A 242209-nucleotide genomic window follows, 5' to 3' on the forward strand; every position below is an offset into this window, starting at 1 on the left:
TGTGTGCAGCAGTGCTGATCGCCGCTCGCCGGGGTCTGACCTCCCTCCCTCCCTGATGTATAAACGTCCCCGACTAACCAAAGGTGGGCGCGCAAGCGACCTTGCACTAATTTCAGACTGTGATCTGCCTTGGGGAAGTTGGGGCTGAGGTCACAGGGCAGAGCTGGTCTCTGTGGAACCTCTTGTAGCCGTGACCACCTGAAAACTCACAGGTGATGAGAGCAGCGCTGTACACCACGTGTGTCATTCATTAACTGTCCCTTATCCCCTTTCCTGCTCACTATAGAATCATCATTAGCTGTCCATTCTTATACATTTCCCACTGTAATCATCTGTAAACCCTTTTGGTTTATTACAGTGTTGCTTTGACACTTATTTATGATAAATGTCTAGTGAGCCCTATATATGCACCTTGTCATAAGGACCTCACACTACATATTATGACCAACTGAATGTAAGGCTATCGGGCTGCACGGTGGCACAGAAAGCAGGGCTGCTGTCTCACAGCACCTGATCGCTACGAGAGGATGTGGGTTCAATCCCTGCTCGGCGTGTGTGGAGTTTGCATGGTCTCCCTGTGTCTGTGTGGGTTTCCTCCGGGTGCTCTGGTTTCGTCCCACAGTCCAAGAGATGCTGTTCAGGTTCCTCAGAGTGTGTGTGTTCCACTGATGTACGGATGAGTGACCCAGTGTAAATAGTGTATCTAGCAGTGTAAGTCACTGCGGTGAATAAGGTCTGTGGGCCCATAACACTACATAGAGTTCATTGAAAGTCGCTTTGGAGAAAAGCATCTGCTGAATAAATAAATGTAAATGAAGTCAGCGCTCCCTCAGAGGCTGCTGTTCTCTTTTGCATTATTATAGTGTCTGTATTTGTAAAACGTGTCTGTATTTATATGTGTGTAATGTGTTTACCATGTGGTGTGCCACTAGGCCAATTTACATTGTACCTGAACCTGCAAAAACCATATCTTGTTTCTGCTCTGCATCTGTACGAGGTGAAATGACAATAAACGTAAACTTGAAATGTGAAACCTGAAAATGAAAAAAGATTAAGTTAATTCTTGGTAATGGAAAAAGGAAATGAAATGAAATTTATATGAAAATTTCACAAAATTGTGGTTATACTTCTGTAACTTCTCTTCCGTTTATAACTCTTTTCATGACTTTTTAACAATAGTGTGGCTGGATAAATTGATTTTCTTGTTACCTTAAGTCACATCTGACATCATGTGTACAGTACCCTTGAAGGCACAGCACACTGCTGTAAAACGGATGCTCCTGTAGGTGTGTTCAGAAGCTCCCCCTCCCCATCGCACCTCGTTTTCAGCCTCTATTTTTCGTTTTTTTTCTCGGAAACACATTTGCAGTGTTTATTCCTCTCTTGTGCTTTTTGAGGGGCAAAAGGAAGGCTTGTTGATAGTCACAGAAAAATCTTTACCCCCTCCCCCCCTTCAGCTTCCAATGTTGGGGAGTTAAATGTCATGAATTCTTAATGCTTAATGAGCTCATCAGCCCTTGAGTAAGCGCTCTGTAACGTTTCAGCTAATTGGCTTCAGTGGCTGTGCTTTTCCGCTGTAGTGGTCCGAGAGCACAAGACACAAATGTGGAGGAAGAGGGTGGGGGAGCGGGGGTGGCGGTTGAAGGCTTGAGGGGCAACGGTACAATAGGAGAGAGCGGGGGCGCGTCTGTGCAGACTAGCATTTAGGGGAAGAGAGTTCGGACTGAAGTGGTATAAAGCAGTTATTTCTGGACCTGAAACATACATCCACAGTAAACGTCTCCACAGTTGCAGTCCTGTTACATTTATTCATTTAGCAGACGCTTTTCTCCAAAGCAACTTCCAATGAACTCTATGTAGTGTTATTGGCCCACACACCTTATTCACCGCGGTGACTTACACTGCCAGATACACTGCTTCCGCTGGGTCACTCATCCATACATCAGTGAAACACACACGCACTCTCTCAGTCATTCACACATTATGGGTGAACCTGAACAGCACGTCTTTGGACTGTGTGAAGAAACCAGAGCACCCAGAGGAAACCCACGCAGGCACAGGAAGAACATTCAAACTCCACATACAGTAGACTGAGTGGGGAGTGAATTCACGTCCTCTCTCACCACCCAGGTGCTGTGAGACACCAGTTCCACTTGCTGTACCACCATGCTGTTCATAGTTATAGTGGTAGACACAACTCCTGACAGTTATTTACCAATATATACATGCAGTAGAGAACTATACACACTATGGTCAGGTTAGATTCGACAGTGAAACATGTGTCATTAGACTGTGAGGGGAAACTAGAGCATGTGGAGGAAACTCATGAACATGGAGAGAACATAGAAACTCCACACAGACTGAGTAAGAATTAAACCCACGGCCAGGGTGCCCTGAGACACCAATGCTAGCCACTGTGCCACCAAGCCAAAGTTGTCAAATTGAGGATAGGGGTTTGGGTAGAGGTGGGGGTGGAGGAGCATCAATTTTATATTTGAAAAGGGGGCTGGCCTTAAAGAGGAATCTCTCGATCCATTAGAAACGTCACTTTAGCGTGCAGAGAATCAGGGTAGTTGCTGCAGCAGTGCTGTCTGCTCGCGTCTCCTTTGCAGCTCTGCACCACCACGCAGCGGAGCCAGCAGAGGAGAAAAGGAGGAGGCAGGGAGGACCGAAAATTCTTTGGGGACAGAGGACAGATCCTAAGATGCAAATTAAGGCTGCTTAGCATTTTAACATCGATTTGAATTTTAGATAGAGAGCAGAGTGACGTGTCGCTATCACAATTTCTCCGCCCACCTCGCTCCCGATGAGCGGCAGGCTCGGATAAACGGGCCAAATTGGCGAAAGGAGCGCGCAGTCACACGCGACCCCCCTCCCCGTCTGCTTTCAGGTCCCGTCCGCCACGCTCGCTGTGCCTGTCCCAGCGGTACCACCAATTACCAGCCGCAGGTGGAAGCGGGGCTAAATCTGCGTCGGTGTCAGGCAGACATGCCCGCCGGATCACCCCTGCTTTGCCAGCCCACCTCAACGAGGCCTTGGGGGCTGCAACCAGCGGACTACCAGCAGACCACGTGCCTCCTCCCTCAACAGCCCCCTCGCCCCCCCTCAGCTTCCCAAGTTCTTCCCAGCACCCCATCTGCTCAGGCAGCACCCCTGACGGCACCCCCTGTTGACTCGCCACCTAATTACTGCGGCCACTGCGATCAATCCATCGCCGGGGGCAACGGCAGGGTGTGTGTCGGGTCCTGTTTCTCAGTATTGCTGCTGCTGTTTTCTCTTTCGCAGTCCAGTCATCTGTCTATTGCCCTTGAAAAAAGGCTTCTTGGTGTGTGGGCTGGTCCCTCGGTAGAGATTAGGCAGGCGGGCCCCTGTCTGCCTGGCTACTCGGAGATGTCAGTCAGGCCCTTCACATCCCGTCTTTGTTGCGATTGCTGCCGTTGCAGCGGCCGCTCCTCCTTTCTTCCCCTTCTGGATGCTATGAAGGCAGTGCGACTGGATGCTGTTTGCTGAGCTCTTGGGTTAATGGAGTAGCGGCAGGAGGCTTGTTCATCAGGAGGAGCTGGTGAAGGGACAGCAGGGTGTCAGTCTGACAGTGCGCATTAACAGGCACTTCCACTGTATGTCACATGCTAAATTGCTCTTGATTACTCATTTAAACATTGGATTACTCCTCTGATGTTCCCAAAGAGACCGAATTAGGATTTGGATTTGAATTTGGATGCTCCGGCTGAATGTAATTTTGACAGGGTGTCTGGGATTGGATGTGGGAAAGGAGGGCTGGCCCACCCTGGCTTGACGCCGCCTCTTCTGGGTAAATCACTGCCTCCTCCACTGCTGTCCGCATGTTCAACACAGGACAACGCATGACACTTTAAATCTCTTCTGGCACTCAGAGGTGAAGAGGAGTGTGAGTGATGGTGGGAGAGAAGTGAACAGAAAAGCAGTGTGCGTTGAGACTCCCATACCTGTCGTTTTAGCAAATGGGCTCTGAAACTGAAATTCCCCATTCTTCTATTCCTGGGCCATCCTAAACGTGCCACATTCACCATCCTGTGAGGATCAGCTCAGGCTCTCCACCCATTGAGGATCAACTCATGTTCTCCAACCTACGAGGATCAGCTCAGGCTCTCCACCCATTGAGGATCAACTCATGTTCTCCACCCTACGAGGACCAGCTCAGGCTCTCCACCCTGTGAGGATCTACTAATGTTCTCCAACCTATGAGGATCAGCTCAGGCTCTCCACCCATTGAGGATCAACTCATGTTCTCCAGCCTATGAGGATCAGCTCAGGCTCTCCACCCTGTGTGGAATAGCCCATGTTCTCCAGCCTGGGCCCACCAACGAGCCCACGTGCCCCATGCCTTGCAGCTGAGGAAGAAGCTCTTTGTGCAGTCTTGTAGAAAAAACTGTGTGAAGTGTAGTGACAGCGTGATGTTGGGTTTGTATCTGTACAGCAGCACAGGGAGAATAAAACACGGAGGCCTTGGTGTTCTCAATAGAGCATCTATGTGAGGACACAGCCTCTTCTTTCAGCAGCCCACGTTCCACATGAAAGCAGGGAGAGGGCGTTGTGTAAGGACACACAGCTAAACCCGGGGCCGCACGTAGTCTCACACACACACGCGCACACACATATCGCTTTGTACAATGATTTACACTGTAAACACGCACACACACACACACACACACACACACCCACAGACACACATAGAAAAGACTCTCAGAGGAGTGTGAAACTTGGCTTCAGTATTTCCAGTTTGCTCACTAATTAAGGCAAGACACCATTTACGTTTAAGTGATTTTAATGAGGGCTTCGGTAAAACGGTGCTGTGGACTAAGAGAGGTGCCCCTCTCGGCAGCACTCGGGTCTCCGCGACTGCGTAATCATCACAACGCCTCTTTCCCAACTCGCATGGCAAGTCTGACCCACACGTCTGTCCTCTGTGATCTTTAGCCTCACCTCCTCACACCTCACACGCACACCCATGAACACATGCTCCTGGGCCGCATGCGCCGTTTAATTTATTTATTTTTATTTATTTGCTTTTTAACGCATCATCCTGGCACATGTCCGCAGCACATTCGAGGGCGCCATGGCGACACCCTCAGGCTCAGACCAGCGCTCAGGGACACAGCAAGATGTCAGCTGGCAAGTATGTTAATGTGTTTGTGCTTTACTTCTTCATGTGATTAATGAATGCCCTCGCTCCTCCTCCCCCTCACCCAGGCCTAGCGCTGCGAGCCCCAGCTTCCTGTCTCATTGCTGGGCTGAAAGGAACTGGAGCTAATTACATTTTCACGACCAGAATGAATATAAGTTGCAAAAAGTAATTATTTTACATATTGTCGTTCTTTTTTTTTTTAGTTGTTGCGCTTGTTATAATCAATCATTGTGTCTTTTTTAATCCTTATGATTTTTTTTTTTTACAAAATACAAAATGCTATAAAAATCCACCACAGTGTTTGCTAAAGTTAGTTAAAAAAAAATATACATCCCTGCCTGTGTCCCAGCAACACTATAAGTGTGTTGCAGCAAATGATTGCCATATTTAATTAGAGTATGAAGAACAGTCCTCGCTGATGAAGGCTGTACCCTTAAGGACAGGTTGGCCGAAGCACTTTGCGTTTCGGTGGAAGGCGGAACGGTCCGAATGTTAGGCCGTTGGACATTTCGGCGTGGCCAGGATGAGAAGCAAAGGAAAAGCCACCAGATGACTCAGTGTGCGTGTGCAAGTGGGCCAACGCTTGCCGTAAAACGCACCCGGAGCCCTCAGCCATCTGTGGGTAGCGGCACGGCGACGGCGCAGGTGTTGATTGCCACGGTGGGCTGAGGGTGGGTGGGTGTGCCTGCGCTACAGCGGGAGACCGGCAGGCGCGACCCTCCCGCCGAGTCCCGGGCTCCGCACCTCGCGCCTCTAACCAGCGCTAATAAAATAAGTGTTGAGTCATGTGACAAAGCCAGCGTCTACGGCGCCCCGGTGCTGCTGGAAAGCCCAATTTGTCTCTCTAATCTTACATGAAATAACATTTGCATTCAACCAGCTGCCTATAATAATGGCTGGCAGTTATGAGGCTGCCCAGCAGCATCACCATTAATCAAGATTAAATAAAGCTTAGTGCTTGTCACATGAATATTTACAGTTTGGCCAGGACCATCAGCCACTGTAAATTCATAAATCACTGCTGGAGATGATGGAATTTATGGCTGTTTTATTATTCATGATCTGCCTTTTATGTGTTTACATATTTATTTTCCACTCCACATGCGACAGGGTTGACGGGTGGGGTTCTTTATGTCCCTCACCATTGCCAACAAAGTGTCAAACAGAGTGTGCACAAACCCCCAACACACACACACACACACACACACACCCCACTCCCCACCTGAGGAGATTTTGGACCAAACCTTGAGACACCTGACAGTGACACCCACCCCAATACGCTCGCCCGGCTGTCATCACACCTTATGGCTTTCGCAGGTATGTAAACAAAAGGAGAGAAGACGATTTGGCTGGAAAACTCTCAGGTGCAAAATCGCCTCTTTCCAGAATGTTCCGGTAGTGTGTGCTCGTCCTCTCCATTACATGACATGTGACACAGGCAGCAAGGAGTTCAGCGAAAAAGATGGTCCCTTGTTCTGAAAGTAACTTCCAGGCCAAAAATGCTGGAATGAATACACAATTCCCCATTCCTTACTGCACTGTTCCCTTCTTTGCTGCAGCAATCATACTATCCTTCTAGAAGCTTCACATATCATTAGGGTATAATTAAATTTTATTTTTGGTCTCAGGTCGACTTTTAAAAAGTGTCAGAATCAGGTGCACCGAATGAAAGCGGACTAGTTAACAGAAACAAACTTACGCTTTGGTATGCAAGCTTTAACTCGTGTAGAAAAATCTAGAAAGATCAGAGAACACACATATTGTACTGTACTGAGACAGCAAAAAGTGAAAAAGCGACAGGCAATGCAGACATTATACACACCATCTGAAATGATGAAATGTATGCGATATTGAAAAAGAAAAAAATATATACTGAAAAAGAGAGTTTATTTCCTTGCCGGGGAGATTTATGTGAAGAGTGATTTGTTGACAGGCGGGAATTCAGACGGGTAGATTTAAATAATGATAGCTGGCCTTGATATTTGACGGACTGATGGAGAGAAATGGAAGAGTGTGAGAGAAAGGGAAAGGAAAAGAGAGAGAGAGAGAGAGAGAGAAGAATCCTGACAGTCCATGTTCAACATGTCAGGAAGGAGACGCGCAATAACTCAGACGGAACCACCATGATCGCGTGCGCTGTTCGCATGCTGCCCTCTAGGTGGCGCAATGCGCCCTCGTCCCATGGTTGTGGTTTCCCGGCTGCGCAGGGTGCGAATTGAGAGGAAGCCGAAGAAAAAGGACCGGCTCGCTGACAGATATTACATACATACAGTCCTCTCCCGACTGGATCCTCACTCTCTGCTCTTGTTAAACCGCATTTCTCCTCAATGAAGTTTAATAAAGAAAATATTCCCCAATTCTTGGGGTCTTGAGTTCAAATAATGAAACATATCGATTTGAGTATTACGTGTTGGTCAATACTCTCCAGGGTTTGGAGGAACGGGAGAGGAGGGGAGGGGAGGCCGGCTCCGTAGGTGGTGCCATAGGGAGGGTGAGAGCGCCGCCTACAGGCCGATGCTGGAAGTACAGGGGAGAGGAGAGGCCTCCGGTGAGGTAGGTCAACCAGCATGGTCAAAGCTGTCATCTTGAGTGCGAAAAGCTTTAGTTTATTTTCAGCTTTCTTCTTCATGTTTGGAATTATTCTTCCTTGAGGCATGTGGAGGAATTGTTTGTCAGCAGTCCGCATGGAGTCCCTGCAACCATAAGAAACACGTGAGTGATTTATGAGTGTCGTACATGTGGGGGTGTGTGGTTTTTCCTTCATGTTTCTGCCACATGTCCACGTTTCTGCGGTGCGTATCTTGGTCGTCGTTCCTCTCGCACTGCTCGGAGTCACGCTTTCGAAGGCTGCGTGTCGGGAAGGGATTAATTTACGAAAAGAAAATGAGTCTCAGCCGAGTTTGTTTGTGTGCTCTTTTTGTTCGCGTGTCTGCGTGCACATCATGTCTGTTTGCTTTCTTTCTCTGTGTGCGCGCGCTCTTGTTTACCTGTATTTGTATACGTGTGGGCGCCCGGGCCCGGGCCCGGGCCTGCGCCGGCGCATGGAAAGCAGCTGCAGTCTGCCGAACTGCTCCGCCATGGCCTTCAGTGTGGGAGAAGCACCGGCGCCCTGAAAGGATGCGCTCGCCTGCTTTTGTTCATCTCCATCTCAAGGCCTCGCATCCTGGCAACGTTCATCAAATCAGACAAATACGCGCACATTGCCCCCACCCTCTTATTTCCCCAGCTTCACCTTCACCTCGAATCTTTCGCTAATGGGGAGAAGCAAAGCGCCGAACGACACGCAGGGATAGCATTTTACTTTATGTTCACAAAGGAAGGACTACAATTCAGACAACACGTTCACCCTCAACAGGCTCTAATCTGTAGGCGTTTCTCTCTCCCCCCCCCTGCAGTCCGGGCACGTTATTTATGAGCGCTAAAGTGAAGCGCTCTTTCGCTGCCACCAGGGGGAGCAGTTGTTCCTGCAATGAAATTCGACGGCCGCATTTCTTTTACGCTCAGCAAAGTTTGCAAAGGGGTGAATGAGGTGCTCGAATATGCGTGCTCGTACATCCGCACGCAACACCACTACGAGTGTTATACCCTTTTTTCCCCTGCATTGACGTTTGCTGTGTAATAATGTGTACTCAGTAGTGTACAAATATTTCTTCTGTTAAAATAACTATGCCAGTTCAGCAGTTTTTGTTCGTCAAATTGCTGCCGGTATTACCTCTTAGTTTTTATCCTGTAAATAAATACACAAATAACATCCATCCTTCTGTTATATTAAATATTGTATATAAATTATTACGATTCTTCTTGATCCTGGTGCCGAAGCCTCACATTCAGCGTGACACGTTTATCATGGATCACTTATGTTGTATATTCGTAATGTGTTCCAAAACGTAAAGGTTTACGGCACATGACAGGACGGTTATTTAGAATATGCTGACTTTCGAGATATTATCGGCACTTGTATGCGGCCCCGGCGTCGCTGCTGTCGCGTCCTGATGACGTCAGCGGGACTTTCCGCGCAGCGACGGGGCTGTCATAGCTGTGGATGTTGTGAAAGAGGGTTTCTGCCATAAAACAAGCCGAGAAAGAGGAAGAACCGGCGCGGAAACCATGAAGGGGGAAAAGGATTCGTACGCGTTCGCACACTTCAAAGGCTAAATGTCGCACCTCACGGCAACTGGAAGAGCGAAATAAGCCCGAAAAGCAGGATGTCAACAACGCGGCCCCTTCTCGGGATGAAGCCGAGCGCCGAGGTGACCTGTTCGGAGCCGCCGGGGAGGAGGCCCGCCGCATCTGGATCTGCCGGTGCCCAGCAGCACTATGAGCCGCTCATGGAGGACGAGTTCGCGGTTCCCGAGGACAAACAGGAGGAGCTGAAATGCGTCAAAAGCCGGGTGGAGCACGTCTTCCAGGTGACGTTCACCATCATCGGCCTGCTGGACCCCACCGGAGCTCACGGCAGTAAAGCGTCCAGACAAATATGGCTGCAGCTGAGAGGGAAGCGGGCCGACGTGGCCAAGGCCAAGGTACGGGGCTCAATGCGAGAGAGAAAGAGAGAGAGAGAGACTGTGCGTGCGTGCGTATCATCCCTGACCACCGCCAGCCAGGCTTTGTTTGTTCCAAGCCTTGGGCTCGAGACGGGCCGCTAGTAGTGTAATCATGGGTGACGCCGGGGCTGCCGCGTGCCGCTCTGTCGTGGACACGGACGGGACGGAGCCGTTCGCTGTGCGCTGGACACAACAAGGCAGGCCGGGTCGGGACGCGCTCCTCCTCCTCCCGTTCGTTAGCAGCGAACCCGAACACGGGGTGTGCGGTCGCTCGGAGACGGCTGGACGCGGCAAACCGCTGTCATTCCCGCTGTACTATAACTCGCCACACGCGCGCGTGCGCGCACTCGTGTGTTCTTCAGGTCGCTGCTGTGTGACAAGTTGTGTTTTACGCTGTTGTTATGCCTGTGTCCGCACAGTTGCGGTGGGGCTGGAGCAGTTTTCCTCAAAATAACGTGGTTAAAATCATGGTTCCAAATGCTGCCTCAGGAGAATCGACGAATGTTTGACGTCGTAGTAACCTGGTACTTTCTCTCCTGCCGCGCCATGCTAGATGTTGTTGTTGTTATATTGTTGTTGTAGGAGTTCTGGTGGACGGCGACCGCAATCCCGGCTCTTGACACGTGACGGCCCGTTCCTTCCCGACGCGGCGGATACGCGCGCTGTACCCGAGTCAGTGTGGGAAAGCGGGGTCCTTTACCTCATTATTCCCTAAAAGAACGAGTGTGTGCAGGAGATCAGTGAGATTTAATCGTTTACGTTGACATCGTGGTGATTTTTTTTTTTTTTTTTTTTTTTCTTCTTCTTCTAAACTCAGATAATAATCAGGTAATATACCGAACAAGTATTCAGCTCTAATAATCTTGTGTCCAGGATTTTAAAATCAAAGTTCAGTGTTGTGCAAGAAGAAGGAAATAGTTTTTTTTTTTCCCCCCCTTTCTATTAAGCACTTTGGAACACTTAAGCTGGTATTTCCAGCCAGGCAATCATGAAAACCCATAAGAGTACATGTACCACCATATGATTCAACACTCCTATGGAAATTCCCGTTATTTTCCATATGTGGGTCACTGGGCTCTTTCCTCCAGTACCTTTTAATCAAGTTGACAATACCCATTAATGTTGCAGCAAGTCTGAGATTTGTGCTAAATTCAGATATTCTCACTGATTTCAGCCTTCTGGTAGGGCAGGAAAACAGCTCTGCCTTTCTCGTCTATTATTAAAATCTGAACTGGTTAAATAAGCCTGTAAGAAGAGGAATGCACTGTGGCACAGGTGGAGCCTGTTTCCCAGCTGTCATTTTGCTGTGTTCAGGTGACACTGGGGCCAAGGGGCTTCCCCACACTCTTCAACGTCGGTCCCCACCGACAGGTTTTGCCTGGTAGCCTTAATTGTGGCTTCGCTGCTCCGTGCTGTTTTGTGTGCCTTGCCGTGGAAAAGGGAGGGATATTCAAAACAGGCGAGAGCACAGGTTTCATGTAAATAACTTTTAGCGTAGGGTGAGTCATCCTGCCTACAGTTTACCTGCCGGTGGTAGCTATCGAGCATCCTCTCGGCGTGAGAGCCGCAGTTTCACATGAGCACTTGGGGAATGGGGGTTTGCAGGTCGTTCGGAGTGTTTTACGCTCTCAGCAGTCTTCACGCTGTCATCAGCAGCTGTCCAATGACTATTTCTTAAAAATGTGGAACATGGGGTGCATTATGCTTTTGGAGCTAAATAAATGTCCATACGTTCTTGGTTTTGGCTCCGATGTGGTGGAATGAGTCCCTCCTGTCCCTCAGAGCTGCTGGAACCCTTTCAGTATTTAGGCAGTGTCTCAAAACACACCTCCTCCAGATCCACTTGTCTCCTGGTCTTCTGACAGCTCCATAAATTTAATACCACCAGTCACTATCACTTTGTGCTTCCTGTCATTCTCTAGGCCACCACTAGCATAATGTGTGCTGGCAGAAAGAGTGGTATGAGGAAAATGAACAATGCATTCAACAATCGCATGTCTATATCTACAGCTCTTTGCCTGTTTTGAACTGAATTTTTGCTTTCTCTGAGTTGAATGCCACTTTGGAGATAGCCATCTGCTAAATGAATGTAAACTTAAATTTGACGTTTTGGTTGGAGCTGAAATGTTGCCATTTATTGGAGATGACATGTAAAAGGTTGCTTCAGTGTATCCCACTTTATATATGAAAAAAAGTTTTCATATCTACAAAAAATGTTTTGTAGAACAGTACATTGTGATTATGTCTGTCTGATTTAGTTAGTAATGTGTACTCTCAGCAAACAGAAAGTGTCTGTCACATGTCATTGCTGACAGTTGCCTTCAGCTCATCTCAGCTGCTGAACCACCCATATTTGTCTTCCGTAATTCACAACTGTCAGATAGTATGTCAGCTTAGTTCTAGAATTTAGTCTTAAATTGTAATATTTACCAAGTCCGGAGTGTGCAAATTTCCCCTAGTCCCTTGAAGTTGTCGGATGTCAAGGCGTTTTTTAGCAGAGGCTCCGTTGTCATGGCAACAAGTGTTGGCTCATGTGTGGCTGTCTTTCCTAACGTTGTGCTATGCTGGTGCTGTTGCAGGAGTATGTGAAGGGTCTGTGTGACCCGGAGCTGCAGGAGGTGGAGCGCTACCCACCAGATATGCACTGCATCTTCGTTGGGGCCCAGGGCCTCTTCCTGGACCGGCTGCTGCACGACACTAGTGCCGAGGTGATGGTGCTGGAGCCGGGCCGCCTGCGTGTGTTGGGTGCTGCCGAGGCCGTCGTCATGGCGCAGAGTCGCGTGCAGCAGTTTGTGGCACTCTTCCATGACAAGCGGCCCATGCCTAGTGAGCGTGAACCTGCCATCAAGCGTGCCTTCAAGGCTTTTGTAGAGGAGAGGGCCGACAAGTACACCATGGAGTTGCAGCTGCTGCCCAGCACCCTAAAGGAGGAGTTGCTGGGTTTAGTGCGGGGCCCCCCACCTGTAGTCCACTCCCTGGATCCTGGTGCCGAAGCCCTGGAGCAGGACCGCTCCAAGACTAGCACACCCGTCACTGACCTCTCAAACCGCATCCTGGACACCACCTTTGAGGACAAGGCGGTGGGGCCAGCCCAGGAAACAGTGCTGAATGGGCGGCACTCCCAGAAGCGGCGCTCATCAGAGAGCGAGTCGCGCAACTCCAAGAGGCAGTATTCCCTGGAGAGGCGGGACGAGGAGCTGGAGACGGACTGGTGTTGTATTCCCGGTGACAGCCGGAGCAAAACCCCAGCTCCCAGCTCTGAAGTAGTGGTTCTTGACCCCAGCGAGCTGTCAGACGCAGGGGATAGTGTTAGCCCAGAGACCAACTTCAAGTGCCTGGTGAACTTCTTCAAGACCATGGGGTACCCGCAGGACGTGGTGGAGCGGGTGGTTCGGGAGACTGATCAGAGGGCGGACACATTCCTGCTGCTGGAGCGCATTGTGGAAGAAACCCAGCAGTCACACCCGCGAGACCCCTGTGCCACCAGCCTCAATCCCTCTTCATCCTCCTCGTCCTCTTCCTTCCGCTGCAGAGAGAAGGAGCGGCCGCAGAGCAGGCCTTTCTCAGAAACAAAGTCTAAAGAGAACATCCAGCCTGCCAGCAATGGTGTGGGTCCTAGAGGGCAGTGCAGCTTTGCCATCCAGCAAGGTGCAGCACTGAAGAGGAGCAGTAGCGCACAGGGCACTTTTGAGGTTATTACCATTAGTGACGAGGACGACATGCCAGCCGGGAACAAGGCAAGGACCACGAGCAGGCTGGACTTCATGGCCAGAGGCAGCGCTCACACAATGGTACCAGCGCGGGTAGAGACGGTGACACCTCTGCGGAGTGCTGTGCAGCGCCCGCCGCAGACACTGGAGCGCCCTGGCTGCTCTTACCAGCCCCCCACCAGGGTGCTGCCCTCACCCCTGCCCCACACAGAGCCACCCAGCATAACTGCCCCCATAACTGGCACGTTGCGCTTCCAGCAGTCCCTCCGGACCCCATATAAACTAACTTTACAGAACGAACCAGGCCGACCAGACCTCAGGCACATCGTCATTGACGGGAGCAACGTGGCCATGGCGTGAGTGTGCAGCCTATTGTTTCCGTTTTGCAGGAAGTCCTCGAAAAAAGTTCTTGCAATCTCTTCAGTGCCTTTGGTGGGTTTCAGCTGAAAGTCCTCGCAATTAGCTTGGATCATCTAATGTCATTTTTTTCCCCATCATGAAACTTAATGACATCAGTCACGGTGAGATTTTATTCAGGCCAGTTACTCAGAATGCTAAGGAGTCTTGGTACCATTGTGGTTGGAATTGACTGGAGCGTTCAGCTAGTCATTTATAAACACATTTTCATTCTGTTTGATATTTTACTCATGATTACATTAAAATACAGTCACTTGTTTAGTTGCAGTATAATAGTTAATACAGTGGCAAAGTCGGTAATTCAGTTATTCTTCTTTCTGAAATATTAGTTAGAAATACTGTATCAGCTGTGTAATAACAGTTCATTTATGGCCATCTCCGTCTGTCCAGTCATGTAGTGATTTGTGTCAGTGAGTGAGTGAGTGAGTGAGTGAGTGAGTGAGTGAGTGCGCACGCGTGCGAGTTTTGCTGAATATGTGTTCAGCAGAAGTGCTTTGAGTAACCATGCGATGTGTGAAATATGCTTATCACATGTAATGTTGTGGAGGTGCATGTGGCTAAAACCCAGATGTGTCATTAGACCGAAACGAAGCGCTGCCAGTCAGTCATGAGTGTGCTCTAACGGTAGGGACAGAAGAGCGTGGTGGTTCCAGTAATAGCCTGCAATCAGAGGAGGAGTTTGTGCATGTGGGAGCGTGTGAGCCTTTGCGTGGGGGCCAGAGGCAGGTGCGGTGTGTGGGTGGAGCTCCAACAGGGTAGCTGATGGGGGCTTCCTCCTTACTCACATTAAAATCTCACTCTGATTCACCACTTCCTCTAATTTCTGCATCTCTGTCTTTCTGCCTTTTCTTTCTCGCCTTCATTCACCTTATTTCGGTCCTTCGATGGTTTCCTGGAAGGAGCAGTTTGACAGGGGCTTCAGCGGGGGCGAGGGGGGCGGTGGCCTGTTGAGCTCAGAGGTGCTCAGAGGTGCTCTTTCTGTCTGCAGGCATGTACACCAACGCGCACCATTTAGGTGGTTTAACAAAGCCAAATGACATCACTTTAGAAATCCTCTTCCCAAAACGGTGAATCACTGGGGTTTGTTTTGGGGTTTTTTATGTTGGCAGTTTTTTAAAACACTACCTAGTGGTTTGAATTCCTGATCTGTAGTTTCAGATAACACCATTCTGGATAACTGATTGGCTGAGATCAGTGTGTTTTTCTGTTTTTTTTTTTTTTTTTCCCCCCCCCCTCCTCCTTGGAGTCTTGGGCTTGAGGTTCTTTTTGACTGGTGGTAAAGATAACATCCTCTCATTACAGTACCTCTTAGACAGATTTCTTTGGCTTATAGCTCTGTTTGTCTTATTAATCCCTTAGATCAGCAATGACTTGCATCAGAAATGTTTTTGAAAACAGACATGCCATTGTGGTTCATTTGATGGGCTTTAAATGTGTTACCAGAATAGTGGAGACAGATGGGTTTTTATATTTATTTGTCCCATAAGAACAAGGTGATTTTACTAATGAAATTAGTGGTGGTGGGTTTAGTAACACTTCCTGTCTGAAATCACTTTCTCCAGATAAGGGAAGTTCCCTGTGACCTTGTAAACTTCCCAGACTGAAACCAGACTTGTTTTAACTAATTTCAGTCTTTGTCTGTACTCAGTTGTACTCTGCCAGTACTTTCCAGTGTAATCCTTGCATAATGTTCTAATAAAATGTTGCATACAATTTTAACAAGTATTTACAGTAGAAACGTGTTGCTACTGTAAACACTTCTTCCAGTACTTTCCAAAATGTACCAATCCATCCATTTTCAGTGACCACATCTCCATTAACTCTCAGCAGTCTGGATCCTTGCCCAGAGATGTATTTATTCTCTAAAAAATATTCCAAGCACCTTCTAAATATTAAACAGGTTTCACATAGATTTTATGTGTGGGAATGTCTGGTTGCTTGACTTTATTTAGAGATCTAAATAAAGATTTATAAAAGCTTTTACTTGCATATGCCCCCCTTCCGCCTCTGGATTGTGTCATCACTCATCCTGTGAGATATGGCAAGTGTGCAGATGACAAGTGTGGGATGTCATCGTGATTTTTACCGTGGAAATTCTGTGGCACTCGTGACTGTGTCAACAGGTGTGCCGCTATAGGTTAGAAAAACATAGATTGATTGTGCTAGTTACTGCCAGGAGGTTGATCAATCTACTTTCTTCCTCTTAAATTTCGGTTGTACTTCTGCTTTGTTTTTTTTGTGTGATGTCTGGGAGACATCTGGTGAAGAAGCCTTGCGCTTACCTGCAGTGAATCAGTGGGGACCAGTGTTTCAAAGACTTTGCAAAGGTCATGTTTTTAGAGCGAGGTAATGACTCAACTGGAGACTGTTCTGAGCTTTAAGTGTGTGCGAGTGTGAATCGTTGGCCTTATAGCATTGTCTTTGTTCTGCTGGATTCCATGACTCAAGCATTGTGATGTTGGCAAAGGCAGGCAACATTTTTCTGTGTTTTTTTTTAAAGAAAAAAAAGAAAATTACATGATGCTATTAACATATTCATCATACACACAAGGTCAATTTTAGAGAAGCTTCATAAGTTTGGTTTTTTCTAACTGTGACAGATTTAATATGAATTAATATGGTTTATACTGAAATGTCTGTTCTGTGAATTTGTTCTCTGACCTGTTTCATGCCTTCCTCACCAGGCACGGGTTGCATCGATTCTTCTCATGCCGTGGCATCGCTATTGCAGTGGAGGCTTTCTGGAAGATGGGCCATCGTGAAATCACTGTCTTCGTTCCTCAGTGGAGGCAGAAGAAGGATCCCAGCATCACAGGTAAAGCGGTACTGCACTCGCATACAGGTTTGGCATCCACATGGGTATAGGGGGACAGACATGTACACTTAACAGTTCACTGTATTATAGCATAGATCACATGTCTGGATTGAGTATGTGTGTGTCAGTATTCGCAACTACCTTCATGTGTTCAGTGTAGCAGAGCATGATAGAGGTCTGTAAGCTTTGTGTCCAGTGTATGCAGCAGTGTGACTGTGCTATATCTCTCTACAGAGCAGCACTTCCTGAGCCAGTTGGAGGACTTGAGGCTGCTGTCCTTCACACCCTCCAGGGAGGTGTGTGGGCAGAGGATCTGCTCCCACGACGACAGGTGCTCCCCAGCCCTACCCTTCCTACACACACCCCTTGTACTCGGTGACCCTTGCACGCGTACACAGGAACTCACCTCTTCACTGGGCCTCTAGATTCCTACTACACCTGGCGGAGAAGACAGGCGGTGTGATTGTCACCAATGACAACCTGCGGGACTTTGTGGACACATCAGAGGCATGGAAAAAAATAATTAAAGAAAGGTGAGAGTCTTTAGTGGAATAAAGGACTCTGTTTTTCTACTGTCCAACTACTACAGGAAGTATAACCTGAGCTGTCCTGTCCTGGTAGGCTCCTGCAGTTCACCTTCGTGGAAGATCACTTCATGATCCCAGATGACCCTCTGGGGAAGCATGGCCCACGAATTGAAGAGTTCTTGCGCAAAGATGTTAGGTGTGTGAGAGATAGAATGTCTATCTCTGTGTATGTGCTGTGTGTGCACATGACAATATATTAGTACAGCTGTCTAAAAAGGATGTATTTGAACTTTCAGCATGTAGCATCTGCAGTCTTCAACATCATCAATGGTTACATTTACATTTATTCACTTAGAAGATGCTTTTTGCCAAAGCAATGTACATCTCATAGGAAATGTATATACACACACACACACACACACACACACACTGTCTACAACCGCTTGTCCTGAGTGGGGTTGCAGTGAACCGGAGCCTAACCCAGCAACACATGGTGCAAGGCCGAAGGGGGAGGGGACACACCCTGAATGGGATGCCAGTCTGCTGCAACACACCCCAAGCAGGACTTGAACCCCAGACCCTCCACCCTCCACACAGCGAGTCCCAGCCAAACCCACTGTGCCACCACACCCCCTTAACAAAAAATACAATGTGTGCATTACATCAGCAGTTTAACATTTAACATCTTGGATACATGATGAATGACTTTTTTTTTTAAAACCAGTTTAGTTTTATAAGCAGCATGTAATGTTGCAGTTAAGCCGATAGGTTTTGCAGACTCTGATTTTCGTTGGTCATTTTTGTCTGTCCGCCTAGGTGCACCTCTGTAACAGGCCCAGCAAGGCCAGAGCTCAGAACAACTCCCCCGGTGTACGCCATGGCCCTCCAGTCCGCCCCACGGTCTTCCCTCACCCCTCAGATGAGGCCACCTTCCCAGTGGCCACACACAGGCCCACCCGGGTGGTACCCACCTCGTCCTTCTCCTTCACCCCCACCACAGAGATCACCCTCAGAGACCACGGAGCTGAAGAGGAAGCTGTACGACATCTTCCCTGATCAGAAGCAACGTATCGACCGCATCCTGGGGGAGAACCCATACATGCGGGACCTGAACGCGCTGTCAAGCCTGGTGCTGGGCTGAGCCCCAATGAAGCACAAAGCATGGCACTCGTGGGGGAGGGGTGGGTTCTGACAGGACAGTCCATACGCAGATGTGAAGGATTGAAAAAAGACTTTTTGAGTATTTTATTAAACATTACTTGAAGACTATGTCACTGCAATGTATCCGGACAGATCTTCTCAATCTCCCCTCCCCCATTATTTATCTGTATTCCCCACAATTCTCCCCCTGAAACACCCATTTCTGTCGTCCCTCTTAAAGAATCCTTATGTTGATAATCCATTTCAATGCCTGGAACCGCACAACCATTTGTACAGCTGTGTACAGCTTTAGACATGTTACTTTACGGGGTGAGTATGGGACTTTTCCATTGCGGCGCCTCGGCCTTGCAGGGAGAGTGGCAATGCGGATAGATGTGTATGCTTGTGGTGCACATTTTCCTGTCCTTTGTTTCTGCAAAGTTGTCCAATTTAAAAGGTAGGAGAGATCATCTGATCTTGACTCAGGAGAGAAAGTATTTTTAGTTATATTTGGAATTACTGTATTATAGAATCACTACAGTTGGATTTGCTTTTGTAAATACAAGATGTTTTCCATCGTGAAAATATTCATGTCAGGTATCCATCCTTATAAAGGGTGGGTTACTGAAGGATTGAAATCTGTTGGGGAATTACTCAGCCCTCATATAATGGGGTCCCATACAGCAAACATTGCTGCATCATCTTATGGAAAATATACAGCCTTTTTTCATACAATGGGCTTATTATTTTGTATAACGGAATTCTTGCTCTGCCCAGCACTCTTTCTACTTCGACAGCAAGTATTTAATTCGCTGCCTGCTGTGTCTTTCATTGTGTAAAGCGTGCAGACACTGTGCTTCTTTAACAAAACTTACTAATGTATTTCACGCTGACAGTCCCAGCCACTCACAACACTCAAATATGTCAAAGTATTTACATTCATTTACATCTATTCATTTAGCAGATGCTTCTCTCCAAAGTGATGTACAGCGATGTCTTTACCTTTTTATATACCACTGTTTAGTACTTAAACACCTTTGTCTAAGGTGAATTCCAATACTCGATGCACTGAACTCCTTGCAGTCATTGGCTCCTTTTTTCCTCAGTAGAGTAATGTGATGCACAAAAGGTAATTTAGTGTCACCAGTCCCCCTAAAATGTATCTTTGGATTCATACTGTTCATTTCATTCTTTTTCTCCGGTGTAGTATACAGCATTAAGCTGCTTGCAGTGATTACATTTACATTATATTTATTTATTTAGCAGATGCTTTTCTCCATCATGACTTCCAGTGAACTCTATGTAGTGTTATGAGCCCACAAACCTTATTCACCAAGGTGACTTGCACTGCTAGATACACTACTTACACTGGGTCACTCATCTGTACATAAACTAAGCAGCCTGTCTTTGGACAGTGATATATCCATTGATGCAGGTGGATGTTTTTTACTGAGGGTAAGTACCTTGATGAAGGGTATTACAGCAGGAAGTGAGAACAAAATGAGTTTGTAATGCCACACAGTGCCTCTAATAGCATAGTGTCTGTGTTCTTTGCAGAGTGAAACACATAGGCAGTGATCTTAACTTTATATTTTAAACACGGTTGAGCTAAATTACCAAAATGTACCCTGCCACAAGCAATGCGTATTGTTCCAGTCAGACTCAAGATCTCCACAACGCTACACTGGACAAGCGGTCACTACTTACGAATGAATACATAACATTAAAAGACAAGCTGTAAGTTATTTTTAGTACAAATATATTTCCATTTTGGTGTCAAAATATTTTATTTTGGTAGTTAATTTTAGGTAACCTTTTTTTGTCTAGGAACTGGTTTTTCTACATAATTTATTTTTTTCTCCATAATAAATAATGGTAATTTGACCCCCCGCGATTTACAGAACGGAGATTTTATGGAATTAACGAACCCCGTTATATGAGGCATGGGAGTACTTCCCAGAAGATTCACAAGCATTTGAAGATTGGATTGCTGTCTCCTTTCTCCCTACCTGCCTGGTTGTGGAGTCTTGCATTGAAAAGGAAAACTCGTGTTGGTGTGGCATGGTAATTGTTGGTAAAATATGGTAGTGGGCGCCATCTTTAACCTAGGAACTCTTAAATCTGTTCTGCGGCTTAGAAATCCCACGAGACGACACTTCTGCTGGTTTCCCAGCTCTGAGATGCTCTGGCTGTCCACGCCTCGAGGGATCAGCATGGGGTAGCAGTCGAACTAACACAACTAGTCACTTTGGAGCCTGTGGGAGCCATATGTGACTGCACACTGAACTGCACTACTGGTGTCGTTCTTCACAGAGTTCCCTCAGCAAGGTGTCAAGGCAATGAATCATACTGCATTCGTGAACTACGAAAATTTCCGAAGTTACAACATCACTTGGCCACCTTGATCGTGCTTGTGCAACACACTCTTTGCCGCAAATTCCACCGCTTACGCTTTCCAGCCGATAGCTAGGCCTCGTGTACACCCGTGTCTGGTCTCTGGCCACCAGGGGGCGACACGCACTGCACAATTTGGAGTCAGATTGACCTTCACCAACGTCATTATTCTGACCTGGGACAAGGGCACAGAGACATCATTGTGAATTGTTGTCCAGCTGTGGCTAATTCATCACATTATGGTAAGGGTTACGCTTGTGTTTTGCTGTATTATATTGCTGTTTGCAGAGTTTCTTTTTTTAATGATACGGGTAGAATGTTGAAAAATTACATTCATTTTCTAGTCCCCCTCTTTTCCGTATTCTACAAAAGCTAGTCCAGTGGCTGGTGTTCTCTTGATAATTCCTTGAATCGTTATAAAATTCATTTCATTGCCATTTCTGAGGATTATCATTGGATGGGCTTTAACGAATGTCTCACACAAGATACGGTGAAGGCAGTTTTTTTTATGGATGAGTAATTAAAGGCCATGTTTTAAAGTCTCCAAAGCATTTCCAGTTTGTTTTATTGCAAAGGAGAGAAAACGGGCTGGATTTTTGAGATACCAGTGAAATGGTCAGCGAGCCAGGCAAAATCTCCACTAGGCACAGTAAATAAAGGGCATCAACCCCTTTCGCAGAGTATGCTGAAGGTAGGCAAAATACAACGTAACGTTCAGAACCATAAGCAGAAACAAACACATTTTAAGACAGTGGCACTAAAAAGAAAATAAGTGATTGTATAAATTTTTTACTCATAAAGAAGAGAGGGGACTTTATTGGCCTCGGTAAGGCAGTATTGGCTGGGGCTGGACCCTTTACAGTCGTGTTGTTGGTGAGCAAGACAACACAGAAATAAGTGTCTCAAACGTACAACAGGAAAGAAGATGCACATCACAACTGTCAAACATCTTGATACCATTTCTTTCACACATGTTGTAGTTTTAATAGTCTTTGATAGTAAAATGTCCGGTGTGACTGCATCCTGCACTTACGCTGCTTGACTATTTTCCCCTTTTGTCTGTTCCCGGTCATGTTACTTGGAGAAAAGGTTTCACTCATTGTGCTGGGGTGAGAAGCCTGGTAACTGCAGCTTTTGCTATGACTTATATCCACCAAAATTACGTCCACCCCGACGTAACAAACTTCACACCTGTATCAGGTGCCGATCAGTTACACAAGGGGGCCCGCCCTCCGCATTACGTGTTGCCGCGTAAAGCCCTTTGTGTACCAAACACGTCAATGACGTTCACGCTGACCGCTGTATGAGGAACTGCGTCCTGCTTTGTCGTCAGCCACCCACACATTTTCTCTCCGCAATATAATGATAGGTCCGGAAACATCGACATCATTTCTGGACGTTTCTGTCCTGGAATCGCTGTCCACAAAAAGAAAAGATCGTTTCAGTTCTGACACAGCAGATCTAGTCTTCATGCCATTTCCTGTAGAGGTGCTAGTACAGTGATTACGTGTAAATCTCTAAATGGGATCACTCTGTTGAAGTGAACACAAGATTTCCTTGGGGAAGTATCAGTATAACAGCTCAGAAGCATCCTATTCATGAACTATTGTTCCCCAGGGCTGTTCCTCTCAGGCTCAAAAAGCACTGTCTCTCACAGTGGCTAGATGCATACAGATAGTTGATGGATGGATGGATGGATGGATGGAATATTCTCCACTCCATCATTTCCGTATGTGCCTGAATTGTTCACACAGTCACACTCTCACAGTACCTCTGCCACTAGACTCATACTTTCTGTGCCACTCCTGGTTTCTACCCAGTCAAGTTGCACTAGTAACTGCCCCAATAAAATCATTGATTTGTTCGAGCAGGCTGTGAATTCCACATTGTGCTAAGTGTGACATGGCATGGGGTGTGCCAGTTTCCATGATAACAGCACACCCCAGAATTCCTGTCTCAACAAACGTGATCAAGACAAAGCGACATGCGTGTTGCCCGAGGAGAAAGACAAAAGGCAATCGCGTTGTGTTGTAGCAACAATGTAATTGTGAAGTAACGCTGAAGAATAATGAACTAGTAATAATTACGGTTGGAAAGTGTTGTATAGTATGTCCATAGTTTTACTATAATAAATCCTGCTTCTTGAGCAGCTAAAGCTCTCTACCGGAGCATAAACAAGGTCAAATCTCCAGTGTCAATTACAGAACATCAGGAGTCCCTAATTATTATGGACAAATTTACATTTATTCACTTAGCAGATGCTTTTCTCCAAAGCGACTTCCAATGAACTCTATGTAGTGTTATGAGCCCACATACCTTATTCACTAAAGTGACTTACACTGCTAGATACACTACTTACAGTGGGTCACTCATCCATACATCAGTGGAACACACTCTCTCTGTCACTCGCACACTACGGGGGAATCTGAACAGCATGTCTTTGAACTGTGGGAGGAAACCAGAGCATCCAGAGGAAACCCACACAGACACACGGAGAATATGCAGACTCCACAGAGACTGAGCAGGGATCAAACCCACGTTCTCTCACACCACCCAGGCACTGTGTGACAGCAGCGCTACTCGCTGTGCCACCCAAACTGGCACTGCTACACAGTGGAAGGGAAAGTGGCAAACTCCCCAGGGGTACACCAGCTGACTGTGGTATGAAGTAGCTTTTTTGACCTGTCATCGCACCACAGTTGCTAGATATCAATGGCAGATTGTGAGCTCAGCATCAATGGGCAGCTCAAGAAGTGCAGACTCTCTTCTCTTCTGCTCCCTCTATGGGTGCTGCAGTGGTGTGTATATACTGTACGTATACGGTATCTATAATTTATATACACTCACACGCATGTGTGTGTGAGTTGTCTTTTCCTTGACTTCACAGATCAGGTTGGATCATTCTTCCCCTCCACCCCTTTCCTCTCAGAATAAGACAGTTGCCTTGCTTTGTCCACAGGGAATGTTCAAATACCATTAACTTTCCAGAAGAGCTCAGCGTTTTCTGAAGTAACTCAAGAGACCCCCTCCCCCCTTCTCCAAAGCTGCTGGAGAATGTGCTTCTGTCACCAGGCCTGCAGTGTTCTTGCTGACCCCCTTCGAACACACAATGCCTTTGTATTCTTAACAGGTTCTGTGCAGAATATTCTGGAGATATTCTGTGGAGACAAATTACATGTTGAGTTGTGTAGGAATACACTCGAAACCAAGGTGACTGCCTTCCTTCTAGCACATTGTTTTGGTTTGATGAGCAAAACACTGCCATCATAATGGGGGAAGCTGGATCGGGGGGGGGTACGCTGCACCGAGTGTGTTATCACAGTATGCCAGAGGCTGTGTAATTATCCGGCATTGTAACCTGCATCGTAGAGTCATAGAAGCGACGCACCACGGAACCAGGTGCGGGCATGAATCACACGTACATGCAGACACACTTGGAAGCAAGTAGTGAGGGAGACACGCAGTCTGATTCAGACAGGCTAGGACACACACTTGGAAAAAGATGGGGAGATACCTACAGGCTCACAGCGAGAGCTCCATGATGTAATCCCCACTCCAGGACACTGGCTCCCTCTGCTGCCACATGGCAGGTCCGCTAACAGATTGCGCCCCTCCGCAACGGGACCTGTCACTCTCTGGCGTTCCCCTTTGTCGCTCAAACCGCAGCCTGCTCCCTTGCTGCTACCACGCCAGCGGTGACGCCATTTCCTGCCAGAGGTGAGCCTGGCAAATTTCATGCGCTTCCAAGGGAGCCGTGCTCTACTAATGTAAACAGTTGCAAAGGAACACAACATAAAAAGATACATGAAGGCGGTCTTTACAGCAAAGTGCATAAAGTACAATGTACCTGTGCATAGCCTGTCCTTTGTTTTACATAATAAAAACCGTATTATTTTCATTTTCAATATTCAATGTTAGTGTCATGCGGTGTACTTTGTATGAAGGAATATTCTAAGAAATGAACAAAGAAATAACAAAATAACACATTTATGCATGTGACTTGCAAGGAGGTATATAGAAGTGCCTCCATTTTTATGGTTCTGCTTAGAATAAAGGTGGAATTTACTGCTTACTATTCTGGTCTGTTTCTGTGTGGGATGTTTTAAGCACCTCCATGTCATACTTTATCTGGGGATTTTTACAGGGGGGTCGGGGTCGACATCTCTCAGCACCAGAGCTGGGACATGTGACAGCAGGCGCATGTCAAGAAGGAGTTAGGGTGCAGACTGATGTCTGAGGATTTTCCGTCGCGCTCGCAGAGTAAACACGGCCTCGGAACGCGTTGTGCGTCAGTGCGGTGAAAGTCATGTGAAATTCGGCAGTCAGACCTTCCAGAGCCCAAAGAAGCCCAAGGTCAATTCCAATCACTGGAATATTTTTATAATCATTATTTTCCTTATTTAGTTGACGCCTTTCGTCCAACGTTTCTTACAACGTTACGTAGCTTTCACACAGCAGGGGACTCTTTCTGTAGAGTCCTGGGTAGGTTTAAGGCTTCCTTCATCAAGGCTCCTCAGTGGGAGTGGAATTCAAACCAGGGGCCAAGCCTTCAGGTTAAAAGATGACAGCGCTAACACACCATCTGCTACCTGTGAACCCTATTTGCTTATTATTATTATCATTATTATTATTATTATTATTATTGTTGTTATTATTATTAGTAAGCTTATAGAAATTGTTACTCTTGTTACTTCTACATTCCAGTCAAGTTCTTCCATGAGAGAACATTTATGGCACAAAATTACACTTAAAACACTTACACACCCGTTTGTACTGATATAAAAACCGACCGCACAGGGCAGCAGTATTATATTTAAGTCTGTCTCTCAGTTTCAGTTCTAAGAACTTAGTCACCTTAGACAAAGGTGTCGGTTACCAAAAATAAAAGTGACCTCTTCTGAGGTGTCACCCTAGACAGCCCGCCTCCGCGTGCGTTGTAAGTAACATCACGTGAGCACGTGCCGACTGCGCGAGCCCACGCTTGCAAATTTCAAGCTCGAGTCGGGGTCTGTCCGGTACGGTTTTCGCCGCGGTCAATCATGGGACGGTCCGTTGTGCGCAGCCTCCGTCTGCGTACGAGCAGGCGCGGGAAGACCGCGCGCGCGCCGTTATTAGTTTTCATTCATGACGTGTGACGTCGCAGTTGCCACGCAACGTGCCGCGACCGTGTCGGGACGACGGAGACGTGCTCACGGCCGCAGATTGGCGCATTCGCACGCGGTGTCTGCCGCGAGCGTCGCTCACGTGAACACACACACACACACACAAAAAAAAAAACTTCTTAAACAACAGTGTGCGTGAGCGCGAGACCGGCGGTAGAGGCCGTAGCGTAGGGAAACAAAAACGAGAGCCAGCGAATCATAAGTGGCTCTCGGTCAGTGTGATATTTTGGAGACACCAGCTTAAAGCACAGTTTTTCCCTGGCTGGTAAGTGCTTGGCTTTTTTTTGTTCTTGGGTGTCTGTGTGTGGTTACTGAGGCGCTGAAGGAGGACAGTTTGGCGAGGAGCTAATCATAATGCTAGCCTAGGCGCTGCAAGCTGCGTAAGATGAGTGGTGGCTCAGTCAGAGACAGAAACAGAGGGATCATACGAGCCACATTCGACCACTGCGAGATAAACCCAAAACAACAAGTCGGGAAAAGTGAGGGGGGGGAAGTGTGAATGAATCATGGAAGGAGTCGGAGTCGTTGTGGCGGAACCGCAACGCAGGAATAGCAACGGTTCGGTTTCCACAACACATCTGACATCATCATCATCATCAGCTACGTCTTTGTCCCGGTCTAGTTCGGTTCTGCTGCCTCCTCTTCCTCCTCGGTGCTCTGGCGGGAGGCCCTGCTGCGGCCTACCGCTGTGTCCACCCACCGCCGGCCCGGGCAGGGGCACCTTCCCACGCCACGTCCCACCTGGCCTGGCCTGGCAATTTTTTTTTTTTTTTTTTTTTTTTAAACTCAAGATTCAAGTGTTTCGCCGGGGAAGCCGGTGTCTTGAAGTAAAGGGTTGCACGGAGACCTGAGTAAAGTGTGAGCTCAGGCTGTTGGTGTGTGTGTGTGTGTGTGTCTTTGTTTTTGTTCATGTCGTCTTTTGATCCCCTTCCTTGCCTTGATCTGCGAACATGTCTGGAGTGAGTGAGTGAATGAATGAATGAATGAATAAGGCAAGCCTTCTGTCCCTGCAGTAGAGGTGCGCGCGCGCGCGCACACACACACACACACACACACACACACACACACACACACACACACACAGAGAGAGAGAAGAGCCCCGGTGTGTAGGGACCCCAGACTGTCCATCACTGTACTTTTGTCCCCGTTTCTGACCAGATCCTTAATTAACTCCTTCAGGCCCCTCTATAATCACAGCTACAGTTTCTTTCTCGCTGACTTTGTCTCTCTTGAAACATTGTACTCCACGCTCTCAGACTACAATACTCTGGCAGCAAGCAGTGTAGCGGTTATAGCGGCTGCCAGCTTTGGACACAAAGGTCGCAGGTTCGAATCCCACCTCCTTTGAGCAAGGTACTTACCCTGATTTGCTCCAGTAAAATTACACGGCTGTATAAATGGGTAAATAATTGTAAGTCCTATTGGAGAAAAGTGTCAGCTAAATTAATAAATGTAAACATTTACATTCAAAGGTTCCTGGTTCCAACCCCACCTCAACTCTAGTACTTGGAATCACCGTACTTGCGATGATTTGATCCAGTAAGAACACCTTGCTGTACTTCATGTGGGATAGTTAAACATTAGCCTTTTAATTTTCAGTTATGTAACTTTACAGGAGTTTCCCCAGTTTAATTACATTGTATGTGTCTTTCCATGGAGGAAAAATATAGAGTACCCCCTTTAAAATTCATTCCCATAATAGTCTTGTTTTGTACCTGGGTAAATGAAATTGTTTTACTTTTCTCAAAAGCAAAACAATCAGCTAAATTAACTAAATGTGAACAAACTGTAACAGAATCGTATGGCAACAAAGCATTATTGCTGCAAGTAAAATAGTCCAGCACATGCTTTCGTACATGAGGACCACAGGCATGACAAGCTTTGAATGAGTCACTGTTCATCACTTTCAGCTTTCTGAGATGACCTGTTGTGGTTCAGGGCAACAGAGTGTTTCTTTGGAGGCTTTCGTGCTTTCTCCTTCATGGCATCAAAGGAAGCTAACAACTGCAGGAGATGATTGTTTGAATATTTTTATTAAACAAACTGAGAGTGAGAATTTTGGGTCTGTATTTGTCACAATGTAAAAACTTTTTTTTTTTTTTTTTAATTCCTCTTATAATAGCTTCTTATCCAGTACTAATAGCTTTAGGCAAAGCTATAAAACTGCCTGATAGAATCTTTGAGGCACTGATCTCTATAGTCTCCTCAATATTTTAATGCTGAACATGCTCTAAATTATGGTGTTGAAGCCCCCCTCTACATGTAGAACAAGAGTGTGTGTTTCATCCCAAGGTTTTTTTTTTTTTTTTTTTTCTTCTCTTCCCCATTTTTGTCAGCTGTTTAGGATCACAGTGGTCCAGAGCTTGTCCTGGAGGCATAGACTGACTAATAAAATGGGTGATAGTATGGGTGTAAATAAAATACTTTGATAGCTTGGTTTAAAGCTATGAATTATGGTACTTAATCAAACTTGACACTAATGGACTTGCACTGTTGTTAGTGAAACACAGTAACCACACTAATATTCCTTTTAAAATCAGCTTGAGAAATTGCTTTAGCAAACACATTGTTTCTGTAGAACAGGAGAAAACACAGTAATGTTTACATGGTGCTTCTTTCTTCCTGCCTCCAGCTGCATTGACACCCCAGAGAGTTCTTGGTAACACCTAAGAAAGACTGCTGTTTGGCAAAAATCCTGATGCCTGTGTGAAGCACAGATTCTTGGTGAGTTAAGCAACCTTTTTTTTTTTTTTTTTTCCTCTTTCTTCTCTCTCCCCCCCCTTTTTCCACAGAAGTGCAAATGAAACTAGCAGGAAGGTTTCCCTCTCTGATTCCCAGTTCAATGAATCATTGCTGCCGGGACATTTGGAAGACGAAATGAAGCAGGACGAAATAATAATGCCAATAAAGATGAATGTTCATTTAAAAGGGTTAAAAGCAGCTTGATTTAATTTTGTTAGCCACTGTTCCCAGTTTAAAATACTTAGTCATAGTTGTGTCTTGGATATTCTCAGCTGATGTCAGTTTAAAAAGTAATGTGCCTAACAGCATAATTGACCCCAAATATTCATAACATATTTTTGAATACATACATTTATTTAGCCTTTTTCCTGTCCTTGAGTTCTTTATATTTTCCTGAATTGTTTCATGTTGACATCCATAACTTAAAAATGGGACAAGATGCCCTATATTCAAATTCTTCCCGAATCTTCTGGGGAGGAACCTACATATCACAGTGAACCTAGTTCATCATATTTTCATGCTACAACAGTATTCCAGTATATTTGGTGAGACCTCTGCAGCCCTTTCAAACATTGACCAAGGTTACCTTGATAGACACAGCTCATAACTTGCTTTGTTTGAAGGAGTGACATGGAAACTCATTTTTGGACATGAATTGTTGAAACTGGCTTTGTTTCATAATGGTCCCTCTCTTTTGCCTATTTTTAGTTATTTGATTGTCAGTGCAAAATCTTGGTCTTTTGGGAAAGGCTTGTTTTTGACCACGTGACCTTCAAAGCATTCCAAGGTTGTGTAACACCGGTCACCAATACACCATATTTGGTGAGAATGACATGGAACATTCTGAAGTTACGAAGCGGCAAACTTTAATGGAATCCGTTGCTGAAGCCAACGATACATAGACAAAGTCCCATCCTGATGTCTAGCCATGTCACAAAATGAGCTTTTAACTCAGTTAGTCATTTTAAATCTGTTCAAGGTAAAGCTGAAAACTCAGCCTTCCCACCAGAAATCGTTCCATTTGGAAAAGCACTTGTTTTTTCTGTTGACTGCATGGTAAATCAATGACACAAATTTTGTAAAGATTTTAAGTGTTAGTTTAACTCTGCAGCTTGTAAATATTCCTTTAGAGCATCGTTACAATATATTTTTACCTGTTCTGTGGATTGTGAATTCTCTGCAGTTGAAGTTCCTCACAGATTTTCCTGTCATCTGTTACAATGGTAATAATAGATTCCCAGTGCCATTAGTAGTTAGTGTCTATATTACAACATGCAGTAAATGGGGAAGAGAAAAGGTTATTTGCAGAGGATCTACTACTTCTCCCTGTTCCCATAATCTCTTAAATTATGCATTGTTGTACTTTCAGCTTGCGGTGCTCCCTGCACCAGTGTCTTATGGTATATGAATTTGTCTCTTATTGGAAATGCAATCTCTGCGCCGTAGTCCCACAGTTCTGACTACAGCCTTGTAACCAGAAGGGAGCAGAGGTCTGCAGAGTCAGCAGGTGCACAAGGACCGATATAGAACAGAACAGCATGGTGTCTCCTGTTTCTCTGCCCACAGCACAGCCAGCTTTACTGCAGAGTACACTACTGTGGTAAGGGCTTGTTCTGCCGACGGTGTAGGGTATTATGCGTGTTCACTGTCCATTTCTCATGTGCAAAAAGTGGTGATTGTTATGGCTTGCTTTGGTCAAATAACCTAGTACACACTTCAACGGTATATTTAGCTTGGGAGACAAATTCTCAGTTTAGCTATTTGTATACCTTGCCCCACCTTTGTGTCAACAACCTTTTTTCTTGACAGACTATTCTTTGTACATTTTCCCATAGTAATTCCTGTTTTTTTGTTTTTTTTTTTTTTGCATGTGAATCAAGTTTCTCCTATTTTTATTGTATGAGCAAGTCGACTTCTGTCTTTGTATGGATCTGGAATGTCCCGAAAAACTGTGTGTGGGGTAGGAGTGGTTGTTACAGTAAAGGTGTTCTAAAATAGAGTTTAGTGGGGCCATACTTTCTCATTCTGTGTCTCACTCATTCTGTGCTCTGCATGGCTTGTGAGTGTGTAGCATAAGAGTCGACATCTGATCTGCCTGTCCAGTCCGAGGAGTGGCCCCTTACACCACCTTTGAACAAGGTACTTGCTGTTAAGTGGTCCAGTGAAAATATTTAGCTGAATCTGTGTAAAGTTGTAAGTTGCTTTTGATGGAAGTGTTTGCTCAGCAGCAAAATAGTGGCACCCGTACTGGAATCCAAGTTGTCTTATTGTTCTGTATTGTGTAATGCAGCCGATACTTGTGCTGTTCAAGAGTCAGTTAAACTAGTTTTAGGATTTCCTTGTTTCTGGCTTCTGGAGCAGAGGTCGACATACTAGTAATCGTACCTATTTTAGCCTAATTATGAAACATCAAAAGTTGGTCTGGAATGAGATCGCTCAAGCTCTTTGGGGGGGCAGGCATGTTTTCTGTTACGGTCTATTTATAAACCTGTTTGGTCTGTTTCTTTAGTGGGCTGCACTCTCCCTGTATGCTGACTGTGTATACAGGCAGCGTTCCATTAATGTCTTTTATTGTAACTGTTCTGCCGGGAGATGTGGACTCTGAAGGGTTAATGCTCAGGACACCACAGACTGCTGTGCATTTCACACAAGCTCTTCACCACTTGATTGTTCGTAGGCACGTGGCGGTGTAACGCTACTGTCATAACTTGTCATACCCTTTTGGTGGGAATGAAACTCACCAGGTTTCAGGGTATAGTAAGTAGTCATGTCTGCACATTACGTTTTGACAACTAAATGACAGCCTTTTTTTTTTTCTTTTTTTTTTTTGCTGTCGATCAAGTTCTCTCAGTTATGTGAATATTAACATAGCAAGCACAACACTTTAGCAGTGTGGTAATTTAACACCCTTTAGTAAAGTGAACCTTGAATTACTTTTGAATGCCATTAGTTGGGTCATAATTTCCTTATCTGTATTTTCACACTGTGGTCTATATGTGGCGGATTTCTGGAATGTGCTTTTACATGACTCAGTTTCCAGGTAGCATGTTTAGTGTCACATGCTCAATTATTTTGGAGTACCTGCCTCTGTAACGGACACACCTTTAGTAGCCAGAGGTGGGGAAAAATACAATCGCGTCAAAAGCGGTCACTGAACATCAGAGAGTTACAAGTTGTGATAGGCACCATCCCACACATGGCTCTTAAGAAAAACTGAGGGAGAGTTTTTCACAATCAGTGCCTCCCATTTCACCTGTTCAAACCCATGGCGATTCATGTCTATGTGTTGAACCTGAGTGTGATATTTCTGTACTAACCAAGTAGTTGGTTGTATCATTTGTACTGTTTTTTTTTTATTAAAACTAAACACCCGTGGTACCTTCCAGTCTGTTAGGTTCCTGTTGCACAGGTTTCCTTTGTATGTTGTCTGGAGCACTAATTTATGCTGTTGTACTAAGTTATAACCACTGTTTTATTGCAGAAATTTAAAACTTGGCAGCAGAGTTACTGTGGAAGCCCTGCTAAAAACTTTGTTAGGTGCTGTTCTGCAATGCATGGACTTCTGGGTGTCCTGTGGGGCTGGTGTCCTCTAGTTGCTGGGCCCTCGGCATCCTCTTCCCCAGTGCGGGTTCCTTTGTCTGGCCTGTGAGGAGGTGGAGCCGGCAGGCCCTGTAATCTGAGAGGGGCCGAGCCCGGGAGGGTGGGCCGCGCCACTCTGAGAGGGGAGAGGGAGCGGCCGCTCTGGCATACCACTCCATGCTTTGCCGCAACGGAGGAGCGGCTCTGCCACGTTCGGCTTTGTGGACTGCTACCACCGGTGGGGCACGTCTCGCGCTCGGGCCTCAGGCCTGTGCCCTTGACTGACCCAGGGAGTCTTGTATGGGAAGGTTGCCTCGCTGTGCTCTGGAGACACATGGAGCCAGGAGACACAGGGAGGCTCTTGCGGGTGTGAGCAGCAAGTCAGCAGCTCTTTGCGGCTCAGAGAGAGCGAGCAGAAGGCTTCTCGCACCCTTCCCGTCCTCCCTGCTCCGTCTCCGTGTCTCAGGACTGCCTCCCATCTGCCTGCCAACTTGCAGAATTGTATCCTTGTGTAACATTCCTGGATTACAGTGGCCCTGGATTCGTTGCTCCTCCTTCTGCAACATCCTCCACATCACCACAGTCTTTTAAGAGGATTCTAGGTTGGAGGTGCTGGCTGTTCTGTGCTCAAGCGTTGCTCTGTGTCTTGCGCACGTGTGATTTCTTCTGTGACCAGGGCCAGACCTAGTCCTGCAGCCCTCCTCCCTGTCTGCGATTTGCCAGCTGGAGCTGGACTTCCTTGGCTTTAAGTTCTTGTTTTCTGGGGGTTGAGAGGGACAAAGTGGGGCCTCTTGCAGGCTGTTTTGTTTTCATGGAAAAGCGCGGTGAAGCGCTTCCCCACTCCCCATGACGGGCAGAGCCGACCTGCAGCCTGTGCTCGCGTGGAAGGGGCTGTTCAAAGTCTTCACGTGCATTGCGACCCAGACGGCAAGCAAGCCCAAAGGTAATGGAGCTCATTCACACCCACCCTTCTGCTCCAGCATTCCTTTCTGGGGGCTTCTTTTCCACTACCCATCCCCCCCCCCCCCTCCGTCCGAGTTACACAGCAGCAGATGCCGGATCCAGAGTTTGTTTTCGCGGGACGTATTTGCAATGGTACTGCCTGACTTTTTTTGTTGTGAGTACAAACACAGCCATGTTTATGGGTTCAGTGAAGTCCTGAGACCATAAAACGTCCTATTCTTTGCAGGACAAAGCAAAGAGATTTTGGGCAGAAATTGAGGTCCCCCCCCCCCCGCCTCAGTTTTGCCCTTTATTTAGCTAAATGGTTTTGTCCAGTTTGCTCTGTTTTTGTAACTGTTTGTTACATGTTGGCCATTGTTGATTTTTACCTCTTTGCATGTGGAAAAAATGTAGTGGAAACATGAAATATCAATCACTGTCACAAGTAGCAACAGCCTCATCCAAAAGCTGTGTCTTGCTTGTTTGATATTCCTTTGCGGTTGCCAGTCTCACTAAATGCAATGTGATGCTTTCACAACAGGCTCTGAACCATACTTGTCCCCTTGGAAGTGCTTTAGCTGCTTCTTGTTACCTCTGGGAGGGCCTGGAGATGGGAGCCCAACTGTCACTTGTGGCTGCTTGGTGCATACCTTCATCGGCTTGTGTGTGTACCTATATGCAATGTGAAATTGTGTCACGGTTATGTCACAGACCTCAAAACCTCAACTGAACTTCTGGATGGTGCCTTGGGCCAGTGATGAGGGTCCAGAGATTTTTATGTGGGGCAGCAGGTTGTGAAGTGTTCAGAAGCATTGTGTTCCAATCAAAGCACCAGGACCTCAATCATGCTATAGCAGGTTTTGATCAAGGTACTTGCCTTGATTTGCTTTAGTATAAATTATCAGTCTTTTTTAAAAGTAGCTTGATATACAAGTTGAAAGTACCTAACCTAATTGTAAGTGACCTTTGACAAAGGCATCAGCTAAAATAATGAGTAATAATGTAATTAGGATACAGGTGGTGTTAAAAGGCTTACATTCTGTCCTTGTCACACTTCAGCCTCATTCCATAATCTGTGTACGTGCAGTGAATGACTTTACACTGACTGTAAATTTTTTCAGTAACTTGTCAGCATGTTTGTTATGCTAAGCAATTGGTGACCTGTGTATTTTTGTTTCAGACGTTCCGAAATTTCAAGAGAAGACAAGGACAACGATAGCTTTAATTGGAAATCATATGGATGAAGGCAAGCTCTCCCTTTTTTGTGTATATTGTGCATTTTTGCTTCCTGTGCCTTTGGTTGAGTGAGTATGAGCTGGTGGTGCACAGAAACTGTAGGGAATTAGGAGTAATCTGGTGCTTGAAGTGCGAGTAACAACTCCTATCAAACTGGAAGATCCAGTGAATCCTGCTGAAAATTGGAGTCATTTGTTTGCTCCTTTTGTTTTTGGTATTTTCAAAGTGGTAAACAACATCACAATATAGCCAGCAACCAGTGAACTTCAACACCTTTCCTCTGTTATTACATTAATGGTCTATATAAATGTTTAATGCAGTGATGTAAACTGTGAGGGGAACAGCAGTTCAGCCGCCAGTCACTGTTGTAGTGAGACAATGGAAGGCCCACCCTGGGTTTGTTTGTGTCAGCTTGTGTATGACACAAACAGAGGCAGCTGAAGGGTGGCAGTGTGATCCAGATATAGGCTTTGTGTGCATTCTTGCCATTTTCACTTCCTTGTCTGCCAAGCTGTTAAGTCATAGTTGCTTAATCTCTAGAGTAAAGGTAGATTTGTGCTGGGGTCATTGTGACATATTGGGCAACCCCTGCAGGGATGCCCTTAAATGCCATGGCTTGGCACCCTTTGTCCAGCTAGTGTTTGCCCAGCTGTGACTTGTCTATTGAGGCTTCGGCCCGGCTGCTGCATCTGGTCTCCAGACTTCCTCCCCGTAATGATACCTTTCAGAATTTCCATGTACACTTCCTGCCACAGTTGCAGTCTAAACAGGACAGCCCTTATTCTTCGAAAGCTCTGAGAGCCCTTTACACCAGTATAAACATGGGAGCATTTCAAGATTTTTTTTTTTCAAACCTAAAGGTTGGTACAGAATTTGAATAAGCTTTATAAAAAATGAATGCTTGATCTTATTTGGTGACCCTGTTAATTTTAAGCAAGTGCATTCACAGTAGTCGTTTTACTTTGCTTTAACAATCAAAAATCGGTTGCTTGGTACACTAACACTTTTGTGGCTGACTCTGTTGTGATCCCTCTCTCCTACACTTGCATTCAGCTGGCCTCAAGACTATTATTCACTTCCTGTCTACTAGCTTATGTATGCACTCACATGGCTTCTTCCTCTTGCTCCCTGGTCTTGCAGGCAGTGCCTGTTGTGCATCAAAGGATGATGCAGTTTCCTATATTGGGATGAGTTCTCATTCCACTGCAGTCAGAGATCTGACTGAAGACCTCAATATTAGTTTGTCTGAACTTGACCATTCCTTTTCTTAAACCCTGCAACTGTGTTAGTATGGAATGCTATACACACAAGTCTTGCAATGTACTTGGTCAAAAATCTTCATGAAGCTTTATGGAACAAGCTGCTCTGTTGGAACACTTGCTAGTTTTGCCCTTCTGCAACTTAGTATCTGGAGCTTGGGTATTGTTCTGGTCTTATTTTAGATGTCCTTGACTTTTTTTTTTTTTTTTTTTTTTTTTCTCTCTCTGTTGTGTTCTGTTCTAATTAAGTTTCCCTCTGGTTATTGTTCTTTTTTGAGTTTGTTTCAAATAGTTGTGGGTATGTATTAGTTTCTTCAATACAAATAAACTGCCCACATGTACACACTAGCTGAATGGCTTAGTGTGAATATGCATTACTCCCCACCCCCATTTACCTTCTTACTCTGTGAAGGAGAGCCAGGGGTGTCTTAAAGCAGGTCTGGCAGTAAGCAGTGCATTAAAGTATATCAGCTTACTATCTATAGTATTTGTGAAGAGGGGGGGAGGGAACACACTACAGATCAGTCTGGACTTTGTTTCTTCCTGTGGGTGTCACTGAGCAGAACAGGAACATGTCAGTGGACGGCAAGCATGAGCTATATATAAAACAGAGGCGAGCCAGGGCAGTGTTAACAGCTCACTCCTGCCACAGAGGGGTAAATTTAGGCTTCCCTCTCTGGGCGGCCCCATTACAATCCACCCCGCCGCAGGTTGCTTTGGACTGCAGATGTTACATCCCATATTTCTGGGCCCCATTTCCCAGCAGTTTCTCTGTGGGGGGGGGAGGAGCCTTTCAGTTCCATCATAGATGATAGGAGAATATTGTAACAGTGGTGTAGTCTGCCTGCTCTAAAGAATAGTACAGTATGCTAAAGTACATGCAGTGCAGCAGGTGAACACTTTGTGAGCTGGGGAAACATGTATGTATCCTATGGAGGGCTCTTCCCAAATTTCTGCTTAGCCCATTAAGTTGTACCTAAGTGTAGTTCACTGCAGGTGTGTTTAGGCATGGATTGGAATACATGTACCCTCACAGAATAAACATGAGGTGTCAAATATTTAAAAAAAAAAAAAAAAAGCCAGCCTGGTTTGATATGGTGATATTATAAATAATGTTAGAATTCTTTTTCATGCAAGACTATGACTCTTCCTGCTGTCTCACTTTTTCGTGTGGAGCAGAAATGAGTCGCCAAACCGCTGCAGCGCTGCCCACAGGAACCTCCAAGTGCGCCCCCTCCCAGCGGGTGCCGGCACTCTCAGGCACCACAGCGTCCAATAGCGACCTGGCCAGTCTGTTTGAATGCCCGGTGTGCTTTGACTACGTATTGCCGCCGATACTGCAGTGCCAGAGCGGACACCTGGTGTGCAGCACCTGCCGGCCAAAACTTACCTGCTGTCCCACCTGTCGTGGACCACTGGGCTCCATCCGCAACCTGGCCATGGAGAAGGTGGCCAACTCTGTGCTCTTCCCCTGTAAATATGCCTCGTCGGGCTGCGAGGTCACGCTGCCGCACACGGAGAAGGCAGAGCACGAGGAGCTGTGCGAGTTTCGCCCATATTCCTGCCCCTGCCCTGGGGCCTCCTGCAAGTGGCAGGGGTCGCTGGATGCTGTTATGCCCCATCTAATGCACCAGCACAAGTCTATCACCACGCTGCAAGGGGAGGACATCGTCTTCCTGGCCACGGACATCAACCTGCCCGGTGCCGTGGACTGGGTTATGATGCAATCCTGCTTTGGCTTCCACTTCATGTTGGTGCTGGAGAAGCAGGAGAAGTACGACGGGCACCAGCAGTTCTTTGCCATTGTGCAGCTGATTGGCACACGAAAACAAGCTGAGAACTTTGCTTACCGCCTAGAGCTCAACGGCCACCGGCGGCGGCTCACCTGGGAGGCCACGCCCCGTTCCATCCATGAGGGCATTGCGACGGCCATCATGAACAGTGACTGCCTGGTGTTCGATACCTCTATCGCACAGCTGTTTGCTGAGAATGGCAATCTTGGAATTAATGTCACTATATCTATGTGCTGAGGACTGTATGCCAACAGGTGAATGTACGTGCAGGAGATGAGGTGGCTTGGTACAACAGCAACAGAGCCAGAATTGAAATGGAGAAGATGCTTTGTTTTAGTAGTTCCTACATGCACTCAAAGTCTCACCCATCCCTACCCCTTAGGTTATTTATTAAGTTGTCAACAGAACCAAGCTGAGCTCAAAGATGCACAGCAGATGCTTGAACTTTTTTGAGGGTTGGAAAAACTGGTAGTTCCCCTACCATAATCACATTTCAATTGTTAGTGTTACAGCAGAACCTTGACTTAACCCATTTGTTTTTGAAACAAAAGGTTCTGGCACTTGGTTGTGTGCGTGTACTGCCTGAAATGTACAAGTTCTCGCGCTCATCTACGAGTGCAACTGTTTGCTTGAACCACTGGCCATCTGGTGGACTTTATTTTTTGTAATTTTAAAAAGGAAAGGAAAAAGTTGTGTTTCTAGATTGTTCATTTTGTGTCACTTAGACTAAGGACTGCAGCAAAGCCGAACATTTCCTTTTGATACGTAGCTGTGCTCCTCCCTGTATGTATGGCTAGCTTTTAATTAGCTTTTGTTTTCATTGAATAAATCTTTTTCAGACTTCCTATTTCTCCTATCTTAATGTACTGGCTCTGACACAAGGGTGTTTTAGTGCACCTTCCTGCAACAGACTGCACAGGAAAAATATGGATTATATTATTTATAAAAGTCCATTACAGGTAAAAGGATGTTGTTCAGTGCAAATAACTTGAAGTGTTTTGGATTGGGTAGTGTCTGTGTGCCCTATAACTGAAGTACACTTACATGCCTATTTCTCTACATGTTGAAACTACTCATGGTATTAAAACCATTATTCCAGTTCTGCATTTTGCACAGTTTTCATGAAGTCTGTTCTGGTGCTGTCAATGTACCTGTATAATATTTAAGGTCATGAGTTGTATTAATGCAAAGGCTGGTCTCTTGTAAAACAAATGAATTACCATGCCCACAAGATGAAAGTGTAGTTTACTGATATTCATTCAAGTTAGAGATTTATCAAATTAGGGTATGGAATGTCCACAGCTGTACAGACAAACTGAGCTCTACATCCATATTTGCTATAGCTTTATCTAAGAATTATAACTTGCTAAGAATAAAACAAATATTGCCACTGCATTTAAACACCCATGAGATGATTTCAAAACTATCCCCTGTGCTGCCAACAAGACCAGTCTATTAGCAGTAAGGCTAATTAGACAAATTCATTCAAATGTGCCTTTAATTGCACTGGTGAAGGGTTACCTGTGAAACTTTCAACTATGTGCATGATGGACAGATGTTCTTGGACAGTCCAGATTAACTCAGGAACCCCATTAACAGTTCATCTGTTTCATTGAAATTGCTGAGTCAATTTAATCTCTAGGCATTTTTCCACTATAGTGGTAAGCTCTACTACTATGCATACTTAAGGTGATCTAAAGGCAGTTGCTTTTTACAACCAATTGCAACATACATTTTCACAACTGTTCTTGCTTTTGCTGTGTGTCCTCACTCTTAGAGGTGCTCACAGCTTGCTCAAGACAGGCGGTGGGGCAAGGGATGGTGCAGGCCCCCGAAAGCCCCCATCAAAGGCAGCGTCGAGCACTTCGGCCAGACAGCTGGTTGCTACAAACTGCAGGTCTGCCCGCACGTGTGCCGGGATTTCCTCTAGATCCTTCTCATTGCGCTTTGGCAGGATGACACACCTCAGCCCTGCTCTGTGAGCCGCCAGCACCTTGTCCTTGATTCCACCCACCTGACACAGAAGGACAGGCTTGCTGGTTAACGTGCAAGTAAAACCTACCTGCCACAGCAGAGGAGGATGTCGGGACAGAGGAACAAGCGCCTCCCTCACCGGAAGCACCAGGCCTCTCAGCGTGATCTCTCCGGTCATAGCCACGTCAGAGCGCACCAGCCGTCCGCTGAACAGTGACGCCAGGCATGTCACAATGGTAACGCCAGCTGATGGGCCGTCTTTGGTGACTGCCCCAGCTGGGAAGTGCAGATGGACATCGGTCCCTTCCAGGGGGTCTGGCCCCCCTGCCACTGCAAGACACGCATTTTACCTTTAGACAGAGCAATCCTTCTCTGGAAAACGGAGCCAAAGAATCGGTTAAATGCCAAAACAGCATCATGCGTTTAATGTAGTGTACAAGTGCTACAACTAATCTAGACACATGCATCCTTGTTTTTTCACATATCCCAACCTGGGATAACAGCTATATCATTAAAGAGAAAAACTGCCTCTAAATGAATAGAACTATACACAGTTATCTGTACGTACTTATTTGTGCTACTTTTTTTTTTTAACACTCTGGACTTTATGCTATTTTACTGGACCATCGTGCTGGTTTGCTTAGAAGTACTACAGAGGAAACCTTTGGGTTTCGTGCTTTTAATTACCAGCTGCACTAATCACTGTAGCTGCTGTATACAAATGGAAATTAGTGTTTCGTGTGAATGAACTGATCCACTCACTGTTAGTCAGCTGGTAGGCCTTGGCATTTGTCCGCAACCAGCTGATGGCCAAGTGGGCGGACTCCTTCATGATGTCTCCCAGCTGTCCCGTGAGTGTCAGCTGGCCATCTCCCTCCATGCGGCTGGCCTCCACAAACATGATTTCACCACCCAGTGGTGTCCAGGCCAGCCCAATGGCCACGCCTGGCAAGGTCAGGCGCTCCGATACCTGGGGTGGTTGAGAATAATGGCACAATAAAATAGACCAAACATAGACCATGCACCTTGGATCTGGGTTGAGGCCCAGCAGCAGGCCTGAGCACAAGAACAAAGTATGTACATCACAGCTGTTCTGAGTTACCAGCTCACAATTAGCCATCTTTAGTAAACAATGCTGCAGCTCAGCTGAGCAGATGGAAATAAGTTATCAGAACTGATCAGCTAAATAAACCAAGTAAACCTCCTCCTATGAGAGCAAACCTTTAGGAAATGTGATGCCAGCTAAGCAGATGTACTTTGAGTTTGAAAAACTGAACATATATGTTGTCATATTCTAAACATAAATAAAAAGATGGAGAGTCCATGAGTATTCAGAAATAGCTTATTTTGTGGAAAAAAAGTGAACAGACATTCCAGTCCCTCTGTGAGGCCCAGTCACACCCCTCCCCCTGGGCAGGAATGCCACCCTGGGGGCCTTGCTCACTGGGGCTCTGCAAGATAACATTGCTGCTAGTGAAAGGAACAACGTGGATGCCACAGACTGACACACACACACACACACACACAAGGCACTGGTTAGAACACTGGTGCTTCCACATACATGTTTGTAACTGCTTTTGGGACACTTGTACTCCTGTCTTGGCAACACAATAGCAAGAATATGAATGAGTGAGTGGGAGACGGGGAAATAGTCCAAACATTCAGCATTATTAAAATGAGCAGAAAATAGAATGATCCATTCAGAGAATGAGAGCTGCTATTGTTTCACTTGGGGGAAATATTTTTATGGAAAAACAATCCTCATTGTATAAATAAAAAGCAATGAAGATGGAGGGAATCATACTATCAAGTAAAAAGAATTTTGCAACTTTCGGTACTGAAAGCAGCTCCAGTATGGTACAAAAGCCTATGTAAGTATGAAGAATTAGAGAGGCTGCAGCAAGGCAGAGGTTAGAAACTTGAGACAGAGCTCAGTTGCAGACCAAAAAAAAAAAAAAAAAAGTTCAAACCTGGCAATAAGAGAAGTAACGTCACACACAGGAACATTTCATGCAGCATAAATTCCATACAAATTCCACACAACCAGTGGAGGTTACAGTTTGTTATAACCAGAACTCGTGTATATATACACACTCTGCAACTTAACAAGAATCACAATGAACATTGAGTAGGACTACCATTATGATCAGGTCAGAGTACGTAGAAAAACACCAAGAAAGCAGTAATGCCATTCAATGTACACACATTTTAGACAGCACACGGCACCAAAAGAACTTCTGCTATTCACCTCCATTTCAAAGACTGGGGGTCCCAAAATGTCCTTCAGAGCTTGGCAGTCAATCACAATGGGCATCTCAGGAGGCAGTGATAGGTCCACTGACCCCCCAATAGGCTCCTCCCCCTTGTTTCCCCCTTCCTGGGCTGTAGTAGACAAACAGACAGAAATTAAGTGAGTATTGAGATCAGATCATACTGAGCTGTCATCTTTCGGACCAACACCGATACCTGCAAACCCAACATATGCCTTCACTGTGAATTCTCTATGTCCTGTGCCACTTTACATTCTGTACAAGTGCTCTGTGCTCTCATCTGGCTGAAGCACTTGCTCCTCTGGGCAAACTTGTATGTGTGCACGCATACATGGTGCCTAACTCATTGTCCAGCCTGTCACAAGACAGACCTTCTGGACCCTAATGGGACACAAACCAATCAGTGTCCAGTGCACATATGATCAGACTATGGATCAATAGCCTTGCTAACAGCAGAAACATTTACACAAGGAACAAGGCAACACAGGTTAGTCAGTGTGTGAGAAATGAAGAGCATGAAAGAGGAGGCAAGGGACAACTATGGTAGAGAACTACAGGGGAAGAAAGGTAACCAAGGTAAGAGGACCGCAGTAGGCAGGAGCAGTCAGCCTGACAGTGCACATCGCATTTGTCTGAATATGTACCAACGTACCAGTATTAGTCTGGTCTTAGTGTATGCAGAACCATCTAAGCCTTTTCACCTCTTTGAGGAACTTTTGAACAGGAAGAGGCTAGTTTTCCTGAAACACCCAACATTCTAACTAAACTGAACTTTGGTTCCATAACACAACCCCTGCCAAAAGTCAACTTCCTGCCCACATGCAGGGGAGGGAAGTGGGGGATTGAGAGGAAGTGAACAAGGAATGGATAACAAGAGATGCATCCACCCAGCCTCTTGTAATTCCACAGCTATCTCTAGCTTCCAATCCCAGCACAGCAGAGACAAATTACAGGTCACCCCCACCTCCCAGCCCAACTGGAAGCTTAGGAACAGACAGGGAAGGGGGAACAATAATGCCCACCAAAAATGTCGCAGTTTCCCGGCAAGAGTGATATCCGCACAAAGCCTACAGAATGGGTTAAGTCCTCAGACAAGGATGGGGAGGGGTGCCATATGGCCTTACTTCACCACAGCCTCCCTAACCAGCATACCTTCTCCTGTTACACAACCCTCATTGCAGCAGCAGCTGGCCAAGAAAAGGCAGGGCCTGGGGAGCTCCAGGCTGGCATATGTCTGCTCCTTGTATATGTACCCCAACAGCCCCACCCCTGTTGCAGGTTTATGTAATTATGTAATACTCTGAAGCCTGTTGCCCCCCCCAGTGACAGGGCAGCTGCTAGGTTCTGTGTGCTTACAATGCCAGGTGGCCCTCGGGGTGCATGGGTACAGACAGAATACAATTCACTTCATACAAATACTGAGACCCTCAGATGGAGGTTAGTGATTCTATCCTACACCTCAGTAGTAACACCAGGACATGAGCTCATTTGTACCTATCTGGGTATCACTGATCTCACCTGTGGTCACCTCTGAGGATGATGAGGAAGAGGGAGTCTTGGTAGCTTTGTGGCCCTCAGCCACCTTCACAGCCACAGCACGACAGATTGCCCCAATCTTCCTCTCCAGGGTGCGTACCCCTGCCTCCCTTGTGTACCTGAGGGGACAGGACAATGAAAATAGAGTGGGCCATCACTATCCTCTCAGAGGCAATTGTCACATTTCAAAGTCCATCGGAAATCTAAAAAGATACACAGCTGTCTTCCTTCTGATATCTTCCTCTTCTCCTTATAACAGTAAAGTGTAGCAAATGCAACAGTACTATAACAAGGAGAAGTAATCATACTTTGTACAGTATACACAGAAATATTGATTTCAGATTGATACAATGTTATTTCACACAACTACTGTGGAATAATTGGACAAAGATGATGGTAACTGAAAAAACCTCTTATCTAAAGGGAAAATATATGCACAGTAAAAATGATTGTGCTCAGATGCAGTTAGTGGTATTATATTTGAAGTTATAATGTACAGTATCAATCTGAATGGTGACCTAGTTAATTTGCATTATGTGTTTATACATTCAGTTCTCTGAATCTTTGCATGAAAAAGTAACAAATCCACAACTTCCTTCAGATGCTCAGAACAATTACTTTAAACTGCCCTAATGATATCTGAAATGAAATGTTCCTACCCATTATTATAACATTTAGCTTGATAAAAACAAAAATGAAACTAAGCAATACGATGCAGGATATTCAGATGGGAAAACGGAATTCAAATATGCATATGAAAGTAGTTATACAAAGAACAAAAACCAAAATTAATTTTATTGCAAATGCAGACAAAAAGGAACTCTCTCAGGGTGGTATGATAGATTTTTTTTGTGAGATAAGGCTTAAGTCAAAACATTCAGTCCAAGAAATATTTTCTACTGCTTGCAAGAACACATTCTGTAAGCTCCAGCTAGTTAAATTTACACAGCCTTCTGCAAGTTAAGTGACAGGTAGAAAGGTGGCAATTTTTGTTCCAAAGCCACTTTTCCAAACTAAGAATTAAGATGGGTTTCAGGTAATGAGTCACTGATTTATTCTAAGTACTTTCTCTAATGCCTTATGATGTCATTTTCAATCTTCAGAGTGGATACTTTTACATTTTTTATTTTTATTGCTCATATATACATCTCTAGGAAGAAAATTACTTAAGAATTATTTGCCCATTTACAGTCCATGCTGTATGCCACTATGGAATTAGGTAATTTTTAAATGTGTGGCATTTATCATATAAGACTAAAAGGTTGTCAATTTAAAAAAAGTTTTCAATACAGCTACAGCCAAGACAACAGTACTGACGTACTACAAAAACTCATAATTAGGCCATTCTGTGTTCTGTGGTACCATCTCAGCAGGAGGTTACTGATTCACAAACAATGTGATCTCAGAGAAGGTGGGTGGGAATTTTATCACTTGAAAAGTATAAATACTGCTGACATTTTACCGTGTAAGAGCATTTTCGAGTGCAGGTCAGATCACACCATAATGACATCATCCTAAACCACTCTCTGTACTGCATGTCTCTGCAAGCAGTAATCTTAGTGATAACACAGGACCTGGGAGCTCCTAAAAGCTAGTCGGCACGGCTCACACTACTCGCGTTCAGTAGAGAATTAATATAGAGTGGGCTCACAAACTATCAACAGATGAAAAAACTGGAAGGCTATAGAATTTTGAGAAAGGCCCATTTAGTGTACACACATACCGACTAATGATGTCCAAGGTTGTATCCTGGGGAATTTGCACCTGCTGGGGGGTGAGTCCATGCTGCTCGAGTTGATGGGGGATCAAATGTCGGTGAGCAATCTCAACCTTCTCCTCCTGAGTATACCCTATTTGACAAAAACACATAGCTGTGTGTTCATGTTGTACTCATCAAGGTCTACATATGTACACTGGGGAAGCAGACATATAGGAAAGAAAAACTGGTCTTAAAGCACCATGTTTAATCTGTATAAACAGATCAAATTATAAACACCAAAGTGAAAAAAGAAAAATGCTTTCTGGAGTTTATTAAAAAGTCAATTACTTAAAACACAGCACAACACTGATCAATAATCAATGCGATTCACATTCAATTATGTGCTCTATGACCCCTGACCTGGAACCTGCAGAACTTCCATTCTGTCAAGGAGGGCAGGAGGGATGGTTGCCGTGGTGTTTGCCGTGGCAATGAAGAGGACCTGGGACAGGTCAAATGGCACGTTGAGGTAGTGATCCGTGAAGCTGTGGTTTTGCTCTGGGTCTAGAACCTAGAACACAGGATCAAGAAGCTGAATTTGGTGCTAAAACTAGCACTACCTACAGGAGTGCAAACACTAAAGTTTCAGGAGAGCAAATGAAAGCAGATTTCTCAGGATATTAGCAGAGACAAGGACAGAGAATGTGACAACTCTTCTCCAACACCTTGACAGATACTAAGTTTTAGAGGAGATAAGGCTGAATTTACTAGCAAGAACTGATGAAAACAGCAGCATACTAGAAGTTTATTGCCAAATATATAAACAGACATATCAGATTTCTGCCAAAGCCCAAAAATAAACTTTCCTCCTATGGGAAACTGTAGCTGTAATAAGGATAACTGGAATATAAATTCATTTTAGCAAGGTATTTAAAGAGAAGATATTTTAAAGAAAATCAAACGCGTGCGATTCTAATATTTTTTTTCCCCCCCACTTGTTAAAGTATATTTTGTTATACTATAAATGTTTCACATATCTCAGTGCAGAAGACTGAACTGGCATAAGAGATTTTGAACCAAGAAAGGGAGTTATGATGTAACTGAGAAGTTACTATGCTGTAAAACACTTTGTTGCTATAATGGCAGGACTATTTGCTTGACCCGTGAATTTCTACTGAATTTAAACTCCCATGTGCGATGAGGATAATAACCAGCACTGTTCCCATGTGTTCTATTCCTCAAACCCAAAGTAACAAACTGATCAATACTGAGATGTGTTTTTGTGCACTAGGGGTTGAAAGATGTTTTATTTCTGCTCCACAGTTCCCTGACTCCTCCTCTTGATCTACTCTCCATGACTGGAACGAGCACCCTTTTGTGACCCTGGGGTAAGCCATATCTCATGGAGCAGACCACTGAAAACACTAACCCCCCCTAGCCAACCTCTTTTCCCTACCCTTCCTTACACACTTCCTCCCTTCCTTCCTTGCTTATTTGCTGGGAACTAACATTAAACAAGAGGAACAGTACTATGCTGTGTGAAGAGACCTTTCCCGAGCCAAGAAAAAGAATACACAAGACAAGAGATGTGCAACTTTTCTTCATGCTGACGGACTCATTCCACAGTGGCCCATTAAACTACTCATTTCTGTCCTCATTGGCTTCATTTCTGTAATTGCTTGTTTGATATTTGTTTAGTGTCACTACTGATTTGGCAGCATTGTCTTTTGCCACACCAATGAAGCACTGTGAAGTTATAAATTGAATTGAGGGACAAAATGAGTAATTGGTTTGCAAGTCTAACAGATTTGATTTTGGTGGTTTGTGGGAAAGACACTGAACACTTCTCTCCCCTGGGAATTACAAATTAAAAAAGCACATGTCAGCAGGTAAGAAGATTATAGCACAAAAAACAAAAGAAAAACCACAGATCTAATCAGCAGAGAGCACACCAGAGCAGTGCATGTGTGTATGTGACCATGTTCGGAAACTGATACTGTTTGTAAATGTATTTGTGGACATATATGAATAGCCAAGTCAACAGGATCCATTAAGCTGAGAACTAGGTACCTTGGGGGTTACTCTGACCTGACACTTGAAAGACCACCACAGAGAAAAGCACAATGCCATCCCAAAAACCCAGAGGGCAATGCATGCACGTCCCTCCTCCCCCTGCAACCACCTGGTTTGGTTTTGGAGATCAAAACCTTTCCTAGTTATCAACTTTGAAATCACTTTGACAAAGACTACACTCTTCCTTTGTTGTGAAGGTGAGCAAAACAATCTGCATCTCTGCCATCTTCTGACTTCAACCATTGTGTATACACCTGACTGCACCTCTGTACCTGCACCCAAGTAGCTTACTTCCCTTATCTTGCTCTATATCTTCATTCTTCTCTCCAAAATAAGACAAACACAAAAGTGCAAAAAAAAAAAAAAAAAAAACCTCAGAGAGCATCTGTTGTGTCACATTCAGGCTCAGATTAAACTTCTTTCACAGTCAGCTAGATTTTCTTCTTCTTTGTTTTAATTTAGTAAGCTGCAATTCGTTTACTTTTCATACATGTGACTCAGTCTCAACATGCTATGAACCATGACAATTATGTACAGTTCTGTTCTAACCACCCTCTCTATCCAGGTTGGGTGTCCTTCCAATGCTGCTTCTCACCTCCAGCAGGGCAGCAGCAGGATCCCCCTGGAGACTCTTGGTCAGCTTGTCCACCTCATCCAGCAGGAAGACTGGGTTGTTCACACCCACAGCTTTCAAGCCATTAATTATGCGGCCAGGCATGCTACCCACATAGGTACGTCTGCAGCAGAGAAGCATGGAATTAGGAAAATGATGTGTACACACAGAGACACACACAAAACAGGTGCTCATCTCCAGGCTCCCTGATCAGAGGAAATGCTTTCTCTGCTTAAATAAAACATTCTTATCACTTCAAATCAACATCATATTAAACTGAATACAACAGTTTGAGAAGTTGCCTCTACACACATCACAACTAATTTAATCTAAACAGAATCTAAACACTGAATGCTGAAGCAATTCTGGATACTTCATCTTAGAACCCTTCCACATGTCATGAGGTACAGCCTTTCTGACAAACACACCAAAGTCTTGCCCATTTTAATGGTACCAGGTCTAGCGGTAACTGAATTTGAACATTTTCCTCTCAGTATATTTTTTCTATATTTCCTGCAACCCAGTTCTGCCAGTAAAGCAAAAAGGTAAGGGAGCAGGCTAAATAAGAACCACAAAAATGGAATAAATACAAAAATCAACAGCAGGCACTGTTTAACAAAAGAATCCAATTGCTTACAACACACAAACAGTGGAAAATGCACACATGGCATTATGGGGAATTCACACAGATTTTTATCTGGATGCAGTAAATGTCTTAATCCTACCAACAAAACATAAGAACACAAACAATAAAGACCTGTGTTTCTACACAGCCCTTTACCCTGTACTGGGTGGTGCAGAAAAGAGATGGTATCATAAAAGTACATCTTAGATTGGGGGGTTCACCACAGTAGAGCAGAGATGCAGGGACCTGTCAGCCTGCACCTTATGCCATCATCACAGTCACCACAGTGATGGAATGTCACAGTGACACTTGTTATCAGATCACCTTTAATGACTTTCAATACCCTTTCTCAAGTTCCAGTCTGCATTTCAGAAAAGTGCACAATGTAATCTATTCTTTAACTGACCCCAAAAGCCAAACATGCCATTTGCCTACCCATATCTCCCCTACAGTTATTACCCTTTTATTTTAACGTGACTAATCTGGCATCACTGCTTCATCAGCACCCCAGTATATGAATTTTTTATGACCCTGAAGGACAGTTTAAGCTTGTCATCCTATTCCTCTCACCTTAGGTGATAATGTGATGCCCCCACATCCCATCCTCTATTTCTCTCAAGGCCTATATCCTTTTAGTACTCAAAGTATGATCTACCCAAATGCATGCTTTAAATATATTAAATACTAAACATTTATCACCTTTAATAGTAACAAAGATATGAAGAGCTACAAGCTTAGCTGCTTTACTACATAAAATACACTTGCAAACCTGATTAAAGACTCCAAAGACTTCTCTTTGGGATGCATAAGAGAACAAGATGTAAATCACAGCAGGATAGTAACATAAGTATGAGTGTAGTGGGGAGAATGTCCCCCCCTTAACTACCCACTGTTAGGTACTGTGATATTATATACATATATTACACACACACACACACACACACACACACACACACACACACACACAGAAATGAGCTGCAATTAATTACTTTTTGTGCATGTTTAGGACACCAAGTTGACCAATCCAATTGATTGGATGCCCTTTTTTTTTTTTTATAAACAGAGAAATTATCTGTTCTCCTGCTACAGACCCCAGCAGCAAGCTCCCTGCTGTGTACCTGTGTCCCCGTATGTCAGACTGGTCACAGACACCCCCCAGGGCGATGCGGTGGAATTCTCGGCCCAGGGTACGGGCAATGGAACGGCCCACACTGGTCTTTCCCACCCCTGGAGGTCCCACGAAGCACAAGATGGGCCCCTTGAGAGAGTTCCGCAGCTGACGCACTGCTAGATACTCAAGTACACGCCGCTTTAGTTTCTCCATGGCGTAGTGATCACTGTCCAGGAGAACTCGGGCCGCACGGATGTCCAGACAGTCTGCAAGGAGTTCATTAAGATAATGGTGACTCAAGGTTGTGTATGCTGAAAAACAGCCCCATGCAATCAGACTTTTGAAACAAAGACACACACAGAGCAACTGAAAAGGAGCTAGACTACAAAGACAGCAAATTGTGTCAGGCGGTTGGTCTACCCTTATCAGCATTTCCAAATCAGTACATCATGCCCAAAGCCTCAGCTATAAGTATCTTTACATCTTTTTCTAGATTAATCTAAAATCAAACCCGAAGTAAACAAAACCAGCAGAAGTCTGCCTGCACAGTCCTGTCCCCTGCACTGAGGTGTGTGTGTGCACACGCACACACATACATGGGCTCCCCAACCCCCACACTTCCAGATGCCTAGTGTAACAAGACTAGAGATTAAGGAGGATTCACATATACAGTCACTAACCAGAATCTACCTGTAGGAAAGAACACTTTGATCTGAAGGAAAGGGTTCAATGCTCCTCTCATTTTGTTTATGTATCAAGACACACCCAAAGCCACCAAATAAGCATGTATTGCACATATGTGACCTAAGATCATGTGACGTATGTTTAATGTGTGATGTGGTACTAGGTCCATTTATGTTACACCTCAGCCAACACAAACCTTATTTCATTTATGGTTTATACTAGTGCACAATGAAAACAAACTAAACTTCAACCTGTTTTCAGCCTTCCCTCCCCCAAAAGTGCAACACACAGATGTACACACAAACAGAGAGAGATGTCCTCACATATACATGTTAACATCATCCTGCTGACTCACAGTTCTGTGAAGACACATATGCACAAACTGCAGCCATACCAGCAGGAAGTATACTACATTTAAATTCATTACATTTATTCCTTCAGCTGACGCTTTTCTCCAAAGCGACTTATAGGGTTAAGGTTACAATTATTAGTTACAAGTTTACAATTATTTACTCATTTATACGGCTGAGTAATTTTAAGCACTTTCACATTACTTATTTAGCAGATGCTTTTCTCCAAAGTGACTTCCAATGAACACTATGCAGTGTAATCAGCCCACACCTTATTCACCAATGTGACTTACACTGCTAGACACACTACTTACAATGTATCTCAAGTACTTTACTCAAGTACTACAGCCAGAGGTGCGGACTGAACCTGCAACCTTTGAATCCAAAGGCATCAGCTCCAACCACTATGCTATTAGCTGTAGCCAGAGAAAACTTCTTTACCAACAACGACTCTTTTTGCATCCAGTTCCTGAATTGTGGTATAAAACATCAACACGCTGAACACCAGGCAGATGAGCAAACTATTGTAATAGGTTATTTAAATTCATAAGCACCAATTCATCTCTGCTTATCTGCACAGCATCAGTGTGTACATAGTATGAGGAAGGAAACCAAAGCTTCATTTCATCAAACATTGAGGATTCAGTTTCCCATTAAATCTGATTTGAAAAACAGATAACAGGCCAACAAAATATTCCCTAATATTGAGAATTTCCTACAAGAAAAACCAGCAGTCATCAATTTATAGTTACTGAAAGCATGTTTAACACTTACTATTGAATATGGGATTACATAAGTAGGCATTGTTTTTTGCGTGGTCTTCAGTGTAATTAAGTTTCGTGAAGACAAGGATCTAAAGGTGTCAAAATGAAAGAGTGGCATGTGAACAGTTAATCTGATAATGCAAATGTAGTACATGTATTTGTGAATAAATGACAAAACTAAAAAATGTTGAGTCATTAAATTAAGCTCAGCTCATCCTTCAAATCCAAACAGCTGTAGGTCACACAACCCAGTGATACAAGCTGACCTAGAGAGATGTAGGAAGTCATGGGTCAGCCCACCATGCCCAGTAAGTGTGTAGGAGTCTCACTCACACACACACACACACACACACACACACACTCTTTCAGAACCGCTTGTCCCATACAGGGTCGCAGGGAACCGGAGCCTACCCGGTAACACAGGGCGTAAGGCCGGAGGGGGAGGGGACACACCCAGGACGGGACGCCAGTCCGTCGCAAGGCACCCCAAGCGGGACTCGAACCCCAGACCCACCGGAGAGCAGGACTGTGGTCCAACCCACTGCGCCACTGCGCCACTGCACCCCCCTGTAGGAGTCACAACAAAACTAAAAAATACTAGTACCAATAACAGTACCAGAATTGCAATTCTGTTTAACATGAGCAGCTTTAGGGCTCTTTCCCTCTAATATCACTTGGAAATTCACAAGTTGTGGCTTTTTTAGCTGGTTTTAATTAAAAAAAAAGTCAGATATTTAGACCTCATTTTGCAAAACATTACTTTAATCCTTACTGTTGTTACCTATGTAGAAATATAAGCAGTATATGGAGAACCTAATTTTATTTGTAGTATTTATTACTGTTCGTTGGTTCCATTAATTGTACCAGTAATAGGTATAGGATACCTGTAGTTTTATCAAACTGCTGGTCAATTGTAGAACAGCAGTATCTGTTTGCTAAGATAAGTTTTGAATTTACAGATCAGTCCTTAAAAACCTCTCCATCATGGTATCAGCTCAATGCAAAAGCAGACTGCAGCTTCCATGCAGGAGGAATACTATTCAAACAGCATTTTGTGTTGGGTTACAGTGCTGCTGTGTGGCAAGTACAGCATTTGCAGCTCATGCTAACAGAACTCCACTTCCAATAAAATTCTGACACCCTGTGTTAGTTCTAAAGAGCTCAGGAAAGACAGTTTCTCCCCCTTGTGGTTAAAGTATGGAAAGTTACTGAATTCAACACAGGAAAAAGTCCAACAATAAAAAACAGACCCTGATCAGCACTAAAACCCTTTGCGTGTGGAATAGGGGGATTGCTCCATAACTTGCCAAAACCCTGAACAAAGTAAAGACGTTCAGCCAGTGAGCTCTGCCAGCAGGCAAGCCATGTTAGAGCACATAGTGCATCAATATGCATGGGAGAGTGGGATGATGGGAGCCCCCAAGGGTCTAGGAGATGAAAAGCTGCTTCTTCTATTGTTTGCAAGAGAATGTCAATTAGACATAACAGAAGACAGAAAGCAAGTTAAGTTACAGTGTGCTAGCTACAAGCTTTCTTCAATACACATACAGAATGTCTCATACAAATACTGACATAGCTGCATTATCCGAGAATACAGATTAAGTCAGTCACGGAACACCTGAAATAATTCTGACTTCTGACTGAACAAATTAAAGTTTAGGTACAAAACACCAGTCTCTCTAAGCGCAAGCACATCTAAACTGCAATTCAGTTGTGATGTCTCCATGAATGCAACAGACATGTACAAGCTATTTGATAACCATCAGTACGTCCTGGCTCTTCAGATATCCATTTAGAGTAACTAATGAATTACAGAACCATACCATTTAAAAGCTATTGCAGACATGGCAATAGATTTTGTACAATAAGTTCAAAAATAAACAGTTATTATACTTGTTACATTATCATCATCATACCAATAATACTACAACAATGCATTTGTTTGTTACACCCAACACCAATCACTACATCTGCATCAGAACAGCCTGTATGCAGTATTTGTGCATCACAGGTACACATTACCTGTGGTTGACTTGCTCCAGGGCAGCTCCACCATAAGCTCCAGGTAGTTGCGAGTAAGTGCATACTCAGGCATAGACTGGGGCATCTTCTTCAGCCTGCACTAAAAAGAGAAGGTCACTATACTGTACCCGACATAAAAATTACTGAAGTGCCCTTGATTTCATTATTTACGAAATGTAAAAAATAAATAAATAAATAAAAATCAGGCTGTTGACCAATGGGACAGTACCGTTTAAGCTCCTTGAGGCAGACCCTCAGTGCAGCCTCTGGCATGTTGGAGCCCCGGACTCTCCTCTCTAGCAGGGACGTGTCATCACTGTCTTCTTCCTCACCATCATCCTCCATGGAGAGCTGTCCCGGTGCTAAGCCCCCACCTTTCCGAATAGGGATAATCTGAGGGGGTGGAGAGAGGGATGACATGAAAAGTAGGAAGTAAGAGAGCCACAAGAACTGATACAGGGGCATAGCTTATAATAAGTACTGCCAAACAATGCATTGTTTAGCTTACTGAAACAGCCTAGCACTGCCCTATGTAAACTTATGTGAAGCCAATGATACAGCAAGGCAAGACCTAAAGTGTATAGGAAAGGAGCAGAGTGGAGAAGCATGGAGACAATAGTGTAGGCCATACCCTTCTGTCATCATCTAGTCGTGGTTTTCGCGTTCTTTGCAGCAGCTTGAGCCCCTCCATTTGCCGAGTGAGCAGGGGCAGGACCTTCTTAAAACGCTCTGCTAGGCTTACGGCATCCAGAATCTGCAGAAACACACGAACACTCATACCTGCATTACACACATATTTTTACACGCAGACACACACTATGTTTTCAGTCCTTCTGTACCTCAAGCTTTTCCTTGTTGGACACATGGATCATTGAGGTGAGAACATCTGGCAAGGCCTCTCTGGGTAGACTGTCAAGTAGACGCCGTAGCTTAGCAACCACAGGAACAGATATGTCTAGCATGCCCACCAGCTGAAGGACAGAACATAAGAAGTTTAATTCCATACAGTTTCATTTTATATAATGTCCCAAGGCATTTCAGTGAAGAAAAAACAGCTGAAGACCGAGAGAGGAAATCAGGCTCGATGGTGCTACTATACACGGTCACACACACCTGCAAAGCCACTTCATAGAACCGCTGGGACAGCTCGCCCAGCTCACTGCTGACATCAGCGTCACCCGAATCCAGTCCAGCATACTGCTCCAGCTTGTCCAGCTGCTGGACCACAGCTACAGGAAAGGGACGCTCCCGCAGCAGCTGCTCCACGCGAAAGCGGCACAGACCCGTGATGAGCAGCGTGTAGTGGGGCTTTGGCCAGTTACTCCCCACCACCTGCACCGCCAGGCCGGCTGTGCCAATGCTGAGGAAAAGGAGACCGTTAAAAGCATGCAATACAATTTCTTTGTTGCAACCCCACCACAAGTTCACCCAAAATCACTCAATGATGCCTAACATAAGGAAAAGTTGTCTAACACATTAAAATAAGAGTAATAAGACTATACTACAAAAAGTAATAATCATGATTTCATAAACTTTCCGTGATAGTGGTGCTTGAGGAAGACAAAGACGGTGGCATTAGAAGAGGGTGACACTTTCAGCTCTTTGACATCTCATGATCTCACAGCATAAGAGTTTGCACTGTGATTCAAAACTTAGTTAACGCATGAGAAATATCTTCATGTCTTTCACAATCTTAACACTTCCAACTTCCCACTTCCAAAAAACTTGTATAACTCATTCCAGATGTTTACTTTTCTCGTCTTAGGAGCCATTAAATTAATGATTTTTCAGAAAGACAGCAATATAATAAAGAAATGAACAACTAGACAAACACAATCATTGCAAAGGTAGAGAGAGAGAGGTGTGTGTGTGTGCGCGCGCGCAGCGATTACGAAAGTCTCCGCAAACTAAGTGCTGTTTTGTCAACTTGGTCTTGGACTTTATCCGTCCACAAAAGTTAACCTATGAACATGCATCGACTCTTCTGGAAACCAAAGACTGGTCTAAAAGAAAACGACTTATTTATTCGTCCACCGCTAACCGCTAGCCTTAGGAAACGTCGCGGAAGCCAGACTCGAGGTTTCTTTACCTCACGCTAGCGTCCAGCTCTAGACTATCCTAGTAACCTAGTCAATCATGAAGCAGAGAGAGAGAATATTATATTATTCAGTCAGGTGGGACAATGCTGAATGGCAAGTGGCCAGTAAAAAGAAACAAAACGGCGAAGAAAAAAGAAACTCGATTATTCTTCCTCAGAAACCAGCTCGTCCTGTGCGGTACCGGTGTCACGGTGGCGGTCGGTACCACAGACCTGTGCAGCGCGGGCAGCTCCTCGGTCTCGTGCTCGGGGTCGCGGCTGTTCGGGACCACCCCGATGATGGTGCTCTTCAGGGAAGTCCCTTTCAGCAGCCTGCTCCTGACCAGTTGCATATTCCTGGCTGTGTCCACGCTGACTCGCATCGTGGACCCCGGCAGAAGGACCCCTTCGTGGGTCAGGAGTAAAGGGAGCCGACTAGGAATCCGAATATCGCCGCTGGAGGACATGATGGTTGTGCTCGGAAAGTTTACTGTCACCGAGCCTAAGGGGAATGGCAAATTGCGCAGGCGCAGACCGAGCAGTTATGACAGCGGAGGGTACGGAAGCTTCGGGAGTCAAAGTTAAAACGCTCATTGCAGGTCTTTGGTACAATAATAATATCGGTGTAGTATAAACAGGTACCGAACGGACCGCCACAAAAAAACAAAGGCCGGATCGAGCAGTGAAAAGCAGTGCTCATGCAAATGTATTATTTAAAAAAATTATCGGGTAAAAAAGAATTACTAAATACTGACGTTACGTTGACAAATGAGCCTTTTTTAATATATATCTGCACCTACCAGCAGCATCATTTTATGTTATAAGCTTAATTTAGCTTAGAAAAATGTGTCTGTCCGCATATCTTCTTTTTAATAAATTAAATCTGCCGTGCCAGTAAAATTACATGGTCCATTTGACGAGACGAATAGATAGAAAAATGTGGCCACCACTCTCTGTTAGATATCCCACTCACTGTTTGATAGCTACTTCTTGTGTACTCCAGGCTTGCAATGGTTTGGAGTCAATGAATACCAGAAGCATAGAGCACAAGGCAGGGTACCCTGGACAGGATGTCTTCCCATTGCAGGGCAATCACACACATTCATTCACCTGTATATTTGTTCACAATGGACAATTTCGAGTAAGTGGTTCAGCTGAATCACATCCTTTTTCATTCATTGTGGGAGGGAAGCAGAAAACCTTCCGAACACTCCTGAAAATATGCAAAGTTCACATAAACCGAGTTGGATTTGAACTGGCATCCAAACACACAGTCCAGGTGTAGTGAGGACAAGTGGTTGATGGAAATGGCAAAAAATGTATTTTTACTGGAGTAATTCAGAGTAAGTGCAGTGCCCAAAGGCAGAAGCTGATTTTGCACTAAAGAAACATAAGTCATTATTATCATCCCTAAATGCTACACTACCAACTATCCCACACAGAAACCCAGACACAGATTAACACTAATCGAAATATCCAGTCAGGTTGGATGATCAAAATTCAAATTAAGGTAAACCCCTGTAGGGTTTGTCACATTCTGTGAACTTGCTGAACTCAGTCACTGAGCACATTTGACAGTTCTCTAACTAGTCAAATTAATCAAGATTAGTTAGTAGCAAGCATTGATATATATATATATATATATATATATATATATCCACACACAATACTGTATATGACATATATAGCTGACAACATGGCATTCACCTTAGACCAGTGCCTAACATAGCAAGCTAGCTACACAACATCAGAAGAGCAACAACTTACTGTTGTATTTTCTGCAGTGTTTGTAGAGTTCATGTAGACTTGCACTGATGGCAAGTTCATGGAATTAACACTTAAACATTATCATTGGGAAAAATGTTATAACTACGGGCGCAAAATTAGTAAATGGAAACAATTCACAAAAAATAGGATAAACCTCCAAAAAAAAAAAAAAAAAAAAAAAAAAAAAAAAAAAAAAAATACAGCATTGTAATTGTCTGCTGCCACCGCTTGGTCCTGCCAACAGATTATTGAACTATTGTTAAACACATGGAGAAAGTATAGAAATATGAGTTTAATACTATGATGTGAGAATCTTTATTTTGTACAAAAGCAAGAAAATACCAGTACCGAATCAACATTCAGTGACAATATACATTCAGTTTAGATGACTGTACTATTAAAAGCCTTCATCTTGACTGGCAACACATTAGAAGCAGAAATGGTGTGATCACCATCACTCAGCAACACACCTAATCCTCTGACTACAGAGGTACAATTAAAAATAAAAAAAATTAAAAAACACATTCTGACAACCATTATGTGCTGTTATCTCTTCAAATGGCAGAGGTGGTAATGCAGGTGGCTGGAGGAGATGGTAGCATCTGTTCAGACGTACTCAGATGACAAATGAACATTTTCTTCATAGCAGATGGCAGGAGTGGTTCCTGCACAGCGACCCCTGGATGGAAGTAGCACCCACCTCAGGGATTCTGGGATGCCTTCTTCTTGATTTTTTTCCAATAGTCAGGGTTACAGTCTTGAAGGATAAAAGCAGGAAGAGTAGCAGTCTGTTAGGTAACCCTGTATAATAAAAAAGCAGCAATGATTCCTGCAGAAGCCTAGGATCTTCACTATGTGAACTTTGATACCTTAATCAAGTTTTTAATGCAGCTGACAAAGCAGATACACTTCATTGTACACTGCTTCATCAAAACAGAATGCAAATTACTTGAATCAATCATATACACAAAACCAAGATAGTATTCAGTTGTATGATAAACATTGCTATTCATGTTATTTTATGTGTTGTGCTTGTTATTGCAAAGATGCTTTCGAAAACAGGAGCATAAAATGGCATAAGGTTATTTTTCCCTTCTTGCACCAAGAGGGGATGCCACAAGTCAACCTCAGCTCACTGCACAACCAAGAAGTACTGATGAAGGACAGAAATGCTGAGAAACACCAGAAAGTAAACCTACCACAGATTACAGAAATAACTAAGGTACTCTTTAAAAATTGGGTTATCCTGCATTTAAGAATGTGCATCTTCCACAATCTGGATCATCGCCTTACTTTCCAAAGTTGCTCAGACATTACGCCTACAATTCAGCAATGAATTCCCCTCCAGAACCAGATCTCTTTCACCTGTCATTATATGACCGTTGAGCTTGGACATCAGTAAATAATGACCTTTACTCTCATCTCCTGCACATTCAGTTACCTTACCCTCACTTCTCTCTCGCTACACATTTTCTGTCAAGCTACAATTCCGAGCACAAGGTCATTAAAACATTCTTACAGTCTGGTTGTCCATCCTTGGTCGGGAAGCAGTAAGGAAAGACGCAATGCATCGAGCGGTAGAAGTTGTCCATTAAGGCTTTAGGTTTCACCCACTTCCAAACCGTGTTATGGGGGTCTGTCACTTTGTGCCAGGTGTCTTCTATCCGTTCTGGATATAATCTCTGTCCCACACATGACATACAGAAATTACAATACTGGCACAAAAAGCAGAGAATCATTATAGAATCATATAACTCTAAGGCAGAGGTTGAACAAAAACAAGATGCTTACAGAAAAACAAAAAAAAAAAAAATGCTGAAAAAACAAGCATTTAAATGTGTTCTGCACCTCTTCAGGATTCTCATGAAGCTGCTGGGCAAAATGTTGCACCTTCAAGAGGAGATCCTGCACTTCAAAGGTGTAGTTGCGGGAAGGGTGTTTCTCTGGCAGAATTCTCAGCAACTTCTTCAGTACCTCATTATACAGGAAGAACCAGAGATCCTGTATGTCTGCCTCCAGCCAGTCAAGGTCATGATGTTCCAACTGCAACTGTTCCCTCTGCAGTGTTGGGAACATAAATGAAAAAAGTAAGAAAAAAAATAAATCCTGCAAGATAGGATTTTTTTCTTTTTCTTTTTTTAATAAAAGCATGTAAACATTCAGAAAAACCCAAAAAGCAAAAATGCATTCTCTTGTCAACTCAAGAGCCCCCTTTTCAAGTTCCTGGGTGCTGTTGTGACCCTGTGATGGAGTGGTATCCCATCCAGGGTGTACCCTGACTTGTTTAACTACCTATGCTTTTGAAAACAGCTCCAGGCCATAACAGCCCACTAAGCAGACAATTTCTACATGATGAATGAATATTAAAGCATCAAGTAAATGAATAAATGGTACAGCTCTGGTGTTTCGTTTTAATTTACTGTTTAATTTTCCATGCTGAACTGCAGTTGCACAACAGTTTCAGGTGCCTTGCAGTATGCTATGTGAATAGCAGATTCCAATTTGAATATAATGTTAACTTCATTAACTATTACTCACTATAAAACTGGATTAACACAGATGTGACATCTACCCTTTTCATGTTTAAGACTCCGGTTACTGCCGACAAGATCTGCTCCCTGATAGCAACATGATCGCTTCTCTCAAAACTACTGAGTCTCTCAATATTCAAGAAGGGCCCAAAATATATATTTCAGACTCACTTCTTGCCTGATCCTCTGCCTGCTCCATAAATTTGCATTGCATTACAGTATCTCTTACAATCACTTAATTCTATATGCTGCTGCTCATGGAATGTTAGGTGTATGTTTCAAAATTTTTGTACTCTGTACAAATTCTGTATGCAGGTACCTTTGTAGTATATACTGGTTTAAGCAGCTCCATGAGACAAATATTTCCTCCTGTTGGAGAAATGTACTTTTGTTTTCTCTGAGTTCTTTGTTGCTTTGGAGAAAAGAGTCTGCTAAATGTAAATAGTACTCCAGTCCATGCACTGCTTCTTTGTAAATTGCTAAAAATAATGTATGTTATGCAAGAGTAGAGGAAAGGTGCACTTACCAGCAATGTGATGTTGCTTACCCTGACAATTTCTTCATGGTGAACTGGGAGGGTGTAGTTGATGGGGAAGTTGTACTTCTGTATATGAGAGGCCAGTATTAAACCACACATCTGTGACATTTGGATGCATGAATATCTTCTTTCTACCTACTGTAAGACATTTCACCACTAAATGCCCATCCACATTTCCCGCCATTAGAAATACATACCACTCAGTCCCACATCGGCCCTCTCACCATGTATTCCCGCCGCTGAGAGGAGCTGAGCTTGTGCTTCACGGTGTTCATTGGCTTGCAGATTGGCGGGGAATTTGTGGAAGCATGTACTGCACACAGACATCCTATGCCGCAGAGACACAGATGTTGATCAGCTTCACCCTATCTGTCAAATCTCATTCACTGCCCTTCAGCCAATTCTACCCTCCTCATCAGTTGCCTGGTTCCCTTTGCTTCCTCAGGCTTTTACACCCAAAAAAAAAAAAGAAAAAAATTTACATAGATATCGCTGCACACTATCAAACTGTGCGTTCTATCACTGAGCATACCAAGCAAATTCCCAAATAGCTTCAAGATAAATGCCAGAGAAAAATAGAGCACAATGATCATGCTGTCTTGGTGGTTGTGAAGTTATACACAAAACAGCCAGAGGTGAGTACTCAAGAACAATAAAAAACACACACATTGGCTGAAGCCGCTTGTCCCAAGCAGGGTCACGGCAAGCCAGAGCCTAACCCGGCAACACAGGGCATAAGGGACACACCCAGGACGGGATGCCAAGCCATCACAGGGCATCCCAAGCAGGACTTGAACCCCAGACCCACCAGAGAGCAGGACCCAGCCAAACCCGCTGCGCCACTGCACCCCCCTGTTACAATAAAAAAACTGTTAAAAGTGTAAATAAAGTAAAAATGTACTGCAGTTAAAATATATCAGCAACAAACCAAATACCAGCAAACAGCATTTTATACAACTGCACTGAAGTTCTTACTGTGACACATATACAAGAGAAAAAAAAAACTGACCAGCTGTGTAACAACTGATCATAGAAATAGGAACCAGCCACTCCAGAAGACAATCCATCACATAAAAAAAAAATATCCAAAATTGATCTCTTTGACTTTTGTATCCAAGTGGCCCATTGTAAGTAGTGTATCTAGCAGTGTAAGTCACCTTGGTGAACAAGGTGTGTGGGCTGGTAACACTACATACTATAGTATCCATGAGAAGTCACTTTGGAGAATAGCATCTGGTAAAGAAATAAATGTAAGTTCTTACAGAAAAACAATTAGAAATTATTTGTTCTCAAAGTACATAGCCACTTCTTTATTCAAGGAACGTCAGTATTTCTTGAAACTGGGGACCTTCTGGTTGAATGCTCTTGAAAGGCCATGATCTCTAAACCACAACACATGTTGAGCATACAATCAATTCATATGATACAGGCACATCACTGAATACAGACTTTTGTACGTACATACCTTTTTTAAAATATAATCTCTTCCACAAACAGAAAATCTACAACTCTGACGCACACATCTCCAAAGAGCTGCACCAGGATTAAAATGTTCCCCCAATCTTTTACCACTGCTGTGTTTAAGCAAGGTCATCTTACCCAAAAGAACCACCAGGATCTGAGTGAACTGACTCATGCTGTCAGTGAACCTTTGACTGCTCCAGAACACAGCTAAAATCCAGGGTTTCTCCGAGACACTCTCCCTCTTCACCTACAATAACAAAATAAAAAAAAAAAAAAAAAAAAAAATGTACTCATGCTTGACTTAATTGCATTCAACCTCAGTGCTTTAAGTTGCTGTGTGATGAACATGGCATGCTATTATTATTTAAAGAGAGGGGAAGGGGGAGATTGTACATCTAGTGGAAATGATCAGGTGAAATCCTGCACCCTATGTATAAGTAGTCTGGGATGCCCTAAGTTTCCAGGCAAGGCCTGGCCATAAAAAAAAAGTCACCACCTGGATTTAACTAAGCAAATAGATAAGAGCCTTCCATTGGATAATTACTGCAGTGATTAATATGGTTCAGCTAGGAACAAGTTATTTAACCCTAACTGATGCAGTGGCACAGTGGGTTGGACCACAGTCCTGCTGTCCAGTGGGTCTGGGGTTCAAGTCCCGCTTGGGGTGCCTTGCGATGGACTGGTGTCCCGTCCCGGGTGTGTTCCCTCCCCCTCTGGCCTTACGCCCCTGTGTTCCCGGGTAGGCTCCGGTTCCCCGTGACCCTGTATGGGACAAGCGGTTCTGAAAGTGTGTGTGTGAGATGCAGTGAGTAGCCTCTCATTTCTGGGAGAGGGAAAAAAAAAAATAATAATAATATGTTGGAAGACATATCCTGTGGTTGCAGAAAAGCTGTTACTCTGTTTCAGAAGGGTCAAATTCCTGGCCTTCATCAAGCAAAGAAAACTAAGGTGATTGGTGAAACTACTAAAATTGGGTTAAGAACTGTCCAATGCATTAAAACCTGGAAGGATAGGATGTGGTTGGAAAAAACATCTTGAATGATTGTGATGGGATATCACTTAAATGTTTGGTGAAATCAAATTTTTAAAAAAAAAACATGGCTGTTTAATAGTGAAGGTAAGAGCATTTCCACAGGCACAATGTGAAGAGAACTCAAGGGATTGGGACTGAACACCTTTGTAGCCATAGGAAGACCACTCATCAGTGAGGCTAATTGGGGGGAAGAAAGGTTTCCATTTTCTAGGGAGCATAAAGATTGGACTCTGGAGCAAGGTCATGTAGTCTGAATCCAGATTTACTGTGTTCCAGAGTGATGGGTGCATCAGGGTAAGATGAGAGGCAGAGGAAGTGATGCACCCATTATGCCTAGTGCCTACCGTACAAGCCTGTGGGGACAGTGTTATGATCTGAGGTTACTTCAGTTGGTCAGGTCTAGGTTCAGCAATGTTAAGTGCTCAAAAAAAATGGTCAGCTGACTACCTGAATATACTGAATGACCAGGTTTTTCCAGCAATGGATTTTTCTTCCCTGATGGCAATCATATTCCAAGATGACAATGCCAGGATTCATCAGGCTCAAATGGTGAGTGGTTCAGGGAGCACGAGACATCAGTTTCACACAGATTGGCCACCGCAGAGTCCAGACCTTAACCCTATTGAGAATCTTTGGGATGTCCTGGAGAAGACCTTACGCAGTGGTCTGACACTCCCATCATCAATACAAGATCTTGGTAAGAAATTAATCAAATAAGTGTTGTGGCATTGCACAAGCTTACTGAAACAATGTCATGGCGAATGCGTGCCGTAATCAAAGCAAAAGGTGGTCCAACAAAATGTGTGTGACTCTTTTGGCCAGGCAGTGTAAATGGCATGTTCTGCTCCAGATATGAATCTTAAAGTACTCTGACTATCAGAGGAGACATTTTATCCAAAACATATTACAGCATCATACATTTCACTCATTTATAGAAGGGGAATCGACACAAGCACATTTACAGATGTGCCAGATTCCCAAAGCCTTCAACACTACTACGTACCGAAGTAATCCCACCGCCGGTCCACTCCTCAGTAAGCTGGACCTCCTCTGTCTGAGCGCCTTCCCTTGCAGATCTTCCTCCACAACAGTCTTCTTCCTTCAGTGTCACTTCAATATATAACACATACAAGTAACAAGGCAAAGAGAGGGAAGGATCATGCAGGGATCTGGGGACAAGACTACAGCCACAGAGGTACAAGGAGGAAACTGATGTCACAATCGCCACATTTACCATGAATCTTTAAGACGCAAACTTGGCTGCTTTTTCTCCGCTCAGTCACTTTCCGCCTCAACGCAAATCCAGGATTACGCGCAATTACTTCAAACTAAACATCCAGGTGCGCTTTCTACATGAGACGAGTCAGACCGACGTGTTTCGCAGGCTTTTCTGGCGTCGAAAGTCATCCAATCTTCCGTCTGGAGAGAACGGAGCCGCATCGTTTTATTGCGTTAAGTGAAATGCGACTTAATAAATATTCCGTTGCCAATAGCGGCTCCAAAACAAAGGCACGTGGCGACGATGTGCACTCCGCATAAAGCAATATATTAACCCCCCCCCCCGTCGCTCTCCTTTATAAACTACCGTTGTATGTTTTCTCATTTTTACACTCCTAGTATCTGCGTGCAACAGGAGAAGCCATAGTTTAAGGCACCGTGATTCACGCGTGAAACAGCAACACGCTGGCTGGTGGTGTGACGCAGGTCTCAGCCCGCGGTCCTCAGAGTCTGTACCTGCGGATCGCGCGCCCCTGCGCGCACTCACACGCTCGCACGACGACCCCCCACGGAGAATCCTGCCCTTCTCCATCCGCTCCTCTCCGTCCATCGCGGTGTCACTCAGCGTTCTCTCTAACAGAGTAGCCCTCCTCCATGAACTAACAGCCCTGCGTTTCTCTTGGCTCTCCTTGCGGAAAACGTTACGAGAAGGTGGAAATTCCCGAAATTAAAAATCATCCCCATCCCCTTCCCCTTGGCGCCGATGCCCACCTCTTGCGGCCCAGATGTCCTCTCGGCTGCTCAGATCTTACGGAAAGCACGCGCGCTGCACCAGAAATTATTTATTTATGTGCTTACTTTCACTTTCGAGGAGGAAAATTGACGCTGGATATTAACTCACGATTTACCACCATGATCATTAGCCGGTAATGAGTAATAAAGGGGAAAACTACCAATATTTTTCTTTTATCACTACTCTTCCTGACTGCTGCTGGTTTTTGACTCTTTTGTAGCAGCAGGTGCATATGATATGCCATGGCAGGTGAGGTGAACGGAAAGTCCAGCAAAAATGCGAAGATCCATCAGTGACACACGAACCTCCTCTCAGTGACCCTGCCCTGTCTGTCCTCCACCGCCTGTCTCCGAATTCAGCAAGTTGATCGACGGATAGTGCCCATCCATCTGTTTCCGCTGGCTGTGACCTGCCCGAACTCCAGCACCGGAACACGGAGAGCCATCCCACCTGGACCATTTGCACGATCAAAGTTTGTCAAAGGCTTCCGTTGCAGGAAACAATACAGGGCCATCAGGATCCAAACAAGAGCCAAGGTCAAGCCCCTCTCCTCCCCGCTGTCCATCGCACATCATAATCCTTATTCACCCTTGAATCGGCTCAACTACTGCCATCCAGAACATAGAACGCTTCCTAAAACTATGTCACTATACATCGGAGTACCCCTGCGGGAAAAGTATTATATGATATAAAGTGTACTGTCTTCAGGCTTAGTTAGTTTATACTTACTTGATGTTCTACTATGGTATTGTCTGAATAAACATCCCGCAGGTGACTCCTGGCCGGTGCGGATGTACTTGACCAAAGGAAGCGTCATTTTACTGGAAACCCGTTCCCCGTGGGCAGCGCAGCTCAGGCTGAGCCTGTTCATATCCACCCCGTCATACCATAACAGTTTAGTCACCACTTCTCACGTCCTGGGACTTGATAATACTGCTTTTTTTTGTTTGTTTTTTTTTTTTTTTTTTGAAGGGGTGGGAACAACTGCACAGACAGCTGGTTTCGAACCGCAATGCACAAGTTTATAGCTATCAAACAATAAACAGCTACGGTAAACCCACCAAAACCCCACAGCAACCCTTCGCACAAGTCCTTCCAGGAAATAGAGTACAATTTTTCGCTGAGATGTACGTCGCTTTGGAGAAAAGCGTCTGCTAAATGAAAAAATGTCACATGAATGATTAACAGCGTGCGGAGATGTGTGGTAACTTTTCACTCCTCGTGGAACGCTGTCGTAAAATGGCGGGAGGAGTGTTAAAAAGATGGATAACCAATCGTTTCCATTTAGGTTTGTGTTAAGAGCCGTTATACTGTGATTTTGTCCAGGAACATCTGGGAAAACAATGACAATTTTGGGTTGGCTGAACCCTGACGCTAATACCTCAAAGCCATTACAAGTACTCGGAAAATAAACAAGGTCTTGACCAACCGTACATGAAAACCGCTTCAGTTTCATCAAAAACAACACAGAGCAGAAGGGTGTTTCAGGTTGGGAAGGAGCTCCCTTATGGACCCGTCTACCTCAAGTGCTTTTATCACAAACTCCACCAACACTGCTATCAAGATCAAGGGTCTGGACTTAATTCAATTTTCAGGAAAATGGCCAGCAAAGAAGAAATTGAAATAATATTTGAACCTAACAACTGTATTTATAGAGGTAGAAAAGAGAAACACATGTAGAGTTAATACACTGAAAAAAGTGTACTCACACAAGAGGCCATATATCCCTCACTTTTTTTTGGAGTCTAAATTCTTATGGATCCAGGATGTTAATGTAACATACTTTTAAACAGGATTTCAGGTATGTTCAGCAAAGCTAAACCCATCACTTCAGACAGCCTTACTTCTTCTTTTGTTCAAAATGTTTTCCAGCTAATAGACTCAAACAATCACAATCCAGTTTTATTGTTCACATCCCACAATCTGTATATTGTGTAGTTAATTCTCTTGCTTTCTGACTAATTCATTCATAAAATGAATGTGGCCAACAACACCCAAAAGACTAAGCCAGGTGGTCTTGGTCAGCTGTGAAATTCTCAAACTCTCTTGCTGGACACATCTGCTGATTGTTAATACCCAGGAGTGGGTAATCCAAGCCATTCCTCAACATTTTCAGGCACATTTGCTGCATACAATTAACATGCAATCCAATGACCTGAAATCGCAAAAAAAGCCTTCTGATATTGCATAACCTAAAATGCTAAATATTACAATGAAACATGCCTTTGGAATCAAGTTATTTGAATTGCACTTCCAGCTTACTCACCATCACTAGACTCCAACATACTTAACCTCTTATGTCACAAGACAAGCTCTTCCTCCCCTCATCAGAGAACCCTGCATTATAAGCCCAGCAACAAAAAACACAGAGCCAATGTCTCGAGTTCTTTTATAATCTTCATGTTATCTATAATGTAAATCCCACATATTTTTGGTACTTTTTGAGAATGCTTCCAAATGACAAAAACAAAAAAAAAAAAAAAAAAAAAAAAAAAAACTTTGCATCAAAGTAATAAACATCAGTTGAAGCAAACTATAATGGTTGGGAATTCACTTTCAGTTGATTTTTTTAAACGCTAGTTTTATTGTATTTATGATAATTATACACAACAGCTAAGAGTCAATTAGTACTAAGTACTTCTCAAAGGAATTTAAGCTGATGCAAGGGAAAGTGATGGACTGGGCATACCCTGAGTTTGATATTTCTGATACCAGAAAATCTCAGACTGTGCAGAACACATAAAAAATGTGGATGTGATACACAAGCCACTTGTTTTGCAGAACAAGACAGTATATGTGATTAAAACTCACTTCACAGTAAAATTCCATGAAAAGTATGGGTGCCATCTAAAGCAGCAGGTTAGCTACCCCACTTCAGTGTGAATGACTTCAGCGACGAACACTGAACCCATATGAAGATACAGCAAAGGAAATTAAGGACCAAGTACTCATTGTAGCCCCACTGAAGAACTTGACCTCTAGGCTAGGAAAACACAAACACTAGTATCAGTCCATTAACAGGTTCTATATCAAACAATGGTACTATGAATAACAGAATGGGTAAATCAAATTCCATGACCCACCCTCCCCATAGCAGACATGCAGTGACACCAAGAGAAACAAATTATATAAAAAAAGTTTATTTACAACAAACCCCTACCTTCGCCATTTCCCCCCCCCAATAAAAAGTATGGAATTTGTCTCCTACAGCTTGGCACCCATCAAGCTGGGTGGAGGTTTATATAATTAAGATTACAAGGTACAAACAAAAGATGAACACATCAGCTATGGGGGGGGGGGACTACTTAAATACCTTATGTCCAGCAACCGACAAACAAACTGGATTAAAGGGCAACTATTTTTCTCCTCAATCTTCGGTTTATCAAAGCTCAAACAAGTCAAACAAATTGTTCATTGTACAAGAAAAATGACACACTGAAGCTCATGTATGGTATGGCCTTGCCTGTGTATTGTGAAAGAAATTGTTAATTCATTCACAAATACACTGATCCAAATCAGGCGTATAATGTAAAAACACAACTTGTTTTGCTTAGTTTAAGTCCAACCACTGTTCAAAAAGAAAGTACAGTTTAAAAAAAAAAAGGAAAAAAAAAAGACCGAAAAAGATTATTAGGCTCCAAAAAAACCCAGTGAAAACAAAAGACAGCTTCAGTGTGTCTGCTAGATCAGTTGGTAGTTTGTGTGCTACAATGAGAACAAATCTGTACATTTGTCTTTCTAAATCTAAGAGCATGTAGCTGAGTGCCTGTGGGGTCAACTCCCAGCCCTCCCAAACTCCTGCCCTCCAGCTATCATGCTTTAAAATGGTCTAGAAGGCGTAGCGTGTGCGGATATCTTCCAGTTTTTTGGAGACCTCAGGGGGTGTGCGGTCCAGCTCCTCTGACACACTCTTCTGCTTGTTGGGGTCCATGGAATTGAACTGCTCACACAGGTCTCCATCAATTACATTCTGCAGAGGGATAAGTTAATTCATGTCACATAGGCAGTCTCCATGGCTCTCTAAATACAAACTTCCGCACTCATTTTGCAAACAAGTAGACAATTAAGTTAAGTCACTTCAGATGACTCCCTGAACTATATTTAGAAAAAGAAAAATTTAAGAGAAGCATTAAGTACTCTATGTCATGATCAATGGACATAAGTGAAACATTATCCTGCTCTTGAACTCCAACTTAAACCAGTCAGTCACACTAAACAATCCTTTAGTGCTCAATCATTACTCAGAACCAACTCGGAACAGAGATTAAACTAACAGTACAGACTAACAGAACACATCCTGTCATGAATGGGGGAGCAGTAGCCTTAAGCAATAGACATGTGCAAAATGTGACTGTAAGAGAAAGGTCTGCACGGAAATACAATATATGAGCTTGTCCGGTGACCACCTTAACAGGGAAGTAATAGGATCGGAAGCTCAGGTGGTCCCTTCCACAGAGAGGGGGGAACTCAGATCGCATGTGCATCTCCAAGTGCTGGAAGAAGTCATGGTCCTGGTGAGGAAGAGGAAAGAAACCAGATGGCACAGAAAGGGAGGAGGAGAGACTGTGGTCAGGTGCTCACTTATTTGCCTGGAAGTGCCAGCTTACATACTTGCAAAACAAATCAGTGTAATAAATAATCTTCAAAATAAACACAAACTGTGGTTTGATGTCAATTTTTGCCCCCCATTATTGTCAATAATTTTCACAATTAAAAGCAGCACCACCGTATCTGGGTGGAGGGTGGCAATGACAGTACCTCATGGGAAGTAAAGGGCACAAGAATGCCTATGCCTCCAGACAGAGTGGTGTAGACTAGTGACTCTGAGCCCCCTGGGATGAGTGTGGTCTTCTGTAGTGAGAGGACTGTCTCGCCAATGTGGTAGTTCACGATGACCTCAGCCTGGGTTATTTTTATTACGGGTAGAAGAATAAAGTTATAGCACCCTTATCTCATGCACAGTATCTGCTTACCAAACAGTAGCAAAAAAAGAAAATTCCTACAAACCAATTTATTACTGACAAACAAAGTCATTATGCGTTCTTTCACGGAGGAGTCAAAGGAGAAACAGAAAATAGCTGCAGAATATCAGAAAATCTGTCCAGGGAAGTTTGCCAACAATCTGCAAGGTTTGGTATGTCGTTTCCACAGAATGCAAGAGGCAAGCTTACTTTTTGGGAAGCCCCGTTGAGCAGCCCTCTATCCCACAGTGCTTTGTTCCCAGTGGGGTCTTCATCCACGTCATCACTGGTGTTGGGAGGCAGGCGAACCTAAAAGGATGGGGCAAAGGCATGGAAGAGTCCAGAATTAATCATCACGTAATAAACTACATACATTTATTGTGCACACAAAACACAGGAGATTATAAAACATATATCAACCTTACTTTTCCAGGATCCAACTGGTTTTCTATGCTCATAATGGGTACTGATTACTTCTCAAACATTTTCCAAAAATACATCAAAAGAAAACATACTGAATGTATAGTCATGTCTAGTCTAATAAATTTAGAATTTGTAAAAAACCAATCTTTGAGAGGCATTCCTTGTTTTCCTTAATTTGCCTCACCCATGCAACCTTAAACTTTAATCTCATGTCAAAAATAATTTGTTTATAGAAAAAACTGAAAATAAAACACGTACAACACTGATGTTTCCAAACTTGTCAGCAGATGCCATGGTGTCATAGTCTAGCAGGCAAGCTGTGGTGACCCAGCGTGGGTGTGTGTCATCAGCAAAGATAATCAGTTGGTTCTCATTGCGCTTATAGCGCACCCAAAACAGGCTCTCCTGGATATCAGATATGATCACTCGCTGCCCAATGGTATGGATCCCTGTCACCAGGTTCGGAATGTGCTGTAAAAAAAACCATCAGCACCACATCAGTAAACAGACATGAAATTGGCCACATTCACCATCAATAAAGTATGCAATTTCTGCATCTTGGATCAAAGTTTCACAATACTGGATTGCTCCCTGGATAATGTCTAGTTCTAATTCATTTTTGTTAACAATAATAAGGACTGTAATTAAGTGTGTTTTTAATTCTTTAAAAGAGAAAAGATAATGGTTCCTTTGAAATTAAGGTGATCACAAAAATCACACCATAAATCATTTGCTTTCTCCACAGCTTTCAGGACATACAACTGAACCCACAAAGTGTCCCTACCTGTACACAATCCAAGAATGAGTAAAGTGCTAGGTTTGTTTTGGCATGCGCCCTTGTCTCACCTTGTTCTCACACTTGCGGAGTAGCTTCTTCTTGCCCAAGTCATAGATGCGCAAGAGTTTGCCTACACCAACCAGCACACGACCCTGAAAAGGGGCTATGGCCAATGGGACATCCTCCACAGGGGTCTGTGTGAGAGATGTCATCTTAGCAATGTTACAAATAGACCCTTCACAGAGCAAACATAGTTCAGTACTGCATAACCTGAGAGCTACGAGGCTCAAACACATCAAATAAAAGAAAGATCAGTCGCTCAAAAGAAATGTTTAGAAGTTTCAATTCTGAGTGCAAGAGCTTTTCCTTTAAGTAGTCAGGTGTTCCCAACACATGACTAAACACTACCCAGAGACTGAAAGGCAAAATTGCACAAGTTAGTTTGCCCACCTTATGCACGAACTCCAGCTTGTCACCACCCCCAACAAGGCGATAAGTGTAGATAAAGCCACCTCCTACTGAGCGTGGATTCAGGATCAAGTCCCTGGCCACACCCACTAGGACATACCAGTCATCCCCGCCACTAGCAAATCGGCACACTGCAACACTGAGGGGTGCAGTAAGGGTGGGATGTGGGAACATTTCACAGGAAAGAAGAAAACAAGAGTTTGTAATTATTGGAATTACAAAGATTACTGAAAAGCTTAACTCCTCTTTCAACATACCATAAAATCACACCAGTGCACATTAATGTATTAATGCATACACACAAAAACACATGACTCATCTGAACATGCAGTACCCTAGTTTTGTCTTCTAGTACAGGCTGACACTAAAGGCACCACTGACCTGAAGGCAGCCTCATTCTGCTCCAGTTGAACCAAGTCCAAGGTAGTGCCTTGAATGGGGTTAACAAGGCGCACAAGTGAGGCCCACTGTCCTGACCCAGCCTTAGGTGCCCCAAAGATGGCCTCTGGAAGGTTCTCATTCAGGAAGGCAGCAGCCATCTCTGCAGCCAGCTCCCTTTCATCTTCTCCAGCAGCCTCCACCATCTCCTACAGGGGGCACCACAAAGGAGACACAAATGAGGAAGTCAAATCCTCTCAAGTCATAAGGCCACCATCAGTTTAGGCATACACATACCAACATGCATCTACAGTTCACATTGTTGAGTACAAAAACAGGTTCAAAACATCTGGTTTTCTGAAGCGCAAAAACCCAGTAACAGGAAATTCAAGGTTGTCCAAACAACATGTATTTTCCAGTCTGTTATGGAATTTTGTGGTGACTAGTATATGAACAGAGGTACAGATGGCACATCTGGTAGCATTTGACATGAGCCTAGGTTGCAGGGAGAAAGAGAGGCAGCGAGAGAGGGAAGTCTGTAGAGAGACGTTATACAAAGTGAAACAGACTTCCAGATTCGCTCCTCGCTTGCCCTGCCTGCTTGCCTACATGCTGTGCCCATTTCTGCTTAAAGACATAACATCGCAAACCCTTTACAGCTTTCTCCTCACCTCTGCCATCTGCTGCTTGCGCTGGGCCTTGGTGGCCTCTGTGTAGGCATTGTGATCTGTCTCGATAAGCACCAGGTTGTTGGTCTCTGGGTGGATCACAAACTTGCGAGGTGTGTACTGAAGAGGGAATGCAACTTGGTTGAACACTGCTCCAAGCTTCTCTAGAGCCAAAATCCTAAGGGGTGGGGGCAAGTAAGAAAACACCAAGAGATTGGAGATTTAAAAACCATATGGGGATCAAAGAGGGAGAATGCAGAGAGAAATAAGAGAATAACACAAATAGAGTGTGAACACTAAAGGAGTCATGAAATACAAAGATAACCTGTACAGCAGCTATTGGAAAATAAACTAAGAAAAAACTGCAACACATACAGTCAAGCACTCCATGGCAATCTAGGGTGCACCATTTTCTCTATCAGTTAGTGCTGGGCCTTCCTGATTTGAATTACAGTTGTCGGGCATGCAAGTACTTACCTCAGAGTGTTGGTGGAGATTGCCACGATACCCTCAGGGCACTGCTCTGAAGCGAAGCCTGAGGCATACTCCAGTGTCTCGTAGGACAGCGGTGTCAGGTGGAAGCGTGACTGGTAGGAATAGCTTAGCCAAGAACGGCTAGACATGGCCAGGACCTGCGGGATGAGCCAGGTATCACAAGAAGCTCAGCAAAACACAAAACACATCTGACATTGTCTTGTATACATTCCAAATCTGATCTCATATATGGTCCATAAAAAAAAAACCCTACTTCCATACAGTTAAACAGAAAATCACTTTGCAAATGGGAGGGGGGGGGGATTTCACTTTAACAAGAAGTTATGCTTTCAGTAAAAAATACTCCGTTGGTGCACAAGTACTATCAACATTTATATACAAGAGCAAAGGCTGATGCTGCCTGGTATCTAGAAATTTGGATTGGGAAATGAGAAACCAGTGCTCTGGTAGAGATTTATTTACTAGATACTGCATGAACCTGTACTGGTTTTCAATGAAAGCAAAAAAAAAAAAAAAAAAAAAAAAGACATGAAAATTCTTATAAAAAGCACTCATACAACAGAGAACTGATGTGATTTCTTGACAATATGTTAAAACAGCATTCTAAATATACCTTAAAACTAACAAAGAACTAGGTGAGTTTATTTCACTTACAGCTTCCTGCCCTTGCATTCTGACACGGAAGAGCTTGACAGGGCGAGACCCCAGGTAACGAGTGCGAGTGTCTGACAGGTCCCCTGTCACAGGGTCCAGAACAGTCCGCAGCAAGACTCCATTCTTCAGTGACAGAGAAAATCATGGTGACTCAGTTGTGGTGTTACTTTAAGTTTTGGTAATGTTCTACTAAAGTTTTAAAGTCTGTTTTACTTCTAATTACTTTTTCCAGGCAAGCTATTCAGCAAAATGAAGACATGAAACATTTAAAAACAGAATAATCTTCAGATGTGGTTATGTCAACTCTGACGTATACTGGCTCAGAATTTGGTGTTGAAATATTCAATTCAATTTGTTTTTATAGAGCGCTCTTCCCACGCAGTGACACAGAGCGCTTGAATACAGCCTAAATAGCATAAATGCATAGCCTTTCACAAAGTACACTATGCCAGAGCAGCAGCACAAATTGAAGAACAGGTATGTTCTGCTCACCTGAAGGCCGATATTGAGGTAGAGGAAACCAATGGAGGACTTCTCTCCAAGCTCATCCTGCTTCTCCACTCCGCCCATCTCCACTATGCACAGGGATTCAGGCTGTGCTGGCAATGCTTGCATGCTGAGGGGCTGAAGACAGTCCTGGAGAGCAGAGATAAAGGGAGGTTAACACACTGCCCCAGTCTAAGGACAGGAAAAGAAGGGCCTTATATAGCCCAGCAAAAAGCAGACACATGAGGATCTAAACCTCAGGAGTCCAATTTCATTACGAACTATCAGAAGCAATTGCTATGGACTACTGTTAATACTTCTTTTACGATAAAGGCCAACCCAACTGTTGAAAAAGAAAGAGGAACAATTGAAGTTACAAAAGCTCCTCTAGCCATTCATAATAGTGGCATTTCCCTATGTCATGCCAACACATGGAAGCGTGTATTGCAACTGAGACATACTGAGTAGGGTTTCAATTTCACAAAAGCAGTAACAAGTGGGCATGAAAACAAAGGAAACCTTTGAAACAAAGTCATTAGATGGGTGGAGACTCACTGAAGGATCCAAGGAGATGATGCGGACAGTATTGTCTACAAGACCCACAGCCAGGAAGCGGGAACGCTGCTCGCCTGGTGGAACATTAGCCAGGCTCATGCACACCACATCGGCTGACATCTCCTTCCGCTCTGTGTACTCATTCAGTTGACCCGACTGCAGAATGAAGCGTGGGTTAACAACTTGATTCACCACTCCTAAACTGTTCTAGATATGAAAATATTATATAAAAAGGACCATACAGCATGATTTATGAGTGACAGAGAAAGTATGTTCCACTGATGTATAGAAGAGTGACCCAATGTGAGTAGTGTATCTAGTAGTGTAAGTTATCTTGGTGAATAAGGTGTGTGGACTGATAACACTACATAGAATTCATTGGAAGTTGCTTTGGAGAAAAGCATCTACTAAACAAATAAATGTAATACAGGCCCACATTGCTAATGCCAAGAGGACAGATGTGCTCACTGTTAAAATTACAAGGGTGTTGCCCTCACTAGAACACTCACCGGGTCCATCTCAAAGTACACCAGCTCCCCTCCAGTCAATGCAATCACCACCTGTCTCTGGTTGACTGCACAGCGCACAATGGTCTTCTTACCGGGAGTCTTCCACTCATTGACGCGCTTGTCAGCCCGGATGTGACGGATACCGTCTGGGTACACCTAGAGAGGAATCCAAACAGGCAGAGCACACATTAGTGTACAGTCAAGAGAACCTACCTGGCTGCGATAGACCCAACTACTTCCCATTTCTAGACGTGGTAGCAGATTGATTACCTGGACTAGCGCATCTTCCCCAAGCAAGGAGCAGGACAAGGTAGGCGTGGTTCCCAGGAAACCAGAATCCGTCACTTCCTCTACAGTCTCTCCAATGGAGAGTACAAGGGTGGCATTGACGAAGGACACGATGATGTAAGCGTCAAACTCATCTGTAAGAGCCCGAAGAGAGAAGTGCTGCTTTCAGGGAAAAATTTAATATAGGAATGACTATTGTTCTCTGAAAAGCTAAGATGGTCTGTCATCACCACTTCTGAATCTGACTTCCCCCCCCATCTCTACCAAAAAAGTCACATAGGAACTAGAAACAGCAGTTACATGTCATGTCACACAAAGTTCAATACACTCAAAATATCCACAATGAATAAGCATAAAAAAAGCCATTAAAAAGTACTACCACTTTTGGTTTTTAGACATTTTCCATTAAAATTTGCTATACTGCACAAAAATTAATTTCACTACTGTGAAAAAAGGCATAAATGAAATCACTCGTTGCTCTTCCCTGTGCACAGAAAAAAAAAAAAACCTTGACATTCCTCAGACTTATTTTAAAACTGGTAAATTAGTCATCACTGAATGAAAACCTCAATGAAATTTACACAGCTTTGACCATTCTTTGCTAGCATGCCACAGCATAGCTGTTACATTGCTATTTTAGAGCAGTACTCCTGAAATTTAAACTTCTTGTCATTTGAAGGTTAAAATCTCTGCAGTCACATGGTTTCAAGGAAGAATTTGGCACACCAGGGACTTCCAGAGTGAGGCAGCAGACATTTGACACTCAGGATATTGGACATGTGCCATTATTGAGCTGACCCAAGACCAGAGCCCACTCTGCTATAAACAGAGAGGTTGAGCATTAATTTTCCATTCCCAGTTGAACAGAACTTTGGAATTCAGGGGACTTGCATGAAATTTGGCTCACAAACTCCTGCTGAAACTACAGGAGCCCAGTGAAACTGCAGAAAACTCTAACTATTGTATGTTGTACCACTAATGTTTTTCTTTAAAAAAAAAAAAAAAAGTGTTGAATTCAACTTTGGAAAACCAAAGGCAAACATAACGATAACAATAAAAAGAAAGCACTGATTCACAGCTGGCTTACTGCATATCTTCATTTAAATCTATACCTAGCAAGTTCAATCATATAGCTAAAATAATGTATTCCTTTGTTAGCTGTAATGCTGCATAACAAGAAAAACAATTATCAAAATGTAAAATGTTATGAACAATGTAATGTAATGTTAAATGAGAAATGCAATATTTAATAGCTGTTCTAGAAAATCCAGAAAGGTTGGGGAAATTCCAGCAGCTCTACCACAATGCAGATGGCATTTACATCTAATTGAACTTTCCTTAGTTTTGACAGGAAAACATTATATGCTTTCTACATAAGACCAAATAGGTTCTTACAAAAGCCATTTTGTAAAAAGTAAAGTATGCTTTTCAAAATTAACTTTTTTTTTTTTTTTTTTAAACTTTTAGCTCACCTATGCAATCACCCTGCTATTATTTTGGCAAAAGGCAGAAAAAAAAACACCACAGACTTTTATCAGAATTTTAACTGTTTATCAGTACCTTCGATGTGACGCCGTACTGTCCACACAGCATTGGGGTTACCAGGCAGCTCTGACACAGCCATCTCAGACACCTGAAGGGAGTGGCATAGCCCGAAGACAATGTGGCACGTGTCAAACACAAACATCCAACAGATAAGCATAACATATAAATAAAGCTGGGATCAGAGAAGTATACATTTTCTCCAATGGTAATCAGAGAAGAGACATGAGGATGCTCATCACTTCCACAGCAGGTCATTGTAAATTAGGAATCTGGTCAATACCTCCAGACCATGTCTCAAAACTCTCAGGGTGGATCGAGGTCCCCTGCCGCAGGCCACATAGAGCTGTGGTGTGTCCTCATTTGCCAGATCAGCAATCTGAAGGCACAAAGACATGCCCACTCACACTGTGATAAGCATCGTAAACTCAGCATTGGCAGCATGGCAAGCTCACACCCATTCACCAAATGTAGACAAATTATTAAAAAAGGCAGGAGTGGAGAAAAAAAATACCCAAAGTATTCTTCAAAGATTTATTAGCTTTTTGGGATTTTATTTTTTAAATCTAAAAACAGTATCAAAAGGTAAAGAAAACCTACACACACACACACACACACACACCTACCTGGCATGACATGATGGGTGACAGATTCTCCTGCTCATCCACCAGCACCAGGTTCTTCAAAGGCCGGGGTTGGAAGAAGAAAGTATCTCCTTCCTCCAGCGGCATGGCAGATGAGAACTCGGGTTCATCATCATCATCACCCAGGTGAGCGATCTGATAGAGGTAACTAAGAGAGAGAATAGAGGGAGACAAGGTTTCATATTCAGTTTCAGTACTAAGCATTAAAATATAGTAGTTAACAGGTAACCTCAAGTACACCCCCACCCGGAAAGAAACACTTTATAGAGAAATGCCTTGACAGTTCAGATTAAGTAAATTTTCCTTACTACATCCTTCAGAATGACTGGAGACATCAGGTAATCAAAAAGAACAACCTGAACAAGATATTTCAATTGGTAGTTGCAACACCAACACAACCTAGAGAAAGGAAGTAAGCGACAGAGGGGAAAAGTCGTAAACTTTAAAGTTTGTGCTTGACAAAACATCAACTCACTGGTTGCCGAATTCTGATGCGACAAACAAAAACCCGGTCTTCAGCACACACATGGCAGTTGCCACAGGGACGGTGTCAAAGTACTTCAGCCTGATCTCTGTCACCTGTCAGACAAACAGGCTATTGAAAACACAGATCTATGACTACACCAGGTCATCAAACGTTGACGCCTAAATGAGGAATAAGAAATAAAGGCTAGGATCAGAGTGTTACAAGCTCTCTCCAGTTCTCATCTGTCAGAGAAGAGACATGAAGAAACTCATCATATCCATGACATCATAGGTTATTTTCATGGCTTATCTCAAAAATCCCAACCCAACCACAGACATAAACCATTTCTCACCATCTCCTCATCTGTCTCAAGTGTGACCTTGAAGATGTCTCCCTGCTCTGTCTGTGCCAGGAAAAAGAACATGGACTTGGTCTTGTGGGTGGCTGAGCAGACAAAGATCATGCCTCGCTCTGGGTCATCAAGGTCATTCTGTCAAAGGGAAATAGCCAGAGGATCTAAGCCGGACTGCAACAATAGAATGAAGGTAATTTTGAAATTCTTGAGGCAACAAATACTCCCACACTTTGCTTAAAATGAGCTTTTAACACAGGAACAGCAGAGTGCAATTAATCATAAAATCCTGCTGAAAGCAGCAAATGAAGCTGGTAATCCTGCCCTAGACTTCAGTGCTTATCTGTTAATCCAATTCCATCTTTCAGATAAATTAATATCCTACTGGATTTTCAGTAGCTTTGCCTTTCTTAAAATGAAAGTTTCAAAGAATTTTCATTTTTGGAAAATGCAAAACAACAGTTATGAAATCTACATGAAAACTTGAGTTAGAGTTCCACAAAAACAAAACAGTTAGGATGAACAAAAAGCATTTTGGCCTTTAAATTACCCCTTTGTTGAACCATTGTTACCCTCACTGTATTCCTGTCAGTCTGAATACATTTCTGCTGTCCTCCCAGTTCAGAAGAAACTCTGGTCTAATTAGACTGTACAAAGATGACATTTGAAATGCAGCTCTCATTTAATGTTAATAATGCCATGGAGAGGAACTGTAGTAACAGGTGGCAGCAATGCGGGAATGCACACTTGACGAAAAGTATTAAACATATTTGCTGATGCGTTTACTATAAAAATATACAACGAAAACAAAATTATCTGTTTTAAGATGATAACTTCACAGAATGCATTTGATCACTAGCTCAAAAGGGCATACTTGATGAACATCTCAACAGTAAAACACACCCTACCCAAAGAATCTGAATGTGTTCCTAAAAATGCCTTTGCAAAACAATGGTCTGTATAGTTTAAAAAAAAAAAAAAAAAGCTGTTCCAATTTACATTTATTCATGTAGCTAACAATTTTCTCCAAAGTGATTTATAATGCTATGCTACTCACAATGATTCATTTGCATTTATTCATTTAGCATACGCTTTTCACCAAAGTGATGTACATCCCATAGATTCACCAATTTATACAGTTCTGAAGTTTTTACTGGATCACATTTCAGAACCGCTTGTCCCTTACGGGGTCACGGGGAACCGGAGCCTACCCGGCAACACAGGGCGTAAGGCCGGAGGGGGAAGGGGACACACCCAGGACGGGACGCCAGTCCGCCACAAGGCACCCCAAGCGGGACTTGAACCCCAGACCCACCGGAGAGCAGGACTGCAGTCCAACCCACTGCGCCACCGCACCCCCTATCAATTTATGGCAATTATCTTGCACAAGGAAACTTCAGTAGTATGTGGGATTTTACCTTGCAACCTTCGGATCCAAAGGATACAGCCTTAAACGCTATATTGTCTCCTGCCCCCATAAATTCCTTGAATTTTTAATCTGTTCACAGAATGACATAAATTCTCTCCAAAATGAATCAAAATCTAATCTAATCTTTACTGAGAACATCCTCCCTACCAACCTACCCATCAATCTTCAAAGAGAGGCTCACAGTAGAAACAAGCAGGGGAAGGACAGACTACACATCCCCTTTCACAGCAAGCCTCCAACCCCTTCTGTGAGACCCACAAGCATTTCCAGGCCTCCCAGGAGCCATCTTTGCAGCAGACCCTGAAAATGCCCTCTATTTCAAACTAGTTTTCTCTACCATCAAGTTTTACAAGACATTAACTTATCTGCAAATAACTTATTTTTTCCTCTAACAACAGTGGCAGAAGCTATGAATTCACAATAAAAATACTGATTGGAAAAATAAGCAGAAGTATAATTTGTAACCCAGACAATGTTAACTTTCAAGGGGTTTCAATACTTTTGCAATGAAGCAGCAGTGCTTATTAGACCCTCTATATTGCATCCTTTCAACCTTCTTCCATAAACTCACCCTCCTGCGTGGAATAGGGCAGCGTATATCTGGCTGGTCTCCAAAGTTCTTGTAGGTGATGTAGTTCTCGGAGCAGATGAGCACCCCACTGGGGCCATCGGAACCCCCTGGCACTGAAACCAAAATGGTGAATGAAGGACATGGCTTTGCCCAATAAAGAACCAGTATAAGCTATTAGTTCAACTCTCAATTAGACTCAAAGAACACAGGTTTTGTGTTGACTGCATTTGAATTACAATGACATATCATGTCAACAGGTACCAGTAAAGTTCTTTCTTGTACCGTAAAAAAGCAATATTACATTAAGGCTACTGCATAATGGGCTGCATTTTCCATCATGTCCTGATAACATCTGTGTCTACCTAAGGAAGCACACCTGTGATAAGGAAGTTTCCATGTTCCTCCAGCGCTTCGCTGTACTTGCGGACAACATGGTTCAGACCCAGGTCCAACTCATAGAAGGTCAATGTCTGCTGAGTGTTAGCTGCTGCCTCACCCGTCGGATCGTTGTCTGCTTCCTAAAGGGAGAGGGAGCCTGTGCTTGTCATAGTGGCTGGCTTATGGCAGCACTGACAGCAGTGTCTCAGAACTATGGACAATCAGTATATCAGAATAAAACAATCTGCACTGCCTGCTTCAGGCTTGTCCCATGAAATTTTGGTGGCCATGAAACAACACCTGTAAGGGAGAATTCAATGTGGATGCAACACTAGACTATTACACATCATTCACATACACATGTGCTGAAGTTAGTCTCCAACATACCTGAAAAGGAAGATTTTGGAATGTGTGAGAAAACCCAGAATAGCAAAAGGAATCCCATACACAGAGCTGTCAGGCTCACTGTAGACAGAGCTGGGGCTGCATTTGAACTCACTGCCCAGGAACATAGGCATCAACCCAAATACCAAAAAGCTACCTCCAGCCAAAGACACACATACAGTACATAAAACTCAATGTTTTTCTATTCCAAGAGATTTAGGTACATCTAACAAAATCAATATTACAGAAAACAGTTCCTTCTAAATATATACTATATATGTACACAAACACACAGTATAGAAGCATTCCCTTGTATCGTGACGTTCAGTAAAACAACTCTAGAAAAGTTGTAACCATGTTCAGTATACAGGTGGTCCTCAATTTACGATGGAGTTACGTTCTGTGAAATCCATCATAAGTCAAAAATATCGTAAAGTCAAAAATACATTTAATACACCAACCAAACATCATAGCCTTGCATATGTGCGATGGCTATTACGGGCTTGCCACCTTCATGCTGGGCAATTATCTTGAGTTTCTCAAGAGTAATGGCCCTCCTCTTCTTCCCACCAGCAGGAGATGCAGATGGATTTCTGTGACATTATAGATGCACAAAACACAACCGTGTGGCAGACTGAAAGATGGGGATCGCCGCCACTGCCCAGTATCGCGAGAGAGTATGACACTGCATTATAGCTTGCCCGAGAAAAATCAAAACTCAAAATTGAAAGTATGGTTTCTACTGAATGTCTATCGCCAGCTCACCATCGTAAAGACGAAAAAATCATAAGTCAAACCATCGGAAATCAGGGACCACTGCGCAAACAGATTGCTCCCAGTACTACAGACTTTTTTTCAGGTGTTTAAGGCAGACTGGTATGAAACAGAAATCGTGAACCAAACAGGTGCAGAATTTCCAACAATGACCTAAAAGTCACGACCAATAATGCATAGACTTTTCAACAACGGAGAAGTCAAAAACCAATCAGGACAGGAAGGTGGATTCGATCAAGCAGATGGAGAAAACTTTGAGGAGTTGCTGCAATCTCATTTTCATTTTGATCTGTGATTTCATTTTCTCAGTTATCATTCATGTAATGTGTATTTAGTATGTTTACGTGAGTTTAATAATAAAGAAAATTTCTGACCTAATTTAATCTATGTTTATTTCCTTCTTGATTATTTTTAATATCAACCTAATGCATCCAGTACTACTTCTTGAGACCGTTTTTACGTGTTTGAAGGGTGTTTGTGGAAATATTTGGGGGCGTCCATAAAGTCCAGAAACACATCCTTTCCCCCCCATTGAACATGATGCAAAAGTAACCCCAGATTTATGAACTTTTGGTATGCAGACCATTTTCAAAAATTAATCAGGTCTGTATAACAGTGATACTTGCATATTATTTTAAGGCTTACTAAACAAGATACACAAAACACTGACTTCTGAGGACAATTTTCCTAGGAAACTACTGAAAATAAAAACTCGTCCATGAGACAGTGCTTGGTAAAACTAATACCTATAAGATGATTACTTAAACTTGACAACTTCAATTTCTTAAAACTGCAAAAGATAAAATACTTAATTTTCCATACAAAATCTGTGTGCACCTGCTGCACAGCTTGCTTACAACAGTGATATAAAACAGAAGAATTAGACTTGGGCTCAGCAGTGAAATGTAGTTTTTGGACAGTACTGTTGCGTAACACTCACCTCATAGTCCATTTCCAGGCAAGCAAACATGGGGTTCTCAAAGCCCACATCAACACCCACAACATGATAAACCAGTGTGTTGGCCTTGTGAGCCTCCAGAGGGGAGGAGATGGTGAGACGAGCAGCAGCATCACGGTTCAGAATGTACACCAGCTTCTGCTTCTCAATGGCCCCTACAAGACATGTTAGATTGAAAGTTATCTACGGATGACAACAGAAACTTTCCCTATTACACAAAATCCTGCAGGTCACGGTAGTCATTTGGTAAGCTGACAGTTATTTTCACAAAAGTTACGTATTGTATTCAAAGTTGAGTCACAAAATTTTTACTCAATAAACAGAAAATTCTCAAACGTTGCGGTTAAAATCAAAAGGGATCCAACAATCGTACCACTCTTCCTTACCAATCATGACAGCACGTCCTTTGGGGTCAACAGCAAGGTACTGCCCTGGTACAATGCGCCTGCAGCCACTCTTGCCAAAGGTCTCCTGGTGCACTTTCTCAAACATGTTCTTGGAAGGGTGGTACTCCAGAATCACTATGCGCCCTGAGTCACTGCCCACCACAATGTAATCTAGACACAGAAAAACATTAAGATGCATCAAGTTCAAATACATGTGTCAGTGAACAAACCTGATAATTTAATTGGGTTTGTTATGGGGTGGCACAGTGGGTAGTGCTGCTGTCTCACAGCACCTGGGTGGTGTGAGAGGAAATGGGTTCAATCCCCGCTCAGTCTGTGTGGAGTTTGCATGTTCTGTCTGTGTGGGTTTTGGTGCTCTGGTTTCCTCCCACAGTCCAAAGACATACTGTTCAGGTTCCCCCATAGTGTGTGAGTGACACAGAGAGAGTGTGTTCCACTGATGTATGAATGAGTGACCCAGTGTAAGTAGTGTATCTAGCAGTGTAAGTCACCTTAGTGAATAAGGTGTGTGGGCTGATAACACTACATAGAGTTCAATGGAAGTCACTTTGGAGAAAAGCATCTGCTAAATAAGTAAATGTAATTGACTCATTGAGAACGTACACAGCAGTAAAACTGTGTAAACTTTGTTTGCATAACCATTGTTAAAAATGTATTAATAATTATATCCGAGTCTGCACTGTATACTGACAACAGTATTTCTCATGAAATACAAAAATGAAAATGATAAACAGTATACTCATTCCTGACATAATGGAGGTCCCATACAACAAAAAAAAAAATCTCTATTATAGTGAATGAAAATACACCTCCCCCCCCCATGAAATGGGCTCATGAATTCAGTACGGCAGCATTGCATTCATATGACGTGTCTTATTATACTTCAATTCATTAATTTTGAATAAATGCTTGTCTAATGCAGGGTCTTAGTAGTCCGGCATCTACCTCGCAAGCACAGGGTGTGAGACTATAAGGTGGACTGAGACATTTTGATAACTTTGCTCACAGAAATTTATCCATCCAATGTCAATAAACGTTTGTCCTGAGGAGAGCCGCAGTCAACTGCAGTGAGCCTATCCCAGAAATACTGGGCGTAAGGCTAGACGGGACATCAGTCTAACAGATATTTGTGATATAAAGGATTAACCCTGTTAAGCATGGGATGGGTATATTAGTCATACAATTATGTGCCACAACCATATAACAGAAAGTCAGTTTCCTGAAAATTTCAAAACAACACACCCTTTGTTCCACCAGTCAGCCTGAAGGCCATGAGGGAGCGGATAATTCCAAACACCTCCATGGTGAGCAGTGTGTGAACTTTCCCTGTGTTGGCATCAGGCCGCAGCAGTTCTAGGATCTTCCCTCTGGAAACAACAATCTCTTGCTGCTTGGTTCCTGATAAGTGGAGACACAAAAAGGAAAGGGTAGCAGAAAAAAACCTCAATGCGGCAAACAGGGTAAAAGCGGTGTGATATCAACTACCAATCCAACAGGAGGAGGACTGTTCAGCGTACAGCAAAACTGAACATTAAAACACATACCTGAAAAGTTGCCATGAATGGCATGGGTGATGCCTGTGGCTCGTTGTAAAGTCAGGTTGTACAGAAACATGGTGTCTGTCGTTCAACCTCCAGACGTAGGACAGGGAAGCAACAGCAGCTCCCTCTGGCCACAGAAGCTGTGGTGTGTAAATAACAAGGCGAGACATCAAAGACATATACTGTAGTACCTTTGATCGAGCTAGTTACCATTCTGTATAACCAGGTAGATCACTGCACAGTTATATAAGTATCACTGGAAGTCAATATACATTTACATTTATTCATTTAGCAAACACGTTTCTTCAAAGCGATGTACACCTCAGGAAAAAGTACAATCAATGAGTGCATTACATGAACAGGGGGAGAGATTTGGATTCAGACACGTGACTGAAGTACAGTCATTGGTCACATTCCACATCAGTACTATCACACACAAGTAGCTGCATAAAAGCCTGGTTTATCCATTATTAAACTATTTCTAAACAAAATTAAGCATAAACATTTACGTCACATGAGCAGCTGCATTCATATTTCTCCATTTTATTCAGCAATTTCTAATCGCAAAGCAAACATTTACACCTCAAATCAAATGTTAGCTAAACATGTACCCATGGCATGGAATCGTATTAGATAATAGCAGTTATTAAATTGTGCGCATTCCACGATACCCGTTTACTGTAAATGTGGCATAATTTTAAATTACTGAATCCTTTTCACCCGGCGGCTGCGCGGCGAAGCGGAAATTACGACTGCATTTTTTACAAGTAGGAGAAGCAGACGTGTAGCACGCTAAACTTGAAATGCCAGTGCTCCGGTACCACACAGAATGCATATTATAATTAAAAGTTGGTTATATCCATTCCGTGGTATTTTCAGTTACTGTTCTTTAAAACTACCCGCTGGTCAGTTTTACTCCATTCATTGTTGACTTATCCATGTCCTCCTTCAACGGGCCGTAAACCTAAAGTAATACACTCCGTTTTTGTACAAAATCCTACATTACATAGACCACACAAAACGCATTTGTGCTCTGGGAGCGCATATTACCAATGAAAGGGCTCAGATGCAGTCGATAATTTCTGGATGAAAATACATATGCAGACCAACAACCTCTCCGCTCCTGTAGGCCGCCCGGGAGTTCAGGGACCCGCGCAACTTCACTAACTTGAATAGTAAGTGGATTCGATAAAACCCTCAATGTTACAGAAACACCAAATCGACTATCCCATCCACACACTATACTAATTAGCGGGTTTGCAGGGGGCCTGAAGTCTAACTGTAAAGTAGGAAACGTTTAGCTGTCTTAAATGGTGCCTGTATACATTTCGAAAAATTTTATACAGTTGTAAACTAATAAACATTTAATAAACCCGATGAATAACATACTTCAAATTATGTTTTAAATTTATGGACAGCGACTGAATATCGATATTCTTACAGATAATCAAAATAGTAGCTGTTTGTGATGGTCTGGGTCTTCCCTCCCGCGAGCCGCGCAGGAAGCCGCTGGCGGATCTTAACCCGGAAGTGACGCGTTCTGTTTGCGTGGAAGAAAAGATGTCGGAATCTGCAGGGAAGAGGCGAAGCGGTTCGATGAGCTCATCTGTTGTGTGCCGAGAGGCCATTGAGAGCTTGACGGAGTTGGATGATCTTGAGCGGGTTTATCAACAGCTTTGCAATGAGGAGGTGAGTTCGGATTAGTGAGAGGCTAAATGGCTGTCATTCTTTGTCGCTCGCTGGTTCAGTTCAGTTGTCACGTAACTCAGCTGTTCCTCAGACCACACTGACTGACTGGCTCTGAGTGAGTGACTGAGTGTCATGATTAAGGCTTTAACTTAGGCGAACATAGCGAAATCAGACAGTGTAAATTCGCATCAACAGAGGCAGGTGGAATCGGAGCTGGAGGCGCTCGTCAGTCAGCAGGGCAAAATCGAGACGAAGATGCTGGCACTACAAAGGATGGGGTGAGTGTTTTCTGTTGGGCTGCACCCAATTTCTGTGTATTAGCTACCCTCTGGCCCTATAATTGATTGTGAAACCTTTATCCAAGGTGTCGTACAGTGTTAGATCAAATTAACTTCATAATTATTGCGAATCTGTAAGTAAGTATGAAGCAGGAGCGTATTGCAATGAATGTAAATTGTGTACTGTAACCACTGTGCCATCTTTTGGTGCTCTGATGCATGTGCCACTCAGGCCCAACCTGCAGCTGATCGAAGGTGATGCTAGTCAACTGTCCGGCATGATCGCCTTTACCTGTAGCCTGGCAGAGAATGTCAGCAGCAAGGTGCGCCAGCTGGATCTGGCCAAGGTAGTGTCTACATGTGCTAAACACAGAAACAGAATGTGTTGGAGATCTGACATGTTGTAATACACAATGCACAAAATATAGCTGCTGCATAATCCCTTCTCTTAAGATCTTCTGTTCTCAATGTGGCAGAACCGTCTGTACCAGGCCATACAACGAGCAGATGACATCTTGGACCTCAAGTTCTGCACAGATGGGGTGCAGACGGCATTGCGTAATGAGGACTATGAGCAGGCAGCCGCCCACATTCATCGCTATCTTTCTCTTGATCAGTCTGTCATTGAGCTGAGCCGCCAAGGTGGTGAAAGTAAGGCTGGAACGTCTGTTATTAATTTTGAGTTTACATTTAATCGTTTAGCATGTGCTTGTCTCCATAGCGCTGTACACCTCCAGAGAAAAAAAGTGCATTTCACCAGGAGATGGAGGGCTATAGATGCAGACACGCAATTCTCGAAGCGCTGTCAGTTTGTCTGATGCTACCATCATCATTTTTCAAACCCTCTGCCCATAGATAGCAAGATTACAAGGCCTGTAACTGTAAGAAAAAATTGAATCCGTTTTCTGCGCATCTACATACAGGGACATGCAGGTGCAAAGCTTAGAAGAAATATAATTGTGTGGAGAGATTTCAGGTTTTATATAAAGCAGTATTCAATCTTTCTCTTTCCCCATGGACAGGTAGTGCAGTTGATGCCAGTCTTGCGCTTCTTCAGGAAGCGGAACAGCGCCTAAAGGCTCTGGTTAAGGAGCGTCTAGACCAGGCTATTTCTGCAGGAGACCTGGCCCAAGTGGAGCGATTCTTTAAGATATTCCCTCTTCTGGGCCTCCATGATGAGGGCCTGGCCCGCTTTGCCCAGTACCTCTGCACACAGGTGAGTGTTTGTCATGCCTTCTGTCCTCTAGTCGTCTTCAAGCCCATAACAAAAACTTGGCCGAGTGGGTGTTTCTTTACCACTCCATTCTGTCTGATGCCAACAAGCTCAGAAGCGTAGGAACCTTTCTGTTTGCTTCTCTCAGTGAAGTTGGACAGTATGGGTTACTGTTGTGTCTTCTCTCTGGAACACCCCACCCTTAGCTGGCCAGTAAAGCTGAGGAAAACTTACTCCTGGCTTTAGGAGGAGATCTGGGGGAACGCAGAGCAGCACTGATCTTCGTGGATACCCTCACTCTGCTGTTGGAGGGTGAGATATTGATGGGTTGTGTAAATGTTTGCATGTCATTTCCAAATCACTGATAAATATTGCTGACTTTGGTACATTATGACTTTAGGCCTTCCAGGGCCAATGCCATAAGCTAAAACATATTTGCAGGGTGTTTGTTTTGAATCCATTTTTTGTGTATGTGTACCTGTCTATCCATGCTTGTCAGGTATTGCACGGATCGTGGAGACCCACCAGCCTATTGTGGAAACCTACTATGGCCCAGGGCATTTGTACACCCTCATTCGCCACTTACAGGTGGAGTGTGACCAACAGGCTGAAAAGATTGTGGAAAAGTTCATCCAGCAGCGAGACTACCACAACAAGGTGAGATTAAAGGGTGCATGTATCTTATTTCCAGATTTTCTGTCCAATTTACGACATCCCCGGTGGGTCTACGCATCAGCATTCTTTTTCCTCTACAGTTCCAGATAATTCAGAGCAGTATGATGAGGAGTACGTCAACTGAGAAGATTGAGCCCAGGTCAGTTTGCTGTTTATACTGGAAGTGCAATGCACTCAAATCCAATGAATCACACGCAATGATTTTTTGCATATCTATTGTTGCTATACATGCCTGTATGACTGGCTGTGTGTTTCAGGGACCTGGATCCTGTGTTGATGGAAGTCACGCTTATGAATGCTCGAGCAGAGCTTTATCTGCGTTTCCTGCGCCGCCGTATCACTGCCGATTTCGAAGTGGGGGATGCTACAGCCCCGAAGAGCACTGTGCAAGGTAACAGCTCACTTAGAGTAGTGTTGTGTTTAATTGTTGTTAAAGGTGGTCCTCGATTTACGATGGGGTTACGTTCCCTGCAAACCATCATAAGCTGAAAATATTGAAAGTCGAAAATGCATTTAATACACCAAATACACATCTCTGCGTGACAGACTGGGAGATGGGGGAGGCTGTTGCGAAAGAATATCACTCTGTGTATCGCTTGCCCGGGAAAAAATCAAAATTCAAAATTCCAAGTACGGTTTCTACTGAATGTCTATTGCCAGCTCACCATCTTAACGTTGAAAAAATCGCAAGTCAAACCGTCATAAATTGGGAACCACCTGTACACTGAAGGGGTTACTGGCATGAAACTGAAACCTGTGGCGTTCGTGCTGTGGGTGTCTTTGCTGTGGACTGTTTTCCAATGGTCTATATGTCTGTGGAACCCAGAGCATCAGCAGAACCTGGAGAAGCTTCTGAAGCACTGTCTGCTGAGCCGCAACATGCAGGAACTCATTGGATACTACATACCTATGGAGGAGTTTTACATGCGGGAATCTGTGAACAAGGTACCAGCACTGGGAGAACAGTAGAATACGTTCACACAAAGTCCAGCACACATGCTTCCTTTCCTCAGTAGAGGGCAGCACTTACTTTGCACCTTCCTGCATACCATAGCCCTGTAGTCATAGCTGAGTTTTTGCATGTACACACTGTGGCTGAAGAAAATTTAAAAAAAACCCTTGTAGTTGTGAATTCAAATGACAAATCTGATGAAATAGTCCTATTTAGGTTTTCTTATTAACAAGGGAAATGATGTTCTATAAATGTTAACACAGAGTATGTAAAATAATGCAATGTTACACCCCATAGAAGGCAAAATATATATTATATATACACATAATAAGTAATGGAGAGCAGGGGACCTTCTGGGGTGGCAGTCTCTTATATTTGTCATTCAGTATGCCTAATAGTAATATGCCTTTTAGAAACCAGGGCTGCTGCCTACTGAACTGCAGAAAGGAGTCATAGTGGATTTACCTTTGGATCCAAAAGTCGCAGGTTCAATCCCCACCTCTGGCTGTAGTACCCTTGAGCAAGGTACTTACTCGAAATTGCTCCAGTAGAATTACCGAGTTGTATTAATGAGTAAATAATTGTAACCTTAACGTTGTGAGTTGCTTTGAAGAAAAGCATCAGCTAAATGAATAAATTTAAACGTAAACATAGTGGTCACATCCCTTATAGAAATTATACAGCTGTCTTGACACAAGGCTGTACAACTGGAAAATATATAAAACGCTCCTCTTGGATTACAAAAGACCTAAAATCTCAGCAGGCACCGTTCACAAAATCAACGTAGAATATTTCTATTTTTCATTCTGCGTTCTGTTTTCATTTTTGAGCTCACACAATTCATTAATTCAGTCAAGCACCCTGCTGACCATGTTTTCCACTCTCCTCTCTTTTCATAGGCTGTTGCTATGGATACTTATGAGAAGGGTCAGCTGACCTCCAGCATGGTGGATGATTGTTTCTACATTGTGAAGAAATGCATCAGTAGGGCTCTGTCTAGTTCTAGCATTGACTGTCTGTGTGCCATGATCAATCACTCCACGTCGGTGCTGGAATCAGACTTCAGGTGCATTCAAACCCTCTGCTGGCCCCCCACCCTCCTTACATCCCCCATTGGCTTGTCCAAGCTTCAGGCTAATTTTAGGCTTCTGTCCTGTAACCTGACTTTCCAGTTCTGTCAAGTTAGTCACCTTTGAGTGGTATGCAAACACGCTCATGAACAAGCCCTTGCTTTCTCCTTGTTGTGTAGTCCTAACTTCATTCTCCCCTACTGCCCTGTGGCAGGGAGGTGCTGTACAACAAGCTACGCCAGGGCTTCCCTGCCACCACACTGCAGGACATCCAGCGTGGAGTGAGCAGCGCTGTTAGTCTGATGCAAAGCAGCCTGCAGCAGGGCAAGTTCAACACGCTGGGCATTGAGAGTGCCGAGGATGCCAAAGCGTCCTTCCTGGTACGTGCCCCCTGCAGTGCACTTGTGCGTAGTCAGCACCTCACACTGACACATCATTCTTATCCTAGCGATAAACTAGCCAAAAGGTACATGTTTGCAGAGTCAACTTGCACTTCAAAGATCAGGAGTTGTTAACCCGGTGTCAGTGAAGTACAGGCTTGTTTCGAAAATTACACTGTCTAGCTAAATAAAAATATCACAGTGCTGTTACCATCGATAGCTTTGCATAGAAATGTTAATCTGTTTTCATGCACTAAACTGAGTGTAATATTTTTTTTTTAAGATTTCTGTACACTTTTATAGGGTGGTCTTTAGCATTCATCAGATTCTTAATCATTTGGCAGTTTAAACCTGTGGAGAAAACCTAGCGCTCAGGGCAGGATTGACAGCTATCTCTTGTGAGCGCAATTTGGGATGCTCAGATTATGTACTCTATGTATGTATGTTTAATATCCAGAACCACTGTTCCTGACAGTATTTTTTAAGGAATAGTAGAATTGAATTCACCTACTTTTAATATGATTCCACCATATAACGAAAGCTGATTTATAATGAAAATGTAATCAGGAAGGTCACGAAGAGGGTGTAAGAAATATAAGCAAACATGCCTTTTCTTTCTCAGGTGACTCTGAACAACGTGGAGCTGTGCAGTGAAAACATCATCACTCTGAAGAAGAACCTAGAGGTGTGGCTCCCCCTGTCATAAAAGACCCCGGAAGGATTTGTTTGAGAGATGTTCTGTAACTAATGCTGCTGTCTTCCAGATTAAGAAGTGCTTCCATGGCCTCATTCTTAAACGCCCTTGCTATGTTACTGCACAGGAAAGCTTATTCATCTTCAGGGTAGACATGGGGATTAATACGAGAACCAGACTGAAGATAGCAGGACTATAGGTTTTATTATGTAAATTACTTTGGGTATTTCATTTTGGATAAATCTACTATTGATAAATGTATCTTGCAGCTAACTAACTTGGCCAGGTGCTACCATAGTCACTTTTTAATCCCTCTAAAATTTTCTATAGAAGAATTGACATTTTCATAGAAGAGTCAGAAGTAACAGTGTACTGTGTGTTACATCTGTCTTACTTTGCTTGGTCTCTGTGACAGAATGACTGCGCCAAATTGTTCAGTCAGGGGTTTGGGTCAGGAGAACAAGCCCAGGGCAAGATTGACAGCTGTCTCTCGGATCTTGTGAGCACATCCAGCAAGTTTAAGGACCTGCTGCAGGTGAGAACCTCTGAGGTTTAGCTTTTCTCTCTGGCAGCCTTGCTTCATAAGTGGCTTTTAGTTGTTCTTACAGATTTGTTGAATCTGTATGTTTTCTGACTCTCTTCTACCCTGCAGGAGGGCTTGACAGAGCTGAACACCACTGCTATTAAGCCTCAGGTCAAGCCCTGGATCAGTAACTTCCTGTCAATCTCACACAACATTGAGGAGGTAAAGCATCTGCACACATTTTTTCACCATCTCTTGCTCTTTATCTCACACACACATACACACAAATGGCCGACATACAACATCTAAAGTAACAGGATGTTCATGGTGGTTACAGCTGCTGCCTTTGGACTTTAACAACCCAGAACTGAATCCCACTTCCTGCTCTAGTACCCCTGATCAAGGAGCATCCCCTAAAATTACCCTACCATATAAATGGATAAATCACTACAAGTATATTAACATTGTGAGTCACTTTGGAGAAAAATGTCAGCTAAATAAATATATGTAAATACTATGACCCAAAGGTAAATTTGAAACCTCCCACAAACCCAAGTAAACGGACCACTGTTGTTCTGCAGGAGGAGTTTAATGAGTATGAGGCTAATGACCCTTGGGTTCAGCAGTTCATCATGAACCTGGAGCAGCTCATGGCAGAATTTAAGGTATGTGTGAAAAAGTGTGTGGGTATTGTTTAATAACCACAACAAGCTGGTTTGTATAGGATTTCGGGGAAGGAAGCGGATATAAATCATGCCATACAAAAGTACATATTTGGTTTTAAGGTTTATTGATTTTTCTGGAGGTAATGAGATGAGGTATTCAGAATGTCTGTACTGAAAAAGGTCTATATCCTCATCCCTGTCTTTGTCCTCTTGCTAAGGCTGGCCTCTCCCCAGTCATCTATGACCAGTTGACTAGCCTGATGACCAGCCTGATTTCCCTGGAGATGGAGAAAACAGTGCTCAAATGCACCTTCAGCAGGGTGAGAGTGCTGATGTAGCTGGCAGTAGGCTGGGCATTACAAGTAGAACTACGGTCCCAGTTGCACCAGACTCAAGGCAGCTGGGTGCAAATTGAATCCCTGAAGGGCCACAGGCCAGCAGCATTCTCTGTACTATGATTGCTAGGATCAGTATTCAGTTTCTTCCCTTCTTTAATCAAGCCATTATGACCTCAAGTAGCTCAGGTTCCAGACACATTATGACTTGGAGAATCAAGTGAAACCCTGGTGTGTTTGAAGAAGTAAATGAGCAGTGCATCCTAATCACCTGCTGGAGATCAGTGTCTGCAGGTCTGTCTCTGTGTTTTCTTTCGGCAGCTTGGACAGGCTGCTCTTGGAGAATTAATTGCATTTTAGAATTAATTATCCTGCTCTCCTCACATCTCTTCCAGCTTGGTGGGCTGCAGTTTGACAAGGAGCTTCGTTCCCTAGTGGCCTACCTGACCACCGTGACCACCTGGACCATCCGGGACAAGTTTGCCCGCCTTACCCAGATGGCCACCATCCTCAATCTGGAACGGGTACACCCCCTCCACCCCCTGGTCCCTGTCACTCCCCACTGCACTAAGACTTACAGCAGACATTACTGTGTCATGAAAATTTAATTGGGAATTCAGCTTGGGCTCCCAGAATGACTCATTCCAAGTGCCTTTGAGCTGGAGCTACGTCAACCAGCAATTGTAATGAAAATCCCCAGTGGTGAAATTTAATTGGCATTGTTCCCTATGGGGAGCTAGGGGAGGCCTCGGTTGGCCAGGACATATTTCCTGTTCGTTGCATAAGTGCATCTTGGGGATGTGTGAGGCTCCCACACCATATCTGTCACTCATTCAATCGATTGTGCTGCATTGCACCTTGTAACAATTTACCTGCAGCACGACAAATAGCCTCTACCGCTTAGTTCATATTGTGTCTTTATTTTCTGGAAATGATGATATTCTCTGATTGCAAATGATTGCAACATTTTTACCTGGCTCAACATTAACGTTACCTTATTTATTACCTATTACTGTCCATGCCTCCACCTTCCTAGGTGACGGAAATTCTGGACTACTGGGGCCCCAACTCTGGCCCGCTGACTTGGCGTCTGACCCCTGCAGAGGTGAGACAGGTGCTGGCTCTCCGCATCGACTTCCGCAGTGAAGACATAAAGAGGTTACGGCTGTAGACTTTAATTCCCACCTGCAACCTATGACATCTTGTACCCGGACACTGTGACTGCCACTCTCCTTTCTGTTGTGGTGATGGAAGAGGCTTCAGTGATTGTACTTTGGTGGTGGTGATGGTTGTGGTATGATGTCAGGCAGAATCTCACAGCACACACCTAAGTAGAGGGGAGACACACAGCTACCCTAAGCTGATAGTAGGAGGATTTAGCACTGTAGCAGAGGCACTGGGTCCCAGGGGACAAAAGGGATAGCGGCTGCTGCTGAGTGCAGCTCAAGTAGTAGCACTGCGGCATGGCCTGTGCTGGAACCAGGCAGAAAATAGCAAGAAGACCGGTGGAAAAAAAAGATAAAACTGGAGCAGGAAGATGGTACAAATGGATTGATCTATAATTTTTGTTTAATATTGGTTTGCTTGTTCTTTATTGATTTATCAGTTTTGTAAATTTAAAAAAAAAAAAATCTAATAAAGAACATTGTAAAGCTAATATCACAGTTTTTAAGAAATTTTTAACAAGTATGGTGTTGGATGAGAAACTTTCCGTCCGTCAAGCTTGATTAAAAATGAACTGTCATCTTGCAGCCTTTCTGTGAAAGTGAATTACAGACTCAATAAAACAGCGTTCAGGTAAAATTGGCAGTTTGATTTTTCACTTTGAAATGAGTGTGGAAAGTATGACTGATATTTGTCAACACTAAATGCATAGTGCAGAGGCAGCTCTGGCTGTCTTGATCTGAGCTTGCTTTTCGTGGCGGTGGCCAACATGAAGGTGAGGTCTTGTTTGTAATCAGACTCTGTAAATAGGTTCCTTAATCTAACAATGGTTATCTGTAACTGCTGCCAAAAATGTTTTAAGAGGTGAATAAATGAATTAAATGGTGATATTGTGTGAATTCAATAAATTTCTCAGTTACACAGACATCAGGACAACATTGCAAATAACACTTCTAGCCCAGTGCATCATTTAACATGCAAAGAATCCCAAAAACAAGCACACAAAGTATTCTCATTAGCAAAAAATGTAGTTTTACATTTTGTGGTTTCTGAATTTGCTATGCCTTCTGTATGCTGCCTGTTTATAGAGTTATACATTTCAGCTCCTTTGGTCACAGTTTAGGTGTGTGTTTTTTGTGAAGGGAAACAAGATGTTCCTAGCAAATGGTAGCTGTCTTGAGCAAATTCTTTTTCTGCTGAATGTGCATGTCCTTCAGAGGTGTTTGACGTACAGACAGGCTCAGGGGGGTCTGCACTGCTAAATTGGATGGCATCACAGAGCACATACATGCACACACACATGTGGTGGTGCTTCAGTGCTGAATGCATGTGTGCATTTGTAAACCAGAACAAAAATCTTATTTAATTGCATTAAGGTCAATATTAATTATTTTATTGGATTAACAGCATTTTAGATGATTTATAAATTATTATTCCCTCACTGACAGACTTGCCTTAGAGGCTTTAACAGCAGAGACTGCCTTTGGATGTCAGCATCATTCTGCTGTTGTGTGAGATGAGTTTTATGGTGCGAGACCACCGACCTCAAATCTAGGGAGTATTGCGGGAAGGATCGCGGGGAGTGTAGTAAAATACCACCCCCGGATGTGCTGCAGCTGTGTTACATTCGCTGCTTGGTAAACTACAACTCCCCAAAATCCCCCCCTTAGTCTCGTCCCTGAACCGGGATGTTTCTTGCGCTATGTAGTTCACTGCATTAATAGCCCCAATTCATCGTGTCACCCCGGAGTTATTTTAGAACTACATTTCCCGACGTGCAGCCGGAGGATGCTGCTTGGGGGTCTCTTCGGGGGGCTGCGACACAGGTCGGAGTCTAGGCACGGTCTCCGCTTTTGGCAGAGGATGAAAATAAACTGCCGTCGTTTCGGGGCCGCAGACAGAAGGTTCGAGGTGCATCAGTGTTAATAAATACGGAAACATTTACTAGCAAAAAACGACATCTCATTTGAATGAGTTGCGGAACGGGTAGCGTAGGGCGGCGGTGAACAGGTTATTACCACCATGCATGCCATGGTCATGAATGTTAATTAATTGTTGAGCGGACCCTGCCTGCGCCGGGCGAAGATCCCGAAGGAGGAGGAGGAGGAGGAGAAAGAGGAGGAACGGCGATGCCTGCGACCAGTTTGCACAGTTAATAAATGCGTGTGCGCGACATCCAGCAGCAGCTCCTGTTTGTTTGCGGGGCTGTAGCGGCAGGCGTGGTACGGCGCGGTTTGCGCTGCGGAGACGTTACAGTGATTGGAGGAGGAGGAGGAGGAGGAGGAGGAGGAGGAGAAGGAGGGGGGAGCTTTCTGGAGTTCGCGATCCAGGGGACACCGGCGTCACACACGCCAAGGTAAGGCTGCCGTTTTCAGCATCAGTTTGCGTAGCGCGATGCTCTGTCATTGCAGCGTTAATATTCATCGCCGGTCGGGTCCCGTGACCGCATGATCATGATGATCATGATGTGTCGGGCGGCTGTCGATGCTGAGTTTCGGCGGAGGAGCAGAAGGGATGCGCACGCCTGCCTGGTTAGCGAGTGCTGACATTACTGTGGACGCGCCTTTCCCTCTTCTCTCTCCCTCCTTCTGTCCGTCTGAGCGCCGAGATCCATGATCCGGCGGGCGCGCGCGGGCTCAACAACGCGGCCCCCCGGTCCCCCACCGCACCGGCCTCGCGGCGTTGCTAAGATACACCGAGGACACGGCTGCAGCGGTTTACCATCAAAGCAGCAGAGTCGTGTGTGTGTGTGTGTGTGTGTGTGTGTGTGTGTGTGTGTGTGGCTCCGTTACGTACATGCGATGCGGCCGGTGGTGATGAGAGCGGAACCTCACTGTCCCCCGATCGCCTCCTTCCTCACAGGGCAGAGGGCGGTGGGACAGTCAGTGGGGACAGATCTGCATACACTCGGCTCCATCTTCACCTGCTGTTCGGTTTGAAAAGTTTTGGCAGCGGTATAAATGAGGGAAACCAGCTGAGCATCCGTATGCCTGCCTGGCGATTGCCTGTGACACGCTGCCTTATCATGCGCACACACACACACACACACACACACACACATACGCACGCACGCAGACACACAGAGAGCGCAGAGTATGCGATCACCTTCATTTGTTTAGCTCATACTGTTCTCCAGCTTACACTCCTGGATACATTCATTCACATTTACATGTATTCATGCAGCAGACACTTTTCTCCAAAGCCACATACATCTCAGTGAAAATACAATTTGCGCATTACATTAAGAAAAATAGATGCGGCTGCAGACATGTGATGTGGTTCTTAAGTAAACCTAGTTTGTTACTTTCCACTTGATGCGCTGATGTTCATCACACGAGTAGGTGCACAGAACTCAGGATAGACTAATCGTGATCATCTTCCTACAATTTTTTTTTTTTTTTTTTTTTTGCTAAAAGGTACACAAACATTTACAAACAATGTGAATGTCGGAGTAGCAGCTGTGTAAAGGCTTGTCTGGGGATGATCATAAAGTGGGGGTGCATGAACATTTACACCTTATATGAGCTGGAGAGATCTTGGGTGAAGTGAGTCTGGAAAATGTGAGTTTTCAGACCCTTGTTGAATGTAGACAGAGTTTCAGCAGTTTTGAGTGACAGGGGAAGGTCATTCCGCCACAGGGGAGCCAGAACCGAGAACCTCCGCACTTTAATTTTCATGCGCGGGACCACCAAGCGAGCAGAAGTAGACGAGTGAAGGGGTCTGATGGGGTGTAGCGGTTGATCAAGTCTTGTAAATAGCTGGGAGCAGTTCTACTGATGCATTTGTAGGCAATAACCAGGGTCTTGAATTTGATCTGGGCAGATATAGGAAGCCAGTGGATAGTGGGTTTACTCTGGGAAGATACAGTTTATACAATACAACTATTTACACAGCAGGGTACTTTTACCATGTCAGTGCAGGGTAATCAGGATACTACAGCAGGAGGGAGATTCAACCCAGAAACCTTCAGATTTAAAGGCAACAGTTGAGATCTCTCTGCTACCTGTGTTCTTCATATATTCATATTGTAGTGGTTAAAGCTGCTGCCTTTAGACCCAAAGATCACAGGTTTGAGTTTCATCTCTATCTGTAGTACCAGTACTTACCCTAAATTGCTCCAGTAAAAATTACCTTGTTGTCTAAATTTGTAAATTTTAAGTAGCTTAACATTGTAAGTCTCTTTGGGAAAACGCAGCAGCTAAATGAGTAAATGTACATTTTTTTACTGTACTTAACGTGATCACTTTCCAGGGATAGTTATTTGAGCCAGAACTGGTAAGAAGTCGTATCTCCAAAAGGTATGTGGCTCTAGCTTGCCTAGCTGAAGACACCAGGTGTCCCATTGCCAGCGCCATTGACACAGTTTTCTCTCATGTACCAAGACTTGTACAGTAAATAAATCAAGAAAATAATTAACATCAAACTAACAAACAGCTTTGTTCTTAATGAAATCGCGATTAATTCACTTGGGTGAGCAATTACAACAGACAAACAGTTTTTCATATAGACTAATAATTTATCAAGAGGTTTAAACTGCTTCTTTCCACGTTTCTCTTGGTGGATCGTTACTTTAATAAGAATGAACATGCTGTGGGATCAACAAATGAAAAAACATCTCCAGCTTGGCTTGGGCGGCTTTAATTTGCCATTCGTCAGTTTTCACATTTGCCTGCTGACTGGACTCTAAATTCTGAAAAGATTTAAGCCAGGCAGCATGTGTCCAGTCCGAGTGACATGTTATCTCACTGGCGACCAGACACACCGACATATGTGTCATCTTGCTGCTGGCAGGGCGCAGTCGCAATCTGGCGATCATATTTGCAATAACAAGTAAAACTGAGTGGCCTGAGATGGATGTATCTGTACCCTTGTGAATTTGGCTAATAAATCAGAGCTTCACCTGGGGACAATGAGCTGGAGCTCGTGGGCGGCTCGAGTTTTGAGGGAGAGTTGTCACCCGGGTGGTGAGACATCTGTTAGAGACCTTGCCCTGTGAAGGAAAAGTTTAACCATCACCTGAGGGAAATGAAAGTCCCCGAAAGGTAAAGACGGGCTGTGAATTTTGAGGACCGCTTGCTCAGTTTATGCAGCAGCACTTTGGTGATGCAGCACGTCACAAATTTGTAGGAGATCTAGGATAACAGTGGTGGACCTGCTGAGATCCTGGAGAAAACGGAGGAAGTTACAGAAGACAAAGGAGGAAAAGTTTCTGCTTATGAAAACTGGGAAAGAATGAGAAAAGGTGGGTTTAGTCATGAGATGAATTGAATGATGAATTGTTCGGGATGCCAATAACGGTTTTGTTGTGCTAGTTCTTGCTTCTGCAGCAGGAACAGGACATGGGAACTGGTCTGAAATATGATCTGCGGAGATTTTTGTCCACTTTGCACTCTTTTCTGCAGATGTTCTTGATCTGCTTGTGAGAGGGCAGCCAGAGACTGGTGAGAGCACGCAGGTGTCATGAGCAGAATCGAGAAGAAATGTAGCAGGTCCGTACGTTCAGGAGCAGTAGGTACGTAGCCAAGGGACACGGGGTGGTGGAATGTAGGGTTCGATAAAAGTTGTTAGCGGAAGAGCAGCCGAATTAATCAACGGGCAGTGAAGGTACCGAGAATGGAGAAGAAAAAGTGGATGATGTTGCTGAATTAGACATTAAAGGTTTGCCTTCACATTTTTTTGGGGGGTGTCTTAGATTAAAGAAAAGGAAGTCTAAGTTTTCAAAGGAGCAGGGAAGAGGATGAGAAACCATAAATAACTATCCTTGGAAGTTAATATTAAATGCATGAATTTTCTAATGAGGTCACATCCCAGGACGGGAAGAGTTGGCGGAGAGGAGGGGCGGCCGGGAGGAGGCACAGTCATCTGAGCTTCGTCGCCAAGCCCTCGGAGGGGCCGCGGTTAGCGAGATGGGCCGCTGCAGGGAGAGAGTGGCCGGAGCGGAGGAGGAGTTGTCAGCAGAGATGCGTCTTTCCGCTCAGGGTCTCTTTGAGGCTAATGAAGCCGGAGCAGATGCAGGAGTCGAGCTGGCAGTTCCAGCCACCAGGAGTAGCGAAGAATGCGGTTGTGATGAAGGCATAAAACGGAAGTGAGTGGTCGGTGCCCTCGGCCGGCTCGTGACGAGGGCCGTCAGGGGCACGGCCGTTACAGGAATGGACACGTACAGTATCGGCATTCTGCACAGAACCAGACAGGGATCATAGCAGGAGAAGCAGATAGGAGGAGGTACGACTTGGCCTGGATTCCAGATGGAAACGTCTCTTCTCATTTTCCTCCTGAAGATCTCGCAGAGGACCCACTTGTCCTATAGTTGCTGTCATGGTGAATCAGCAAGAAACAGTTGGTACTGTATACAGGTGACAGTAATATTCCTATGTTTACCACGCAGCATGGGGCACACGTTTAGGTAAAGCAGCTATCATTTCCGTAACCAAAATAATGCATTCTGAAACTATCTCAGCAAAGGTCCATTATAACAATTTGATATGCGCAGATATATGTTTAGATAAATCTTGTGTACTGAAATGGGTGGGATGGTGGCGCAGCAAGTAGCACTGCTGTCTCACAGCACCTGGGTGGTGCGAGAGAACGTGGGTTTGATCCCTGCTCAGTCTGTGTGGAGTTTGTATGTTCTCACCGTGTCTGTGTGGGTTTCCTTCCAGTGCTCTGGTTTCCTCCCACAGTCCAAAGACTTGCTGTTCAAGTTCCCCCATAGTGTGTGAGTGACAGAGAACGTGTTCCACTAATGTATGGATGAGTGACTCAGTGTAACTAGTGTATCTAGCAGTGTAAGTTACCTTGGTGAATAAGGTGTGTGGGCTCATAACACTACATAGTATCCATTGCAAGTTGTTTTGGAGAAAAGCGTCTGCTAAGTGAATGAATGAATAAAATGGCAATCAAGCATGCAGGCACCTTTAGTACAAAGCAGCTCTTCATTATCTCCTTTTCTTTGCACTGTTTGTCTGCAGCAAACTGACTTTATCTCCTCTGCTGTTGTTTTTTTCCTTTGCGATGGTAATAACCACAGAACGGATTCCGGCAAATAGTCCTAATTAAGATTCGTCCAATTTTATTTCTTTTCCCCTGAATAAAAGTGACGGTGTGCGTTGGACGTTGCCCAGCTCCAAGGCGGTGCCTGGGCCAGGGCGCACGCTGCTGTGGCCCCTCCGAGATGGTAGGGCCCCTGTGCTTTCCGCCCTGCCAGCTCTCCCAGTCCAGTTCCTTAACATCCAGAGTGAAGGCAGGCTCCTTCCTGGCAGGAGTCTCTTGTTGGTGGACAGGATGCCAGATGCATATTCAGAGCTTTGTTCTTGCCAGCAAAGAATTTTTTTTTTTTCGACTGTGAGAAGAGCAGATCAGTTCGGCACATCCAAGTACCATTCCTCATCAGAAAGTAATTTGGATATTCCCTTGGTGACACGGTTCAATGTACCTCACATCCTAGGAAATTGTTTTTGACCAGGAATAGATAGTTGGTCGTTCTCATTCTTCCCTGTTGAATATGAGAAACAACTGTGGTGCAAAACTCTTATTAAATGCCTCGCTGGATATTGATAACTATATCAACGGTTTGTTTTTTTCCTGCCCGTAGGGTGATGGTTATATTTTTTAGCTATAATTTGTTCACTCATTCAAAGTCTTTTCATTGCCCTAAATTTCATCATTTCAATTTATTTGATTACGATAGGAAATTCCTCGCAGCCGGGTAAGCAGGATATCCATAATCCCCCAGACTGGAACCACCTCTCAGTTTGATATAAAATGTCAAGTTTTTTTGTTGGCCCACAAAGCAGTACAGTATTTGAAGACGTACATTTAGCAGGATCCCGTTTTGCTGAGTCCTGAGCGGCAAATGAAACGTCTGCTTCAATTAATGCTTCGCGGCGCTGTCGGGAAAACGGCGGGAACGCTCATCCTCCGCATTCGACGCGGTGCGCTTCTCACACCCGGGACCTCGCGATGTTATTGGGGAAGAACAGAGTTCCGTTTTGTCACGGACGTTTGGATACCCCTGGGTCGTCCGTGGTGCTGGCGGTTCGACCGTGACGCCGCCGGAGGTGAGACAAGGCCCTCGGGGGCAGCAGGGAATGAGCGAGCATAATGCTCTACCGTAATCCTGGACATGCCGTATATGGCACTTCATTAAGCGCGCAAAATGAAACGTTAACAGCTGAATTTAACGTTGAAGATGACGGCACTAAGCACCAGTTGTGCTTTTTAACTGTTATTGCGGGACCTAGTAGGACTACTAGTCGTGCTCGTAGAAGCTGAAGTTGTACTGATTCCTACAAATTGCCTTTCCTGGTGCTTCAAGAATGTAGCAGTTTGCGATTGCTTTTATCGTCACACCACGAGATACTGTGGGTAAATCCTCAGTAAAGAATGAATTGGGAGGGTATTTGGAGATGGAGGTGGCCGGATGCGGAACGGATGAGGGAGCTGCGTGTAAATCGCCGTGGAACCACCTGAACCGATGAGCTGCAGAGAGAAACGGACAAAGCAGATGCTGCCCTCACTTTGAGGAGCTACTGCAGAGGGGGAGGACAGCACTTCTAAAAGCAAATCTAGCTGTACAAACATTACATCTGTCGGCAACACCGTCCACCTCTTGTAACATAGTATATCGCATCCGTGGTCCTGTCGCAGGAATCCAGGATGAAGTAGAAGTTACCTCTCATCGGGATCTGTGCGTTGATAGAGCGAAGGATGAACTTCGAGTGGCTTCGGCACCGATCCGAAGGTGCAGTCCCGTGATCGATGCATCAGAAGTGCTTGCGCTCAAGTTTGTATGTATGTGGAAAAGATTAGATTGAACAGTAATGCATATTTAATTAGGTGCAACTACAGCCCATAATAAAAACTAGCAGTTATTTGGTTTATTATTATTTTTTATAGAGCGCTCTTCTCACGTAGAGACACAGAGCGCTTTAACATAGGCATACAGCAAGAAAAATTGATGCAAACAAAGAAGACAGTCAACTAATGGCTACCATAATGAAGAACTTATTATAGAGCTATAATTATATCTACTGGCCACTGGGGAAAGGAACAAAAACTCCCAACTGAAGGTTGAGGGAGGAGGAGAGAAAAAAAAAAAAAAAAAAAAAACTCTGGGGGGTCCACGGGCCAGTGGTAGCCCACCCCTCCTGGGCATTCTAGAAAGTAACAATTTGTAAGCCAGTTTTTAACAAGTAATTATAATGTTGGTAAATGGCATCTTGGATCCTCAGCTCGACATGGAACGTCTCGCTCGTCACGGCAGATGGACATCATCCTCTGTCAGCGCGGGATTCGTCTGTCACCGCTGGCCGGCCTCCTCAGGTCTTATGAAGCGAGGTAGTGCTCGACGAGAAGATAGAACAGAGTTAGTAATTCGTTACTTCAGTAAATTTAATACGCATTTTTATAAAGGTGATTTTAAAAAAAAAAAACCCCACACACAACCAAGGCAGGTGGAATTACATTACGAGGTGGAATGCCTGAGTGAACATATAAGTCTTAAGTCAGGATTTGAAAACAGGAACAGACGAGGCATTTCTGACAGTAACTGGTAGACTATTCCAGTTTAGGTGCTCTATAACTAAAGGCGCGACCTCCTATGAGGTCTTATTGATGACAGGTACTTTAAGGTAACCTGCATCTAATGAACGGAGATATCGCCCTGGGATATAAAAATTATGATTTCACAAAGGTAAGCCGGAGCAATGCCATGTATTCCCTTATAGGTCAAAAGTAGGATTTTATAATCAACTCTATAAGGGACCGGGAGCCAATGCAAGGATTTAAGTACCGGTGTTATATGGTCGTACTTCCTAGTTCTAGTAACAATTCTCGCAGCAGCATTTTGTACCAACTGTAACCTGGATACAGTCTGGTACGGACAACCCGACAATAAAGCATTACAATCCAGCCTGCTGGAAACAAAAGCATGAACCAGTTTCTCAGAAATAAAATGAAATGAAATAACTGGTAGCTGTCACGCAGAACCGACGGAACCGGGACGGCCGGACCCAAGTGCGGAGTCGTTCGTCTGGATTCAAGGGATCAGGCCCAGGCGAGTTCTCGGTGTTGGGGACAGGCGAAGGGTCGGTTGAACGGCGGTTGGAGTCAGAGCGAGGATCCATGGGCACGGTCAGGGGATGAAGCGAAAGGTTGGTTGATCGGCGGTTGGCGTTGGAACGAAGATCCGTGGACGCGGTCGGGAAACGAAGCGAAGGGTCGAAAACCAGAGCACGAGAACTGAGAACAAGGGTTGCGTGTAAACTGGGCGTCACGAAGGAGGGCGGTTGTCTCTGACGAGATTCCGCAAAGGTACGGGAGCTGAGGAGGGTCTTTTAAAGGGTGAGCAGTTAGTCAGGTGCTAGACTGGAGTCGGGTGCTGTCGATTGAGTTGTGGGCGTGAACGTGACAGCAGACGCCCGAGTTACTGTTATTTCGACTTAAAATAAATCCCACGAATAAACTATGTATCTCAGTAGCTACATATTACGTGTGTACCCCACCCACTCAGTTCTGGTTTTTAGGTTTTCGCATGGGAGGTGAATTGGCGGTGTCTATGAAAAACATAACTTTGAGATGCAACTCCCGTAGCTTACAAACTAGGTGTACGACTCTGACTAGGGTGCAGAGAGAGGCCCGGCTAGCGTGTTGTATCGCTATACCGTTATTGTGAGCTTAGCCCTCCCATGATGCAGCACACTTGGCAACCGTAGCCCGTATGTCTTTTCCTCTCTTAAACACAATAGCGACAGTACAATAGCATGTGAATAAGAAAAATTACGCTATCAGAATCCAATATAAAAATAGAAGAAATATTTAATTCAGAACTGATAACTCACAATGACCTTTTTTTAGAAATAACAAAGCAAATGCACAACTTAGTACCGGGTTTTTTAGAGAACCTAAATACAAGGGCAATTCGAGAGAAAAAAAAAGTACTTCAACAGCTTACAAAACCCGTAACCCTTTCTTTCCATATTAATACAAACTATTATATAACAATTAAACCGACCAACACTCAGCACTACAACATCACATGAACAATGTAGCAGGGTGCTATACGTATGTCAATAAAATAAATGTATTTCCAGTTTTATAGCAGGTTTTGCAACATGATCTGTACAGGACAGAGTGCCATCCATCCATCCCGGGGATTTACAGTTACATTTTACATTTCTTTGTTTAGCAAAGTGGGTTTGACCAGGTCCTGCCCTCCAGTGGGTCTGGGGTTCGAGTCCCGCTTGGGGTGCCTTGCGATGGACTGGCATCCCATCCTGGGTGTGTCCCCTCCTCCTCCAGCCTTATGCCCTGTATTGCTGGGTTAGGCTCCTGCTCCCTGCGACCCCCCCCACTTGGGACAAGCAGTTTCAGACAATGTGTGTGTTTAGCAAATACTTTTTCCAAAGAAACATACATCTCAGTGGAAAACATAAAGAGTGCGTTACATCAGGAGAGACTTGAATGTAGACACGTGACTCTGAAGCACAGTTATTTTATCACATTCCACCATATGAACCAGAATACATCACACGAGTATCTGCATAAAGGTTTACCCACACACACATTTTCAGAACCCCTTGTCCCATACAGGGTCACGGGGGAACCGGAGCCTACCCGGCAACACAGGGCATAAGGCCGGAGGGGGAGGGGACACACCCAGGACAGGACGCCAGTCCGTCGCAAGGCACCCCAAGCGGGACTCAAACCCCAGACCCACCGGAGAGCAGGACTGTGGTCCAACCCACTGCGCCACCACACCCCCCACATAAGGTTTACCCATTATTCAACTATTTCAGATCGCAAAATTATTAAACATTTACATACTTATGATGTTCTTAAGAGCTCAGCGGAAAAGTGTGTCCGAAAGAGGTGAGGTTTGAGACCCTTCTTAAATGCAGAGGGAGATTCAGCAGTTCTGAGTGAGAGGGGAAAGTCATTCCATCACTTCAGAGCCAGAAGCGAAAACCTTTGTGCTTTTGATTTTAGACTTTTTGTGCATGGGATTCCCAAGTGGGCAGAAGTGGAGGAGGAACGTAGCAGTCTGGTTGGGGTGTAGGGAGTGATCAGGTCTTGTGGATATCAGGGAGAAGATCCATTGAGGGGTTTGTAGGCTGTAACCAGAGTGTAGTTGAATTTGAGGAGGGGGGATACATGGGAACGCTTTGGCAGGTCAAACACAGCTTGTGCAGTGGTGTTCTAGTAAGATACTCTCCAGTGAGGAAAACGAGCAGCCTCAGTTCTTGCCTGGTTTCCAGGGATTAAAAGTATTTGCAAATGAGCTGGGTTTTTGGTCCTTTATGTTTATTCATTCAGCTGACACTTTTCTCCAAAGCAGCTTGCAATGTTCAAGCCATTTATACACTAATTTTACTGGTGTAATTTAGGGTAAGTGACTTGCTCAAGGGGTATGATAGCTAGAGGGGGGAGTTGAACTAATAACCTTTAGAGCCAAATGCCATGGCTCTAACCACTACACTACCAGCTTCCCCACCTGCTGATGTTTACCTGACCAGTTTTATGTTCAGGATTATGAGTCGCTTGCATTTTGTGTGATTTGGAAATGGCTTTCCTGTGTGTGTGTGTGTGTGTGTGTGTGTGTGTGTGTGTGTGTGTGTGTGTGTGTGTGTGTGTGTGTGTGTGTCTGCAGCATATTCTTTGAGTCCTTCTGAGTTCTGCTTTGTTCCCCTTCAGTATCCTACAAGGGGAAGGTGAGAATGGACCCAATCCTCTTTATACTGAGTGGCTTCTCTGGTTTTGTTCTCCACCAAGAGAAGAGTAGTCACCTCCTACACTCACCGCAAGGAACAAATAGCTCTCAAATTTGTGGGCAGCATGGTGACACAGCGAGCAGTGCTTCTGTCATCACAGCGCCTTGGTGGTGTGAGAGGACATGGCTTCAATTCCTGCTCATTCTCTGTGAAGTTTGCATGGTCTGCTTGTGTCTGCGTGGGTTTCCTCTGGGTGCTCTGGTTTCCTCCCACAGTCCAAAGACTTGCTGTTCAGGTTCCCCCATAGTGTATGAGTGACACAGAGATAGTGTGTTCCACTGATCCATGTATGGATGAGTGACCCAGTGTAAATAGTGTATCTAGCAGTGTAAGTCACCTTGGTGAATAAGGTCTGTGGGCTGATAACACTACATAGAGTTCATTGAAAGTCGCTTTGGAGAAAAGCATCTGCTGAATAAATAAATGTAATGCAAATTCTAAGAAGCTGCTCTCAAGGTCTGCCAACTGGCTCTTGGGGGCAAAACCACCTTTCTTGTTTCAGGAGGGGGTGCTTAGAAGAATTAGAGAGGCATTGCGAGACTCCCACGGCATTGAGACGGGAGCACTTGGAGGCAGCGGGGAGGGATTAAGGTCTCTCTGAGGCAGAGAGCATGGGGTTGAGTCCAGGCTTCCGAAAGCCACAAATCCCCAGAGAGCCAAAAACACTGGAGACGCACACACACACACACACACACACACGGTGTCTGTGGCGAACAATGATAATGTAGCGTTTCCAGCAGCAACGCTCCTGTTATTGCGCTTTGGTCGGAGGGGGTGGAGGTGTAGTGGGGGAAGTGTGTGCTCGTGCGAGACGGGGAGGCTCAAGGAGGGTCTGCAGGCATGTGGAGGAATGCTATTCTTGAGCAGTACATGTGGGAGGGGGCATAAGGCTGCAGGGGTAGGAACTCTTAGCACGTATTTTGAAGCGTGGATGTGGAATTGAGAGGAGATCTCTTTACAGCCATGGCTACGGTACCTCAGTGCGCCGCGTGCAGTCAAGACGACGATGACTCCGGCCCCGGGTTCGGGTCCTGGACGCGTGTGACCATAACCAACTCTGCGGTGGAGTCCCACTGCTGCTGTTACGTGATGCTAATCCTGTCCCGTAGCGCTATCGCGCCCACGCTGTCCGGCCCATTTCACACATACCTGTATGCCCACGCAGCTGCCAGGACCACACATGAAGCATAATGCAGCCAAGTTGGGATTCTCATCGCTACTCCAGGTATGTGTAGTAGGAAGCACGAGGCCACGGCAGGGTACCGGGGTCCTACGGCCATCTTCTGCAGATTCCGTCATCCGGTCCCCTCCCGTTTGCTTGGGCAAATCGCACGTGCCAGGTAGCGTGATGGGTGAGGCTGAGGCTTTTCTGCGGCTGCCGGAAGGATGACCGGCCGGAGTCATGCCGATGAGCGGTGCGTTGCATAGGTTAGCTGTTCGTGCTCCTCCGGTCTCGCGGTTTGGACTTTCACCTCTCGACAGAGCTCCACCTCTCACCTGTGGAGGGAAAATTGCACGAGCGCACCGGCCCTGACCCACCCTCGTGATCCTGTGATAGCGCTGCGTGATTTCACTTGATTGTCTTGAGTGACTTGAGTGACTACTAGGGTCGAGATTCTATAACCGACAAGATGTCCAGTTTTGTTGGTGCGCATGTATGTGACGGATGTGATGTAGGCGATGTACGCGATGGCATGTTGACCTAACGGACACTGGGAATTGTGACAATCGTACTTTGTTTGGGGGCAAGAGGACGTGGACTCGAGCGTCCTGCTTCAGCCTGTCTTTGGACCAGGTGACTTCTCAGGGAGAACGGGATCAAAACTGTACTGAACTGAACAGAAGAGAACTCGCTCTCTTGGATGGAATCCCCGGTCCTTGACCACTTCTTGCTCCGGGGGGGGGGGCGGGGGAGAAGAATCTAGAAATCGCCTCACTGTGGGTAAAACAGACTTAAACAGGGAAATCATGGTAACTGTACGTTTGTGGTAATCAAGACGGGTTTCCAGGTGCGTGTTCTGGGGACACCTCACGTGTATATGGTGGGTGGAGGTGCGTGTTGTTTGCGCAGCGTGTTATTGCGTCCGTGTGCGTGGCACTAGCAACCGGGCGGCCGCTCTATATATATCGAGAGAAATATTTTCACTAAAGAAGTGAAAGGTCACCTATTGTGCGTGATCTCTCAGAGAGAGAGCGTTTTCGGTCCTTCTGACTCTCACCTTTGCGGTTGCTCGAATAAATGCCTCAACTGAATCTCACGCTTTGGTGTCTTTGTGAATTCCCCAACGACCGGGTCCCGTTCCGACGGCGTTGTTGTAAAGCGCGAAGCACCTTATGCTGCATTACGCCGTAAGGGTTGGTCAACAGTCGACACGCATGAATGCTGTGTTGTATAATAGGACTTTGTTATATTTTTTTTTGCTGAATTCACACATTATTTGTGTTAAAATAATAATATAGCATGATAAATACAGTACATTATATTGTTCACACTGCGCTGTTGTTTTCATAAGGGGGCGCGGTGGCGCAGCGGGTTTGGCCGAGTCTCGCTGTCTGGGGTTCGAGTCCCGCTCGGGGTGCCTTGCGATGGACTGGCGTCCCGTCCTGGGTGTGTCCCCTCCGGCCTCACGCCCTGTGTTGTCGAGTTAGACTCCGGATCGCCGCGACACCGCTTGGGATAAGCGGCCTCAGACAGACAGACAGAGTATTGTTTTCATTTTTGTTTGTAAATCTGTTTTCTTTCCCTTTTTTCTTATCTGCACCACCAGAACCTTCTTGCTAGCCATTGTAAGAAAAACTTGACTGAAATCAGAAACACAACATTGTGCAAATAAAATGAGATTTTTGTAAATAAAATGGAAGGTGCGACAGACACGCCGAGTCGATAAGAAATGCGGTGCCTTGCGGCAGCGCAGCCAGCCGACGTCGTCATGCGGCAGACGATGTTATGACCGAACGTCGGGATGCAGAAATATTACGGTGGAGCCGACGGGACGGCCGGCGTAAGTCCGGATGGTCACAAGTCACTTCTGTCACCGGTCGAGGGATACCGGTACGTCGGTGCCGGTGACCAGGAAAAACACCGTCCTTTTGGATGTGGTTGTATTGCACTGCTGAGGTGAGAGTTCAGGTCTTTATGATGCGGCACACCTCGTTTTTTCCTCCGCCGTTGAAACTGGGAAGCGAGAGAGGCCCTGAGTGGGAGACCCCTGATGCGGATGGCATGGTGGCAAACAACCAAGAAGAGGAGCCCGGGAGCAGCACCATAATGAGATTATACCATGGTTCTCCCGCACTCCGGATTTCGCGGTCGTCTTTTTTTCCTTCCAAAGTAAGAGTAATACGAGGCGAAAATAAAATGCCGTGGCTTGGAGCAATTCCCCACACCCGCACTCTAAATGGAACCAAATGGTGTCCTCGAGGGAGTGCTGGCTCTGTGTCTACTGGTATCCCCTCGGGAAAACACAAGCCATCCGGCCCTCGCACCCCACCCCCTGAGAACCTTTTGTGAGCATTAATGCACGAACCTTTAAAATCATTAATCCATTAAACATGAAATCAGATTAGTACTCTGCATTCGTTCCGACCGCCGAAAGACTCCGTGTTTGATTGCATTAACCCCGGCAGGTGAAAGCTGGGACTGAGCGTTACTTGTGATCTCCAAACCATTGTTCAACTTGCCTCTGAGAATCATCCCCATGGCAAGACAGCAGTGATGCTGTATTGTCATGGCAACCACGACTCCCTCCTACATGAAGAGCCCTGTAGCATCTGTCCCCCTGCAGTCTCTGCGGGTCAGCCAGGCGGAATGGGGGTTCCATCCCAGCCGAGCCGAGCCAACCCGAGACCTCGGGTCGAAGCGCGTTGCCGTAAGTGTGTAAAAACTGCGTGTGTCGCGGGGGGATGTGAGGATGAGGTCAGCTTTGCCGTTCAGGGAAATTGAGATATCGACAGGAGGAGCAGCCGGAGCTGAGCCGAACCAGCCTCATCTGTCCGTGTTTGCTGGCGCGTTAACGGTTCTGTAAGCTGCGGCAGCGTCAGCCGTGCTCCGACACTGCGGTATGAACCGGCGCGATTATTTACCAGCGAATGCCTCCACTTGGAGAGGAAGTAAACAGGAACGGTTCGCCAGCGATGCCCCTTCCTCCTCTGCCTCGCTGACCCGCCTACTAGGCTTTGACATCCATCATCCTATCAACATTGCCGCACAAAGGAGCCTTGTCTATCAAGACGTGTGTGTGTGTGTGTGTGTGTGTGTGTGTGTGAGTGAGTGACATTCAATTTGCGCGAGTGCATACGTGTCAGTCAGCGCCACTGGGGTGGGCTGGCACCCTGCCCCCCTCCCCCAGCACGTGTCACGAGGAGAGTTGATTCGCCAGTCTTAGAGGCGCAATCTCCGTCTTGCTCTTCTCCCTCCCCAGTCCGGTGTGTGCCGAGCTCCGAAGGACAGACGCGGAAAACCAGCTGACAGGGTAACAAGCTAGATGTGGGGGGAAAAAAACAAACGAAAAAACAAGAAAAAAATAATAATTTTTCTAATTGGGAACAAAACAAAGTATTATCCAGGCTTTATCGGTACACCCACGCATGCAGTCACTGTGCCCATTTAATCTGAGATACAGCATTCAGCAGCATCCAGAAGCGGTTAAGAGGCTCGGGTACTGGCAGTGTATTACCGCCACCTGTGCAGTGCTGTTCTGTTCGGACAATCGCGCCGCTGTTACGGTGTATTTTTGCCTCTTGTGGTGCTGCTGCCTGCTATTATTATGTGTGCCAGTGTGTTACAGTGCTCTGGTATCCATGGTGTAGCTGACCGCTTCTGAAAGACACGGTATATAGGTACACGCGCTGTAGCCATGGTAACCTGTACTCTCTCAGCTGCCTCGCTTCTCTCGGCACCGGCTGTCAGCCTGAGATGCGGATAACGTTATGTCTTCCATCGGAAATATTCGGAGAAGATGCCGGAAGAGCCCGCCGGGACCCTCCCCCATCCCATTCTCTGTACGTCTCGAAGACGAAGGTGAAAAATGCACGCGCGTCCATCGCACGTACTCTTTGGCGCCTTAGGGTGCGTGAGGCCCCGGTTTGGTGTTATCGAGACGGAAGTGTTGGAAATTGCCGAAATCCCTGTCCTAGAATTCGTTCCCAGCGGCACGCTGCTCCCTGGGAGGAACGAGGGTCGGGACCTGTTCCGTTTCGTGCGGCTCTCGAGTTCGGTCGCCTTCCTCTTTCCCTTTCTCCGGGTCGTCCGCTGGGGAGGAAGCGTGTCTCGCCTTGGCTAAAGTTTCTCGCCGGAGACACCCAAGATAGCAACACGTTCCTCCTATAGCCAACTGGGACGGGGGGAGGGCAGAGAAGGAGAGGGAAGCGAAGGAGATATAGAGGAGAAAGCGAGAGGAGGCGAAAGGGACGCCGTGAAGATCGCAAAGCGTGCCGGGAGATATATGTTGGGTGGAGAAACGGGAGAAGCGAGAAAAGCGGGAAGGGATGATATTGGGTGTAAAAGAGCGAAGGATGCGGGAAGCGGCTGTGTGGGACGTGGGTACGTAAATCTTTCGGATACGTGGGACGGTATGTGTAGCGCTGCGTTTTGTTGACTGCTGCGTGTTAACATCCTGCCCAGGTGCGGTGCTGCCGCGCTGCCTCGTGCGTTTGGGGGGCGAACCGCCGCACAGAGGTTGCGTCCAGCGGTAATCCGGATTATCTCTGCGGAGAGACGGCAATCCTATTGTCCTTCCTGTCGGCTCCGCAGCCCGGCGCTCTGACCTCCCGGGGCTCGGAACGCGCTTCCCTCAATCTGCCGGCGGTGTTTGGCGTATCCCGGAAAACGCGGGTAGGGCCGCTCTCTGGCGCGCGCCGCCACGCTCCGAAAAGAGCGACGCAAACCGACCGGGGGGGAGGAGCGACACGGATCGGCGGCGGCGGCGGCGGCAGGCCTGAAGTCCGACGCGAGAGCGGAAAATGAGGAACAATTAATCCGGAACCAACACGGAACACGCCGTCCACAGACACAAACCGCAAAGTCGTGCCAAATGGGCCCTAATCGCACTCCGCGGACCTCAGCGGTGCGAGGCTCCCTGGAGGACAAGATGAGACATACGTGCAAGCGGTTTTGACAGTGGGAGCTGGTAAAAGTGTGGGGGTGGGGGGGCATGCCTCCGAGGAGCTGCAACAGAACGATGCCGACGTGAGCGGCGCGAGTCCCGGACGCGCACACGTCCTCGGCAGTACCGGCTCCGGCAGAGCGCGGGGACAGCTGTCGGCGAGGCGCTTCTTATCGCCCAACCTCGTGTCCTTAATTTCGCGCTCGTGTTCCTTCCACGGGGAGAGTTGAGTCTTTGAACTCGCTGTGGCGTGACCCATATTTATGCGCGCCCGACAGAACTCCGCAAACGGCCCTTTCTAACTGGGGCACCAGATGTTGGAGTAACTAAGGGAGCGAACACCAAAAGGGCTGCGGGTTCAAATCCTCGGAGGGGATCCAGCATTGTACCTTCAAGGAAGATTGTTAACCTGAAATGCCTCTTGTTATATTTTTGGTATTATTATGTGAACAGCAACAACTAATTATTACAATAATAATAATATAAGGCGGCGTGGTGGTGTCACTGTGAGTGCGGATGTGAGTTTCGGGCCAGCCAAGTTTGCATGTTCTCCCCGTGTGCTCTGGTTTCCTCCCACAAAGATGTGTTTCAGGTGAACTGGTAACTCCGAACTACCCTTAGTGTGTGTGTGTGAGTGATTACCCTGCATTGGAATGGTCTCCTGTCCAGTTCATACCCTTGCTCAGACATGCTTCCAAGGTAGGTTCCAAGACAGACACGGACACACACACTGAAACCGCTTGTCCAAAGCCGGGGTCGCGGCAAGCCGGAGCCTAACCCAGCAACTCAGGGCATAGGGCTGGAGGGGGAGAGGACACACCCAGGACGGGCATCACAAGGCACCCCAAGCAAGACTTGAACCCCAGACCCGGCCAAACTCGCCACACCACCGCGCCCTCCTTCCAAGACACTACACTGAACAATTGTTTCTTGATGATATATAATAATGGGGGGTGCAGTGGCGCAGTGGGTTGGACCGGGTCCTGCTCTGGGGTGGGTCTGGGGTTCGAGTCCCGCTTGGGGTGCCTTGCGGCGGACTGGCGTCCTGTCCTGAGTGTGTCCCCTCCCCCTCCGGCCTTACGCCCTGTATTGCCGGGTTAGGCTCCGGTTCCCCGCGACCCCGTATAGGACAAGCGGTTCGGAAAGTGTGTGTGATATATAATAGTAATATGTTCAATAGTTTTGTTGTTTAACTTAAATGTTTATCCAAAGTGACTTGCAGCATTTGACCCATTAATACAGCTGGAGGTATTAAGTATAAGTACCAGGCTCTAGCCATATAAACAGGTAAATTTGTAAGGTACACTATATAGGCGTAGGGTCCATTATGTGCTGGAGGGCTGCCACTTCAGTTCACCAAGGTCGTGCCAGTTTTTCTTTAGTATTTTATTCATTTAGTTGCAATTTGATAGGATCGTGCAGCGTTGACCACGTGCCACTCGAGGGTTTGCAACAATCATTCCGCCCCTTGGGTTATGTGCAAGTCCTAGGACGGGTCCCGCTGTAGTACCCTTGAGTGAGGCACTTAACCCCAGTTGCTCTCAGAAATATTCAGCTGTATAAGGTGGTGAAACTGCAAATCGATTTGGAGCAAAGTTTCCGCTAAGTAATTGAAGAGTCTTTTCAGGCCAGCGTGTTCCACTTCTCACAGTGTCTAATGTTGAGAATTTGTTTGCGCTTGTCCCTGTCCCCCCCCCCGCCGCTGTCCCCACTGCAGCCTGAGGCGAGAGGAGAGGAGACTCTGCTGGTGGTGAGGAAGCGCGGCAACGGCTGGAAACGGCCGCCCGTTCGCCGGGGCGGGCCCGAGGCAGAGCGCCCCCAGCAGGTGCACCTCAGACCGAGCGATTCGGGCCGAGATGTGGATTTGGGTCTCGGATGGCTGGAGGGAGCCGGCAGTGAGGATCGCCGTGTCGGGGAGGATCGCGCTGTGAGGTTACCGATAAGGAGCGTGGGAGAGAGTGGCAGGGCAGGTGTGGGCGTGACCCTGTCCCAGCTACCCCGGGAGCCCGGCCGCACCGCGGGACTCGCCGACGCTCTGGGACAGCGATGCCACCGGAGCCCTCCCTCGGCAGGGCGGATGCTGCGCGGCCGAAGCTCACACCCCCGCCTTCTCAGCCAAAAGGGAGTTGGCGGCAGTGAATTTTTTTTTATTGTCCTTTTTCCCTAAACCGTCATTTTGTCCCAGTTCCCTGGGGTCTTCTGTGGTAAGCTGCTTCGAGGTTGCACCAAATCCCCTTTGTCGCGTGTCATTATCGCTTTTTCTCCTCGGGGCTTTGAGTTTTTTCCGCTCCGGCGTTGGGCCGTCCTCCTGCTGTCGTGGGCTTGGGTGCCGGCCGGCGGAGCGCGGCACCCGCTGCCCGGAGAACCCGCCGCTCCGAATCCTCCGCGACCCGGCGCCGCCGAAGAGGACCGCTGCAGTGAGAAAGGAGGAAAAGGACGAGGGGGCGAAAATAAAGGCAGAGGGGACCCATGCGTGGCTTGTGTCCTTCAAGCGGGGGTAGCAGGTAGCACAGTGGTTAGTGCTGCTGGCTTGGGGCTCTAAGGACCCAGGTTTGAACCCCAGCTCCTGCTGTAGCGTCCTTGAGCAAGGTACCGCCCCTAAAAAAAACAAAAAAAACTGCTGTATAAATGGGTAAATAGCTGTAAGAGACAATGCTGTAAGGCACTTGGCACAAAAGGGTCTGCTGAACGAATAAACGCGGATGTGAGGGCAGGGGAGAGCAGCCAGGGGTCTGTTTCAGCAAGTCCGAAAGAGAGGGGGGCACGTGGTGGACATCGGGATGACCGCGCACACCTGCTCGGTCTGTTCATCCGAAGGTCTTCGGCCTTTTCCATCCGTCCGCTTCGGCCTCGCGCAGCGTCCTCTGGATATGGGCGCTTCGGGATAAAGGACGTGTCCAGAGAGAAGGACTCCCGCCGAGGACAAGGGACACACCTCCACGATGGATCTAATGACTTTTCGCCGAGGTCCTCAGAGGCCACCCGTGTGCTGACGGGCCGGTGCGACCCCCCGCTGGAGGAAGACGACCCGGAGGAGGACCTGATGGAAGGAGCGGCGCAGTACTAGGCGGTACAGGAAGCGGACGTCCTCAGGCAGGCGAGCGGTCAGCCGGCTTCCTCTCCGAGCGGCCCCCGTAGAGCCGAGGGAAGCGTGGAAGGGCTGGCAGGGAGCCGTAGATGGGAGCGGGGGGGCGGGGCGCCGTTCGTCACGCAGCCGCGTGACCCGGCGTGGGGGTGGGGAACCTTGGCGAGGGGTCACAGGTCGGCGGACCGGCCGTGGTGGGCGGGCGGCGGGGGAGGGGTGGAGCGGGCCGCCCGGGGAGGGGGGCAAGGTGGCGTCGGGAGCGGCGGGAGCGGCGGGATGGCCATGCGCTGCTCCCTGCGCACCTGGGTGTTGCTGGGCTCCTTGGCGCTCCTCTTCCTCACCTCGCTGCTCTTCTCGCTGTCGCTGCGGGGGGGCGGCAGCCTGCCCTACCTGGACCCGCCCAGTTGGGAGGAGTTGCGCCGGGTCAAGCTGGTGCCCAGCTACACCGGCTCGCACCGGCTGGCCCCGCCAGGGGGCGCTCTGCTCAAAACGTGCGCCTGCCACCGCTGCGTGGGCGACCCGGGCGTGTCGGACTGGTTTGACGAGAACTACGACCCGGACATCTCTCCCGTGTGGACCCGCAACAACATCCAGCTGCCCTCCGATGTCTACTACTGGTGGGTGGTAAGTGAGCCGCTGGGGGTGTCGGCCCTGCACCTCGTTTTGTCCTCATGTATCTCGCTCGCTTCTCCCGTGTTTTCCCTCCACCTGCCGCCGTGTGTCCGGTTTCCTCCCCTCTTCCCCGTGGTTCGTTCTGTTTTTTGCGCGTGATAATGGGGTAGACGGTAGCGCCCGGCCAAAGAGGAACGCGAAGCCTGTTTAGGTCGGGATTCCGTACGCCTGTGGCAGAAAGCAAGCGGGAGAATACATCGGACGCGGCCCTCGAGAGCAGCGCCGCCGAATGAGGAGCGGGGCGGGCGTTCGCCGTGGGGGGGTCCCGCCGTGCCGCGGTGCCGGTCGAGGCGGCGGAAGAGAGGGAGCAAGAGCGAACCCGTGGAACATGGCGGAGGACGTTCTTTCTCCCTCGGCGGGCGCTGCGCTCCCCCCCCCCCCCCATTCCAACTGGGGCGTTAAAGCTTGCCTGGCAGAGGCGCCCGGTCCTTTTTGCCAAGAATTAGCGATTCTCGTCGCAGGCGAGCTGTGCCAGGCATTTCAGGGAGCCGTGGCGCCCAGCTGCTGGCGCTCAAAACGGGATGGGGGAGGGGAACGGGCGAGGCCCTGGCTGGAGAACGGGGGGCGAGACCATCCAAGGGCAGCCAGGTACGTCCGTAGAGGCGGACGTTTCCCCCTCAATAATAGTAGTTGTCACAGCAGGAGGCCGCGCTAGCAGACCTCCGAAGGGGGGGCTCGGCGTAACCGACACCTGTGGCGACTCACCCGCCGCTCCTTCGGAACCGACTGGGCCCAGATACAGAGCACGAAAGGTGGGAGCCACAGGTTCGTGTCCTACTCACGCAATCCGAACGCGTTCCATCCGACGTGTCGAGCGCAGGCTGGGTGGCGCGATGCTCCCCTCCCGCAGTTTGCGTCTCTGCGGTTCTCCTCTGATCCCGTGTGAATCCCCCCCCCCCCCCCCGCCCCCGCCCCCGCCCCCGCCCCACTGCACCCCACTGCACCCCACGGCCGGTTAGGCTGGATGCAGCTTGCAAACCCCTGCTCTTTCCCGTGAGCCTCCGCTCTTCCGCCCACAGATGCTGCAGCCGCAGTTCAAGCCTCACAGCATCCAGCAGGTGCTGTCGCAGCTCTTCCAGGTGATCCCCGGACACTCGCCCTACGGAACCTGGGACCAGGGCCGCTGCCTGCGCTGCGCCGTGGTGGGGAACTCGGGCAATCTGCAGGGGTCTGGCTACGGGCGCGCCATCGACGGCCACGGCTTCATCATGAGGTAGCGGGGGCGGAACGAGAGCCGCTCAGACTTGGCGTTTGTGTGTGAAACGAACTGATTCTAATTGTCGGTCGATGCTGAATTCTCTCTTACATTTTCACTTTAAATGACGGAGGGGTCCTCGACTTACAACACACACCGCCGACGAGAATCCGGACTTCTCCGTCCCGTTAACCGCAAGGCGGAATTTTCGAGTCCTCGCGTTGTGCCGCTCGCCTGAATTTCTTACTGTTTGGGTCTCGTGCAGCAACTGCGTCTTACCTGCAAAATTTCATCAGCAATTCCCTTCGATTTACTTGTTATTTAGACTGGTTAGGCAGCAAAAGGTGAGTGTTGTGGTGCTGTGAAAGACAATCAGTTTGGAAACGGAAAGGAAACGATAGTGCAACGAAGGTATAATACTCTACAGCGTTTATAAATTTCTCTTACTGATAATTTAACATGAATGTGTGAAATTAGTGGAAAAATAAGTGTGTTACTAATATATAATATAAATAATGTGGGGGGGGGTACGGTGGTGCAGTGGGTTGGACCGGGTCCTGCTCTCCGGTGGGTCTGAGGTTCGAGTCCCGCTTGGGGCGCCTTGCAATGGACTGGCGTCCCATCCTGGGTGTGTCCCCCCCTCCAGCCCTACACCCTGAGCTGCTGGGTTTGGCTCCGGCTCCCCGCGACCCCGTATGGGACAAGTGGTTTCAGATGATGATGATGATGATAATGATGATAAATAGTGTGATTCAACGTAGTATTTATGCATGTTAATTGTTGACACACCCTTATGGTTCGTATAATACAATATTATATAGTGCGTTGAGGACGACCCACAGCGGACTTATCGGAGGGGGTCGCTGTCGTCAGGCGAGGACCACCTGTACAGTGTCTTCTAAGGAGCATCAGAACATTAACATTCAACTGTGGATCTGCATGAAGCAGAACGATGGACGTGGGCCACGTGTGTCTCTAGTCCATATTCCATACATTGACATCCGTTGTGGACGCTGCTCCGTCCTGCAGATGAGTGTGTTGCTAGTTAAAATGCTTTTTTTCTTTTCTTATATGATCAGAATGAACCGATTATGAGCAACCGTATCGTCTGGAGCGCAGAGCCGTTTCATTTGGGCTCACCTCACTGTCCTCAAACACACACGCATGCATGCAATTGTAAGCGAGAAAATGGATTATTGTCTCTATGTGCGTGCGTGTGTGTGTGTAACGAGACACGGATGCGAGCGGGACGACAAATGGCTGCAAAATAAAATGCTTGAGAGACGCAGCAGCAGCAGCTACGGTCTCCTCAGAGTGCTGCGTGGGCCGGACAGCCTGTCCGTCCACCTATCCACGTGTGGCTCCGCGCGGCTCCGTCACGATCTGTCGCGGCACGCGTGCGCTGTGTCGGCGTGCTTCCCCTCATAGGCTAAGCTGCCTCTGTCTGTCCATGTCCCCACGTCCATGTTTGCGTGGGTCAGAGATTATTGTGCTCATGCCTGTCTGCCTGTCAAGCACTTAGGTGTGTGTCTTCTGCACGTCTTTGCGTGGCCCAGGATGAACCTAGCCCCCACCGTGGGGTACGAGGAGGACGTGGGCAGCCGCACCACCCACCACTTCATGTACCCGGAGAGTGCCAAGAACCTGGCGGCCAACGTCAGCTTCGTCCTGGTGCCCTTCAAGACCCTGGACCTGCTGTGGATCACGAGCGCGCTGTCCACCGGCCAGATTCGCTTGTGAGTGCGGGGACCTGCCGCCGTACGGGCCGCGCGCGCCTCTTCCTATTCGAACCGAGCTCGCGTCTCCACGGCAACACCCGTCGACAAGAACGCGACGGATGCGGCCGGTGAGCGAGCTGTGCCGACACGGCGAATCGGCGCCGCTGCTCTCGCGGTGACCCTCCCCCTCTGTCTGTCTGTCTGTCTTTCTGCAGCACATACGCTCCCGTCAAACAGTTCCTGCGAGTGGACAAAGACAAGGTACCCCTCCGCCCTCGGCTCCGCGTCGCCGGTTCTGCCCGTGCGCTCAGCAGCCGCGCTGAGGAGCCGCGATAAAAGCTGAGCTCGTCGCGCCGGTTGAGCGTCTCTCTTCAACGGATGAGTTTGTGTCGAGGACGCTCGTCCAAAGTCGGTCACTCGCTCTCGTCTCGCCGTCGCCAGGTCCAGATCTACAACCCGGCCTTCTTCAAGTACATCCACGACCGCTGGACCCGACACCACGGCCGCTACCCGTCCACAGGGATGCTGGTGCTCTTCTTCGCCCTGCACGTGTGCGATGAGGTTGGACACGCCGATGACCTTCTCTCCTCTCCTCCATCTCTCTTTCACACACATTTGCATTCATTTATTCCTTTATTTCTTTATTATCTCGTGCTTTTCTCCAGAACGACGCGCAGCGTCAAACTGCATAGTTCTTTACCCATTTATACGGCCGGGCAATTTTTACTGGAGCATTTCAGACTAAGTACTTTCATCAGGGGAACTTCTGTAGGAGCTGGGATTTGAACCCAGGTCTTTTAAGCCCAGCTCTCTAGCTGCCATACCTCCTGCTTCCCCCACAACACACTCGCTTCTCCCCGTCACCTCACAGCTCCAGAAAATCCTGCTTTTAAAACGGGTCTCAAAAGGATCGGTCACGACTGACGGTGACCGTGCTTTTTGTAGGACCGCGGTTATTTACACCTCAGAAATTCGCGCGTCTCTGTGCCGTCCCCCTTCTCGCTGCACCGCCGCGCATTCCTGAGAGCGCGCAGAGCTCGACGTGCCCGTTGCTCCGTCTCCGCAGGTGAACGTATTCGGCTTCGGAGCCGACAGCCGCGGGAACTGGCACCACTACTGGGAGCAGAACCGCTACGCCGGTGAGTTCCGCAAGACGGGCGTCCACGACGCGGACTTCGAAGCCCACATTATCAACTTGCTGGTCAAGGCCAAAAAGATCACCGTGTTCCCCTGAAAGTGAGGGCGCTGAGGTCGGATAGTGAGAAGAGGAGGGGACGCCGGGAAGAAAGCATCACCCATCAGCCACCGCGCTTCGTTGTACTCGTGCCCACGGGGGGACGTGGGATCAAACCCCCGTAGCCCTGCCGCCGCACGGCGTATCGCAACCGCCTGCGGTCACGGTCTGCGCTCCGCCGCATTTACCTGGGTGCCAGTCAGGATTTCCCATCACGATCTTGTCCCCTGCCGTGGCGGTGTACTCAAACCTGGGATCTTGAAGGCAGGACACGTGCTCTCGTACTGCTAATTCCCTCGACGGGCAGCACTCGCACTTGCGGCTGCGTTCCGTGCGAACGCGCATCACGGGGAAGGACTGTACCCTCCACACGGGACGTGCTGTGGTGTAGGCTCCCGGGGGCGATCGGTTGCACTTGTTGGGGGGCTAAGAGTACAGGCTAGGTGACAGCCTATGAAACCCTCAAACTGTGCTCCTGTCGGGGGGGATTGGGGGCACTGGAACCACAGATGTGTTTTAACGGTCTCTGAGCTCGGTCCGAAGCCCTTCCTGACTTGACCGACGTCCGCAAACCAGCGGCGGGATGGAATCCACGCACCCACGTCCAGTGCTGCGGCCAGGCCTCCTGCTCAAGTTCCGCTGGGGGGTTGGGGGGGGGGGGTGAGCTTGACGTGCGGCTTTGACAGGTACACCGCTTCTGCTTCTTTATGTTGTGTGTGTCTGTCACGAAGGTAAGTCTGCACTGCTCGCAACACACAGGACTCTTCATGATTTGTTTTACATCCTATTCTTTACCAGGTCACCTGTCACATCTTTACAGGGTCAGAGGTCATGTTGGGTTGGGGCGGGGGGGGGGGGCGTGCATCGTCACTATGACTGGGCTGCGGTCTCGGATCTATTTATTGCAGCGCGCGCGCACGCACGCACACACACACACACACGCAGAGCTGGTTGTGTTCCCTCAAACACAACAGACGTTGACTTTTCTCTTTTACGCTGAAGCGAAACAGAACACGCCGCGGAACGACTGGCGATACCCTCGTCGCTGTACAGATTGCGGGGATATTAGACGACTGATGCTAAGTAGTTACAGTTAGTATGTAACGGTGTATTTTTAAAGCAAAAGAACCGTTTGGGGACGTCGCACGAAATGAACGAACGAAAAAACGTGTTCGCAAAGCCCCGAGCTGAGCTAAGGCCCTCGCATTTGTTTGCTGCTGCCCCCCGCTGGCTGCCAGGGCACAGTGCGTCACCAAGAGTCCACACACCGTGGCCTTGTGCTGCTGCTCGTGCTGCTGCTGGTGCTGTTCCTGCTGCTGCTCCTGCTGCTGGATGGAGAGAAGACTCTCCTTCTTTCCTTCTCAGACCTCCCTGGTAAATTAGGGTTACCGACGGTATAAACCCTTTACTTAACCGAGCAGCCCGAACAGAACGGAATTTCATTAGCTCCTATACGACTAGCATATATTGACTGTATCGTCGGTCCTGTTTTTTATACGCTCATTTGTCGGCTTGAAACGTTCATCGAGAAGAATATTCTTCGGCGCCGGTGGCATTGAGCCAGACTCCGCTGACTCTTACTGTTGCTCCATTACACCCGTGTCCTGCTGGGGAAGCCCAAGCTGCGCTCATCCATCCGGGATCGTCGCGGCAGGCTCTCGGCCGTCACGTATCGAAATGGCGGGACGTCGCGGCGACGTCAGCCCACCGTGTTTATTATCCAGGTGGTTCTTTAGGTGGGAGAGTTGCAGGGGCTGCTGTCGCTAGGAGCGGCTTTTCGGAACTGGCGCCAGTTTTCCCACATTTCCTGCATCCGTGAGTTTTCACGGAACGGCGATCGCCTCGCTTCCCGTCGTCGGCTTTCCTGTAGACGGGGCTTCGTTGCCGCCGTGAGCCGGTCGCGGTCTTTCCACCGAGGGAAGACGGGCCTTCTCATCCGGGCGCATTAAGCTCGCATTCCAGTTGACGGAAGGGAAAAAAATAGACAAAGGAGGCTCTTTTTGGTTTTCTCTTTCTCCGCGCGATTCGCAAGGATGAACGCGCAAGAACGCGCGCGTGTCCGAGCGCTTCGGCCTCGCTCGCTTCGGTATGTCGCGCGTCCTCATTTTCAGACTAACGCCCACCCGGCACACACGACGCACGTAGGCCCATTACAGCCAGCATTCTCTCTGTGAATATCATACACGCATCACTTGCTCACTCTAGTGCCTTGTCTTCCCCGCCCTTGCCCGCGCACTCCTCCAGCTGTGTTTTTGTCGACGCGGCCGTCCGAGACGCTCTCGGCGTTATAGGTTGCGGTCAGCGACGACCTCCGTGCCCCGCGCCCGAAGGGCGAACCCACCTCCTTCCTGAACGGCCCCATTCCGAGCCTCCCGTCACCACCGCTGCAGTTTCTCCAGGAGGTCGCAAACCGATCGGAACAGGTGAACGTTGACGTGACTGACTCGCCTCTCCTCCGAATGGCCGGAGGAGGCCGTCACACACCCACTCCTCACCGCTTACAGAAGGTTACCGTGACAACGCTGTGCCTTTACGAAAAAGTGACCGTCGTTCCCGCCGCACGCTACCGTGACGGTCTGCGACGCTGCTCGACTTCCACTTACAGCTGCGAGACCTTTAAAAGTCCTTCACGCGCAGGCAGCTTAGGTGAAATTTGTCCGAAACAAAACATCCGAATTATTTTGTCCCCGTGCCGATAAGCACTTAAAAAGGCTCGAGTGCATCAGCCCTGCAGTGCGAGGTCCTCTACTGGCAGGTTCTCACATTTGCGTTGTCCTCTTACGTGAATCGACAGGAAAATTGCATTGGACCATTTTTTGAAGGGAAAAAAAAAGTTATCATACATCTATATAAGGGGTCTGAAGATTGATAATGTATAAAAGTCTGCCAAAGAACTGCCCACATTTTCTTGTGGTCCTTTGTTCCGTAGTTAAAAATTTGAAATGTTAATGAGCATGAACCTTCAATAATTGAATAATACTTAAGCATTTATGAGGTCTTATTCACAGTATTCCCCCCCGGGGGACTTCTAAATGGATCATTCCTGCGGGACGACCGGCTTGCACGTTAGTTTTTTTAATCATCGCACTCTTACCGAACATGTTACCACATGCAACCCACAAGCAAGATCCAATGACGTATTGCTTTTAAACCCCCCAAAAGGCCGTCTTGGCTTCGCAGTCCCGAAGCAGTCGCTTGTACTCGCCCTGCTGCCGAGAGGCATATGTACATACACGGTGCACTAGGTTATGGACGAAGAGGAGCTACGTTCTTACCTCATGACGGTGTCTTACTGTTTGGGGATAAAATACGGTTAGGCTGGTGGATGTCTGTGGAAGGGTCTCCTTGAGGTCCTCCAAACAAGGGCCATAAAACAGCTTCGCATCATATCAGTCTGTCAAACTGCCCACTTGCCTTGGAATCTAAATATCCCACACTGTCTTTTACTACTGGCATCACTGGTTGTATCACACTGGTCAACAATTTTTTAAAAGTTGTCTGCTTCGGAAATAAAATGTGCTATTTATTATGGATTTCGATGTGCCGAATTCAAATGTGACAATTAAAATTGCTGATTGGCTGCTGTTTCCAAGATGTTTAAGTTTTTATATTTTTACGTACTATGTATATGGTGTACGTAGGAGAATTTTAGTCATTAATTTGTAAACCTAAGTCTTTTCATGTGTTTATGCTTGTTTCACTTGATATTATATCACCTGCCCTCTTTATGTAACACTTACTATGGATCAGTTCATAGTTCAGTCCTTATTCAGTGTCTGCTCTGCGCTTCTTAGCTTGTCTCTTGTCACTGTTCAGCACTAGTCTACAAGCATTGACGCCATTTGCCCCGATACCGTTTCTCCATGGATGAAATGTCTCGGTGAACTCGTTCGCCGTGCTCGTCGCTTAATGCTCCGCCGTTCCACGGAAGGAATTCCAGATACGAGTCCAGAAAATCCATCTTGAGGGACGTGTTGCAGCCCAGGCGTTCGTGTGCCTGGACGAGGTTTTCCCCCAACTTCCTGCAGTTTTCTAGCCTTGTTGTTTCCAAGAAAACCTGTTGCCACTAACTTGAAGGCTTTCCACGCCTTCTTCTCCTTGCCACGCAGTGCACGGTCAAATCCATCATCTCGAAGAAGCGCACGAATCTGAGGACCAACAAAGACACCTTCCCTTCCCTTCGCTGAACCTAGGAAATTTTGCAATGAGGTACTTGAAAGGTGCATGTGTTTTGTCCAGGGCCTTGACAAAGCTCTTCATCAGACCCAGCTTTATGTGTAAGGGTGATAGCAAAATCTTGCTTGATTCAGCAAGTGGTGGATGCTGAACATTTTTTCCCCAGGCTCCAATGGTGAACGGAGTGGCCAGTCTCAATCTCTACGTGTGCACATGTACTGACACGGTACCATATCTTGAAAACTAGAGCCAATCAACAATTTTAAGCACCATTTCCACTCTCAGTGACCCAGAATTAGTGAAGTTCGACTTATTTCGGAAGCATTTTGGCTGTAGACCAGTGTCATTAGCGTCATTGTCATCCTGGTCAGTATTCTTTCTTCCTTTTATAATCATAATTTTCTGTGATAAGACTTTTTATCTACTGCTGTTGTGAAAATAAATGCAAAATGAAACCATTTGGTGGTCAAGGTATTCTTTTGTCCTCCTTATCTGAGAGCAGCCTGATGATCGATCGCTAAAGACGTTCAATTATCAAACATGAAAGAAATGTTTTCTATTATGATGAATCTTTTACCTGAATTTGATACATGAAAGAACCCATAAGGATGTTACTGAATCAGTTCTGAACTGCACGCATGACTTAGCACAGACGTGCTGCACTGCGCGTACCATAACGTCTTAAAATTTCATATGAAGATCGGAAACGGAAAGGTGGAGATTGATTACAACATGCTAACGTTACATGAAATGGTAAAGGCAGATCATCCGTAAAACTGCTCAACAACGTACCTGTAAAACCACACCCACCACAAAGGCATATTTTTCCATTTCAGTTACGCAGGAGCAAAACGCAAAGGGTTAATAATTTCACAACAAATACAGATACGGGTGAAGCGCCGACTTGGTGGCAAAGCAAAGCTGTCTGCGCCTACAGCTCTGGCTTTGCGTTCTTATGCGGACCGTCCCATCAGACCGTTCGCGCCGCTGGGCGGAGAGCTCTAGTTCTGCGGTTTGAGCTTCGAAAGGGCAAATTTGCTGGCAAGCTGCAGCGCCTCCTGCAGGCAGTGCGCGTTGTGGCCCGTTGCCTGTGCAGACGTGTCCTTGCCACCACCTTTACCATCCAGCAGGGGGCATACTTCTTGAACCCACTCGCTGGCCTTCAGGCCCTGGTCTGCCACCTCCTATCACGGTAGAGAACAGTATAAGAAATGGTAAACAGCTCGGCCAGACTTCCCCTCTCTTTGTACATATGGGGCTAAACAAAGCTTTTAAGAAAATATGTCTATTGCAGCTGCAACTGGAACTTAATCGCCAATGTGTTCTTATATAGTTACTGTATATTTTATCAATTCCCACCCACACACACACACACACACATATATATATATATATATATATATATACCTGTGGCACTTGGCACAAACAGAGGATCTTGTCAGCCTCACTGTCAATGCTGAAGAGCATGGCAGCAGTCTTAGGGGAGTGGGTCTTCAGCATCTTTCCAGCTTCATTGAGGGCCTGAGGAGATAAGTCAGAGCACTGGCAGGCAAACAGGAGGGGCTCAGAGATGCGGGACGAATTACACGGAGATACACACAGATGACGGATGTCCTACTATTTCTTACAGTATTGTCTCCTCATTAAGGGTTGAGTTACCGTGTTTCTTGACCTACTCTGATCAGCAGATAACTACACCTTCAGCTTAGCAGCAGCGGTTAGCATTATGATTACAACTGTCACCAGAGACAAGGGCTCGAATCCCACCTCCTGGACAATCCTCAATCCTTTTGAGCAAAGTAATTAATGTGAACTGCTCGAGTTAAAAAGCAGCAGCTGTATGAATGGGTAAATCACTGTAAGTAGCTTAGCGCTGAAAGTTGCTCAGGAGAAAAGTGTCAGCTAAATGAATAAATGATAATGATGCTTCCTGTCAGCAAGGCAACAGGCTCAAAGACTGCCATGAAGGAGGAGAAACTTGACTGCGGTCCAGATTGCTTGTGTACATTCACTGCTGTTGCTCAGTTTTGCCACTTTGAAAGAAAGCTGAAATCTTGACACGGGTTCATAGTTGTTTATACCCTCTCCTTTCCAGCTTCTTTTTCAAACGATTGTCTGCAACCAATTTTTAATGTTGCCGACTTATACAGGATATAGTCAGTGAGATCTAAGACCGGCTGCCGTGTGATGATGACCTGCAACCTGCGAAGCGCGTACCAGGTTCTGCAAGGCGACTGTGCCGAAAGAAGAGAACGAAGCCGAGCCGAAATCAGTGCGGGCTTCTCACGGCAGGGTCAGAGGATTACCTTGGCGGATGCTCCGCTCTCCATTTCCACAACAAGCAAGGGCTGGTTGGGGTTGCTGTCAATCAATTGCTTTGTCTTCTCTAAAACCTGCAGAGAATCAGGGACTCCAGTCAACATCCTCGAATTCATCCATTGTGACACACATGTAATTTCAAAGAGCCATAACCTCAAATATCAACTAAAATTAATAAGAATGCCAAAAGAAGAGGCGTTTCATGCATCATAATGACAAGAGCAACATACTTTGTAATACTAGCAACAAACTACCAGTTATCCAAATTATTAGAACTGGTACCACGAAATTCACTGGAGAGAGAAAAATGTTTCGATTGTCAGCACTATCTTTGGATTCCAACTCAAAAACCACAAATTAAACACTGTCCAGCTGGATTCATTTAATTTTATTTATTTTGTGTTTGGGGGGTGTGGTGGCGCAGAGGGTTGGACCGGGTCCTGCTCTCCGGTGGGTCTGGGGTTTGAGTCCCGCTTGGGGTGCCTTGCGATGGACTGGCGCCCTGTCCTGGGTGTGTCCCGTCCTGGGTGTGTCCCCTCCCCCTCCAGCCTTACACCCTGTGTTGCCGGGTTGGGCTCCGGCTCCCCGCGACCCCATATAGGACAAGCGGTTCAGACAGTGTGTGTGTATTTTGTGTTTCCCTCTTCCTTGTGCTTTTCTTCTTCCAATTTCTTCTTTTTTCTTTCTTTATGCTTCTTTAATTAAGGCCTTACTTACTATAGTTTAAGGGTATTCATGCTATAAAAACTTCATGTGATTTATATACTTAATACAGTTTATTTCTAAAAATTAGTATTGAATGTGCTAGCTTTATTGAGGCTTGGGATTTGACGAGTGTCAACGTAACAGGGCTTCGGCAATGTGGGCAGTAGTTGGTTTTTGTTACAGAAAAAGCACAGCAACCTCATGCTTTGTAGAGCGAAATACAGTAGGTGGTGAATGACATAGCTGTTGTGACAATAAAATGAATATGTAACTGGGCAAAGATGCTGTTGTACCGAATAATAAGCCCACTGTATAAAAAAAACAGTTCAGATTTTTATATGCTGTCGCAGCGGTTTTCCCATTGTACGAGAACCTGTTATATGAGGGAAAGATGTAATTACCATCTCCCAGTTCACATTTCCATTCTGTATCTGACCTTTCTGAATTGTACACCACCCCTAGCTCTCACCCTCTTCTGCACGTCAGCTTTGCTGGCTCGGTCTAGGTCATCCATAGTTTTCTTCAGCTCCTTCAGGGCCTCCCGCATCTTGTCTTTCCGCCACTGAGAGATAACCGCAGTGCCCAAAGACTGCAGGGTGAAGGGGGAGAGACGAGCATCACTCCAATATACAAACGCACCCACACGCCTCTGATGCACGCCGCTCCCACTGAAAACAGCACATGCACCACATTATACCGCTGGAATGCAATTATGAACCGACTGATTTCTTTTCAAGGTCACAGTGATATGTGAATAGCGGTCTGTTGGAAACAAGGCTGGTAAGTGTAAACAAAGACTGCTCACCTCGTTCAAGTCTGCAATCTCTCTCTGGATGTCCTTGTTAGGGGAACTTTGCGACCTGACCTCCTCGCCCAGAGTGACGAGACACAGCCTGAGGGTGTCAGCCTTCCTCTGGGCCTGAGAAGTTCAACAGGAGATAAACAGAATAAAGCAAGATAAAAGGAAAGGCCCAACACAGATTTATCTGAGCAGTGGGACAATTAGACTCATGTAACTATTGTCATCTTAGCACATAGTTCTGTTCTGAAGTGGGGTATTTTAATGAATGAATGAATGAACGAATGAATGAGCTTTATTGCCAAGTATGTTCACACATACAAGGAATTCGTCTTGGTGACAGGAACTTCCACAGCACAGACAGAATGACGGTGACAAGACACAGATAATAAAAGCAGAGTGGGCTAATAAAAGATAAATATATATATATATATAATATAGAGTATAAAGTACACAATGTACAAAATAGACACTATTTTAAGAGTCTATATCTTTCATAATTTTTCCACTGAGCTGAAATTACTCTAGGTGATTCAACAGTTACCCAGAGACAAAATGCAGTGCACACCGATTTGTGATCTGAAACCTTACATACTTGTTACCTTCAGCGCTTTCATTCCTGTTACCGCGGTGATGCGACGGATACCTTTGGCAATTGCCTCCTCAGATACAATGACAAAAGGGGCAGCGTGACTGGAGTTCTGCAGGTGCCTAAGGTCAAAAGTAAGGTTATTCATCATCATTCTTTTCAGCATTACAACTATGAGAAAGTGTTACTTTTGGAAAGAATAGTGTTAAAAAATAAATAAACAGACAAGTTAAAAAAAACACCCACGTTCCACCACAGAACTCAATGGAGGTGAGAGATCCAGCAGCACCACTTGGGTCAGCCAGCAGCTGCGGTATAGGGATCCCAATGGAAACCACACGGACCGGGTCAGGGTACGTCTCGTCGAACACTGCACGGAGACCCTGAATGGCCTTTGCTGCAGCTAGGGGGGCTTCCATAGCATGCACCGGCTGGAGAGCAGTTGGGAAGAGAAGGGAAAGAAGTTTCAATAAAAACAGACAGCACCAAAAAAAAAATTAAAAATTTCAGAAAACAGACAAGACCATTTGAAGTTACATTATATTCAATGCCAGAAACAAAGATTGCAAAAAATCTGATTAATTCAGTTCATTCATCTGACCAAAAAAAAAAAAAAAAAAAAAAAGCCCAACACATACACCCTAGGAAGTCAATCTCTGAAACGATTACGAGTGGGATACTAATATTATACTAATTATGTTCAATACTTAACCTTGCCAACTTTTTCACTTTTCCAGTTAGCCGGCACATAACTTTGTGAAAACGCTGCATTACGCAATGATGTGCAGCAAAAATCCCAAACACAGGCAGAATCAAAGAAAAGCACGTGTGTCATCTCATTCGGACTGAGAGCAGTGAAATTGTACCGAGTCAACGCGCAGTGTCTCCGGCTGCGGCAGACACACGGTACGGCATTGTCAGCTCTGCTGTCTCAGCCTTCACTTTGAGCAGCGGTTGCAGTTTCCCAGGAGACGAGCGCAAACTGGCCAACTATACCACAGCATGAAAGTAGAGTGTCTGTACTGTAGCTGCCAGTAAAACACAGCACTGATATCAGCTTTTGGAGCTCTCTGGGGTACAATCCCACAGAGAAGCTCAGGGTTAACTGAATTTTATTTTTTTTTAGGTTACTTTCTGTAATTAATAAGTCAATCACCACCCTACCCCCATTGTCCTCAAGGGACCTTTGTCTCCTGACCTTAGCATCACGCATCACAGCGCACACAATCTCTTCAGTTCGATGCACTTCCTCCGTGGTCAGGGCAGCCTTAGCGGTGAAGTCGAAGCGAAGGCGTTCGGGTGCCACCAGGGACCCCCGCTGGTCTGCTTCCCCGAGGACCTCCCGTAGGGCGAAGTTCAGGATGTGCGTAGCTGTGTGGTTGCTCATGATGGGCCGCCGGCGTGCCTGGGAGGTGGAAGGTAGCACGTTGACATGGAGGGGAAGGATGCAGAAGGAGAAGGCCAACAGAGACAAGGAACCCACAGAAATAAGTGGGGGAAAACAAGAAAGGATTTGCAAAGAGGGAAGACAAAAGAGAAGAGTAGCAGTAAAGGGAGGAGGAGAGAATTTTGAGACCAAGAAGCATTATAACAAATATGAGCGAAGGTAGGATATTTCATTGGATGCAAAAGGATGGCATTGGGTAGGGTACCTTACCTCATCGAGATGCAGCGTGACGCGGTCCCCCACCCTCAGGGTACCATACACCGTCCCCACGTGCAACACATAACCCCCTCGGATTTGGGTGTTCTTCACGGTGAACTCCATCTTCTTCTCAGAACGAGAGAGAAAAAAAACAACAGGGTTCCTTTTCATTATACTCTGTTCATAGATGTGTTTACTTGCTAACGGCATAACCGTTTGAAGATACAACCGGATGAAACGATATACTGAGAATTACAAGGTATTTTAATTGTATTCCATCTAATGCTGAGGGGACATTATCATGCATGTTGTTTGGAACACACTGCTTCCACAATATTTTTAGAGATTTTACATGCTACATATGAGGGACGTGGGGACGCAGTGGCGCAGCGGGTTTGACCGGGTCCTACTCTCCGGTGGGTCTGGGGTTTGAGTCCCGCTTGGGGTGCCTTGTGACGGACTGGCGTCCCGTCCTGGATGTGTCCCCTCCCCCTCAGGCCTGCGCCCTGTGTTGCCGGGTTAGGCTCCGGCTCGCCGCGACCCCGCTCGAGACAAGCGATTTCAGCCAATGTGTGTGTACATGCTACATTACACAAATTTGCTTTCAAATAAGGCTCTAGTGTCACCGCACACAGAAGCTGCCCCTCTTCCACCTGCCGAGATCCGTTCCCGCAGCATAAGGCTTACGTCCTCAGCGGAGTCCTCCTCCTTCAGCATGTAGCCCTCATCAAAGGTTTGCCCTCCCTGCTCGGCGTAGAAGCAGGTTCTGTCGAGCAACACGCCGCACTCCTGGCCCGTGACGACCTCGTCCACAAACGCGCGCTCCCTCCTCAGCGCCAGCACAGTGCCCGAGGCCTGCTCGAACACTGAAGACACACACACGTACGCGGGCGTTGCTCGACAGCACTGCACGACCACATCAGCTGCTCTGCAGCCCCAGCTCACGAGGCCTGTCCTGTCACTGTTCCAAACCGGTTTACTCTAGTGCAGTTATAACAGTTCTAAAGGCAACCGACTGCCCTGGCAAAGCGATCATAATGAGCTACGGTCACAGCACGGTCTGGAGGAGGGGTTAACCCCGAGTCCATGGACTTCGTGGGGGTTTCACATACGAGCCCTCGTCGGCGGAGTCTGTGAACAGCAGACCTGTCTTGGAAATAACTCACTAAATAAGGGTTAAAATAGAAAACAAACATTACTATGCTGTTACTCTCTATAACACAACTGTGCGTGAAGGTAACCACCTTACGGTGCAACAAATGGAGTGCAATACTTCCTCTGAATGTATTTATGGACATTTTTCTAGCAGGGGGTCCTTTCATTCTATTCTTATAGGGGTGTGTGGCCTAGAAAAAGTTATGAGCTACATCCAAGATCTAGAGACTTAAAACAAAATCAGTTTCCAATTTGGCACATAAGGATGGGAAGATTTTTGCAGCTGTAACATTTCTGCCATAGTGGACTTTTTTTAAGTAGCCTCTTTGTCCTGGTAGACTTCCCTTCATAATTAAAATCCTTAACGTAAATGCTCGACATTGTTAGCAAAAGGAGGGACAGCGTTATTTCTGCATGGTCCCCTGAACCCGTTCCTTTTCTTTCACTGGAGTTGTGTGCTATATTTACCGTATTTGCCGTCGCTGTCGGACGTGTATCTGTACTTGGGGGAATCATCAGTGGCGGGGAGGCCCATGTCGCGCAGCTTTTCGATCGCATATATGTCCAACATGATGCGGTCCTCGTCTCCGGAGCCTTTTCCCTGCGACCTCACCTGAAAGGGCAGAGAGAGACCTCCCCTCGTTACCTTCGCCAACTGCGATGCAGCCATCCAGAGTCGCCTCTGAGCCTCTTCCTGTCTCGTTCCTTTATCTCCGACTCCTTTGTCTCACACGCAACTCTCACACCTGCCGTCAGCTCTCACCTGAGCGGCTCTCCTTTCCTCCTCAAACGCATCCAAGTCCACCCCCAGGCCCCTCTCCTCTGCGATGAGGGCAGTCAGGTCCAGGGGAAGCCATAGGTGTCGTACAGCAGCCAGGCAGTGTCACCTGTACAAGCCACACACCGCAAGCATGAATTTATACGCCACCACTGCACCGCCACACAACGATGCCGTCTGTTCACACGCTACCCACTAAAATAATGACAGGCAAAACAACGTAACAGAAGGTCTTTGTGCCGATCTACAATGTACAAAAAAGCAATTTTAACCATGTTGTATTGTGAAGTGATCCAATCCAGTATAATCCCAGTATGGAATTAAATGCGGACCTGAAATCCTGTTTTGCAAAAGATGGTCCATCTATACAAATGTTAGAGAGGTTGTAAAATGTTGCTGGATTATATTGTTTTATTACAGTATTAGGTAGCTCTTCCCACATTTCCTAATTTACAATTTTAAACTTTTAGACTGGTACAATGTACTTCAAACTCCTAATAATTTAAACTCAATACTCTCATGAGAGATAATATCTTTTGTGCAGTATCATATCCATGTGCATCATACCCACGTGCAATATGTTCTCTAAATAACTGACAATCGCTGCACTATAATGTCACTTTATGTTACAGGTCAATGCGTACTTTTTTCTATGCTTGGTCATTTAGTTGTGTTATGTTTGCATGGTATTGTGTTCTGTCATTTTGTTGTGTTCTCTCTGCATTGCACTATCTATGTTTGTCACGTCCACGCCCACAACGCAACCGACAGCACCCGGCGATGTTCCTGCACCTGATTGATCACTCACCCTTTAAAAGACCCTCCTCGGTTCCCATACCTTTGCGGAATCTCGTCAGGGACAACCGTCTTTCTTCGCGACGCTTCGCTCACACGCTTCGCTAACTCTCAGTTCACGTTCTTCGGTGTTCGACTCCTCGTTTCGTTTCCCGACCGCGTCCACGGATCCTCGTTCCTGTCCTGTTCGCCGCTCGACCGACCCTTCGCTAAGTCCCCTGACCGTGCCCATGGATCCTCGCTCTGACCCTGACCGCCGATCGACCGACCCTTCGCCTGTCCCCGACACCGAAAACTCGCCTCATCCCTCGACTCCGGACGAGCGACGCTGCACTTGGGTCCGGCCGTCCCCGTCCCATATGTTTCGCGTGACAATGCTCTTGTTTGCTGCATTATCTGTAATCATGTTTCTATTAGTCTGTGTCTAGTTCAGTATGTGCTTATGTAGCCTGTATGTGTGAATGTGCACTGTAGGTTTGCTCTAAACCGGAAACAAATTCCTTGTATGCTCAGGTATACTTGGCCAATAAAGCTGATTCTGATTCTGATAATATCAATAATACCTGTCAACAGACAAGTGTGACATTTTGCAGATATTTCTTGTGCAAATGTCATGTAGTTCAGACCATTTTTTTCTCCACACCACCATTATTATGCTACTAATTAACAAAAACAACCCACCGAAAACTTTTAGACCTTAACGCTAAAACAACTGATACGTTCAAGAACTCCCCTTAAGGCTAACGCATACCTGGGATCGTACTGCGGTCTCCCAGACTCTGGATCTTTCTGTCAAGAATACGTCTGCCTCTACTTAGAGTTTTCAGGAACTGTGCTTCCTCCTCATTAATGATGTCCTTCGCCACGTCAGGGTCTTTTCTGAGCTCGGGGAATGCGTCTCCCTGCAGAAAGAGAGAGACAGACACAGACAGGATGTGAAAGGGCAATAGGAAGGTGCTACAGAGAATAAGACAGTAGGAGAGGATGGCAGGACAAGGTTGTGAGAACTCCTCACCAGTGACTCCACGACCACATCTACCAGGGTGGCAAAGAAGCCCCTCTGGGCTCCCAGCTTCTCGTGGGCGTACCTCACGGCTCGGCGCAAGATCCTCCTCAACACATACCTGCAAATCCAGAGGCAGCTCCCAATCGCTGGTACAGATTGACTGGGCACACAGTCAGACACAACAGGACCAGACTTGCAGCTCACCCTCTGCCTGTGCTGTCGGGACGCCCTCCATCCGAGAGGGCGACGGTGATGGTGCGAGCGTGGTCTGCGAGCACACGGTAAGCCATATCAATGCCATCACTGTCTTCTGCTCCAACTGCTCCCGCATATGGCCTGGCACCCGTACCCTGCGCACAGAGGGTACAGGACACTAGTTGCATACACACAACCACAGAGGTAAAACCCCACTATTCAAAATACACAATACACCGTTTTACACAGTTCTTAAGCATGTCGTCCACCTACCGTTGCTACTCATGCATTAACTGTCCATTTTTTTCTGCCTTTCTATTATTAGTTCCAAATAGTTTTGGGTGCGAGATCTTATTTGCGTCCTCTGTTTTCAGTGACGCACAGTTTGTGACTGACCGACATAGTGCCGCCTGCAGGAAGAGAAAGCGCAACCTGCCTTCTCAATGGCCTTAAAGTAAGGGACGAACAGGTCTGTGTCGTAGTTGGACATCTTATTCTGCAAGATGGAGACCAAGCGCTCCAAACCCATTCCTGTGTCGATGCTCTTCTTGGGGAGGGGCTTCAGTTCTGTCTCCGACTCCCTGATGGGGAGGTGAGGTGTCAGGGTACACGTCGCAGACACAATTCATTTGTCCATTCATATATTCGTATGCAAATATGAATGCGTGTTTTTACCGGTTAAACTGGATGAACACCAAGTTCCAGATCTCCAGAACATTGGGGTCGTCCATGTTGACGAGGTGAGCGACATCCCGTCCGCCGATACGGTCAAAGTGGATCTCGCTGCACGGTCCGCACGGCCCCGTGTCGCCCATCTCCCAAAAGTTGTCCTTCATACTTCCCGGCAGGATTCGGCTCTCCTCCACACTGAAGGACACAGGGATCCCCCACAAACAGGGAAAGGAAGAAGGAGACAAATAGGGAAACAAGGGAGAAATGTTGACAAGTCCTTGGAACTTGTCACCTCATTCATCAAGCCTTTAAAAGAACTAGCACACAATTTTCAAAGTCCCTAAAATTGCCCTTCTGATCCAGTTAGTGAAGTGTGGGAAGCCATACAAGCAATGACATGTACAAATGCTGTGGAAAACCTGTATACCCACTGATGATGTTGCAGTGCAGATCTGAAAAAAATCTTACACACACACACACACACTGTCTGAAACCGCTTGTCTGGAGTGGGGTCGTGGCAAGCCGGAGATTAACCCGGCAACACAGGGCATAAGGCTGGAGGGGGAGGGGACACACCCAGGGCGGGACTGAAAAGATCTCTCAGTACCAAATTATGTTTAATTTACAAAAAAAAAAAAAAGATCATTGTTTGGCAGTGGAATTCCGTGTAAATTGACTAACCCTAAATTCAGCCAGATCTGCTTGCACTCCAAGTCTGGCTCCAGCCCTGCCTCAGAGTGGCCACCAAAGTAGGTGAAGTAGAGGCGCTCGAGGGGGATCCCAAACTCCTTGGTCAGCAGCTCCAAGGCCATCTCACAGGCCAGGTGCTGCAGAAAGAGGACTCAGTGTAGCATTTTTCATGTTAATTGTTGACATATCCTTGTAGTTCATACAGGCCATACTTTCGAAGCAAACCCACCCACCCACACACACACAAGTCAACTATATAGAGCCTGAAAGACAGTTATGCCATCAGACAAACACAGCATGATGAAAGGGACCTCATGGAGCTGATGGTAGTGCACCCCCCAGCCACTGCAGCCTGAGACAAGGTACCGTAGGGAGAGTCCTTCCTCCTTACTTTGAAATAGTCCCCGAATGACCAGGAACCCAGCATCTCAAAGAAGGTGTGGTGGTAGACGTCCTTGCCCACGTCATCCAGGTCGTTGTGTTTGCCGCCAGCACGGATGCACTTCTGTGTGTTGGCTGCACGCTGGAGCCTGGCCATGGGGTGCGAAGGGTCAATAGTACCCAAGAAGATGGGCTTGAACTGCACACACAGGAAATACATTAATAAGTGGGGAGTTGGAAAGTGGTGCTCTTCTATATGAGTACATTCTTTGCTTGCATTTCTTGTGGTCATTTCTGGCATTGTGCTTTTGAAATCATATATAAATACATTGGCATCTTCTATGTGCTGTTGAAGTCCACCGAGACAAGGTAATTAAGACAGAGAGTATGTGAAGTAACAGGAGGAAGAGTATTTCTCACAATAAGGAGCTACCGAGGAACACAGTCAACAAGTAACTCAGCGCCCATCTGACATGGGATAAGAAGACAAGTGTGGGCGAGGACTACTACCACAAATAGCCACAAGCCATCCACATTCCGCAAGCCCCCCTCCCGAAGACACTGTGTCAACGACTCAATTAAGAGGCACAACTTAAATAAAAATACTCAATAACTTTTGAGGCACAACCTCAGACCACGGCCTTATGTTATTTGCCACTGCAATGTGCTAGTCTGGTTTTATCCTATTACAAAGGAAATGCAATAACAGCAAAGCGGTAACATTGTTTTGGTTGCATTTCATTGTTGAAAAATTGAATTACCGAATATCAACCGTCAATCAAAAAATGAGAAGCATCAATCCAAAAGCCTCTTGGATTTCCTCAGGTACCTTTCTCTTCAGGTGGACAAGTTTGCAGTATGTATTTGATTACACTCATTGTTCTAAACTAATCTGCAGAACTAGTTGGTTCTTCAGTGTAACAATGATTTGGGCTTTCATGACTGGGTATATGATGGAAGGCACAACAATTTAAGGAGATGGTCTTGCCGTATCCATTAGGATGCAAGTGTGCCACAACTGCCCCCGTGCATATGTGTGCATTGCTTTTTTTGTCACTCTAGGCATTTGAGAAATGTGTGTAAACCTGTGCACAACTTATTTCACTAACAAGGCTGTGTTCTGGGTGAAGACATGTCCTTGAAACCAGTAGCTGCCAGTCTAGATTCTGGCTCAACACAATGCTTGCCAGAACAGGCAGCTTGTATGATGGATTAATTAGGTAATAATATGTACTTAAGAGGTAAAGAATTAACCTGCACTGATTGCAGTAACCCTAGAACAAGAACAAAGCAACTAGGCCTTCTCAGCACCTGGTTCATGCCTGCATTGGTGAAGAGCAGCGTTGGGTCATCCAGGGGGATGGTGGAGGATGAATGCACATACTGGTGATCATGCTGCTGGAAGAACTTGATGAACTTCTTGCGAATCTGATCAGCTGTCAGGGAAGTGTCCATTTTCAAAGGTCCCTTCATGCGAGACACAGACAAGCAAAGAGACCCACAAGCACACGCAGTAATAAGACAGGGATAATGACACACCAACAAAGGCACCTTACTTCGTTTTGTGGCCAACTCCTGTCAACAGAGTCTTCATACTAACACCGGGAGAGCCGGGTTAAGTAGAACAGGTTCGTTTACTATGTGCCACATCTGTTACCGACTGTTGGTATAATTACGGGGATTATCCAGGGAGCCTCAGAAAAAAGCCAAGTCCCCAGGCTTGACTAAGGTGCATCTGGAAAACAAGCTGCAAAATGGCTGCAGAGCACAACACCGCCACAGCCACGCTTGGGATGTTAGTGTCAGCGATCTGGGTCATTAAATAGTTTGACTACATCCTGTTCCACATGTAGAAACAACCCACCAGTAGCCCCCGACTGGTGTTTTTATGACTTCTCTGAGACACAAATGGGACATAAAAAATACTTCCAGGACCATGAAAGTTGTAAGCCGAGTTCCCAAGGAAACACACGGCACCGTCGCAGTAACGTTATAACATAACTATTTGAAAAAGGAAACGCTCAAACAGCCAAGTTCATGAGATCCACTCTGATTTGTATTGGAGAGAAGTTTATTTATGTGCATCAAACATGACAAAGGAATCTTCAGGAACACACCCAGGGCCGGTAACAAGCAGAGATGTGCACTTTGACAGCACTCATTTAGCAAGAGTAACCAAACAGTCCGTGTGAAACCCTGCGAAACTGCACGAGTATCTCAGCTAAAACTATTTTAATATGCTGCTGTATTCACAAATTGAAACAGTATCATTTACATACATCATTTCTAAACAAGAAATTGCGATGAATGGTTTTTTAAAAGCTCTTACACACCTTACCTACACTAACTAACCTCAACATCCTAATGGAAACATTTTACTCAAAACACCTTTGTTTGTGAAAATTAATATATTGCTCACCAGAGGACTGCCCTCAAAACAATACCATTTTTCATTTTAATGTCTCAACTGCAATATAAATGGCAAACTCCTGAAACAGATATTCTTAATAAGCACAAAGTCATCATAGAAAATTATTCATTAGTTTAAAAATGCGACACTTGAAGTACTCACTCTGTACTCCTCCTCGACTCTGTACACAAGTTGTGTAAATCCAAAAACAGGGTGAAAACAGCACATCAGGTGGGCCCGCCCACCGACACCCACAATTGGCTGTAAGTGCCAGGACTGGGCCATGAACACGTTTTGATTGGTTGTTAATGCTGTCAATCTAGACCAGCCCTTTGTTGGGCCTTTGCCATTGGATCCGAGCGGCTGATGCAATGCAGCAGCCACAGGTGAGTGCGCGGCCACAGGTGACAGCAACACCTCTGTATTCTCTGCCCCGCACATCTCGGACATATTCAGAGACTGTTTTTAAGACATGCGCTTAAACTTGCATGAAAAAAATATAAATAAAGAGGGCTGGAAATTCATCATATTGTGCTACTTACTGGGGAATTGATTGCTGTAATGCAAATCAGCCCTGAAGCTTTTATTTACACTGAAAAGCCGATGGTGTTAAAAAATCTGTTGTTATATGCTCTAATGTGTTTATCCTTTTGTTAGGCTTTTTGTTAACAAAATAACTGGGTCACAGCAACATAGAAACAGGAACAGTATACTAAGAAAATGTAAATGCATACAATATATAATACAATAAAAGGGCAAAAGGTTACAATATATCAGCAGGGATGGTCACAGAACTGTGCAAGAAGTTCAAAAGGATGACCAGAATGTCTGATATTGATCCATACCTCCACAACTCGTACTTAGTGTCGAATGACTTCATACTAAATGCTTGATATGAGATTTTCTATTGATTAATTGGGAAGTAACATTTACACAGAATGACTATGGGAGCCAGAGGAAATGGAATCTCTAATTCTAATGAAGAGAGTCAAACCTCATGCAGTAATGCACCATGTCTCTTATTTAGCTTTTGTGTGCACAATTGGTTGAAATGTACAACCTGAACCTGGGTTCTTGGTTCAGGTGTGCTGGAGTAATCCTTTCGCCATCCACAACTTTTCCTCCAGGGAATGACTAGCTGGTCAAAGGAGAGAACCATGGATGCCTGATAGCAGGACTCATGTTATTGTAAACCAGAGGCTGAGCTGGTAGTTAATTCATATGTTGGAGAGAACAGTAAAAGATGCTCACTTATGTTCACAGAAACAAAATTTTCTGGATTGAATCCACAAACTTTGCTTTTGCTGTTTATTGTTTAACTCACATGTATGTGGATATAAAATGTAATATTTATAATCCCTAGCATCAACATAGTGAAAATCCAAATTGAAAAGTTTATCATTCTGGCTGTAACCGTGGTAATTTTATTAATATTACTAGTGTGTTTCTTGCAAGAGTATTTTTGCAGTCAAAAATGTGGAGGAATTCAGTTCTTTCACATCGGATACAGATAGTTTGTGTGGCAGCTGCGGTAAGACGGTGAATAAATATTACCGGTTAATTTGCTTAAACAGTCTTTTGCTGTGGATCGCGTCATGCTCGCTGTGCGTGTATGCGAGAGTTTGTCTCCTTGGCTGGAGCTCATTTCTTCGGGCTGGTCACCATGAAATAAATATCTGCAGGAAAACTCTGAATTAGTTCCGGAAAGTAGCGTACGCCGCTTCGAGCCGATGCCCCTTTGATTCGGGTTCACTTTTTCCTCACGATCACTGTGGCAGAGCCCTTGACATCCTTCAGCCTGTCCGCATCGAAGTCCACCAACAGCTTCCGGAGTCCGGCCCGAGCGGGCTTGAAGGAAAACTTGACGGACACAATCTGACCTGGTCCAATATCCTCTCTGTGAAAAGCAGACAATCAGTTAGCTGCCAGCTCTGGAAGGGCAGAATAAGCCCTAGTGGGTTAGACCCAGAGAAAGCAGGCTATACAGCTCTCTTTAAGCAATTAATACCCTCACATACAGTTAACTAGTTAAAAACATTTAATGGAATTACTCTTTAGTAAGGCAACAGCACACACGTACACAGATGTAGATTTATATCTATATTTAAGCAAAACCTCTTATTATATGAAGTTTTTTTCCATTACTTTCCACAAAAAAACAGTGTGGTTTCCTTCCCATCTGTTCTAAGAGCACATATTTATTTGGAAATCACTGACTCTAGGATTCATCTGAGATGGAGTTTGGCCTGTACTGAGGTCCAAAGGAAAATCATGCTTTTTCCTTGGTTTGGTTTGAGTGACCATGTGCATCTCAGACAGAAAGGGTTATAATAAAGCAAAGACCACATTCTCTTTACATCTGTCCACCAGAAAAAGGAAGACTATGTTCTCTTTATACTCAGACCATGAGTTTCCAGAAGTAACCTTCACGAGTAACCACGGTGTTACAGATCTGAGCACTCGTAATTTCTGCCACTACATAAATATACATATATGCACACTGCATGAAAAGCTGTTCTGCCTTACTCAAAAAACACCGACATCCAAATACATGTGATCGCGACTTTAACGGATCTTTGTCAGAAAGAAAGAGCTTTAGCATCATAAGTACAGAGAGACACAAACACATACGGTGCAGGGATTTCCTTTGCAGCTGTGAGTCCTGGACCCTCCACAGTGAACAAGCCACCCCTGAGGGTGATGGGCAGTGGATTGGTGAAGGTGATGTATGTGGTCAGCTTGTGAGAAACAACCGGCACCCCTACCACCTGCATCACGGACACGTAAAGTGTGGTCAATATCAACCAACAGTGTAAAAATCACAAAGGCAAAACAGCACAGGCCCGATCAAGCGTTTCACGAAACCCCTAGACCAGGTGGTGGGAACAAAAGGAACATCAGTTTAGTTTCAAAACTAAGACTGAACGGAAAGTATGAACTTAAGGATTTATTCTGAATTGAGGCACAGGAATCTGTGAGATTGTGAGGGTGAAAGATGTGGAGAATCTGGAAGTGTTAAAGCAGGTTAAACTATTGCATACTCAATTTAACTCAAAATTAGTCATTCTTGAAAATAGCACAGTATTTATTAATTAATACAGTACATGATAGAACATTAAGAAGGTAAATCACATTTGGCTAAAAGTACTGGGCAGCATGAGACAATGTGTCCATACGTTGTCCATGAGCACGGGTATCTCTCTACCTTGACGTCGAGCTCGGGTACGGCCAGTGGAATGTTGACCTCCTGCAGGATACTATCATGGTCACTGCTGGTCTGCAGTAGCGCGGTGACCCTGATCAGGCGGTGCTCAGACAAGCAGGCCCCATAGTGGTCGTACAGCAGCCGCAAAACCTCCTTATGCACTAGGGAGCCAACAGAGTTGAGCAAAGAATAAGGACTTACATACTTGGCTCGCTGCAACCCCGCTTGGGACAAGCGGTTTCAGTCAATGTGTGTGTGTGTGTGTGTGTGTGTGTGTGTGTGTGTGAGTATATGCTGTGCCATACTATACTATGCCAGGTCTACTAGGCCCTCACCCTTCTGTGCTGGCACGGTGAGGCTGGCACTCTGCCTCTGGCATTCCCCAAGATGGAGACTGTTGTAGGTGACAGCATTGGAGGTGATGGTCAGTTTGGCAGGCGTGTCCTGTGAACCCTTGTTCTGGACCTCCACAACGACGTCGAAGTCTGTGCCGTGCACTGCCTGGACATGCTTGATGGATAGCTCCAGCTGTCCCGATCCTCCGTTCCGTTCAGACACCCTCCGCCCTGCCTTCTCATACATCTCCCGCTCCATGTTTGAACCTGAGTTGTGTTGTAATACAGCACCGGCCACTAAACAACTGTTGCTTCTATGGACATCAGTGAAAAGCTCCACACAGGAGTGTCTCTGAAAAGCTACATTTGGACTGGATTTATTCAGATTTAGCATACTGTACAAATGTCATAATGACATCTGTTTAAATCCGGGGAAACCAAACACCCCGAGTTCCAGAGTCTGTCATTACAGACCCAGCACTGATTTAACTTTGATTCGTAAAGCACCTTATTCTCAAAATAATGGCCATTTTCAGAACACTCAGATTATCCTTATTGTCCCTTAAATTGTCATCAATGCTGATCACACAGGTAAATTGAGTTTAGGTGTCGGTCCTTAACGTACTCCATGCATGAGCTGTGGGATGGGCTGAGGTAGATTAGGCTAGCAGTACCATACCTTCCGGGTACTTGTAGAGGGAGGTAATATCCTCCCTCTGCTCTCCATACACACTCTTGGTGCTGATGTTGCGGCCCACAGTGCCATGATGAAGAGACGCTTGGGTGCGTTGCCCATCCTCGTGGATGATCCAGCAGGCCAGGTCTGCGTTTACCTCCGAAAACACAAATGCTGTGTCGTACTTCACCTCCACCTCACCTTCCTTGATTGCTTTCACAGGACAGGGCCCACAACAGAACACACCTGAGAAGAGGTGATGGGGAAGCATGCAGAAATAAGAAGAGCAACAGAGAAAAGGGGGCAGGTAGGGAGACACAGAGTGAGAAGACAGGCAGAAACAGAAACAAAAAAGGCAGTGTGACATCAGGCCCTACCATCACTCCTCTCCTGGGGTGTGGGGTCCAACACCTGCCACCCATCATAACCCTCTAGAAGGTCATCTCGGCTCATCCATGACTCCACCCAGCAATGGAAGTTCCTGCACAGACACAAATGCCGATGGAATCATTAATGAACATATGGTTACCCCATATAGGTGTGTCACCTGTAGGTGTCATGGCTCATGTTCAGTATGTCACAACACGTGACGTATGAAAAGTATGATAAGCTCAATCTTGTCATTTGTACTTGTTATGATAAATGACTAGGTTGAGTTGAGCCAAACACGAATGAAATAACAGGTTGTCCAAAAACCAAACTCAGTCACAGGTAAGTCAGGCGATCGTGTGATTGACTGTTTTTTTTTTACGTAAAGACTACTGAAAGGAGAAGTATGGGAGGATGGGAGAGGAACCTGGAGAGGACAAGAACAAAACAGTTGAAGACTCACCAAATCATATCCTTCTTGCCAGCAGACACATTCTCCAGCTGCTCATTGTAGCAGTAGTCCACAGTGAGGTTGCCATCTGTGTCATGGGCGGAGGAGAAGTTGGTAACGCAGCGAGTGGGGATGCCCAGGCAGCGCAGGACTGTGGAGGAGAAGGCATGAAAGTCATAACACATTAGATGTTCATTGAGATGCCAACGTCTTGCAAGGCCCTCATATATACGGTACGCACTAAGGGCAATCGAGATTCACCAGTTTGCCTTAAACCTGTGGAGACATGACGAAAACATGAAAACTGTACATAGACCGAGCTGGATTTGAACCCAGAACCAGGCAGCTCTGAGGTGTAAGCATTACCAGCTCCTCTACTATACTGCATCAGCAACATATACAGACCTGTATACATTGTAGTAGAACACACAGTCCTCATGAAGACACAGATAAGGAATTCCGGAACTTTGACTTCGCCTACCGCTGACACAAACTATTTTTGACATTTTAACATTGTCATTTTCTATCAGTATCGAGGGGGTGGTGGCATAGCAGGTTCAGCTGGTGCCTGCTGTGTGGTGGGCCTGGGGTTCGAGCCCTGCTTGGGGTGCCTTGCGACGGACTGGCATCCCGCCCTGGGAGTGTCCCTCCCCCCCTCGGTCCTGCATTACCAGGTAAGGCTCTGGCTCACTGCGACACCGCTTGGGACAAGTGGTTGTTGACAATGGATGGAATGGATGGATGGATGGATGGATGGATGGATTTTCTACCAGTGACAAATTGTTTGAGAGATGCAATCTGAGCTCCAAGTGGTTTAGCAGCACATGGTAGCTGTCCAGCTCAGTATTTGTTGCCCAGTTACTGAGCTGCATTGGGCTGGAACATGAGGGAGTTCTCCACTGCACCCTCTTACCTGTACAAGCCACACCTGAGAACACCCAACACTGGCCATAGCGCACCCTCTGTGCTCCACCGCTGCTCCAGCTCCGCAGGATGGGTACGCTGCCTGTCCATCGTGTGGGGGGCACTCCGTCCGAGTACTCCCCATCCCAGCGACCTGAAACCACGCCCCGGTCGTCATTGGAGTTTACCTGAGTAGGCACACGGGACATATAAATGAATATATACGCAGGTAAATGAAGGAACTGATCACTAATGAACAACAGTACACACCCTAGCCTTCTTTAAGCTTAATCCTAAAATAAACTAGAGGTATTTTAGTAAATAGGCAACATTTGCACATTAAGCATTTAAGACAGTTTTTAGTATTATACACTGCACATCATATTTCTATAAGTCTGACTCTTTTGAACGGTATCAATGCAGCTCGTCATTGTTTCCATATGTGAGCGTGTGGTTTCATGGCTACAATGGAGCAAAACAAGCCCAGACGCAGTGGTTTCCATCTCACCATCGCCGTTACCGTTCTGCTCACGTAAACCGGGTCGGCCCGGTTAGCCGTGTCCACCTCGGGGTTTTTGAGTGCCGCCGGAGAGTTGTCCAGGATTTCGAAGCAGATGTCCACCACGTCCTTCTCGAACTGTCAGAACCCAAATGAGAATTACTAGTCAATCACCTGGCGAGACATGAGAACCTATCTATCAGCCCATTGGCAAACCTTAAACCTGATGTACACCCAAGCTACTTTTATTTACTCATTATTTTACTCACACTTATTTTATTAAGCCGTCAGTTTTTCTTAAGCGATGTGCAATGATTTTGTCTTTTACAAGTGGGTCATTTTGTTTCACTGGAGCAATTCAGGGTAAGTACCATGCTCATGCACTCCAGCGGGAGGTGGGATTTGAACCTGGGTCCTTCAAGTGCAGCTCTACCCTCTACGCCACTTGCTTCACTTTACACAATGATAAACTGAACCTGGTTCAGTTCTAGGTCAGTAATACGCCCAAGTGCTGTTATTAAAATATCGCAACTTTTCTCCTCATTTTCTTCCCTTCCTTTCTCCTTTTGTCCTGCTGTGACCCCCCCCCCCCCCCCCCCCCCCCCCCCCCCCACTCCCCTGGCCCTTGGTTCCCCAGTAAGGAACAATGATGAAACAGGCTCTTGTTTTTGCGGTTTGTAATCTTGCACCTCTATTTTGCACCCCTCTGTCAGAAATGCCTTACAACCACCAACCCAGGAGACTGGAACAATCCTGCAGGCTGCCAGAACTTAGACAAGCTGATAGTTCCCAGGACTCCTTCCCTCATACCCAGGAGCACAGAACACGCTCAGCTGTTCCTCTCCACTAGTCTTTACATATAACTCAGATACATACGCAGACAAACATGAAAAACACTTCAATAATGCCCGGATCGTGACAGGCAAATGGACTGTGATCATGATGCCATGTGAATGTATTCAAGCTTCCTTTTGGCAATTCTGCATCCTTCCCCTTATATGATAGACTCATTGCTGGTGTCCCCAGGTGTGGTACCTGTCCGAAGTTCCACGGCAAGGGACGGATCTGGTCCCAGGAGCCCTGGTACAGCAGGCCATTTTCATTTAGGATGTATTCCTGCAGCTGCCCCTCGTCGGGGAAGTACACCGAGTCAGCTGCGGGCGATGGAAGAAGGAGCATAAGCAGACAAACTGATACACTGGTAAATTAACTACAGACAGGAAGGAAGCATCCCTGGACACTTCTACTTTAAGAACTGTGATTTCCCAAGATACTTGTGTCTCTGCAGCTCAGAAAAAAAAAAAATACTGTACCATCATCCTCAGAACAACATACAGGATACAGGAGGGAATAACCATGGGAAATTGTTAGAAGTCAGTTCGCAACCCATTCCCACGACACAGTAGCGCATTAATTAATGAAAAAGAAAATATGACGGAGCAGTGTGCATGTCCCAGGTAATCGCTGCATGTCTTACGGCACGGGGCAGCAGCTATGAATAAAATATCTGCGAGTACACGTATGTATATGTCGCTACAGGTTGAGTGATTAGGCATGTCCTTTGTGTTCCAGCATGCAGTGTATATCCTGACCTTTGCACCAGGGATTGAATAGTAGGTAGAAACTCCCAGCATGGATGCGCTCCTGGATGTGTCCTTCCGCATTCAGCAGCACCACCGTCATGCTGTAGAGGCCCACGGGGGCATCGGCGGGACTGTACACTGTTAGGAAGAGCTCGCTCTGTGCCTCCTGCTTGTGGAACCACCACTGGCTTTGGTTGGCACGCATGTCTGATACCTTCACCACCTCCTTACCTGCACGTCAAAGAACATTTTATGAGCAACATTCTTAGACTCCTACCCATTGTCATTTGCAAAATTTACTTGCCTACACATCTCTCTGTAAAGTGACTTATAGAGAATATTTACAAAACCATCCCGGGTTATGACCCAGCATCAAGAAGGCAACAGAAGCAGGGTAGGGACTTCAGATACATGGGGAAGAGTTCAAACATTTGTTCAAACTCCGCCCATTGTTGCAATACTGGACAACATCAATTTAAGTCCGACACCATTGCAGCAACTGAATTTTATGCTAAATGAATACATGTAAATGTAAATTTCTGTCGAATGTGAGTTGTGATAGGTAGGTCTGGTACCGGTTTATTAACAACTGAATTGTTGAAATCTACTGGGCATCTGTTTTACTACTCTACTGAACTACAGTACTTCCGGAGTCGATCATTTAGGAGTGATTTACCTTACGTGGTTTTGGTAGGTAAATGTATATTTCATGCTTGTGGGGGACAAATCGTAAACATGAAGTAGAACCACTACAATAATAGGATGACTTGAAAGCCCATGAGAACACAGTAAATATGCTAAGGAAGCAGACAATGTGGTAGCAGATATGGATGAGAAACAAACAACATTGTGGTACCACTCTGTGAACCCTCGGCCACGCTGTCTGGGTAGCGAGAGGAGCTGACCAAGGTGCAAGATGAGGTTGATGCACCGTTCGGGAGGTTGCGGTGTTGAACCCGTGCACTGCAGGGCAACGAAGAAGGGTTGCCCCCTGCGGACAAGCAGACGCTCGTTGTTCATCTCCTCTGTGTGGTGAGCTGGATTGTTGGCCCAACACTGCAGGTCCACCTTGCTGAAGACAGCTGGAACTGGGAGAGACCGCATTCAGTCAGGTCAGCAGTCAGCTATGCTGGTTGTATACTACAGTAAGACTGGTTGCGATGCTGACTGATGACTGAGGTTACAGCTTGTCTGAGGAGCTGCTTTCCATCCTCCTTTCAGCATACAGGATTGTGGAGGCTGGTGATGTTTGTTAACTGTCAAGTCTTATCATGTTTCCGTCAGTCAAGTAGGATGAGGTTTTCTGTGACTAATTGCGACTCCATACCGCAGATTTCCAAACCACTTGAATATCTTCATCTCCAAAAATGTAAAATATAACTTTTAAACTCTAAAAATTACTAAAACAAACCAATATGACGATTACACAAAAAAGGGAAAACCTCACACTATGAGCAACATGACTTTTCCTTCCTAGGGTTCATCAATTTTGTTACTCAGATTCCTAATTCCATCCATCCATCTATCTTCATTCACCACTTGTCCTGAAGTTTAAAATTCAAATAAGGTTCCTCTATTTAGACAGTATACTGAAAAAGCACTGTTATACCTGAGTCACCCTGAAATATCAGTTCCAGCAGTACTAAAGGTGATACCAGGTCATACAATGAATCGCTCTAAATCGCTGGCCATGTAACTGAATACTCCTTTCAGTTCTCTTGGTGTTTCATCTTTAAACTGGCAAACACTGCTTTTAGATACCTAGGAATTCTTGTTAGTCCTTGGCTGCGGAAATGAAAGCCTCCCCTGCCTGCACCTCCCTCAGCATCCAGGAGCAAGAGTTCAAGTTCACTCTCAGAATGTACCTCACACTCCAGCGCGTCTTCACGGGATGCTCCCAGGGACCCCCCAGCCGCGCTCTCAATGCAAAGCCTCTCCGGACACTTTGATACACTTATTCGGGGATTGTGATCGCACACAAGCTTACTGGAGCGGGGTACACGCAACTCTCCAAGAAACTCAGGAAAAACACTGACTTTTCCCAACTATTCTCTTGTTAAATCGCAAAGTCCCTACTTGGTGGTGTTATGGTACATAGACTTACTACTACGTATTTGGCAAAGAAATGTATTTAATGTTATTGTCCACACCTGACGTTCCCTCTGTAAATATGTGGTTGAGTGAAGTGTTTACATTTCTCTCGCTTGAAAAACCGACATTTGGCGCGTATGTCCATTTTCTGGAATGTCCGAACACCCTTCTGAAAGTTCTCAGAAAGTGCTACGTAATCAGACCCGTGACATATTGTAACCTTTGACGTTGAGCTCTAGCTCTATGTTTGTTGACATATTTACAATTTCTTGGGGTATCGTGACAGGAATACTCACCGTTACCATTGCGGTTGGCCATTCCTCAGCTCAAAGTACGGCTGTTGGGGACTCTCCACACCAGGTGCCGCGATGCCTCCTCCGACGACTTTCTTTGCTTTCCGCGCTGCTTGCTGTCGCTTCTCTAACCTCTCAGGAGGACACGTCCCTCACACACTTCGGCGTGCACCTTGTCAAACGACCTCTGGATGTGGGAATCCTCTTTCCGTTTTCTGACTGCAGTGCCCTCAGCGTGAACCATGGGCATTCCTTGCTCCCACTCCAGCCACCTCCATCAGGACCTTGTATTTATAACTCTGAAGGATCCTGCCCCAGCCCCTTCAGCGCGCACGCACACACACCACCTTACCCACCCCCTGACATCACAGGGAGCTAAAACAGAACCCCCAGCAGCTTTTAGTGTGTGGCTGGAGCGACAGCTTTGGCTGCATCAATATTTTCCTCAGGATGAAGAGCAAAAAAAAATGGGCTGAAGAATTTACTAGAGACTGTCAAAGTGTGCTGAAGCACTGGGTCAGACACTGAGCCCTTTGTCATGTTTGAGGCCACCGTAGTGTTCCAGTAAAGCCCGTGCGTCATGCTCCTCGCGTTCAGTTTAAAAATTCAGATTAACCTTTTTTTGCTCTTCATGTTCATCCCATGTGGATGTGAGGCATCCAGCGTAATAGGAAAAAGAACATAACACCTTCCAGATTCACTTTTTTGGGACTTTGAACCTCAGCAATTCTTTCCTCTGCCGAACAATTTAAAATAAATTTACCTGAACCTGAGCTTTGGAAATCAGACACTTTCCAGAGACTGCAGCTGTGCCAGGTGGGAGACATATAAATAAAATGAAGTAAATGCAAATCCACAAAAGATACTTAAATATTCCCATTTTTATGTTTTATTTAGCAGATGGAACAGGTTTTTACCATCCCTGAAATCATTTATTTGCCTATTTACAAAAAAAAAAAAAAAAAAAAAATCTGTGGTCATTAAAATAACCATATCGACAAAAATTTTGGTGTTTGATGAGGTGTTCCCTGAAACCAAAGCGGTGTTCAAATTGCGTGCAGACATGAGCTGATCCTCAGAGTGCTGGAGGTAACAAGTGGTGGCCGGTCATATGCTCAGTGCAAGTAGTAGACAAATGCTTCACAAGGGATGGACTTGGTGTTATGTGTAGAACAACGTGTCCTTGTGGGACCTCCAAGTCCTCCCCCATCAAGCACATGCGCCGGAGAAGCTGTCATGCAAATTAATTTATCATTTAAACATACACCTTTTACAGCTGCACGACATTCAGCCTCTTAAATCTATCTATACTTATCTCACTTTTCAGTCCCATGATCATGACACAAATAGTTTTAAAACACTGAAGCCCGAAAAAATCAAAAACCAATTCTGTGATTCTCTTATTCTTCCTTTCCAATTCCCTATTCCTCAATATTATGGCCAGATAATGATCTAACTAATTTTTTGAACAGAACTGACTCACACGTTAACATTTTTAGTCCACCTGGGAAAAAAAGCAGGTTACTACAAGAATCAGCATTCAAAATAACTCAATTAAACATCTAAAAAACAAGGATCATTCATCGAGCAAGGTCTCTAATAATATTTAAACACATGTTACTGAGGGTTAGGCACTCAAGCAAAGAACTACTTGAGGTCTGGGATAGTGCTGGCAGTACATTACACTGTCAGTGAGGTACGTTGGGACTGTGCAACATTGTGCGTATTCCTGGACAATTTACAGTGTCGGTATCTATGTGTTTTAACTGTGATTGCGCAATATGCGCATTTACATTTTCCCATCAGGGTGCCTTCAGCACAATCTGTGTGATCTCAGCCCTGCTGCCGATCCTCATGGGGATGCCGTAGTAAGCCGTCCCGGGGGAGACGTAGACTGCACTGCTTTCCCCGACATGGTACAAGCCGCAGAAAAACGGGTTCACCAGGTATGCCACGATGGAGATCGGGAAGATCTGCCCAGCATGCGTGTGGCCTGGAGAGAGACGGGACAAGGTCAGACTCCTAGGACAGGGACTGCAGTCTTAGTCTAAGGGTCAGGGTGAGGATTCCATTCATTTGCGGTACCTTGAACACTGTGCTTTACTGAACCTTAATTATTTCTTATCTGTCCATTCTGAAGCAACTGTTTGTCCAGTGGAGGATCACAGTGATCTGTGGCTTATCCTTGAAACACAAGACATGACATAGGGTACGCCACGGGCCAGAGACAAGTCCATAGCAAGGAAATCACACTCATTCACACACTACGGGCAATTCAGAGGAACCAATCCCCCTGAAACACATGACTTTGGACTGTGGGAGGAAACCCACACAAACACAGGAAGAACGTTCAAACTCCACACCCGACGAGCTGGACTTGAACACATGTCAGAACCCGCAGCCCAGGAGATGTGAGACAAGAAAAAGCCATGTAATTCACTTAAGTAATAAATAAGCACAGCCAGGCACTTCCTTTTATAATTACATCAGCTGAGGTCATACTGTAATGTACTGTACTGATACATAATTGTAAAGATGTTAGCCCACCTGCAGTACCTTTATTATTCATTCATATGTCCCTAAGTACAGAGCATGGAATTGTATCTCAGTATTGTATTAGGTCCAATTTAAAAAACAATGTTTCTAGGACACTAGGATTTTTATAACGGCTCAAGAATTGCATAAGGTCTATTATTGTTGCTGCAGCACCAGAAGGTCCTTATCAGCACATATGAGTCACACACTCGGTTCATTCACAACAGCAAGAAGAAGGAAATGAGGATGCGGGGAGGACAATAACCTCGCTAAACAATAATAAGGCTCAGGATTCTCACACAACTCGAGCAAATTCCTGGTGGCCCTCCTCCCTAACAAATGCACCAATTTGTTTTGCAGACGCAAGCGAGTGAATTAGTGGCAACATGACAGCTAAACCCTAGACCAGGGAATGACAAGGTCGTGAAGAATGCATAGATAGTCAAGCTTCTGGAAGGGGTGTGTGTCCAAGTGACTCCGAATTGCTCTTCCACAGACCCATGAGGACTGACCTCTGCCCTTTTCCTGCTACCGAATGACCGTAACGCTTGGTAAGAGAAAGTGCCATCAGATCCCAAAGTGCCACGGTAAACTACGTACGTTAATCTTACACCCGGTGGAACCCAACGTGATCCCGACGCAATTGTTAGGAATAAAGACTTCTCCCAGTTACTGTATAGAACAAACCACTTAATAAACAATCTAGAAGTCTATCAGCATTCTGGCTGCTGCCCAGTGCATACTAAAAACTTTTAATTTGGTGAGTAATGTTAATATTAAGTGACAGGTTGCTACAAATTTGTTGAATGCCTGAAAAGGCATACAAAAAATGGCAGCATACAAGTATCCTAGTCAGACCACAACACTTACTGCTACTATTACTTCACTGGGTCCTAGTTGGTAGAAATAAGAGTGCGCGCGAAGCCTAAACTAACCTCCAGAATTTCCGAAACTGTCGCCTCCCACTAATTACAGGCGCCACAATCGTCATTGCAAAAAACACCCAGATGGAATAGGAGGGCATGCGATGAGCATCCTGCTGAAGCAGCAGGAAGAACCATTTGTGGGGACATCCCTGGATTTTCTGGAAACGCAAATCCACCTTTCCAAAACCTACACACACACACACACACACTGGCAGTAAATCTGCAGGCTCCTCGGTTGAGACAATAAACATCTTTCAGCCAGGCCCCCTCTCACATTTGTGTGGATGATGAAATATAAATATCTCCTTCCTGGGAATGTAGGCAAATTTTTGGGAGAAGAGTCACATCCTGGCCCAGGCCCTGCTTTCAGCAGGTACTGTATGAGCCCAAGGGGTGGGACACCACGCCCTGGAAGAATCACCCAGGCCAGGGCACAGCAGGAGAGTCACAGCCCACTGACACAAAGTTCAAACATGGGAAGAGTCACGGACAACTCAGACAACAGTCTCTTTAGGCCAGAAAGGGGAGATGAAAACATTCCTTTGCTGTGAAAAATGTTGTTCCTGCTCCTGGGTGGAAGCAACATGTCAACATGCAGACACTCGTGTCAATACAGACTCGGCGCGCCGTCCGCATACTGAGCGAACATTCGTGCCGCTGCGATTTTGGGGGCATTTGGGTGTGTGAGAGAGTGCAAACCCATGCGTGCATGTGTATTAAGATTTACAGATATGTGAGGTCATGCTGAGTTTGTCCAACGACATGCCATTTGTCAAAGGGTGTAATACTATCTTAATTTTCTGCATTTCTGCATGAGGTGTTTATATAAAGTCTTCATATTCTCAAAACCATTTCATATATTTAACATGCATAAACCAGAAATGACGGAGCTTGGTGTCTGCAGACTGAATGCTGACATGGAAGAAGCGGTCAGAAGAACAAGACTTTTTTAAACTAACTTATCTAAACCAGCAGCGGACGGTAAGGAGTGACTATGAGAATTTCAAACATGCAGAGGGATGCAGAATGTGTTGCAGCAGGATGCATTTTAACTTCTCCAAGTTGCAAAATACAAAAGTGTTCATATTTGTCTTTAAAGACTTTTGTCTTTTATAAAAAATTCCTTTTGAGGAAAGTACTGTGCCACTTTGTATGTTTTACAGTACTATATGTGTTTTCTATATTAATGGTAATAAGATTGTTCTTACCTCCTGCTGCTACTACCACGCAGCATTACAATAAGTGTTGTTTATCACATCATAAAAAAAGAGTAAGCATGGAATGCTAACAAATAAAAGTGAAATATGAAAATAAGTTAAATATGAAATGTAGCTGAAGCACAATGAACGGAACGTGTATGGTACCATGCGTTCATTACACTTGATGCATCTATTTTAAGTCCGTAGGTATTACAGACTAACATGATAGTCAAGAGAAGGCAAAAAAACATGCATTTTGAACTATTCTTAAGTTGCTGAAGATGCGGTGTGCCTACCTGAGAGCACCAGGCCGATGTCTGGCCTCTCCTGTAGGGCACGATGGGCCATACGGGGCTGGTGTGCCAGCAGCACAATGGGAGAATTCGTATTGCAGCCTGCCAGAGCCTTCTCCAAATCTGGCCCATGCCCTGGGTACCTATACCAGGTCAAGCAGAGCCTGTTACCATGGCAACTGTGTGCCACCCATCACCATGGTACAATCACGGTCCAAGTCCACAGCAAGCACTTCCATTACCCTTTCACTAAAACAGCCATGTAAAGCTGCAAAAGGTAAGAGCATCAACTAAATGGAAAATTTATCAATGTAACATATAGAGCAGAACCTGCACATCCAAAATCGACCGACAGCACTATTTGAATGTAACTTGGCGGTTAAACATACTGGGAAAACTCCTGTCACCACTTATTTAAAAGCATGTCTGAACAAGCTGCACTATTTAACATTATTAGTAGCCCTAAAGAAGTCCTTACATCACAACGGAATGAAACCAAATTTGCCCTGACCCAAACATGCGGGCTTCCAGATCATCGACACCAGCCAAGCAGATCCAGTCCACAGTGCGTTCCGGACGAGAGACCCGGACGTGCTCATTGTGCAGCGGCTGGATGTTGAGAGAGCGCAGGTGGGTGAACCAGCGTTCCACATCGGCCGTGTAGTACTCATGATTACCTGAGCGGGAGACGGTGCGGTGACGAGTAGAAAGGAACAAGATGCAAAGGCATGAGAGTCATGATGATGATGATGATGAACATAATGGCTGGGAGGTATTCTGACCGATACCTACCCACATTGCTAGCAACTGCAGCAATCACAGCTCCCTACACAGAGAGGTGGAATCAAAGCAAACACTATTTGAGGACTGCTGGAAGAGGGAACTGTGTGCAAGGAACTACACGGTTTGTAAGAGGACCTTCTGATTCCCGCACCTGTAACAAAGAAGGAGCCCAGCCTGGCCTTCATGTGTCGCAGCGGCTCCGAGGCACCCAGCAGTCGGGACACCTGCGAATCAGCCAGATCCCCAGTGATCGCCACCACATCTGCGATCAGGACAAACACCTGGGGGTTACTGTACATGTTGTGCACGAAGGAAGTATTCCACAATCTCACAATTACGTTAATTCTGCATGACACAACAGCCATGTTTTTACCATTCAATTCACACCTTTCCTTGACTCTATAATCCAAGCCTTTTGGGTTACGTTTAGCTGACGCTTTTCTCCAAAGCGACTTACAATTGTTTACCCATTTGTACTGCTGGGTAACGTTACTGGAGCAATCGAGGGTAAGTACCCTACTCAAGAGTACCGCAACCGGAGGCAGGGATTGAACCTGTGATCTTTGGGTCCTTTATAATACGAGCCTTTTGGGTTACATTTAGCTGACGCTTTTCTCCAAAGCGACTTACAATTGTTTACCCATTTGTACTGCTGGGTAACGTTACTGGAGCAATCGAGGGTAAGTACCCTACTCAAGAGTACCGCAACCGGAGGCAGGGATTGAACCTGTGATCTTTGGGTCCTTTATAATACGAGCCTTTTGGGTTACATTTAGCTGACGCTTTTCTCCAAAGCGACTTACAATTGTTTACCCATTTGTACTGCTGGGTAACGTTACTGGAGCAATCGAGGGTAAGTACCCTACTCAAGGGTACCACAACCGGAGGAAGGGATTGAACCTGTGATCTTTGGGGCCAAAGGCAGTAGGGCTAACCACCAGCACTACGCTACCCTCGTGTGAATACGGCTCTTTGCCTTGGCCAGGATGCACCATCGCTACCTGCATCCAGGCTGTTCACCATGGACACAATGAGCTGGAGCCTGGAGCGCCCCACCGTGGGGCCCAGGTGGATGTCCGACAGCAGCACTACGTTCAGGCGGTTCAGCGACTGTGGCAGTTTGTCCAGAGTCACCTCCACGCGCACCACCTCGGGCGGCAGCGACGCGTTCAGCAGTCCGTACGCGGACAGCGCCGCCGTCAGCGCCACGGCCGCAAAGGTGGGCTTGTCCGAGCCGGGGGACGGCGACGCCGCGTCGGCACCTGTCCTCGGCAGCACGTCCGCCCCGGCGCGCGCCGCCGCTCGGCGACAACAGCGCGCCGAGTCCAAGAGCAGCAGGAAGAACACGAGGATGATGTAGGCGCCCAGGCAGGAGTGGCTGAGCGAAGCCAGCCAGCAGGGCTCCTCTGCCACCAGGAAGAACCAGGCCGGGAAGCTGGAGTGAGCCAAGAGCAGGAAGAGCAAGACCAGGGCCCTCCAGCAGCGGGACACCCACGGCCCGGCGCTCCGCAGCGCCCGCAGCTTAGACACGGTCCTCTTCCAAAGGAACAGTGACCCAGTGAGCATGAAGACATTGACAAAGAGCAGGAACTGAAGGCGAAAGAGCTTGGCTCGAATGTTCACGTCCACGCTGTCGGACACGAGTGTGCGGGAGAGCGGAATGGAGAGGAACACGAGGCCGGTGGCCAGAGCCGCTTTGGCCTCGACGGAGAGCGTCCTGAGACGGGACATGATTGCCGGGCTACACACAGATCGCTGCGGATCGGGAGGCGACGACGAGTCGGACGGTTCGCTCGCTCGCTCGCTCTGGCTCTCTTCCCCGAGGTGCCAGCCAGCGGCGTCCCTTAGGCTTAAAACTACTTTTCCTTCTCATCAAAGACTTCGCCTAAGTACGGCAGACGCAACAAACACCGACACGACCGACGTCAAATATTGATGGAACCGTGTCACGGCTCTGCGCCCGAAGCGTCTGACGAACGCACGACGATCCGTTCGGATGAGGCACTGCAGCGCTTCCGGCGTGTTCGTCACGCTCTTCCCCGTCAATCGATCGGCTGCCCTGTACTTGCTGTGAAGCAGATCGAATAAAGAAACCGAAAACAAGTCAGAAAGGGTGACGTAAATGTGTCAGGATGGCCGAGCGGTCTAAGGCGCTGCGTTCAGGTCGCAGTCTCCCCTGGAGGCGTGGGTTCGAATCCCACTTCTGACAAATTTCTTTTTTCTAACCATAACACTTAACAAATTAAAGCAGAGTAATTCCACAATACATTCCATTGACAATTCAGCTTTTTTTGTTAATTTAATTGGTGTCTCATTCTATGTTGTTTAATTATAATTTATGCTCTTTCCCGGGATTACCGAATAGTGTTATGGTCTGTATAAACTAAATATAAAATGCAAAAAACATTTTGAAAAGTTATTGTCAGAAGTGGGATTCGAACCCACGCCTCCAGGGGAGACTGCGACCTGAACGCAGCGCCTTAGACCGCTCGGCCATCCTGACCTCTTCTGTATTCTTTAGTGATACAATATAATGTCGATTCTATACTGTAATAAACGTTATTGTTTCCTTAGGTAAAAATGAACTTCTAGAGAAGTCTAACTGTAAATCACAAAAGAATCTGCAGACATAGTGATTTCTGCAGTTTTAAGATGTAAACACATAGTGATTTACACATTTAATTTAATTTAAGTTGCACATTCTGAGCACAAAAAAATAAGTTTAAGAGGCATCTTCTGTTCTGTGTAATTCCAGGTCACTTATATACTCTTACAGATCTCGAACTTAGATATAGCAAAGGTTCTAGTATTCAGAGCAGCGGTTCATATTGCTTCCTCGCTTCCAGGTGTTCAGTCGACATTATTATAATGATAATGATATAAAGAAGAGCGTTGTTAAAATATCACAAAGGTTGGGAATGCTGCCAATGTATTCATAATCATATGCCATGGCAAATATAACAGCAGCAAAGCGAGATGGACCACTCTGCTTTTCGTAAGTTACTTCAGCTAAATATATATGTGCACTAAAATAGTCATATTGCCATACCTTGCGGCATCATTTATTTAATTGGAAATAGTTGGTTGTTGCGGTTATGTTTTATTCTGTTCTTTGTCTTGGGGCGTGGTTGAGGGGATGCGTGTGACGTAAGAGGCGTGGCAGTGCGCATGTGTGAGAGCGTGTGAGGGGTTGGAGTCAGGTGCTGTGTGACGTGGACCGTTACGGTAAAGTTTCAGTTCAAGTGGCTTTGGTTGCAGATGAGACAGCAGCCCGTCTTCTTGTTCGGAAGTTTAATAAACCCCAGTCCTGTTGGAATTACCCCTGGTGTGGTTTCGAACCCCTTCGATTTATTACAATAACAATATATTCATTTGTTTGAAAGACGTGGTCGCGAGACGCCAGGCGGTGCCGCACGCGCCCGCTGCTGTGTAAAACTGACAGATTCATTCAGTGAAAAACCCTTGTGTTCTCGGGGTTCTTTAATTTAATTAACTATTAAAAAATTGAACATAAACGAAAAATATCACTGAGCTTTCAAAAAATGTAATCAAACTTAACGAGGCACGCAGACAGAATTCTTCCAGTAAAAGCACGGAGCAGCACATTAGAAACGAGTCAGGCACCCAAGCAAAAAGAAGGTGAATTAATTCGACACCCAGTAATGATAAACTACGCGTAACATGTTTTCCCTCAGGCTGCAAATTTGAATGTCACCTCCGAAAGCAGGTGTTCATCACCCGCAGGAAAAGTTTGCTATGGTTTCACATCTACTTTATTGTACAGGCCAGGTGTTGGTTTTACAGCGAAGCAGTGACCACTAAGTTTCACTGGGGCCCAGATGAACATTCCTAGAATAAAGTGTCTGCTCATCTGTTGAGAAGATCTCCAACCACAGAAGGTTGCCGCGATGAGATGCCGGAACACGCAGCAGTCCGGGGCAGCGAAAGCAGAAGGAAGAGGAGGTGACGGATATATAAGCAGAAGACACCTGCGGGTCTGGACAGCAGAGACTGTAGGGTCTCCCGTGTTTGGATCTCCATTTCTGGTTCTGCCAGTTGAATTGGGCTGCGTAAGAACTTTATAAGTTTGTTTTGAAAGGACCTCTGTGTGTCTCTGAGGGCAAGCAATGGCGGAGGTTACAACCGAGGTGAACGCCGAGACGAGCTCGGCTCCTTCCCAGGGGACTTCGGCCTTTCAGAACAACATCCCTGGCAATATCTCCATGGACATGGGCTTCTTCAAGACCATCCGTGCCAACTTGATGCTGGTGGAGATTGTGAGTATAGCCCATTCGTCACTCCCCGTTTATCTCTGCCTCTCCTTCACCCACCTCCGCGAGTGTGTTTTCAGTGAGTTCAGCTTCTTATGTAGAATCAGAGGTATGAAATCAGCCGTGGTGGCAGGAGCTTACCTATTGAACAGTCTCTCGTCTCTTGTTAGTCACAAACCTTTAAAGCTTTTAAAGATACTTATCACCACATCATTAGTATTATTAGTACAGCGGCATATAAGTATATTCACAGCACATTTGCTCTTAAGTCAGCTATGTGTTGTTCCATTGGGAAGACTCCTGATATTCAAATAATCTCCATTAACTGTATAACGTTTTGGTGTAAGTTAACAGCAGAAGTGAGAGTCCCGTGCACTTTTCTGCACATCTGCTTTACTCTTAATTTCAGGTTAATTTTGTGCAGCACTGGAAAGTAGCTTTAGCTTATGGTTCTTTTGTCTCATCAGCATTTGAAAGACAGAAGATTTTATATGCACCTGTCATGTAAGCCCCATCCATCAAGGCAGTCTCTTGCTCATTTGTGGTCACAAAATGCATTGTACATCCATATTTAACTCTTAATGTATACTTGTCTCTTGTTCCTGACCATACATCTTGATTCCTTTGCTATTACCACTAGCTCACAAGACTACAGTTGTAAAGTTCTGCATATTATTGCACTCCAGAATTGAGATACATGTTGACTATGAAAGTGGGGTGCAGTGGCGCAGTGGGTTGGACCGGGTCCTGCTCTCCGGTGGGTCTGGGGTTTCAGTCCCGCTTGGGGTGCCTTGCGACAGACTGGCTTCCTGTCCTGGGTGTGTCCCCTCTCTCCTCAGCCTTACGCCCTGTGTTGCCGGGCTAGGCTTCGGCTCCCCGCGACCCCATATGGGACAAACAGTTCAGACAATGCGTGCTGAATATGAACGGCACATATGCATTCCCAGTTTTGTACAGAACATCCTGAAGCAAACTTGTGCTCTTATTCAATAACTTGTTTTTGTAATAAACCCAGTCTATGAATAATTTCTCAATCCTATTGCCAATAAGGGGACTTAAGGTTTGGCAGAGCAGAAACCCTCAAAGGATGGTTTGCATTGGGTTCATTACACAACAATATTGCACGTTGCTGTGCGAAAGCCATTGCAATCATTTTAAGTACTTGCCACTGCAACTCTCTTTGGACAAAGGTGTCAGCTAAATGAATAAAAGTACATGTGAAAAAAAAAAATTGTTGGCTGCTCAGACCACACTGAACCATTAGTCAGTATGTTGGCATTTTTTTCAGTTTGCAATAATTTGAATATTTAGAAAAAGTATAGGTTTACAGAATTGGTTGTCTGTAACATGCAAATGTTAATCCAGTGGGGTGGAACATTCATTCCCCCACATAAAAGGAATGACTCCTATCCACCCCAAAGTTGAGTGGAGAGGATTTCCATTATCATGAGTTATACTGTAGTAGCAACCGATTCAGTGTCAGTGATGGAATAAGTACTTACTGTCATTTTACCAGTAGTTAGTCCCAGCAACACACACACACACACACACACACACATTTTCAAAACCGCTTGTCCCATACGGGGTCGCGGGAAACCGGAGCCAACCCGGTAACACAGGGCGTAAGGCCGGAGGGGGAGGGGACGCACCCAGGACGGGACGCCAGTCCGTCGCAAGGCACCCCAAGCGGGACTCAAACCCCAGACCCACGGGAGAGCAGGACTGTGGTCCAACCCACCGCACCCCCTTGTTCCCAGCAACACATTCTCTGGAAAATAATGGAATATTTTAATAAAGACCTGCTTCATTTTTTGCTCTACTTTTAACCTCTGAAACAAAACCATAGAACAAGATGGAGCTGCCATACTAATATCAATAACCTTCTAGCCAAACATTTGCTACTTGTCAGCATCTTCTTTGTCTTTAGTCTCTATATGTACTTGCTTTCATTGGTGGACTATTGTCAAATACACTCAATTGTATAACGGATCCAAAACACTGGTGGTGCTTGTACTCATCCTACTTCTTTTTTACTTGGATGCATATTTGGGGACCAAATAGACTAGGACCTCGAGAGAACCTAGCTTTCTTTTGTAAGCAATTAACTTTTTATATGTTAATCAATAATAAAACACATTAATGTGTCTGGTTTAAGACTGTCTCATCCTTCTCTATTACTATGGATTCTCTACTGCTTCTGGATGAATCAAGTTTTCTGTTAATTGTGTGGATTTCTGAACCAGATCTTTCTCCCCAGAGTCTAGGACTGGTGGCGTGGTCCTTCATCGCCAGCAGCTACTACTATTTCTTCTCAGCCTACCACTGGGTGATGTTTGTGAGCGTGACACTGTGGATCCTTACCATCTTCCTCTTCCTCATCTACTTTCTTGGAATTCACATGAAGTTTGACTCTGTGCCCTGGCCGCTTGTGGTCAGTGTCTTCTTGTCTTCCGCCCTGCGTCCATGCAAACTAAGTCTCATTAGTTTCATGCTTTTTTCCCCACTTCAGTATAGGACAAATTGAGTATATTTAACATGTGCATTGAAGGTTAAAACAAATGCACTGTTATGTACAGAGGACAGCTGATAGTGTAGTGGTTAGAACTGCTACCTTTGAAACCAACAGTTGCAAGTTTGATTCTCACCTCCTGCTGTAGTATCCTTGAGCAAGGTAGTTACCTTAAATTGCTGCAGTAAAATTACCCAGCTGTATACATGGGTAATTGTATCTTAGCATTGTCACTTTGGAGAAAAGCATCAGGTATCTGTTTAATACAGATTTTTTTTTTCTGACAAAAGACTAGAAACAAATTTTAATGTGTAAGTCACAAACAACTCAAGCACTTGTTATAACTGTGCACTCTCTCTTCTGTATATAGCTGCTCGTGTTCAACGGTGTGGCAACTCTCCTCTACTTCACAGCCTTCGTGATCAATGCTGTATTTTTATCTTCCTATTATTCCACCATCTTCTACTACTATCTTATAGCAGCTGCGGTGAGTGAATACATGATGGCATGCAAAGGTGTCACCAAGGTTTAGATTTGTAAAGGCAGTCATACGTTAAGTCATTCATGTGGAAGCTCAAGACTTCAGTATAATCAAACAAGTAGTTCTTAAAGCCAAGGTGTAAGGAAGATTACTGGATGACAAAGTGACTGCATACAATTAAAATGTATTCAAGTCCTTGGGTTGAGTTGGTGTACAAGATCAGGAAAAGCAAAATATTGGTAATGAAAGATAGTCTTGTGCAAGGAAGTGCAATTTACAGTCACTTTCAACATTACAACATCCACTTAAGGGGCAATAAAAACTTTAAATTGTGTCTCCAGGCTGCAAAGCACCCCCACATTGTCTGTAACATGTTTGAAGTGTATTTTCTTACATGTCGTGTACTTGTGTGAATCCTGGGCCATTTTTAGTTTAAGGAAATATGGGTGGAGGGAGGGCAGACCTCTTTGTATCACAGGTATCAAATTCAATTGCTGGTGTGGAATGTGAAAGAAAAATGTTATTAACACTCATGAACCAACAGGGCAACAGCTGTTAATGCATCATCTTACAATGACATATTAAGCAATGTTACTTTAGTAACTGGGTGAAGAGCTGGAAGAGAAAATGAACTGTATATTCATGGCCTTTGGGAACTGAGCTTGGTGTATGTTAACCACTACTTTTCCAATTCTCAGGTCTTTGGGGTTGTGGTGACACTGACCTATGCCGCCAGCACATACCTTGCTTTCACAGAGTGGAAAGGGAGCAACGCAGCACCCAGCACTGTGTAAACCTTGCAGACTGGCCTCAGAAACCCCTTGTATTAAAGTTGATTGCACACAGTACAAGTGACAAAGTTAACCAACATTAACCAAGCAATCTGACCAAGTGGATTGTTAAAACTGGAACAGGAAATGGTGTGCAATTGTGACACCATGGTAATTTGTACATTGTAGATCTTCCTCAATTAAAGTTCCTGGTTGCAAGGGTTAGATGTAAGGTGATGATGCGCAGCTGGTCCTGATGTTCAGGAAAACTGCAATGGCAACAAGATGGCACAGCCCTTACCCCTAAACAATTTTATTGAAATAATGAACTGCAGGTCAGATTGACAGGAATTCAATGTAATGTAGTCTGTGTATTTTATGTACTTATTTCAAAAGTGGCAAACTACTGTATGGAATTAATGTTTCAGTATTTATAAAGTACACAGATTAAGAAGGCTATTACAAATAGAGCCATATTTTAAAAAGACAGGGGAGATGCAACTCTCATTAAAAGGTGTTTTACTGACAAAACTAAACATGCTAGGCAACACAGGTTACTGAGTATGAGCACAGATCCTTCCACAGACAGCATTTTCATAAACTGGTTGTAAAGAACTTGCAAGTTCCAGCTGTCCTGGAGGGACTGTCAGTAGCGCACAACAGTTGTGATTCATTTCATGCTCTTCAGCTTCACTCAAATCTACTGCCTATTGTACATACAGCACCTCTGTAATATTGTCCCTTTGTGGACGCAAAACCACTAAAGGAGTAGTGTATGAAAACAGCCAGTTCAGCTTCATAACTCACTCACATACAAGTGTTCAACAACATTGATATGAAAAGAATAATTTCTCCCTCTTTGCACACTGGACATGCGCAATAACTCCAGTACTTCAGGTAAGCAATATATTAGGTGTACAGAGACCATGGATTGGTCTCCTGTTTCACCTGAGACAAACTAGCAATCAAATATTAAAACATTTATACTAATGTTTAAAACGAGTTACTTTGAGGGTAAATTTTTAACTATCAAAGGAAGTAAATGCATACATAGAAGTCTCTTTTATATTTACATGCAATACTTGGTTTAAAATCAAACTGTAGCCAAGATTTGATTGTACATTTACAAAAAAAAAGATGACAGACTGGAAAACCAGGTTACTTGCTGGGAAAGGAAGTTTAGTACGCAAAGACTTCCCCCAGGAGATGTCTACAGATTTTACGCATGAACACACTGTTCTCTATTTTCCTCTCCAAGTGCTGTGCAAATGTGGTCTCAAAATCTCAGTTCTGAAATAAATACACACATTGGTGAAGATGTAGACATATGATTCTGGGCCAGTCCATAGGTATGTCAATGCATGAGCAAACACATATGCATCTTTGTGTGCATGGCCAAATGAATGTTACGTATATATTCCACGAGGACATCTCCAGGTCACTGCAGTCCTGATGTAAAGGTGGTAAAGGGTGCAGAGGGGGATGCACAGGAATTCAAAGACTTCACCACCAGTACAGCACTGAGGTCCACATCACGCCCTTCTCTTTCCTTGAATGGCACAAGGCAAATGAGGAATGATGAGGACAAGGAGGATGAAAGAGAATCAACCATCAATACGAATTACTGTACCAAGTTCTGGACAAAGAATAATGCAGTATGAGTGATTTCAAATTTACATAAAATCAAAGGGCATATAAATAGGTACTAATTTGTTTCCATATAAATATTTTTAAGACTTAATACTTTTACAGACTTTTTCATAGTGTTTATTTTTCCCCAAAGTGCACTTACAGCTCTGTACTCCACAAACATTTCTTTAAAGGCCAGGAAATCGGTGAAGGTGAGCAGCATATCAAAGACATCTCCTGAGATTTCATCTTTGTGCTGCCTAAAACATTGAGAGATGAATAACAACTGATCATCATAATTACACAAAAGTAAATTAAGACTACAAAGAACTGATGGAATTCCAGAGACAAGTTCCTGATTCTAAAATAAACCCTGTGCACATATTCAGTGGTAACTATAACAAGCTAGCACTGTTAGTGGGCAGCAAAATGAAGCAAGGATCAAGGATAGTAGCAATGCAGAGCAATGTGCACTGTGAGGGATTCAGTGAACAAAGGTTTAAAAAGACTACAAGCTAGATTAAGCGCATTTCACAGTGGGGTGCTTGCACAAATGCTGAAATCTGACATCTTACGTATTCGAATACATTTTATTTGGCAATGCACTCCTGAACTTTGAACAACACTGCAGGCAGGATGTTTAATGAAAGCGACTGAGAAGGAGGAGGAGGAAGCTGATCGCATGAACATTGAGATTTTAACTCTCTCTTCAACTTTCAAAAGCAAGAGGTGCAAGAACTCACATAAGAGAATTGGTGAAGGTGTTCATGTGGAAGCCAGGAATCCGTTCCGTCAGCTGCCGCTCAATGTGCTTCTCCAGCAGCTCAACCTGACGGACCAGAACAGCAGCTGTCAGAAATCTGGTTGTGACCAAATGCAAAGAGGGTACTGCAAGTGTCTAATGGCAAATCATTCAGCTACAGCAAAGGATGTACACAGGACAGTAAAAACTCCAGTTCATCACACATATGTACAAGACCCTTGCAGGCATCTGTCCTTAAAACACGTGTCCTTGGGAAACTAACGTATTCATTGAAGATAGTGGTGTAGCTGAGCCTGTTCTCCTCCGAGTCATCGAATTCCATGTAGTACTTCTCCATGAAGTAATGCTGCAGCTGTTGGAACTCCTCCTCTGTGAAAAAAATTCACAGTATCCAAAACTCAATCAGACGCTTCTTTAACGCACCAAGTTAGAGAGGAAACTGTGTGGGTAAAAAGCATCTCACATTCCGTCAGTTACAGACATCCCGTAGAGCACGCCACTGCTGCCATGAGCTCACCCATGATGATGTCCTCAATGATTCCAATGACCCTGTCAAACTCTGCGTCTGCATCAGAGCAGCTGCCACAGACCACATACGGAGAGGTCAGTAATGCAAGAGACAACTTGACCATCACCATTGCTAAAAGTTCCAGCCGAATATTCCGTTGTTTTCTCAGAAGGTTCGACTTCAACATGAAGAACTGCACGCTAGTTATGCAGCACTGTGGTGGGTGGGTGTGTGTGTGTGTGTGTGTCAGTCACTGAGCAGCATATGTATGACTGACATCGAGGTGAGGGGTGGGTGACGGTAACCCCTAAGGAAAACAATGGTTCTGAACTTGAAAACTTACTTGGACAAAGTGAATTCATCGTCATTGAGCTCCTCCATCTCCACAGAGTTATTTCCACCTCCCAGCAGATCTGTCAGTAGAGGAGGAGCAGTGGAGTTAACATTTACATATTCGTTTTCCTGACGCTGCTGGCTGCTGGTTCTCCCAATACCCAATAGACTAGTCACTGACAATTAGGATAGGAGCTACCAACCAGATTACCTGACATAGATACCTCTTCGTTATTATACTAGAGCCTAGAGGAAGGCCGTTCGGTAGCGCCATATTCGGAATGCCAGTGGCTATTTCTCTTAAAAAACGTTCGCCATGATGAAGCAAACTGGCACAGCAGCAGGTCACCGTCAGATAAGCGCATCACGCATGCTTAGCCAGGCAGCCAGGAAAATTACGTTTCAAAACAGATAGAGAAAAAAATTATTTAATGTAATCTAGTCAACACGGCCCTTTCAGCTACGATTAATTCATGAATAAGCGCAGGCTCTTACTTTTTTCTCTTGCTGACATCCTCTTCTACCTGTGGCCAATTAGCTTCGCACACAAACGACACCACAGCAACGGACGCACGTGTCCCATCCGCTAACCAGTCCGACTGGAAACACGACGAGGTACAACTTTAGTCCGGCCTACATGCTGCGTTTCATTTTTCCAAACAGCAAGTAATTAAATCGGTAATACATGTTTAAGATTTTTGTGCTTCAGTATTCAGAGAAACACTCCATAATGTCAGTCTTTAAAGTCCTGCAAGTTTTGTAATACCTTCGGTAACTGGTGTACAACTGAAACCCGAGAGTCTCGGGGAGACCAGGTGAAGAAACGTACGGAATTAATAAAGACATTCGGTAAAAATTCATTAATTCCAGCCTTACGCCCTGTGTTGCCGGGTTAGGCTCCGCCTCCCTGCAACCCCGTATGGGATGAGCGGTTTCAGATGATGTGTATGTGAGTAAAATTAAAAACTGGGTTGGAGCCGCGTACTATTAGGATAGTAACGGGGTTTGAATATGGCGTAAAGCAAAGCTGTCTCTCACACCGTTTATCCTTTACAGAAATACAAGCCAAAACTATGGTTAAAACTTCTCCTCCATTATGAAAGACAGAGCCTACCGCTGCACCCTTATATTAATGGCCAAACGGTCTTCTATGACCCTATGAAGTTAAATATGCTTAACATTATTGAGTCATATATCAGAAATGACCATCAGGAGGAGAAAAAGTGTGAGAGTGAGGAGACCACTGCACTGCACTGCACACTCTCCATTAACTCTCTTTGCACTGTGTTCACTGCTGAGGTAAAATTCATCTTAAAATCTGTCAAAGACACCAAACAAATATATTCCGTATTTATTTTGCTCCTCTCTGCATTCAGAAGTTTGTCACACAGCACTTCAGTTATACGGTCGGTATTCGGGGCGCAGTCCACTCGCGAATCCGAACATTCGCGAATAATTTTTGACCCCCTAGCCTAGGCTCCAGGATCTTCACTTTTTTTCTGCCTCTTGGCATCACTTCCTGAAGCTTTAGGAGCACTACGCTCTGGAACCATGACTACAGTTCGAAGTTTCTTGCACAAAGTTCACTGTAAATTGCTGGGAGAAACGTGAGACGAAAACAGGCGCTTGGATCGATACGAAACAAACTGCTGCTGCTGAGACGAAGAGACGCGGCCTTTGCCCACACATCGCGTGGATTCTCAATTTGCAATGCTTTCGTGCTCGAGCTTTTAAAAATATCTTTTGTATACATAATGAATTTATGTATAATCAATAAAATAACGTAATACTGTATAATACCCTGCTTTATGGTTTAAGATTTGTTTACGTATGTGCGCGTGCCCCCTGCAGCTTTCGCATTAGGCAGCAAAGCAAAAATACTTTTTCTAATAAATTTTTGTACTCTATACAGTGTTGTATACATAAAAAAGTGCACATAAGCTTTTGTGAACTGCTTAATATTTTACATTTTCTATCCTGAGAGCATCTTCTGCAAAAAAGCAAAAATTTAATTTTTTTTTTTTTTTTTTTTAAATTGAAGATCAACTCGCGCATATGAAACTCGACTGTACTTTAAAACAGACCTTTTCTACGTTTGGTTCAACATGGACTTTTCATCAGCTGCGATCGGTAGAAATGCAACTCTCCTGTTCCGCACATTACAGCTGGATTGGAGATGAGGATCCACTTCAGATAATCCAACAGGTTCTTCATCTGTGGGTCAGACAGGGATGGATGGTGGCTTTCATATAATGATTCTCATACTAGACCTGTAATTCAGAACAGCACTATAACAATAAAATGTTCCACGTTTCTTTCACCATCCCTCTGGCCAGACTGGAAACTTTGCTCTTCTGGTTAATCCACCTCCATCACTAGAATATTATTTAAAGATACATTAGTACCACTAGATTGTCATTTAGTTCATGCTTTTTTTCCCCCCCAAAGCAATTTACAGTGTTACGCTACCTACAGTTATTTACCCATTTATGCACACATGCAAGGTGCCAAGTCAAACATGACGCAGAGCGACCACTCGTGTAGTTTTCAAGGCAAGTCAAGGGAGGAAGAGAGGTGGGTTGCCAGGTCCTTCCTCTGCATGTCAGGGGAGGAAAATGAAGGGACAAACATGGAGCCGCCGCACACCCCAAGCAGGACTCAAACCCCAGACCCGCCACACAGCGAGGCACTAGTCAACCCCACTGCACCCTCACACCCCCTGCCCATTTATACACCTAGGTAAAATTTACAGGAGAACTTCAGGATAAGTACCTTACTCAGAGGTGTTACAGCAGTAGGTGAGATTCCAACTTGCAACCTTCAGATCTGAAGGCAACAGGTTTAACTACTACAGTACCAGCTGCCCCACTGAATCTGTATTTAAGAAAAAATAGGAAACATATCAAAAGTTGCTAGAATTGCATAAATTTTGCAGCTGAACTGTAATGCAGTATCACTAAAAATGAAAAACAAGGGGAGAGGGCCACAGATGACAAAACAGTAAACCACAGAATTAGTGACTTGACGGTTCATACAATAACATACTTTAGCACTGTCCCTCAGTGATGATCTCAATATCAAGTCTGCTAGCCCCACCCTTCCCTCATTGTATGGACTGGACCATGTGTTTGAAGTGTGTTGATTGTGGTCATGTCCCTTCTTTACACACAAACATTGTCTGCTCATTTAGGGGTTAAAACATGGCCTCAGTACCATGTTCCATTAAACAGTGTTCCTAAAAACAGCCAAATAGAAGCACAACATAAAGTGCTTTCTTACTAGTATTTCACTTATTTTTGCAGATAAGAGTGGTCAGTAAAAATTTTCTGTTAGGGATCTATGGCACATCAGGGCAGTCTGCTGGTTAACATCGGTTACACAATTCAAGCCTTAGACTACCTCATCTGAATAATGAGAAATGAAAGATTCCTCACCAGTATTGCATCCAACCAAGAGATGGAAAGAGGGCAGCAAATTCAGGATTATTCAAAACATATCAGGTGAGTACAATTCTATTATTTTTAAAAAATGGGCAGCACAGCAAGTAGCACTGCTGTCTCAGGCTGCTTGAGTGGTGCAAGAGGATGCGAGTTCAAACCCCACTCAGTCTGTGTGGAGTTTGCGTGTTTTCCCCATCTCTGCAGCAGTTTCCTTTGGGTACTCAGGTTTCCTACCCCCATCCAAAGACAGATTGTTCAATTGGATTGGTGACTGTCACCCATAGTGTGAGTGACAGTGTCTGTTTCACTAATGTATGGATGAGAGACTCATTGTAAGTAGTGTATCTAGCAGGTGAATAAGGTGTGGGCTAATAACACTACACAGGAGTCACTTTAGAGAAAGTCATGTGCTAAATGATGTTTAAAATATATCAAATACAAAAATACACAGTTTACACTTCATTAAAAGTACTGAGTCACCCCTTTTCTCTTAATTATTGGTGAGATTGTTAGGTCACACTATAAGAACCATGGCCAATACACACGCAAATGCTCTTAAAGGCACAGTAACTGCTTTTGGGTCATGTCTGTTTAAAAGTAAATGATCAGCTAATGTCATTTACACCTAGGGTAAGAAACTTAACTTCAAGTTTTTATTACTAAATGGCAGTTTAATTACACATAAATAAAATACCACATCATCAGAATGCCTGTCCTTGTCAAAACACCTTCAATGTGGCATGAATCACTCCAAAACTGCTTCAAGTAGGATGCAAAAAAAAAAAAAAAAAAAAAAAAAAGTAACAAGACTGGATACGATGTTCCATTCGTACTGAAGACTGATTATCACAGTCTTCACATAAAATTTTGTCACCTGCTGTGCATTTTCAAATGGAATGGAAAAGAAACTAAACACTGGTACACTGAACAGCTGATGACAGGGGTTTAGGACATGAACAGAGTCCTAGCAGAGAACAAGCAGGTCAGCTCCGTACATCCTGGGTACGTTATATGAGTCCAAGCAGCCTGCGGTGGTGCAGAGGAAACCTTTTGGTCTCTGAAACCTTTTGGTCTTTATTGGCAAGAGGTGACATCTACCTCCCTTTGCCAAGAGAGTATTCTGTGGAGTGTTTCATTATTTAAAAAAAAAAAAAAAAAAAAAAAAATCCCCTCATCTTCTCTTGCTGCAGGCCCTTAACCCCCCCCTCACTTCCCCACCTGTTCCCACATAGGACCCTGAGAAGCTGAGCAGTCCCAGGGAAGATGGTGCTCTCAAGCTGGGGAAGGAAAAAGGGGGAATAGGGGGTTGGGACACCCCTGCCCTAGTGTGGGAATGCGGGGGGAAAGGGGTAGGTCAGGACACATGAGAGATGAGTCTGACTCGACTCTGAATGTCGTGACGACACAGCGGGCAGGTGTCCAGCTGTAAGGCACACTCCATGCACATCCCACTGTAAGGAAGGAGAGAGAGAGAGAGAGAATGGTTTCACATGCAGTCAATGATTATATCCTAGAGAAACAGGTCATACAGCCAAGAAAGGGAGAGAAAGGATCAAGCATGCCAGATCTTTCAACAACACAGGCACACAGAGGACATAAACACAAAAACTACCGATTCAAAACACTCACAAATAAATACTCAATCCCCACACCCCTCGGTCCCCCAAGAGGTCTGAACACCCCGGCCTGTTATACCCATGTCCGCAGGGCCGAAGCTCAGTGTCAGCCAGCTGGTCACAGCAGAGGGTGCAGCAATTGTCTCTGATGCTCACCTGCTTCAGCAGAGCTAAGCGACGATGTCTGGGGGGACGAAAACTTAAGTGTACACATACATGTGTCATCATTTACCCCCATACCTGTTAATTCATGTTTTGTCAGTAAAACTTGTAACAACTTGTAAAAGCCACACTACACAATATCCTCAAGTATCAAACTATAAAATAGCAATGTTGAGCAGTGCCAAAAAAGTTCAAAAGGGTATATTTCATCTGAAATACGTGCTTCAATTATGGTAGGAAGAACACGGGAGAACGTCCAAATTCCAAAGAGACAGAGCTGGATTCAAACCCAAAGCCCAAGAGCTGAAAGGCATCAGTATTACTCACTCAAGTCAATATTAAACATCAAAAGGCATAGGAAATAAAAATAAAGATGCATAACGGGATTCCAATGTTCTGGTAAACACACCAGCACAGCTGACTATGGTTCAGGTTGAGACTGCTCCCTGAAAGTTAGACACTGGGGGTGTGGAGAGTGCAGTAGACCAGAGCAGGTCTTTAGAAATTAGCTTTGACAGGATAAAGCCTAATTCCTTCAGCAGGACAAGGTCAAGATGAGTGAGACTCACCTAGGCAAAATGATCTTCTCGTCAGATGCCAGAGAGGCAAAATCATTGAATGTGCTGAACTTGACGGGCGGTGCATGGCGGAACGGTTTCGCTCCAAAGTTAAACTCACACTGTTGGTATGACATGAAACTTGCTGCAGCAAAGAACCCAGACCTGAAGCAGAGATGGGTGGGCTTTGTTTAAATTGGGGATTATAAGCATATACAGGAGATGGACGGATATACTGTTTGAAAATCCTTCTGTGGACTAATCTAAGACAAAATTGCTTGTCATCTCCATTTAAAAGACTCTTCCTGAATCACATTGCCCTCTGTTGCTGATTTAAACTATGAGGCAACTGCAGTCCTTCAAGACTCCAACTGTGCAGATATTTGAAGTACTGTTCAATCAGTGCCTCACTCACACAATGTTCAAAACACCAAAGTCACAACACACTAATGGGTACCAAAATTAAACAAAATCCTTAGAGAACACAAATGGCTATTCATGGGCTAGATTACCATTTTGCTGCTTAGATAATGCTTTCATCAAAAGCAAATTCTAGTATAAGGAGCAATTCAGGTAACTTTACTGTGTATAAAAATACTACACCAGTACCAAGGAATAGGGCTTGAACTTACAGGACCATGTCCATAATGTATATCCTTCCTGTTGCTCCTCTGCCAGAACATGACATATGGTGTGGTGGTGGACAACTTGTACCTCAAATCAGAGAACCAATGTGGGGTCATACTCACGTGGCTGAAGAAAAGACCTGCTTCTCGGGAGGGAGCTGGTGCCCGTTCAAGTAAAAGATCATCTGTTTTTTGCTAAGGTCCAGCAGGAAGCCAACAGCATCACCTGAGGGGATAACAGCTCATCAACACTGAGTGCCCTCTCCATAAGCTTGTTTCTTGGGCATCAATAAAATGCTCTCAAACAGAAATGTATGTCCACTTCATATGAACAATGCATATAATCAAACAGACCTTTAAGATGACCACACCACCATTTCAAGCATCTCAGAAAGGAAGACTTGGGTATAGCTCTCACCTTCTTTCCAACAAGGATGGGAGTGTGGTTTACTGCGGGCATTATACCAGATTAGCTGCCTGCAGCCATCATATGCACATGAGTACTCATCATCCCCTATCCCATAGCCCTCCTGCAAACAAGAAGGGGGTAGGAGGAGGAGAAGAAAAAAAAACACACACATTAATAATATGTTGTATTCTCACTCATCCCGCTGTGGAAAAACAACCATTACACACATGGTTGAGAAACTTGCTGTCCTTGGTGGCCCAGCCGATCTGCATGACCCCGGATGTGATTACAGTGACCTCGTAGTACCACACGCCTGAGTCAACGCAGAAGGTGCAGCGCACACTTTCAAAGGAGGAAGCATCACAGCGGGCCTAGTGATGAAGGTGAAGAGGAGACAATGAGAAGGAATGTATGTCATGCAGCAATGTTTAAAGGCTTATTACTTTTCCAACACTTGCTGATAACAGAGGAAAACCAGGCCAAAAAGTTTGAGGCACAGCAATATTACCAGAACATATGAAGTGTGCCATTATTTTACCCCATTTTTTAAACTGTTATTGTAACTTATTAAAATGTCAAATATCTGATTATTTCCTGTAGAAAAAAATCAAATAGGGTGCCTTGTTAAAAGGCATCAAAGTTTCAGTTTATCAACTAAGACCCAATGCCTTTCGCAAAGAAGGCTCTTGACAAGCAATTCACTCAAGCCAATCACAGTTGGCAAAGACTATTGCTTCTACAATTACAGCAGGTCAGCTGATTACAAAGACTGTATATTTTACTTGAAGCAGAAGTTTCCAGAAAAGCTTCTTAAAGTAAGCTGAAAATGCATAAAAAGTATGGCACAGAAGTGAATCAGTATGTATATATATTAAACCCCATCTTGAAAAGCCACTCACCTCAAGACCACTTGGGGAAATCTTTAGATACTCGCTGACATCATTACTGTTCAGCATAGCATTGATGTTGCCGAGATTCACCTTCTCGTAAGTGAACTGACGTCCCTCTTTCAAGACTGGAGGGGAGGAAAGAGCCACATTCAAGTATTGGGACACCCTGCATTTACATTTTCATAATGCACTGTAACAACATGGTACTCAGTCCATAATATTGCACCCTGTCATAAGAGGCATTAATGGTAAAATTATACTTGGTGTCAAACTACAGTAAACTGATAACTCCATGAATATGCACCTCAATCACATATAAAAGCTAGAAATAATTTTAATCAATTCATGCAGATATAGAGGTCTTAAGAAGCATTACTCATGCAAAAGTTTAGGTGTGTTTTGTCTAAAAGGGTGGTGTTCAAAGCCCTACATCTCCCTTCAGTATGTTTACCACCCAGATGAATTGCCAGTTCTTTCAGTTCAATCTCCTCATTACCTCCAATGCCCTTGAAGTGCGCGCGCGCGCACGCACACACACACACACACACACACACACACACACACACACACACTTTCAGAACCGCTTGTCCCATACGGGGTCGTGGGGAACCAGAGCCTACCCGACAACAGAGGGCGTAAGGCCAGAGGGGGAGGGGACACACCCAGGACGGGACGCCAGTCCGTTGCAAGGCACCCCAAGCGGGACTCGAACCCCAGACCCACCGGAGAGCAGGACTGCGGTCCAACCCACTGCGCCACCACACCCCTTATGCCTTTGAAGCATCCCACTAGTAATAGGAAAATTAAGTACTCACAGAGGTTATCCAGGCTCCACTGGGAGCAGAAGCCAACTTGGCGCTTCAGGTAATCTGAGTGGTTGGCCCACGACTCCAGCACCGCCAGCCGGTCACTGATGCAGGACTGTGATACTGTCAACTTGTTCTCACCTGACAACAAGTATCAGTGACCCCTGTGTCAACTGCTGCAGCCATAAAAATCATTAAAATGCACTATCTGCTCATGTATACATATACAGGTGGTTTCATGAATAATTGGAAAAAAAATCCAGCCTGAGAATGGGACGTCATCAATAATGAAAAAATTACATTAAAAATGATTTCTTGAAATATGAACATCCATGTACTAGTGATCTTACATGAGATTTCAAACTAAAATCTAGGTAAACATTTAATAAAACTGCTGAAATTTCTCAGAGTAGTAAGACACATGCAATATCATATGGTTTGGATGGGGGGGGAAGAAAAAAAAAAAAAAAAAAAAAAAAAAAAAAAAAAAAAAGACTTACTGGTCTGTGAGAACTTCTCCAGAGCAATAAGTGCAAAAAGCATGACCATAGGGTGGGCCTCTGGACTCTGGGCAGAAAAGGAGGGGTCAGTACATAAGTCAATAAAATGGTAAGAATTCATATTAATCAACCTAATGATTAAATCTAGCTGAGCCATCTCTGTACATGGACTCACCAAGCTTTCCAGGAGATATTCCAAGGTGCCACGGCTCAAGAGGCCGATGCTGGCTGGGCCTGAGAGAAAAGTGCATTTTTTTTTTTTAAATCATTTAATAAAAAAACAAAAAAAGAACCCATGTATATTAGAGAAAATGGTGCACTGCACCATTCCAAGAGGTACAAGATGGGAAACTTTACTAGTCTTACTGCTGTGCATTGCTCATAACCTCATTAACTCAAACAAACACTAATGTTTAAATGGTCTAAAATTGCCAATGACAACTAACTTTGGATACATATGCATAAGACCACTATCAAAACCAAGTAATGTGGATAATGCCATGTTAGTGTGCAGGCTGTAGTTTGACCATATTCCAACCTAAATAAAGGGTTTAAACACATTATAAAAGCATAATACAGCACAAGTTAAACCCTCCACAGTGGCTTTATGCAACACATCCACTTACGTGGCTTCTCAAAAGGGCTCCTGCTGACTAAGCGCGTGCAGTCTGACCTTTCGCCAAGTTCACCCATGCTCCAAACCACACGCAGTAAGCCCAGAAAACTCCACTGAACACAGACCATAAAAGCGTGTATCTTTTTCCCTACTTTTATAACACTGTCAACACGCATAATGCCAAGAGGAATGTGCAGACTTCCAATTCTAAGAGAATTTCATTAATATAAAAATTGTTAAAAGCACTACATTTCTTCCCCAGAGTTGCGGTCTTTCTCCTGGTGGCCGAGAGCCTCACCTGCCATCTTCTCAGCCAAGCAGCCCAGCACAGCGGTAGTGTTGCGGTGCTTAGCAGGAATGAGAGCGTCCTGGCGTGCCGCAGAAGCGCTAAGGTTCAGCATGTCTGACAGCTTCTGCAGCGCATCCTGGTGGTAGAGGGGTGGATCACAGTCTGTTTCACAACACTGAAACACTCCGGAAGGAAGACTTTCTACATAACAATTTAGCTCACATGAAACTGGATTAGCAAACTATAAAACTGACAGTTGAAGGGGAAGACAACATCTCTGGAAACAGTGGACTTGTGGCAAGACTGGGGTGTAGAAAAGAGAAGTGCTCACTTTGGTGGGTAACGGGCACTCATCCAGTAACAGGGTGATGACAGCTGGGCCCAGAGGGTCATCGAGTGGGATGACTCGAATCAGAGACTGGACCACCTCCAGCCAGCCATCATCTGAATGGACAGGGCAGAGAGTATATGAAGCAAACATCTGTAGCAGGGAGTGGTCTCACTGCTGCTGTAGTACCACTGAGCAAAGTACTTTCTCCTAATACAAACAAATGAAAATACCCAGCAGTACAAATGGGTCAAAACCTGTAAGGATCTTTGGACAAAAGTATCAGGTAAGGAACAAATTCCTCTCACAGTCCCAAGATACAGGTTTCAGATATACAGGCCAATTTTTCCATATTTTCTAACAATGGCTGAGTAAAAGATGGACTAGAGGTACATCTAGAGTGGACCCTGCCTCACACCTTAAGTTTCCAGGATATACTCTAGACCACTACAACCCTCAATTTTCAGTTAACCACCTGTACAATGAACACCTTAAAAATAACTCAGAACCTCAACATCAGGGCCTTTAACAACTTTTGTAATACTACCAATATACACTAAATCTTACACAAACAATAATATTTAATCACAATAACTCTGCTGCACTTATACACAGTAAGATTATTTTCAACTCAGACATTTAAGATTAAATATTTCACTTTCTATAACTTTTACACTTAAGGCCTTCAAACCAGTTCAAAACAAAAACATTGCAGCCCTTGGGCAAAAAAAAAGCTGGACACCCCGTTCTATATTAATCCACTCAAAGAACATTTCACAGCAATGGTTGAGCAATTCACAGCTCACGGTGGGCTAGAACTAAAAAAGTGCCAACCTCTCACCTAGGTGGTAGCTTTTAAAATAAAAAGTTTAAAAACACAGCTTCCAGATGGCAGGAAGGGCATCATGATGAAAACAGGCAAGCAACAACAAAACTATACTAACACAGACCCTGTTCATTGAGGCCGGAAAGCTTCCGGTGAAGCTTGTGTGTGCAGCTCTCAGAATCACTAGGTGTGCACCTGGACATTACACTGCTTTGGGTAAGACCAAACCAGGACAGAAGCCTCACACATCAGCAACAGACAAATGAACAAGCACACACAAGCAAGTGCCCCTTTTACCTAAGAGAACTATGTAATCACCAGCGCTTGACTAAAAATTAAACTGAATAAGTATCTGATGGCATATAAGTTAATATTTTTATTCGCCTGAGTGTACTGCAAACACTAAAAGCAAAGACAAATGGACAGCCAGGCAGTTATTTGATATCAGCCATCAGCTGCTTATCAAACATCCCAAGAGCAGCAGGATAAATACTGTGGTTTCAAAACAAGTATGATCTGGGGGTCCAGAACACTTTGTGCATGACAGGCTCCAGAAGGCAAACAGAGGCATAACAAATATACTGTACCTGACATGAAGTCAACAATTTGATAATAGTGCCTTCTGATTCCACCTCATCCACACCAAGAATCCCAACTATTTACACAACCATGTTCAGATTTCAGCTATTTCTTCTAACAGGCTCAGATCCTTAGTGAGCAGAGGCCGCATCATACAGAAAATTATCTACACCTCTTTTGCTAAAGAAGAAAAAGAAAAAAAAAAAAAAAATTTCACCTAACATCTAAAATGCAAACTGAATGATAGCAGGAAGGAGCTAATTAGAAAAACAGATAAATGTGTGGGCAGGTACTGCAGTCACTGGATAGCTCCAAAGCTGCAGGTTACAAAGTGGCACCAATTCATATGTGCAGGGTTTGCATCTCCTTCCCTTGCACTACTCTCTCCCCCTCCCACCCAAAAAATGGTCACTTTGGTCTCCTCTTATGGATAAAGCATGTGCTGTTCATGTGAATCTACAAATGCATAAGAGCATGAAAGAATGTATGTGCATGTATAAATGTTCAGTGGCGATAGAGAACTGCACTGAGTGGCATCTCTGGGTGTCAACAGCTAAACTGTTTTCTGCAGAGAATATGGACCTGGACTAGAGATGCAGTTGCTGGAAAAGGATGCAAGGTAGGCAAAGTTTTTTTTCCTTTAAGGAATGCACTGCAGTGTTTGACCATAACATTCCTCCCCAGTCTTTTCCCCACTGTAAAGACAATGGACATTAGTACCTTACCTGTCTCTGCCATCTCATGCAGAGTGATCATAGAGTAGGGTGGTTCCTGGTCACTGCAACAAAGTACAAAACAAATGAGCATCATCCACACTAAGTTCAGGTCATTCTGAAATCAGTCTTGAAATGGTGTGGGCAGTGAAAGCAAAAGGAGATGGCAAGCAATGTGACTTGCAGCTACCACTGACATGCCACACTGTCAGTGTTTAGGCCCTAGGGCTGGCGCATTCATCAGCCCACCTGGACATTTATACATGTGAACAGCGACAGCATGTCTCCCCACAGGGGATGCCAGCAGGACAATCAGTGCATTACAACAGCAAAATAAGTTTCTCTGATCCCGAATATCCGAATCGCATTTTCCTCTCTGCCCCATTATGCTCAGCATTGCGCAAAAAAAAAAAAAAAAAAAAAAAAAAAAACACTTTAATGGTTTGCACTTTTATTCTTGGTTGGGTGCAAGCCAGAAAATATTTATGATGTGCATGTGTGATAAAGATGTCACATATTGAATTATCCCATAACGTCAGAACTGAATTTGTTCCAGTGGTCTGTGTGCATATAAGAGGTTTGTTTGAGAAAGCTTAATGTTCTTAGAAGCAAAATAATGACTAACAAATAAGAGTATTGATGCATGTGGGTGACACACACAAGGCTGCACAATGAATGTGTGCATATCAGACAGAAGGTATGGCTAATAAGGAAGCTACGAGGTTGTGGTTATTTTTTTATATATAACAAAAAAAAACCACACACACTGCAGCAGTCACAAATCTTATTAGCCTCAGTAATAAATGAAGGCTTATTTAAAAATTCAGCATTGGTAGGAAGTTTCCACTCATTCGCCCCTTACTGCCATGTCCTGTGACCATGTGTTAAGCTCTTGAGGGTTGTAGAGGTAGGTTATTGGTCAAGCTGTCAGAGGCACAGAAGGACCCCACTGTCATCCAGTGGAAAGATGGCTGCTGGCAGGCAGAGCTGATTTACCACCCTCGCAAGCAGCAGATTAACACTCCCATGACCCTGAAAGAAGGTCAGCAGCTCAAAGTATTGTCAGAGTGCCTGTCAGACAACATGCCTCAAATTACACAAACAGGAGAAGTTTCATTTCTAACTTCAATGGAGATACTTTTCCATGAGGTTACAGCACAGTGGGTACTGGCCTTGTGACTGCAACTGTACTAGGGAAAGCCCAAATTTGTTAAGCTGCTCAAACAGAGCTGCCCACACTTTGCTGACCAACTGAACACAGGCAGTGCTCTCATTTACCAAGCTTTGGCCACAAGCACAAATGGTTCCCCTGAGCCTGCACCCAACAAGCTGGGTCACACAGAAAGCATAAGGAGTGCTGAGCTCTGCAGTTACAGCAGGGAGACACCTGGTCTGTACACATTTTGTCAGCTAGGACAGTACAGAAGTGCCAACAGCTAACACATAGCCAGCTGGTAGGGAATAGGAATATGTACTTACAAAGTTTTCGTTAGTGTAATTGGCCAAATGGATGAGGTTGGACCTGAACTTCCCAATGTGTCCCACTAATAAATTCACATCAGTCATCACTAATTGACTGCTGATGCAGACCCTCGTAATGGACGGACAGAACACTTGAATAGGACATATATTGCACAATGCATAGCACACACACAAAAAAAAAAAAATAAATTTTTAGTTGAGGACTAACGTTGAGGCTATGATGTCTCACAATCCTGCAATTGTATAACATCGGCAATTTCATAATCTGACTTTGGACAAAGCATAGAAATGTCATTAAAACTTGAAGCATGATCTTTCCCCATAGAACAGATTCCACCTCTTGTCAAACCCAGGAACCTTAGAACCACTTACTTATCTACTAGCGTCCTAATGACAGCCAGCGTATCCAGCACCAGCCCGTCCACATTCTGCTTCTTCCGTCTGGGCTCGTGTGGACCTCGGCCGCGTCTGGGTGGTCTCACCGGATCCCGTGGGCGGCTGCTCCGCGTCTCCGACACCTCAGCGGAGGCATGGTCTATGCGGCGGAGGTGGCCACGGGGTGCCGAGCCTTCCTCCACATCACTGTCCTCCCTGCACACGCAGCTGTTGCCCATGGCCCTAGCTACAGCCGCAGTCTCCCAAAAGCACAGCAAGAGTAGCTGCTCTATGGTGAGCCGCAGGCCCCAAACAAGGCTTCTGCTGGCACAGAATGCAATCCAGGCAGCTACAATCATATCATTTGGGTGACTTGAGAAACAGTATGGTGACGAATGCAACTGTCAGTCATGGTGCAACTGCAAAGTGCGAGCAGCTGAGCGGAGGGGCGCGGGGCAGCTGGAGCAGAGTCGGGGAACATCCTCAGCCTGACTCACCATCAGCCGAAACTCTTCAAAACCTACAACAAAGCAAAGAGAACCTTGTAAAAGCTGCAAGTAGGTGTTGGAATCAACTTTAAGCATTTCATACCAAGCAGCAAAATACTTCCGGAGACCATACACAAGAAACCCGAATTATGGATTTAAAAGACATGATTTTTTTTTTACCATGATGTGAGGCAGTGAACATGCAGTTCCTTTCCTAAAGGAAAAATAAAACATCTGTGACAAAATGTCCTCTTTATTGACACTTTGGCCATAACTGTAGATATGCACACAGGTTAATTAGTACAACAAGCCATATTACCGCTTACTAAACAAAACATAATACAAGTTACTTGTATTGCTAACATGTAATCCTGGGTTCTTTTGTGAATACTTATTAATTTACAGGACTAGCTGTAGGGAAGATAAGTCACAAGACCTGTACTTTCAAGGCACATTTCGCTCCTATCAGCAAATTGCAATAAAGTAGTGAATGGATATGGACAGTGAGCGAGTGCGTGTATTTAACAAACAGGGCAGCGGGAGGAGAGCAGTCAATCCGCTCAATATAGAAATCAGCGTTCAGCTTGTCATCATTGCCTCTCTTCCGATTATTCAGCATTTTCAACTGGGCACGGGCCTTACGAACTTTAAACAAATAACATTTTTAAACGTCAAAAAATAACTCCACTTTAATAATTCATGCAATACAAATTAAATACACATACCCTATGCATAGTCCCTAACCAGCTAAGCTGCTACTACTACTAGCTAGCTGAAAAGAAACTGACCCAATGATTCACAAACTAAGTAAGACTGATGTCTCTGAGCATTACCGGTGTTATTCTAAATGTAAAATATCGTTGAAATATCTATTTTAAAAAAAATAACCGCGATAACCTACTAAAGCAGCGTCTTTGTATAAACCTAGTGCTGAGGCGAGGTGAACACCCACACATACCCGCGCAGGCAGCTGCGGTCCTCGGTGCGGCCGCCCTACTTTAGTCCGAGGATGCTGACGAGGCCTTTTCCGGTCACACTCAAAGGGGGAAGTTGGCCGCTGATCTTTCAGCTCCTTCTTAAAAGTCTGGAAGATCTCGCGTCCACACGCTTTGCTATCTGTTCTAACACATGTCTCGGCTTGAATTCGATCCTTTTTCCGCAGTCTGATTCATCATGATAAGGACGGTATCGGTCTGAATCAGGTTTCTGGATGTTGTTTCCACAAGTCAGGTGGTGATCGGTGGTGATGTCAGCACGAGCCGCCACCGCCGCCGCGCGCGCCGTGACCTCCTCCCAGCAACAGCGTGTGACGCGCTACAGTCTCCTTCTTTAGGCGCCTTATATGGCTTATAGTGCACAGTCACTTATATTGACACACGTTTCATTTTCTTGTTGTTTAACAGCAAAAAATTAAAATCCACTATTACAGTCCATTGCAAAACTTTAACGAAAAATCCCACCATTACCATTCTCTCATTTAACTTATTATTTCAATACACAAGGACATTGATTGTATAACCATACTTAGCTCCAAAAAGTGCAACATGATGAATAGTGTTGACTGAAATCCCCAAACAATACAAATCTTAGCAGAAAAACCCAGGGGCTTTACATACTGAAAACATTATTCATGCCTACAGTCAAGACGAATAAAATGTGTTTAAATAGCCCAACTCCACAAAAAAAGAAAAGAACTCTCAGAGTTAATTCTGCCCCGCACAATTAGTCAGTTGCGGTATGAAACATCACGTTATTGCCAACTCGTGGAATAAAAATAAATTCCACTAGGAAAAAAAAAATGTGTTGGGACAGAGCAAATAAAATGAACCAACTGAAAACTCACAACATACCCAATATTAAATTATAACATTTTGATCGAGTGCAAAACTTACCGAAATAATGAAAAATATATGGGGTTTGTGGTATTTTATTTGCTCTTTCATTTCGTAGAAAACGATTTTGAAAATCTGTCTGACTTGTACTGTCATAACCTTTTAGAATCGCCGAGATTCCTTTGAACACCACAACCGCTTGTTCTTTTACACGTTCATCAGTTCGGCCAACCATGATGATGTGTAACGTTAACACAGCAGATTAAAATTAAACACTAGTGACTAAATGCAAAAATGCGTGGTGATCGTGTTATTCCCAAACGGCACTCGCAAAACTTCGCGTTATGTAAACTGTGATCCTCTCTTTATTCATCAGGTTATTGAAATTAAAACAAGCGTCGCAGCGAAACGGACTAAGTTTATTTGTTGGTTTACCAGGCAGGCCACAGCGAGTTACTTCTGTTTTTTTTTTTAATTTCATAATTTTAACTGCTAAAGCAGTTACTTTTGTTTGCAGTTTCACAAGCCTTCCTATGGGGTTTCCAACCATTTCACAGTTTAAGGATAACTAGGCTTGACTAGATTTATGGGTTATACTGATTTAAATATCACATGTACCTTAAACAACGACTGCAAGCTACAAATTCTTTGAGGAAAAAATACTGTGGCCTGTAGAGTAATTGGTTATTTCCTATTAGTCATAAAGTAATTAATCAATAACTAATTGCATGAAGTAAACATAAGGTAAAACCTCAATTAAGGGTAATTTGACCTATTTTGAATGTAAGAGACTTTGGATACTTGAATGTCATTATTAGTTGAAATCTTGCATTTTCACTCTTAAGCATGCTTCCATGGATGACTTGGTTTTGGAAATTATGTTGTTAACAAGCTTTGTCTTGCAAGGCAGCGCTTGTTAAACTCTTCGCGCTTGTTAAGACAGCCCCCGGGATCATAAGTTATGGCTGAAAGTGTAAGATTTGCTCTAGGTGCTGCAGGGTGGCAGCAACCTAATGTAACGACCCGCGTTATTGAGAGTTTGAGCGGGAAAACGAGTCTATTGTAAAGAGTTGTATTATGGGTAAAATGGAATTAAGTGTTCAACCGTTGTGAGGACTCACAGGGAGGATAAGGGGGTGAGTGTGTTGTCCAAGGAAACAGGAAAAAAGCCTGAGGAGTGCTAAGCAGGGAGCTGTAGATGTAGGTCATAGAGGGAAATCTTTTTGTTCTAGCTGATCACTTAAAATAGGGATTGAGCAAATTATTCCCCTAACTGAACTCATTATGAAGCCTCTCTTGGTGCAACGAACGTCAGCAGTTAAAAGGACGACCTGCACAGACATGGAGTCCCCAGGGCCTGAAGTGACACACCGGAGAGCCCTGCTGCAGAAGCCCTGGGAAACATACAGTTAGCCAAGCTTGATTGTTACTTAAAAAAAAACACCTATAACCATGTGCCACAAAAACATGAGCAGTCATGCATGATAATCAGGTTGATGGTAAGGTACTTCCTAGTATAGCTTATTAAACCTAAATTCATGACGTGTTGTCAGGATCAGTATAAACATTTGCAACGATCGACAATAAATGTACCACGTGTCATACTAATCTGTCACACGACAGACTTACTAGTGAAATCTCGCCCTGTTGCGCAGGGTTATGTACAGTATCATATGTAGTGTTACCAGTTTGCTCGCTCTGCTGCTGTGGTACCGTACACCCTTGATCAAGGTACTGTACATACCCTGAATTGCTTCCAATAACAATTACTGCTGTGTATATTTGTTAATAATTGTAGGTAGCGTTACATTTTAAGTCTCTTCCTAAATACACGTTTCACTCTAAAAGTAGTCTGAAATAAGTTGAAATAGCGACGCTGGTTTTCCCAATAAAGTTTGCCATTATTACACCATCGGTAGGAAAACAGCCCCGGTTTGTGTCGCTCCGTGACGGCGTCGTTAGCGGCGACCCGCCTGTACGCTAAACTAACCAGGAGATGGAGACAGAGTCTGTTTATGAAAGACGGTGCGAGCGGCGTAGCGTGTACTTTTTGCTCTTACACGCCTCCCGTGGGTTCTTTCTTATTATGGTGGATCATGCTCTTTACACGCTACCCTGCTCCCGGTCGGTCGAAGCCGCGAGGCCGAGGGGCTCGTGCGAACGCGCGCCCAGGAGGGGTGTGGGAGGCTGCGCGCGGATGCGCTCGCGCCGCCGCCGCTGCTGCTGCTCCGCGCGAGCTGGCTGGGTGTCCGTGCAAACATAGATGATAGACCCGCCGAGACCCCCGGGACCTCCGCATTAGTAGGCGTGCAGAGTGAAGGGGCAGGGTGACGCAACCTCGGCTTCAAATCAACAGATACACTGTTATGAAGTTGTTGATTTTTTTTTTTTTGCGCGAAACGGTCGTGTGATTTTTTTTATTTTTTTTCCTCGGGCTCGCCTGCTTCCCAAGCGCACTTGCCACTCATTCGAGTTCTTTGTTTGCTGCGTTACATAACGCTTTGCTTATTCCTCCTTGAGAGCGCAGAAATTCCCAGAGTGCGCGCGCCGGCAGGAGGACAGAACGCTGCGTTTCGTAGGGCGTCGAGGCGCGCGCAGCCGGCCTCCTCCAGAGCGCATCGGGGCGTGCGCGTTCCTCCCCGTCTCCGTCAGGATCCAGCGCTGGGAAGCAGTGGGAGATCGGTGCGCCGATCTCATTATGCTTCACGAGAGGAACATCATAAAAACACCGTTATGTAATTGGATTTAAATGCCTTTGTATTTATGATGGACGAGTGGGGAACTCCAGCAGCTTTAACGGTTGGCTTTCAATTAGTCTGTGCATCAGCATGCGGCCCAGTGCGGTAGCGTTCTCTTCGCGGCCTCTCTTGTTCCCCATTTCTTTTTCAGATGAAGAATTAATTCCCAAAAGCTAAAAACAATCTAGTAACAATAAACTAAGGTGGAAGACATTGGGCTCATATTACATTTATTCACTTAGAAGATGCTTTTCTCCAAAGTGACTTAGAATGTATGTAACATGTGTAGTGTTATCAGCCCACACACCTTATTCACCGCAGTGACTTACACTGCTAGATACACTACTTACACTGGGTCACTCATTCATACATCAGTGGAACACACTCTCTCTGTGTCACTCACACACTATGGGGAACCTGAAAAGCATGTCTTTGGACTGTGGGAGGAAACCAGAGCACCCGGAGGAAACCCACACAGACTGAGCAGGGATCAAACCCCCATTCTCTCACACTAACCAGGCACTGTGAGACAACAGCGCTCCTTGCTGTGCCACCATACCGCCACTTCTTATTGATTCACCTTGGTGCAAAGCACATTTTGACTTGTATGCATGTACAAGTCAAAACTGAGCTTTGAACTGAATGTGCTGTATGCTGTGTTTGCCGGTTTTTATTGGGTGTGTGTTATAGGGGACTCACTGGAATTAGAGTTAGGGGGAATAAAGGTTGGAATGGCACAACGCTTGGCAACAGAGAAAGAGAGTTAGTCAATCCCTTTCCGAAAATGTTTCCCACTGTCCATTTTTACCCATTTCTGAGATGCACCTGCTGCTTTCCAGTTATCCCCGAGGCCTCATTTGCCCCCATAGGCCACCTTCTGAGCCACCACTTTTCCCTGCTGCTCAGCCTCAGCTTGTCTTCCACATGCAGTAAGCACAGGTGTGTGCGTGAGCTGTGATTGTACCCCTCACCTGCTTGCTGTGCTTCCTCAGCAAAGTGAACTCTTCTTGTAAAGATAGTGTTTTGCTTGTGACTAAGTAATCATTCAACGTCTTTTACTTTGACATATGTATAGTCATACATTGATCGTTTTTTTGTCTATGCCAAGGATTGTCTAGACATTCCATTTACCAGTAAATGAGATTCTGAACCAGGATCAGCAACATTTCTCTCATGTGGTTCACTGTCTTTCCCAAAAAGGATATTAACACATAGACTTCCATGTCAGAACCTCCCACAGAGTCTGTGGGTTCTGCTGTTACTATAGGAACTGAGTCTAGAATGCAAATGGAGCCATCAGCTACCAACACCTAGCACAGTTATTTTTAGGGGGAAATGTATATATGTGATCTATTTTTTACTTTTACAATTGATTGGTTATTGTCCGGCATTGGTTAGTACCATTGTAACGTTGTGTGGTAGTTCTTATTATCCAGTATATTATTTAACAACCGTGTCACAGTCAAAACGATTATCCAGGTAGATGGCATAGAAGAGGCTACTTTTCCCCCTCATTTTCTCTCTCGGTTTCCATCCATTAGCTTCAAACTATGTCTGTCTCGCTTTTCCCCTCTCACTTTGGGACCCAATTATGTGTTGGCTTGTTAAAACAGGTTTCATGCACTGACAGTATCTCCTTGCTACGGCCATTGAGGGTCTGATCTGAGCCTGCCACTTCCATGGCTGGTTTGAGCTGCCCTTCTAGTAGACAGAGAGGCTCACTGGCTTTGTTACCCTCAACTCATGCCCAGCTCTCTCATTCTATTCATTACGCTGATTTCCTGGGGAAGGCTGTCAGAGGTCATGACAGAAGCCTTCCCCCCTCATTACCTTATGCTCTCCCACAGTTCCTCTGCTTCTACCCTTGAGAGAGGCACACAGGAGAATCCAGAACTGAGAGGATGTGTGCCAGTACTGCTCGCCAGATAATCAACAGCCGGGAATTGGCGAACAATGCCATTAAAAGTCCGCGGGGCCTTACACAGACTCTCGGTGCTGGCATAATGACTGAAGAGCCCTATGCTAGAACAGCGCATCTGCTACGCTGTGATCCAACCGCTGCTGATGGCTCAGAAAACCTTTCCTTCCTCCCAGTAATAACATGTGAAACCTGGGACTTCACTCAGGGTGTTGGGTTGGCAGAGTAGCAAAGAGGTAATATCTTCCTGTTCTGTACTCCCTCTTATCTAGACATCTCAAAGAAATTTTACTGTGCTTAAGTTTCATTGAAAAATTGACTTTTTAACAGTCTGGACAAAAAAGCGTGGGTTTTTCTCTTGATGCTCAATTTAGACGATAATAGCTCCTTGCACAGACTGGGCAAAATTCATACATCTTGCTGCATGACCATGCGTCCCCTAATAATGTTCATCACGCGGGTTGAATGTACGTAGAGTGCAGTCACGTTCACGGACAAAGAAAAGGAACATAATGTTCAAGATTTTGGAACTGAGTTGCCAACCAAAAGATCACACTGAGGGCTGACACAGTCAAAGAGAAATGTGCCTCTCAGCACCCAATCATGTGCCTACTTGCAAGCAACGGAGAGCAAGTTGTCACGGCAACCCTCAAAAGAACGGGATGGTGAGCTGAGACGGTTAACGCTCCTCGCAGCACTTGCAGTGATTAGCATTCACATCAGAAAATGTGAGTCAGATTCTGTTTTGATCATCTGTTTGTTCTGTAATGTATTTTCCTCTGTTTCATGCTAAAAGCTGCTACCCGTTAAAGCCCCATTAAGACCTGTTGTGTGACTGCAAAGCATTTGCCCTGCTTTCCCTGCTTACGGCAACCAGAGTCATATAGTCTACAGACAAGTAGATGTTTCGAAGCCCTGGCCCCACCGAGTGAGGTGAGGCAGGTAAATATTGCCAAAGTGGAGGAAATCAGCTGGGGAGAACTGTGTCTACTTCAATGAGCCCACGTCTACCACAGTCTTGAGCAGCTCCGCCCTGGCTCCCAGTGGGGCCCTGGGCTTCTACACTGTGTTTGTTCTTGTTAGACCTACAGTGGAAGGTCTGCGTGCCAGGAACAAATGTGAAAACTTGCATCTGCCTGAATTTGTGTGCATATACAGGATGCCTTGGACAAACTTTGCTTCTCTGAAGGAGAAAAGCAGCAATGAGTCTTTGTGTTCACGTGGAGAATGTGGAAGCTGCACGTTTGTATACATTGATGGTTGGACCCGTATTGCCATGTGTGTTTCGGCATGCGGGCTTTCTCGCACGCGTATGGACTCCTTTGTGTACAGCTGTGTATAGTGTGTACACAGTGCAAAAATAGACAGAATCAGCACAAGACCCAAAATAGGGCAGGACAAAAATCACCCGAACGTGAGACTCTTGAGTCGGATTCTCTGTGGTCACAATACAGTCTTTTCTTCTTCATTCAACGGATGGGCTAAGAGCAGCACATGGCCCAGATCAAATGAAGCCCAAGTTTTAGGACAATTAAAAAAAAATGAATGACGCATGCTTTAGTGGGGCCCTTACAGAAAGCTGAAACTGAACAAATATGATGTCAGCAAAGGTCTTGAGATGCTTGTGGAAATCTTCCCCACACCAAAGCTGTCTAACTAGTTGCAGCATATCAAAGATCACGCCGCAAGACGTGCTGAAGTTTAGTGACACGTTGATGGTCATGCTGCAAGCTACTTACAGGACAATCCTTCCATTGCCGACACTTTTCAATGCAGGGAAAAAAAATCCTGCATCACGTCATGCATGATATTGAAAAACTGGTTGCGGAATATTGGCAGATTGCAGATGATCTTCTGAATCACCTCATCTTTTAATGGAATGAAGGAAGTCATTCCAGTGTTGCGTTGTGTGAGCTCCTTGGGCTGTTGCCACAAAAAAACATTCATTACTTGAAGCAACTTGAATAGCTCCTGTTCTTGGCAGCTGATGTTTTTGGCACCTCTGTATGTACTGTATGCACACATACTAAGGACAGGAGCCACTATATACTATTTTATTCATATTTTTCTGGGCTGGCAGACACCAAATCCAGGGAATTATTAATAAAAATTAAATTCAATGAAGAAAGCAAGTCAGGATTGGCCAGCCTAATAATATGAAGCATAGCCACAAACTGCTTATAGTAAATACCTGCTGTCCTGTAAGTCAGAAGTCAGTAATACCAGCACAGATAATTCACAGGGTTCCTAGGCTTTTGCTAAATATGCATTTATTTTTTTTGGTTTGAAAACATGTTTCCATAAACAGTATGACACTGCTGCCAGTTGTACATTTTCATTAATATGCTTGCATCTCTAATTTACCTTAATTTTTTCTTTTTCAGAAAATGTGGAAATAAAGTTCATGAACAGCTGCTATTGCCTGTAACCTTATACTGTTTTAAATGTTTACAAAAACAGATCTATGCTTCCTGCATGAACTATTGATGAAATGACAACTTATCATAGATGCCACTTCGCATTTTAATGGTTCAGTAATCCAACTTCCTACAGGCCTGTATTTAAAAACATTGTTTACACATATACTTGCACTCACAAAGATGTATGTTCATAAAATTTTATTGACCTGAGAAATTACAGAAATAACAGGTAAAATGTATAAAATCAACATAATATGACAAAGGTACTTACTGCATCACAGATTTCAATTCACTTTATACATATAACAATGACAATTATTTTCTTAGAAACCAAGAACAATAATAATAAAACAAGGAACATCAGTACAAATGTACATTCAGTCATTATTTTTCCTTTTTTTCTGGATTCAGCCTAGAGTTGTGTGGAGGTTCTGTTGTTCAAATGTATTTCGTAGCTTTCCTTTATAGTCTTTGACTGTGATGAAGAACGTGGATTTCAAAAATGCGCAAGGTACATACAAATGGATTTCTGAACGTTCATGCAGTTCTTTTGCTCATTATGCCTCGTAAACAGCACAGGGGTGGAGGGGATGGGGGGGATTGGCAACATGCAGGCTGGTTCCGGGTGTGGCCTTGGGCATCGACCCCTCAATCTGGCGTGCTGTTCTTGGGGGCCAGGTTCCTCTGTTTGAAATACTGAGTGACCTGCTGCGGTAGCTCTGCCAGGACTGATTTGGCTAAAGTTTCTTTCGGAGCCTGCAAACAAAATCAAACCAAAAAAAAAAAAAAAAAAAAAAAAATTTTTTTAAATATATTTGATAGAATTACTTGCAGTAGATTGATTCAAGTTTTACAGCAGTTAATCCTTGCATTCCTAGAATTCTCTGCTGATTTGGCAGGACTGGCTCAATTTCTGCCTATCTGCAGTTCCAGGTTTAAATTAATTTCTGGTTTCCTATAGAAGGGTGCGTGCCAGGCTCTGGTGTTTGCTCACTCCTTCTGTAGAGGAAGTCACATGAGGCCAAAAACACCCACTCCTCCTCCTACTTCTACTCCTGTTCACACACGTGCTGCAGGACGGCTCCTCATCCTGGGCGACGGTTATCATCTCATAGCTCTCCACGTTTTGTTCATTTAAGACGTCACACTCTGTACTGTAAATTCACTTTGGTCTTTCTCCGGTTCACCAACACAGAGGCAACATGGTGGCACAGCGAATAATGCTGGGGTCACACAGTGCCTGGTCTTTGTGGTTAGATATGCGTTCAATCCCCGCTCACTCTGTGTGGAGTTTGCATTTTATTATGTGTTTATGTGGGTTTCCTCTGGGTGCTCTGGTTTTCTCTCACAGTCCAAAGATGTGTGTTTCGGGTTTATTGATGACTAAATTGCCCATAGTGTGTATGTATGTGTGTTGCATTATTATGGTGCATAGATGGGCAAATGAGGGTATGGATTTTACTGCAGGGTATCTAGCATTATAAGTCACCCTGGATAAAGGTTCAGCTAAATACTACATAGTAATCTTTATACATTGCTTTGTAGAAAAGTATCTGCTAAATGAATAAATTTAAATTTACAGCGGACAGTCACAACTACATGATGTCAGTAAACCAGACTTGATTAAAAAAGTCTACAAGTTTTTAGTTAACATTTTAAGAACATCTTAGTTAATACCTTTGTTGCAGTATTGATTGTATACTGTCATAATGCTTCTGCTCTTTAAAATAAAGTAATATGAGCAAAGTGTGAACAGCTTTATGGGAAAACTGATTGGAAATATGTACAAAATTCCCGTTTCAAGAAGCATCAAAGAAACTCCATGCTGTGGAATGTAAATTCTTTAAAAAGCTTTCTTATGTGTAGATGACTTAAGAGCAGCACATCAAACTGCGGCAAAAGGTCACTCACATTGCGGTAGTCTCGGAAGGGGACAAACTGGACGATGTCCCTGATGGCTTCCTCGCCTGTGTGGGAACGCAACACACGGTTGTCCCCGTCCAGAAACTCCATGGCAGCAAAGTCAGCGTTGCCCACACCAACGATGATGATGGACATGGGAAGCTTGGCGGCCTGCACAACAGCATGGCGTGTCTCGTCCATATCGCTGATCACACCGTCTGTGATGATGAGCAGAATGAAGTACTGCTGCAGGAGGACAGTGGGGTTGAGGGTACAACAAACAGAAAAGACATTTGAATTTTTGTCCAGATTGATCGTGCACCTCTGGCTTGTTTTTCCATGGTCATTATGACTGTGCATATGGACTACTGCAGGTTTACTGAGAAGCACAAAATTAGTGACAGGAAAGACAGGGACGTTATTTTTAACTGTTGCAATATCACAGTTTTTGACATGGATAAATAAATGAAAGAGCAACTATGCAAATGATCACTGGCTGACATTCTGAATGGAAGGGGATGTGGCCTGTATTAGGTTTTTTCTCTTCACTAGGGCAAAATAGCACTGTTTGGTCAAAATGGTCAAAACACAGCACTGCTGATTCACACGGCGAGCAGAGTTTGGAGGACTATAAATACCTTACACTTTCCTTGCCAGGTTTCTTTTGTTGTCACTGAAGCAAGGTTGTTGGGAGAGAAATCAATGTTCCTCAAGTGTTACTGAACAAACACCCAGAGGCTTCAGACAAAGTATTACGCAGAGACGTTAACACAAGGACTGAAACGGTATTCACCCAGACCGAGACATCATTCACACAAAGTAAGATATCATTCACACACGATGCACACAGCTCTAAAAGTAATAAACAGAAATAAAATTTTCACACATGCAAGAACCACTTTGAAGGACTTTAATAAAAGTGCAATAATTCACTTGGTCATATGCAACTGTTTTCCTGGACTCCCTGCTGCTTGCTTATGATCTGAGAATTGTATTTTCTTAGTACAAGACTCAGAAAAGTCCACTGAGACGAACACAAAACTTTGGAGTTTTATTTAAAATCTGGAATCAGAGATGAAGGTAGACATGAGAGAGGAGGAAAACAGATGGTGGAGAGAAGTCCTGCAAAAGAAAGCATAAAGGACAGATGTCAGATGAAAGAGTACAAGGTTGTGGCTGTCAGAGAAGGAGAACAGGAGAACTATAAATGGGAAACTCTTCTCAAACGCTTCTCAGATTGAGTCAACAGGACCGGTAATTTAAAGGACTTCAATCTGAAGCTATAAGCCTACTTAAAACATGTCCAAAGTCACAAATCAGAATAAAACAAGTTATAAAAAAAACACAAAACATCTCACTGTCCTAAATCATAAGCAAAATCAGATCATGGAACAGAGATGACTGTTATTGGGCCAAAAAAAAATGGAGCACCTGGCTTATGAGATTATATCTTTCCACACTCGATTAGCTGTCAGAGAGGACAAAGTTGTCAGACAGCAGAGGCGGAACACACACTGTGCACTGATGAAGGAAAGAGATCACTCAGGAAGGGGAGGTGAGCGCAGTTAAGGGGTTGAGAACCATCAGCTGCAGAGAAGATGACCTTAATGGCCACAATTGCTCCACCTAAGCCTCCTTGTTGTTAATGTTTTGAACTCTCAGTCTACACTTATAGCAGACCTGGGGCTGTTTTAAGCAGCTCTTTATAAATATAACAGGTTTTAAAGCTGCTCTTCAAACAGCTGCTCTTACGTGTACCAAGTGGCATAAATTAAATGAGCATTATTTAAATACAAAGCATCAGTAATAAAGTGATGAGCCTGATGCACGTGCAATCAGGCTAAAATGCAGAAGTGCTAAATATTGACAATTATTAAAAAAAAATAGCAGATATTTAGTTCCTGTGAGAAAATGGTGGAGGATGGATGAACGAGTAGTGATGGTTGAACTCATCTATATTAATGTAGGCACTTGGTGAAGACAGATTATTCAAGCAAAAAAAAACTTTAAGCACTTTATCAACATGATCTAACTTTTTCCACAAAAAAAATCAATAATAAATTTCTAACTCCACATTCACAGTCTCAACCAATCACAGTCATGAATTAAGGTAAAAGGTAAATAAGAAAAACAGCAGACAACACAATAATAATAATAATAATAATAATAATAATAATAAATTACCTGACACTTTTCTCTAAAATGACTAAAAGCCAGTTATACATATTATTTATACTTATTATACAGCAGGGTGAATTTTACAGTAGCATTTCAGGGTTAAGAATTTGAATGTGGGCACTACAGCTTGAGTCAGATTCAAACTTGGATCCTTTCCATGCAAGGCTCTAACCGCTTTGCTTGTTGCTGCCCCTGAATATTAACTTTAATAAATAAATGAAAAACATGTAACCATTAACTTATTTCAGTATTATGAACAGCTTCAATAACATGAAAACCATTACATTAGTGGAAATAAATCCTCAGTCTCGCAATCAAAGCAAGATCATAGGGTGATTTCACGAACAAATTAGCCCTGTTATGCAAGGAATACAGGTACACAATTCACACTCAAACGTCTCCATTTAAGTAACAGTGGAAGTCAGGAATCTGGATGGTGTCAGTCTTTGTGGACTACTGCCCTCACGTCCTGTGCACAGTAAGCCTTATGTCTCTGCCCCCTCCTACAAATCTAGGGATCCCCAGGATTCAGCCCCCTCCTCTCCACTTGTTCCTATTTGGCATGTCACCTGCACTGGGGAGTTTGCCACAGTCGCCCATCCGCTTTGTGCACTCAGATGTCTGCCTTTTTAATGCGCTAACAGGCCTGCTTATTAGTGACTCATTAATGAGGGTGCAGCAATGGTTCCACCTGCAGTGTATAATGGCAGACCTGCGCCACACTCCCCTGCCAGATATGCAAAGGGTCTGCTGCTATGCTGCTAGAGCTCGTGGTCGGGCATTAAAAAACAAAAGAACAAGAAAAGCAGCCTTCTGCTGAGCTCTGCGGTGGCTCACAAAGATTGACTGCTAGCATCTGTCAGCCAACGATGCCAAACGGAAAAGGAGAACAAATCCACACAGTGGATTAGGATAGATAGCTGTGCAGGCACTTTGTTAATACACCTGTAAATTTAGATGCCAGATCTTCCTCTGGATGAAGTCATCAGCAAAGAGTTCTCAATCACAAGGAGCGAGTCATGCTGGTGACAGTATGTACACAGGGGCTAAAATGTGGCTTTGAGCCCTATTTAAAAAATGAGGTGAAAACACAGTTAAAAATAACACCCTTGAGAAGGAACTGTCAGGGACACACATTGCTGGGAGGCTCGCTCTAGACCTGCGAGCGCGCTCATCGCAGCACCCTGGTCACTTTGAGAGCATGCTGCCGAACTGTGCCGTAAGAGGTGCCAGACCTGGTCGGTACACGCTGGTAAAGCAGCACATTCAGTGGCTCCTGGGCGTGTTGGCTGCCATGCCCGTGAGACCGCCTTAGGGCCGACACTCGACAGGATCGACTGGCGGCGGAACTGTGCCGTTGCCATGGCGGCCAAAGATGACTGAGTTCTTTTTTTCTTCATTTAGTGGAGCTGACCCCGACCTCACGGGCATTTGGCTGTGCCCGCAGAATCATGCATCACCTGGAGTGAAACCTGCTGTACACACTGTGGGCGCTCCCAAAATGGAATACTGTCCAGCCTTTTATTTTTTTCACATTGTCTAGTATTTTATCACGTTCCCTGGGACCACAGGCAGTGCAGTATAATTAAAGTAAGGAAAAAAAAGTTAGTAAAAAGTGGAATTTTTAAATTCTGTCAAATGTTATGCCATTTTTCTCTTTAGCAGAGCAACTGCAGGAGCTAAATGTAAACTTTCACCTGTAGAGACAGAATTTTGGAAATCTGTCATAAAAAAGCAAAATAATTATGCAACATGATGCAGCGTAAGACAGTTGAGAAACACTTTAAATAGAATGTACAGCATTATCTATGAGGTGACAGCGTGCAATTATAGACAAACTGCTCTTTGTGCAAAGTCTTTAAAGGGGAGGAAGTGTAAATAATAACTGTTATCTGATCACACCAACTATATTAATTGTTTATTTCTATACAGTCAGATTTTACTTGAAAACTTACGGCATTTTTTTGCACCCTGAATTATTACTATTGAGCTTTACTTCTTTTAGTTTTGGAGGGAATTAACTAACACACCAACTGGCTAAATCATTACGTGCAATTAATCTAACGTAGTCGTGGGGATTTTGCAGATAAGTGGCGATGCTGGAATTTTATTTCCCATCATACCAGCATTAAATGTTAATGTGAGTCAATGGGGTATCATTACAGTGCCCACTAAGATGGGCTGAATGAGAAACTCCATCCCAGGAGAAGCTTGCAAGCCTAACCGCAGCTGAATCCCTTACAGCCAAACCGACAAAGAACTGTGGAAGGCACCGCTGTGCTCCGGACCACCATTCTCCACAATGGCCACATCCATAAGTCTCATAGGAATTGGCAACAATGAGGAAAGCATACACATGTTCACTGACTTTTTGAGTAACCATAGCAAAGATCAGAATACAATGGTCGCCTCACTTTTATCTCCTAAAAGGGGAAAATTATGATTACACACACACACACATTTTCAGAACCGCTTGTCCCGTACGGGGTCACGGGGAACCGGAGCCTACCCGGCAACACAGGGCGTAAGGCCGGAGGGGGAAGGGGACACACCCAGGACGGGACGCCAGTCCGCCGCAAGGCACCCCAAGCGGGACTCGAACCCCAGACCCACCGGAGAGCAGGACTGTGGTTCAACCCACTGCGCCACCGCACCCCCCGAAAATTATGATTAAAGTCATCATAATTCTATTTACAATGATAAGACATATTATCCCTGTATGAACCCTTTGTAACTGATCTGAGACTACGCTACCAAAAAAAACACACAAACATACACCTACAATGATTTGAACTGCTGATGCTCGCAGTACTTGCAAAACAGTGGATGCTCAACAGATTTTCACCAGCCAAAGGACAGAGTATCAGGACAGTTTAATTACTGAATATTGAGGTCCAAGGAACCCCAAGGCTGCAGGTCACCTGGTCCACCTGCTAGAAGTGGAGTCGCACTGGAGTCACACTGGAGCTAGGAGAGCTGGAGCTTCTTGACTACGCTCAGCAAGTCAGGGTTAAAACAGGAGCTCAGCTCCAAGGCTCACATTATAGCATGTAAATGAATAAAACACACAGGGTGGGAAGACCTGAGGGCTGCTGGTGCTGTGTAAGAAAGCTGCCAGGATCTCACATCTCAGATAGTGTCTTGACACAGAACACCCTAACATTACTGTAAATGAAGAGAAGACTCATGACGAAGGATACAAATAGAGTTAACCTTCTTTTTTCTATCTTTTCTCTGTCTGCCTCCTCTACACATTTGGGTGGATGTGCTTACTGTTTAAGCAGGGATTAAGACGTGGTTCTCCTTTATTTATGCTACTTGTTAATATGTGTTTCACATATTATCTACTGACCCAGGGATAATGCGTATTCTTTTATTCTGTAGACACATGAAGGAGTTACATAATATTGCCAGCCTACTGGAAACGGAGGGAGTGTAAGCCTTCAGTGTAGTTTTATTTAATGAATTGTGCTTGTTTATTAATCACAACCATGTGTTTATTACTAAGAGGGAAACCAACCCGTAGTTTTGTAAGCAGAATTTTGGCTCTTGAGGTAAAACTGATCCAATTTTGCTTTGGCAATAATTTGAGCACCATTCTGTTCTTGCACAGCAGATTGTTTTCGCTTTCTGTTTCTTTTTTCCGGAAAGACGCAGCATATTAACATGGTTCTCGGGCCACTTTGAAATGTTACTCTTTCCAGTACTGTTCATTAGTCCTCTTGTTGGGGAAGATATGTGAAATGGTTTTGAGAACCTTTTCATCACTAGGCTCTCAGTGTATTTGTGTAGAGGACCTGAAGTGTACCTGGGAATACAACTGAATACACCGAACCTGGTGACTGGAGTGGAAGCTTTTCAGGAGTTTATTTGTACTAGGATGCAAGTGCCGTGCACACCGCCTATGCAGCGCCCTAACCCCAGCAGTCTGGTTTAAAACAAGGTCATGGCGACCAGTATTAACACTGCTGCCTCTGTGCATCTCATTTGAGCCCTCACCCTGTGTCTGCCACTTGTCCCACTCACCGCAGCTGTCTCCTGCTGGATGGCCTGTGAGGCAAAGCGTGCCACGTGGTTGATGATGGGGGAGAAGTTAGTGGGGCCGTAGAACCGGATATGCGGCAGACAGGCGGAGTAGGCTTCGGCGATGCCCTCCACACCTAGCCGGGCAGGTAACAAGATACACCTGTCACCATGGAGGCCACACCTGACTCTCCAGAGACTGCACTGCCATGAAGTGAATATTAGAACATCTCAACTTCAGTCAAACAGCTCTGTAACCACTTCACATAATTCAGCTTATTGTGGACAGAAAATACTTGCAATTGCTGTTTCATGCCAGATTGTATCTCTCCTTGTACTTAAGATGTACTTAACAGTGCCCATCCAAACAGTTTAAGCACCTTTAGAGCTTCAACCATTCATGTATTCTCTACAAAACCCATCTCTGATCGTGAATCTAAAGTTACCATTTGCCTTGATACTGCAAGACACTCACCTGAGCAGAAGGGGTTAGTGGGGTTGAAGTTGATTGCAAACTCGTGTGACACCTGGAGGTAGTGGGGAAGAAGTTTAGGGGGGATTAAGAGGCCATGAGAATTAACAACACCAGGAAGCGTTTCCATGGTAAGAAGCATGCTAATGGAGAGAGCAGGGAACAAGTGCCTTTGTTTGGAGATCAAGTGTGATCAAAGCTCAGCAGTGGGCAGGATCTGATCCACCACTCTGGAAAAAAGACATCACCCTGTGTCCTCCCCTACCTACTTCACACCCCTCTAGCTCCTTTCTCCTCACCCTTCCCCTCCTCTTGACTCGAACTGTGGCTCTGCTTGGTGGACCCGACACGCAGCATGCTCCTCTTCAAACACCAAGCTGCTCATCCCCTCCCTTTTTCTGCTCCCTTCCTCCTTCCCTTGTTCATCTCCTCAGTGCAGTGCCATGGCAACCCGCGCGGAACCGTGAACCGGTTGCATAATCGAGAATGTGCACATATTGTGCCAGGGGTGGCCAGTTCCAGTCAACAAGGGTGGTCGTCCTCATCCCACCCTAGCTGTGTTCATTCCACAGATGTAGCTTGTTCAGCTGAAGCGAGTCTGACACTTTGCTGGAGGGTCTTGGCACGAGTTTGAATCAGTCCTCTACCCCTTCATGCTGGATTTTACATGTTTGCACTCGCCCTCGTTCACACCTCTCCATCCATCAACACTAGATGGTCAGACACTTTGTGGGTGGTGTGGGGGGGGGTCACTGAGACATGTCAAGGAGACACAAGTGACATACACTTACACGGCCATTGCTCTGATCTAATAATTGAAGCTGCAGAGGATAAATAGCATGTAACTAAATGGTTAGCTGGACATTTATGGTCCCCTGAGCATCCAATATAATCTGTCATAATTCACCACCATCATCTGTACAGCATTTCTTAGCTAAACTGCACAAAAAGGGAAAATAAGTATTTTCCCTTACAAAAATGATTTTGCAAGGGAAAATAATTGTCTACTTCTGATTAAATTATTTGACAACTGTCACATTGACATCTAGTCCTGACTCACTAGGACAGCTAGATAAGCTGACCCCTTCTGTTCCATTTGTAAAAATAAGTTTCAAGAGGCATCCATTTCTGCCCTGTTATGCCTGTTATGAGGCTGTCAGAAGATTAAAGACGGCCAATGTCATGCTTTCTGAGTATAAGTGTAACTCAAGCGCTCTGCAAATTTTTTACACTTGATGTGGAGAAAAAAACTCAAAACCAGTTACCTTCCAGTCAGGAGGGAGCTGAGCTCCGAATCCCAGAGCTGGAAACATCTTGTCTCTGAAGGAAAATAAGAAAGAGCAGAGAATCAGTTTGCATTCTTTATCCACATTTGCCATCAATAGAGGAAATGCTTTTCTATGCAGATTCGGTGTCAGCACTTAATGCAGACCACAGCAGGGCAGAAAAAGGAATTAGTGTTTATTGATGTGGTTTAGCTTCCCTGAGTCAGAATATTTCTGTGTATATGGGCATGCTGTGTGAAGGTGTGGTTGCTTAGCAGGGTGAGTGTATGTCTGTTGCACATGTGTCATAAGGGTGGTTCCATTTAGTTAATAGGAGGTGGGAATGGCCACCGCTCTTTCCCCATGACAATGTCATAACCCAGGACTCACGAGTCATAGTCCTGGATGATCTGGCCAACAGCCCAGATGGCAGACAGGTACTCGTTGCTGCCCAGTGGGTTGATGTAGTGCAGGGAGGAGGGCTCACGCGGGTTCCCATTGGAGGCTGTGAAGTCAATTCCCACCTAAAAGGTACGCCAAGAGGTGCCAATGATCGACAAGGGTATTCATGAATGAGGAGATGAAAACACACACCACAGACAATCACACTGGCATGCCAAAGATGGCTAAACCAATATGCACAAACACACACCGCACTTATAAAGTCAGGAGGGTTCTGTCCGTATCAGTATTGTGACTGCAGTGAAACGTTATTAGTATTATGACTGCAGTTCAATATAAATTCAATGGACTTAAGATCGCTGCAATACTGCAGTACTTTTAGGAAAGGCACCACCAAAGAATTAAAGAAAAATCTGTGGTCATATTTTGAATGTATGCAGAAAAGCAAATAGTTATGTTTTGCTACACTGCAGTGTGCAGCATGCACTATCCATATTGAGCAAATTTTCTCAGACCATTTATAGTAATACCTTTCTACACAACAATGACCCCGAAGTGAATTCGGAAAGGCGGACATAGTCGCAAATGTTCATATGAGTATTAGAGTACTTCACACTTTTCTTTCTTGCTACAGTACTCAGCACACCACAGCTCCCCTGAGCTCGACTCTGCTGCTGCTGATGACTTCATCTGTCTTCTGATGTACGCCGTCTCTCCGCATCTCCACCTCCCACCTGGAAAATACTTCCCTCCCTCAAATTATCGAACGGCGAACAGCTCTTCATAGGTTGACAATAATAAAGTTTACATAAAGTGTTGAGTGGCACTGGTCTCGGAATCCTACGGACAAGTGACCACCTTCCTCACATCCCCTACACCTCTTTACAATTGTGTACCGGACTGGTACCCAGAACAGAAGGAACTTTGCTGCTTGTGCAGCCATCGCTCACGCAGTCCTTTTCTATCCCGTTCTCTCTTAGGGCTGCCGAGGTGCTGCCAGACAGCATCAATCACTGCCAGAGTGACAGGTGGAGATGGGATCTTACACAATCGAAGTGTGACTTACACGCCTTACACCCGCTCTGCTGTGGTGGAGTGCGGACATGCTTCTTGTGTCCTGTAATAGGCTAAGGCTGACGTCTAAGGCTTTTTCACATTATTACAGTTCAGTGCAAGTCACACCAGGCGAGGGCACAAAATGCAATTACGGTGCGAGAGAGACTGCTGACCCGTCACTCAAAGCTCTGCAATTCCTTATGAGAACGAAGTAAATAACAATACAAGTGAAACTGACTCAGCTTGGCCAGTTAAAGACAGCAAAACTTCATTTTTTGCTGGATTCTACATTCAGACTTACGTGCGTTCACTTAAAAGTACAGAAATTCATATGTACATATGTATAAAAGTAGGTTAAATGTCATCATTAATACACGTTAAGTAGTGTAACGTGGAGAACGGCAGAGCTACAAAGCACAATGCAAAAAAACAGCGTCGCCAACAATGTGGAGTTGATCGGGACCATGCACTGTCACGGATAAGCACACCTGCACATTTTTTATTGACTGAGCAGTTGTCACTATAAAGATGCGAGAAGGAAGAAGACGAGCAGCTGGGTAAAGAACAGCGACTGTGAGCTTCTACAGCGTAACTGGTTACCACAGCAGCGAGGATAAAGCTACTTTTTTCTCCACTGGCGAATCGATCTGATGGGACAGTGCTCCTTCACTGTTGACAATTACTTATCGTAAAGCAGAGCTATGAGAGTCTGGAGCATGTCCTGAAGGCATAGAGCACTAAGCTAGGCAGGGTAAACCCTGGACAGGAAGCCAGTGCATTTCAAGGTAGACACATGCACAGTGTCTCACACATTCATACAGTAAGGACGATGAAGAGCTGCCAGTTTATCTGAAACACATGTCTTTGGTCTGTGGGAGGAAACCCAGACAAACACATGCAGAACATACAGACTTCACACAGACAAAACAGGAATTGAACCCACATGTGATTACAAAGCCCCTACCCGCCTGACTGTAAGGCACCAGTGCCCACTGCTGCTCCACCATGCCACCCTTGTTCATTTATGGCATTTTGTTTGGAATTCAGTGCAAGGTCTTTTCAGGCCTTTTGTGAAAAACTTGGGCTAAATTTTGAATATCACTCGCGTTTCTTCATCACCTGCCTCACTGCGTTTTACATTACAATAAAAAAACAAGAAGGTACAGTAAAATATGTACAGACACGACCAGGCCAATGCCGCAATAACATATAGTACTTTTCTAAAGTGTTGCTTCTCTGACCTCAGGTCCACAGTGACCACTGCAGAACACTGTTACCCTGACCATCTCTCCACAATAACCACTGCTCCACACTGCCAGCAGTCACAACCCACTTCAACAGACCTTCTTGTTTTTCAGCACAGGGGGTTGTGAAACCCCGTAAACACATTAAGTCGTTATCCCAGTAAGTTCTCATGAAAAACAGCAGGAAAAAAAAAAAAAAGGGGGAAGGTTCATTTTGATAAAACATTTTTTGAACAGCTACAATCCCTGACAACGATATTGGCTTAGGTCAGAATCACAGATGAAAGGCAAGGACTTCATATTAATGTGCTTAAAAGTTCTTAAAAGTGAGTTTTATATCCACAAGACACAAATAGATACACATTTTACATATTTCAATAATCAGAGAGCAAACTGAAGGGTATTAAAAGCATCCTTGACACTAAAGTATTTTCCTTTTTCCACTAAGACCTCATCTGCAGCATTTCTTCCATGCTCTCTCTCCGACTTGTCAGCTTGTTATACAAGCCCTTTCCCTCAGTGTGTGGCACATTTGTATGTAGTCTCTGCTATGTTAGCTTGGATATTCACATGTACTTTCATGTACTTGCATGGATGTTTGTATTTTCCTCCACGACATCCTTACTTGCTGGTTTAAGTGTCATTTCAGACATGTGGGAGTGTGTTTGTATGCACTATTATACGTTGTATGTAGAATGTAACGTGTGTAACTTGTGTGTTTGTATAGAATTGGAGACATTTCTATGCATTTTTACACAGTGACCTGTGTCTTTCTATGTAGTATCTGAGATTATTTTTTTCTATGTGGCCTTTCGCATGTAAACTTGTGTTTTTATTGTCTCCTGCATACTGTTTAGGATGTGTGTGTTTTGCCTCTCAAACATATTATTTTGTATACTTGTATCTATGCGGTTTGTTTGTGTATATATTACCTCCCCCTTTTATCCTCAGACGTACAAACCGCTTCTGCATGGGTCACGGTTACTATGACAACCCAACATTCCCTCTCTCCCTGCATCTTTCTGACAATCACGTAAGAAGGAGGAAATGTCAGAGTTAAATATAGAGCCTGTTCATATCAGAGGAAAAAACCTTCGTCAAAAGAGACAATCAGCAAATATGTGTAATACGAAGTGTGGACAACGAATCTCATAGCCGTTAGGAAAAGCTGAAGCTCTTAAGTGTACTTTATCCAAATACAGGAGTTACTCAACTCAGAGGTGGTCAATGGCAGGAAGGAGGGCCATGAAACCCAGAGAGCTCAGACGAATGCATAAAGTCCAAACCAGTCACCCGCCAAACCACACAGACTATAAAAACTACCCTTTCCATTCTGAGCTACATCGCATTTCGCTTGCCATTACCTGAAAGGTCTGTGTGCGGCAGAAATGGAACTGCATCCAAAGGTCTGTGTTCTCACCTGCTTGCTTATGAGAGTTTGTGGAGAAACTAAGTAGGAACGGGTGGGTTAATGTGTTTCAGTAGAGACATCCCAGTACTCACCGTGAACATTAGTTGGCAACCTCCCAGGATGTAGTCCAGAAAGGAGTAGTCTCTTGCAATCTGTGAAAAGAAAGCAGACTCTTACCCACTCCGTCTAAATCCACTCCGATATTAAATGCACTGCCTAAACATGAATCCTTATTGCTAACCTTAAGTGGGTATTTGTTTCTCGTAAGGACTACAGATGCTGACTTAATATTTGGGTTTAGAAATATGTCAGTGCAATCTTCAGTTTTGCCACATTTAGGCCACCCATTTCATATGCATCATTTTTTATGTTACAGTCTATGCACACAGCATACAAGATGCTGTTTTGACTAAGTAACCAAAGTAAAAATTTAATGCAGAGAACAGAGCACAACAGTTGTATAAAGCAGCATATTCTCAAACAAATTATCAAAAAGAAAAATTAAATACTTAGGAAAGGTGATCAAAAGCCATAACACTGGAAGTGAACATGTTCAGTAATAATAAGCTCCAAGTCTATTCATGATACTATTTAATCCATGACCAAAAAAAGAAAGAGCCTTGAGCAAAATTATGCTTTCATTAATTTTGTGTTTGTAGTTGAAAATAATTTAAAAAGCAAGATTGGCCTAGTCTGTATTTCAGTCTTTAGTTATGCAATCAGAGTGATAATTATCAATTAAGGCAGATCAATGAGCTTTGTGATCTGACAGTCGATATTTACTGTGCATGACTTCAGAATAATGATGCCAGAATTTTTGTAGCTTTTCTTCTTCTTCTGTTTCTTGGGATTAATACATTCAAATTCAATCTGGAAGAAAATGTTAAAAATGCGAATTATTTCTTTACTCCAAATCCCTCTAATTTATACCTCTATCATGAAAAAATCCAAAACTAACCTGAGAACATAAAATACACAGTTTACACAGTTATAGAAGGATGACATATCATTCTGTCTATAATGTACCAAAATTTTACCAGAAGTGGCAGAATGATGGATGCTGAGGAACACAGAAAATTATGGGTTTTCAAGAACATTGAATCAGAAAGAAAACCACTGCTTGTGCTGTGCTCAAAGACAATTTAATACACGTAGAAAAAAGACACGGTGGATTCTAAGGTCAGGAAAGACAATAATTATGACATATGATTATTAACTGGGTCCAGGCAACATGATTATCACATTATTTTATTTTGGGTTTCATGTACCTTGTATGCCTGATTTTTCATTTATTTTCATCACAAGTCAATAACACAGAAACATTATACATTTTAATTAATACCTAATCATGAAAAAATATATTTCATCCAAAGCCCTTCCCATATGAGCTGCATAATAAAAACTCATGGCAACAGAATCAACACAAAAATGTTTCCATGAGGTGGTGCAAGGAAATGGGATTGTGACCAGAAAGTTCAAACATCTAAATTCAAACATCATGAACGGTAATGCTGCAAAACCCACGGATAAGGTACTTAGACCAAATTAAACTGGAACTGTGCAGCTGTCAGTTCAAAGTCAGTAAAACCAGAAAACTGTAAAGCTATGCAAGTAGCTGTGGATGTTGTGGATAAAGCATGAGCTCTATAAAACAGTTATTACAATCTGTATATTTTAATATATTTTTATATTTGAAGCTCATGAAAAAGAAGCAGAAGCTAAATGCTCAGTGAAAACAGTAGTCCAATGGAAAGTAGTTGCAACGATAAGTTCTTCTCACCGCCGAATGGGTCAAATCAAAACAGATACAATCAATGCAACGATTTTACATGGTTTACACAGTGTGCCCATGTTCTTTCTGTCTGTTTCTGACATGCTGTAGTTCAATCAACTAAAAACTCGCTATATTTTTCTGCTCTATATTGGGTATCACTGAGATGGGCTGCAAAGTGCCCAGCAATCTATTACTGTCCTGTAAGCATTGTGCTAGACATGCAGAACAGCATCCAGGGCATGACATGCAAAACTACATGATTTCTGGGATTACCCATCCAGGTATGCTATAATCACTGCTGTCATCATCATCATCACTATTCAATTACTACTTTTACCTTTACCACGCTCTTATAGGAGAAGAGCGATGCAGCAATTAAAAGAAAGTCCACAGAGAGAAGTTGTTCACATATGCCAATTTATATTCTGTGGCACTATAATTATTAAAACACTTCTCCCCCAAACTCCTGCTATTAGTACCCTTAAATTGTGTGCAGTAGAATCATCTTCCTTACCTCTTCTGAGTTCTGGGCTTCCATCATTTTAGTGACAGTGGTATGGAACTCTCCAATGAAGTCATGGCCTCCATCGTTGTCATAGTCATAACAGATGATCTGTGATGATGATGATGATGATGATGATGATGAGAAGAGAACAGAGACGACGTATCGGAATGAGAGATCAGGGTTTCATCTGAGCTTCACGTTCGTTCTACCCCAAAGTACTACTAGAAAATTTGCAGAAGCTCCCATTTCCAGGGAAAAGGTAAGGAGATAAACTTGCAAATTAAATAATAAGCCAAGGTTTTGTCAATTTATTCTCACAACCCATGATCTTGTTTAGTTCTGTATTAATTCTCCCAGTGTGGAAGTGTCTCCAGAACCTATTTTTGGGAATTATTTTGTGGAACTTCACCTAGAGAAGACACCCAGGCAACAGTCACCCACCAACAGAACAGGACAAGTTAAAGTCAGTAAGCACAGTACACAAGGTAGCTTAGTCACTGTACAGCCCCATCAGACAGAGATCCTCAGAATCCTCTGAAAAAGAAACAAATTCTCTACTTGAAAAAAACCATTTCTGGTTTGTTTGATGTCATCCTATGAAAATCCCATTCCTCAGACAATCCCATGAAGACTCTACTCTCAATTTATCATAATGTAAATTGCTCCTTCTCACTACCCACCTCAAGAGACCACATGACCTGTCCCACTTCCTACTGTACTTACCTTAATGCTCCTGTCTACATCTCCATTGCAGAGAGATATGAGTGGCATAGTAAAGGGCTTCCACACTGGGTCCAGTGTGTTCTTAATTACCTAGAACAGAAAACAGCACAGTGAAACAGTACACCGCATGACCTCATCCCACATTCATACATCTTGGTGCCATCCTCCATCAGACCCAGTTACATTATGGCAGCCACTGTTACAGTACCTTATGAACATGTTTTGCTGATACTCACCAACTTGCACTCCCAAAAACTCTCATCCATACACTCACTCAGACCAGGTGTTTCCATCATCTCGCTAGTTGATGACAATAATGCCACTAACCATCTGCACCAGGTGAGATACACCTGTGCCACAGAGGATGCCTCAGAGATTCAAGAGGGATGGTTTTCACGTGTCACCACACATGCACCTATATCATGTGGGGATTGTCCAGCTCCTACTTTAATGCACAAGACACCTGCCTCTTCTTCATCAAAACTAAAAAACATATGAAAACTTCTTGCACTTTCACATTCTTAAAACCAAAGTTTCTTAAAATGCAGATAGACTTTTTAAAAGAAATATTCATGTGGGTACCATTCTCTGGGATGCTTTATTTTACAATGCACTTTTTTCCCCAGAGGAAAAAATTAAACAATTTGGTGTCATTTAATGACATTAGCTGTAGTCCATACTCTAAATTTAAAAAAATTATCTTGACAAAACTATCCTGACACCTAACACTGTAACGATGATATAATATTTTACTTTTAGATCAGTCTGTATTTACGTGAAGTCATTTCAGGTTAAACCAGCCAATGTGGACGGCAACTGTGTTTGTGAATATTTATTAATTATGTGAGATACTGTTAATATGAATTAAATATAGGGATTTTTTAATTTGTTGCTTGCTTGCCTTTATTAATATGTAAATATTCTTAATATATGGTGTAATTTGGCTATGATGTCATTAAACATGGCTGAAAATAGTGCATGCAAACACCTAAAATGAAATTAGGCATAGCTGGTGGGGTTTTGTAAATAATCGCATACTCAGGTATATTACTATGAAAAACAAAGTGACCCACTGGTACAGTGCCAGGCACAAACAGCACAGTTACATAATTAATACTGTTTTATAGAGTCAAAAGGCTCTGCAACTGGTAGTGTAGTGGTTAGAGCAGCTCCCTTTAGATCCACAGGTTTCAGGTTTGAATCTCACCTCCAGCTGTAGTACTTTTGAACAACGCACTTACCTTAAATTGCCCAGCTGTATAAATGGGTAAATAACTGTACGTAGATTAGCGTTGTAAGTTGCTTTAAAGAAAAGTTTCAGGCAAATGCAAAATCTAAAAACTGACTGATTAATAATGTTACAGTACCCCACGAAGAGTGTTCAGTACACTTCAATGCACTGAATGCTTATTCTTTTAAACTACACTGAGAAACATTTGTCATACTACTAGACACATATACACACTGTCTGAAACCGCTTGTCCCGAGTGGGGTCGCGGTGAACCGGAGCCTAACCCGGCAACACAAGACCGAAGGGGGAGGAGACACACCCAGGATGGGACGCCAATCCATCGCAAGGCACTCCAAGCAGGACTCGAACCCCAGACCCACCAGAGAGCAGGACCCAGCCAAGCCAGCTGTGCCACCGTGCCCTCCATACTACTAAACACATGAAGATGAAAACATACCCTTTCTGCAACTCTTACCTCTGTCCTGTGTACCATCATCCACTTCCCATCCTCCCCTTGTTTGTGAAACTCTAAATAAGGGTCTGATTTGCCAAAGAAGTCCTGCAATGAAGAACCCACACCATTTCTTAAAGCAATATATTTTTAAAATACAATGCATGAGAGTCGAAAGGGACACGCGTACTGGAAATATTGTTGGCTGATGACTATTTGCAGTTTGCTCAAAAAAAGCAGTCCTGACAGAATACAGTCCTGATAGAATGTTAGAAATACACATATAACTCTCGAAATACATGAATCGTGTAAAATTAAAGAGTCAAACAGAAGTGAGACAAAAACATTAACATTATTAACAGCAGTAAGAGTCTTCCTTTTTGAAGGGAGAGCCTCTCACCTTCTTGTCCAGTTTTCTCCCACACAGGCTCAGTGTAATTATCCTGTTGTCTGACAACTCCTGCGCTGTTATCTGTGAAACACAATACAGTAAGTATACTTTAATCTGAACATTTGCATACAAGTTGCACCCCTTTTATATCAGCCTAACATGTTGTTCATAACACCTGACCTACAGCAAAGCTCCGAGGGCATCGCTATACTTTTGATTTGAATTCTTCGTTTCCTACTTGTTCTTAGTCCGCATAGCTTCATACTTCAATAGGGGGCAACTGGCTATGCTTCCTTTGTCTCACGGTATGCATCGCTACGTGTTTTTTTACGTATCCTTGTCAGTCTACATGTCTGTGTGTGCATTTTTGTGATGTCTGCATCTGTGCCCAAAAGAAGGTCTCTTACCGTGATGGTCCCCTTCCCTGCTGGCTTCCCATTACCCAGGATCAGCGGCCTATGTAGTTTTTTACTGGACACAATCTGTTAAAAAGGAGAAGTTCTGAGGTTTAGTGACAGCCATCCCAAAGAAAAGATGCAATACACTGGATCTTCATGTCACGGATGCTTGAGTCATGAAGTTCAAGCTCTTACAAGTATACAAAGATTTTTGGGATTTATTTTTGTCTTTTCCTCATTTGCCTCTTTATAAAAATTTGCTGCAAAGTAAACATCACCTGCGCTTCCACATCCCACTGTTTGTCGGCAGTAAAGAACAACCAAACATTTCAGGAATGTGGAACCACAACTGGCAGTGAACTTGTGTCATGCAGTTGTGTCTGTGATCAATGGCAACACGATGTACCTTGCATGTTTACAAGACAAGTCAGTCAACAATCAGAATTAAAGAGGATTTTGTGGAAACAAGATATTTTTATTTTCAGTCATTTTAAATTTGCTTTTTTTTTTACTTATTGTAACTCAAAGGTAATACAAATGTTGTAAAATTATTTCTATTATAACTACAGCTGAGACTTTTATAGAACCTACATGGCAAACTTATCCATAAATCAAGGTACATCTTTATTATTATTGTTTTCAATCACTGCACTGATAAAATATATAAAATAGATAAAATAAATGCTGATGAATGTTGCACATTGTTTCAGGCTAATAAGGTAATAACACTGCTGTGATGGACCTGCATCCTCTCCAGTGTGCACCCTGCCCCATGTCCTATGTTTATAAGCTAGGCTCTAGAACTAAGCAGCCTTGCCTAGAATGAGCAGTTGAAAATGGAATAAATAAACAAAAGTCTTACAGCAACGTTTTAATTCATTACAGCTTTATCTGAGGTTTTTAATAGAACCTCGCCTGAGGAACACCAGCATTGTTAAACTTTTATTGATTGTGAAATCATGGTTGGATTTACAAACAAATCAAGTTATTAACAGACTTCCTGCGCCAATTGTGCTCACCAGTCGAAGGCCAAATGTACTCAAAATGGGATATTACAAGGCAAATGAATTTTAAAGTCTCCAAACAGTTTGAACATCCATGTAAATTGCAAGGTGTACAAAAGGAGTGGTCAGATATCGGCAACTGTGTGACAAAGGAGCACAAAGGACCAGAAGCTGTAAAGAAAAGGGTGTTGGGGGATGTCGTACCACCCCGAGTGTGCAGGTGAACTCCCCAAGAAAGTCATGTTCATATAGCTGGGTACTGCACTTGTCCTCGTCAAACATTGCAAACTTGAGCTTCTGGACTTCCTCGAAGTGGTAGTCCACCTGGAACTTCTCCCCAAACACGGGATTCAGGTTGTTCACTGCCGTCTCCGTCCTACCAACCTGCCAAACACAAAGACACACCAACTCACCTGCATGATTGATTCACCAGAAGCACACACAAGTTCATCCACATGGTCAGTCTGTAACAATCACATACAAGTCAGTCTGCCCAGCCCCACCTGCTCATCTGTCTTCATTGTCTACAACAAAATAAAAAGTGGGCTCTTCAAAATAATGCTGCATCTCTTCCTTCCTTTGATGTCATAATGTTACGTTAAATGTATACCTTGCTCTTAGCGCTGCAACACACCTGGTGTTCAAGGAAGGTCAGGCAGATGGCAGATTGTGGGTAAATAACAGGGTTGTTTATTTGGGGGAGACTGCAGGAGCTCATAATATTGAACATTCAGTCCATTTAACAGCCAAACACAGAAATCAAAAAGATCTATAAAAAAAGAGACATTTCATGAAGAAATAAAACTCTGCTTTTTCAGCCTTTTTCTTTCAGATGCTTATGAGCTGCCTGACTAATTTATCTAGTTGTGTGGGTACCAGAGCTCTACTTCCGCCTCACCTTCACCGCAGGGAAGTTAAACAGACATTAGGAACCAGTGAGTTCACTAATTGATTATTAAAAAGATTGTTACCTGGGGTTTTAGTGGATGTGCGCTCTTGTGTTGCCATGGAGAGTACATAGTACAACTTCATTTTAAATCCTCCTGGGCTTGTTCAATCTTGTCTTGGACTCTCCTTATTATTCGTTCTCTCAGCACTACATTTTCTTATTTATTCTATATTGTTATGGCCCAAGTATAAAGCAAAATATTTTTAAACTGGGTGGCACAGTGATGTAGCAAGTATTGCTGGAGCCTTCCAGTGCCTAGCCTGTGCAACTGGATGTGGGTTCCATCCCCAGTCAGCCTGTCACGTTTGCATAGGGTACGCTGTTTAGTGTAGTGCATCAGTACTGTAAGACACCTTAGACAAAGGTGTTAGGTAAATACTTAAATACTACATAGTAACCATTTTGCATTACTTTAGAGAAAAGTGTCTGCTAAATGAATAAATATAAAGGGAAAAATCCCATGAATACTGGCAGTGATGTACCAACGATGCTAAGTGGCTGCGTTTGGTGGATGGAGTCTGTGCATCGAGCCTGGCTGTGCACGTTGGGTTTTGGTGACATAACGGCGGAAAGCTGTGGCTCAGTGGTAGAAGACCTGTATTCATTTAAATTTTTCCTTCTGCTTTTGGATTGGAATCCAGGCTCCAGTTCTGTGCTTTTCAAACTGGGGTCCAGAGCCCTATCTGGGTATGCAAGTGAGTCCAGTTGGGCCATAGCATGCTGAAGGGAAAATAAACTTGTTTACCGAAAATTTTATTGTTCTGTACATTTCCTGCCAGTGCTATATATTAGTTTTTTGTGAGTTCTTGTCAGATTATCATATTTCAGAAGGTCTCAGTATGACAAAGTTTGAGAAGCTCTGCTCCAGTGGCCTCCTTGGCATCTGTCAACCCCTCCCCACCCCCTTCCTGTCCCTTGAGCAGTCATCGCCTGAGTGTCATCACACTTGTTTCTTAACACAGCTGACACCTCTACACTAATCCAGCAATGCTCAACACAAATGGTACCTCACCACACACAGAACTGGATGAGCCAAAGTGAAGTGAACCTCTTTAAATCCATCTCACCTCTCATCCACAAGTAAACACTTCATTTAACCCATAACTAAGTGCACTAGGGCACTATTCTGGGCACACATCTGATGCTGAAAGATTACTTTTATTCTCCTGTGACACTTGTTGCTCATAGAAGACCAATGATGTGGACTTAATTTGTCCTAGCTGTATATTCTTACAGGCCCCAAGCCTCCAAATTAGTCACTGAATCAATGACAGAGAGTGTAAAGTTTCATACTTTCTCCTGAGAATGACTTCTAGATCAAACTGTAAAAAAACATCTGTAACGAAATAAGCACACACTATAAGTATTTTAGAAATCAAAGGCCAAGTAAGTTTCCTTTCAGCATTTAGAAAACTGTATAAAGAGTCACTAAATTAATTTCATGCGATATTTTCATTAAATTCCTTTTTAATACCAGGGTACAGTTGACTATGATCAGTAGCGATCACAACTTTTTATTATCTTACCACAACTACTCCTTTCAAGTCAAACTGGGGCCCTTACATTCGGTGTTACTAAAGCGATTGCATTCTTTCTTAGCAACACACAGCATACTCAAACACGCATGCATGCACGCACACATACACACAGAGACAACACATGCGGCAGTCTATCTCTCGCTCACAGAGTTAAAAATATAGTGTTACAGCGCCTGTGGGAGTGAGTCAGCTTCACAAAGCTCAGGGTGGCAAGAGCACAGACCACACGCAGGGCAGGCTGGCTGCGTTGCCGTTCACAGGCATGTTCCGTCACACAGCAGACACCACACCCGTGGCGGGAGACCCTTCCTGCCCTTACGTACCTGCTGGAGGCTCAGCAGGAGGTAGAGGGTATAGCGGCTTGCAAGACGTATTTCACTGCCCTTCCCCTCTGCACTAAGCCACTGTCACATTCATTTCACCCCACACAAATTTGGTTAATCTTTCTTAATATCACAAAAACATCAGTTCAACATGCAAATGACTTTGCAGATGTTTCGTATCACATCATTAATACATACTGTGAACATGACAGGCTTACACCAAACAAGCCTTTGTGTCTAAAAAATGTTTTTATCGAAAAATTGACATTTGTACTTTGTCCTTTGAATCACCATGTCCTTACTGCCTTTTACTGACTTCCTCAAATTTTACCAAATTTAATTTTACTAATGTACAGACATCTAACTAATGCTGTTTCTCCTGCCTCGTCCTTCTTTCTCCAAGATTTTTTAATGAGCTCCCCCCCAACACCTCTCTCCCTGACTCGCTCTCCACTTTGCTGGTTTAAACGCCGCTTTTCTGTTTCTTCAAAGGAGTTCTTTCCTGCTACAGCCGACTATTTCTCTTTTCCTCCGCCTCTGTTCGAACACAGACCACGCTTCCATCGTTTCCCTGGCAACCAGTGTACCCGTGTTCTAATCAGACCTGTGCTGCATGGACATATTACCAATGCAGTTCCACGTTAATCGCGCCTGGTGCTTACCTGCTACCCAGTGCTAGGCTGGGCTCCAGGTAAGGGCATTTAGCAGAAAAGGATTTGTGATGTGAGATTCAGAGGTACGAAGTCTGCTATTAAAATCTGACAGAGATGTCGAGTCATTTTCCCAGCATAGCTCATTTGCACCAAAAATAAAAGAAACGTTTGTGGATTCTGCATCCTCCCTAAAAGCCTTAAATTTACCCTATTGCAATGCAGGCTCATGTTCATCACCTTAATGGTTTGTCTTGGAGGAGTGAGACGGGTGATGTGGCTTCCATACCACATCACCCAGCTCACTCCTCCAATACAACCTCTCAATCAGACTTCCATCACCTTTCCTCTAACAACACTGGTAACAGTACATAGAGTTCATTGGAAGTCGCTTTGGAGAAAAGAGTGTGCTAAATAAATAAATGTAAACGTAAACAAGAAAAGGTACAAGGGTAGTGTATTACTACACCTAATACCATATGACTGTACTGTCTCATCATGTCAAAGCATTAACACAAATGACAAATTGTTTACATATATCACGACTATAGATTGGTTAAACAAAAGTGATGACAGCAATCATGAACACCAATATGAATAATATAAACATCAACAAAAAAGCAGTTGGCCACCTTCCCCTTCATGATAGAAACACTGGTCAGTACAAGATGTTCTCCAACAATGACAGGTGTTCAGTCCGTCAAGATGAGGTATGCACACTGTTCCTCCCTGGAGGATGGATACGAGGGACGAGAATGATGTATGTTGCATATATTTCCAATCTCTTATCTCCAGAAGCAGTATTCTAATTCAATTTGGGGGACAGCCCAATGCAGAGCATTTAACTGCTATCGCTTAAAAAAGGAGGAACACATACTGTACATCACTTCCATCTGTACTGGTAATAAATCAGCACATACCAGAAAGCATTTAAATTTGTACTGAAAGTGGGGGAGGGAACTTAAGTCTTAGTGGAAGTGGGAACAGGGTACATCCCATCACAGTCTATACTTATCCTCATCCCTCCTTTTTCCTCACTCAAACAGCCCTTCTCACCTCCACCCAATTGCCGTCCACCTCCAGGAACAGCACGCAGAAAGGATCCGACTTCGATGTGACGTCTCGGTCCAGCAGGTTACCCCCAGACACAGAGAGCTCCACCCTGGTGACACAGTACTGGGACCCAATGGCAGGGCCTTGGCTTGTCTCGCTGCCCAGAGTGTAGGCCATGTCAGCCAGCAACGAAGTCCTCCCCCGACCTACAGCACACAGACAAACATCACAGTGCACACAACACAGCTCTTGCTCCAACGCACAAAAGGAGACGGTCACCCACCCATATCCCACAGCCAGCATGTAACACAAAGGAACATCTACAGTCACACTGCGAGAGCCAGTGCCTAACATGCAGGTATACAATTATCTGTCAAACGTATTCTCACGGCAACAAGACACAAACGGTGGCAACAGCCAGTTCAGACCAAATGGCTGATTGAAACAAACTGATAAATAAACGGAGTAAGCAACACCAAAACGGCAAGATCATGTTCATATCCACTATGACAGAGGACCCAAAAAACCAAAGATGCCATGTAAAGAGGTATTGTTTTAATGTGTGTACAGGAACAGTTTGTCAAAAACTCTGCTATTACAAAGGCTGACCGAACAGTTTGGAGGCCAACCATACTCCTCGAGTCCTGTTTGTGCTGCAGCTAGGCAGAGAGTCAAGGTCATGGCTTTGCGGCTGTACATCAGCAGGACTTGATTGTTTTAGTCCTTACTGTATATTGCCACACCCAATAGCTTAATCCACATTTTGTAATGGCAGCTACAAGTGACTGGCAGCACTGAAAGAAACTGGTGCAACTTCATTGGAACATCCTCATTGCAGTCCTAAGATAACCCCAATTCATTTTTGCGCTACTGCAAAAAAAAATTGTGGGGAAAGAAATTTTCATCTGATGAACAGAACCTCCCTGATCTGAACCCGAGTGGTGAGTTGTTATTGGATTTCTGTGCTAGTCGCGGTTTATCCATAACGAACACCATGTTCATGCATAAGGGTGTCCACCAGTGCACTTGGCACCAGGACACCCTAGGTCGGAGGTCGATGATCGACTTTGTAGTCGTTTCTTCTGACCTTCGGCCATATGTCTTGGACACTCGGGTGAAGAGAGGGGCTGAGCTGTCAACTGATCACCACCTGGTGGTGAGTTGGATTCGATGGCGGGGGAAAAAGCTGGATAGACCTGGCAGGCCCAAACGCATAGTGAGGATCTGTTGGGAACGTTTGGCGGAGGCCCCTGTCAGAGAGGTCTTCAACTCCCACCTCCGACAGAGCTTCAACCAGGTCCCGAGGGAGGTGGGGGACATTGAGTCCGAATGGACTATGTTCCGCTCCTCCATTGTCGGTGCGGCGGTGCGGAGCTGCGGCCATAAGGTCTCCGGTGCCTGTCGCGGCGGCAATCCCCGAACACGGTGGTGGACACCGGAAGTAAGGGATGCCGTCAAGCTGAAGAAGGAGTTCTATCGGGCCTGGCTGGCTCATGGGACTCCTGAAGCAGCTGACAGGTACCGACGGGCCAAACGGAGCGCGGCTCTGGCAGTCGCCGCGGCAAAAACTCGGGCTTGGGAGGAGTTCGGTGAGGCCATGGAGGAAGACTTTCGGTCGGCCTCAAAGAGATTCTGGCAAACCGTCCGGCGACTCAGAGGGGGGAAGCGGTGTTCCACGAACACTGTTTACAGTGGAAGTGGTGCGCTGCTGACCTCAGCTGAGGATGTTCTCGGGCGGTGGAAGGAGTACTTTGAGGATCTCCTCAATCCCTCCGACACGCCTTCCGTAGAGGAAGCTGAGGCTGGGGACTCGGAGGGGGACTCGTCCATTACCCTGGCTGAAGTTGCTGAGGTAGTCAAAAAACTCCTCGGTGGCAAGGCTCCGGGGGTGGATGAGATCCGCCCCGAGTTTCTCAAGTCTCTGGATGTTGTGGGGCTGTCTTGGCTGACACGCCTCTGCAGCATCGCGTGGAGTTCGGGAACGGTGCCCCTGGACTGGCAGACCGGGGTGGTGGTCCCTCTTTTTAAGAAGGGGGACCGGAGATTGTGTTCCAACTACAGGGGGATCACACTCCTTAGCCTCCCTGGGAAAGTCTATGCCAGGGTACTGGAAAGGAGAATCCGACTGATAGTCGAACCTCGGATCCAGGAGGAGCAATGCGGTTTTCGCCCTGGCCGTGGAACACTGGACCAGCTCTATACCCTCACTAGGGTGTTGGAGGGTTCGTGGGAGTTTGCCCAACCAGTCCATATGTGTTTTGTGGACCTGGAGAAGGCATTCGACCGTGTCCCTCGTGGCATCCTGTGGGGGGTACTTCGGGATTATGGGGTTCGGGGCTCGTTGCTACGGGCTGTTCGTTCCCTGTATGACCGGAGCAGGAGCTTGGTTCGCATTGCCGGCAGTAAGTCAGACCTTTTCCCGGTGCATGTTGGACTCCGCCAGGGCTGCCCTTTGTCACCGATTCTGTTCATTATCTTTATGGACAGAATTTCTAGGCACAGTCAGGGAACGGAGGGTGTCTGCTTTGGTGGCCGCGAGATCTCGTCTCTGCTTTTTGCGGACGATGTGGTCCTGTTGGCTTCATCGAATCAAGACTTGCAGCGTGCACTGGGGAGGTTTGCAGCCGAGTGCGAAGCGGCGGGGATGAGAATCAGCACCTCCAAATCCGAGGCCATGGTTCTCAGTCGGAAAAAGGTGGATTGCTCCCTCCGGGTTAGGGGGGAGTTGCTCCCTCAAGTGGAGGAGTTTAAGTATCTCGGGGTCTTGTTCACGAGTGAGGGAAAAATGGAGCGGCAGGTTGACAGGCGGATCGGTGCGGCGTCCGCAGTAATGCGGTCATTGTACCGGTCTGTTGTGGTGAAGAGGGAGCTGAGTCGTAAGGCGAAGCTCTCAATTTACCGGTCGATCTACGTTCCTACCCTCACCTATGGTCATGAACTCTGGATCATGACCGAAAGAATGAGATCGCGGATACAAGCGGCAGAAATGAGTTTCCTCCGCAGAGTGGCTGGGCGCACCCTTAGGGATAGGGTGAGGAGCTCAGTCACCCGGGAGGAGCTCGGAGTAGAGCCGCTGCTCCTCCGCATCGAGAGGAGCCAGTTGAGGTGGCTCGGGCATCTGTTCCGGATGCCTCCTGGACGCCTCCCTGGGGAGGTGTTCCGGGCTTGTCCCACTGGGAGGAGGCCTCGGGGCAGACCCAGGACACGTTGGAGAGACTATGTCTCCCGGCTGGCCTGGGAACGCCTTGGGGTTCCCCCAGAGGAACTGGAGGAGGTGTGCGGGGAGAGGGAAGTCTGGAGTACTCTGCTCGGACTGCTGCCCCCGCGACCCGGCCCCGGATAAAGCGGAGGAAGATGGATGGATGGATGAACAGGTGGGGAAAGAAAAAAAAGGTACAGCCACTACCTTGAAAATGACGTTAAAAAAAGTTCACTGCTCCATGTCTTTGAGAAGTTTTTGGAGCGCTGCAAGAAGTGAACAGAATGTGAAGAAAGGTACTTTGAAGACGAAAAGGTCCCCAACCCTGAGGAGCTTAAAGATTTGGAAAAAACAAAAAACTCTTCACACTTTTCAGTCAATCCATTTGTTCTCCAACACTGATCTGCAACCTGGGCTATATGGTTTAACACAAAAGGAACTCATTGTCATTTTCTCAAGTCCATATTCTTCTCTGATGTTTACAACTCTCTAAGACCCACACTCCGGCACAAGGTCACATTGCTAAAAGGATCTGAAATGTATTCGGCACTAAATCTAAATTTCAGCGTCACATTGTGAGAATTGCATTAATATCACGTCTTGCTGTGTCTCTGCAACTTAAGAAATAAACCCATAAAATACTGCATTCAAGAAACACACAGTGAGCCAGGTAAAAACCTAGACGGGAGGTGCAAATTACAATGTGGAATTAAATGAGGACTCCTGTTGCTAAGAGACCAAAAAGGGGTCTCTATTCCCCATTGCCCAGGTCCCTCCTCCCCCCGACATGCCCCTCGACCTCTGCAGCACAAACACACATCAAACGCAAAGGCTGGCAGCTGGAACACCCACAGGCCACAAATACCCACTTCGTCTTGTTCTTTGGGTCGACAGCTTCAGATCGGAAGGGAAAAAAAGGTCTATGTTTGCGTTTGGTACAGGAAAAAGTGACCTTACAGATGGAAGACAAGAAAAGGTCTATGCAGACACACCAACAGTCATCTGTGACACTGCTGTTAGCATGAGTCCACAAAGCACACTTCAAACTCTACATATTTAGAAGAAGCCCCATCACAGGATTCAGAACTGCGAAGTTACTCGTTTTATGACCTGCGTCCCTTGCAGGCAGGATGATTGGGACCCCCTCCGCAGACCAGGGCATGCTGGTGCATGTGCTCTGTGTCATACTCCCAGGATAGTGAGGACACTCTCTGGTACAGGGAGGTTTGGGTGTGAACTTCCCACCCTCACATTGCATTCTCACGAGCGTCGTTTTGACGGCACAGTTCAACACTTCCGAATTAGAAGTGCCAGCAGACTAAAGAGAGCTCAAAAGAGCCCTGATTATATTCTCAAACACCAGAGCTGTCTCCCCAAAAAGATCAGCCCCAAAGAAGAGTCATCAATTCCCTAAAGTAAGAAGCACACACTAAAAGTGTTTCAGTTATTACGGTAAATGCACAGCGAGTTAAATGTGGTTATACTCAAGCCCCTAAAATTAGCCACACTGGCCTACTAACTTTTTAAAGATAAGCTTTTTGTTTTTATGCCTCCACAATACTATTGGACAGAAAAAGAAGTCCGCAGTGTGAACCTTGTAGCTATACGTTAAAAACTGTCAAACTGTGCCAACAAATCTCACCCCATGTCCCCAGGCATTCTTTCAGTCCATCCAACATCTGAGTTCAGGAGTTGTTCCCACGTTCACATTCACCACCGTTTTTGCGGCAAGAGAGCTGGAGGGATGCTTACACCAGCCTAGATATATACACCGCACACAAGATGCCCCCTCCTGCCCTGTCCTTAAGTAGTACTTTTGTGGTAACAGCCCCACTCGAGGCCCGCCCCCAGTCTCGGAGTCTGACGTGATGGAAACTCGAAGCGAGACGAACACAACAGCATCATCCAAAAGACAGCATGGGCTGCAGAGTGGAAACTACGGGTCATGCAATCCATCAAGACGACTAAACATTATTTACCTGGTCTGCAGCGCAGTATACAATTACCCCTTACCTGTCTCAACCGCTTGTGCTGGGAGGTGATTGGCTGCTGGAAATAGACCAATTACCCCGGGAGTGGGAGTGGCTCAGCGGAGGGGAATTGTGAAGTTGCACCAGTCTACTTCCAGTGCCGTCATGGAAGGCCTATCTTAAGAGAGAGATTTCATTTAGTGTCTCTGAAACCCTTTATTACAGTGCACTGGAAACGCAGCTGGTTTATCATATTAAATTAATGGGGATCCTTTTTGGCAATGCCTGTCATGGCAGCATTTTGAAAGATGAGGCCACAGCTTGGTGGAGAATTTGACCACAACTGACATACTGTCTTTAAATACCCATAAAATGATAGCGTCTGCCGGAGAACAGGCCACATAGTACCATAAAGGAGCCCTGGAGAAAAGCAGGCTTGTCATAGTGTGTATGAAGTAGATGCGTGTATTCCTCTTGAGAGCAGCAATCGCGTCTTCAAGGTTCAAGTTTCACACCGATGAACACATTCTGCTATTGATCAGCAGACTGATCAGAAAAGCGATCAATTTTTTTGAAAGTACACAGACAAGAAATCGATCAACTGCAAACCATCAATCCTACATTTTTGCACAATCATCAGTATATATTTCAGCTACTTGAGCAAGAAAGCAGCGTAGGAACAGTCTGTTTTGCGCTGATACAGGATTGACTGCTCTTCACATGTGGGAGAGGTTGTAGATAACGGCTACCTAGGAGAACCTAGATATTAGGTCCTAAAATCTCCGGAGTCCAATAATCCAAAAATAAAACACATGCCTAATTTATTATAAAAAAGAATAAATGCAGATGTGGGTCATTAATTTAGTAAGCTGTATCTGCAAATCATCCGAGTTAATTTCGTACAGTTAATTTCCCTACAGGGAACAAAAAAAAAAAAAAAAAACTCTTCAAGGAAACGAAACTCTTCATTCAAAATGTATCTCACCAGCAAACTGAAAACTATGTATCCCTTCAAACATACTATACACATGCACAGAAGACCCTGGTTGCACAGTCAGCCAGAATACCAGCCACTAATCCTGTTAATTATTACACAATACCACCAGTCTACTGCAAATGGCCAAGCATTTTGGCATTAAATGCATTTTTTTTGTCAAACAGATATTGGTTTCCTGTCTACAGTTTTAACTTCTGTCCTTTCAACCTCAGCCACTGACACACACTGCTGACCACCGAGAAGCAAAGCCAAACATATATTATAAATGATCAATGTCATCATTTCAAATTAAGCTTCGCATTATGGTAGCATTACAATTCTTTGTTCTGCATTTGTAAGTGAAAAAACAAGTATAAAATGAAACTCGTCATATTACTGGATGTCTCAGGTCAATGGATGAGAGAACAACTGGAATGCAGCACAAACGACAAACCGCGGCATAATGGGACAGACATGAGCCCGTCTCAGAAAACAGCGTGAAAAATAGTCCCTTTCAGACTGCAGTCAGGACAACACAGAGTGCAGACAACCAGCCCCTCGCACCCCATAGCACTACATCACACTGATGAAGCACACGCCTGATGTCAGTGATTAATAACCTTTGTTAGGAACATATTGAAAATTGTGGCCCTAAAATGCTGATCATTCTTTTTTAGAAAAGCCAAGGTAAGTGATTATTGGAAAAAAAATCCTTGCACAAAGAAACCAGCACTACAGGACATCCTACTTGGTACAGCATTCAATTAGCAAATGGAATGAACTCTCAATCAATTTTTTTAAGAGTCAGAACGAAAATGTAATCGAACTGGCAGGTGGGACTGACGTGTCGCCCGAGGTGGCGGGATGCCCGAGCAATGTGGTGTGGGAAGTGACAGAGCCCTACCCCCCACACGCATCCTAAGTGACGAAGGCCGGCCACCTGTCGCACTGTCCGGCTGGGTGGCTGACCGACCGCTGTGTTGCTGGTCTGACCCGCGCAAGGGGAAGCTCGGAAAAGATGGTTGACTGTAGAAAGAAGCCACCAGCTCAACGAGCGTGGACCGCTTCATGAGCCACAACAGTGTGTAGGCAGGGGGCTCAGAAGAGAATACTATAACAGCGATGGCAGCACTCAAACTGTACTTCCTTTCTTAAAGGTATGATTGTGGGGAGAAAGAGCCAGAAAAGCTCTACTGCTCTCCCTACAAGGAAAAGAGACTGAGACCATTTAGAAATTTTTATAGACATATTTTGTTCCTGTGTACATATATATATATATATATATATATATATATATATTAGTATTATGCAAAGGTTTTAGGCAGGTGTGAAAAAATGTAAAATAAGAATGCTTTCAAAAACAGAAGTGTTAAGAGTTTATTTTATCAATTAACAAAACAAAGTTACTGAACAGAAGAAAAATCTATATCAAATCAATATTTAGTGTGATCACACATTGCCTTCAAAACAGCATCAGTTCTATGTACACTTGCAGTTTTTGTAGGAACTCAGCAGGAAGGTTGTTCCAAACATCTTCGAGAACCAACCACAGTTCTTCTGTGGATTTAGGCATCCTCCAATGCTTCTGTCTCTTCATGTACTCTCAGACAAACTCGATGTTGAGATCACGGCTCTGTGGGGGCCATACCAACACTTGGAGGACTCCTTGTTCTTCTTAACGCCGAAGATAGTTTTTAATGACTTCGGTTGTACGTTTGTGGTCGTTTTCCTGCCGCTGAATAAATCTGGCGCCAATCAGATGCCTCCCTGATGGTATTGCATGATGGATAATCATCTACCTGTACTTCTCACCATTGAGGAGAACATTAATTCTGACCAAATCCCCAACTATTTCCAGAAGTGCAGCCCCAAACTTGCAAGGAACCTCCACCATGCTTCACTGTTGCCTGCAGACACTCATTCTTGTATCACTCTTCAGGCCTTCTCCAAGCAAACTGCCTTCTGCTGCAACCAAATACTTAAAATTTTGACTCATCAGTCCAGAGCACCTGCTACCATTTTTATGCAGCCCAGTTCCTGTTTTTCGTGCATCGTTGAGTCACTTGGCCTTGTTCCCACGTCGGAGGTATGGCTTTTTGGCAGAAATTCTTTCATGAAGACCACTTCTGACCAGACTTCTCCAGACAGTAGATGGGTGTACCTAGGTCCACTGCATCTACAGTCCTCAGCGTTGCCTGTTTCTTTGTGCTTCTTCAAAAGAGCTTGGACAGCACATCTGGAAACACCTGTCTGCCTTGAAATTTCTGCCTGGGAGAGACCTTGCTCATGCAGTATAACTAACTTGTGTCTTGCCGCTGTGTTCAAGCTTGCTATGGTGTATAACTTCTGACATTAAATTATCTTCAGCAACCTCACCTTGGTAATAGAGTTTGACTGTTCCTCACTCAGTTTTAACCCTCCTACACAGCTGTTTCTGTTTCAGTTAATGACTGTGCTTCAATTTACATATAAAATTGATGATCATTAGCTCCTGTTTGGTATAATTGGTTAATCATACACCTGACTATATGCTTACAAAATCCCTGACTTTGTGCAAGTGTACCAAGAAGAACTGATGGTGGTTTAAAAGCAAAGGGTGACCACACCAAATATTGATTTGATATAGATTTTTCTTGTGTTCATTCACTTCACATTTTATTAATTAAAAAAAAAACTATTAACATTTCTACTTGGGGGTGTGGTGGTGCAGTGGGTTGGACCACAGTCCTGCTCTCCGGTGGGTCTGGGGTTCAAGTCCCACTTGGGGTGCCTTGTGACGGACTGGTGTCCCGTCCTGGGTGTGTCCCCTCCCCCTCCGGCCTTACGCCCTGTGTTGCCGGGTAGGCTCCGGTTCCTTGTGACCCTGTATAGGACAAGCGGTTCTGAAAGTGTATGTATTAACATTTCTATTTTTAAAAGCAGTTTTTACTTTATAGCAGTTTTTCAAACCTGCCTAAAATCCTTGCACTGTACTGTACATACACACACACACCATCTGAAACCACTTGTCCCATATGGGGTCATGAGGAGCCGGAGCCTAACCCGGCAACACAGGGCGTAAGGCTGGAGGGGTAGGGGACACACCCAGGACAGGATGCCAGTCTATTGCAGGGCATCCCAATCAGGACTTGAACCCCAGACCCACCGGAGAGTAGGACCCAGTCAAACCCACTGCACTACCGCCCCCCTACGTACTGTAAACACACACACACACACACACACACACACACACACACACACACACACACACACACACACACACACACACACACACACACACACACACACACACACACAAAAAGCACTTTATTAGGAAAACCACACTAATACTGCATAGGGTCTCCCTTTGCTCTCAAAACAGCCTCTGTTCTTCACAGTATGGACTCCACAAGATGTTGGAAACATTCTTTCGATATTTTGCTCCATGTTGACGTGACTGCATCACGCAATTTCTGCAGATTTGTCAGCTGCACATTTATGCCGCGAACCTCCCGTTCTACCACATCCCAGAGGTGTTCTTTTGGATTCAGAGCCAGTGACTGGGAAGGCTACTGAGGAACTGAACTCATTCTCATGTTCATAAATTGAGACTACTTTAGCTTTGTAACATGGTGCTTTATCATACTGGAAGTAGCCATTAGAAGATTTGTAAGTTACGGCCATACAGGGATGCACATGGCCAGCAGCAATACTCAGATAGGCTGTGGCATTCAAGTGATGATTGATCGGTATTAATGGGGCCAAAGCGTGCCAAGAAAACATTCCCCATACCATTACACCACCACCACCACCAGCCTAGACTGTTGACACAAAGCAGGTCGGGCTCATGGATTCATGTTGCTGATGCCAAATTCTGACCCTACCATCTGTATGCCTCAGCAGAAATCGAGATTCACCAGAGCACGCTACGTTTTTCCAGTCTTCAGCTGTCCAGTTTTGGTGAGCTGCAGCATCAGCTTTCTGTTCTTGGCTGACAGGAGTAGAACCCAATGTGGTCTTCTGCTCTCGTAGCCCATCCGCCTCAAGGTTCGACATGTTGTGCATTCTGAGATGCTTTTCTGCTTACCACAGTTGTACAGAGTGGTAATCTATCAGCTCGAACCAGTCTGGCCATTCTCCTCTGACCTCTCTCATCAGCAAGGCTTTTCCACCCGCAGAACTACTGCTCACTGGATGTTTTTTGTTTTTCGTACCATTCCGACTTAACTCTGAAGACTGTTGTGTGTGAAAGTCCCAGGAGATCAGCAATTACCGAAATACTCAAACCAGCCCGTCTGGCACCAACAATTATGCCACAGTCAAAATCACTAAGATCACATTTTTTCACACCATTTTTGCATTTGATGTGAACATTAACTGAAGCGCCTGACCTGATTAGATACTTTCATGAAAAAGCAGGTGTGCAGATGTTCCTATAAAGTGCTCTGGATATGAATTGAGTGAAATCCAAATGACAGATGGAAAATGAAGGGTGCAAACAGCTAAGAGAGCTGAATAGAGCAATGGTGAAGGGACTGCACAGGCATTCTTATTTGGGAGATTAACGCCACAGAATAATTTCCTGCTAGTCACTACTGGTCGTATTAACCACAAGAGACTCACTGACTAGTCACTGGTTTCCATTTTGCCTGTGTTGCCAGTGTTGGTGTGGCCATGCTGTTAGTACTGTGCCCGTCACCCCCGTCATCTGTCACCCTGTGTCACAGTCAGCAGCGTCTGTGGTGAACTTCGTTCTACAGCCGATCGACGCCGAGTGCTTCGGTTACCTGCACGCGCACCTCGCGCGCTTCCGCACGAGCTCCAGGAGGACGCGCGATGGCGCGCAGCAACCGCGCGGTCCCGCGTCCGCCGCCGACGCGAGTCTGTCGCTTCTTTACTATGACAGCGAGCCGAACAAGCTTACCATGACAACGAACAGCAAGGTAATCAGGCGGGAACGGGCGAGCGCTCCACTTGAGGATCGGCTGTCGCCGCTGCGGAATTTAAAAGCGCAACGCGCGCGCGCCTCTCCATGTGTTTACACAGTAACACACTGTCACGCTGAGTGACACGGACCGTCCAACACACTCCTCATCGTCTCTGTCCCAGTACTCGGAATTCGGAGTTTGCGTAACTGACCACGCACGCGCTCGCGACGTGTGTGAGAAAGTGTGATCGTGAGTCCAAGCGAACGAAGTGAGTGTTAAAGTTGTTCTGCGCTCCAGTCAGCAGATCATGACATCATGTGTCCGACTGTGTGAGTAGTGGGTTACACTGAGACTGAGAGCCACCGAATCGTGAACGTGAACACAGCTTTTTTTTTGTCACGTAGTGTATCTAGCAGTGTAAGTCACCTTGGTGAATTAAGGTGTGTGGGCTAGTAACACTACATAGATAGAGTTCATTGGAAGTCGCTTTGGACAAAACAAAAAAGCATCTGCTAAATAAATACATGTAACGTATTAAGGCTCGTTACTAGTCCGTTCACTGGCTGGCTACTCGAATCCTTTTACTGGGCTGCTAGTCTAGTGCACGTGCACGTTACCAGTTTACTAACTAGTTTAGTGGTGCATACTAACTGGTTTCTGCCCGTGACGGCTGTACTCACCAGTGACTCACCCTGTGGAGCGCTTTCCTCCGACTTCCCAGCGAAATTCTCGTCCGACTAAAAGCTGCACTCCTCTCTCTTCATTGTATCCACGAGGGGGAACCACATCCCTCCTCAGTCCGCGCCGCGCGCATCAGTGGCGGAGAGAGAAGCGAAAGTGACAGAGCATCGGCTCGTCTCACCTCGAGCAACTCCGCCCAGCTGGAGCCGCTCCGTCACGCGCGAGCGCGAGACTGTCTACAGGTGCCTGCGAGAGGGGTCCGTCCGTTGGGCCCGCGCGCGCTCGCTCGCTCGCTCGCATTCTGAATTCTAGAGGAATCGCGATAACAAGCAATTAGTGAATGAGTGGGCAGGGTTCGTTTTACACGGCGCGAACGCGGGTCGCGCGCTGCCTTGGGAATGTTCAGACGTGGCAGTGCAACCACAATATAGGGTGAAGCAAGTTGGGTGGCCACAGATCATGTGTCAGTAATCATAATTTTTCGTTACGTTTTCGGTTTTGTACTCCGTGCGTGAAGGAAAAACTTAATTCGCCCTCATAACTTTGTGGAAAAGCTGCCCTGGCCACGGGTTCTATCGCTAACTGGACGGTTGTGACATGATCCGCCATTTTCACGTGCAACCACCAGACCAGATGAACAATTTGTCAGTGTCAGAGAACATTGAGATGCACGTCTTAAATAAATACGTCGATAAATTATTAATACCCATAACAGGAGCTTTGAATTTCAGCTCTCCCGAAAAGTATACAAAGTTAGATCTGAAGGGGCCAAATCGAAGCAAACGGAAAAATCCCACGGTGAATTCCGTTTCCCCTGGTTTATTAAATCGTATGGAAGTACAGGTGCCCTCCCGAGTCCCGGATTTCATAACGGACTGGAAATGCCGCTGTGTTTCCAATGATTTCCCTCGTCAAGAATGTATTGTTTTCTTTGCTGTATTATCATAATGATCACCTGTGAAACAGTTGATTAAAACACATTGAATATGTCCGATTTGCACCGAAAATACTATTTCTATTCTACGGTAAAATGAAAACATCTTCATTTTCTTAGCGGAAGGTACTTTCAACTCTGAGGCGATAATCGAACAGTTCTGTATGAGGAGTTATGTTTTAAGCTGCATCGGACCCTTAACCCTGGCCCGTGACTCGTAATGGAAAGAAACAATCAAAGGGAAGGTTTTTTTTTTCTTCGTTTATAACCAAGACAAACCCTTTTCGCTGAAACGTTACATTGTGCTTCAGCTTGCACTTGCCTTGCTTATTTACTCATTAACTTGTGCGTCTTCTCTTGTTTGTCACTGTACTTTGTCTGGCGCTACAACCGGATAATTTTCCCGAATAAAGAATGACCGTTTCCAGGAGGATGTCTCTTACAAACCCACCAACCGTCGTGCTGTTTATTAATCAGTCAATCAGTAATCAAACTGCGCCGATCACTTGTCTGCTTTCAAATAAAAGTCATGAAAAATTCATATGTTCAAATCAACAAGTGCAAAACCACTTTACCGTACAGCTGTCAAATTTACCATTAAATATTGCTGCTTTTACAACACATTTTCTTCCCCTGAACACCTGGCAGGTTGTTACTCCCCCTCCTGTAGCACCTTTCTTTTTCAGAAGGAAAAAAAAAAAACGCCTGGTCAACATCACTACAGGTCAAATATTTTAATGTTTATTACATGTCATGATTTAGTGGTTACTACGTGGAGGAAAAAGCGCCCAAGAAATCGAGCTACATATTGTAACATTTGAACGATTTAATTTTAATAGACAATCACATACCTTTAAATACACTCGATAGTAATAAATTTGGTTGTTTAATGAAGAAGACGAAATAGGTCATATAGTCTTAATGAGTGTGACGTGAACTGTCCCCGTCGGACTGAGCGCTGCTTTAGTGAGTGAGCAGCTCAGTGCGCTCGTTCCAGTCGTCGCACTGTGGTGCTTTACACGTGACCGCAGCGCCATCTAGCGTTAAGTGTTGAAATGTACATTTTCCATGAATATATACACACACACACACACACACAGAAACCGCTTGCCCCGAGCAGGGTCGCGGCAAACCGGAGCCTAACCCGACAACACAGGGCATAAGGCAGGAGGGGACACACCCAGGACGGGATGCCAGTCCATCGCAAGGCACCCAAAGCGGGACTCGGACCCCAGAGCCGCCGGAGAGCAGGACCCGGCCAACCCCGCAGCGCCACCCCTAACCGAACCACCCAATTCCTAATTTGTCACCATACCACCGGATTCATCATTATCCAGCAAAAGATTAATTTCCTAATTACCTCTCAAAGCAGAAAATTCCCTGTTATCCCCAAACCACCGAATTGAAAATCATCTGCTAAAAAATACATAATTAAATGCCAAACCTATATGCCAATACCTATTTGACAACCAGTAAATGTAAGTGGTTATGTGTCTGATATGTTGAATGGATCATAACTGGGCACATATGGAGACAATTGGAGACAAGGCAAATCCACAAAATATCACCACCTTCAAAACATCTGAAATGTATATTGCATCCTTTAAAAGTGTGGGATGAATTGTACAAGGAAAAAATGCTCAAAATGTTGAAAAGCAAATCCTGCCAGAACAAAAGTGTGTAAAGGGATATTAGTTCACATTTTGGTATGAATGATTTTTTTAGCTGTTGAAAAACAGAAGAGACTTTCGAGGCTCCAGTAGGCAAAGTAAAAGTGGAAAAGTCACTTTTCCTTCTGTCCTATACTCAGTTTACACCCGTGGTCTCAAAATTACCTAGAAATACAAAGGAAATTAAAAATTAGACTAAACTGAAAGTAAAATCAGTTTAGTCTAATTTTTAATCAGTAAAACCTTAGATCCTTATTCCAAAGTATCACAGAGTTCAGTAAATTAAACATTTATAAAGTACCATTTTGAAAGGGCTACAGAATTAATGCAATAAATATATAACTGTAAAATAATATAAATGAATGATATTGTAAATACATGAACAAATCACAATTACAAAAATTAAATTGTATTTTAAATTACTTATTCCACCACAGGTTATATGCTTTTGTAACATTTAGGACAACATCTGACAATTTATTTTTAACAAAGAATTATAGAAAAAAAATAGAAAACAAAATTGGGCTCTTTGAAAAGATCAAACTGAAATTAAAATTCTGAAACTTTTTGGGACGTCACATCAACATGTGCTTACTAATAAATTACTTAATTGGTCCTGTAGCATTACATAAACAAGGTCAAGTCGAGTTTCAAAGTAAATGTTTATTAGCCTTTAATACATACAGGTCAGACTGACAGTGTTACTTTACAATTAGGCTTTTGAAAAGGACCTCACATGGGAATAAACAAGTACTGCAGATGATGTTTTAAGGACAGGATTTTAAATAAAACAGGCATTAGCACCTGGATGACACCTGAAATACCAGGTAACTACTTTAATATAGAGCTGAGGCTGAGCAGAGGGGGGTGCGGTGGTGCAGTGGATTGAACTGGGTCCTGCTCTCTGTTGGGTCTGGGGTTTGAGTCCTGCTTGGGGTGCCTTGTGATGGACTGGTGTCCTGTCCTGGGTGTGTCCCTTCCCCCTCCAGCCTTCCGCTCTATGTTGCCAGGCTAACCTCTGCCCCCTCCCCCACTTGGGACAAGTGGTTTTAGTCAATGTGTGTGTGTGTGTGTGTGTGTGTGTGTGTGAGTGAGCCTCAGCAAGAACCAGCTGCTCCCAAATCAAGGACTGGAGTTTTGCACCCCAGCCCTAATTGTTCAAGAAGCTTCTAGCAATACAACTATTTCTAGTGTTGTGAATGATCCGCTAAATGCACTCCCAATATTGCAGCTTCCGCAAGAACGTTTCCATTTCAAGAGAATCTCAAAGTCATAAAATTGTCATTTATTCCTTGGAGATTTCACGGATGTACTTTCATTTTTTTCGACGTAGGATTCTTAAAATTGTTCTAAGGGAAAGTAAACATAAACACAATTTGAAACCATGTGTCGGTGAGCTTGATTTGAGTAATTTGTTGTATTATTATTGTTGTTAACTATACGTTATTTTAACACAGTCTTTGTTATGTTACATTTAGCGTGCTGAATTTATGCAAATTATGTTTGAAGCTGAAATTATATTCATTTTTGACCTTTCCTGAATCCTTAATTTTCTGCATGGTCTACAGTGAATTCAGGAATGGATTTCTCATCAAAAAATATTGCAAAAAACACAGATGTTAACAGACGTTTCTATGCAATACTAAAAAATGTAACATGAAGTGAATGAACGTGTGTTCCTGGTTTTAACATGTCGTCTTTTACCCTTCGGAAGGCCCTGATATTTCGTGACACGGCGAAACTCCAACGGCTGAACAAAGTCTCCCTCCCCAAACACAAACCAAATGCTCAGCTGATGAATACAAAGGAAAAATCACACATAAACAATAACAGCCATGTATTTGCCAGCCTTTATATTAAAACATTACTACAGTTGCTGTGACTCGAGGGTCTTCTTAAGGAAATCAACGAGCAAATGTTGAGGAAATCCAAAGTCCAGCTGCACTATTACATAACCCTGCAGAAAGAGAGAGAAAGAGGGGTGCAGCGTTGCTGTGAACACGCACTGCTGTGTTTATGACGCACTTCATTGCACAGCCACACAACGTGATCATTGCAGCGAACGAGAAACTCCGAACTCTTCGAATATGCCTTGCAATGCAATCGAGCGCCGTCTCCTATGACGTTTCACGGTGGACTTGCCTCTGCAGAGGGATTACCGCTTACCGGGAGCAGCGTGACACGGGTTCACGGGTTAATTACCTCTCCTGGCAACACTATTGGGTTGATGATTTCAAACAGGTCCAGTCCTTGTTTGTTCATCAGGGTGGTTATCCCGCGCTCAAGATCTGTGATCGGAAAGCGGTCGGGTCAGTGGACACACACCCACATACATGCTGAGGGTTAGTCTGAAAGATTTCAAAAATTAGAACGGGTAGATATAGCCACAGACAGATACATACATACATACATGCATGCGCAGGATGCGCTAAGAAATGACGCGGGAAGGAACGGCAGACTTTCGAGTTGAGCGGAGAGACGGTCACTAAGCGCTCATGGGGTTGAGAGACTGACTGCTGATGTTCTACAGTGCAGGTGGAGACCCGCTACAGAGGCTGCCGGCGGAAAGGGGCCTCCCGTAAGCGCCGAGGGACAGAGAGAGGCTTACAGGACGTGACTTTTGGCACTCCTATCTTCTCAACAGCCTCTCTTAAGTATTCCGTGTGGGCGTCCTCCAGCTAGAGCCAAGAGACGCACGTCAGATTGGAGAGGTGACACCGGCAGCACACGCACCACCGTTTCACTTCCACCGCACTCACCTGCAGGGCTGCTGGAGACAAGGACCCGTTGAGAGCTGAAATACTTTGGAAGATAAAAACAATTAAATCGATATGAAAAGAGGGGAAAAAAAATGGCTTTTCATCGCAGGAATGTGTGATTTCAGCAAATGCCTTGATGCTCAGATGATTTAGTGGATTTTCATTGTCTGCCATGACCTGTCCTCGACACAGGTACTACTCACGAGGACAGGGCTGCGTTGAGGGTCAGTCTTTTGTCAGCGTAGGAGGCTTTCACTATGACCTCCACATCCTGGGAAAGCAGAAGAAAAGCTGGTTATTTTAGACATGAGATGTGAAGGTGTATGGACACACACGCCGATGTTCTGCAAGACCGGGAAGAAGAAAAGTGAACGTTCGGAGGATGTTGTGTGCCAGCTTACTGCTTCGAAGTAGAGGCTGAGATCGCTGGAGGGAGCAGTCAGCTCCACTGCCGCCACCCCCCTCACGGAGGTGCCCGCAGGGGTCGTCCGTAGACGGGGCACGGACACGCTCCACGTCTTGAGCAGCGGGGTCTCAGAGGACAGGAGCTAGCGCACATGTAGAGAAACACCCAGGCAGATTGCAGGTGTGGAATATTTGCATGCATATGTGCAAATTCACACACATTCGCTGAAGTCGCTTGTCCCAACGGGGGTCGGGGCAAGCCGGAGCCTAACCCGGCAACACGGGGCGCAAGGCCGGAGGGGGAGGGGACACACCCAGGACGCGATACCGGTCCGTCGAAAGGCACCCCAAGCGGGACTCGAACCCCAGACCCACCGGAGAGCAGGACCCGGCCAAAACCCGCTGCACCACCACACCCCCCTGTGCAAAGTCACTGATTTAAAAATCAAAACATTTAGTTGAGTGTCAGCATCGGCGTCAGAGTCATTTATTTGTCATTTGCGCAGTTATACTGGGTACGCCGGGCACTGAAATGCTTGTGACGAAGCTCATATAGGCGTGAACAGACGTGAACAAACACGTATTTGGACGAGGATGCGCTGATAAGTAAGGCAGCACAAATATCAAGTCTAAAAGGGCAGGGACAAATAAACACAAGTACAATAAATAGTAAATAAATAGTAAATAGTGAACACTGAGCAGTAACGTCCAGGGGTCTGGAAGAGAAGTAATGAAGTGTCAGCGGCGAGCGTCGCAGTGCAGGACTACTCGCTGCGGTGACCCTCCGCTCGCTGAGCGCAACGGAGGGAAGCGTGTCTGACGCTCATGTGCAAAGTGTAGCAGCACGGAGTTGTGCCGCAGGCATATCTCCACGAAGTCCAGGTACGTGGTTAATGGAGTGTGGCTCATGGTCAAAGGCATTCTGGTCCAGGGGGCACCCTGCTCGCACCGTGGGCCAGGAAGTGCGTGAGGAGCGGCGCCGCGGCCAGGGTACCTCGGTCAGGAAGGCTGGCCTGGATGCGGAAAGGTCCCCCTCGAAAACATCCTGAGAGAACATCCGCTAATTAAAAAAATATAATATTTTGACCGAACGGGTCTCTTCGTAAACAAAATGTGAAAATGTTATGAACTGAACTCTGTAGCTAAGGAACGAATGATCGTGGCAATCGCAAGAATTACTGATTATTTTCCGCAGAGCTCCGCTGTTGATGTGCAGACCGCAGCCCGTGCCTTCGTTAGCGTTCCCCACCCCGGGTCGTGCGGACTCACCGCGAGCTCCTGTCCCCCGATGCTCCGAACGAAGCGTCCGTCGAGGTGCGCGGCCTTCACCAGCGGGTCCAGAAGCTCGTCCGACAACCAGAAGTAGATCATGCGGTCTTCGGTCAGCTGGGCGGGGTTGAACGCGGAGGCCTCGATGACCGCACTCGTGTTGTTGTAGCGTGTCAGGCCCTGGACAGTAAAGGTAAACACAAAGACATCTCGCCTTAAACTTCAACACCGAGAGCTAACTCTTAACAGAGGTCCTTAGACGCGTACTCCAAAATGACACGTTAGTGAAAGTACTGGGAAAAAAAATGCATGTAAATCATAGCAAGGGGAGTAAGCACCATCATGTGGTTTCCATGGTAAGGGAAGGAACAGAGGTGTTTACCCTGGCCCTACCCCTGTGGGTGGCATGGTGGCACAGCGAGTAGCACTGCTGTCTCACAGCACCTGGGTGGTGCGAGAGAATGTGGGTTTGATCCCTGCTCAGTCTGTGTGGAGTTTGTATGTTCTCACTGTGTCTGGTTTTCCTTTGGGTGCTCTGGTTTCCTCCCACATTCCAAAGACATGCTGTTCAGGTTCCCCCATAGTGTGTGAGTGACCCAGTGTGTTCCACTGATGTATGGATGAGTGACCCAGTGTAAATAGTATATCTAGCAGTGAAAGTCACTGCGGTGAATAAGGTGTGTGGGCTGATAACACTACATAGTATCCATTGTAAGTCACTTTGGAGAAAAGCATCTGCTAAGTGAATAAATGTAAATATGTTTACCATGGTATTCTTCTGCACGTCTTTAGATTGCGAACAGTGGGAGAAGAGGCAGCTTCTGCACGCGCTGAGCCACTTTCGAACCCCGATCGCACACTGTGCCGCTCATGTAAATTAATATTACCGTAAGATTCGGAGCCTTGGCAGTCGCGCGCAAATCTGCATATGCAGATGAGGGCAGTACGAATGTCAAAATGACGTGACGTCGCTGCGGCATCGTGGTGTATCGGTGAACGGGGGGCGAGGGTGGGGGGTTTACCTTGTGGTAAGACTCGATGTAGTTAGAGGTGAGGGTAGGAGCCGCAACGACTGAGACGTCCACCCCTATATCGCCGTCGCTCAGGAACCGCTCTGTGGGATTCGTGGATGGCCTTACTTGGAGCGTCCCCGTGCTCTCCAAGACGCACGCGCTCAGAAACGCACGCGGCGACCTCGAAGGAAACACACCCACGCAAGCCACCCACAAAAGCGCAAACCCTCCACTTGAATGTAGTTCTGCGCAATCTTGTCTGTCCGCTGAAAACTGTCTGTTGTGACCCCAGTCACCTCCACACTAACCTGCTCGCCGTTGTATGAAATCAGCAAGTGTGTCCGCCAGCTTGTTGATTTCTTTGCAGATCTGGAACGAGTCCCAACACCGTCACATTCGTATCCTTTCTTTGCATATCACCGGGCAACAATATTAATGGCAAAATCCCGTACAATGCAGAAAACCTGTGTTTTTGCTGCATCCCTGAACGGTAAGACACGGAGCGGCAGCTTCATTCTTAAACTGGGCGAAAGAGCACACGGCATCGCAGTCTCTGCTCGAGCCCTGCTGAGAACACCGTGTCCTTCAGCTCATTGCTGCGCCTCCCGTTCCTCCAACGCAACGCAACAGGCTGACGGAGAACAGCAATATCGGCCGCCCCCAGCCTCCGTCCCCAGCGCTCACCTGGCTCTTGATGACCACCTTCACCGTGAATGTGACAAAGTCCGTGAAGACCTTTTTCAGCCAGCCGGGCCTGGATGAGGAAACACAGCCGCAGAAGCCAGGCAGAAATTGCGCTCGAGTGCTCAAAATTAATATTTGAAAAAAAAAAAAAAAATTCTGCTGAAAACCTGCGAACAGCAGCAGCCCTGACAGTCCGACATACTGTGCATATTATTACTACATTTAGGACACTTTCCTCCCAAGCAACTTACAGTGTTAATGTTGCCTAAAATTATTTACGCATTTCTACAGCTCGGTAATTTTACTGGAGCAATTCAGGGTAAGTACTTCGCTCAAGGGTACTACAGCTGGAGGTGGGATTCAAACCTGTGACCCTTGGGTCTAAAGACAGCCGGTCTAACTATTGCACTACCAGTTTCCCCCATTATTATTATTATTATTATTATTATTATTATTATTATTATGGGAGGGGGGCACGGTGGCACAGTGGGTTGGACTGGGTCCTGCTCTCTGGTGGGTCTGGGGTTCGAGTCCCGCTTGGAGCGCCTTGCAACGGACTTCCGTCCCGTCCTGGGTGTGTCCCCCTTCCCCCTCCGGCCTTACGCCCTGTGTTGCCAGGTAGGCTCCGGTTCCCCGCGACCCCATATGGGACAAGCGGTTCAGAAAGTGTGTGTGTATTATTATTATTATTATTATTATTATTATTATTATTAATACTACTACTAAAGTTTCTGACTTAGCAGGAGGGGGAAACTCTGCAGGGTTGTGCAGGAGCAAAGCACAGCAGTGCAAAGCAACACCCTCTGAATGACTGTGAATGTGCACCGGTGCTGCCGCAACGGGACCGGGCTGCGCAAGGGTCCTAGGAGGCTCCAGGGGGCCGCGTTTACCGCGGTACTCACTCTCGGTCCCCGTGCAGGATGAGCTGCAGTTTGTGGAAGGTGAGGTAGCAGTCGGAGGTGTCCGCAGCCACTTTGTCCTTCCCGCAGTCTGGGAGGAGGGGAAGCCACAGCACAGCACGGCACGGCACGGTTAGAGCCACGGCGGGAACACACCCACAGCTCCGCTGGGGGGCGCTGCGACACACTGAGAACCCCACACTGCAGCGGAACCATTTGGAGGATTGCAGCACAAAGACTTGAGCGCGCAACCCGACGTGAAGGGAAAATTATACATAGTTCTTATTAAATAATGCCGTAATTTGTAAGTACCGCGGTAGCTGCCCATGCCTGCATGAAGTCACTCCCTGAGGAGATGTATCAAATGAGGAGACTTACAGAGTTTGGGGTTGACGACCAGATCGATGTGGGATTCAATCTCAAAATCCACTGAATGTCCAAAGTCGATGCTGTTAAAGAGAGGAAACGTTGAAGTTTGAGTAAAGAAGTGGCGATTCTACATTCATTCGGTATATCGAATTTTTCATTTATTTCATGCCTGCAATGGATCCCGTAAAGCGTGCCCCCCCCCCCCCCATCTTGAGCCCACTGATTCTGGCATAGGCTCTGGACCGCCGCAAACCTGACCTGGACAAGTGGCTAATGAAAATGAATTTATGATTTTTTAAATTCTTTCTTTGATTTTTTTTTTAAGAGCCACGGTCGTTATTACTGTAGACTGATGTGCCGTTAGAAGCTTCTGGAAACGGATGATTAATTATGGAAAATTTGTACAGTCATAAAATGTAGCCGCGCTGAGGTTTTGGACACCGGGTTGCAGTCCCAGAATGCTCTCTCGGGGTGGATTGCATTCTCAGCGAGCGGGAGGGCCGCGGGACTCACAGCCAGCTCCCGTATCCGTACTGCATGGTTCCCCGGAAGGTGGCTGAAACATTGGAGATGGAGATGGCGATGCGGTCGTTCGCCCGCAGTTCCACCTCGCTGCCTCCGATCAACAGGTCGTGGATCTCCAGACTGCGAAAGGTCAAAGGTGACGATGAGGGGCCGAAGGGTTCGGCTGTTCGGAGGAGCTCTGGCGTTGCTAGCGGAACTATTATCGCCACTGCTGAAACTGACTTCGAAAACAATGTTTGTAGACAGACGCGGCAAGAAAGAGGCACGGGTGCGGTTATTTTTCCGTGGACTTATGAACGATACGGTTAAGGTGCACGGTGGCCTCAGACCCTCTGGAGGCCCTAGTCAGCCCAGATACGTGCGCTTACTTGTTAAGGTTGTAATGCACCTTCCCGACGAACAGGAGCGACTTCTCCCCTTTCATGTCAGGGTATCGGGCGTGCTGGAAGGCAGCCTCGATCACCTTCGCCGTCTTCTCGTTCACTGCGGAAGATCAGTGGAAAGCCCAGCGGAGAGTGCCTTTGGAGGTCACATTCCTCATTACCATGCAGTCTGATGAGATTACTCATTACTCATTAGCATGCAATCACGGTGGGGAAGGGGGGGGGGGGTCACACTCCTGTTTATTACATTACTCACCGAGACCCTCCACGCACAGACACCCCCTGATGTTCCATTTCAATCCTCAACACATTATGGGAGGAAGGTATGTGGCGTTCAGGTTCAGCACTGCAGCGAATAGCTCTGCAACCGCGAGTCTTAATCTTTCCTTCAGTCGCTTGACTGTTAGCTGTAAGCTCGTTTTTATAGGGTCGGTATAGTAATTATGACAGAGCAAACATATGAGAGTCGAATGTGAGGGAAATACTATAATAATAATAATAAGAAGAAGAATAAAAATAATAAGGGGGGTGCAGTGGCACAGTGGCACAGTGGGTTGGACCAGATCCTGCTCTCCGGTGGGTCTGGGGTTCGAGTCCCGCTTGGGGTGCTTTGCGACGGACCGGCGTCCCGTCCTGGGTGCGTCCCCTCCCCCTCCGGCCTTTCGCCCTGTGTTGCCGGGTTAGGCTCCGGCTCCCCGTGACCCCACTTGGGACAAGCGGTTTCAGATGATGTGTGTGTGTGTGATTTAATAATAATAACAACAACAACAGCTTCTGGTCAAGACCATAGCGATATCCCACTTGGGCTACACCAACTCACTCCCGTCTGGCCCCCCAGCCTCCATCATCAAACCTCTCCAGTTGCGTCTGACACAAATCCAAGTGTTCCCATGTATCCCGTTCCTTTCCACCAGCTTCCTGTAACCGCTCGTATCAAGTTCGAGACTCTCACTACATTCCACAAGACCATCAGTAGATCTGCTCACCAAAATCTACAAGACCTGATTGCTCGCTGCACCCCGACTAGACTGCTTATGTTCATCCACTTGGGGTCTCTTGGTGGTCCAAAATGAAAAGCAAAAAGGTTTTCGCTTCTGGCTACGACGTCTTGGAATGACTTTCTTCTCTCACTCAGACCTACTGAATCTCTCTCAACAGTCAAGAAAGGGTCTCAAAACACATCTGTTTCAGACACATTTCCCTCCAAATCTCCTATTTGCTCCAGAAATTGGAATGACATTATCTGTCGGAATTACCATCGTATTTACTATCAAATCTGCGTGCTGCTCATGTAACGTTACTGTTAGTGTTACCCGTTATAAACATTTTGTACTCGGTCACTTCTAGAAGCAGCTACCTATGTAACGTCTGCTCGCTTAAATGGTCTCGGCAGAGAACCTGACGGCGCTTCGAGAATTGTGTGTCTGCACCTATATCCTCTTGTCTGTTGATTAAACAGACTTTTGTTTTCTCAGGGTTCTGTGCTGTTTTGGAGAAAAGAGAGTGCCGAGTGCATTAATGTGAATGTGAATGCGAATGGTACTTGTAACAACTGCTCAAATCGTGAGCAAAATGCTCGGACTGATGTTCCTAATCTTTCAGTCAGCAAAGGGCAAAAAAAAGTATTGCAGTTAATGACATTAACAAATCGGGGTGCAAAATTCCTTCGAAAGCGCAGGTTCTCCCCCGTTCGCTGGCGGATGTCGACGCCCGTGTGTCTTAACAAGAGCAGAAGGGCAGAGACCTATTGCTGTACTCGTGACGAGTGTCACAGCCACTCTCATGTAGACAGCAGCAGACGCTTTTCTCCAAAGTGACTTCCATTAAACTCTATGTAGTGTTATCTGCCCACACATCTTATTCACCGTGGTGACTTACACTGCTAGATACACTACTTACACTGGGTCACTCTCCTATACATCAGTGGAACGCACTCTCTGTCACTTGCACACTATGGGGAACCTGAACTGCATGTCTTTGGACTGTGGGAGGAAACCAGAGCACCAAGAGGAAACCCACACAGACACAGGGAGAACATGCAAACTCCACACAGACTGAGCAGAGTTCAAACCCACATCCGCTCGCACCACCCAGGCGCTGCGAGACAGCAGCGCTACTAGCTGTGCCACCGATACCACCCAGCCAAGACAGAGTTTGAAAAAGCCCGCTTGTTGCCCCCAGTGCGATCAGACAACCTTTTCAACTAACAGCCACAATCTGATATTTCAGAAGACAGAGAACTTTCCTGTTGTTTAATCGAGATTAGTCGGGCAAACAGAGGGAGGGAAGAGAGACGTAGGCGGAGTATTGCTGAGATCAGCAGGGTGTACTTACAAACCAGCGCAGCGGGGTAGGTGAGCCGGCACACGGCCCCCGTGAACCTGTAGGCCGAAATTGGGTCCAGGCAGGACCGGGACACCCTAGTGAGGCCAAGGAGCAGGAATAAGACTGGGAGCTCCATGATGCCTTGCTTGCAGAGCCTGCCCAATTCTACCCTCTTGTTTCCCGTCTTCCAGCGGTTCCGGAGGTCGACAGTTCTTCCGTCTGCCTCCGCCGAGCGAGCCCGCCTGTGTGCAGAGAGACCGAGGGGGCTGGGAGGATATAGCACATAGGGCTCTGCTCGCTGGGGGCGGATTGCAGTTTGCGACATCGCTACAGTGTGGGGGAAGTGGGGCCACCCCCCAGGGTGTCCTTGAGTCACACTTAGGGAGGTTCCTGTAGGACGGCCAAAGGTCCGCACTGAATTCCAGAGCAATCCTAAACAATACTTAGAAGAATCAGCTTTATATTGTTTGCTGCATGTCATCACCATCAGCCTAAGAAGAACAGTCGATGAAGCATTCAACGAAGCATTCTTTGTTAAAGGTATTTGATTAAATACAGTGCAGTAAAACTACAACTCCAAAAACCTGGTAGAGAACCTACATTTTCTAGAGAATGTATTAAAAAAAACCATTGAAATGTCTACATGAGCATTAACGTGATACAACTATGAAACACGTGAAGTTCAGGAACTTGCGTGCGTTTTATCGAAATTGTATGTCACGGTGATGTGCAAATCCAAACTTTTTTTGAGTTTGAGATATGAAAAAACCGAAGAATCAGCAAAAAACTATGGTTCAGGACTTGTGAGCCAAGAGCTGTTCGTGGACATCTTGTACTCCCTCTCTCCGCATTTCCTCGCTCCACAAGGTGGGTCCAGAGGAAGTAGGAAAGGGGTGAAGAGTCCAGTGACCTACAGTAGCCCCTGTTCCCCACCTCAGATGCAGACCAATCAAAATTTCAGAGGAGGGCTGTCTTCCTCCGTCAAAAAAATGGGTTAAAACATTTGAGGCAGTGAAACCGTTTTCTTACCTTCTTATTCTACAATATTAATTCTGAAATCTTTTAAAGGTCGCTTAAAACAGCACGACACTTTGTAGATGTGCAAGGTTATTTCGTTGATCAGAGTAGGACCAAAGCAAGCAAAAAAAAAAAAAAATTGACAGAAAGTAAGAAAAAGGGGTTGCAGCTGAAAGGTATGAAAAGTTGCAATAAAATTTAATGGCAAAAATTGGTTTGCATATCAGAGTCCCCATGATTCAGTGGCACATGGACTCTTGTGACTCAGGACATTACCAACAGCTAAATTGTGGGAAACAAAAGCAGGTGGGGGCATTGAAAAAAAAAAAAAAAAAAAACATTTGAGACACGATTCAGTCCAACAGCATGTGCACAGGAGTAATGTCATTCCCACCACAAGACAGACTGATGGAGGATTTAACATCTGGGTTGCAGTATTAGCAAAACAAAACTTGTATTTCCAGTACATTGTTTACACATGGGTATAGGTAAGGCAGTTGCTTTGCAAAGTTGTGAAAACAGCCACGTGTGCTTCTTTTCAGAATTTAAATGGATGCATACAAGCTGTATATTCTTAATGCCATTGTAAAACTGGAAAAATATGTTCCAAAAGCATACCTTTAACACAAATATTGCTTTAGATAAACAATAAAATGTTTTCACTTTATTTTCAAATAATCTGAGAATTTTCTTGGTAAAAACTGGGTCCTTTAATTATAAGAGCATTTCATAAAAACCACCCATTTCCAGAGAAAAGGGGGGGGGGGGGGAGATCTAAGGAAGTACATTGAGCAAGTCCCCTTTTAGGCAAGTAGCAAATTTTTATTTCATATGTACAGTCACACAAAGATGCATATTAACAA

General features: G+C 45.2%; 15 protein-coding genes and 2 non-coding genes across 34 annotated transcripts; 6 read left to right on the plus strand and 11 right to left on the minus strand.

Annotated features, from left to right (window-relative positions):
- The first annotated feature begins 9181 nt into the window (after positions 1 to 9181).
- Positions 9182 to 19568, plus strand: n4bp1 (nedd4 binding protein 1). Its single transcript, XM_018726584.2, has 7 exons — positions 9182 to 9687; positions 12288 to 13774; positions 16520 to 16650; positions 16885 to 16981; positions 17076 to 17183; positions 17272 to 17373; positions 17994 to 19568. Exons 1-7 carry the CDS (start codon positions 9370 to 9372, stop codon positions 18316 to 18318), a joined length of 2568 nt encoding a protein of 855 aa, XP_018582100.1. The 5' UTR covers positions 9182 to 9369; the 3' UTR covers positions 18319 to 19568.
- Positions 19569 to 25869: 6301 nt separating this feature from the next.
- On the plus strand, positions 25870 to 37713 carry siah1 (siah E3 ubiquitin protein ligase 1). 4 transcript variants are annotated; one of them, XM_018726636.2, is made up of 4 exons: positions 25870 to 26138; positions 28506 to 28597; positions 34317 to 34382; positions 36811 to 37713. In XM_018726636.2, exons 3-4 carry the CDS (start codon positions 34373 to 34375, stop codon positions 37659 to 37661), a joined length of 861 nt encoding a protein of 286 aa, XP_018582152.1. In that variant the 5' UTR covers positions 25870 to 26138; positions 28506 to 28597; positions 34317 to 34372; the 3' UTR covers positions 37662 to 37713. The 4 variants fall into 4 exon arrangements, with proteins under 4 accessions (XP_018582152.1, XP_018582156.1, XP_018582151.1 ...); XM_018726640.2 differs by lacking the exons at positions 25870 to 26138; positions 28506 to 28597 and adding an exon at positions 30147 to 30215; XM_018726635.2 differs by lacking the exons at positions 25870 to 26138; positions 28506 to 28597 and adding an exon at positions 30228 to 33137.
- Positions 37714 to 38652: 939 nt separating this feature from the next.
- Positions 38653 to 55724, minus strand: lonp2 (lon peptidase 2, peroxisomal). Of its 2 annotated transcripts, XM_018726634.2 has the most exons (15): positions 55457 to 55724; positions 54259 to 54505; positions 53985 to 54116; positions 53777 to 53899; positions 53375 to 53538; positions 53146 to 53240; positions 49333 to 49591; positions 47572 to 47713; positions 45324 to 45474; positions 44928 to 45054; positions 43187 to 43323; positions 41647 to 41780; positions 40161 to 40368; positions 39538 to 39728; positions 38653 to 39438 (listed from the first exon to the last, which is right to left on the minus strand). In XM_018726634.2, exons 1-15 carry the CDS (start codon positions 55687 to 55689, stop codon positions 39208 to 39210), a joined length of 2574 nt encoding a protein of 857 aa, XP_018582150.1. In that variant the 5' UTR covers positions 55690 to 55724; the 3' UTR covers positions 38653 to 39207. The 2 variants fall into 2 exon arrangements, with proteins under 2 accessions (XP_018582150.1, XP_018582149.1); XM_018726633.2 differs by having other exon boundaries at positions 38653 to 39728.
- A 1577-nt stretch (positions 55725 to 57301) lies between these two features.
- Positions 57302 to 65486, minus strand: il34 (interleukin 34). Of its 3 annotated transcripts, none has more exons than XM_018726623.1 (8): positions 65296 to 65486; positions 63559 to 63665; positions 61658 to 61769; positions 60283 to 60386; positions 60047 to 60124; positions 58838 to 59047; positions 58509 to 58671; positions 57302 to 57746 (listed from the first exon to the last, which is right to left on the minus strand). In XM_018726623.1, exons 1-8 carry the CDS (start codon positions 65435 to 65437, stop codon positions 57691 to 57693), a joined length of 972 nt encoding a protein of 323 aa, XP_018582139.1. In that variant the 5' UTR covers positions 65438 to 65486; the 3' UTR covers positions 57302 to 57690. The 3 variants fall into 3 exon arrangements, with proteins under 3 accessions (XP_018582139.1, XP_018582137.1, XP_018582138.1); XM_018726621.1 differs by having other exon boundaries at positions 57302 to 57790; XM_018726622.1 differs by lacking the exon at positions 65296 to 65486 and adding an exon at positions 64290 to 64476 and having other exon boundaries at positions 57302 to 57790.
- A 1602-nt stretch (positions 65487 to 67088) lies between these two features.
- Positions 67089 to 85832, minus strand: sf3b3 (splicing factor 3b, subunit 3). Its single transcript, XM_018726669.2, has 27 exons — positions 85726 to 85832; positions 84679 to 84815; positions 84377 to 84532; positions 83114 to 83284; positions 82710 to 82882; positions 80610 to 80751; positions 80234 to 80346; positions 78234 to 78371; positions 77891 to 77994; positions 77398 to 77563; positions 77055 to 77150; positions 76790 to 76862; positions 75212 to 75363; positions 74942 to 75097; positions 74433 to 74588; positions 73884 to 74027; positions 73392 to 73514; positions 72720 to 72874; positions 72246 to 72420; positions 71578 to 71783; positions 71179 to 71335; positions 70797 to 70922; positions 70209 to 70421; positions 69738 to 69836; positions 69325 to 69468; positions 68973 to 69077; positions 67089 to 68536 (listed from the first exon to the last, which is right to left on the minus strand). Exons 2-27 carry the CDS (start codon positions 84746 to 84748, stop codon positions 68396 to 68398), a joined length of 3654 nt encoding a protein of 1217 aa, XP_018582185.1. The 5' UTR covers positions 84749 to 84815; positions 85726 to 85832; the 3' UTR covers positions 67089 to 68395.
- Positions 85833 to 86223: 391 nt separating this feature from the next.
- On the plus strand, positions 86224 to 95201 carry cog4 (component of oligomeric golgi complex 4). Its single transcript, XM_018726592.2, has 19 exons — positions 86224 to 86364; positions 86560 to 86642; positions 86875 to 86989; positions 87119 to 87293; positions 87665 to 87858; positions 88062 to 88167; positions 88355 to 88512; positions 88611 to 88669; positions 88788 to 88921; positions 89357 to 89475; positions 90382 to 90548; positions 90767 to 90932; positions 91555 to 91617; positions 92042 to 92161; positions 92279 to 92371; positions 92731 to 92814; positions 93033 to 93134; positions 93545 to 93673; positions 94186 to 95201. The coding sequence occupies exons 1-19, from the start codon at positions 86236 to 86238 to the stop codon at positions 94318 to 94320; spliced, it is 2331 nt and encodes a 776-aa protein (XP_018582108.1). The 5' UTR covers positions 86224 to 86235; the 3' UTR covers positions 94321 to 95201.
- A 1396-nt stretch (positions 95202 to 96597) lies between these two features.
- st3gal2 (ST3 beta-galactoside alpha-2,3-sialyltransferase 2) lies at positions 96598 to 121772 on the plus strand. 2 transcript variants are annotated; one of them, XM_018726603.2, is made up of 7 exons: positions 96598 to 96669; positions 114902 to 116893; positions 117961 to 118154; positions 119693 to 119872; positions 120070 to 120115; positions 120296 to 120415; positions 120921 to 121772. In XM_018726603.2, exons 2-7 carry the CDS (start codon positions 116546 to 116548, stop codon positions 121086 to 121088), a joined length of 1056 nt encoding a protein of 351 aa, XP_018582119.2. In that variant the 5' UTR covers positions 96598 to 96669; positions 114902 to 116545; the 3' UTR covers positions 121089 to 121772. The 2 variants fall into 2 exon arrangements, with proteins under 2 accessions (XP_018582119.2, XP_029109638.1); XM_029253805.1 differs by lacking the exon at positions 96598 to 96669 and adding an exon at positions 110879 to 110949.
- Positions 121773 to 125722: 3950 nt separating this feature from the next.
- Positions 125723 to 140128, minus strand: LOC108918986 (alanine--tRNA ligase, cytoplasmic-like). Its single transcript, XM_029253674.1, is given in 22 exon segments — positions 125723 to 126448; positions 126672 to 126785; positions 127571 to 127657; positions 128758 to 128877; positions 129094 to 129207; positions 129690 to 129798; positions 129923 to 130107; positions 130875 to 131081; positions 131334 to 131447; positions 132009 to 132187; positions 132945 to 133089; positions 133240 to 133322; positions 133325 to 133363; positions 134801 to 134951; positions 135065 to 135173; positions 135260 to 135405; positions 135687 to 135831; positions 135926 to 136117; positions 136604 to 136749; positions 137004 to 137192; positions 138305 to 138460; positions 139566 to 140128. Coding segments are annotated over 22 exon segments (3201 nt in total). The 5' UTR covers positions 139854 to 140128; the 3' UTR covers positions 125723 to 126265.
- Positions 140129 to 141123: 995 nt separating this feature from the next.
- On the minus strand, positions 141124 to 148773 carry LOC108918987 (protein-glutamine gamma-glutamyltransferase 2-like). The gene is made up of 12 exons (XM_018726665.1): positions 148330 to 148773; positions 147434 to 147655; positions 146877 to 146995; positions 145851 to 145979; positions 145353 to 145530; positions 144452 to 144590; positions 143997 to 144100; positions 143623 to 143865; positions 142944 to 143210; positions 142609 to 142769; positions 142035 to 142171; positions 141124 to 141300 (listed from the first exon to the last, which is right to left on the minus strand). Exons 1-12 carry the CDS (start codon positions 148526 to 148528, stop codon positions 141153 to 141155), a joined length of 2046 nt encoding a protein of 681 aa, XP_018582181.1. The 5' UTR covers positions 148529 to 148773; the 3' UTR covers positions 141124 to 141152.
- A 1917-nt stretch (positions 148774 to 150690) lies between these two features.
- On the minus strand, positions 150691 to 157608 carry tmppe (transmembrane protein with metallophosphoesterase domain). Its single transcript, XM_029253716.1, has 5 exons — positions 156546 to 157608; positions 155696 to 155806; positions 155273 to 155438; positions 154765 to 154904; positions 150691 to 151801 (listed from the first exon to the last, which is right to left on the minus strand). The coding sequence occupies exons 1-5, from the start codon at positions 157273 to 157275 to the stop codon at positions 151611 to 151613; spliced, it is 1338 nt and encodes a 445-aa protein (XP_029109549.1). The 5' UTR covers positions 157276 to 157608; the 3' UTR covers positions 150691 to 151610.
- A 62-nt stretch (positions 157609 to 157670) lies between these two features.
- Positions 157671 to 157753, plus strand: trnal-cag (transfer RNA leucine (anticodon CAG)). Its single transcript has one exon. It is a non-coding gene; the product is annotated as a tRNA-Leu (tRNA).
- Positions 157754 to 157964: 211 nt separating this feature from the next.
- trnal-cag (transfer RNA leucine (anticodon CAG)) lies at positions 157965 to 158047 on the minus strand. The gene has a single exon. It is a non-coding gene; the product is annotated as a tRNA-Leu (tRNA).
- A 272-nt stretch (positions 158048 to 158319) lies between these two features.
- On the plus strand, positions 158320 to 163735 carry LOC108918998 (plasmolipin-like). 3 transcript variants are annotated; one of them, XM_018726681.1, is made up of 5 exons: positions 158320 to 158539; positions 159329 to 159821; positions 162073 to 162246; positions 162695 to 162811; positions 163504 to 163735. In XM_018726681.1, exons 2-5 carry the CDS (start codon positions 159672 to 159674, stop codon positions 163597 to 163599), a joined length of 537 nt encoding a protein of 178 aa, XP_018582197.1. In that variant the 5' UTR covers positions 158320 to 158539; positions 159329 to 159671; the 3' UTR covers positions 163600 to 163735. The 3 variants fall into 3 exon arrangements, with proteins under 3 accessions (XP_018582197.1, XP_018582195.1, XP_018582196.1); XM_018726679.1 differs by lacking the exon at positions 158320 to 158539 and adding an exon at positions 158660 to 158769; XM_018726680.1 differs by lacking the exon at positions 158320 to 158539 and adding an exon at positions 159027 to 159183.
- A 2-nt stretch (positions 163736 to 163737) lies between these two features.
- On the minus strand, positions 163738 to 167545 carry arl2bp (ADP-ribosylation factor-like 2 binding protein). Its single transcript, XM_018726678.1, has 7 exons — positions 167304 to 167545; positions 166819 to 166888; positions 166485 to 166546; positions 166230 to 166336; positions 165948 to 166033; positions 165368 to 165464; positions 163738 to 165124 (listed from the first exon to the last, which is right to left on the minus strand). The coding sequence occupies exons 1-7, from the start codon at positions 167320 to 167322 to the stop codon at positions 165014 to 165016; spliced, it is 552 nt and encodes a 183-aa protein (XP_018582194.1). The 5' UTR covers positions 167323 to 167545; the 3' UTR covers positions 163738 to 165013.
- Positions 167546 to 171389: 3844 nt separating this feature from the next.
- On the minus strand, positions 171390 to 182794 carry rspry1 (ring finger and SPRY domain containing 1). Of its 2 annotated transcripts, XM_018726580.2 has the most exons (16): positions 182469 to 182794; positions 181691 to 181724; positions 181020 to 181542; positions 179178 to 179230; positions 177051 to 177163; positions 176729 to 176855; positions 175990 to 176048; positions 175815 to 175881; positions 175324 to 175455; positions 174518 to 174633; positions 173846 to 173989; positions 173628 to 173739; positions 173333 to 173435; positions 172596 to 172748; positions 171944 to 172048; positions 171390 to 171699 (listed from the first exon to the last, which is right to left on the minus strand). In XM_018726580.2, the coding sequence occupies exons 3-16, from the start codon at positions 181379 to 181381 to the stop codon at positions 171603 to 171605; spliced, it is 1743 nt and encodes a 580-aa protein (XP_018582096.1). In that variant the 5' UTR covers positions 181382 to 181542; positions 181691 to 181724; positions 182469 to 182794; the 3' UTR covers positions 171390 to 171602. The 2 variants fall into 2 exon arrangements, with proteins under 2 accessions (XP_018582096.1, XP_018582097.1); XM_018726581.2 differs by lacking the exon at positions 181691 to 181724.
- A 7934-nt stretch (positions 182795 to 190728) lies between these two features.
- On the minus strand, positions 190729 to 227311 carry cpne2 (copine II). 8 transcript variants are annotated; one of them, XM_018726654.1, is made up of 17 exons: positions 227105 to 227311; positions 220574 to 220704; positions 215365 to 215567; positions 211053 to 211232; positions 209854 to 209928; positions 209456 to 209527; positions 209080 to 209163; positions 207374 to 207463; positions 206660 to 206758; positions 205155 to 205241; positions 204464 to 204523; positions 200649 to 200782; positions 200259 to 200313; positions 198997 to 199048; positions 198525 to 198658; positions 192330 to 192566; positions 190729 to 191174 (listed from the first exon to the last, which is right to left on the minus strand). In XM_018726654.1, the coding sequence occupies exons 3-17, from the start codon at positions 215536 to 215538 to the stop codon at positions 191067 to 191069; spliced, it is 1641 nt and encodes a 546-aa protein (XP_018582170.1). In that variant the 5' UTR covers positions 215539 to 215567; positions 220574 to 220704; positions 227105 to 227311; the 3' UTR covers positions 190729 to 191066. The 8 variants fall into 8 exon arrangements, with proteins under 8 accessions (XP_018582170.1, XP_018582166.1, XP_018582168.1 ...); XM_018726650.1 differs by having other exon boundaries at positions 227094 to 227311; XM_018726652.1 differs by having other exon boundaries at positions 220574 to 220708; positions 227094 to 227311.
- A 3317-nt stretch (positions 227312 to 230628) lies between these two features.
- Positions 230629 to 240677, minus strand: cetp (cholesteryl ester transfer protein, plasma). Its single transcript, XM_018726582.2, has 16 exons — positions 240339 to 240677; positions 237990 to 238104; positions 237610 to 237741; positions 237106 to 237176; positions 236731 to 236818; positions 235829 to 235898; positions 235453 to 235513; positions 235154 to 235245; positions 234132 to 234311; positions 233857 to 233907; positions 232859 to 233005; positions 232661 to 232728; positions 232458 to 232500; positions 232307 to 232376; positions 231901 to 231986; positions 230629 to 231655 (listed from the first exon to the last, which is right to left on the minus strand). Exons 1-16 carry the CDS (start codon positions 240652 to 240654, stop codon positions 231566 to 231568), a joined length of 1680 nt encoding a protein of 559 aa, XP_018582098.1. The 5' UTR covers positions 240655 to 240677; the 3' UTR covers positions 230629 to 231565.
- Between the last annotated feature and the right edge of the window lie 1532 nt (positions 240678 to 242209).

Source organism: Scleropages formosus, chromosome 7, assembly GCF_900964775.1.
Source record: "Scleropages formosus chromosome 7, fSclFor1.1, whole genome shotgun sequence".
Lineage (NCBI taxonomy): Eukaryota > Metazoa > Chordata > Actinopteri > Osteoglossiformes > Osteoglossidae > Scleropages > Scleropages formosus.

Bases quoted from the DNA above. Each gene is read 5' to 3' on its own strand.
- lonp2 (XM_018726633.2), bottom strand. From the start codon at position 55,689: ATGTCCTCCAGCGGCGATATTCGGATTCCTAGTCGGCTCCCTTTACTC. The intron at 53,900-53,984 runs GTACAGAAGGAC...GTGTTTCTGCAG, and splicing joins CCAACAAGGAAAAGCTTGAG to ATTCTGGATGCCGTAAGCCT. The intron at 53,539-53,776 runs GTATGGCCTACA...CCACCCCCTCAG, and splicing joins GACTAGATGATGACAGAAGG to ATTATCCCTATTCGGAAAGG.
- siah1 (XM_018726635.2), top strand. From the start codon at position 33,041: ATGACGGGCAGAGCCGACCTGCAGCCTGTGCTCGCGTGGAAGGGGCTG. The intron at 33,138-34,316 runs GTAATGGAGCTC...TTTTTGTTTCAG, and splicing joins GACGGCAAGCAAGCCCAAAG to ACGTTCCGAAATTTCAAGAG. The intron at 34,383-36,810 runs GCAAGCTCTCCC...CGTGTGGAGCAG, and splicing joins TGGAAATCATATGGATGAAG to AAATGAGTCGCCAAACCGCT.
- tmppe (XM_029253716.1), bottom strand. From the start codon at position 157,275: ATGTCCCGTCTCAGGACGCTCTCCGTCGAGGCCAAAGCGGCTCTGGCC. The intron at 155,439-155,695 runs GTGCGGGAATCA...TCTCCCGCTCAG, and splicing joins GGGCTCCTTCTTTGTTACAG to GTAATCATGAGTACTACACG. The intron at 154,905-155,272 runs GTCAGGGCAAAT...GACCTGGTATAG, and splicing joins CTGGAAGCCCGCATGTTTGG to GTACCCAGGGCATGGGCCAG.
- cog4 (XM_018726592.2), top strand. From the start codon at position 86,236: ATGTCGGAATCTGCAGGGAAGAGGCGAAGCGGTTCGATGAGCTCATCT. The intron at 89,476-90,381 runs GTACCAGCACTG...CTCTTTTCATAG, and splicing joins TGCGGGAATCTGTGAACAAG to GCTGTTGCTATGGATACTTA. The intron at 93,135-93,544 runs GTGAGAGTGCTG...CATCTCTTCCAG, and splicing joins TCAAATGCACCTTCAGCAGG to CTTGGTGGGCTGCAGTTTGA.
- cetp (XM_018726582.2), bottom strand. From the start codon at position 240,654: ATGTCGCAAACTGCAATCCGCCCCCAGCGAGCAGAGCCCTATGTGCTA. The intron at 236,819-237,105 runs GTAAGTCTCCTC...CCCTCCTCCCAG, and splicing joins GGTCGTCAACCCCAAACTCT to ACTGCGGGAAGGACAAAGTG. The intron at 235,246-235,452 runs GTTAGTGTGGAG...CGAATCCCACAG, and splicing joins TTTCATACAACGGCGAGCAG to AGCGGTTCCTGAGCGACGGC.
- sf3b3 (XM_018726669.2), bottom strand. From the start codon at position 84,748: ATGTTTCTGTACAACCTGACTTTACAACGAGCCACAGGCATCACCCAT. The intron at 72,421-72,719 runs GTAAGTACTTGC...CCCACCCCTTAG, and splicing joins ATCTCCACCAACACTCTGAG to GATTTTGGCTCTAGAGAAGC. The intron at 69,837-70,208 runs GTACGTGTTTTA...CCATCCTTTTAG, and splicing joins AGTTTGGAAACATCAGTGTT to GTTCGCCTGCCTCCCAACAC.
- il34 (XM_018726621.1), bottom strand. From the start codon at position 65,437: ATGAACAGGCTCAGCCTGAGCTGCGCTGCCCACGGGGAACGGGTTTCC. The intron at 60,387-61,657 runs GTAAGATGACCT...TCTGCGGCATAG, and splicing joins GATCCTGGTGGTTCTTTTGG to GATGTCTGTGTGCAGTACAT. The intron at 60,125-60,282 runs GTGAGAGGGCCG...TCTCATATACAG, and splicing joins CTCAGCGGCGGGAATACATG to AAGTACAACTTCCCCATCAA.
- LOC108918987 (XM_018726665.1), bottom strand. From the start codon at position 148,528: ATGCGGTCTCTCCCAGTTCCAGCTGTCTTCAGCAAGGTGGACCTGCAG. The intron at 145,980-146,876 runs GTACCACACCTG...GGGTTCTGACAG, and splicing joins TGCCGTGGAACTTCGGACAG to TTCGAGAAGGACGTGGTGGA. The intron at 143,866-143,996 runs GTAGGGCCTGAT...ACCTCTTCTCAG, and splicing joins ACCCCAGGAGAGGAGTGATG to GTGTGTTCTGTTGTGGGCCC.
- rspry1 (XM_018726581.2), bottom strand. From the start codon at position 181,381: ATGATTGTAGCTGCCTGGATTGCATTCTGTGCCAGCAGAAGCCTTGTT. The intron at 172,749-173,332 runs GTGAGTATGACC...TCTCTGCTTCAG, and splicing joins CAGGTCTTTTCTTCAGCCAC to GTCTGGGTTCTTTGCTGCAG. The intron at 172,049-172,595 runs GTGAGTCTCACT...TCGTCCCCCCAG, and splicing joins GAGAAGATCATTTTGCCTAG to ACATCGTCGCTTAGCTCTGC.
- cpne2 (XM_018726654.1), bottom strand. From the start codon at position 215,538: ATGGCCTACACTCTGGGCAGCGAGACAAGCCAAGGCCCTGCCATTGGG. The intron at 209,528-209,853 runs GTAAGAGACCTT...TGTGTTTCACAG, and splicing joins CAGGGAAGGGGACCATCACG to ATAACAGCGCAGGAGTTGTC. The intron at 209,164-209,455 runs GTGAGAGGCTCT...TCTTCATTGCAG, and splicing joins GGAGAAAACTGGACAAGAAG to GACTTCTTTGGCAAATCAGA.
- arl2bp (XM_018726678.1), bottom strand. The intron at 166,337-166,484 runs GTGAGCTCATGG...TTTTTTTCACAG, and splicing joins CATTGAGGACATCATCATGG to AGGAGGAGTTCCAACAGCTG. The intron at 165,465-165,947 runs GTGAGTTCTTGC...TCAATGTTTTAG, and splicing joins ACCTTCACCAATTCTCTTAT to GCAGCACAAAGATGAAATCT.
- LOC108918998 (XM_018726681.1), top strand. From the start codon at position 159,672: ATGGCGGAGGTTACAACCGAGGTGAACGCCGAGACGAGCTCGGCTCCT. The intron at 159,822-162,072 runs GTGAGTATAGCC...CTTTCTCCCCAG, and splicing joins ACTTGATGCTGGTGGAGATT to AGTCTAGGACTGGTGGCGTG. The intron at 162,812-163,503 runs GTGAGTGAATAC...TCCAATTCTCAG, and splicing joins ACTATCTTATAGCAGCTGCG to GTCTTTGGGGTTGTGGTGAC.
- n4bp1 (XM_018726584.2), top strand. From the start codon at position 9,370: ATGTCAACAACGCGGCCCCTTCTCGGGATGAAGCCGAGCGCCGAGGTG. The intron at 13,775-16,519 runs GTGAGTGTGCAG...CTTCCTCACCAG, and splicing joins GGGAGCAACGTGGCCATGGC to GCACGGGTTGCATCGATTCT. The intron at 17,184-17,271 runs GTGAGAGTCTTT...CTGTCCTGGTAG, and splicing joins AAAAAAATAATTAAAGAAAG to GCTCCTGCAGTTCACCTTCG.
- st3gal2 (XM_018726603.2), top strand. From the start codon at position 116,546: ATGGCCATGCGCTGCTCCCTGCGCACCTGGGTGTTGCTGGGCTCCTTG. The intron at 119,873-120,069 runs GTGAGTGCGGGG...GTCTTTCTGCAG, and splicing joins TCCACCGGCCAGATTCGCTT to CACATACGCTCCCGTCAAAC. The intron at 120,116-120,295 runs GTACCCCTCCGC...CGCCGTCGCCAG, and splicing joins TGCGAGTGGACAAAGACAAG to GTCCAGATCTACAACCCGGC.